This window comes from Anolis sagrei, chromosome 1, assembly GCF_037176765.1.
Source record: "Anolis sagrei isolate rAnoSag1 chromosome 1, rAnoSag1.mat, whole genome shotgun sequence".
Classification (NCBI taxonomy): domain Eukaryota; kingdom Metazoa; phylum Chordata; class Lepidosauria; order Squamata; family Dactyloidae; genus Anolis; species Anolis sagrei.
Window position 1 is genome coordinate 226,831,389 of NC_090021.1, and position 288,358 is coordinate 227,119,746.

The 288,358-nt window shown below is 41.1% G+C and overlaps 4 protein-coding genes, 1 long non-coding RNA gene and 1 pseudogene across 5 annotated transcripts; 4 read left to right on the forward strand and 2 right to left on the reverse strand.

Moving 5' to 3' along the window:
• The first annotated feature begins 19,517 nt into the window (after positions 1–19,517).
• On the forward strand, positions 19,518–67,962 carry SMARCAL1 (SWI/SNF related, matrix associated, actin dependent regulator of chromatin, subfamily a like 1). Its single transcript, XM_060773871.2, is given in 18 exon segments — positions 19,518–19,821; positions 24,417–25,342; positions 27,186–27,236; positions 28,197–28,457; positions 30,959–31,009; positions 33,985–34,168; positions 35,495–35,645; positions 36,882–37,040; positions 41,432–41,497; positions 52,385–52,525; positions 57,851–58,069; positions 60,014–60,084; positions 60,609–60,711; positions 61,994–62,117; positions 62,120–62,175; positions 63,069–63,169; positions 66,805–66,904; positions 67,615–67,962. Coding segments are annotated over 17 exon segments (2,940 nt in total). The 5' UTR covers positions 19,518–19,821; positions 24,417–24,441; the 3' UTR covers positions 67,816–67,962.
• A 5,309-nt stretch (positions 67,963–73,271) lies between these two features.
• RPL37A (ribosomal protein L37a) lies at positions 73,272–80,965 on the forward strand. Its single transcript, XM_060773988.2, has 4 exons — positions 73,272–73,376; positions 78,205–78,333; positions 80,063–80,145; positions 80,814–80,965. Exons 1-4 carry the CDS (start codon positions 73,374–73,376, stop codon positions 80,875–80,877), a joined length of 279 nt encoding a protein of 92 aa, XP_060629971.2. The 5' UTR covers positions 73,272–73,373; the 3' UTR covers positions 80,878–80,965.
• Positions 80,966–82,558: 1,593 nt separating this feature from the next.
• Positions 82,559–169,004, reverse strand: IGFBP2 (insulin like growth factor binding protein 2). The gene is made up of 4 exons (XM_060773950.2): positions 168,416–169,004; positions 94,094–94,293; positions 89,111–89,251; positions 82,559–86,659 (listed from the first exon to the last, which is right to left on the reverse strand). Exons 1-4 carry the CDS (start codon positions 168,870–168,872, stop codon positions 86,492–86,494), a joined length of 966 nt encoding a protein of 321 aa, XP_060629933.2. The 5' UTR covers positions 168,873–169,004; the 3' UTR covers positions 82,559–86,491.
• On the forward strand, positions 128,073–158,314 carry LOC137098011 (uncharacterized). Its single transcript, XR_010910541.1, has 3 exons — positions 128,073–128,160; positions 156,119–156,669; positions 157,642–158,314. It is a non-coding gene; the product is annotated as an uncharacterized lncRNA (long non-coding RNA).
• A 20,759-nt stretch (positions 169,005–189,763) lies between the features above and the next one.
• LOC132762228 (U2 spliceosomal RNA) lies at positions 189,764–189,892 on the forward strand (annotated as a pseudogene).
• A 32,746-nt stretch (positions 189,893–222,638) lies between these two features.
• Positions 222,639–273,579, reverse strand: IGFBP5 (insulin like growth factor binding protein 5). The gene is made up of 4 exons (XM_060773841.2): positions 272,396–273,579; positions 231,954–232,183; positions 230,825–230,944; positions 222,639–229,721 (listed from the first exon to the last, which is right to left on the reverse strand). Exons 1-4 carry the CDS (start codon positions 272,724–272,726, stop codon positions 229,590–229,592), a joined length of 813 nt encoding a protein of 270 aa, XP_060629824.1. The 5' UTR covers positions 272,727–273,579; the 3' UTR covers positions 222,639–229,589.
• Positions 273,580–288,358: the final 14,779 nt, after the last annotated feature.

Sequence of the window (288,358 nt, forward strand, 5' to 3'; positions counted from 1 at the left end):
TCCAGAATTCTTATTCCTAAGAAGCCAACAACCACTTCTGAGAGTTTTGTTCAGTTGCAGAGGAAAATCTTCAGTAACACTGTGAAAGTTGTGACTCTCTTGATCTTGTTAAACTCCAACAATCACCAGTCCCAGCCAGCAAGGGCAATGGTCAAGGATGATGAAGGTTGTCATCTGACAATATAGTGAAGCCGTCAGTTTCTAATCCTACTATAGAGCTTGTTCACAGTTCTTTCTTTGTCTCTCATAATACCAAGAAGAGACAACCTGAACTACCATCCTCTGCAGTTATTATAGAGGGAAAGCCTAGTCTGAGGGAATAAGCCTGTGAGATAGTGTTTCTTTCCCAAATCCTCAGATCCCCCATATCTTGGGATTTAATGTCCTGGGTAGTCCATATCACCTCCTGAGCAGCAGCATCTCATTTCGGAAACAGCAGGCAAACATACTCGACTTTGCATAAATACAATGTGCTTGGCTCTAGTTGCTTACAAGCCAGATAATCCTCTTAGTGTCACTGTTAACAATAGGGGGATTTTCCTGGTTGGAGTAGAGCCACCAATTGCTTGCAAAGCAAAGCTCTGAATCCTCCCCATAGCGAAAAACCCATGGAGGAAACTATCACAAAGTTTATTCTGTTAAGATTGAAACAAACGGAGTGGAAACTCCATTAAAAAAAGACATAACCAATCTAGCTTCAGACATCTACTTTTGCCACTGTGTTTCCCCAAAGATAAGGGTCATGTGAAAGTTTTTGCATTAGCAGAACATCAGTGAAGTGATATTTTTGATCTCAAACTCCCATTGGCCCAGCCAGTATGGCCAATGGTCAGGGAAGTTGGAAACTGTATTCCAATGCCATCCAGAGGACCATACGTCTCTTACACTAAATCTACAGGAACACCAAGAAATATAAAAAAAACTTTACTGCCCAACCCCCAGCACAAGATTATTGAAAATTCTCAAGGCGATAATAATAATAATAAAAATAAATATTAATAGTAGTAGTACTACTACTACTAGTAGTAGTATTTGAGACACAAGATTAGTACACAACAAACAAGACTGCTGTGCTGGCTTTTGTATTTGATCACATGCTGGACATTTACTAAGTGTCTAGGACTGTGTGATATATTGGTGAATAATGCATGCAGATCTGAACAGGGTGGCCTTTTGCGGCTGGCAGATGTGAATTTTGTCAGTGGTGATTGTTTTTAAGTACAGGCAAAGGTCTTTAGGCATTTTGTCACTGAATTTTGTCAGTGGTGATTGTTTTTAAGTACAGGCAAAGGTCTTTAGGCATTGCACCCAGTGTGCCAATCACCACTAGGACCACCTTTACTGGCTTGTGCCAGAGTGTTTGCAGTTCTGTCTTTAAATCCTCATTTTGTGTAAGCTTTTCCACTTGCTTCTCATCAATTTAACTGTCACCTGAGATTGCAACATCGACGATCCACTCCCCACACCCCACAATCATGAGGAATTGTGCTCCAAAATTCTGTATTGTGCTCCAAAACTCTGTCAGTTTGACATGTTCATTTTGTGTGACTTTTTCAGATTTGTGATCCCACCAGTTTTTTGTCACAAGTAAATGGTATTTGTGACACAAGTTCTAGTGGATCATCTGAGCAACAATATTATATCTCTGTTTATAGTCCTTCTGTGTGATCTTCTTGCAGCAGCTGAGTATGCGATCCATCATTTTGTCTGCTTCCTTGCAGAGTCTACACTTGGAAATATTATTATTATGTTGTTGTCGTCGTCGTTGTTTTTTATTTATATCCCACTTTTTCTCTCCATACAGAGACTCAAAGCAGCTCACAATTAAAAGCAGTATAATGCAACCTAAAATATACAAATATTAAAACAGTATTAAATATCATTAATATTTTAAAAAAAACAATTCAAGTTAAAACATAAAAGCATATAAAACTGCAGCACCCCCTGACTAGATCTTAAACACCATCTTCAAATGCCTGTCTGAATAAAAAGGTTTTAGCCTGCCACCAGAAGGACAGCAGGGAAGCACATCCTTAGCAAAAATTAAATGAATGAAATAGGTACTGGTAGATTTTTTAGTGAAAACCTCTAGTTTTCTTTGTGGCAGGTTAGATACGGGCTGCTGTTAGCAATCCCATTTGGATTAACACATGGTGTACCACTCCAGATTGTCTTATTGGGACCCAGGTTATTCTGTTTATTGATGCTGAGATGCCCCCCCCCCCCCCCCATGGTGCATTGGTTAAAACCCCAACGCAGAGTGTGGAACTCATATTGACCAAGGTTCCTTCAACACAGCTGAATAAAACCCCACATTTTCTGCTTTTGGACTGGAATATATGGCAATGTAGACTCAGATAACCCAATTCAAAGCAGATATTGTGGATTTTTCTGCCATGGTACTCTGAGTTATAGGGCTGTGTGGAAAAGCCCTAGGAATCATTAGCTGTTTGTAGGCCTAAGGCTGAAATCAACCAAATTCAGACCCCCAATTTGCTGTGTGTGTGTGTGTGTGTGTCAGGAGCGACTTGAGAAACTGCAAGTTGTTTTTGGTGTTAGAGAATTGGCCGTCTGCAAGGACGTTGCCCAGGGGATGCTAGGATGTTTTGATGTTTTACCATCCTTGTGGGAGGCTTCTTGCATCTCCCCGCATGGGGAGTTGGAGCTGACAGAGGGATCTCATCCGTGCTCTTCCTGGATTCGAACCTGCAACCTGTCGGTTTTCAATCCTGCTGGCACAAGGGTTTAACTCACTGCGCCAATGGGGGCTCCTCCCTCTTTGCTATAAACCAAGCAGATATTCAGCACTCTACTTTTCCTGGGGGGGAAATGGCAAAGTTGTCTTCCACGACATAACTTTGTTTCTAATTGCCATGAAAGCCTATCTTAAGACTCCTATTACTCCCTCATACAACAACATATTAACAAAAAATTAAGTCAATCACTACATTAAAACAAAATATTGATTTCAAACCATTTTAAACAGAACAAAGTAGAAAGTCATCCAGCAATTAAAGGCTTCTTGCCCGAAGCAAATTTTTATGGCAGTTTCTTACATTTACTAAGTTACACTTGGCTGCACGAATGGGGGAACATTTCCATAACATTTGAGGTTGTGTGTAGGAAGGGACACATTTTGTACTTTGTTCCTGGAAACAGTCATGAATACGTGGACACAAGCACTTTGGGTTTTTACAAATGTACAGATTGTTCAGAATTCTTTTTTGTTTATAGCTTTTGTCTCCTTTCTCCTCCTCATCTTCTTCCTTCCTTGGATTCTCCGGGGACAGAATTCTGAAAGACAAAGTGATCGCATTTGAAAAGATCAGTCACGATTTTCAATTAGACTTTTCTCCACTATAAACCCATATTTGTTTTACAGGCAGTCCCCAAGTTATGAACAAGATAGGTTCGGTAAGTTTGGTCTTAAGTTGAATTTGTTTGTAAGTTGGAAGTGGTACATTTTTAAGTGTAACTCAAGTCAACTATCTATATATCTATATCTATCATATTTGGATAGCATAGGGAAGGGTTAACACCTTGTGGTGTTTAATAATAATAATAATAATAATAATAATAATAATAATAAGAAGAAGAAGTGTGATCTAATACAACAGCCAGCAGAGTGATCTTGTCTGCTGTGGACTCATCTTGTTGTGCTTCAAATAATAATAACAACTTAATTTTTGTATCGCACTACCATCTCCCCGAAGGGACTCGGGGCGGCTTACATGGGGACCAAGCCCAGACAAACAGAGTTAAAATAGACATGATAAAACTACATATACAAACATCATAAAAACATAATTCATTGTACAGTAACTAAAAGCCGACTTTATTGAACTTTTCAAAACTAGGGGGCAGGACAGTGGTTTGTACAATACAACTGCAAGGACAGGATTGATAGAAAAGTGCAAGAGCCAGATGATAAATTAGGGCTGGAAGGGCCAAGTCAAATTTGTGCACCACAACTACAGGGCAGGGACAATAGTAAAGTGCAAAAGCTTAAAATTAAGTTAAGGCTAAAAGGGCCAGTTCATCTAGTGAACCGATTAATCAAAGGCACATTAGAACATCCACGTTTTTAGGTCTTTACGGAAAGTGGACAGAGTGGACGCTAATCTATCTATCTATCTATCTATCTATCTATCTATTTATCTATCTAAAACACTTATATTCTGCCCTTCTCACCCCGAAGGGGACTCAGAGCAGAGCACAACATATAGAAGGCAAACATTCAATGCCTGGATACAATACATAAACGTTAAAAACATTTATCTAAATATTAAAATACACCATCTAAAATAGAACAATTTAAAACCATCCTAGCCATCCACATCAAATCCAATTGGCCCAATTGTCTAACCTCCCTGGGGAGAGAGTTCCAGAGTTTCCTCTCTATGCCACTGCTCAGAAGATTTCACCTTATTTTGACCATACTTTCTGTCCCTGTGATAATAGGATTTTGAAAAAATTGCCTTGATAAAGCTTCATTGAGACACCTTTCCCCATAATAACTCTTTCAGGAGTGAATTTTCCTTCTGAGGGCTAGATTTCTCTCACTTCCTGTTGTCTCAGCCGCATCTTAACTATGAGACATTTGTAAGTTGGTTGTTTGTAACTCCAGGACTGCCTTATATAATTTAGTTGTCAAGACTTACTGTAACACATAGGAAGGAAACATGTGGCATGATGGATGTTTTGGACTTCCAGATCCTCAAAGCCCATCCAGCATGCCTAATAGTAAGGGATTGTGGATGTTGTAGTCTATATCAACTGGGGTTCTAAAGGTTCCTTTCCCTGCTTCAAAGACAATAGAGAACTATAAATGGGAAAGGAAAGTCATGAATCTGTTACAGTTCCTTCATCCTCTAGCACAGCTACAGTTGCTCACCTTGAGATTTGTTTCCTTGCCTGTGGACCCTGAAAAACCCAACAATTTCCTGAGTCCTTGGCCAACAGACTTGGACTAGGCAATCTGAATCCTTAACATTGTACTGCCCAGCATGGTTGGACTCCAATTCCCATCTGGTTGAGAATTATGAGAGTCTGAGTTCAGCATATTTGGAGGGCACAAGGTTGAAGTAGGCAGCATCTCCATGGAGACTGTTTTGAATTGCTTCCTGAATGCTTTGAAGCATACTTTGCTTGCATGCAGTAAAGGCTCTATGAGCAAATCATGTTCCTGCAATATCCTGCCAATCTTTGCTTCTGCCTAGGTGTGGCATAAAGGTTTGTCCCATGCTGAGTAACTGCAGGTTAATATTAGTTTGTTACTGGAGAAAACCATTCCAAGAAGCCATTTAAGATGTCTTGCACACAACCGTGTGCATATTTTATACACACAGTATGATTATAAAGGTTGACTCAATGCATTATACCACCTGTGTCAAAAAGCAACATGCCTCCTTCCTCCTTTCTACCTAAAAAGCCACCCTGTTTATCAGATAAGTCGTGCTCCAACAAACAAGCACCCTCTGCCATAACTTTAATGTAGCTTAGGAGCACTCTATTTGGAACTTGCCATCTGCTTTCCCAAAAAGGGCAATGGCCATTGGGGTGCCATTGTTGTCTCCTTCCACACTAGTCATGATCTGTTGCTTGAGACAACTGTCTCAATGATAGTCAGAGCTATGAATGATGTTTTTGTGTGACCTGTTTCTCAGTGGTCACATCCTATTGCACCGAGATAAACAGGAAAGATGCAGCAAAAAACAAGTTTGTGCCTTCAAGTGGTAAACACTAAGTTGAATGTACTTGGACAGATTCCACAGTGAGAAGCCATGGAAGCCTGCCAGTGTCCACCTGCGAATCAATTCATTTGAAAGTGTAATACAGAGAATTTACAAATAACCAAAACAAAATAGAAAGATGAAAATGAAAATTCAGACATGCAATTTGATTTGAGGCTCAAAGATTTACAGAAATTACTGTATGCCTAGCATTGAATTCTGGAATACTGGACTTTTGGAACAATGGGTGGAGCATTTCTCCTAGGATGGTTATAAATGTGAAAAAAGAGTATAAAAGCAATGTTTCCATTTTCACATTTTCTAAATGGGCAGCATTATCATTATTTGAAAGTTTTGATCTTTGGATTTGGAGCAATTTCAGTTGTAACTTTTCTTTTGACTTTGTAGTGCCTGCTGGCCCCCCAAATTATGAAACACAGAATGCAGGCAGAAAATGGGCAGGCAATGAAAATTAGAACTCCTTTGATGCCGACAGTTAGGTATCAGATTATTCAGCTTCTTACTGCTTCCAACTATGTGGGCTTTATGTTGCAAATGACTCTCACTAGAAGTGAAATTTTCTTCCATTTAATGCTTCTTTCTTGTTCCATTTTTAGTCCCAGAAAGCAGCTCTTCTTGGATCTAGTCATTCAAACAAATTCCATCTTGGGCTTTGGCTATATCTTCTCATTGCAGGATCAAATACTTTACAAAGCAATCCTTTTCTCACTCCAGGGACTAAACCTTGGCAACTCACCCCCCACCATGCCAGTGACATCTCTTTGGGAAAGAATAGCAGGGCATGCACAAAGTGCAGTGCTTTTATGAGTGGGCTACTTATTGCTTGCTGAGCATTTTTTTCTGGGAATGAACATTGTTTAGAATGTGTCAATATTTCAATCTGATGTATTCTAGCCATGTTCTTCCATCCCAGATATCCAATGGAAACTTAAAATGTTCCAGTCCCAGAGCAACCTTGCATAACAGCAACACGTCAGCCTCTTGGACAAAATGGAAAAGGAGTGGAAATAATGTTTTATATGTAAAGGATTGTCCTTGGGGAACTAAATAATGTGGGCTGGCTAGGAAACTAATAAAACTTTCACAATGGAATTACATCACTCTCCTTCAGGAAAGTGAGCATGAAGTAATTTTTGGTCTTCCGGATATTGGTCAATAACTAATCCCATAATCCTTTGCCATCGGCCAGACTGGTTGAGTCTGATGGGAGATGGAGAACATCAACAGCTGTTCCCAATACTGGCCTTCTTGTATTTGTTCATCAGATAAAAGTCACAATCTTCCCCAGTACTAGCCCACTTGTATTTGATCATTAGATATAAATCTCAAAGAGGAAGTGTCACTTTTTAAATTCATAGACTTATCCATAGACGGGACTTAATTGAGATGTACATCTGCACCAGACTGTCCTCCTACAATGAGGCTTGAATTATACTGGGATGTTGTAGGTTTTTCAGGCTATATGGCCATGTTCTAGAGGCATTCTCTCCTGACGTTTTGCCTGCATCTATGGCAAGCATCCTCAGAGGTAGTGAGGTCTGTTGGAACTAGGAATATGGGGGGAAACTCCTCTTGTCTTGCTGACTTTTTAGGGGCAGATTACTTATGATGTGAGGAATAGTCCAGGAAGGGCTGTATCATGTGCGCCTTGTGAATGTATAGTTTGGCTACAAGAATTGAGACAAATGGATCAATGGGCAACAGTGTTGTACTTGTGAATGAGAAGATGAATGTACACATGAAATAATAATAATAACAACAATACATTTATTTTTATACCCCGCCTCTATCTCCCAAGACGGGACTCGGGGTGGCTTACATGGGGCCAAGCCCAGTTGACAGTTAAAACATAACATGTACAAAATGCAATAATCAATATAAAAACAACATAAGCAACATTATAGCAACAATAAAATAAGCATCAGGAACAACCACCAATAGTATGATTCAAGTATTGTCGAAGGCTTTCATGGTCGGAATCATTGGGTTGTTGTAGGTTTTTCGGGCTATATGGCCATGTTCAATGTCCCACCCTGGTCATTCCTCAGATATTCCACAAATATATAAACCCATTTTCCTAGTTCCAACAGAACTAGTCCTATATAGGGTGGCCTTTTAAACCATGGGAAGCATTCAGACCTTTTTGAAATGGCAGAATCCACAAATGGTTGTATCATGCAATATGTTATCCGGGATTCAGTTGCTCTACTTCACTGTCTTTCTGTCTCTCTTTTTGAAGGCCTTCTCTCCATGTTAGTTGAATTTCCATAACAAGGAAACATCATAAGAACCTTTTATCCCAGCACTTTGGGAGAGGGCAAAATCATAGATATAGTTCATTTTATAGTGTTCTCCTTAACTGATGCTTGAGCTCCTTAGTTGGATAAGGAAGGTGAATCATGACAAGAACGATATCTGATATACGTACATCATTAATTTGATTAGATCCATTTTGTTTTTTAAATTGCTGTTATGTGGTGTTTTTCTGATTTTTAGCTACAAGAACTTCAAAGCAAGAAGAAGAAGGAAAATTCAAGTTTCCATGTTTAGCAAGAAGTATCATTATGTACCTGACATGGGTAAGTTTGACAATGAACAGCAAGGGAATGAAGAAGAAAGAGAAAATAATATACTTGATAGAAAATCCAGTGGGGCATTTTGCATTCATGACTTCTATGTAGTTAAATTACATCCTTAACCTAGAGTATAACTAAGCAAATTACTTACAATAGGACAACACAAACTGTAAATTTGGTTATAGTTTGGAAACAGAAAAAGAAGTTATTAATATAGTGAATCTGTTCAATTTGTGATGTGTCTATTCTATTATTTCCACCTTGTCCCAAATTTTCCACTGATTTGACATGTTATTATTTCCCCTGAAGCCATGGTGTGTCATCTTGGCATATTGTGGATGTTTATTTGGAAATACATCATTGTGTTTGGTAGGGTTCATTCCTTTGTGAGCAAAGAGTGATGTCATTCAGTGCAATAGCTCATGGTGTCACCCTATGGATTTCCTCTTGTTTCAGACCATACCAGCTAAAATACAAGAAAATCAGTCTTTATATATATATATATATATATATATATATATATATATATATATATCGCAACAAAAAATAACAGCATGTGCTTGTAGAGCATGCAGACAAAATCATGTTATTCAAGAGTGTCATTGTAATTGGTTAATTGGTTAATAATTACAGATCTGAAAATAGCACATGCACATTAGAAGGTTCAGAAAAGAAATTAGGAATATCTAACTACAGGGATATTGTTTATAAAAAATAATAAATTGCTGCTAACACACTGCAGAATTTTTATAGATGGTAATTTTAGTGCCAGATAGTGTGGCCAGCACCCCATCAGTATGCCATCGGGTTAGCCTAACACTAGATTGCAATGTTTTCTATTCAATTTCACCTCACATTTAACTCAGTTGCATTTGTAGATTTTGGTGAGGCATATGGAATGGAAGTACCTGATATTTTGTACACTTCTATACAAAGAAGGATAAGGAACCTGCGGTTCTCCAGTTAATGGACTGCAGTTCCCATTATCTTTTACCAATGACAATCCTCTCTAGGACTGATAGGAGTTACAGTACAGGAGCACCTAAAAAACTGTACATGTCCTTCAGCGGCTTTACAGACATCTAACATCTATCATCCTGTCTTATTCCTCCCCCATTTATTCTCTTAGCTGCTCTTTTTCTTTAAAAGCATTGCCTATTTTGAGCATTGTGCCTGATATCTGAATCTAGCTGACATATTCAGGAAGAGGAGGAGGCAGAGGCGGCCTATATAATTTGATGGTGCTTTTCATTTTTGGGGAGCCTAGAACTGCACTTGTACAGTTGGAAGACTGAACACAAAGCTTTTTAAAGACAAATATCTGAAGTATCATGTAGAAGATGGAACAAGCTCGTTTACTGCTACCATAGAAGCCAGAACATGAACCAACATGGACTCTAACTGGAATAAAAGAGATGTCACTTAAACATTAGGAACAATGGCTTTACTATAACAGCTGTCCATCCATATAATAGATTGCCGCAGAGAGTGGTGGCTTCTTTTTCATCAGAAATCTTTAAACAGAGGTTGGATATCCATCTCTCAGTGTTGTCAAGCCACTCCTGAAAGATTTATAGTTTATCAAGAGACTGTAAGCAAATATATGATGTTTTCTTTTTATTAAAAATCTTTTTTGGAGATCCAGAGTTGCAAAAGCCCTAGAGGCTCAGAACTGGACCTAGCAGCAGCTGTACCATATAAACTATCATGTCTAACCCTTAAATAAAATGTATCAATTTGATGATTTTTGTATAATTTGTATCTTTTATATACCATGTATTGTGTCAATTTCAACTAGATGAAGTATATAAACTGTTCCTAATATATGTATCAAAATGTAACTGGAAGGAAGCCACCTCATCGTGCTGTTTGCATAATCTTCTGGGAAAGGAGAACTTGGCCAAGATCCCTCTAGCTATTTCCCAAGCCAGATAACTATCAAAAGCATTGTGTATGCATGGATAGATGATCTTCTTTACCAACAAAATAAACTCTTGATGTTTGTCCGTTTAACCTGAGGCTGAGAGTCTAATGCTCCAGTGGAAGAGGGGGCTTAGTAGATATGCATTCATTAAACTTCTATGCCAGCAGTCAAGTTTTTGTTTATATCCAACACTTTTGTCTTGTATAGAACCAGATACTTGAGTTAATCAGAGACTCGTCTGCATATCCACACCATTGTTTCCTCATGGACTGTGCCCTCTCAGGGATATCTCTGTAATGGATTAGTTCTTTCAACTGACCAACCACTGACTGCTGTTCTTCCCAACATGGAAAACTCCTGCAGGCTGTGACATCAAGAGCAGACCCTAGCCTGCTTCTTTTTTCAGCCAATCAGGGGAGGGTGCAGGAAGTCTGAATAGCTGTCAGAACTGTATAAGGTGTCTTGTATTTTTCTGTGAATTCATGCTTATGCCTTTTGAAGCAAATTCCTTGTACTTTCATCCTTTTTGGCCAAATCTAATTGACCTCTGTGGCTTGTCTTCAACTTGATGAGTTTCTTTCTCTGTTCTGGTTGATCTGTTTTAACATACGCTCGCCGGGCACAGACTCTCTAACTGCTGTCCAAGTTAAATCACTACATCAGGAGTGCTAGAGTTATGTATTCCTGTATGGCAGACAGTTGGATTACATGCTAGGGAATCACAGCAGTTGTAGGTTTACTAGGTATTTGTCCTCTGCCAAATAGTACTGCTGCCTCACCAAACCACAACTCCTAGAATCCCATAACACTGAATAATGGCAGTTAAAGGGGTGACAAGCTCCATTAATTCTAGTGTTAGATGCACTCACTCAAAAATGAAGGTTCTACTAAAGCCTTTCCTCCAATATGGTCATTTTTTTTTTAAAAAAAAATATTTTTGAGGAAGGCAAAAGAGAAACGTCTTATGGCATTTTTCAAACCTAATACATTCTCTTTGCTATATGTTTTCATGGGGCACAGTCCACCTCATCTGATTCTCTTCATATGGAAAATTGATCTATTTCAGTTCTAATTGGCAATCTGAAGTCCAAATATCACTTTTAACTACTTAGGCCATGTTTGGCATTTTAGGCTGAAGTGCTATCCTCAGTTGTCAGTCTTGTGTAGAGAAAAAGTGAGTAAAATTCTCTCTTGTCTTTCACTACAAAAAGAAACTTCATTTGGGTAGTTTTGTCTTTCCTCTTCTGCTTGCAAAAGCATGCAAATTGAATTCTCCTTATGTTCAAGAAAAGCACACTCAAGAGGAAGCCATAATCAATTTCTCTTTGTGCACCTTTCCCCCAATTATGTGTAGCTTGATTGCATTAATCAGTCACCATAGTCTTCCTAGTGGAGGGAGAAGGACTTACAAAGAAAAGCAGAATATGGGTGCTTTTGTACTGCTAATGACTCATTATGATACATGGAGTTATGAGAACTCTTGGAAGAAGGCAGTGACTTTTCTTCTTTTTTCCCTACAGTAATCTAGGAAGGAAGCTAAAAGACCTTTTGGCATAGGTTGTTGTTTTGTGTTGGAAAAGGAAGAGAGGGAGAAATAAAGATAAGGGGTGAACAACTGCCTCTGCAGATGTTGCCATCAAAAAAGATTTGACTTTTTAAATCATGGCACTTTCATGAAGAGGGACCCCTGGCAGTAAATGGATTGCAACTCCCAGCAATTTCAAAGGATTTATTTACTGTGAATCTTGCAGATCTGAATACTATGATTACTAAGAGCCAGAGTGTTTTTCAAATAAAAAAAACCCAAGTCATGCAAAAGTAATATTATTTCTGTTATTGATACAGTTACAAGCTTGTTACATCAGGGAGTACTGTGGCTGTAATATACGGTATCTAGATTTTATTAGGGCTTTGGACAAGATCCCCCATTATATTGGCAAGCTGGTAAACTGTGAGGCTAGGAAGGCTACAGTAAAGTGGATTTCTAATAAAGTGGCAGATTGAACTAAGAGAATACTTGCCAATGATTGCTCTTTATCCCAGGGAGAAGTGACTAGCGGGAACCTTGGGGTTCTGTCCTGGACCTGATGCTATTTTATATTTTTATAAATGACTTAGATGATGAAAGAGAAGGCACATTTATCAATTTTGCATATCACACCAGATTAAGGGAGGACAGCATCAGAATTCAAAATGACCGTGACAGATTGGTGAGCTGGGCCAAAAATAAAAAAAAAATCAACATGGAAAATGGCAAAATAATGAAATGCAGAAATATAGAATAGTGATACTTGGTATGAAAGCTTTACATGTGGATAGCATGGGGGGGGGGGCTAAGTACATTACAAGCTAAACATGAGTCTACATTGTGATGAAGTAATAAAAAAGATCCTATATAATTCTAGGGCACCTTCCATGCGCTGAATAAAATCCCACATTATCTGTTTTGAACTGGAATATATGGCAGTGTGGACTCAGATAATTCAGTTCAAGCAGATATTGTGAGATTTTCTGCCTTGATATTCTGGGTTGTCTGGCTGTGTGGAAGGACCCTAGGCTGCATCAACTGAAGTATATTATCCAAATCAAGGGAAGTTGTAGCACCATTCTATTGTTCTTTGGGATCCCTTTCCTGGGATATTATGGCCAGTTCTGGGCACCATAATTCAAGGATACAGAGGCAAAAGTATGATAGCTGGGACTCTATGCTGGTTGCGCACTGCAGGTCAGAATTCATTAAGGGAACACATGTGCAAGACAGAGCAGCAAGTGAGAGATGCAGCTGTGAGGGAGGGAGGAGGAGGGGGTCTACAGCTCACACATCCTGCCGTCCCAGAGTACTGGCTCCTTCACTGTCAGAAAGTGGGTGGGGAAAAGGACAAGAAGGGGGGGGAGGAGAATCCGGTTCCTGCCGCTCCGTTTGCACTAGGGCCTTGTAAAAACCTTCCCCGGCCACCAGCACTCTTTCAACCCTTCAAAGAAAGCAGCCCCAGCAGCTGGGAGATGTCCAAGTGGACTTCCCTTCATTAATTCTGACACACGTTGTACAACCAGCATAAGGGTTCCAGCTATGCTTAGGGTCCCAGCTATCATACTTTTGCCAATACAGGCAAACTGCAATGTGTCCAGAAGGGGAGATAAATTAATCAAATGTCTGAAAACCAAGGGCCTTTCCACACAGCTCTATATCTCAGAATATCAATGCAGAAAAACCCACAATATCTGGTTCGACCTGGGTTATCTGAGTCCAGACTGCCATATGTTTCAGTTCAAAGCAGATAATGTGGGATTTTATTTAGCTGTGTGGAGCCTAAGCCTTATCAAGAACAACAGAGGGAATTAGGTATGTTGATCTTGGAGAAGAGATGAATGAGAGGTGACATGATAGCTATCTTTAAACATCTGGAGGAATGTCATGTAGAAGATCTAGCAAGCTTGTTTTCTGATGTTCCAGAGACTACAACAGGAACCAGTGGACTCAAACTGGAAGGAAAGAGATTTCACCTAAGCATTAGAAAGAACTTTTCTTGACTATAAAAGCTTTTTAGTAGTCAATAGGCTATGTGAGAGGCCAGTGGATTCTTCATATTTGGAGGTCTTTAAATAGATGTTGAATAGGCATCTTTTAGGCGTGTTGCAACTGTGCACCCCTGCATGACAGGGATTGAACTAGATGATTATTGTAACCTCTTCTGAGGCCCCTTCTACACTGCCATATAATTCAGATTATCAGACTATCCACATTATCTGCTTTTAATTGGATTATATGAGTCTACACTGCCATATAATCCAGTTCAAAGCAGATAATCTGGATTCTATATAGCAATGTAGAAGGGACCTATCTCTCAAGATTCTGATTCTTTTAAATCATAGCAATTTTTAAAGAGGGAATTTTGTTGCGTTTAGTGCCAGAAAACAATCTGTCCCTCTATAGCACCAAACTTAAAGTCCAACTGCACTGCCCTTGAAGATTAAATGACACCAGGTTTGAAATAGGTTTTTGAAAAAAGAAAATTCTTTTACTCTTTACAGCAGAGTTTCAGCAGAGAGGAAAATAAACAGCTTTATCCAGATGTAGCAAAAAATATAGTCCTTCAGCATTCAAAATAAAATATAGCTAATTCAGTGACTTACTTACAAAACAAATGGTCCTTTCCAAAGAGCATTGTATCAACAATCTGCAGGAGAAAAATAACAGAGCTCGACACCCTCAACAGCAGTTTGTAAAGAGCTCCAAATGGTATACTCAAACTTACGTAGTTATACCCTGTTTATTGCAGCAAGAGAAATCACTTGCATCTATTAACCCATGCAACACACCTGCATGTGGACCCTTTTTTTCTTTACACATACATCTACCTTAACTTTGGTGTTCATCCTTGCAAAACCTCACTCCGTTTTCTGTATACGTAAAGATTTGAAGATTTTTTTAATCAATTAGTTTCCAGGTTGTTTAAGCCGCTGGAAGCTTTCAAATCCAATTGCTTGAAATAAGTTATCCACAACTCAGTCTCGCCCATGTTTATTAGAAACAGTGCATTCACCAGAACTAATTAAGTAACGAAGCAACGTGTTTTTATATCACTAGATTCTTCTTAATAAAATTACCCAACTTCCCTTATTAATTTTAAAGTTGAAAATATGGCTTATTGAATTGGATCATTAACATTCATGAGGGTAGGTACCTCTCGCTTGGCTACATTTGTAAAATAGGAAGGCTTGCTGCTTCAAAAGAAACGAAGGCCTAAATATGCGAAAGGTGTTACTGATCTTGGAAGCTAAGCCCTAGTAGTATTGGGATCGGAGCTCACTAACAAATATGAGGTGCTATGGGCTATATTTCAAAGAGAAAAAAAGTAAAACCACACCTGAGTATGCCTTGCCAAAGTAAACTCTGTGAAATTCGTGAGGTCACCATTAGGCAACTTGAAGGAACATGCACACAAAGCATTAGTACTAGAGACATCGCATACCTCTTGTGTTAGGCAGGGTAAAAAAAAGAATGAGCACTTTCTGGAGCCCAAGTGAGAAGAAAAGTAAAAACAATATCTAAAGGCTGCAAAGGAAGAAAACAAATGAGCCTTGTACTGGAATGGGTGTGTAATAGAGACTAGAGCAGTGGTTCCCAACCTTTGGTCCTCCAGGTGTTTTGGGCTTCCCAGAAATCTCTGCCAGCTTACCAGTTGTTAGGAACTGTGGGTGGTGGTTCGAATCCAGGGAGCAGGATGAGCTCCCGTATGTCAGTTCCAGCTTCCCAAGTGGGGATATGAAAGAAGGCTCCCACAGGATGGTAAAACATCCAGGCGTCCCCTGGGTAACGTCCTTGCAGATGTTCGGTATTTACGAAATTTCGTTATTATTAACGAATCGATTCGTGAAGATGGCAGACCCCCGCGCATGCGCAAATCACTTCTGAAACTTCGTTATTAAAACGGGGGTCGATTCGTTAATGTAATAACGAATCGATTCGTTAAAATGGCGGACGCGATTGCGCAATGCTAAATGCTCTATAAACAAAATCATTTCATAAAATAAATCAAATAAAATAATCAAATAGAACAAGATATTAAGATATTAAATAAAAAAGTAATAAGATAAAGTAGCCAAAACTGAGTCAAATTAATAATATAATGAAAAAAACAATAGTACTAGTAGGATATTAAGAAAATCCCCCCACGGGGGATACTCAAATCAGGTTAACAAAGGACCTCTAGATTTAGCAAGACCACGAAAAATAAAAAATTTAGTTAGAGATAACTGGATAATGTGTACGCAGACGACCCTGGAAGTCAACCCGAACTTGTTTGTGATAGTTGTTGGTATATGTTTTGTACGTTTGCTAGTAGGTAGGGGGGAGGGGGGGAGGTGAAGGTGACCAAGAGGGATAGTAGAGTGTACAATAGGGCACAGAAACTGGAGTCTAAAGAAAAAACATTAAAATATTACAAGATAATTTGCTAGGTATGAATGCCAGTAAGATTGTACCTCTTTTAAGTGAGATTTGTATTGTTTTTCGTATGTGATGTCTATGTATGTTTTTTATAATGGAAAACTAATAAAGACTTTATAAAAAAAAAACAAAAAAACAAAAAAAACAATAATATAATAATAAAATTTAAATAAATAAAATATAAATAATAATAAATAATAATAATTTATAAATAATAATAATAAATATAATAAATAATATAAAATTATATAATATATACAATATAAAATAAAATTATATAATATAATAATATATTATTATATATATTATATAAATGAAATAAATAATAATATAAATATTTAAATAAAATATAAATTAAATTTATAAAATATTTATAAAATATAATTATAAATAATAATAAAAATAATATATAAAATTAAATTATAAATTATTAATATATAAAAATAATGTTATTATAAAAACTTAGAAAGTAAATATAAGAAATAAATAAAGAAAAAGTAACAAAAAGTAACCAAAATTGCACTTTGTGTTGGCCAAAGGACCTCACTGGTTGGAACTACACAAATAATGAGCGAGCACTGTATTATAGCACTTTTGTGTTGGCAAAAGGACCGCGCTGGGACTACACAAATAATGAGCGAGCACTGTCTTATAGCACTTTGTGTTGGCAAAAGGACCGCACTGGTTGGAACTACACAAATAATGAGCGAGCACTGTATTATAGCACTTTTGTGTTGGCAAAAGGACCGCACTGGAACTACACAAATAATGAGCGAGCACTGTATTATAGCACTTTTGTGTTGGCAAAAGGACCGCGCTGGGACTACACAAATAATGAGCGAGCACTGTCTTATAGCACTTTGTGTTGGCAAAAGGACCGCACTGGTTGGAACTACACAAATAATGAGCGAGCACTGTATTATAGCACTTTTGTGTTGGCAAAAGGACCGCGCTGGGACTACACAAATAATGAGCGAGCACTGTATTATAGCACTTTTGTGTTGGCAAAAGGACCGCACTGGTTGGAACTACACAAATAATGAGCGAGCACTGTATTATAGCACTTTTGTGTTGGCAAAAGGACCGCACTGGAACTACACAAATAATGAGCGAGCACTGTATTATAGCACTTTTGTGTTGGCAAAAGGACCGCGCTGGGACTACACAAATAATGAGCGAGCACTGTCTTATAGCACTTTGTGTTGGCAAAAGGACCGCACTGGTTGGAACTACACAAATAATGAGCGAGCACTGTATTATAGCACTTTTGTGTTGGCAAAAGGACCGCACTGGAACTACACAAATAATGAGCGAGCACTGTATTATAGCACTTTTGTGTTGGCAAAAGGACCGCGCTGGGACTACACAAATAATGAGCGAGCACTGTCTTATAGCACTTTGTGTTGGCAAAAGGACCGCACTGGTTGGAACTACACAAATAATGAGCGAGCACTGTATTATAGCACTTTTGTTTTGGCAAAGGACCGCACTGGTTGGAACTACACAAATGAAATGCTTGCCCCGTTGCACAGGACAGGGACAAACACACACACAGGCACACAAGTTTTTTTCTTTTTTTAGAATATTTTTTGAATTTTTTTAAGAATAAAAGAAATATTTATCAGAAATATTTAAAAATGGAAAATTAACAAAATGCTTGCCCTGCCCTGTTGTGGGGCGAAAACAGGGCAAAGCCTCCCCGCTGCTCCCAGCCCAGGTCCTTAAACCGCCCTCGCTCTCCCAACAATGAATGTGAATGAATGAATGAATGAATGCAAGCAATGAATGAATGCAAGCAAGCCAAGCCTCCCTCCCGCACCTCCCGTCTCCTCGCCTTCGCAATGAGCAATGCGGCCATGCAGAGCCGCTTTTAAAGGGCAGCCCGCCCAATCACAATGAGCCACGGTGCTTGGGAGCGCCAGATTGGCTCCCGGCGCACCCAGCATCCTCCATCCCTAAAACGTCATTTCCGAAACGGGCGGAAGCTCGTAAAAAAGATGGAGGATGCCGTTTCGATATTTAAAAACACGTCCGGGTTTGAAAATAAGTTTTGTAATCATTTTGTAATTGTTAAAAATAACGAATATTTAACGAATTACAAAATTAACGAACGAAACCGCCCAGGCCTAATATATATATATAGGAATAAACATAACAGTTTAAATAATGTACCAGTAAGGCCTTCTTTTGGAAGGCCTTACTGGTATAACTACGTAAGTTTGAGTACATTACTGGTACATTACTTAAACCATTACTAGGATCAGCCAAGGAATCAAAGGTGGAATATTCTTAATCAGAAATATTTCAAGATTAGATGTGTTGGATATTTAACAAGATACATCCACAAAAGAGAAATACCTTTATCGACCAAACACAAAAACACAAAATACATTGTGCCTTCCTCTGTAAGCCGCCCTGAGTCCCCCCTTGGGGGTGAGAAGGGCGGGGTAAAAGTAACGGAAATAAATAAATAATAAATAAATAAATCAGGTATGATTTCTAAACACTAACCAACATATATTTTGATGCTTCAAATGTTTGAACCAACCTTGCCAAGAAAAAAACCATTATATATTTACCTTAGGGCTGCTCACTGTCACTATGTTTGGTTTACTGCTTTTCCCCCCTTTTTTTAATGTTTTGTGTATATTGCTTATTGATTATGTTGTTCATTTTATTGCAACTTGTATTTTATCTTATTGTAATTTGTTGTTTGGGTTTGGCCTCATGTAAGCTGCCCCAATTCCCCCTTGGGAGAGATGGTGGCGGGGTATAAATAAAGTTTACTATTATTATTATTATTATTATTATTATTATTAACTTTATTTGTACCCCGCTAGCATCTCCCGAAGGACTTGATGCGGCTTACAAAGGCCAAGGCCTCAAACAACATAACAATACACAACCTAAAGCAATTAAAAAAAATTAAAAGTTAAAGCAAAATTAAACGAGCAATAAACAATACACCAAGACACAATAAAACTGGGCCGGGCCAGAGTAATGGGTACAGGATTTATTTATTTATTTATTTATTTATTATTATTATTATATGTCAGGGCCCTTCCAAATAGCTAGATAACCCAGAATATCAAGGGAGATAATCTACAATATCTGCTTTGAACTGGGTTATCTGAGTCCACACTGCCATATCATCCAGTTCAATGTGGATTTTATACAGCTGTGTGGAAGGGGGCTAAGTCTCAAGCAAGCAGGTAACAGCCTGCCTTCCTTCACTCCTTGCAAAGTAGGATGAGAGCCTGAAACGGCTTCACGCACATGCGCAGACGTCAGCACACCCTCGCCGCTGAGCCGCGCCTACAAGAGAACTCCATTTCCCGTGCTGCACCGCGAGGCTGTTTACCTTTCGGCCAATGGAGGTCCCCAGAGGCTTGATGGGGGTTGTAGTCGAAGAGGCGGCGTTTGGGGGAGCCCAGGACAGTGGCATTCCGCGGGAAACTCTCTCGAGGCTGGAGAAGGAGGAAAGAGGGGGAGACTTGATCAGAGGCCCCACTTTGGCCTGTTTGGGCATTCTGGGAGCCGCAGTTAAGAAGCCCCCAACTTCCCAAACTCTATGAAGAGGCCTTTCCCATTTTGTGTTCTTTTGGGGCTTGTTTTCAGGTGAGTGGTTTAGGATGGCATGAAGGCTTTGTGGGCTCCAGGGATCCGAAGTGCAACGAATGTGGACTATCTAACATTCTCCTGCTTCTGTGTGGGTGCGTCTATACTAGTGCTTCTCAACCTGTGGGTCCCCAGGTATTTTGGCCTACAACTCCCAGAATTCCCAGCCAGTTTACCAGCTGTTAGGATTTCTGGGAGTTGAAGGCCAAAACATCTGGGGACCCACAGGTTGAGAACCACTGCATACCAAGCATGGGCAAACTTGGGCCCTCCCTCCAGGTGTTTTAGACTTCAACTCCCACAATTCCTAACAGCCGGTAGGAATTGTGGGAGTTGAAGTCCAAAATACCTGGAGGGAGGGCCCAAGTTTGCCCATGCCTGATCTACACTGTAGAATGAATGCGTGTTGACCCCACTTTAACTGCCTTGACTCAGTGCTTGACTCAAACCTCTGAGGATGCCTGCCATAGATGTGAGAGAAACTTTAGGAGAGAGTGCTACTGGAACATGGCCACACAGCCTGAAAAACTCACAACCCAGGGCCCTTCCACACAGCCATATAATCCAGAATATCAAGGTAGAAAATCCCATAATATCTGCTTTGAACTGGGTTATTTTGAGTGCACACTGGCATATATCCCAGTAGAAAGCTGTGTGGAAGGGGCCCAAGATTATGGCTTGCCTTTTTTTCTTTTTGGTGCTAGCTGAAGTGGATGTCTAAGGGCCTTCTTCACTCAGGCTGTTGTTGTGGTTGTTATACAGTATTTATTTGTGTTAGTCTTTCTTGCCCCCCTCCCCCAGATTTTTCAACCTATGGATAATTGAATTTGTAAGTGCAGGATACATGGGTACAGAGGGACAACTGTCTGACTCTTCTGTCTTTTGCTTCTCTTTAAAAACCTCATGGTTTAATATTTTGTGTCACTGTAGGATAGAAATCCAGTTTAGATGCCTTGTTTCCAGCCATGAATTTTGCACACAAAATGTTGAGAAGCCCGGGTCATTTGATTTGTCCCTTGTTGACAGGTAGTGTGAATGGATTTGCCACATGCCGGGTTTGTCAGCACCTCCTCTATGCTCGTCTGTGAGAAGAAACGTTGCATTAATAGGCACGTTGGCAGATCCATCTATCCCATCACTGAGAGATAATCCAAGCTGACTCCACTGAAGGAAGATCAGCCTGGTTTGACGTCAGTCCAAAACACAAAACAAGTGCACAGCTGTATGACTCAGTCCTGCATCTGAGCTGAAATGTAATGCTAATGGGCAGGGGAGAGTCATATTAAGAAAAAGAAAACCAAAACAGCATCTTGAAACTTGAATAGAAAAGAATAATGTTTAAAGTATTATAAGACTATTCTTTCTGTTTCTTTTTGCTGCACACCATAATTTGGGGATTTCCCTCTACTTGATATTGTTTTTAGCAGCTTACTGCTGTAACTGTATATATTGATATACTAGCCGTGCCCTGCCACGTGTTGCTGTGGCCCAGTCTGGTGACCTGGAAAATAAAGTAATGAGAAAGTATTACTTTCTAATGTATGCAATTTCTTTATGCTTGTGGGTAAACTATTTCTTACTGTTTCTTTGTCAGTGTTGATGTGGAGATTGTCTGGTTTGCCTACTCTGGAACATGCGACATATTATTGTCCTTCTTTAGGGATCCCTTTCAAATCTATGATACTATATCTCTCTGTGTGTGACTCATATATATCTATGGCTGGATGGCTCTTTGTCAGGAGGGCTTTGATTACGTTTTCTTGCCCTGGTGAAGGGAGTTGGACTGGGTGGCCTTAAGTATTTTCTGTTGGTCATGGGGGTTCTGTGTGGGAAATGTGCCCAGTTCTGTCATTGGTGGGGTTCAGAATGCTCTTTGATTGTAGGTGAACTAAAAATCCCAGTAACTACAACTCCCAAATGTCAGTGTCTATTTTCCCCAAACTCCATCTGTGTTCATATTGGAGCATATGGAATATTCGTGCCAAGTTTGGTCCAGATCCATCATTGTTTGTGTCAAAAGTTGTAGGTGAACTACAACTCCCAAACTCAAGGTCAATGTCCACCAAACCCTTCTATTTTTTTCTGTTGGTCATGGGAGTCCTGTGTGCCATATTTGGTTCAATTCCATCATTGGTGAAGTTCAGAATGCTCTTTGATTGTAGGCGTACTATAAATCCCAGTAACTACAACTCCCAAATGACAAAATCAATTTTTTTGAGTGATGGTTACTCCTTGGGTTAGTAGGTGTCTTGTGGGCAAATTTGGTGGCAATTAGTCCAGTGGTTTTTGAGTTCTGTTAATCCCAGAAACGAACATTACATTTTTATTTATATAGATTTTGGTGTGAAAATTAAGCACCCCTCCAGATGTTGAACTACAACTCCGGGTAACCTTAACCAATATATCTAATGGTACTGGGAAGATACTGGGAATTGGCAATCCTCGAATTATGAACAACAAAGATTCTGTAGGTTTGTTCTTAAGTTGAATTTGTATGTAAGTTGGAACAGGTACATTTTTAAAGTTTGACTCCAGCTCTATATCTATATCTATATCTATATCTATATCTATATCTATATCTATATCTATATATATATATATATATATATATATATAAAAGTTTTGGATAGCATAGGGAAGGGTTAGCACCCCTGTGGTGTTTGTTTCGGTGTCTGTTCAGAAGTTTTCACCTCACTTTCTGTTTCTGTGATAACTGGATTTTGAAAAATGTGCTTGTGGAAACAAGGATTGGTGTTAAAGTTTCAGTGGAGACCCCTTCCCGCCATGATGATGATAACCTTTATTGGTATCCTGCCCTATCTCCCCGTGGGGACTCTGGGTGGTTTCCAACACAACTGGCAAACATTCAATGCCTATATAAAATGAAAACCATAAAAACTTAAACACAGAACAATGCTAAACATTATACACTAAAATAAGCAATTGTATTAAATAATAACAATTAAAAGCCAGCCGAGACAGAGTGTTATCCCAGTTCCATTTCCATTCTGGTTAATCTCTCCAGGATAACTCTTTCAGGAGGAAATTTCCCTCACTTACTTCTTGTTGTCTCACCCATGTTCTTATCTATGAGTCACTTGTAAGTTGGATGTTTGTAACTCGGGGACTGCCTATATAGGTATATACATTTTATTGTTTAGTCCATCGGCCATATCAAAACATTTAACAAACACATTTAATGTACACATACAGCATAAAACCCACAGTACAAACACAATTAAAATAAGCAAGCTGGACTGCCTATATAGTGAAATGGTTTCTAGATGGCCATTTCTACTTTTGGTGTAACTGCTAGTCCCAGAAACACAGCTGGATTCATATTCAAGTGTTTAACTTTAAATGTAAATGTGTGTAACAAGAGTAACAGTAAAAAACATTAAAACAGAAGAGAGCATAGTTCAACTACTTCATTGCTATAATTTCTGTCATGGGATAGATCATTTTTGTAATGAAAGCACCATTACTGAAAAGTAAGATGTTGTGGGAAATGTAGTAATCTTTCTTCTAATATATCTAGTGTCTCATCAGGCTAAGCTGAAGTTAACTGAGTTGTCACTGGGAGAGTATTAATTAAAGATACATAGTAGGGTGGGTAATTCTAGATTATCCTTTTCCCAAGAGATGCTGGGAAAAAGCAATTAATTTTTCGTCTCATAATGATGAGACACATAGGAACATTATTCCTGCAACGATGGGAAACTATGCAACTTTTTGAGGAAAGCTATGGAACATCTCCAAAAGCAGCATATTTTCATGAAAAACTACAGTTTTCTCATGAAAGCTATGGGCTCTTCCAAAAAGCCTAATATGGAATGCTATGCAAATTTAAAGGGGTTCAACAAACCATTGACCACTCGAAACAGCTCAGCTGGATGATTCCTCGCGGACGCAATGTTGACCGCAATGTGAGATTTACTTGCAGCCTTCACTGTCATGGAGTTCGCCCTTGCATAGGTGTACACCCGTGCTCGGTCTGACCTGCTGCGAGATGATCGCCAGACAGCCTCTAGACTCCTCTTTGTTCGCTTCATCATTGCCAGCTCCTTGTTGACCCGGGGGCTGGTTTAGCTCTGCTACTCGAGAGGGGTTGCTCCGGAGTGATTGTGTCTATTGTCCTGGTCATCTCCCTGTTATAGAGAGCAACCAGGGCATCAACAGAATCACCTACCTCAGTGGCAGGAAATTCCCCAAGAGTCATCAGGAATCCTTCTGGATCCATAAGCCTCCTGGGGCCGACCATCTTAATGGGCCCTCCACCTCTGTGGAGGTTGGGAGTGCAGTGAGTCTAAACTTGACCAAGTGGTGGTCGGTCCATGGCAGTGGGACTAAAGAGAGTCCACACCGCCACCTTCCTCGCATCCCCAACAGAACTGTGAAGCTTCCCAAAAAGCAGGAAATAAAAAGCCCCAAATGGTATATTGTGTAGTTTTGAATCAGAAATGGGGTTGTGTGTTTTTTGCGATGTTGTAACCCACCTCGAGCCACAAGGAGAGGTGGGTAAGAAATAAAAATATTGTTATTATTATTGTACATATAGTTCATTGGTGTTGTTTTTCTTACTTGCAATTATATAGGTTTTCAATGAGCGCTTAATGGACGATGTCATCTGGACTTACAGAAGAACAGAAAAGAAAGATAGAGGAGAACCGTCAGAAGGCTTTGGCAAGAAGGGCAGAACGACTGGCAGCTCAGCAGGGCAGCGTTGCTAAGAAGCGGACGGACCTGCAGAGTTTCCATAGCTGTCAAGGAAACCCGCAGCAGCCTTTGAAGAAGGAAAACTATCATGCCAGCCCCAGCAGCCATCATCTCCAGGTCTCCAGCAACCATGTTGTGCAGAAGAATCCTCAAATGTCACACGGTCACATTTTGCACGGACCCTGTGAGGTGGATTCATCAGAGCATTCCAGCAGACAGTTGGGCCACATGAAACAGCCTTCCCAAGTGGCACAAAATTCTCTGAGTCACCCTCCTTGGCACTCTCCTGATCCGAGTGCACGAGAACAAGGCCAAGCAATCCAACTCAATGCTTGCACATTGCAGTCTAAATTTTGCCCAGTGGTCCAACATCCGTCCAAAAAAGATGTTGATTGGAACCCTCAAAATATTAAAACCTTACAAGCTCAGGGCAAATCAACCAGTGGCCATTCTGATTTTAAACATATGCCACCGCAAATCAACAGCAACACAGCTTTGGATGACTGTGAAATGCTGGCAGTTGCCACGAACCTGACCTCTGAACTATGTGCCAAAAAAGAAGGTAGTAACACATTGCAGTTTTATGGTGCAAAAAATGCTTATGTTTCTATAAAAGCAGGAAAAGAACCCAAATTGCTTGTTTCTGGAGGTACAAGCAAGCCATCAGAAATTCCCGTACAAAGAAAAGCACACAGTGCCCTAAGTGGGAAGTGTGTGAAACACTCTGAAGACCGATTCCGGGTTGAAATAGGATACAATAAAGAACTCATTGAAATGTTCCGAAGTCTACCAAGTAAAAATTATGGTAAGATATATGATGTATGTTTGTTTGTTGTACAGCAAGTTCCTAGAAATGGTCATTGCTGATATTGTGCTAAATAATACAGGTCTTTATAGCTTAACTGTATTTTATAAAAATAGCGCTGTGTAACAAAATTTGAAAATGGTTCTGTTCCTGGTTGAAAGTGTTCTTTCCTGTTTAATTGTGCAATAGTTACTTTGAAAGTAATTGTTACTTCCTAGATACTTTGTGGATGCCACAAACTTTGGGCCCTTCCAGACAGACCCTATATTCCAGAATCTGATCCCAGGTGTTCTGCTTTAAACTGGATTATATGAGTCCACACTGCTAGATAATCTGGGATAAACAGAAAACCTGGGATCAGATCCTGGGATATAGGACCTGTCTGGAAGGGGCCTACGTTGAATTAGTTGAGACTTTATGAGCTATTCATTGAAAAGCTATAGCAAAATGTCCAGCAAAATGTCCTCCAAAAACAAAAGTTTTTGCAGTTTAATAAATCTTTTACATGCTTCTATGATAGAATCAATTATAAAATGACATGATCCAGTCCTCATGAACATGCAGAAGAACCTGAACAAGCAGTAAATTTTATGGGAATATGAGATCAGGGGTCTGTGTATTTCCAGTGTAATCTCTGGAGGAGATGAGGACCATAGTGAGTTTCCCAGAGCTATTGAGAGAGTCCGTTCTCAATGTCTCAGAAATTTTAAGACTATTTTATTTATTCATGGTATTATAAATACCACATTACAGTATTTGTATCCTGCCTTTCAGCCGTAAAGGTTCTCAGAATGACTATCATTGGTTAATTTGACTGCTTCAGGTTTACAATCTGTCATTGATGCTCTCCTGGATGAGATGTTGATAACTTTTCTTGATCTAAGGCCCCTTCTACACTGCCATATAAACTCCAAATTATCTTCCCCGTTCAAAGCAGATAATGAGGAGTATCTGCTTTGATAACCAGGATTATATGGTAGTGTGTTCATTGTTTATTCGTTCAGTTGTTCCTGACTCTTCATGACCTCACGGACCAGCCCAGAGCTCCCTGTTGGCCATGGCCACCTTCAGCTCCTTCAAGGTCAAGCCAGTCACTTCTTAGACGCTTGACCCTTGGTCAGTCCCTCTTCCTTTTTCCTTCTATTTTCCCCAGCATCATTATCTTCTCCAAGATTTTCTGTCTTCTCATTATGTGGCCAAAGTACTTCATCTTTGCCTCTAATATCCTTCCCTCCAGTGAGCAGTTGGGCATTATTTCCTGGAGTATAGAGTGGTTGGATCTTCTCACAGCCCAAGACACTCTCAGAATTTTCCTCCAGCACCACAGTTCAAAAGCGTCTATCTTCCTTCACTCAGTCTTCCTTACGGTCCAGCTCTCACATATATAGGTTACTACAGGGAATGCCTGCTTTAACTATGTGGACCTTTGTTCCCCGTGTGATGTCTCTGCTCTTAACTATTTTATCAAGATTGGCCATTGCTCTCCTCGCAAGAAGTAAATGTCTTCTGATTTCCTGGCTGCAGTCTGTGTCTGCAGCAGTGCAGAAAAGGTCTTAAAAACAAGTTGGCCGTTTTTATATGGTCATTACCAGAAGGGTAAATTAACCTGCATACTCTTATTCTCCCATCTCTGATGTAGTAAGCAATGGGGAAAATCTTGTAGTTCCTTTCTTTCCATCCAAGAGTAAGCAAAGAAGTAAGACATGTTAGCAGTTATATGACCGCATATTCCGCATGATGAAATGAGCCATGTTCCTGTAAGAATTTCTTGAGCAAGTACATGAATGTATTAATACAATGTTTTTGTATGTAAAATGACATTGCAAATTCTCTTCTACTTCAGATCCTATAACAAAGATGTGGAATTTTGGTCTTGAAGACTACAGCCCTCTCAGTAAGTAGTCAGTTAAACTAAAAATGTTCTAATCCTATAACTGCATGATGCCCTTGCACAGAATTTTGAATTAGAATCCAAATCAGTGTTTCTCATCCTGGGAATCTGGACCACTTTGAGGGGGGGGGGGTGGCTTTGCAAGGGGATGTTAGAGGGGTCGCCAAAGACTATCAGAAAACACAGTTTTTTCTGTTGGTCATGGAGTTTTGTGTGGGAAGTCAGGTCCAATGCTATTGTTGTTGGGATTCAGAATGTTCTTTGATTATAGGTGAACTATAAATCCCAGCAACTACAACTCCCAAATGTTAAGTCTGTTTTCTCCAAACTCCACCAGTGTTCACATTTGGGCATATTACGTTTTCATGCCAATTTTGAGCAAGATCCATTACTGTTTGAGTCCACAGTGCTCTCTGGATGTAGATGAAGTACATCTACATCCAGAGAGGAACTGTATTAAGGAGTCGGGGCATTAGGAAGGTTGAGAAACACTGATTTAAATGATTCCTAAAAATATAATTTGTTTAACAAATGAATGGAAAAGCATTTGGTATGCTAAAACTAGAGAGCAGGTATATAAGACTTGAAAAAGCTACATATTAAAGTGATTTTTTTAAAAAAAAGTTTTCTGAATCTATTGATGGGTTTGTGACAGAGGAGTATTTAGTTATGACTTTTTTCTTTAACAAAATGGGTTTTATATAAAGATAGAAATACCAAAAGTTCTGAATTCTAGCGAAATTTTTATCCTCCAAAGGTAGCTTACATCACAAAGCTGTAGATTTGACTCAGTTAGGAATAGCCACAGCAAGAGCTAAAGCTGTATCTTCTGAGCATCCGTCACAGATATCGCTAGGCATTGATATCCTTTGTTCTGTTTCTCTTTCTGTCCCCAAGAGAGTTGATAGATTTTTTACCCTTGTTATCCATTTTTCCCCTTTCCAATCCTCTTTCTGTTTCTAGTGGAAGCAGTAGAGCTACTTCCTTCTGTGACTTTGACTCCTCTGGCAGGAATGGAGGCTCCAACTGGGTCTACTAAACTGTCTTCTCTTGGTAAAACATTTTGCTTGAGAGCTCTCTTGCAGACATGCATTGGCTGGCAGAAACTATCAGCAACCTTCAGAGGAAAATGTGTTCTGATCTCATACTCTCGGTTTGAAGTAGACATTGGATATTCTGCCGACATTATAGGGGTATTCAAGCAGTTGAACTCTAGGAATTATGGTGAGTTATCTCATCAGTATCTTTTTAATTCAGCAATGCAGCCATGACTATTGTAACTTGCACTTATCTTTGCTTTGATATTGTTCCTCTTTAGACAGGATATACTAAATATAGTACAGTTTCACTATGGGGTATGCGCAAGTGTGCATTTGCAATCTGTTCATCGGAGCCTCTGGTGGTGCAATGGGTTAAACCTTTGTGCCGGCAGGACTGAAGATCAACAGGTTGGAGGTTCGAATCCAGGGAGAGCGCGGATGAGCTCCCTCTGTCAATTCAAGCTCCCCATGCGGGGACATGAGAGAAGCCTCCCACAAGGATGGTCAAGCATCAAAACATCAGGACGTCCCCTGGGCAACGTCCTTGTAGATGGCCAATTCTCTCACACCAGAAGCCACTTGCAGTTTCTCAAGTCGCTCCTGACATGAAAAAAAAATCTGGTCATTGTTGATGTAATTCCATTAGCTCTTTTTGATATGTGATTATTTTTATATACAGGCAGTCCCTGAGTTACAAACATCCCACTTACATCCAACTCCTAGCCTTGATATTCTGGGTTATATGGCTGTGTGGAAAGGCCTTAGGTTATGCATGTATAACAATGATTGGGAATTCTAGCCATGACATTTTATGAACCCTAATGCATCTCCTGCTGTTTAACATCTGTATGAATTTGCTGGAGATTTGAATTGAAAACTTAACAATATGCTAACAAGAGCCACCTCTTTTCACCTGTGGTTGGTAATGGACTGGAATGGGCAAACAACCAGAGGAAATAATAGTAATGTTTTAACCAGTAGCATCTAGGAAAACAGTAGTTGTGTTGGTTGGGGAGCCACTGAACATCTTGTTGCAGATGAAGTCAAATTTCCTTAAAAGTTTGGGGTTTGTGTTGCTTCTCAATCTGTTTTTATTCTTATTTTGTTTTATTTTATTTTATTACATACTGGAAAAATCACATTAGACGCACAACTCTGTAACCCCCCTACCCCACCTACCCCCTATTTCCCCCCTATTATATTATGGAAAAAATCTGTTGTTATTCTTGAATAGCAAGATAATAATTCTTCTGGGAATTCTTTTAGCAGTCAAGGTTACTGGGAGATGACATACTTTCATGGAACAGCCACATCTGTGATTCATGCCATTATAAATATGCATGTTGGTCTGAAACATGCTTTGCATTGATTTGTTTTGTACAGTGTTCAAAAACTTCATTTGATCCAAAATACTGCACTTTTATTTCTAGATGGGACTGTTGGCTGGAGCATATTATTTACTTGTAGACCTATTTCATAATGTTCAAGCTAATATTTGAAGTCCTGAGTTAAATTCTGGCCCAAGACATTTGAAGGACTTTCCCTCATGCATAGATGTGCACTCAGATCACTATGTAACCATATACACACAGACACTGCACGGGGTCAGTTTTACCCACCTTCAGACTTGAGGAATAAGAAATGAGGTCTACTTAAGTCTTCATATCAGGACTTGAATTTCACTGGTTTTTAAGCAAACCTGCTTTGGCTTAGTGCAGTGGTTCCCAACCTGTGGTTTAGGGACCACCAGTGGTCTGCAAGAACTAAAATATGGTCCACGGCTTCACCATTACTACACCATTTCAATGAGAGCGACTGGTCTCACAAAACCCTCTTTATAATGCCGAGGCTTATTAAATATGGTTTTCTATGCGTGCTCAGATGGTGACTACTGGATGGTATACATTCTGTATCAGAAATTAGAGCGGTTGTGTTATATCCAATGCAATTTTCTGAATCAGCACCCCAAATAACCAAACCAAATCTAAAATTGACCAAAAACTGATTTGTAACCCTTTTGATACTAATGTTGGAGAGTGGTCCCTGGTCAAAGTGTTTCCTGATCAAGTGGTCCCTGGTCAAAAAGGTTGGGAACCACTGGCTTAGTTTCTTCAAAGAACAGGAATAGGAACAGAAATAGAAAGATAGGTGTTAATTATAATGACTTTTGTGGTTTGTTAGTCATGACTGCGTAGGATAGGGCTTAGATCCTATATGAAGCCATGTGCAATTTGTAGTTGCAATTTGTAACAGCACAAGACTTTTAACCTTACACTCAAATTGAAAACCATTTGGGGACCCCTGATCTTCAAATGTGGAATGTTCTCCGTTGGATCTCTATTGGACAAAGACATTTTTTCAGGTCTTGTATAATTTGAAAGCTGCCCTCTTACAGCTGCCATTCTTTTTTCTGTTTTGAAATACGTCTTCGACTTGGAATCATTTTGTTTTAATTTCCATTTTTTATTTAATATGTGTGTGTGTGTGTGTATTTTCTTGATTTTCTTGTGTTGTCTTGTTATGGGTTACCATGAGAGATGTAGCTATAGGCTGACTTACAAATGAAATTACTATTTATTTTGGATGATTCTTAGAGTACAATAAATTTTCAGTGTAGTTGGAGCTATGAAATGTTAGGAAGCTGTGTTTCTTATCTGTGCATTTCTTTCTTATGGCTTCTTTCAGATATGAAGACTAGAAAATGGAGTTTCCTGCTGGAGGACTACCTCGAACTGAGTAAGAAATTACTTATTTGCAAGCTCTTGAGAGATTAGATCTTCACTGAAACCTACTTTTTGAGAATGTATTTCCTAAATTAGAGGTGTCTGAAGTAGTGATCACTTTTGCTTCTTCTGCAGCTTTATAAAGCAGATAAAAGCTCATGGGTTCCACTGCCTTACAATACTGTGCTATAATTTAATTTATATCCCACTTTTTCTCCAGTGTGAATCCCATAATAATATGCCAATGTTGTCTATGTAAAAGGTGGAAATGCCTATTTTGGAACAGTCTGATCATAACATACGATCCGTCCTCTGCCACACGTTTCCCTGGCCCAGTCTGTGTATATGTGTTTTGTGTGTGTATATATTTTTGTGTGTATGTGTATATATTTTGTTTTGCACATGCGTTGTAATATTTTTTTGTTTTTTGGCTTTTAAAGTCCCTTCCACTGTGTTTTTCAGTATTTTTATGAGTGATGGTCACTCGTTGGCTTGATAGGTGTATTGTGTCCAAATTTGGTGTCAGTTTGTCCAGTGGTTTTTGAGTTATGTTAATCCCACAAACGAAAATTACATTTTTATTTATATAGATAACGGTAATAGAGGAAACAGTTGCATCTCTTAGAATAGAAGCCAAACGTGTTTCTTACCATTCTCCTGTAGTCGTAAAAGTGGGATATATTGGCCAAATGTTATTCAGATATAAGAAACCTTTTATAGTGCCAGTACTTCTGGCACTTGCCCCAATGGTATGTATTAATGGGAGCTACATAAGGCACATGGTTCATACAAAGACTATGATTTTTATGGACTGGCTACAAAAAAAATGGAAAAGCAGCTTTGATTAATGCTCTTCTAGGACAATGTTCTAGGGAACGTGCAGCCCTTCCACAGTTACTTAATTGCAGCTACCATTATCACCATTGGCTCTCATAGAAGTGGCTGGTGAGACTTGTAGTCTAACAACATCTGGAAAATCTCACACTTCCCAGGGTGTTTTGAGGGAGGAGATCAAGAAAGGCCAAATCCACTCCTACCCCACCTTTGCTTGCTTACTCTCCTGAGAAGCTGTGTACAGTTTCTTCCAGAACGATGCACACGTTCCTCCAGCTGATGCACTGAATGGGGGAGTTATGCCTACAATACTTGATAGCAGTGTGGAAGCTTGATCCCATTGCATCTGCGTTGGTAAAACCATGTTTTGTACTTTGCAGTCTTCTAATGAATATTCCCTCTTGAATATTCCTCTGTCAACATTTCTGTTCTTTAAGGGCTCTGATACTTTCATTAGCATCATTTTCCCCAGTGGCACAATAGGTTAAACCCTTGTGCCGGCAGGACTGAAGACTGACAGGTCAGAGGTTCAAATCAGGGGAGAGTACAGATGACCTCCCTCTGTCAGTTCCAGCTCGCCATGTGGGGACATGAGAGAAGCCTCCCACAAGGATGGTAAAACATCAAAACATCTGGGCAATGTACTTGCAGACGGCCAATTCTCTCACACCAGAAGCGACTTTCTCAAGTTGCTTCTGACACGATAACTCCCCCCCCCCCTTTGTTTAGTCACTCACTCAATTGTCTTCAGAGAAAAGGTCATTTGAGGACAAGAAAATGGGGGAAAGAAGCCTTCTGGATGAATCACTCAAGCTACCCTGACATCTAATTTTTGAAACTTGTCCTCAGAACTGTAACAATTGTGTAATTGCTGCAGTTCATGAGTCGATAATTCTAGCAGGCAACTTTCTGAGCATAATAACAGGGTAGGGATCCAGCTCCTACAATGAGAAGCATAGATGAAGTAATACAGTGTATCTGGAGCAATCCATCATACAAGTACAGATAGAAATCTTTCCATATACATATCGATATGCTTTCACAGTAAAGGGTCTTGTGAGGTAGCAGAGGACTAAACTGCCTTCAATCTTGGGGTATCAAAAATTAAAATCTTCAGTGTTTAGTTTGTGGGTAATACTCAGCAGTTATATTAAATTAAGTGAGTGCAGATGTGAGTACATTTTCAGTATCAGAATTGTGTTCTGATTTATTTATTTACTTACTTACTGTATTTATATACCACTTTTCTCATCCCTGGGGGGAGGACTCAAGATGGTTTACAACATACTAATGGCAACAATGCCAACATACAGTACAAAAATAAATCGTAATAACTAATTACTACATATAACTATGAACTTAAAATCAATTAAAACCATTAAACGTATGACATACATAAAATGTAAACGTTCAGACAAAGCATACAATCATCCTAGTATAAACATTAAAATTCCATGATCCAGAAATCGTATACCAAAGCCATTCTGAATTGTCATTGCACATGTTCCTTAATTATTCTTTATACTGTATTATTTATTACCAGTTCTAACTCATTGATTTTTATATTTTACAGGGTTATGGGGGGTTTTGTTTTATTTATCCCAGAAATTGCAGTGGAATTTTGATGCATCAGGATAAACTACGAGTTAATGAACTGTGTTTAATCCAGAGTTGACATATTTTACCTTTTTGCAGTGAAATAGTCATTTTTATTTTTAGAAAGGGCCACACAATTCAAAAATATTATAAACACTAGAAAAATTCTATTTCTCATTCCCAATAAAGTTCTACTTTTAAATTTTAATCTCGGAGAAGGCAGTGCTAAGGAAATGTCATGCAGAATTCAGCATCCTAGGAATCCTTTTTTAAAGCAAGTTTTTAACATTTTATTCTTTGAAGATAGGTTTGAAATGTATAGAAATTGCCTTTGTTTGTGCATACCTATTTATTTTTGTATTATTTTTCATAAACTCACTATTAGTGTTAAATATCTTTTAACTTGAAAGCCTAAGAATGATAATTTATGTAAACAAGCCCAAGAGACTGATCTAAGAATCAAGCTGTTTTCTTTGTATTTTAATTCATGTTCATGACCGAATGTCATTGAGAAATAATTCTAAGGACATACATTTATTTTGTGGATGTTTCTTACAGTTCAAATGGTCAAGCTCCTTCCAGAAGTGGAGCTGGAGCCCCTGCCTAAGCCTGTCATACAAGTTTTTGCCTCTCAGTTTGGGAAGTCTGTCTTGAAAGCTGCAGATGTTCCCGAAGCAGACCTTTCAGAAGTGGAGCCTCATGTTGTGAATAGCCTCATGCCATTTCAAAGAGGAGGTGTGAAGTAAGTCAGGTGTTCAGTTTCTGAGGAAATGTTCTGTGTATTGGAATGCTGTTGATTTGCCATCCTGCCCCATGCTTCTCAGCTATATAACCCAGGATATCAAGTCAGGAAATCCCACAATATCTACTTTGAACTGGGTTATCTGAGTCCACACTGCCTTATATTCCAGTTCAAAGCAGATATTCCCTTCCTTGATATTCTGGGTTATATGACTGTCTGGAAGAGCCCTCACTCTGCATAATTTGGAAGAACTAGCCCATTTGTTGGATCCAGATTGGGTCAACAACTGGGCTGGTATCATGTGCAAATAAAACACTGACTAGGTGGCAGCTAATTAAGTCATCCTAAATTAAGTCAATTTAGAAAATGAAGGCTGGTGTTCTCAGGAAGCAAAGTCAGGACTTTGTGGTCTGTGCTTCATTTATGAGTGCTCACAATCTTGACAGATAGCCTTTCACATTAACTATTCCTTTCCCCATGTGGAGAGAACAGAGCCTGCTGGATTTCCCACTGTAAGAGCATCAGACATATCAGTAACTAGACTTTATGAAGACATCTTTGGAAAAGTGAGATGCATTGCTTTTAGTGTTAAGTTGCCACAACTAAAAAGGTTTTCCTAATCAGACTTAATTACTTACAGATACCTCCTTTCTATTTTTCTGGTCCTTCAAGAGAGTCCGTGTGGTGTAGTAATTTGAGCTTTCAACTATGACTAAGGTTCAAATCCCCACTTAACCATGGAAATCAATTGGGTAACCTTAGGAAGTCACCTTCTCTCAGCCTAAGGGAAGCAAACCTTCTGAGAAAATCCTGTGACAGATTTGCATTATGTGTTTCCACTTAATGACAACCCCATGAATTTCTTAGGGTTTTCTTAAGCAAGGAATGCTCAGAGGTGGCTTTATCTCTGAAATACAGGCTACACTATCTCAAGTTCATTGGCGGTTTCCCACCCAAGCACTACCCAGAGTTCACTCTGCTTAGCTTCCGAGATTGGACTAGATCTGTTGTTTTTATGGTATTTAGGCTCTACATTTGCCTTAGGGTTTGCCTAAACTGGAAATGATTTGAAGGCAAGTAACACAGCCTTTCTGAGCTGCAACTCTGGGAAAGGAGCAGGACATAAATAAAGTTAGTAATAATTGTTCAAGGATTATTTGTGAGCATTTAACATCTGAAAAGAGAAAAACACAAACAACTTTTTTGTGGGCGGAGAGATGATGGGCCCCGGTTTAGATTTTAGAAGAGTGGATGATTGGAAATAATAACCCACAGCTTTTCTTCTTTCTTTCTTTTGTTTGTTTGTTCGTTCATTCTTGTCTTCAGTTTTGCTATCTCCAGGGATGGGCGTTTGCTCCTTGCTGATGACATGGGCTTAGGGAAAACAATCCAGGCTATCTGCATTGCTGCATATTACAAAAAAGAGTGGCCTCTGTTGGTAATAGCACCTTCCTCTGTGAGATATACATGGGCAGAGGTAAGTACCGGAATTTCAGTATTCTTTTTAGTTATTATTCTTTATTACGAAGAGAAAGACAGCAACTTTTCATGTAGACAAAAAGTGGAGGGTGGGACTGAGAAAATAATTGCTTTGTATTCTCAGATTTATAACACTATAGAGATGCTGTCATTTAGCATCACTGCTTCAATGCTCTTTGTGATTTTAATTCATTATTCCAAAGAGAATCTGCTACCTCATTTGGGAGTGAATCAAGGAACAGACTCCAAAGGTTTTCATGCAAAACTTTCCAAACATTCCATGTTGGCGACAGAGTTTTTCGACATGCTTCTTTTCTCAACACTGTAATTTAGTTTTACTAGAAATCCAGAGGTTAAACCAACCCCTTACAAGAAATACAAACACGTACAAAAATTGTAATAAACGTATACAAACCTTTAATTTTTATTTTTTCAAAAATATGATTTGTAAGATAATAACATATATTTTCAAAAAAATTGTCATATCTCATTAAATTTGCACAACACACCTACACACTGCAGACAACACACTAACATTTTGTGTCATACAATTTGGAAAGTTCTCTTTTAACAAATGGGAGGGAAATACTCATAGTATAGTGTCTGTTTATTGACTGGCCTTGTTTTCTGTAGGGTGGGCTTTGCTTTTTTCTTAGTTGTAGTACCTTGGAACTATAGAGTGTGTGTCTGTCATATGAATGCTTCCTGACAAAAAGACTTGATATGTTAGAAATGTGCGTAGGCTGGACCCTCTGGATGTACCATTTTCTTGTTTTTGTTTTTCTGTGAAAGAGCACTTGATGGCCTTTGCTCCCTCATCTGTAGTCATAATTGCTGCTTAGACCGGAATTGCTTCAGTGCAAACTGTTTCTTTGTGAGGAACAATACAGAACAAAGGAGTATGGCATTAATGATATAGTAGTTTGTGGACAGCAAATGTGTGCGCAGAAATGAGTGAGAGACAAATTGAGCCAGGGACATCTTTTATGAAAAACAACTAGTGCAGATTCAGTTCTAACCTCAGTTTGACATTTGAAATATTAGTAGCTGAGTTCAGATGTGTTCTGTTGGGGTGATACAATTAAGAGTTGAGCAATGCTTTGGAGACCGAAAAGAAAAAAAAAAAACACTATTGGGTGATGTCAACTATTTGTGAAAGGTAGCTATGGGCTTTAGGCAATTGGGATGCAAAAAAATTTAATATTTTCTGCTTGTCTCTTTTGTGCTGCTTTAGGCTTTCCACAGGTGGCTTCCTTCCTTGAGTGCAGATACCATCAGTGTCATAGCAACGGGCAAGGACTGCCTGATGGCAAGATTGATAAACATTGTCAGTTTTGACCTTCTAAGTAAGATGGAGAAGCAGCTCAAAACCACCTTCCAAGTTGTGATTGTTGTAAGTAGCATCCCCTTAGTGAATGTAAGAAGCATGGATTTTGATGGGCCAGTCAAAGCACAGTGGGACAGGAAAGAGAAGGCTTTTTCTTTGGATAAATTGAATTGAATCCAAATTGCATCATGCTACCATTTGTATTGTGACAGCTTTTCTGATGTTTAGTATCGCCCTTTGAATTATCCTTGAAAACATCTGAATTACATATGAATTGTTGAGGGCAGCAGTTGTTTTGCAAGCCACCTGCAGGAAAGGTGACCAAGAGTTCTGCTGTTGTCTTGCTCATACAAATGTCAGACCTTTGAGACTGTGGGGTGACAACAAGGGTGGACAAGATGGGACTACTAACTATGGCACACAGGATCCAAGCCCCAGAAAGCTTCCAGATCCCACCAGTGTTTGGGGCTGATTTTTTTGCACCCAAATCTCCCAAAACCTCTTTAAAAGGCAATAGTTTGCTCACCCTTCCAACCTTCAATCCTAACCAACCTCTCAGGCCTAATCCCCACAAAGTAGACAACAAAATTGGCTGAAAATCATCCAAAATTATGGCTAGAAGTTAAAAAATAGCCCCTGCTGTGTTTGTGGTCGTCCATCCTCATACAAAACATGTTTTACTTTAGCTTCTGTTCCTGTGTGGTAGTCCAGAAGGGTCAATTGATTCATTGTGCCAGGTTTTTACATAGTTTTTGTTGGCTTGTTTTCTGTAGTTTTTAAAAGATGACCACCACAATTTTCTTATACCTTTCTTGGAAACAATGAAGTCTTGGAATTCTATTATTCCTAAGGGAAACTGAAATTTAGTTGCCAGAGCTTATATCAGACATTGAGGATATGTCCTGGTAATACTAAATTATGATGAACCTTTACAGGAATGAACCACAGCAAACTTCAGAGTTTCCTCTTTTAGAAGTTCATGAGTAACAGAAAATACTAATTTATTCAGATCCAAAGGTGGAAGCTTTCAGTTTGTTCCCCTTTTGCCTATATCAGAAGTGTAGGAGGGTGGGCACATATGTAATCTCTCTGCTAATTCTTGCACTATCAAAAAATACAATTAGCTTCATTTTTTCAAATCTGCTCCCAAGCCCCAGTTTTTGTAACTTTTATTCCATAAAGACTCTTGTTGACATTCCTGTTCATACTTCTGACACTTCAGTTATGTACATTCACTTGGAAACATGATCTCAGAAAAAATATACTTTCACATAAATGCTTTCTGGTTCACAGCCAAAGGTTTTTTGCACAGTTGAATGCACATAATGTAGAAATCTCAGTAGATGGTTAAAGCATGTGGATCAATGAAGATATTGAACTCTGAATTTGGCCTCAAAGTAAAAAAGAGCAATTGTGGCCATTTGTATGTTGTTAGCCTTCAGCTCACATAATTACTCACTATTGGCTATGATGGTTAGAGCTAATGGGTATTGCAGTCCAGTATGTTATAAACCCCCAGCCATGACATCTCTCATGATTTCTGTGAAGATAAAATAGGAATGGATAAAAATAAATGAGGCAAGAAAAGAGAGGCACAAAATAATGTGCAAAGAGAACACGCACACAAATAATATTTTATTAAAGGTTTTCAAATACAGTAATATTCTATAAATACACAAAAAGAAAACAAAGAACAAGAGGAAAAAGACATTAAAACCTACAGCATAAAAATAAAGTTTAAACAACAAAGAAAAAATGACTTCTTCCTTTCAGTGATATAAAGGTTGTATTTAAACTATTTCAAGCCTCTCAAAATAAAAATCCAACACTTCTCTTCATTCCATCCTGTTTCATTAAGTATCAACGACCAAAATGTTTTTTCTTCATTATCGTTCTATATTCCCATCAAACACATAATCCATTACATTATAATATATAGTGTTATGTTTTTCTCACCTTTAATTTTTACAACAACTTACTAACATAATTACATAGTACAAATACTTACTAATTGAAACTGTAAATCTCTTCTGTTATCTACTATCACTACATCTCTTTTAAGAGTTATGTAGATCTCTTTTGTATGTGGGTTTATTATTATTATTATTATTATTATTATTATTATTATCTTTATTTGTACCCCGCTAGCATCTCCCGAAGGACTCGATGCGGCTTACAAAAGCCAAGGCCTCAAAACACAACATAACAATACACAACCTAAAGCAAATTAAAAACAGTTAAAGCAATATTAAACAACAAGCAATAAACAATACACCAAGACACAATAAAACTGGGCCGGGCCAGAGTAGTGGGTACAGAATTAAAAGTGCTGATGTGACAGGTGATATGTAAGGATTATAAGCTAAGTGCAGTGTGCAGCAATCTTAATTCTAATAAAGTGCTTCTGGGACTTGTTATTGGAGTTTATTGGAGTTTATTGTTATTGGTTTAGCAGTTGTCTTTCTTGCACTACAATAAATCAGATTTGGAGTAAAAGATATAGTCCAGGAATGTGGAGAGTGTAGCCATCTTCCATTTTGGGCATGATCATTTAGAGTTGGAAGAGATTCAAAGAGCCAACCCCCTGCCACACAGGAAAAGCACAATCAAAGCATCCCTGATAGATAGCTATTCAGCCTCTTCTTAAAAATCTCCAGAGAAAGAGACCCACCATCCTGTGAGACAGGTTCTTTCATTGCTGAAGAGCTGTTACTGCCAGGAAGCTTTTATTTATTTATCTCTCCCCCCTATAACATCAACCATGCCAAAATATTTTGCTTTGAAATACAATGCCTGATCTACATCTTGTTGACATGGTTGACCAAAATGACTGCAAAATCCAGCAGTTGGATGTGATGTTGGTTCACTTTTGATACGCCTGGGTTGCATGGCTATGGCTCTGATAGGTGAACATTGGCACTTGCCATCTGTATAACTGCCCACTCCTGATACAGGCTGTATCACTATCCATAGTTTGCTACTATATCAATGATTAGTATACGGAACTATCCCTTACTATACTTAGCTATATGAACTATTCCTTACTATACTTTTTTGGAGACTCTAAACAGAAGCTGGATGGCCATCTATCAGGGATGCTTTGAATGTGATTTTCCTACTTCTTGGCAGGGAGTTGGATTGGATGGCCCACGAGGTCTCTTCCAGCTCTTTGATTCTATACTTACTGCAACTATTTTTTTAGTCTGGTAGTTTCTTTGGCGCAACAATGAGGATGGGGGAAAGGGAGTATCTAATTATTTCTTCATTCTATTTTAGCAATCACAGTAGCTCTTCCAGGCCACTATTTGCCCTGTAGGGGAAAACATTTCTGTACAATTGTGTAAGTTGCATTGAGAAAATCTTACAAAGTAAACACTTTTGCATCTTGCATTGAAAACTGCTTTTGGGGAAAGACTCCCCCATCCACTGTGCCATTGGTCTAAAGCAGTTATTTCAAGTATTTCAAACTTGTGGCCCTCCAGGTGCTTTGGACTTCAGCTCCCAGAATGCCTTACCATTGGACAACCTCGCTAAGGCTTCTGGGAGTTGGAGTCCAAAACACCTGAACGGCCACAGGTTTGGCACCTTTGGTCTAAAGGAATTCATGGTCCATCTCCCTGCCTGATGGTTACATGCTAATATAGGATAGCAATAATAATTTAGGATATCACAGTTCTGTCACATGAAGATTTAAGTCTGGTCCTCATTCATGTTCATGTGAGATATATTACAGAATCTAGACACTGTGTTTCTGCTGAAATAGCCCCCGTGCAGAGTTCTGCTTCCCCACTTGTCTCTCCAATTCTTCCTCTGCTGGTGGCTCTTATTAGCATAACTTTAATGCCAAGCAAAATTGAGAAAGCACTATTTTACAGTTGAAGGGGGTGTATTATCCTCTCTATGCACGGCTGCTTCCTTGTCCACATGCAACAAGATGAGCACATTCCCTAGGAGGGAGCCAATTTCCTTAGTGTCCTGTAGCTCAGCCTTGTAACAGCAACGCAGAGAGAGCTCATTGCAGGAGATAATAACCTACCTGGTGAGCCTTTATCAACATACCAGTAGGTTCCTAATTAGATTTCCCCCCCTACTTCAGATATTTTCCCCATTAACCCTTCAATTTGGAAGAGTTGGTCCACTGTGGAACTACCAGTTATCTGCATTTACAAATTCTTATGGGGGGAAATCTACATAGTAATCCCCTCTCCCTTCCAAATCTGCTTGCTTGTCTGGGAATGTTGATAGTTCACAATAATGTTGCATTTTCCTTCCTTGGTAATTTTGATTTTGAGCAAGCAGCCCTGTCTTGTATTATGCAGGGATTGTACTCAGATTGCTGATGTGTCCCATTAAATTATGCTCTTCTTGGCTAGGGTATTACACAGAAAGCAACAGGACTATTAAACTGCCTAGGTTGCTTGGCTGTGGTTCAAGCGTTTATTTTCTCTCTCGCTCAGGATGAATCACATTTCCTGAAGAATGGAAAGACAGCGAGATGCAGGGCTGCAATGCCTCTCTTGAAAGTGAGTATGTCAGAGTTTCAGAAATGGAGACCGTGACTTTCAGAAACTAGGTCTATGTTTGCAGCTCCTAGGAGTTGTAGTTTGATGAGGTAGAAAAGGCTGAAGACAATGGCTCAATACTATGGAATCATGGAAAGGGTCATTTTATTAGGCCTTTAACTTTCTCTGCCAAAGAGGACTGGTGCTTCACCAAACTACTACTCACTGAATTCCATACCATTGAGCCATGGCAGTTAAAATGGGATCAAACTGTATTCTATTATTGTAGAAGCAGACAATGTATGGCATAATGAAACAGCCCCTATTTCAAAGCTTCATTCTACTCATATCTCCTTGATGTTGATGTTGGATAATCCTGACATATTCCGATTTCAGAGAAAATGAGGCAATATAACTACTAGGCATGGTTAGGTTTGGTCGGAATCTTCATAATTGGGAATAAATTCGGAAAGATTTGCTTTTTGAAGCAATTTCAAAGTTTTTAAGGAAACCGGAAGTCCCTTTGGCCTTCCAAAGCTTTTTCCGCCATTTCTGTTACGAAGCGGTAAGTGAGTTGGAAATGATTCCTGGCCTCAGCTCAAGCCTGGGAAGCATTTTAAAACCGAGTGGCTGACTCTCCTCCTTTCCTCTCCTCTCCCCGTGAACCTGGGAAGCATTTTAAAACCGAGGGTTGACTTTGCTTCCCCCTCCCTTCTGGAGTAAAACAACTACTTTCAAAGTAAAGACCACCCAATGAAACAGGAAATAACACTTTCAAACCATTAAGGAAGGATTCGGAAGTCTTGGAAGTTTCAAAAAGTTTTGAACATTTTTTTCTGTGAAAATCAGAATTGAATTTAGAATCGAACCACCAGCACCCCCTACATCCGAAATGAGTTTTGAACTTTTTTTTTATCAAACAAGCCTAATAAGCACAGTAGTAGACATCCTCTGGTTCCCAGTTGTCTGATATTCTTCTATATTGTAACTTTGGCCAAATGGAGGGAAGCTCAGAATCATTACCTAGGGGCAAGTCATGTTAAGCTCAATTTTTTTTCCTTGCAACTCAGACAAATACCAAAGGTTGCTGTGTTCTGCCTTAAAGAGATGGGATGTCATGTGGACTTTAATCTGGTATGATGTTTGTGTAATTGACATTTTCAAATACAACAATACATTCTGACACAGAGATAATTAAACAAACAGCTAATCTCTGAGATGTAGTATTGCAACATAAAACATCCTTGATTTTGCTTTAGGTCATGATCAGGTTTTTCCTGCACTGTGAATGTGCTCAGGTTATTATTTATTTATTTACTATATTTATACCTTGCCGTTCTCACCCTGAAGGGGACGCAGAGGTTATGAACTCGTCTCCTTTTGAGAGCACTTCTCCTCTGATGTACTTCATCCCTACCTCCTCCACTTGTTGTCCTCTCTATTATTGTGCATGTCTTTTGAAAAGTTGAATACCAAATTGCTTTGATGTTATTCATGATGAGCAGCCCAGTTCCTTCTTCCATTCTTGTTCATGGATGTCTACATTCTAATTTACTGATAGTGAATTCCCTTCATGGGCAAAGAAGAACCCTATTGGGCCATGTCTTTGAAACTTCTTTTCATATGTTGGTCTGCTCCCCATGTTTAAAAAGCAAATTTAGCTGTCCTCGTTCTATGCATTGTATGTATATTGTATAATAATCATAATCATAATAATAAAAATGCAGATAAAAATTCACAACTTAAAATTGACTGGGTATGCCTGCTGGAAGAGATGGGTCTTTAGTTGTGTCTTAAATTCTGACAACTGATTTAGCTGTCAAATCCCTTCCAGCAGGTCGCTCCACAGTCTTGGGGCACCTGATGACAATTGCCAGTCATGTTCTGGCAGGCTGGGGTAGATGGCCCCCAGAGGACCTCAATATTAGGGGTGGATTGTATGGGAGAAAGCAATCCTGTAGATACCCTGGACCCAAACCATGTAGGCTTTAACGGTCAAAACTAACATTTTGTACTTTGAACTAATTGGAGTTTCCCAACTTGGTACAAAGGTAGCCCAATGTAAAGTGCATTGCAGAAGTCCAGTCTTGAGGTTACCTGTGCATGCACTACCATTTTTAGGTCCTCCAAATCTTGAAAGAGGCGCAGTTGGTGTATCAGCCAAAGCTGGTAGTAAGCACTCCTGACTGTCACATCTACCTGGGCTGACATTTGGAGAGACAGATCCAGGAGTACCCCCAAGCTGCTACAGTAACACAGTCTTTCAGGGGAAATGTAACCCCATCCAGTGCTGGTTAACACACCTCCATCCCTCCCTTTCCTCATCCATTCCATTATCTCCTCCAGTCGTTCATTCAGAGGATACACACTATTCTTCACTAAGGCTGTTTTGGAAGGCATGGAGAAATCCATATATTTGTCATTCTTCCCATTTCAATTTCCTGAGGGCCTCTGTCTGAGTCTGATTCATAACAAGTGAGAGAGGCCATTACAGAGTGATTGTGTCAATAGTCTCAATTAGATTTTGATTCCATTTATTGACCAGGGATTCAACAGGATTGTTGGTGATGCCAGTCATAGAACCCTAAGACCGCCTGAAATCTCAATGGATCTATTAGCCTTCAAGGGTGAACCATTTTAATAGGTCCTCCACCTCTGCAGGGGTAGGTTGTAGCTGTGATACTATCTAGATATAGATAAAGTAATACAACACTAAAGTAAAGTGCTAGAGCTTTTCCAAGAGAATTGCCCAAAGGGGCTAAGATTGGGATTGTCAACAAGTGGCCTAGCAGATGATATTAAACTGCAACATCAAATCAGCTGTAGCCGCTGTAGCCACCATAGCCAGTGGTGAAAGCTGATGGTTTGACAATATCTGGAGGGCCATAGTTTCCCCACCCCAGACTAGGGCTTGTAAACACTTCATTCATTTAGGAAACTTATTTTGTAGTTGCAGAGCCTGATCTCCTCCAACTTTTTCAAAATGTTCATTTATTTACCTGGGTAAATCACTTTAAGCACCATATTGTTCTGATTGCCTTAGAGCTGCTGCTAAGTGTACAGTCTTGCTGGAACCGTGTTGTGCTAGTGTTATTGTTGATAATGTTCCTCATCTGCCCTTAGAGGAGACTTAAAAGAACAGTTGGCCACACCGTGCCTCCCCCTCCCCCCAGCTGTGATTGGATTACAGTTCCCATCATCTCAATGATTCTATGATCTATAGCCAGGTGTCATGCTGTTTGGAGAACTATGTAGTTCAACAAATCAAGAGGTCACTCAGTTTAGGAAAGCTGCACAGGGTTACAGAAAAACTCTTGGACTGGATCAAGTGCCCACCTGGTTGAATATTCTCCTTCCAAGGATGGCCAGTCAGAGACTTCTAGGATAGTCCCAGGTATTAAGGGACATCCCCTCACTTAGGATTTTGCAGTATCTGGCATTCAGAAATACAGTGCCTCTTAACATGGAGGTTCTGCTTAGGTATCATGGCAGTGTGACAGCCCTATTTTTCATGGTTCCATCCATACTTCCACTTCTATATGAAGCAACTTTCAACCCAGTCAGTTACTTCAATAGTTTTGGCTAGTTGTCTCCTTTGAGTGGCATCAACTCTCCCACACTGTCAGTTTTCTGTACCTGAAGTACTTTTAACTAGAGGGAAGCCTATGATGTGCTGCTGAGCTGCAGCGCTTTCTTGCCAGCACAGTGACAGCAACTGTTCTTTTCTTTTGGTGGGAGGACTAGGAGTGTTACATTCAGTCCAGTGTTTGGCTGCTGATGCCCAGCAAAGCATGTGGTAAGATTCTCTCAGACACTGCTTAGACGGTAATCCATTTTTCATGCCTTCTCAGCTTGAAACTCTTCTTTAAAAAGAGGTCAGCAAATCTGTCATAGTATTTTGTTACTCATGTTGTTTCAGTGTTAATGTTCAAATTCTTGGGGTATGTGAATGAAGACTTTCACAGTTGCAGATTTAAGGGCTTTATTGACTTGCTCACATTTTTATATAGCATTCCAGTTTTTTCATGGAAAAGGGGTGAAAAGAAATTGAGTTGGGGAAGTATAAGAAAATGTGTATAAATCACTTGCTATCAGACAGCCAGGCAGAATTTGTTGAACTTTTAGTTCCCTTTTATCATTCACCTTTTATTTATTTATCATGTCAGAAGTGAATTGAGGGTACAGTTAATGTACCCTCAATTAATGTACTTAAAAACACATTCAAAGTTAAAAACTTGGCATGATACTAAATGCCCTCTAACCTGTAGTTAGCCACTTGAAGTGCTTCTGTTGTTGCTGTAAGAAGGTCCTCCATTGTGCATGTGGCAGAGCTCAGGTTGCATTGTAGCAGGTGACCTGTGGTTTGCTCTTCTCCACACTTGCATGTTGTGGACTCCACTTTGTAGCCCCATTTCTTAAGATAAGATCTGCATCTCGTAGTTCCAGAGTGCAGTCTGTTCAGTGCCTTCCAAGTTACCCAGTCTTCTGTATGCCGGGGCAGGGGGCGGGGGGTCTCATTTGGTATCAGCCATGGATTGAGGTTCCAGGTTTTAGCCCAACACTTTTGGATTCGCACTTGCTGAGGTGTTCCTGCAAGTATCTCTGTAGATCTTAGAAAGCTATTTCTTGATTTAAGGTGTTGGCCTGCTGGCTGATATCCAAACAGAGGATGGGCCAGAGATGTCACTTGCAGCATATTCACCTTTTATAAAAAGAATGAACACATTAAGTGATCCAGATTAGCTGATTTTGTTTTCTTCTCACTAAACTTCTCTTTATATAAATACATAATTGTTACTTATTCTATAGTGCCTGACATATTGGGACTTCCATGTGTTTTAGAACATTGATGAATTCCAGTTCATGGATTCAGTTTTGGTAACTCTCCCTTGAAAAATAACCATCTGCCTTTGTTTGCCATAAATATTGATATCTCGTTAGCCTCCAATTACATTGATTTATTTTGAAGTTGATATTTACTCTTCTGTGAGTATTTAATTACAAATTGGTAAATATGATTTTCTTATATGGAATGTGAAAATCCTTAAAATGGCTTGGATGAAGGATATATAATCAATAATGGATTAATAAAGTGCTTTTAATTATCATATTCATTCTAAAGTTTGGCTGAAGTGCGGGTATGAATATGTTTTTTGGGGAAAAATGTAGATTTCATTATAATAGTAAAAGCTTTGATATATTTTAGGCATTTAGATGTCTTAAGATAAAGTGGCATTTTATACTTCTTCTTGCTTTCAAATATAAATTGCTCAGGAAATGACTTTAGGCCAGTGATGTATGGAATCTTTTAGTGGCCCATGTATAAATCATGGCACCAAACTCTGAAATTCCACAAGTTCCAAAAGTAATTATTCATAGAAATGCTCCCTATGTTTCCAGCTTGGTACTCTAAATTTGACATGAAAAGCTATTCTACACTGTTGTCAAGTACTTGGACTATATATGTATGGGGTGGTGGCATGAGCACATTATGTGGGTCAAAAAGATGATTCCCAAAAGTTCCTAATTAGCCTGAATGGATCTTTAATTTCAAATGTGCCTTGGAACTGCAGCTTCTCCCATTCTGACCAGGCAGCAACCCCTGCTTTCTAAACTTCTGTATCTGGACTACCAATTAGCTTTGTTGTACCTAGACATATTAATTTTAGAGGGTCAGCTTCCAGATCTTATAGGTTTCAAACATACGTGTCTTTTACTCCCATATAGATTGAAGTTTGGAGGATCCAGAGCTTGGGAAAGTTACTTTCTAGAGGACAAGTCACAGCTAGTCTTTTTAGGTTGGCACCTAGCAGAGATTGGATTCTGTGGTGTTGACCTAACCAAGTCATTATTACAAGCACCAAAAATATCGCCTACAAGCCGAAATCCATTGTGTGAGCTCCAAATAGTTTGCTTAGGCTAGAATGGAATCCAAGAGCACTCCATATGCATTGTCTCCAGTGTTCATGGTGGGAGAGGGTCAAAATTTTAGGGAGAAAGGAGTTACCTAAGCTAGGGTCTGAGTCAACCATGGTAGGTGGGTTACTGTGACACAAGGTCCCAGAAGGTGAAGCTGGAGATAAATCTTCCCCATTGTTCCTCACTGGTCCCAATCATGATTGCGCTATAAAATCTTCCTTGTTCCGGGTTGGTGGTATGTACATTTAATTGTCAATTTGCATCTTGTCTTGTTTACCTAAAAATAAAAATGTCTGCATTGAGAAAAGGATTGTCTATTACAGATTTAGCTACGCATTCCATTCCTTTAAAAGCTCACAGGAAGAAAACTGATGTCTGTACGTAAGGAACAAAACATGTAATATCCCATTTGTGGTCTGAAGTAATATAGTTCAGACATAGGTTAACTATCTTTTTTGAATATTAGGTCAGTGGATGCCTCACTGAGGATATTTTTAGTGAAATGCTCCACACTCAGTTACTAACTCTAAGTATGCAGAAATTGGCGTAGTGTCGTGTTTGCTTGGACAACTTGTAGGGGTCTCCATTAATGACCTTTACAGTTTCCTCAGATTCTTTGTCTTGAGTCCAGTTCCACTGTATGTTGCCTCTCCTATCTTTTTAATGCACACATGTGTACAGATCTACATAATATCAGATCTTATTAAAATGATGGAAATGTGCGGACTTGGCTTGTCCTGTAATACACACAGGCTGGCATCCAGTTAGTGACATATGCAAGCATAATTCTATATTATGCTTGCATATGTATTTTTTGGTTGTTGCAGAGGTTGGTATTCCATTTCTCCCAACACAACAATAAACTTCATCAACTCAGTATTTTGCTGTGAGAGCACAGTGTTCATGTTTGTTAGGGACAGTAGTTGTCCTTTGTTTAAAAGCTAAGTAAAATTCATATTGTGATGTGATTTTACATGTTGTTATGGTTTTAACCTGCATTGTTTCAATACTATTGTTGTTTAATACTGTTTTAATATTTGCAATTTCTCAAGTCGCTCCTGACACGACTGTATGTATGTATGTATGTATGTATGCATATTTTAAGTTGTATTAAAATGCTTTTAGTTGTGAGCTGCTTTGAGTCTCCATGTGGAGAGAAAAATCGGGATATAAATAAACATAATAATCATAATCATAATAATGACTCTGGCACAAGCCAGTCAATGTGGTTCCAGTGGTGATCGGCACACTGGGTGCAGTGCTTAAAGACCTTGGCCTGCACTTAAACACAATTGGCGCTGACAAAATTACCTTCTCTCAACTGCAAAAGGCCACCCTACTTGGATCTGCATGCATTCTTCACCAGTACTTCACACAGTCCTAGACACTTGGGAAGTATCCGACATGCGATCAAATGCAAAAGCCAGCATAGTGATCTTGTTTGCTGTGTACTAATTGTGTTGTGTATCTAATAATAATAATAATAATAATAATAATAATAATAATAATAATGTCAAATTGATGATGAAAAATTCCTGCTTAAGTCAAATTGTGAATTTTAAATAAATGTTTCAGGGAGGGAAGCTCTTTGATGAAAAAGCTTTTTCCCAAAACCAATTTCTTGATTATTTCCTTTTTGGATATTCTGTCTCTATGTAAGAAGATGGTCCTAGTTGACTAGGACAGTATAGGAAAGCCATGCTGGGTATCAGAGGAAGTTCTGAATGTGTTTGTTCCATAATCATTTTATTGGCAGGTCAGGAGTCACCATGGGTCATTAGCTTAATGGTTGGAGAGCGACCATCTTTCAAAAATATTGCCAGCTAGTTAATGAAAGTTGTCTTTGGATGAGGGGCATCAGTTCAAGTCATGTTACTCTACTTATGTCCAACTTTCCAGTATTTTATTCATCAGGAACTATTGTCTTCCAGTGTAATGTTCTTTTTGTAAGTTGCCTTCCAGCAGTAGGTGTGCATCCTTTTCCCTTATTAATTGTCTGGAAACAAAGAAGATAGAAAGTTAATATGTGCTGATTTACCTAGCATGGAAATAATTGATTTCGTTACCCTTAGCGAAAAGGACCTTTGGGGTGTCTCCTTTTTAAAAACAACAACAACAACCCAAAATGCCTCAGAAACATTTTGCTTTTGATGAAGAAATCGAGTTGAAAATACCTTCTAGTTGTCAAGGTCACATTCTCTTTCTTTCTTCTCATGTCTTAAGATCTTTTCATATTCTTGTTTTTCTAACTCTATAATATCTGCAAGCATCTGAAGTTGGAACTTTGTCAATTGAACCAGTTTACTTTTGGGGAGTGTCATTTGAAATACTGTGTGCGCAGTGATAAATATATTTTAAATTATTTGCCGCAATGACACACAGTTAATATTCTAACCTTAGGCTTATTGCACAGCTAGAATGGGCATGCATTCCAATGCTGTTTTATGTCAGAAATGAAAATTTGAAAAATATAGATATTGTCTCCCTACAGGTCCCAGCTCCATCTCGCCCAAGCAGCAGAGCCTTCTGCATTTAAATTACCACCCAGTATTTCCATTTTGTGTCAGGCAGGGCAACACACACTTTAAATGTTAAACAGCTGACAAGGAAAGAATGAGAAGGAATTGGAAGGATGGCTGTAATTGTGTACCCAGCACAATATGCATTTAAATAATAGCCATCATGCAAAGCAAGTCAGACAGCTACACTGCAGGTCACCTGCTGTGAAAATCATTAAAATCCCAGTAAATCATTGTATGGGAATAAGGTACTTTTGCATGTTCAGTGATGTTTATTTCCTAGTGTGTTTTTCAACCGACCTTCTGCATTTTCAAGCAGTTGGATGCCCAGTGAAAAAGGTCAAACTATTATGTCATTGATTCTGCATTTTAAAGTATTCCTCTTGAATTATTTCTGTGAATAACCTTTCCCATACTTTCTTTCACTATAATCAGATACTCTTCTTAATGTGCCAGTGGCACTAATGGTAGCATTACCTCTGCTAGGAGCATGGCCCTCCTCGAGAATATCTTGTGCCTTGAGTTTCCATTTAAGATGTATGTCACTTTTTCACTGCTCCTCTTATAATTGCTATTGCTTGGTGGGGTCACTTAAATTGAAAGGATCAGTAGAAGAGTGCTTCTGTCATTCTCCAGTGTGGTGGAGGCTCCTTCTTTGGAGGCTTTTAAACAGAGGCTAGATGGCCATCTGTCAAGGGTGCTTTGAATGCAATTTTCCTGCTTCTTGGCAGGGGGTTGGACTGGATGGCCCACGAGGTCTCTTCCAAATCTATGATTCTATGATTCTTGTGCATATGGATTCATTTTCTTCATTACATTTTGATGTGCAACCTAATTTTCTCTTGAACGTATCTCCAAATGTGATAATGCCTGACACCTGTCAGAACTGGCGCTCTTACTTCCATGCAGGAGAAAACCATTATCTATCCAAAAAATAAGCAGCCATGGAAATTGCCATTTGCAATTCAGCGGAAGTAGATTGATCTTCCAGGACATTGTGCTGCAGACCCAAGAATGCTTTTGTTCTTCGTGAAGAGAATGTCAAAGGGAGATTCCAGGACGAAACTGTGTAATTAGAACAGATTTTAGTTGTTCGTTTCATTTATTTAGATTTAGTCAAAGTAGTGGTTCTCAATATCATTATTGTTGTCAACCAACATAACACCACTGGGACAACTATGTGCTCTCCTTTATTTACTGCTGCTGTAAATCATTAGTTTATTTTTCAAGTCTATAAAACCTGTTATAGATTATGTCTGCATTTTGTAGTCATTTGTTTCCCTTTAACCCCTCACCTTTTTATCAACGCATGCATACCACTCAATTTGATCAGGTTGACTCCAGTCATGGAAAACGTATGCAAAAATACATCTTTTTCCTTTTAGGATGCCACCAACCATTGTTTGTTTTCATTGTGCTTTGTTCTGACTACTTAAAGTATGCTATGTTATTTATAATAGTGACTTCATTCAGCTCAGTTTCAGGTATCTCCATAGGACAAGGATAGCCTTAGGGGGAATGAAGTCCTGGCTGCCAAGATGCAGGGGGCAAAGAAGTGAACTTGGCGGCTTGACCTTATCTGATTGCATTGTTTGTAGTGAGCTAGGGGCTAAAACAAAAACCAGTGTCTTCAGCCTTTTTCAGAGCTGTAAAATGAATGCTCGCTAAATAGCTTCAAAATGTAATACTCTTCCAATAGTTATTTTAAAAATTCACATCTTGGAGACATGTTTGAGATTATGCTTTGTTCCACGTAGCTAAGTCTCTGTAGCTAAGTCTCCCACCTTGAGAGCCATCCACATATCCTTGTTGTTGGAGAGCAAGGGAATTAGCAGTGTTATGTCCTGCTGCTTTCTAGTAGCTGGACACACTGCAAGGATACTCTCTACAGCAGTGGTTCTCAACCTAGGGTCCCCAGATGTTTTTGACCTTCAAATCCCAGAAATCCTAACAGCTGGTAAACTGACTGGGATTTCTGGGAGTTGTAGGCCAAAAACATCTGTGGACCACAGGCTGAGAACCACTGATCTACTGGGATCTTCCAAGAATCCCTTGCAATTTCTGCCAGTGCCTGTCACACGATGAGAAAATAATTTTGACGTGTGTAATAACCAAAAAGGTGAGTCAATTTCAGCTAACACTGCAAAGCAGTGGAATCGTTCTGAGCCTTGTTAAATCTAACTTTGCAACACCGTAAAATGGTTTGTGGAGGATGTTGCCAAAAGTGCCCCTTTGCTGAGAGAATGCTTTATCTTATGGTTGGTCCTGGGTGCAGAGACTGAGATCAGTTCAGCAAGCCTCCCTCTTGTGAGCTGCTGGCAACTGTGAGGTGTACAAGGGGCTTCTTAGCCCCCACTCCACAGCATTAGCAGTTAGCAACGTCGGCTGTTTTTGCAACCAGAATGTGTTTCCTCATTTCTGTTTGGAATGGTGGCCATGGAACTAACCTACAACCTTTCGACTCTTGCAGGCTGCCAAACGCGTGATCTTGCTCTCAGGCACCCCTGCCATGTCACGCCCCGCTGAGCTGTATACACAGATGGCAGCTGTCAGGCCATCCTCTTTCTCTCAGTTCCATGCCTTTGGGCTCCGCTACTGTGATGCTAAGCAGGTAATTGCGGGCTATTCCTGGCAAAGTGGGAGCAAGGGAATTATTCTTTGAAAATAACAGTGCTGAATGCATGCTGGGAAGCACTTTGTGCTCTTTAAAGATCGCACGGAAGCAACATGATTTCATTTACAATCTCCTCTTATTGAGGTCTTGCCTTTTGAAAGGGCAGGTCTTCAAGTGCAGCAACTGACCATAGTTCTTTGATGAAGCATGTGCTTTGCATGTGTTAGGATCTCCAGCAGATCAAATCGAAGAAGCACAATTTGAGCAAGAGAAAGGGGCAGAGCCCTTGTAAAGATGATGCATCTCCTGCAAGGTGATACCAAGTTAGATGGTTATGGGACTGATCTAGTATCAGGTGTATCTTCTCCCAATGATATCATGGCACTCTGAGACAGAATTTATTGATGTTCACCTGAAGTCACAGAAGTGAGGAGTGTTTGGCTTTCCTGATGATGTTGGGACAACCATTATTACCAGTCCTAGCCAGAATAGCCAGTGGTGAATGACAGAAGGGGAGCCAATAATAATAATAATAATAATCATCATCATCATCATCATCATCATCATCTTTATTTATATAGCGCTCTGTTTCCCCTAGGGGACTCAGGGTGATTTCCAAGTTGGCAAAATAACAGAGCACATACAGAGTAACCATTTAAAACATAGGCATAAATTTATTAACACAAACATATACATTATACACCAAACCCTTCCAGTTTTTTCTGTTGGTCATGGGAGTTCTGTGTGCCAAGTTTGGTTCAGTTCTATCGTTGGTGGAGTTCACAATACTATTTGATTGTAGGTGAACTATAAATCCCAGCAACTAGAACTCCCAAATATCAAGGTCTATTTTCCCCAAACTCTACCAGTGTTCACATTTGGGCATATTGAGTATCTGTGCCAAGTTTGGTCCAGACCCATCATTATTTGAGTCCATAGGGCTCTCTGGATGTAGGTGAACTACAAGCCACACCTTGCCTGTCCCTTTCTTGGATAATTTTAAATATTTTTATTGTGCATTTCCAACTTAAAAACCTTTAATATTACTTTGTTTTCCTTTCTTTTTCTCAAGTTATGTGCCAGCCACCTCCTTTCTGTAATAAATGTGACCCCTCGAGTCCCCATGTTTCCTCTTGTGGTTTTATGTATTGGTAGTTACATAACTATAAAAATGCGCTCTCTCTCTCTCTCTGTGTGTGTGTGTCTGTGTGTGTGTGTGTGTGTGGTATAGAGTTGAACAGCAGAATGTGTTCTCCCTGCTACCATTGCGTTTCTTTCTGTAAATGAGTTTGACCTTCGGGTTGCAGCCACCGTCTTGCTTTTACCCTTAACATCTTCTTAATAGTGGCTGCAAAGGTTATGCCGTTTTGTTTCATTCTTAACGGCCCACCTTCACAAAGCAGGTGAATGTCACAGGTCCTTTCCAGAGGCACTGGAAGTGATTTTACCATAGTTATTAAGCTGTTGAATGGGGAAAGCATCTGAGTGGTTTTCTGCATTTCTCTCTGTGTTCCAGTGTGTGTTCTGTTCTTTAATTTGGTATCTTATTCAAATCTTTTTAATTGCAGTAAGTGCCGTAATGGTAACATTGCTAAACATGTGTAAATGTGAGGACTTAGGAAGTGAACAGTGTGAAAATAGGAGAGTATAGCTTTAGTTTGCCTTATCCTCCTTTAGCCTTCTGGAATTGAAGCACAGATAAGTTTATATATGGCATTTTAGTAAGGATTATTTGCACTTCCATTTTCTGCAACATTAGTATATATTTGTATTCTACATTTTCATACTCTCTCTGTCCAATCTCATCATTGTGAAACTGTACACTTAGTTAAGCAGATTTTTTTAAAACTGAAGAGACAACTAGACTGTGGAGCAAGCTGAGGAAAGAGGGGAAAAGCTGGATTGTGAGGTGGTCCAGGAGAGAGGGGGTTCTCCCCAAGTCCCCTCCCTGCCCTTTCCTCCCCTTCCTCTTCTCTTTTGGAGGCAGAAAGTGAAGGAAAGACGGGAAATGTTTGGATCCCAAAATGGTTGGTCTTGGTCAAGATGAGATGGTGGATGGGAGATAAAAAGTGTTTCCATTAGACACGATATTGTTTACGATATATAATCATAGACCTGGAAGAGACCCCCAAGGGCCATCCAGTCCAACCCCCTGCCACGCAAGAAGGAAGAATCAAAGCACTCCTGATAGACAACCTCTGCAGAAAAGCCTCCAGAGAAGGCGACTCCACCACACTTCCAGGCAGCCTATGCCACTCTCCAAGAGCTCTTACTCTCAGGAAGTTCTTCCTAATCTTTTCAGTCAAATCCCTGTCCTCCCTTTTGAAACCATTGCTTCCTTGTGCCCGGGTCTCTAGAGCAGCAGAAAGTCAGTTTCCCCCTCTCTTCTCCTCCTCAGTGGGACACCCTTTTAAATTTTGAAACATGTTGCTGATGTTCCCTCTCTATCTTCTCTTCTCCCAGCTAAACATCCCCCAGGAGGAAAGGAGGAAGGAAAACGAGAAGGAAGGATGGAAAGAAGGAATGGAGGAAGAGAAGGATGGAAGCAATGAAGTGTGGAAGGGGGTGGAGGGAGGGAGGGAAGAAAGACAAAAGGGAAGGAAGGGAAAAAGGAGAAAAAGAGAGAGGGAGGAAGGAAGGAAAGAGGGAAGGAAGGATGAAAGGGTGGAAGGGAAGGAAGGAGGAAGGGAGAAAGAGAGATAAGGAAGGAGGGAGGGAAAGGAAGGGAAGGAGAAGAAAAGAAAGAAGGAAGGATAGGATGGTGTGAGAGAGGAGGGCTTGAGGAAAGATTATTCCCTTTTACATACTAATTTTCCCTCTTTAAAAGTGTCTATGTCTGCATTAATATTACAAGCCAAATATGGTGTATGCTGCTCTGTTTCTATTTCATAATATGTAATTGAGCTCCAGAGTGTTCAGAAACGATGATATAAAAATGTTCAGAGATCTATAATAATCAAAATTGGAACCATAAAAGTGATATGCTCCTAATAAAATAGTATTGTCTTGGTTAAACAAAACAACTCTCAAAGCTCAACATCTCCATTTAAAATATATTTCATTCAAAAGGAATTGATTTAGTTTCATAGCAGAGAGCCATACATTTCTGGCAAATGCAATAAGCCAAGATATGGAATTAGTTTATCGGTTTACAGTCCAACTCCTTGGCATTTCTTGCTCATAAAAAGTGCAACAAATAAAGTGTCACCTGTTTTATTTATGAGCCAAATTTTGCAAAAGGAGATGCTCTAGAGCCATTTTTCAAAGCAGCTGATGTTGTTAGTGAGTCTTAAAAGATGAAAAAGTACACTTTTAGATTGGAAAACTGCACTCAGCTGGGAAAGATTCAAAAGCTTCGCTTAAAAGTTTAACCAAATTACAATTGAGAGCAGGCTGGGGGCTTCCTGATTTCCAAGTCTCTACGGTCCAAGGAATGTGTGTTTTGCATAGTTTACAAGGATATTGAATATTGCTGGTATGCAGATTAATCTTTGGGACTCAATTTGAGTTAGAATTGCCAATGATTCTGTGTATTGGCTGTCATTTCATAACAGTGCCAAAAAGCACAGAATGTACGGGATGGAATGCTGTTTTTCTGGGGATCTCTGATTTCATTAAAACTATCCTGAAGATGTCCTTGGCTATTCATAGGGCAGACCTGCCAAAATCAAAAAGGCCAAAAGAAGACTGAATTAATTTCTCTGACAGAGCTTCATTTTCCTACAAAGCACCTGCACTCTGCCTCTGAATTGCAGAATTAAGTCCCAGCAATGGAAGCCATATGGAGTGAGAGTATATGGAAGAGAGCCATCTCGGTTTTATGGTGCCTCCATTGAAGAATTTCCTCTCCTTAGACGTCCAGTTATCACCAAGTTGGGCAAGGGAAGAGGCTTTTAATTAAAGATTTTGGGGACTACTTCCTTACAAATATATGTGGTTTAAAATTGTAGTAGCTTTTAAAGTGGTTTTGATTGTTATTTTTTTAATATGTCTGTAACTTCTTTCAGTTATTTATGGTTTTAATCTGCACATGTTTTAAAATTCGTACTTTGTTTGCCACCCTGAGATCATGCAATAAATGGCAGGATAGAAGTGTAGAACTTTACAACATATAGGACAGATTATTTAGGACACGGTAAACTTGGATTTAACCCCTGGGCCTCCTGGTGGCGCAGTGGGTTGAACCGCTAAGCTGCTGAACTTGCTGACCGAAAGGTTGGCGGTTTGAATCCGGGGAGTGGAGTGAGCTTCAATGCTGGATTTCCTGTCCCATTGGAAATAAATAATTTCTGCTCTCTCTCTCTAACCAAATTCTAGGACTCTTCATATCTATAAAAAATTCCCATATATATTGAAGCTATAGGAGATCAAAGGGAGTTCCTGTTGGCACAGCGGGTTAAACCGGTGAGCTGCAAAACTTGCTGACCAAAAGGTCAGTGGTTCAAATTTAGGGAGTGGAGTGAGCTCCCACTGTTAGGCCCAGCTTCTGCCAAGCTAGCAGTTTGAAAACATGTAAGTGTGAGTAGATCAATAGGTACCACTTCTGCGGGAAGTTAACGGCACTCCATGCAGTCATGCTGGCTACATGACCTTGGAGGTATCTACGGACAACGCCGGCTCTTTGGTTTAGAAATGGAGATGAGCACCACCCCTCAGAGTCAGACACGACTAGACTTAATGTCAGGGGAAACCTTTACCTTTACCTTCAAGTTGGATTACAGTATGAGCAGAATGACAAGCACTAAATGGGGAGTACAGATCTGTATATTGATCACTCCATCTCCAACATAGTTTGCTAGGTTTTTTTTTATCTCCAGTAGACATCTTTAGAAATTTGAGGCACCTGTGCCTTAACATTTTTAAAAATTAAAAATCCAAAGAATGCATTCCTAGTGTCCAAATGTACAGTATCAGCATAGTTCTTAAAATTGGAACTCCTTCCCTGAAGAACTAAGGGCTTCTCCATCTTTGCTCAGCTTTAGGAAGGGGGTCAAGACTTTCTTATTTAACAAGGCCTTTAACTGAGCTATAGCAGGAGCTGGGGATTTCATGATCGGAATGGAGGAGGGATGCATGGGGGAGGAGGTTATGATTTTAACTAAAATGTAGGATTTTTATTGATTGTTGTTTTATCAGGGTTTTATCTGCTTCGTTTTCCTGTTTGATTGATTTTAATGTTTGTATTCTGTTTGTAAGGTGCCTTGGGTCCATGGAGTGGAGAAATATCCCAAATAAATAAATAAATAAATAAATAAATAATAGGATTGTTTTAATGAAGGTGAAGTGACAATGTTAATGGCCCTCGTTTTGTGGTGCCTGCAGCGACCTTGGGGATGGGATTATTCTGGATCTTCCAATCTTGGAGAGCTGAAACTTCTTCTGGAAGAATCCATCATGATTCGCCGCTTGAAGTCCGACGTGCTTTCCCAACTCCCTGCAAAGCAGCGCAAAGTGGTCGTGGTGGCTCCCGAAGGCATCAATGCAAGGACAAAGGCTGAGCTGGCAGCGGCCGCAAAGGAAATGGCAAAGGGTTACAAAAATGTGAGTTGGAACTGTTGTTGGGCATGAATATAATAGCATTCAGTTACAATTCTAAACCACGGTTTGTAAAGCCAGCACATCATTGATGGCTATGTCTGAACCCACACCAATTTATAAACCCTAGTTTGCAAAAGGATGCCAGGCCAGGATGTTACCGGAGTTTGCAAGTGGCTTGAAAATAATGGTTTCTGCTGTTGTTTGCTCATATTCTGTTATTTCATTGATTCTAAGGTATCATCAATTATACTAATTTCAGTACCACCAACAGAGAAAAAAAATGATTCTAAGACGTGCTCTGTTTGTAGAGTTGTTTATATGGGGGAAAGTTGTCTTAGAATCAAAGAAATACAATATCTGGATTGAGAAACCCTTGTTAAGTCTGTTGTTTGCCTCAAGAGGCTCATTCCATGAAGAGCTACAGTATGTGTGGTTATAGGACTTTCTAGAACTGTGTACTGAAAAAACAAGAAATCAAAAGCAGATTGTTTTTAATAATTTTGGAAGATTGGAAGTTGGCTAAATTATGACGAGTACATGCTGTTGTTTGGTGGGATGCCAGAGCTGCTTTGTGCATGCGTCCAGTTATACCACAGGAAAAGGAGTGGCTGTGGTTTTGCTGCTGCTTTAAATATTTGGAAGGGTCCACTTGGGAACCAGTAGTGGTGGTGCAGTGTTGATTGGCTTTCCATTCATAGCATGGGTATGTCTTCAGATGGGACTGGACACATCTGTCTGTAATCTGCTGAGGGTAACCTCAAGCATGTTCTGGTAGAGGGGAGATAAATGGGGTTAAATTTAGGTTTTTACTGAGTACACCAAAGTATATAATGTGTAAAATAATCAGTGTCTTCCTTACACAGTTGACCTGTGGTAGATATAGAATACATATGGAGGTAATAAAAAAGCAAGAATAAAAATCAAATACATGATGCTTACCCAATGGAAAACCAAATTCTTTTTTGCTATCCCAATTTAGAATTCCCAGGACTTTTTTTTGTTTGTTTCCCTGCAGTCTCTTAGTTCTGCAACAAAAAAATATTGTCCAGGTAAAATACTGTGCTATCAAAAAGGCAAATCTGATAGGAAAGACTTATTTAAGTGAAGCTGTAGACATTATTCAAACAAAGGTTGCATAGCTAGGAATTCCTTTGAGTAGAGTATAGTGTTGGGCAAAATGAAGTTTTGGAAACTATGGGAAGATAAATGAGGATATAATGTAGGAAGATGGGTTACCATCCCAGTTTATGGCGGTTGAATGTTACTAGTCCATGCTAGATGGTAGTTCAGAGATGCCTTTAACAAGTTTTCTTGTAAGCATTGTTTGGCTTTGGAAAGAAAACCTTCCCAGGTTAACAGGAGGGGAATTTGTACTGATATGTTTCATATACTGTGCTTTGAATATAATGTCAGTGCTCTGAAGGCCTTCTGATCCTAAATTGATTGATTACAGCAGATATTCTTCTAATGGCTTCATTCAAAAGGAGAAACTGCAAGTCACTTCTGGTGTGAGAGAATTAACCGTCTGCAAGGAATTTGCCAAGGGGATGCCTGGATGTTTTGATATTTTACCATCCTTGTGGGAGGCTTCTCTCATGTCCTTGCACGAGGAGCTGGAGCTGACAGAGGGAGCTCATCCACGCTCTCCCCAGATTCAAACCTCCGACCTGTCAGTCTTCAGTCCTACCGGCCCAGGGTTTAACCCACTGCACCACCGGGGGCAAGTCAAGAATGACTTGCACCAAGTCACTCCTGACACGAAAAAAAAAATTCAAATGGCGATAGGTCAGGTTGCTACTTCATATCTATTGGATTTAGGGCAGTATATGAAATCAAAAGAATTTTAGCCAGTGAAAAAGTATTAAATAAAAAGGTGTTAGACTTCCTTATCTGCAGATGTGACTCATGGTCCCTCTGTCTCCTTCTGCCCCAATAATCTGTTTGCAGAAACAAGAAGAGAAAGAAGCTCTTATTCTGTTTTACAACAGAACTGCAGAAGCAAAAATCCACTGTATCATGTAAGTTGCTCCTTTGGAGTAGAATATATTGTATCTGACTACTGGAAAGAACATTTAAGCTTAGGAAAAAAAATATTAAAACACTTTAACAGTGGCATCAGTATTGAACCAGCCTTGTGAATTTGTTACAGAGATTTCAGAACAAGATTACATTCCTGTCTTCTCTCATTTATTTTTAATTTAATATTCATGTGTCACTTTTTTATATGGTAATGCAGAGATCTTCAAAAGAAAAAGAATAGGTTATTCAGATAGTAGTACATTGACCCATTTTTAATTTTGGTAATATGTTTATTGCACTTGTCAAAATTCCTTCTCTTCATGCTCTTAGCAACCTATCTGCAGTCTGCACATGATCTCAAACATGTGAAAAGTAGGCCTCAGGAATGGAGATTGGCTGGATAATCCATTTTCCAAATATAATGAAAAGTTAAAAACCACTAATTTAGCATGAGACACATGGATTGTTTCTAGAACAAATCATATTTGTGTCTGAATTTTCCCCTTATTTCCTCTAAATACAGAGAATATATTTTAGACTTACTGGAAAGTGGAAAAGAAAAATTCCTGGTATTTGCTCACCACAAGCTGGTTTTGGACGCAATTGCAGAGGCGTTGGAGAAAAAGGTAAACAACTGCATTTACTGTATTCATTTTTCAAAGCTTCAGATCCCAATAAGTTCTTTTATGATTGGCATAATATGAAGGTTGCTATTATTTGATCATGCTGGTGAATAGAACTCTTTCCATGAATGTTCAAGTGTTTGTTCCATCCTGTGATTTTTTTTCAGTCCACATGATACCAATTTTGTAAAGAAATTCATAATATTTTACTAAACCAAGCAATAGCAGGAGGAATTACATATATTCAAAACCATCTTCCAGAGATCAGATCTTACATTTTGAACAAAACCATGTCATGAGCTAAAAGTTTTAAAAGTGTTTAGAACAAACAGCTATAAAAACGTACCTTTGTAAAGCTGCAACTTCCCGCATTCATCACTATTGGCTGAATCTACTGGGGTTTGCCATCCAAAAAATCTGAAGAACCATGTATGTCCATTTCTGTTGTAAAGTCATGTGTAATACAAAGAAATGTGGATTAGTGGACACTCGGTTAGTACTTTTTTTTTTTTATTGAATGGCCTGCTGATATAACTTCAATAACAAAATTGTCCCATCTGGAGTCAAAAGGCATTTCACTAGCATTTGTAATGAATCAAAATTTGTGGCTTTGTTGCTCTCTGGCTTGAATTTTTGCCTCTGATATTCCACCAAGCTTCTGAAAAAAATGTGCTTCCTCCCGTTGCTTGACCAGAGATGAGCCTCCATCCTTCTCTCAATTTGTGCTTTGGAGGCATTTAGGGTATTAAAAGGCATAGTCAATATGGGGACTTTGGCAGGTATACAGGGGGAGATGCACTTCACATATATGGTATCTCACATCACAAGTCTTTCTGGTATTGCATAGCATAGATCACAGAAAGGGGAGACTGATGGGTCTGGTTGACACATACCAGAAACCAATGTGGTATATTAAAATAAGCATCGTCTTGGATAGATAGCTAATTAAGCCATTGGATTTCAAAGCTTAGTCTGGTTCTAAGAATATTTATTATTTCGAACATTTATATCCCGCCCTTCTCAACCCCGTAGGAGTATTCAGCGTGGCTTACCATCGCCACTCATTAGATGCCACAAAAACAATAGCAATAAAATCACAATTGAAACATTCACTACCAATAAATTAAAACATTCAATTAAAAGCAAACAAATCCAAGACCAAATCCACATCCAAAGTCATAGTCCGAGGTCTGTCCATTGGGAATACTTTGTTCCCCATCTGAGCTGGCATACAGGATCACCCCCATTGAGAGCTGACCCCTTGTTTCTCCAACTTCCTTTTCAGCACATTGGATACATTCGTATTGATGGCTCCACACCCTCAGCTGAGCGTCAGTCCCTCTGCCAGGAGTTCCAGTTGTCTGAGAAACTGTCTGTGGCTGTTCTTTCCTTAACAGCTGCTAACATGGGGTTACTCTCTCATCTGCTGATTTGGTTGTGTTTGCAGAACTATTCTGGAATCCTGGGGTAAGACACCTCAGGTGCCCTCAGAAGCTTTGGCAAGGGTGCAATTGTCCATTTACATGGTATTGGTAGGCACTGGGGGTTTTTTTTAGTTAAAGAGGTAGTGACTTAAAAGAATGGATAAAGCTAAAGAATGGGAGACTTAGTTTTAGAAGGACATAGTTTGAGATACAAATGGCACGGGTATTTATGGCATAATATATCAAAAGTGAATGCAGAATTTAATAATCATAATATGGGTGCCAAGGACAGTGGATGGCAAGAGGTGATTCCTAGTTCTGCAAATGAGTCTGTAAAAAAGGCAGGACTTGAGTTCAGGTCTACCAGGAAGTGCACAATTCTCATCCACTAATATGCCTCCTCTAAAGGAAGATTGCAAAAGTGTGATGCATTAGGTTGACTTTTTTAGTACACAGCCATGTGAGCAATTTCTTAAATTACTATATTCTCAGTTTGATTTACTTTTAATGTTCCTGTAATTACAATCAGACTTAAAAAAAAATGGAAAAATATGCAGCATTTTGGTCATTATTTAATAAGTCTCTCCGATTATGAAAACAGAATTATGAGAAGTAGCCAGCTGATCCATTTAATATGGCTTGCGACTTTGTAAATGACAACTTGCTTTCCTAGGACTTTATCAAACAAGTCTGGTAGACTGCAAATGCAGCAGAATAATATTGAGCTTGGCTAGTAGTTATCTTATATTTGGCATGTTTGCTTCAGCAGCATGATTGCTGTGAGGCAACGGTCTGGTGTGATAAAGTCCTTAGGCCTTGTTTCTCATTCATGAAAGGGGAATAGCAATGCTTTAGCTATCTATTCCCCTAGTCTGAGTAATGTGTGCTGCTACTTGGTACAGCAATGACAACAATAACTCTGGTTTTTCAATCCAGGTTTTGATTCAAGCAGAAGATCGGGCGCACCGAATTGGGCAAACTAGTTCTGTGAATATCCACTATTTAGTAGCAAAAGGCACAGCTGATGATTATTTATGGTAGGATGTGGAAATATTATATTCATTGTTTCAAGCATTTAGTATATACTTTGGAAATTGGGAAGGGGTTAGGAAGTAGCAGGAGAAAATCAGGAAGCAGTACAGGCATGACACCTGGTTGCTTACTGTCTATGGAACAGGAAGTCACTTGTGTCACATCACTATCATTCTAGTAAATGATATTTTTTTATTTTCCTTGGCTTTCAGTTTGAATGCTTTGAACATGGTAGAATGTAAAAATAATATAGTTTAACAGATCAATTACTATGGCTCAATGCTATGGAATTATGGGAGTTATGGGAGTTGCACTTTGACAAGGTCTTTAGTCTTCTCTGCTAAATAGTACTGGTGCCTCACCTTATTTATTTATTTATTTATTTATTTACGGCATTTGTAGCCCACCTTTCTCAACCATACAGTGACTCAAGGCAGGTTACAGATTGGCACAATTCGATGGCATGCATTCATAAAAGTGCGATTAAAAACAGTCAACATAACAATATAAAAGCAAATAAAGGCAAACTTAACAAAAGGTAGATACTACCTACTATTTTTTTCTGTATTATAAATATTGATTTGTTTATTTATTGTACTTATACCCAGCCTTTCTCATCCTGGAAGGAGGTCTCAGGGAGACTATGATAATAATTCAATGTCGGATTCAGACAATAACAATATCAGTAAAACACAATATTATAAAACTGTAATATATATATATATAATTAAAATAGCCTTTCAAACAATCAAAATATATCAAATATATCAAAAGTCTAGCACCAACTGAGCCCCCAGTGGTGCAATGGGTTAAACCCTTGTGCCGACAGGACTGCTGACCTACAGATCAGCAGTTTGAATCTGGGGAGAGCAGTTTGATCTCCCTCTGTCAGCTCTGGCTCCTCATGCAGTGACATGAGAGAAGCCTCCCACAAGGATGGTAAAACATCAAAACATCCGGGCGTCCCTTGGGCAGTGTCCTTGCATATGGCCAATTCTCTCAAACCAGAAGTGACTTCCAGTTTCTCAAGTCGCTCCTGACACCAAACTACAAGCCCCACAATTCCATAGCATTGATCTGTGGCAGTCAAAATGATGTCAAGGTGCATTAATTCGATAGTGTAGACGTACTTTTAGTGATCGCACTTATTATATCCTAATAGTTTCTGGTTCTAACCTTGCAAAGCTCCCAATGGCTTTTTTGTAAGATAAAGGATCTAAAGCTCTGAGTAGTTAGATCAGATCCACTTTGCTTAGCTATAATCTCTCTTCTATAACTTCTCTGGTGCCTCTTCAGCAATCTTGCAGAATGACTGACAAGGAATGCACAGCCAGGAATATTTGAATTATCATGTGGGGAGGGGTTTATCTGGGCTCTGTCCGGATGATGCAGGAAACTGGTTCATCTTCACTGAGACAGACATTCCTGTCAAAAGTTTCCTTCCCTCCTCTCAACCTTCTGCAAGTGATCACAAGGAACTAGAAGCTGACATATCGCCCACACATGAAAGAGAGCTAATGACAGTCATCCCCCCATTTTACTTGTAAATCACTTCATGAAATAATTAGCACAAGAGTGGAAGAAATTGCGCTGTTTGATGGGTTGGGAAGAGTGATGGCATTCTTTTCTTCTCTTTTGCTCTGCTGTCTTTCTCCATCTGGCTTTGCAAAGAATTGCAGCACTTGGTTAGCTGAAGGTTTCTTTTGCACCCTGACATCTACTGTTTTCTCTTGCAATTAAGTTATGTTCTTCTGCTTTATCTTGTGGTGTGATTTGTTCTGCTAATTGTTAATCTGCTAACTTGGACACTTTGCATATGATTTTCTTCTTTCTTTTTTCCTTAGATGTAAAATATTCCCATCTTTCTTAATCTTACATTTTCATATTATCTGCCTTTTACCAGATTTTACTTTCTTTCAGTGGTCTTTAGCTATCTTATAACAGTCTGTTGGCTTTTATCAGTCTGTTAGGCTCACAGACCTAGAAACCTGCCCTGCTTCAAGCTATTATAATTGTTACACCAAATGTTAACTTTTAGCTCAATTTACATAATCTTATCCCTGTCAAATTGACAACTTTTTTATATTCACCGTAACCTCTTTCTTTCTGCACATGTGTATTTTCTAAATTTTCAAATTGTCTTTCCATCAAAGTGATGTTCAAGGCCATATATTTAAAAAAGGGAGTCTATTTTCAGATAGTGCTATATATTATTTCTCTTTGTTTCCCCCCCTTCAAATAATGGTATTAAATGACAGTTTGACTTGCATGGATTATAGATCCTGGAGTTGTTTCACCAGAAGAATTCTTGCTTCAATTCTACTCCTTAAAACCTTTTCTCTTCCCCAAATTGCCTACTGAGGTTGACTGTGGGCAGAGTTTTATCCATTCATTGTAACGCTCCCCAATTGATCACATTATTTTTAATTTTCCTGCAACATTGCCACTGATTGCTCTTGAACTACTTCTGTTGTGCATACACATCCCAGCATTTCTACACCTTTCAAGTATATTTTAAAAGGGTACAAGACCTTTAATGCCGGATTTCCTCTCCCATTGGAAATAAATAATTTCTGCTTATTCCTAACCACATTCTAGGACTCTCCATGTCTATCAAAAAAAAATCCCATATATATTGAAGCCTCTAGAAGATCAAAGGGAGCCCCTGGTGGCACAGCGGGTTAAACCTGTGAGCTGCTAAACTTGCTGACCAAAAGGTCAGCAGTTCAGATCTAGAGAGCAGAGAGAGCTCCCGCTGTTAGACACAGCTTCTGCCAAACTAGCAGTTTGAAAACATGCATATGTGAGTAGATCAATAGGTACAGCTTCTGCGGGAAGGTAACAGTGCTCCATGCAGTCATGCTGGCCACATGACCTTGGAGGTGTCTATATACAATGCTGGCTCTTTGGCTTAGAAATGAAGATAAGCACCACCCCCGAGAGTTGGACACGACTAGACTTAATGTCAAGGGGAAGCCTTTACTTTCTTATAGGAGATCTTACAGGTTCATGTTGGTTAGGAGTTTACACTTTTGTAGTCAGAAATGCAAGGATTTCCAGAACAGTGGGAATTCTCGGAAGGTTCCAGTTTCAACTTCTTATAGTCATGAAGGCACTACCTGTGTTTCCATGGCTTGAAACCAGAGTCTCTCTAAGGGTGGTTCTTTATATACTGCATAATCAATCTGGCCCCACTTCCTCTACTGTTAGACCCTAGTGTTGCTTCATCTTCATCTCCTTCTTTTATGCCAATTGTCCGAAAGCCTTAGGGGAGAATGTATATAGGGGTAAGAAGGATGGAAGGACATTAAATAAAAAGCTTGGACTGATTTTCATAGAAATATAGGAGATTTTGTGTTGAAGTGAAATGTGGATCAAGACTAATGACATTCTTGTAGGTTTTTTCGGGCTATATGGCCATGTTCTAGAGGCATTCTCTCCTGACGTCTCCTGACGTTTCGCCTGCATCTATGGCAAGCATTGGAGGTAATGAGACTAATGACGTTAGGACAAGCTATCAGATATATGATATCCGGAATCTCTTGGGTTATAGTTCAAAACTATTATCAAGACAAATACTCGTAATACTTATTTGGAAAAATATTTTTAATTTTGTATTTGAATTGATCATATTTATTAGGCCAATGATCCAAGAGAAGATCAGAGTCTTAGGTGAAGCTGGCCTTTCTGAAGCCAAGTTCTCTGAAACATCTGAAGCCAAAGATTACTACTTTTACAAGGTAACTGCCTGGATTTGTGTGTGTGTGTCCTTTAGCACTGATGCAAATCCTGGGTACAGTGGATCTTCTTCTGTGTTTTTAAGTAGCAAGGTCTTTTTATGAAACCATGAAGGAAAAGGCAAAAGGCATTTGTCCTGGCCAATGCTTTAGAGGGGGAAGAAAAAAAAAACTGTGGAGATGAAACGTGTGGGTGGAAAGGTTATGATGCAAAGAAACGTAATAAAATGAGCAAATTTAATTTCAATCAAAATGACAACGTTAAAGTCAATCCCAGATACTTGCTATCTCCTAAGCAAATTCTCCAAGGATCACATATTGGTTCCAATAATCATACCCAGAAAGGGCTCCTTCTATATTCAAAATTCTTTCCCTAAGGAATCTGACTGCTAGCTGCATGCATAAACTTAGCATGTTTCTTTTTGGAGTCCATGGCTGTGCTTGGATTACTACAATAATTTTGGAGTAGCTCCATTATTCGCTCTTGTGAAGTTTGTCAGCTGTATAACTAGTCCTTTTTCTCTTCTCTTACATGGTCGTAAAGGAAGAAACGTTGGTTAACACCTTAAAGAGGTTTTGCTTGTCTTTTCCTCTTGTTATTGTTCTCTGAAGTTTTCTTTTTCCATTCTTTATGGATTAGTGGAGATGACTTGCCTATTTGCTCCTGAATAGCAAACATTTTTCTAAAGATCTCTGCTTTGGTTTCCTAGCAGGACCCAAAGCAGCAGACCATCTTGAACCTCTTCCAAAAGACCTTCTCAGGGGATTCAGATGACTTGGATGAAACTCTGCTTGTGGAAGCAGTAGATGCATGTGAAGATGCAGGACAGGCAGCAGCATCAACTGAAACAAATGTTTTTCCAGGAAGCCCATGCAAGAAACGGCGTATTGATGACTTTTTTTGCAGACAGTAACATCACAGAAAATTATGCTTACTTTTTATTGTGTAAGATATTATTTAATGGGGGGAAATCAATGAATTTTGGCTCAAATAAACTTAGTATCAATTTTTGGCATTGATTCTTGAATCTTGCAGAATAAAGGGTCTGACTAAAACTGAACAGAGTGAGATTACTAATTTCCTCGATGCAGACACTGTAGTCCTGTTGATACAAAACAGAATTGCATTAATTGTTTAAGGCCCCAATTTTCTTACATGTAATACTTTTAAGCCAGTGTCACCCCAGTTCTATAGCTGTACATTTCTTTTTTTTTTTTCTTGCCTAAGTGTGATATATTACATTTATCCCTGCTGAAAAACATTTAGTAGTTTTGGCCCAGCTTTCTGATTCAACATTCTGCTGATATCTGCAGATTTGATAAGCGTGTCTTCAATTTTCCCATCAAAGTCATTCATAAAGATGTTGAACAGCACTGGGCCCAGGACAGACTCCTGTGGCACCTCATTGGTCGCATCTCTCCAGGATGAAGAAAGGGGAGCCATTGGTGACTACCCTTTAGGACCCTTTAGGACAGTGGTTCTCAACCTGTGGGTCCCCAGGTGTTTTGGCCTACAACTCCCAGAAATCCCAGCCACTTTACCAGCTGTTAGGATTTTTGGGAGTTGAAGGCCAAAACATCTCTGGGGACCCACAATTACAAACCCACCTAACAATAATATTGTCTAGCTCACATGTTATTAGTTTGTTTGCAAGAATATCATGTGGGATCTTTTCACAGACCTGACTGAAATTAAGATAGACTATGTTCTCTTCAACTACCAAGTATGTAACTCTTGTCAAAAACAAAGCTAAGATTAGGCTGGCATCACTTATTTTGAGAAAGCCATGTTGGCTTTTAATAATCATAGCATTTCTTTCTAAGTGCTTACTGACCGTTTGTTTAATGATGTGCTTTAGACCCGTCGCAAACTAGCCTCCTGCGGGAGCAAACTGTGCCAGCATGTCCCTGACGTCATGAGACTCCACCTCTCTCCCTGCCCCTTTCTCTGCCTCTTTCTCCGTGCCAGAGTGGTTTTTCCTTTGCTAGGGCAGCATTGCCAGCGTACTCTCGTTGTTGAATTCTGTCAACAACGAGAGTACACTGGCAATGCTGCCCTAGCAAAGGAAAAACCACTCTGGCACGGAGAAAGAGGCGGAGAAAGGGGCAGGGAGAGAGGCGCAGTCTCATGACGTCAGGGACCTGCTGGCACAGTTTGCTCCCGCAGGAGGCTAGTTTGCGGCGGCTCTTAGAATCTTTCCTAGTATCGATATCAAGCCGGCTTAGGCAGTAATTGCTTGGGTCCTATTTTTATCCCCTTTTGAAGAATTTGTTCCATTCATAAACATTGTCCTCATTGGTGACACTTTTTTTTTTTTTGGTCTGCAATTTTGTCACTGATTACTCCTGAACTGCTTCAGTTGTCCAACCAAATCCCAGCATTTTCCATTCTTAGTGTGCCTTTTTAAATGGCACAAGTGCTGCTTTTCTTTATCTGGTCTAAATGAGCTTCCCCCTCATACAGCTATTTAAGAAGACCATGTTAAATTTACAGGAACATAGTATTTGTTTCATGCTCTTCCTGCATTTTCTGATAACTTGTTTTTAATGGGACTTTTAAGTACCTTGGATAATGATATGCACCATTTTCAATCTGACCTTGGAAGCTCAACAATTAGTACTAGATCTGGTTAATACTTGATATCAGCAACAAATACCAGATATTATGGGCTATGTGAGTAGATCAATAGGTACCGCTCCGGCAGGAAGGTAATGGCGTTCCATGCAGTCATGCCGGCCACATGTCCTTGGAGATGTCTATGGACAACGCTGGCTCTTCGGCTTAGAAATGAATATGAGAACCACACCCCAGAGTCAGACATGACTGGACTTAATGAATTTATGAATTAATTAATGGACTTAAGCACGAAGGAAGCTTAAGTTTTAAGATGCATCTATACCAATGGTTCCCAACTTTTTTTTTTTTAACAAGGGACCACTTATACCAGAGACCACTTCCCAACATTAGTGTCAAAAGGTTTACAAATCAGTTTTTGCTCAACTTTAGATTTGGTTTGGTTATTTTGGGCGCTAATTCGGAAAATTGGATTGGATAGACCACATCTGCTCTAGTTTCTGATACAAAACATATGCGATCTGGGAGTTGCTATCTGTTTGCCCACAGAAGCCTCGGCACTATAAGAGGGATTTGTGAGACCAGTCGCTCTCGTTGCAACGGTGTAGTAATGGTGAGGCTGCGGACCATATTTTACTTCTTGCAAACCACCAGTGGTCCATGGACCACAGGTTGGGAAGAACTGATCTATACTGTAGAATGAATACAGTTTGGCTCAACTTTAATTGCCATGACTCCATACTATGGAATCAAGGGGATTGTAGTTTTACAAGGTATTGTCTAAGAAAACCCTATGAAATTCATGGAGTTATGATTCATTGATAGGAAACTTTAAGGCACATAGACAAATTCCAGAAATGTGCACAAACAGGATGGATATAAAAATATATAATTTGGATGCTGTGCTGGAGCCACACAAGAATCACATAGGGTGAAACCAAGCAGCCTGTGTGTTATAAGTTTCCTGTATTGTTTACTGACTTCTATCCCATTATTGGGCCATCTACTACTTTTACTCCCATTTGTAATAAAGCCTGCTTGCTAACTGAACAGCTTCAGCTGCTTTCCCTTTTATTGCTTCTCTGACTAGGTAATAAAGAATCTGCATTCTGCGGCTACACCTCCAAGTCCCATAAAATCTGCAGTGATATAGATGAGTTTTACAACTTGAGTCTTCGCTATAGCTTTGCATTTAATACCTCTCCACAGGATTTCTCAGGAAATAAAATGTTCCCCCTCTCACAGCCAATAAATTCTGTAAGTTTACAGGCACTCAACAACTCTGTTCTCTTGGGACAGGCTTAAATAATTAAGCAAGAAGTGGCTGGAAAGAACAGCGGTGTTCCTCTTTTTCGTGAGCAGGATTGATAAATTCCTAAAGAGGAAATTAAAAAAACAGATTCATTTTCTTAAAAAAATAAATCAGTTTGCACAGCAGCATCCAAGAAGGCAGTCAAAATAGGCTATTGTGTTGAAGTGCAATTCTCAATCTCACTGTTAGAAGATGGGAAGTGCAACCCAAAAATGAAAGACAAAATGGCTCACCTGATTTAAGCCTATAAAGGGCTAAATATTCAAGGCAGGAGTGGATAAACTTTGGCTCCCCTGAAATATTTAGCCACAGTTGAGAAAACATACGGTATGATGTCATGGGAGCTGTACCTACCTCCAAATTGTGCCAAACCATTCTCCAGCTTTGGATTGGGAATGAACAGTAGCAAGTTATATAAAACTGAAATACTTCATACAAGTTGCTGTAGGAAGCGGTTCTGTCTCAAACTGTTCTTCAAAGGCAGTCTGCCATAAATCACATTGCAGCATTCTTGAGATGAGAAAGGCACATGTGAGGAAGGACCCTATCATGCTACCGAGACCGCATCCGCACTGACCATTTAATGCAGTTCGAAGACAGCTTCAGACTGTAGCAACCTGGCAACAAACCCTCACAAAAGGTGTGTGAAAGGAAGCCCTTAATGTGTGCCAGGGCTTTGTGATTTGCACAGGCACCATGTAGGCCTCAAATTGCATGATTGTCTGCACATTCCTCAATACTGGTTTGAAACTACATTACAAGGCCAGTGTAGCATCACGATTCCACTTTATGGTTTGGGATCTTGGGGCCTGCATTCTGTTGAGACACTAGAACTCCCCAGTTGAGATTCTGAATGATTTCCTCTAAACTGCAGATCCCATAGGAATTTGCTATAAGAGCAACGGAGGTCAGCTGTGACCATCAGTGCTGAACAATTTGAAGAGGCACAAGTGGAGGGTGAAAGGGAGAAATGTGGCAAGAGGAAGGCGCATCAAACCATCCCTTACTGGGACCATCTTCCACCCAGAATCCAATGTCCTCACTGTGGAAGAACATGCGGGTCAAGAATAGGGCTCTACAGTCACTTACGTATCCATCGCCAAGACACTACACTTGGAGGACCATTATCCTTGAGCTACGAGGGATCACTTAAGTAAGTCAGCTATAAGAGCCAAAACGGAATCATAGCCCTAAAACCTTGTGATATGGAAGGGACTTTAGTCTACCTTTTCCAATATACAATGTATTATGTGTCAAGTATCTGAAATGTTTGGAACCAGAAGTGTTTAGGATTTTTAAAATATTTATTTTGGAATATCCTTATTTGCATATAGGTACATAATGAGATATCTCGAAGATGGAGCTTATTATTATAATTATTATTTACATCATTTTTATCCTGCCCATTTCAGCCCGAAGGCGACTCAGCTTATGTTTAAACATGAAATTAATGTATGTTTCATATACACCTTATACACAGATTCATAACTTTATATGCAATGTTGCAAATATCTTTGTGTGTAAATCAAACTTATATGTATATGGTTCCATCAGAGAGCAAAGGTGTCACTATCTCAACCACCCAGGTAGACAGTTTTGAAATATGTATTGTCGAAGGCTTTCATGGCCGGAATCACTGGGTTGCTGTAAGTTTTTCGGGCTGAATGGCCATATTCCAGAAGCATTCTCTCCTGACGTTTCATCTGCATCTATGGCAGGCATCCTCAGAGGTTGTGAGGTTTGTTGGAAACAAAGAATTTTTTTTGGAATATTTGCAGTTTCAGAATGCTTGAGCTGTTTCTGCTAAAGTTGCTGTTTCTCAAGGTGCATCTGCACTGTAGAATTAATGCTGTTTGACACCATTTCAACTACCATGGCTTGATGCTAGACAATCCGGGGAGTTGTAGTTTGGTGAGGCCCCAGCGCTCTTGGGGAGAGAAGGCTGAAGACAGTGTAAAACTACAACTCCATAGCATTGAACCATGGGAGTATAAAGCAGTGCCAAACTCCATTAATTCTACAGTGCAGATGTACCCAGAGTTCTTTTGTACTGATGTTAAGCAGCCTTGTGGATATTGGAGTATTGAAATAATTCCAGGACATACAAGAACATTGTCGAAGGTTGTTGTAGGTTTTTCGGATTGTATGACCATGTTCTAGAAGCATTCTCTCCTGACGTTTTGCCTGCATCTGTGGCAAGCCACATGGCCATACAACCCGAACAACCTACAACAACCCATACAAGAACACTCTGTGGGACTGGCTATATTCTCTAATCAATTCTCTAATCAATGCCATAGCCACCAGCCTTCTTGATCCCTCCCTTCCCTCTTGGTGCTCAATCTTATTTTGAAACAAGGATCCTAGAATATGGGCAAGCAAGGCTTTACATAGTCAGAACCATAGAGATCGAAACACCTCCTGGCTTGTAGACAAGACCAGAGACTCTTCTCCTCCTCTCTATGGTTGGATCACGTGCTTCTTCTTCTTCCTGTCGGCTGAGAAGCCGGGGCTAGCGGCGCGCATGCGCAGTGACGCATTTCCTGCCGTCTTTCTTTCTTTCTGCGGCCTGTAGGAGCGTCAAGATGGTGAGTGGCTTCCTTCTCTTTTAGATCGGTTTCTTCTTCACGTAATCCGCTTCCATCCTCCTCGGTACGCTCCGTACCTGCGTGGGTACCAACGCGGGATGGGACTATGTGGGGTCGGTTGTATAGAGGGCCCCATATTGGGAGCTTTTCGGGCTGAGCCTCCCGGCGAGCGCGGCGCTGCGGGATAGGAGAGCGCGGCGCTGCGGGATAGGAATTGAATCCTTCGAGTTGTTGTGCGCATGCGCCATAGAGAGGGCTCCACGGCCTTCCTTTGGACAGCTGTGGGCGCATCAACACCAGGCATCCTCCAGCAGTTTGAGCCTCCAACTCGTAGAAGCATTAGCCAGCCTACTCAATGGGATTCCGTAGCTTTGAACCATGAGAGCTAAAGTGGTGTCAAACTGCATTTTACTGTGTCCTGTGTTTACAGTTCGTTAATCTTTGTTCTGTGTATTTTAATGTATGTATTTCATAGAAATGTGTTTCAATATATGTATTCTACACAATGTTTTATGGTGATGCGTTTTTAACTATGTTGTGCCCTCACCCTGAGCCTTGAGGAGAGATTGGTATGAAATATTATTGTTCTGTGGCCCTGGTGGCACAGTGGCTTAAACCGCTGAACTTGTTGACCAAAAGGTTGCAGGTTTAAATCTGGTGAGCGGTGTGAGCTCCTGCTGTCCACACCAGCTTCTGCCAACCAAGCAGTTCTAAAACATGCAAATCTGAGTAGATCAGTGCAGTCATGCTGGCCACATGAGCTTGGAGGTGTCTATGATTAACGCCGGCTCTTCGGCTTAGAAATTGAGATGAGCACCAACCTCCAGTCAGACACAACTGGACTTAATATCAAGGAAAACCTTGACCTTTACTCTATAGCAGGGGTCCTTAAACAGGGAAAAAATGAATGAATTACCATGCACAACACTGCACATCTCTTATTTGTAATGCAAAAAAATTGAAAGAATACAATATTTAAAATGAGGGACAGTTTTAACTAGTGTAAATCTACCAGTGTTTCAAAGGGAAGTGTGGGATGAGATAGTCAAGTTAATTGGGATTGTTGTTGTGGACCTTCAAGTTGTTTCAGACTTTGGGTGACCCTAAGTCAAAAGGTCAGGGTAGGAGCCAGGTAAATGACTTTGAAGGGCTGCATCTGGCCTGCGGGCTTGTTTGGGGACCCTAAACCTTAAGCTGTTCATGGAATCAGTCAGGTAAAAAGACAACCTAGGATGATAACTACTCTATTTCCTGTGTAAACATAGAACCAGAAGGGGCCACAAGGGCTGTCTAGTCAATTCCCTGATGTTAACTGTGCTTCTTGGAGACCACAGGGATTATCTACTCCAACCCCACTCTGCCATGTAGGAATATACAATCCAAGCAGTTCTGACAGATGGCCATCCAGTCTCTGCTTAAAAGCCTCCAAACTCTACCACACTTCGAGACAGCAAATTCCACTGCTGAACAGCTGTTACCATCAGGACGTTCTTCTAATGCAGTGGTTCCCAATCTTTTTTTGACCAGGGACCACTCTCTAACATCAGTCCCAACTCATAGAAGCATTAGCCAGCCTACTCACTGGGCAGAAATTCTGGGACCTGGAAACCCAAACTACTGGAGGGCCGCAGTTTGAAGATGCCTGATCCACACTCTGGGATGAATTAATAATCATAATAATCTTTATTTATACCCCGCCACCATCTCCCCGAAGGAACTTAGGGCGGCTAAAATGAGGCCAAGCCCAAACAAATTACAATAGACCAAAAATACATATAAACAAAGCAATAACATCAAATGAAATACTTAGTAATAACATAGTAAAATAAAAATAACAAAATCTAAATAAAAACAAATGATAAAATGGTAATAGAATTAGACAAAGAGAGTGAGGCCCATGACTAAAAGTGGATAGAAATTGATAAAACCATAGGTGAGATAGGTAGAAAGTGCTATGGTTTGTGCGGGCTCGGATGGGATAACAGTGGAATTAATTTTCAACTGAGAGACACAGTGAAGAGCATCAGAAAGACAAGTTTGATTTGGGATGGGACATGGCATAGGAATTGATTGTTCAGTCCCCAAAGGCACACCGGAAAAATGCAGTTAGACACCATTTTAACTGCCATGGCTCCATGCTATGGAATCATGGCAGTTGTAGGCACCAGCCCTTCGGCAGAGAAGGCAAAAGGCCTTGTTAAATTATAACTCAAAGGATTCAGTAACATGGAGCCATGACACTTAGAAGTGCTGTCAAACTGCACTCATTCAACCAAGTGAGTTCTTCCTGGGTTTCTTCTCTGCTAGATCTGGATTGATTGAGCATACTTGGTTTGTTGTATTGCACTTCGTTTTCCAATTCAGAATTAGGGAAGATTTAGCAGTTGTATATATATATATATATCAATGGAACTGGGGCTCAGATTTTATTTCTTTTTTTTAAAGAAAAGAAAACTTGTAAAATATACTAAAGTGGACCCTTGGTATCTGCTGGGTTTTGGTCCCCAGTGTATACTAAAATCTGTGGATGCTTGTGTTCTATTATATACAATGGCTTAATAGAACAAAAAGGTAAAGGTTTCCCTTTGACATTAAGTTTAGCCGTGTCCCACTCTGGGTGGTGGTGCTCATCTTTCTCCATAGATGCCTCCAAGATCATGTGGCCAGCATGACTTTATAGAGCGCCGTTACCTGTCCACCGAAGCAGTACCTATTAATCTACTCACATTTGCATGTTTTCGAACTGCTAGGTTGGCAGAAGCTGGACCTAACAGCAGGAGCTCACCCTGCTCCCCGATTTGAACTGCCAACCTTTTGGTCAGCAAGTTCAGCAGCTTAGCGGTTTAACCCGCTGTGCCATCAGGGGCTCCATAATAGAACAGTGTTGCTTATATGAAATGGCATTAGGAATTTTTGAAAACTTATTTTCAAGCCATAGGTGGATGAATCTGCAGGTGCAGTATCTGTGAAGTAGAGAATGCTGACTTTTTTCAAGTTACCCAAATGTAAGGGTGGCTTAAACCCCTGAGCTGCTGAACTTGTTGACCAAAAGGTTGCAGGTTCAAATCCGGGGAGCTTCTGCCAACCTAGCAGTTCAAAAACATGCAAATGTGAGTATATCAATAGGTACCACTCCGGCGGGAAGGTAACGGCACTCCATGCAGTCATGCTAGCCACCTTCGAGGTTACTACAAACCTTCGAGGTTACTACAAACATCGGCTCTTTGGCTTAGAAATTGCTTCAAACTACAAGAAAGGAGATTCCATCTGAACATTAGGAAGAACTTCCTGACTGAGAGCTGTTCAGGAGTGGAACTCACAGCCCCAGAATGTGGTGGAGGCTCCTTCTTTGGAGGCTTTTAAACAGAGGCTGGATGGCCATCTGTCGGGATGCTTTGAATGTGATTTTCCTGCTTGTTGGCAGAGGGTTGGACTGGATGGACCACGAGGTCTCTTCGAACTCTATGATTCTATGAAATGGAGTGAGCATCAACCTCCAGAGTCGAACAGGACTGGACAATGTCAGGGACAACCTTGACCTTTACTATAGCAGGGGTCCTTAGACAGTTTGAAAAAAAAAACATGAATGAATTACTATGCACACTGCACATCTCTTATTTGTAGTGCAAAGAAAATACCATGAAAGAACAATACAATATTTAAAATGAAGAACCATTTTAACTAGTGTTTCAATGTGGGACTGCCTTTGGCTGATGAGATAGTCAAGTTAATTGGGATGGTTGTTGTGTGCCCTCAATTCGTTTCAAACTTAGGGCGAGGCAGCGGACCATATTTTCGTTCTTGCGGACCACTGGTGGATCACAGGTTGGGAACCACTGTTCTAATGCTTAGGAAACACTTGCTGTTTGGAATCTATTTTCCTGTACTTTGAATTTGTTGCTCTGTGTCTGTCCTTCCCCCCAGTGGTTTTTTAAAGCATCATATATTGAAGCAAGAGGAAACTTAATTCTTGTGAAGGATAGAAGCAAATCATCACAAAGTGTTTCCCTAAAATAACCATGTATTTGAAATGCACTAGGACCATCTACTGAAAGATGTTCCGATAAATCAATGTTCTTTTTCAGTTAATTGAACACTAAGCCCAGTGTTGCGGTATCTGACTTGACAAAATCCTGCTACCTGGTGGGCTTTTTGTGTCAGAGCAATACAGATGCCTTTGTGCAGTTTTATGTAGATGATATTGTTAGCAGTGAGGAAGTGGATTAAAATCCACAATCATACTAAAATCCAAGTCAAGTCTCCGCAACTTATTTTTTGTTTTCCATTTTATATATGTGCAGATAATAACACTAAAGCACAAAGAATGATTTTAAAGAATAATTGCTGAGTTGAGGGACGTTTATATCAGACTGCTTTCTTTTGCAGTTAATCTTTGCACAGAAAAGTGAAATTAGCTGGATGTATCTTGACTTACAGTGTTTTTCCATCTGGTTCAGGTTAGCATGGCAAAATGCACATGTGTTGGCAGTGATGACAGGAGAACATTTCAGTCATTTATCATTTTTAGAGAACCATTGCCTCATGGACATCCTGCATTTTGCTGGAATTGTCAATAGCGGAGCATGGGATCATGATTAAGGATCTGGCACTTCAAATGAGTGTTTTTCATCTGGATTGCTGTTTTTACTCGTGCGCTAATCTTTTTAAGTTCAGTGGGATTTGGGTAGACATGTATGGAATCAAAGCATTTAAACTTGCCTTCACAGGATTGAAATGTGTCTAGTTCGTTTTCTGTTGTAATAAAGACAGTGCTAATAAGTTTGCCAGTTGTGAGAATGTGATATCATTCATTTTTCTTCTGTGACAGGCCAAACGCACGAAGAAGGTTGGAATCGTGGGTAAATATGGCACCCGATACGGAGCTTCTCTGAGGAAGATGGTGAAGAAGATTGAAATTAGCCAGCATGCCAAGTACACCTGCTCCTTCTGTGGCAAGGTGAGACTTTTTTTTTCATTCTGCAGGACCTCTGATCATCAGTAGAGTTTATGAAAGAATATTGCCCTTTCTCTTAACTTTTTGGGATGTGTTCTCTCTGAAAAAAATGAGGCATCTTGTAGGCAGTACTGGCTGTGCCTACATTATCCAGAATTCCCCAAACTAATACTCTTGCTGCTACTTGCCCACTTTTGCCCACTGAATCTTTCCTCAAGGAGTCCTGATTGAGGAAAGGCAAGGTGACGGGAAAGGATTTTTTGGGGGGGGGGGGGGTTAGCTTGCACAAGGCCACTGTAAAAAAACAAAACAAAAAAACCCACACACACATCTTTGACATTTTTATGCTCTCTTTCCATCTGGCCAATGGCAGTGAACAGCGGGATAGGTGACCTGGAAACGGCCGCAAGGAGTGACTCCACTGGCTGTCATCTGTATCCATCCCCGTTTACTAGCTAATTTGTTAAAACTGTAGGAACTGTGCTTACAGCCCTTGAGAAAAAAACTCAGCAGGCACTGAATGTATGATTAGCCCTATTTCCCTTCATATATATGTATATATGCAAATACAGGGATTCGAAAACAAAAAAATCTGATCCTAGATAAGGGAGAGCTGACTTGTAGTGTTCTGGGGAAAAATGGGGTATAAATTCAATAAACAAATAAAATGATCAATCTGTCATCCTGGTTGAAATTGTATGTTTTTTTTTTTCTGGTAATCTTTTTCCACTAAGAAAAAAGCCATTAGTGTAAAACTCTGCTTCATAGGGTATTTTGTAATTTTGGATATCATGTGCTCAGATGAGGCAGAAACAAAACATCCAGAATAAATGTCAGCTGCTTACTAAAATTCAGATTAGACGAGAGATTATTTATTTTTATTGTAGGTGTACTAAAAAACATAAACAAACCATCCAGATCTACTAGTTCCTTTTTGAGTCAGCTGTGCTGATGAAGTCTGGGCAGTCAAATTTTTGCCTCTTTCCCAACACTGTTACTGCTATATGTGACAGAGAATATAACTGATTATTTTGATGATAGATACTCTGGTGTTTCTGTGTATGCGCAAATCGGCATTTGCTGGATCACACACAGCTACATTGTGCCAGATGTGCCCCATTTCCATTCTTCAGAGTCACCCCAATTTCATCTTAACAAGCCCCATAATTCCTTTGGTGGGGTGTGATTGAGAGAATTTCCACTATATTTTCATATGCCCCCTCTATTTAGGCCTAGGAGGGGCCTTTTTTCAAAACCCCTAGCCACCGGTGCCGATTTGTATGTGTGTGAAGGGGAAAGCATGAGTGAATGCAGGCACAAGAGTGAATGCAGGCACAAAAAGCATGAGCGAATGCAGGCACAAAATTTCCACCCCACCCCCCAACAAAGCAATACTTATGTGGCTTTTTGGTGGATTTTGCCACCTGCTTTATTCAATGTATGCCTGATTCCAACTAATCTTGTAACCTAAGCAGGGACAGGCCTGGTTGACAGGTGGTTTGAAGGAATACAGGCATACAAATTAATATGCCTTATGATAGTGTAGGCCAATAGGTAGCATAATTATTGGATGCTGCTGATTAGGGATGGGATTTTGCTTTCTGGATGTGTTTCTTGCTTCCAGATGTGTGGGGACACGGGAGGTTCCTAGGTTTCCCCTCCTGGCTGCTGATCAGTTGCCGGAGTGTATCAGTGCTGTTCTAGGTAAGAGGTGGCTTTTTTTTTATTACAGACTAAAATGAAGAGGAAAGCAGTGGGCATTTGGCACTGTGGCTCATGTATGAAAACAGTGGCTGGTGGTGCCTGGACATACAAGTAAGAGAAAATCGGTGTTGTGCTGGGGGCTGTGTCTGGGAGAGGGGAGGCCCATTTTCGTCAATGATGGGTACTTGCTTTGAGATAAATAGTCTAATAATGAGCCACAAAAAGAGTTGTTCTTGCCAATCAGTGATATCAGTGAAAAAAAAGAGAGACAGATGATCTAAGAGCATTGGTTTCTTGGCTAACCCTGTTTTTCCTCCCACCAAAAAAAAGCTCCTTCAGATATTAGCAACTGGAGATATTCACTAAATGAATTCATAAAGCTTTTGGTTATTTTTTCCACTGATGTGTTGTGTTTTCAGACTTGGTGTAAGATTATCTCTGTGCAGGGTGCAGACTAGATAATAGTGGAAATGCTTTTGTGCATTTACAATAAATCTAAACAGCTATAGTTTTTTTTTTTTTAAAAAAATCACACTGCTTGATAAAACGGATTGCCTCTTTCTTCCCGTTTATTTCTTCTCACTGGTTGGACCTAATCACAGAGACTATATTTTGTGTGTTGTCACTGTTCTTGTCCAACTCTTTGGCTGTTTAAAATGAAGTAAAAACCTTCAAAATAATTCGTTTCACTAATAAGCTATAGGAAACATAGAGAAAGTGCAGTGTGCTGGCTTTGGTGTAACATTTGTACTTTTCTTCTCCCCCCCCCCCCCCTCCAGCACCACTTCAGCAGTGACAGTGAAATCTGCCATTAGAAGACTGAAGGAATTAAAAGACCAGTAAAAGCATATTTTTGTTCCAGTACTGTTTGTCTTATTCCATTGTCTCAATGCATGCACTCTTTCACCAATTAAAGGTGTTTGTAAAGCTACATCCTGGTCATTTGTTATGTGGGTAGTCTCTTTAGGCAATGTACCTTTGAACACAGTTTGCAGGCCAAGTGCTGTAAATGTGCTGCTCATAAGTACGTTTATGCCATTCCTGAATCACTTCAAACAACAAAAAAGAATGCACTAGATCCATTTCCCAAAGAGATGTAGTAATAAACTGTGTTGAACAAAATTCACAGAATGAAGTACTGTGAAGACCTGATTTATACAAGAGACTTAAGCACATTCATTACCTGTTGCAATTATTTATGCTCAACTGACCAAACCTTTGATCTTTCCCTTTCCTCATTTGGGCCCTCAGCTAGCATTCATGCACCTTTTGTTTCTTTGGGATTTTAGACCCTAGAGGTGCTAGTCCTGTAGAGAATAGTAGATTCAGATTTCAGATCCTTTTACAATTTTGGACAGACAAGACCACAGAAAAGTTAACATTTTATGAGTTCTGTTGCTTGGAAACAATTTTTAATAGGGAGGTTCACTAAGAAAAACTAGTATTAAAATAATTGAGTTGCACCTTTGAGACCAACTGTTCTGTTCTGGCATAAGCTATTGTAGACTCCATTTTTTTCACTGCATGAAAAGAATGCAAACAGAAATAGGGAAGGAGGTAAAGGTGATTCCAAAATCTGAACTTGACCACACAGGTAGCTGATGTAGGAACATTTCTGCTTTTTGATGTTTGGATGTATACAAACTTTGTTCCATGCACAAAGTTATTATTTAAAATGTGGCTTTCATGTTTAGAATTGGGTGCAATTTCAAGGATATCTCATTATGAACATTAATGCAGTTTAGTACAGATATTCCAAATCTGGAAAAGTCCCAAATCCAACCAACCCCCCCCCCCACCCCATCCCAAGTATTTTGAATATGGGATATTTGACATGTAATTAGCTAGTTAGCCTGATAGATGCTACCGGGTTCCTTTATGCCTTAAAGTGGGCTCAAAATATCAATTGCATTGTGTTTTAGCAAGTAGTTTAGGGCTTCCTTAGCAGTGAGACCTCACAATTGTAGATCAGCTGGGTGGCAGGGAAATGCTCTGTAAACCCTCCTTCAGCATGGATGAGACAATGTGTGTTGGCCATCACAAAGTGCACCACACCAATTCAGATAACCCATAAAAACACAATTGTGCCCCGTTACCTCCATTTCTGTCAGCCATCAATTGACCACCTTTCCCCTCATTTTCTGTGCTCTGGATGAGACGATTAACTCACATTTGTTTCTACCCCACAAATTTCTGCCCTATGGTAATGCGGGCTACAGTTTGGATAAAATGCATCCAGACCTCTCCTGCATGTCCTGTTAATTGGCAGCGAAATGAAAATGTATTTTGGGAATGCCAAGTTCAGATTCCATCAGTTTGTTGGATTGTAGTGAAACTCGAGCTTCAGTTCTGCAAGTGGCCTCATGTGGGAGCTGCAGCTCTACCAATTCCAGCTACTCTTCCTTCTAGTTAATTTGGTTTTCCTGCATATCACAGTTGCGGTACCTCTGCATTCAGCTGTGTTTCTGTACTTACACAGCACATGATGGCAAGGGAATTTTCTTCACAAAGATGAAAAGGCAACTAAGTGGAAAGGTGTATCTATATTTTTCAGAGAGGTTTAACATTGTGATTTATATGCTGGTACATTTTAATTAACAAGCTGCTTTTCTCTTGCAAGTCATACAGTGAAATTCATCTAGCATGAATTCTGTTCCAGTCCTTTTGTTTGCCTTTCTGATGCAATTTCATGCAATTTCAAATGCATGAACTGAACCCTATACATGCTGCTTTCCATTTTGGTAATAAATGGCTGTACTGGGGCTAGAGATTTACTTTCCTGCTCAGGCGGTACATTTTGGGTCCATCCATATAACTATACAGTAGTTCACCTTTAAGTGACATGGCTGCATCCTATGAAATCCTGGCAATTTTAATTTGGAGAGATGTTAGAGGAGCTGTGCCTGAGGAGTCTTAAATCCCCAAACCACCATTTATAGGCTCCGTAGGATGCAGCCATGGAAGTTAAAGTGGAATCATAGGGCCCTTTCATAAACAAAAGAACATCCACTGTTTTCTTCCAATGGAAATGTACTTCATGAAGTAGATATTCTTAGCCTTTTTCCTGTTACTTTGAAAACTGTTCCAACAGCATTTTTCAGGAGAAATGGTCCATAGCTTTTAGTTGGTTCTCCAACAGTAAGTATTGTAATAACTACCCCTGTCCATTCTGTTTCTTAAGAGAAGAAATGTAAAAATTGCACAAACAGCATAGCAGGCCTCTTAGTATTTGCACTAGTGTCTCAAAACCTGGAAGCAAATATTCTACATAAAAAACAACTTTAGAAGATTAACAATAAGCATTGAGAACCAGCATGGTTTGAGCACTATACTATGTCTTTGAACATCGGGTTTAATGTCCTGCTTAGTCATGGAAACCCACTGACCTTGAGCAAGTCACATACTCTCGGGGCAAAGAAAACCTTACGGTTGTCATTAATTAGAATGATCTGAAGACGCACAACAAAGGTAAGCAGTGACATGCTCCCACAAATTAAGAAGCAGGATTCTGCAGAGATTTAGGCCCTTTCCACAATACCATATAATCTAGATTATCAAAGCAAATAATCCACATCTGCTTTGAACTGGATTATATGTCTACACTGCCATATAATCCAGTTCAAAGCAGATAATTTGGATTTTATATAGCAGTGTAGCAAGAGCCTTAATGCCCCCCAAGCACAGTACCAACACTGCAATAAGAAATCCTGCAGTTCTGAGCAAAGGAGGAGAATCAACAATGATGGATATCCAGCACGGTCTATTGAGACAACTTTAAGACAAAAACAAAGATTGGAGAATTATACTGTTATGGTCAGTTACACATCTTTGATTACGCCAAGAGTTGAAGCACACTTTTGTTTGGCATCCCATTTAATTTATTTGAGCTTTCTCATAGTTCAGCAATCAAAAACAGAATAGAGAACAAAAATAGTTGTGACTTCTAAACAGGACTACAAATTGTGAGCTGATGCTTGCAGTATCTGTATGGAAAGCAGTCCAATTAATCTTTGATGGATATCAACAGAAAAGAGATAGCACCAATTTATTAAAAAATCAATGACAAGATGTTGGGACTATAAATTTTGAATGCCTCCAAAAGGGGAAAGAAAACACCCCAGCAGCATTGATTTAATGGTCCTAAAACTTGCAAAAGAGTCTACAGCTAAAGCTGCAACTTTGCAGGGCAGAGGACATGTCCCATCAAGGCACTAATACTAGTGTTCTCCTTGGATGCTGAATAGATTGGAAACGGACAGTAAGTAACATTGAGTATATCCCACACTCACCCACCTGTTTTGCTGGGTTGAGGATGGGAGATGGGTTTCCAACATTAAGGCAAGTTTCTGTTAGAGAAAATAGGGAATGGATTTGGGATATGCCAAAACAATTGGGGTAAAACATTGCCATGCATGGCAAAGGCAGTTAGGGAGTTGCATCACCAACTGGGCAGTGAGAGAACCCTCATTACATTCAGAAATTATCGCAGCAGGTTAGATGACCATCTCTTATCCAAAAAGGGGAGAATGCTCTTCATGAGGATTTTGGGATTGTTGGCCATCCCTTTATCTCCTTTGCTCTTTTCTACCCTTCATAGAGAATGGATCTGTTTTCCTACAATGTTTCCAGCTTTTCTTTTGGGGTATAACCCAACAGTGGTAATTTGCGCTGGCCAATTTATTAACACTTATATTTTGCTCTAACTTTTACTCCCTTTTAAACAGCTTATCTCTGCTTTGTGCCTCCTCAAAATAAAATATATCAGAGCAAAAATTAAGCTATTCCTCTTGGAACAAGTCAACACATATTTTGGATATGGTCTGGCAAAAGCTCGAGGCAATTAATTAACCATATCATTTTCACAAAGGGAAGAAAGATAACCATGGATGATATCCCTAGCCACAGAAGGGGTTTATCTTAGAAGATGGTAGCTGACAAGAAAAAAACCTCCAGCAACTAGTGATACCAAGGGCTCCCAGAAGAAGAAGAAAACCCACAAATTCTCTACCTGCTGAACACTGACAAGTTCTACTGAAAAGGAGGAAATGTTGGGTTGCTTTTCCCCCTCTTACAATATATATATTTTGAAAACCCACCACCCAACCTCCAACTATTAAGCCAAGTATATGAACCTAGCAATTGTCCTGTAAATATAAATTGGTATATATAATACAAGAAAACCTCATAGTCAATGTAGCTCCTAAGTCAATTTTCAATACCTGCACGATCCACACAGAAACAAAATCAAGAGTGTGTGTGAAACAGTATCAGAGAAATCTGATCCTCTCTTGTGAACGAGATAAACGTCACTGTTGCTTCTCTGGTCCACACATATTATTTATGAACCTACATGTGTGTTTGTATATGCGAGTGTGTGTGTGTGTGTGTGTGTGTGTGTGTGTATTATATGTCTGGATTCACTTCAGGGGCTTTACAAAGCACTATATATGACTTTCAAAAAACATAGGCATTGCTCACCTGGGTCATCTGCACCAGGAGGGCAAGACATTGGCTGCAGCTTTACACATGGGTTTTATATGGGTTTTTGCTTCTTTGGGGAGCGGTAAATGCAAATTGGGGTCATTCTCCTGAAATCTGACTCTTCTCCCACTTGATTTTAAAAGAAACTTTTCAATATAGAAAAGAGTAGCATTAATTTTTTTTGCTTATTACCAGTACAGTTCAGGACCTGGCCTATTAAAGGGTAAATGTAAGGCTCTACAACATGGCTTGAGTTATTCCATTTGTAATGGATTAAGTTCTCTCTAGGGTTGTAAGGACTTACTGATGGGGTGGGGAGCTGTACCTCCATGGACCTTAAGTGCAATGCCTTATGGAAGAAGAAGGTGACAAGGTCTAGCTCCCTCTACAAACCCCCTTCATGACTTTCAAGAAGCAAAGTAGCATTCCTATTGAAGAGGTTCTGAGCAGTGTTTCTCCCAACCCTTCAGGGATGCTACAAGTCACCTAATGACGAAATGGGACCAGCAGGAAGAGGTTGGTCAGGTTGTTCTGAGTAGCAGGCAATATATGCAGTATTTACAATCTTTGGTCTTTGGTGTATGTGGGGTGGGAGTTGGGGTAATATTCTCTCATCTAGCCTGATGGAAGCTTGAGCACCTTGGTTCTTTGGAGAGACCTGGGTGAAAAAGGTGAGTAGTCCCCTCTCACAAGACACCACCAGCCCTGCTACTATCAAGGCTGTATCCAACCCAAGAGAGGCAATGGCTCTCAGAAAAAAAGTTGAGAAACCACTCCCTCCATCCTCGGCCTATTTGCAGTTCTTCCACAAAAAAGACAAGCAAGAGAGAAGCTTTGTGGACCCGCAAAGAACTGGGAACCACTGGAAAGAAAAGGAAAAATAATAATAAAATAAATCAAGATGCATTGAAACCCATGTAAAAACCAGCACTGAAACTAGGCCATGCTGCCTGCCAGTGAGTGAAAAGGTGTCCATCTATTGCACATGCAAGCCATGTGCTCCTCGATCCTCTTGTTCATGGCCAGTGTAGAAAAGATGGCATTCAGGATCTCCACGGATGATAGGTGCTCCTTGGATGGTTTTTCCAGTATTTGGATTAACACACCAGCATTCCCCTCGTTGGCCATTCACTGACATTTTGCACTAAACATAGAGAAGAGAAGGAAACACAAAAAGTAGTTTAAAACATGTCCTACACAACAAGACACACAAAATAGAGACTTTACTTTCCGACCAATGTATGTGATACTACTCAGTCAAGGTGCCTGCTAGTTTGTGGAAATCTATACTCAGAGCTTTCGATCAGCCTGTAGCTTACAATGAGACCAAAAACATAGACTCATAGAAGTTTGAGGAACCTCAAGAGTGCAACCTTCTGCCATGCATGGAGACACAACTGAGGCCTTTCTAAAAGTTGCCTATCCAACCTGTTTAAAGATCTCCAAAGGATCTCCACCTTCTGAATTTGTTCATTTCAGTTTTGAACAGCTCTTACTGTCAGGACATTCTTCTTAATCTTTAGGTGATTTGAATCCATCACATCATAGTCTTTGGAGGAGCAGAAAACAAACATGCTCCATCTTCTCATATCACTTTTCAATGTTATCTAAGCTAAACATAACCCACTCCCTAAATTGAATCTCTCATGGCTTTAAACACTTTGTTTCTGAAATGAGATAAACCCTGTTTTGGGAGGCTGGGACAATTAGAGATGAAACTCCACAGACCTCAACCTGCACACCAAAGATCCAGGAATCTCCCTCTCCCCCAAGCTGAGAAACAAAGCCCCAATGGTCTCCAATTTATGAAAAGAGATAGTTAGGAGACACTCCTTTTCTCACTGTGAATGAGTACTTCTATTGTGGCCTAGTATCCAGAGGTTCTTGATATCAGTAGTGGAAAGTTGGATGCCATCCATAGCATATGATTCTAGAAGTGTGACCATGTAGTGTAACATCACCAGCTAATGAGCCAGGTAAAGAGTTTATCCAGCTGATACTTCAGACAAGAGGTGGGGTATCTCTTTCCATTGGACAAAAAGAGGAGAGGAGAGAGGAACAGGTCTGAAACAAAATATACTCAGCCAGGAATACTCTCAACCCTTCCGGGGACCCACACAGGCTGTGCAGGATTGTTTCAGTTGGCTTCCAGAGAAAATCACTAGCCAATGCAACACCATTAGATAAGTGGCTGAAAATCCTATTTTATGCCAAAGGAATGGAGATTCACTTGCACCCATGGATTCCCTACAATCAAAGAAAATTTTAAGAAAGTCCCAATACTCTGATTAGTGTTGACTATCCTGGCTTTTGAAGAAGCAAGTAATAATCACAGCCATCAACCTCACACCGTCTCTACAAAGGTCTGCACAATTTGTGTTTGCCTTGATTACTAATCCGAACCATTGGCTATTTACTTATCTGAATCATTGGCTATTTATTTATTATTTACTTATTTCACATATTTGGGTCCCGTTCTTCTCACCCCTGGAGGGAGACTTAGGGCAGCTATGCTTATGTTTGTTATCCATTTTCAGCACAGAAGTCCACACTGAGTACACTACTGCCTGAAGTTTTGAGCTGATCTAAAATAAATCTGTATGTTGATACAGGAGAAGGTTGTGTTGATGTGCAAGCTCCAAGAAGCCCTGCTAAATGCCCTCAGGAATGATTCTGTTGAAGGGGGATTAAGTCACAGCTGTGGGGTGCGGGCCTTCCAAGGTAATTAGAACCTTAGGGGAATGAAGGATTGCCTCTTTCATCCCCAAAGAAAGAAAGACAGCATCAAAGCAGCCACACCCTCCATTTATGTTCACACCCAATATGTCCAGCACAGTAATCTCCAAGAAAAAAGAGTGGGGGGCATGCCAGCTGGCCTTCAGACTGGGAGAGGAAAGAGCAAAGAAACGTTGCCTTGCCAAGAAAATCTAGAGAATGGCAGGTCCTTGCCTCTTAGTAGGAGGGTGCGGACAAAGAAAGGACTTTTGGCTTCCATGATCTTTGCTTGCCTTTAGACTTTACTGCTTGAGATTTGGTGCCTTACAGGTGTTTAGGCTCAGATTGTTAATCTGTATTTAGCTACAAAATATTTCCATACTTCCTTGATTCTTTTTTGAAATGCCTCAGAATGGCTCAAAGGGATGCAAAGTTGGGTTCAAGCACAGAGGTGACAGCACAACGAAGCTCTTAAGAAAACAGGTGTTTGGACTTCAACTCTCCGAAATCCCAGACAGCTTACCAACTGTTAGTAATTGTAGAAGTTGAAGTCCAAAACACCTGGAGGGCTGAAGTTTGCCCATACCTGTTCTAGAGAATATTCTGGTGATTTTAAAAAAGATTACCCTTTCCCTCTTCATAACCCCCCACCAAAGCAGAAAAGCAGCAGAGCAGATAACCAACCCAAAGACCTTTTGACCTAATTCTAGGAGGATCTTCACAAAAAATGCCTAACAGGAATACTGCACTGATCCATGCCAACCCATTTAATTTTTTAGATCCACTGGAACCACAACTAGCTGAACCACCCCATCCATCTGGGTCAATTGTCTGAAATTATAGTTTTCTGAAGAAGCCCCTAAACCTTCCCTTGACTTGCCTGTTTGATGTTATAAAAACCTTGCTTGTCGCAGTTTGGGATATTCAGGGAGTAGAGGTGCTCTAATGGACCACGCTCATCTGGTAGGCGCATGGTTGAGATACGTTCCAAGACCTGGTCCAATTCCTGCTGGCAAGGGGTCTGTAAAAAGCAAAGAAAGCACAAGGCAGAAAGGAAAAGAAAATCAGTTGTTGGGATTCCAGTCAAACTAAGAGATGACAATCACCTTCACCCACACACCTAGACTAAGACATCCATTGGAACACAACATGAAGGCAAGTTGTTCATCTTGCTTCACACTGCCTCTCAGACTTGGGCCTTCTTATAGTCTTGGGTCCTCAGGCAGCTCTTACAGACAGGAAGTTCTTCCTAATGTTCAGTGGCATCTCACTGCAGTAATTCGAACTCATTGCTCCAAGTCTTGGTTCCCAGGGCAGCAGAAAACAAGCCTGCTCCCCCTTCCTTATGACATCCTTTCACATATTTATACAGGCTGTCACACCTCCTATCCATCTTCTCTTCTGCCAGCTAAACATACACAGCTCTTAAGATGCTCCTCATGTTCCCTAAACCTTTGATCATTTTAGTCACTCTCCTCTGGGCACCTTCCAACTTGTCAGTATCTCTTTTGAACTGTGGTGCCCAGAATTGGACAAAGTATTCTAGGTGAGGTCTAACCAAAGCAGAATAGAGAAGCACCATGACTTCCCTCAATCTAGACACTATACTTCTTTTGATGCAACCCAAAATCCCATAGGCTTTTAAGCTATTGCATCACACACATGTAATATCTTATTTCTTTGAACATTTTTTTGCCGATTGCTTGAGAATGAAAAGGCATGAGTTCATTTCATTTGTAGTTGTGCTACCTCAAGATCACTAAACATGCTTTTTAAATGAAGTATCAAAGAGTTATGATGCAACATGGTTAACAAGTACATGTTCATACAGCTGACTACACATGACATGATTTGATTAATGGATATGAAAAGAAAACTGGATGTTATCTTTCAAACACTGTTTTAGATTGAGCTGGAAACTGCTCAACTACAGTTTGCAAATATTTAGGACTGCTTTGGGACTTTTTCAGCTATTTTTCAGCTATATTTAAACTCAGAGGGCTTTTTTTTTTTTGCATGTTTCTTCCTCTGCAATATTGCTACAGTACTTGGTATTCCTTAGTGGCCTCCCTTTCAAGTACTAAGACTGACCCTGCTTAGCTTCTAAGCTCATGTAAAGGCACACATGTGCATGCATAGACTTTTTCGATTCCTAGCTTATATACACTATAGTATTGTTATCGTATCATTGAGCATGTCCAAAACCAGTGTTTTAACTTATTACAAATGTTTAATACTGCTATGGTGTGATTTATTGCATTTCATGTTTACTACCACTGAGAAAGAAATGAAAATCCCATTCTCATCACTGAAGCCAGTTTGTCATGCATATGAAAAGAAATGAAATCCCATTCTCATCACTGAAACTAGTTTGTCATGCATATGAGACTCCTCCACTGCTGTGGCTCTGTTGGGCCTGTTATACATGTTACAACTTTCTTAGATGAAGAGATACTCCCACAGTTAAAGTGTTTAAAATTACTCAGGATATAGAATGTCACCTCCATGCTGCATGTCTACCAGACCAGGAAACACAATGTAATGGCTGAGCTCTATGTGGCACATATGGTTTAAAAGACCACCACTGCAGTTATGACCCAACCTTAACATCAAAGTCCTGCGCATGAAGATGCAGAAGCAAGGTCAATATATTCAATGGGTCTCCCTCCATAGTAAATATATTTTAACTCCCAACAGATTTATGCAATCCTTAGTAGAGTTCTGCTTTGTTGAATCAGTGGGACTCTGACTCTTCTAAGAGATACCACTGCATTGATGTTTTGGGTGGATGGCTGATGGTATTCACGTAGAAGAGATTCCACAACATCTCTTAAGCTACGTGTCTTATCTGATCTGGTCACTAGCATTTCTCTTTTCTGTCTGCCCACTCTCTCTCTCCCTTCCCACAATTTTTATGAACACAAAGGCCACCCACATACAGTTAGCTTGCCAAATCCCTAATACACACGCACACACAGAGCCTACAACAGCTTTGGAGAGGCTCTCAAAACCAATTTTGACACGCCAGTCCACCAGTTTCTGTCCAAGAAAGCATCCTTTCAGCCACTCAGACTCAGTTTGGAATCAAGCCAGTCAGGGGAGAATGAAGCCAACTAGACCAATGTGAGTGTGGCAACAAAAAGAAGAGAGAGAAGAGGGGGAAATCCTATGTAGCAGCAGTAATAGTAGCAGCATAGCTCCATGGAGGGTGGGGGGGAGGATCCTAGAGGAATGGCTGTAGGAGCAGCAGAGATGGCTAGTCACTACCAGTTATGACTGACTTGGCTGGTATGGGAGGAAGGGAAGGAGAGAAGAAGGCCACATGACAAAAGAGAAAATATATTGTGAGGAATTATCTCTGCACTCTGGATGATGACACCAAGTGCAATCCCAACTGACAAATCTGTGTCAAAGCTCTCCTCCTAGTTCCTGTCAAAATCATTCAATCTCATTCAGAGAATCTTCTTCCCTTGTCCTTTTCCATTACATCATGCATTCTTATGATTCTGACACAAGCATCAGCATAATATACAATAGGAGTGTATATAATATTAATACTTTTATCTTACAATATATATTTATTTTCTTCATCTAATAAACCCCCACTGACCCATGTGGGGGTTCATTAAATGAAGAAAATAAATAAATAAGCCATGGTTTCACTTACTCACACATGCGGGAAAATAGTCTCTCCATGCAATTTTCTCAGTCTTCCAGGCAATTCTATGTTTTTCCTGGAATGTACCAAAGAGTTAAATTGGAGGATATCAAATTCCTAGGTCCCCCAACACAACTCTATGGTAGGCTGAGACAAGAAGTGAGATAATTGAACAATTTATGGTTGTATCCATGATGTAACTGTGCTCTGGCTGGGAACATATCCCCTACAGGTATGGGGGTCCTAACTGTACATCTCATTTATCAACATTGTTGCAGAAACACAACTATGCTACTGGATATTTATGCTATGCTGAAGTGATGTAGGATCTTCATCAAAGTGTGCTTCCAGATGGACAGCTCCTAGTGCTGCTCACCGAAAGGATTTCTGCACAACAAAATCTTGCAAACGTTTAAACAAATTAATAAAAATAAGGCTAGATAAAACATAGAAGATTTTTTTTTGTTAACACATATACAATTAAGAGCAATTTAAAACAGAACCATTGGAATTCAAGAAATAAAAGTAGGAAAGCAGACTATTAAAGTCTAAACATTCAAATGTCTTTTGGAATAAAAAAAAGTCTTGACAAAATGAGAGCAAGGAGGGAGCCAGCTTAGCCTTTCTAGGAAGTGAGTTATGGTGAGTGGGAGCAAACATCAAGAAGGCCAACTCCAGAGTCAAGATCTCAACACCCAGACAGACTCATGTGGGAAAATGTGGTCCTCCCGAGAGCCTGGCCCCAAGCCACACAGAGGCCATAACCAGCACTTTGAGTTGTGCCTTGAAACAGAAAGTAATCAGTAGAGTCACTGTAATAAGGGAGCCAAAATGGATTCTGGTTTCATTCACAAGAAAACTTGAATATTATTAAAGCCATGTCAAACATTGTAAATTTCCATAACATGGCTACTTTAAAAAAGAAATGGCTACACACAACCACCTATTTGAGCACTCCCTTCCTCAGACTCATTGGTATGAACCACTATGACTATACTTGTGACCGGAAGACAATTTGGACCTTTAAATATGCAACTCAAATCATAACACTCTTTAGTTCTCACAAACTGTGATACGTTTAACTGGTTAATTGGTTTCAGACTGCAGGTTTTTTTTGTTGTTGTGTCAGGAGCGACTTCAAAAATTGCAAGTCTCTTCTGGTGTGAGAGAATTGGCTGTCTGCAAAGATGTTGCCCAGGGGACACCCGGATGTTTTTGATGTTTTATCATGCTTATGGGAGGCTTCTTTCATGACCCCACATAAGGAACTGGAGCTGATAGAGCGAGCTCATCTGCGCTCTCCTGGGATTCGAACCTGTGACCTGTTGGTTTTCAGTCCTGCTGGCACAAGGGTTTAACCCACTGTGCCACAAGGTTAAACTGCAGGTGTGTGTGTGTGTGTGGGGGGGGGGGGGGATATGTATGTGTGTATCAGGGAGAGGTTTCTAGATTTCTTTTAAATAACCTGCACACTGAAAAAGACAGATTTTAGAAGGAAGGGCTAGGTTGTGTTACAAGCCATGTAGAACATTCTCCTCAAGAGATGTAAGAAAGTGCTAAAAGGAAGATCAGGAGCATCAGACACAAGTAGCTAAGTGGGCAAGGAATGTTACAGTAACTTTTGCGAGCAAGGACTTTATGACAAGCAACAAATGTGTGGCCTTAGTTCATATATTAGTTTCCTTCTACTATGTACTTAATCTTTCTCATTGATTAATTAATTCATTCATTTTCCCCATTTTGCAAATATATTCCCAGAAGAACAAGGCCTGAATACCAAAAACCTCAGAAATGAAGCATGGAGGATAAAAGAAAGGTCTTCAGGTCTCCTGTTTAAAACATTATTTCAGGTTGCTAACAGAGTGGGACAGGGATAAAATTTTAAGGAAAGTTCCTGCCAAGTGGTGGTCCTAGTGCAACACCCATACACTGTGTTGAGCAGTGTTTCTTAATCTTTTGGATGGGGGGGGGGGCAGCAATTATTTTTCCTAGTGTGCAAAGAAATGGTACCATATTGGTACTAATTGGCTGCAACCTTTTCTTGTAAACTCATAGTGGACTGGCAGTTGATAATTTGCGGACCAGCACTGATCCATGGACCATCATTGTGAGCCGCATGGTTGTGCAGCAGCTGTTGGAGAAGAACCAAAAGAGATACTTGGGGACAGCTTACTATTTAACACATTCAGTCTTCCATCAACTCACCCTGAAAGTCGGTGGGCGTAGCTCCATGAGATGGTGATGCTTAGTAGTCTTGCCCATCTGCTTTTGTTGTTCATTTACCCTGTCACGAATTACAGCAATTTCCTTGCCATTTTTAGGGGGCTTTATCCATCCACTCACCACACTGGTCACACCATCCACAACATTTTCTGCAATAGATCCTTCAGGGTGTTCCTCGGTTTCTACATGGGCAAGAAAGGAGAAGGAAGGAAGCTATTAGTTGTGTGGGTGACAACCTGCAGTTGTTTTGTACATATGTTTTCAATGACATGAAGAGAATAATAATATAATAATAATAAACTTTATTTATCCCCCACCACCATCTCCCCGAATGAACTCAGGGCAGCTAACATGAGGCCAAGCCCAAATAATTACAGTAAAGCAAAATAAAATACATACAACAGACAATAACATCAAATAAAATGCTAAACAATAACGAAGTAATACAATAAAATAATAAGAATAACATGATAGCACAATATATAAAATGATAAAAGAATGAAATGAAGTGGGTTGGGCCAAATGCAGAGGATAAAAGTTTATAAAGTTTCACAGGCTACTTTGGGGCCCATAAATTCCAGTTAAATCACATATAAGGAAAATACCAGCAATGCAAGATGTGAAAAGTTATCTTGGCATGTGGGCAAAATAAGGAGTGGGAATCACTTTTGTTTCCAGAAGACAACCTCCCCCTCACTCCTTAGTAAGTTTCATTTTTTCAGTGCTTGATTGCACAAATTATCTAACTATTAGTTTATTAATCTTAGATCAGAATCCATATATGTCTGAACCACAGGTAACAATTTGGCTAAATGTGCAGAACATAATTCCCATTTGTAGTATGAAGAAAGAGAAAAGTACTTCAAAAAAGAAAAAAACCCTGAGTGTAATAATTTATAGGAGCCTCCGGTGATGTCTAGATCTAGGGAAGTAATGCTACCCCTCTATTCCGCTTTGGTTAGACCACACCTGGAATATTGTGTCCAATTCTGGGCACCACAATTGAAGAGAGATGTTGACAAGCTGGAATGTGTCCAGAGGAGGGCGACCAAAATGATCAAAGGTCTGGAGAACAAGCCCTATGAGGAGCTGGGCATGTTTAGCCTGAAGGAGAGAAGACTGAGAGGAGATATGATAGACATGTATAAATATGTGAGAGGGAGCCACAGGGAGGAGGGAGCAAGCTTGTTTTCTGCTTCCTTGGAGACTAGGATGCGGAACAATGGCTACAAACTACAAGAGACGAGATTCCATCTGAACAAGAGGAAGAACTTCCTGACTGTGAGAGCTGTTCAGCAGTGGAACTCTCTGCCCCGGAGTGTGGTGGAGGCTCCTTCTTTGGAAGCTTTTAAACAGAGGCTGGATGGCCATCTGTCAGGGGTGATTTGAATGCAATATTCCTGCTTCTTGGCAGGGGGTTGGACTGGATGGCCCATGAGGTCTCTTCCAACTCTTTGATTCTATGGTTCTATGATGCAATGTGTTAAACCCTTGTGCCAGCAGGACTGAAGACCAACAGGTCACAGGTTTGAATCTAGGAAGTGCGTGGATGAGCTTCCTCTCTCAGCTCCAGCTCTCCATGTGGGGACATGAGAGAAGCCTCCCACAAGGATGGTAAAACACCAAATGTCCAGGGCAACATTGTTGCAGACGGCGAATTCCCTCACATCAGAAGTGACTTGAAGTTTTCAAGTCGTTCCTGTCATGAAAAAAGTGTAATAAAACCACTTCTGTGTTATTTGCAAACAGTGTAATTATCTCAAGCATTCTGCAACCAAAATCAATTGTACAAAGTCTGTTGATTTTTAAAATATCAGACATGGCCTAATGTAATCCCCCCCCCCCCCCAAAAAAACCCCTAATTCTACTTCCAAGAGCTGTTCAAATCCAAAGTTCAACACATGAAGGATGAGGGTAACTTTGGGTGAGCTCATCAGCTGCAAAATCATCAGAAAGGTCAGAAAAAGAAAATATCAGAACTGAGGTGAACGCAATAGAAATGGGTTTACTTTGCAGGATTTTGTTCAGCAATTCATGCAAAAGCTGCCATTATTTTTGAATTGCTTCCCACTCACATCATCTGTGCATGAATGAATCCAACCAGGCCAAAAGTATGACATCACGTTAACATCTTCTGTGCATGATCCTGATTGCATATGGCTGCTCATGGGACTAATTCAGAACGGCAAAGGAAGAAGGCATGGGAAGGGCACTAAAACCAGGCCATTTTTACAATCCGAGTCTTTTTCAGAAGTCATTGTGAGGTTCTGAAATAGATTTAACTTTGAACTGTTAAAAAGGCAAGAGACCACCCAGCAAACTTTGGCACTGAGGTCTGGCTGCAGCAGAAGTCAATGGAATTTGGACTGGTACCTGTTTGGATGTGGCTGACTGCAGACCAGACCTTTTACAAGCTACCTCTCTGACTTTATATAGAGACAGGAGTACAATTGGGTGCCAATGTCTGACATTGCTCAGTCCAATGGCTAGTGCACAACAGGGCATTGGCATGACAAATATCCAGTGACAGAGGTTTACTATGCTGTGGGAGAGTCTCTCACTATCCTTTTAGCCCAGGGTGTCAAACTCATTTTTACCAAGGGCCACACCAGTCTTATGGTTGTCTTCAAAGGGCCATTTGTAATTATAAGACTGTATAAATGTAACTATGTTGCCCTGGCATTGAACGCCTCATGGGCCACATAAAAGAATGTGGTGGGTGGATTCAGCTCCTGGGCCTTGAATTTGACACATGTGTTGTGTTCTAGCCTATAGGACTTGAATATGGAATAGGCACTTTTCTCTGGACTACAATTACCAGAACCACTCAGCCAGCATGGTCAAATGCCAACACACAATGATAATAGCACAGGAGGTTTTGCAAGCAGTGCAGAGTTAATTAGTCCTGTAGTTTCCCCAAAAGTATGTATTAATTTAAATGTTTAAATTGCTTGGCCTTCTGTCTTAAGATCAAATGTAGTATTGAAAACATCTCATGGCAATATACAATCATTGCATGCCCATTTAAAACACAGCAACAAAGGAAACACACTGCTTATCCAGTTCAAATCCTCTCTGGCAGCAACCAAGGTCCTTTGTGAAAGACCTATCTAGAGAAAGGCTCTCCATGAAAACCTCAGGAAGTCTGTAAGGAGAGCTCACACTTCCTTTTCTCCTGATACAAGACCTAAGATGGCTTAAAACAAATTAAGACTAAATACAGCTAAAACCAATTGAAAAAATTATCCTAATTGAAAACACAATTTTATGCAAACACTAAATGGAAACAGTGAAAAAGCCCATAGAAACATAGCATGAAGGCTCAAAGTACAACACACTCAAAAGGCCCGAAATTAAAACCAAAGTTCAACCTAAAGTCTTTGGTTAAGTTTCCTAACAAAAAAGAAGAGTACAGTCATTTCTCCACATCTGTGTATATGATTTGGTTAGTTGTGGATTGCATTTGCCCCCACCTCTGCTGCTGCCCTACAAGTGACTGGGGGGGGGGCAGGACTCTATCTAGATGTTTTCTAGTGTGAATCTACAGAAAAAAAATGTAGTTTTCCCACTTTTTTGAGAATTTTGTGTCTCTAACCTAGAGCTTTCCAAACTGTGTGTTGCAACACACTGATGTGTCAGCTTCATTGTGTAGTCTATGTGAAATAAGCAATAAACCATATATATGTATATTTCATATATATATGAAAGGTTTTCATATAATATGCTGTGTCCCCGCACATTTCATTATTACAGTTTATATATGTCTCCATACCTCTTATAAGGGGTTGGTTTAACCTCCAGTTTGCTGGTAAAACTGAATTATTGTGTTGCAAAATAATGCATGTTGAATAAGTGTGGTACCAACAGGAAATGTCTGGACATCTCTGCTCTAACCCCCGAAAAAGATGAGGGCAGACTGTATAAAGGTAAATGGCTAAAATATAAAAACAGTTCTAAAACAAGTTGAGATTTAACACCCTGGCCAGATCAGATAGCTCATGGGTATAACATGGGGTAATGGTTTCGCTGTGTAAATTCACTCCTGCCTGGTCACTGCATAGGCGAGATCTCTATTCCATGATTAGCTTTGCAACTGATGAGTTTTGCATCTTGCTTCTACTGTGTGGCTGATTTCATGCTCAGGGCTTCCAAGTTTAAGTAGTCCAAGGTGAAAACTGGGGAGTTGGATGTCAAGGGTTTTCTAAAACCCTGGTGAGCCTTTCAGATCAGTGGCACCACATTAACCCCACTTTCTCCATATATACATTTGCTTCTACTGCTGTCCGGTCTTTTCAGCATCACTGTGTGAACAGGAAAGGGATTGCTAAGCAGGAGAATGAACAGTATGTTCTGGTGGTTGGTTGCTTAGCAAGCTCCTCTTATTGTCCTGGACTGCTGCTGGCACAGTGATGATTCAAATGGGCATCCAGTGGCCTTCTTTGGCTGTCACCTTCCCCAGGAAGTGCTTTCAAGGCCTTCAAAAGCACACGGAAATGGCATCTTGACAACCCCCCTCCAGCACGAGCAAACCCAGCTTCAGCAGCCTGCCCTATTTGCCTGTCTTGCTTTATTTCAATCCCTGAAGGTACATATTGGGACCTGAACAATGAACTCATTCTTTTGCATCCTTCCCCTGGGTCAGTAAGATGCAGCCCTTCCCATTCATTTCATTTACAGTCCAGAATAAGTGACCCGGCCTCACACGTCACCACCTTGTCATGGCAACATTCCCACAACAATGTTTCCTGAAGTTTAGCTGGAATCCAGGGACAGAAAAAAACCTCCTCATGTTTGGAGCGGAAAACTTCAGAAATGACCAGAAGTTTTTGTAATTTCCATTCTAGCCCAGTGTAGAGAGCCCTCATCTTCTGTGTCTCATAGTTGTTCTCAAATGCTATCTTACTAAGCCCGCCCTCACATTTGTGGGCTTGACTTTTGCAGATTTTATTATGCGCAGATTTGACTAAAATGTTATCTCTAGGAATCTCTGAGTCCTCCAATGTGATTCTATGGTCCATTTCTATCAGAACTTGACCATACATTCACACGGGAGGATTTAGACATTCTTAGAGAGGTGTTCTCTCAGGTAAAAAGAAAATTTTTTTTTAAAAAAAATTGTGTGTTTTCACATTGGTGGGAGTCCCGTGCCCCTAAACCGAATAAATATGGAGGGCTGACTGTAAACCAGACTTGTTCAACACAAGGCCCATGAGTCACTTGTGACCTAGAATGGTGATAAATGTGGCCTAACACTGACTGAGAATTGCAACTATTTGCCAGCAAATCAGATATTGATGCATTAGTTTCTTTAAAACATTGTCAAATATCCCACTAGTTTTATGTTGCCCTTTTTTCTTTTACTGTTCTAATAAAAATATTTTAAAATAATGAAGTTTTATTACTTAGATGTGTACATTTTCTATATTAGTGTTTGCAAACTTGTGATCTACTTGATGATTTTAAAAGATCCTCAAAACAGGGGAGTGCATAATTAGGATTATTATGTAAGGACTTTTATTTTGCTTATCTGTAGTGGTGGATATCATAAAAATTATTTATGGCCTTTTTTCTTTTGCTCGTCAGCTATTGTGTGGCCCAAGACAATTCTTCTTCCTCCAATGTGGTCCATGGAAGCCAAAAGATTGGACATCCTGCTGTAAACCATTGTTTCTGCCTTGTACTTGTGTCAGGCTGTAAGTTCATCTACAACTTTGTTTGGGAGTGCCTAGCCTTGATTTAAACAGGATTCCCCCCAAATCTTAGATCCCTGATATTTCCTGGTGGTATCCAATCTAAGACAGTTAGAATAGTGTAATGGTTTAAACATTGGACTATGACTCTGGAGAACAGAACTCAGTTCTCCATTTAAACCTAAACATTCTCTGGGTGGCCTTGGCTGTGTCACATACATTCCCTGAAAATCCCATGAAAATCCCCCCTTCGGGTTGGAAAAGTCTTGAAGAGACACGTCACTAACAACTCCCTCCCAGTTATTGAACAGGCTTAAGAATGATTATCATCCAAAGTCAAGTGAGAATGGGAGCATTCAGGGTGGGAGATTTTTTGAGGAAACATACCATTTTCTATCAAAAAGTAACAATAGTAATTGGCAATCAAGAAGTGGCAAGTTTCCAAAAGTTCTGAACACCACATTGTGCCACATTCACAAGTACATCTGGAGGAAACATGAGAGATAATTTGACCTGTAGCTGTTTCCAAGTTCTAGAAGCACCTTCCTAGAGACTCAGTCTGTTTTTTCCTTGTTCTTCTTCCAACTAATGTGGAATACCTTTTGATTGCAACAGATATTTGCAAACTCTTGGAGACTACTGTGAGAATGCTCCTGAGTAGGAAGGGCTCAACATGAAGAGTTCCACTCAGACATCTTTAAAGAGAGACACTGTTTCAGTCTACCTGCAAATTTTGCAACACGTGAAGGGATCTAAGCATGCAGATCTAATACTGCCAACACCTCTGTATTGGAAATTAGGAAGAATGGTTCCACAGCAGGAAGATGTGTCCTTTCCAAAACACATATTCAGGCTGTAAGTTGCATATGCTGAGAGGAGACGGCCAACTTTTGGAATAAACACATTAACAGCTATTTCGTGAAAGTTAGGAACAGAGGTTCCCAAGCTCTCAGTAATACAATTTGACCTCAGAAACCCACAACTGACTGTTTTAGAATAAGTTTTGGGAAAGACAGCATACAGAACAGCCAAAAGTCTGAATTTCTGCTAAAAAAAATAAAGGCAGGAGGAAAAAAATATCACATGTAATACATTTTTTCAATAAAAGGAAAACACACAAAACACCAAAAAGCTCCACCCTACTTTTGAGAACTGTCTACTTCTCCATCTTTGATTTTGCCCATTTTACCTTTCTACCTATACTAGCTTCAACTGAATGCATTTATTGGTTTTGAAACCACATCATATGTTTCCACTGTCTATTTCCCAGACATTCATTCCATCCAGGGCGTTACCTCTGCCATTTCCCTCTCCCCACCATATTTTACATTTTTTCAGTCTGCCCAGATTTTTAAAATCACAAATAACTGCTAATAGCTGATTCTATTCCCCATCATGTAGCCCAGCTCAATCAGATTCCATATATTGACCAGAAACGTCACGTATATCACTTACATTAATGATCTCTCCTTCCCCCCACACCAACTGCCATGTGTAATAAAGTTAAATGAGCGTCTGCTTATTCATATTATTCATCTGTTACTATGACCTCTGTTTTCAAGTGCAAAATGTGCCCCCTTGCGGATGCTGTTTTATATGCAAATTATACTGTTGAGAAAAGACCCAGAAATCATCTGGTGAGAATCCAGAGACCCAGAGATAGGCCTTTCCAGACTTTAAAGAGCTGCAATATGAGATGAGGTCCCATCTACACAGACCATTTAATACAGCGGCCAAACAACAAACTCCCACAAAACTATGCAAAAGAAAGCCATTAATGTATATCAATGCTCTGTGGTTTGTGTAATCATTATCCAGCCTCAAACTGGTTCCAGAATTGCCTATGTAATAATTGGCACAGCAAAACTACGTCCATACCGACTTGAAACTGCATTAAAAGATCAATGTAGAAGGGGCCTTTGGTTCAGCAGCTTACATTAGATTTTGGAATGCCTTCCAACACAAAGCAAGGCACAATTATGGTACCTTTATAAGGCCAATAATGAAAAAGTAATATTTTACCAATTTATAGGAATCATTAGGAATATATATTAATTCCCACTCTGGACCTTGATTTTAGAAGTTGAAGTTGAAGTGATATGGGCTGTAAGACATACGTAAACATACTGGGAAAAGTTATTTCTGAGGCTACATTTTGAATGCTCCTGCTGTCAGATTTGCTGTCCAGCTTTTTGTTTATTGTAGTAACTCTTGGATGCCTGACAATAATAAAAATACTCCGCACTAAGAAATCAGTATCATTAATCAACATCAAGATTAATTATTGTACTGGTACATTCTGGTTAGTACTCAGATGGGAGACCACAAACAAATTACCAGGTGCTGTAGGCCATATTTTAGAGGAAAAAAGGAAAACCACCTCTGGGGATTCCTTGTCGAAGAAAACTCTATGAAATTAATAGTGTTGCCATAAGTTGACAGGTGAACTGAACACATACACAAACAAATGGCAGTTTTTACAATCCAAGTACAAATATATCTGGAAATATATTTAGATTCTGCCATAGACAATGAAATGGCCATGTCATCATAAGGTGACATCTGTTTAAATGGAGATGTTCTATTGGCTTGAAACTGTGCAGAATTTTTCAGTGATGAATCATACCTAGACTGGTTAAGTTACTAGATAATTCCAAAGTTCATGTTGTTCCAGATCTCAATCTCATAATTTCAGAGTGTGAGTTTATGAGCATTCCTCAAATTGTGGCAGAGAAAGAGCAACAATCCAGATTCATCATCTTTAGCCCGGACAGTGTACACCAAGGATCTTGTAACCTGCCCTACATCAAGAGAAAGCTTTAAATGTTCCAAGATTAAGTAGAATGTGGGAAGATGAGATAAGCTAGAACACAAGGAGAGATGGACATAATGACCATACAGAAGTTTCAGGTCTACAAGGAAAAAAGATAGAGTTGTACTGGTGACATATTTGTTCTTATTGCACTGATGCACCATGCAGCAGGTTACAGAGAGCCTCTGCTTTGGCCTTTTGCACACCACCTGTTGTAGTCACCATATAACAACTACGATAATTTGTGCATGCTTTAAAAGTTTATACTTTAATTTCTCCTAAATTAAATATTTTTTAAATAACTAGGTTTAACTATATTAGAATAAAATAACTAGATTAAAGGTAATTTTTTTAGTTTCAAAAATATAATAATGTGTGTGGGTCATAGATCTTGATTTTAGATATTCTAACTTAAAGTGAAAATATATGTATAAGAGATCATTCAATATGCTGTATATCTGTGATAGACATTTTTTCTTCAGATTTTGTAGCTGTTGACATTGTTAGTGTCAACACCTACAAATGAAAGGTCATTTTCAACTCTTAAATGTTTGAAAACTTACATAAGAAACTATTATGTAGCAACTTCCACATAAACGATGAACATTACAGCTTCTCTAGACAGCATCACCCTCAGCCTGAAACATGTGAAAATTCTTTACAGATTACTTATACTTAAGTCATGAACCTCTCTTTGAGGTGGAAGGCAGGCATCAGTTCATCCCAATAGCACTGTCCACAAAATTATTTGGAGAAAGACCCTCAACAAATAGCCACCACTCCCCAGTCTGAAACTGGTCACTATAGTTGAAGAAGAGCAAAGTCCTTAAGAGCAAAACGGTTAAATACAGCTGTCTGCTCTAGGCAGCAGAAGCAATTTTGAAGTACATGCTCTGTAATGACTATATAAAATTTGATCGCCCCTAAAAAGAAACCCTTGCCCCTAAAACATGCTCATGAGCTCCCACAACCCTGTTAATAAAAAAAGCTGTATTGTGTTACAGCTGTTGCAACAACCATTACATCTGCTAGTATCTAAAACAAAAAACAAAAAACAAAAAAACAACAGATACATCTGTTTTAGTTGTACTCCTGGATTTATAGTTTCGTCATTTCCATCTGTGGTACAGATTTATTGTTTTCTCTCCTGGTAAAAACTTTACCTGAGACTGGAAAAAAGGTGCAATTGTCTGGATGTTCTAATCAAGCATTAGTCAAGTTTCCCCCACCTACCAATCCTAGCCTCCATCAAAGGCTGGCTCTACACTGCCAGATAGTACTGTTTGGAACTGTGTACATCCAATGTACATCCAGCCTAAGCTCCTATCCTGTACTAATGTAATAGAGTGACTCTAGCTCACTCAGTAGGGGGAATGGCAGAGGAAATACCCCAATGGAGGACCTTTCTAATTAGGGTAGGTGAGAAAGGTTATCTTCCCTTTCATGAAACAAGCAAAACAATTCTGAATCACTTAAGCAATATTCAAATTATAAATAGAACTCAGTAACAGGGGAAAAAAGTCTCTGAGATGCTAGATAATTGCTGGCAGCTGGAGTGGACAATAGTGACCACTTGTGCTTCCACTTTATATTGGAAGCTTAATTTAAAATATTTAGTAGGTGATAAGATTGGCAAAAATACCATAAAGGTGTCACATCTTAGCCTTGACTAGTACTTGGATGGGAGACCGTCAATAAATACTAGGTGGTGAAGGCTATAAGCTCTGCATTTGTCACTCCATGGCAAGTTCACACACACACACACACACCAATCACTCATGTGCAGGACTGAGCTTGTTGCACACTACTTCACTAGATTGTAGCCAACAGCACTGCACTGAAAAAAATGCACTTTAAAATTACCCGGGTCCCTTCCCCACAGACTATTTCCCAGAATATCAAGGCAGAAGATCCCACATTATCTGCTTTGAACTTATCTGCTTTGCCATGATAACTCTTTCAGGAGTGAGTTTCCCTTCCTTGGCATAGATTGCTTCTCACTTCTTGTTGTCTCCAGCTGGAGGCATGACACCATTTGTAACTATGCCCCCTTCCACACAGCTCTATAAAATCCACATTTGAACTGGGTTATATGGCAGTGTGCACTTGGATAACCCAGTTCAAAGCAGATATTGTGATATTTTCTGCCTTGATATTCTAGGATATAGGGCTTTGTGGAAGGGCCCGAAGTCTGTTCTGTCATCCTATGTATCAACAATTTTCTGCAGCAGAAGTTTCAACTACAGTGCAATTTTTCACTACTGTAATTCAAATTTCACACATAACTTTCGTTGTTGAAAATTGCTGCACTCACATTTCTGGGCTCTGGGCCCAAGTTCACTCCATGAAACATAGAAACAAATGAACAAACATGCAAGCAATGTTTCTAAAAGTTCTGCACTTTACCCAACATTGGAAACACTTAGACAAAGGTAGCAAGTATAGAAAAATGCCAGGCTGTAAGGAAAGGACCAAAACAGATTGCTTTGTGGCTTGAATGTTATTTATTTATTTATTTATTTATTTATTATTTGCACTTGTTAACCGCCACTCTCAAGCCCGAAGGCGACTCGTGGCGGTGTACAGAACATAGAACACAAAGGACAACAGGTTACAATAAATCAGGACCACAACACACATCTTACTAATGTTGTTGTTGTTGTTCATTCGTTCAGTCGTCTCCGACTCTTCGTGACCTCATGGACCAGCCTACGCCAGAGCTCCCTGTCGGCCGTTACCACCCCCAGCTCCCTCAAGGTCAGTCCAGTCATTTCAAGGATGCCATCCATCCATCTTGCCCTTGGTCGGCCCCTCTTCCTTTTGCCTTCCACTTTCCCCAGCATAATTGTCTTCTCTAGGCTTTCCTGTCTCCTCATGATGTGGCCAAAGTACTTCAACTTTGTCTCTAGTATCTTTCCCTCCAGTGAGCAGTCGGGCTTTATTTCCTGGAGGATGGACTGGTTGGATCTTCTCGCAGTCCAAGGCACTCTCAGCACTTTCCTCCAACACCACAGCTCAAAAGCATCGATCTTCCTTCGCTCAGCCTTCCCTAAGGTCCAGCTCTCACATCCGTAGGTTACTACAGGGAATACCATGGCTTTGACTAGGCGGATCTTGGTTGCCAGTCTGATGTCTCTACTCTTCACTATTTTATCGAGACTGGACATTGCTCTCCTCCCAAGAAGTAAGCGTCTTCTGATTTCCTGGCTACAGTCTGCATCTGCAGTAATCTTTGCACCTAGAAATACAAAGTCTGTCACGGCCTCCACGGTTTCTCCCTCTATTTTCCAGTTGTCAATCATTCTTGTTGCCATAATCTTGGTTTTTTTGACGTTTAGCTGCAACCCGGCTTTTGCGCTTTCTTCTTTCACCTTGATTAGAAGGCTCCTCAGCTCCTCCTCGCTTTCGGCCATCAGAGTGGTGTCATCTGCATATCTGAGGTTGTTAATGTTTCTTCCAGCAATTTTCACCCCAGCTTTGCATTCATCCAGCCCCGCACATCGCATGATGTGTTCTGCATACAAGTTAAAAAGGTTGGGTGAGAGTATGCAGCCTTGCCATACGCCTTTCCCAATCTTGAACCAGTCTGTTGTTCCGTGGTCAGTTCTGACTGTTGCTACTTGGTCCTTGTACAGATTCCTCAGGAGAGAGACAAGGTGGCTTGGGATGCCCATCCCACCAAGAACTTGCCACAATTTATTATGATCCACACAGTCAAAGGCTTTAGAATAGTCAATGAAGCAGAAGTAGATGTTTTTCTGAAACTCCCTGCCTTTCTCCATTATCCAGCGGATATTGGCAATCTGGTCTCTCGTTCCTCTGCCTTTTCTAAACCCAGCTTGAACATCTGGCAACTCTCGCTCCATGTATTGCTGGAGTCTTCCTTGCAGGATCTTGAGCATTACCTTACTGGCATGAGAAATAAGGGCCACTGTACGGAAGTTTGAGCAGTCTTTCGCATTTCCCTTTTTTGGTATGGGGATATAAGTTGATTTTTTCCAGTCTGATGGCCATTCTTGTGTTTTCCATATTTGCTGGCAAATGGCATGCATCACCTTGACACCATCATCTTTTAAGATTTTAAACAGTTCAGCTGGGATCTCGTCGTCTCCTGCTGCCTTGTTGTTAGCAATGCTTCTTAAGGCCCATTCAACCTCATTCCTCAGGATGTCTGGTTCTAATTCATTCACCACACCGTCAAAGCTATCCTCGATATTGTTATCCTTCCTATACAGATCTTCTGTATAGTCTCGCCACCTTCTCTTGATCTCTTCAGCTTCTGTTAGGTCCCTGCCATCTTTGTTTCTTATCATACCAATTTTTGCCTGAAATTTACCTCCAATGTTTCTAATTTTCTGGAAGAGGTCTCTTGTCCTTCCTATTCTGTTGTCTTCTTCCACTTCCATGCATTGCTTATTTAAAAATAGTTCCTTATCTCTTCTGGCTAACCTCTGGAATTGCGCATTTAACTGGGCATATCTCCCCTTTTCACTGTTTCCTTTTGCTTTCCTCCTTTCTTGGGCTATTTCCAGTGTCTCAGCAGACAACCATTTTGCCTTCTTGGTTTTCTTTTTCTTTGGAACGTACTTTGTTGCTGCCTCCTGAACAATGTCGCGGACTTCTGTCCATAGTTCTTCTGGGACTCTGTTTACTAAATCTAGTCCTTCAAATCTGTTCTTCACTTCCACTGTGTATTCGCTAGGAATGTTAGTGAGATCATATCTAACTGGTCTGTGTATTTTCCCTGATCTCTTTAGTTTTATTCTAAATTGGGCAATAAGAAGTTCGTGATCTGAGCTACAGTCAGCCCCAGGTCTTGTTTTCACCGACTGGATGGATGTCCGCCACCTTTGGCTGCAAAGGATGTAGTCAATCTGATTTCGGTGTTGACCATCTGGTGAAGTCCATGTATAAAGCCGTCTTTTAGGTTGTTGGAAGAGAGTATTCGTTATACACAGCAAAGGATCGCCGCCTTGTCGGGGCGCTGGAGCTTGAGCACCTCAATGATGTCATGAGCGAAACCGTGAAGGGCCACCCAAGACGGGACGGTTGTGGCAGAGAGGTCAGACCAAGCGTGATCCCTGGGGAAGGCAATGGCAAACCACTCCAGTATCCTTGCCAAGAAAACTAAATGGACCAGTACAACCAGAGATATGTCGGTATGCCATTGGAAGATGGGACTCCCAGGTTGGAAGATGGCCAAAATGCTACTGGGGAGGAGCAGAGGATAAGTTCAACTAGCCCCAGATGTGATGACGCAGCTAGCTCAAAGCCGAAAGGAAGGCTAGCGGCCGACGGTACTGGAGGCGAACGACGAATCCGATGCTCTAAAGATCAACACACCATAGGAACCTGGAATGTAAGATCTATGAGCCAGGGCAAATTGGATGTTGTTATTGGTGAGATGTCAAGACTAAAGATAGACATTCTGGGGATCAGCGAACTGAAATGGACTGGAATGGGCCACTTCACATCAGATGACCACCAGATCTACTACTGTGGACAAGAGGAACATCGAAGAAATGGAGTAGCCTTCATAATTAATAAGAAATTCGCTAAAGCAGTGCTTGGATACAACCCAAAAAATGACAGAATGATCTCAATTCGAGTGCAAGGAAAGCCTTTCAACATCACAGTGATCCAAATATACGCCCCAACCACAGCTGCTGAAGAAGCAGAAGTAGATCAGTTCTATGAGGATCTGCAGGACCTACTGGATAATACACCAAAAAGAGACATTATTTTCATTACAGGAGACTGGAATGCCAAGGTGGGAAGTCAAATGACAACTGGGATCACAGGCAAGCATGGGCTGGGAGAACAAAATGAAGCGGGACGCAGGCTGATAGAATTCTGCCAGGAAAACTCGCTGTGTATAACGAATACTCTCTTCCATCTTACTAATACACAGCTACTTAACTAAAAATCCGCTTCGTCTTGTTTAGGGTCATAATCAATCTCGTAGTCATGGTCCATTCCGGTGGTCATTCCAAAAACATAGCACTTAATTGAAGGCCTTCTCAAAGAGCCAGGTTTTCAGGCCCTTGCGGAAGGCCATGAGGGAAGGCGCCTGTCTGATTTCAGCAGGGAGGGAGTTCCACAGCCGGGGGGCCACCACCGAGAAGGCCCGCTCTCTTGTCCCCGCCAGGCGTGCCTGTGAGGCAGGCGGGACCGAGAGAAGGGCCTCCCCGGATGATCTTAAGGTCCTCGTGGGCTCGTAGGCCGAGATGCGGTTCTCAAGGTATTTTGGGCCGGAACTGTTTAGGGCTTTGTAGGATAACACCAGCACCTTAAATTGGGCCCGGTAGCTAATCGGCAGCCAGTGGAGCTGGGACAGCAAGGGCGTTGTGTGCTCCCTGCGTCCCGCTCCGGTTAACAACATGGCTGCCGCACGCTGGACTAGCTGGAGCTTCCGGGCCGTCTTCAAGGGCAGCCCCACGTAGAGAGCGTTGCAGTAGTCGAGGTGGGATGTGACCAAAGCGTGTACCACCGTGGCCAAGTCAGACTTCCCAAGGTACGGGCGCAGCTGGCGCACGAGCCGAAGCTGTGCAAATGCTCCCCTGGTCACCGCCGAAACCTGGGGATCCAGGCTCAGTGATGAGTCCAGGGTCACACCCAAGCTGCGAACCTGTGCCTTCAAGGGGAGTGCGACCCCATCCAGCACGGGCTGTAACCCTATACCCTGTTCGGCCTTGCGACTGACCAGGAGTACCTCTGTCTTGTCTGGATTTAATTTCAGTTTGTTCGCCCTCATCCAGACCGTCACAGCGGCCAGGCACCGGTTCAGGACTTCGACAGCCTCCTTAGTAGCAGGTGGAAAGGAGTGACAGAGTTGGACGTCATCTGCGTACAGATGACACCGCACCCCGAAACTCCGGATGATCTCACCCAGCGGCTTCATGTAGATGTTACACAGCATGGGGGACAGTATGGAGCCCTGAGGAACACCACAGGTCAACGGCTGTGGTGTTGAACAGGAGTCCCCCAATAACACCTTCTGGGTACGACCCTCCAGAAATGACTGGAGCCACCGCAAAGCGGTGCCTCCAAGGCCCATCTCTGCAAGGCGTCCCAGAAGAATACCGTGGTCGACGGTATCGAAGGCCGCTGAGAGGTCCAGGAGCACCAACAGGGACACACTCCCCCTGTCTAGCTCCCGGCGGAGATCATCCACTAAGGCGACCAAGACCGTCTCGGTACCATGTCCCGGTCTGAAGCCAGACTGTGCCGGATCCAGATAATCCGTGTCTCTCAAGAATACCTGGAGTTGTGAGGCCACCACGCTTTCCATGACTTTGCCCAAGAAGGGAAGATTGGAAACAGGCCGAAAGTTGTCAAATTTGGTGGGGTCCAGTGATGGTTTCTTCAACAGCGGCTTTATAATAGCCTGTTTTAGGCTCGCTGGAATCGTGCCTTCCCGAAGGGAGGCATTAACCACCACCGTTACCCACTCAGCCAATCCCCCTCTGGCCTCTTTCAGAAGCCAGGATGGGCAGGGGTCTAGGATGGACGTGGTAGGCCTCATTCCTCCAAGTATCTTGTCCACATCCTCGGGTTTCACAAACTGAAAAGAATCCATCAAAATAGGACAAGCAGGTGCTTGTGTCACATCCACCGAGACTGCATTTAATGTGGCGTCCAGCCCAGAACGGATCAAAGCGACTTTGTCTGCGAAGAACCGAGCAAATGCTTCACAGCGCGTGGCCGAGTTGTCAGGGCTCCCACCTGAGGTAGGGGGAGTTAAAAGACTCCCCCTACCTTCTGTTAAAACCAGAAGATACATAATAAATTGAAGGCAATCAAAATGCATGGCACATGGAAACCAGTGTTTTACCCAAACCATATGTCATGATCAGAGAGCCATCCGACTCACAAAACCTGTATCACCAGTTTGGTAGCTCTGTTGAAAAAAGTCAACACATATTTGTTGCACAATGATGTAATGATGTTTCAGTTGGTAATTCTCCTCAACTTTAATGTTAAATTGCGGGTGTAGAGAAGCAATACATAGACCATTCAGATAGCTGGAACCAGAAGGCTGCAGCTTTATTAGTTACAGCTCTATAGGCTTGATCTGTCTGGCAACTGAGCCAGACACTGGAAAACCCACCTGTTATTCTGTGTCAGTAATCCTCAACCCTTTGTCCTCCAGGTGTTTTGAACTTCAAGCTGCAAAATTCCTGATAGTTGGCCAAGCTGGCTGGGGCTTCTGGGAGTTCACATCCCAAGCACCTGGAGGGCCAAAGGTTGGGATCCATTGACCTATGAGCTCAGGCTTTAAGACAATAGACAACAAAGGTGAGAACGCATGAGAACTTACATGAGAACTGGCTGTTGTTTAGTTATATTTAAAACATGCAAAGCCTAGACAAAGGGAAGGATTGGATGAATAGGAAGAAGGAGCATTAAGACTAGAAGGGGCCTGTGAAGAATGCACTTGGATGGAGACTGGTATCTCTATGACTTCCCTGGAATGCTTATCCCAATTGGCCTCATGACTGGTCAGCAGTATGAGAATCAAAATGGCCTTGCGAAGATGACTGCTCTGCTGTACAGAAGATAACAGCTCACGGAGACTTCACAAAAGAGTCCTCGGAGTTGCCTAGAATATGTATCCGGATATACCAGGATTGTTTCTTTTGTGGAACAAGTATGAAACTTGGCTGAAGCATATCAAACAACATTTCAGACATGGAGCATCTGGAAAGTGTTAAGTAGCTGGACTAATTAAGATTGCACACATTTTGAATGGAATTAGTCATTATTCTCTAGTTTCAAACAGAGGTATGTAGGGTGGGAAATTATTCACAGAATTTTCCACTTTCTGAAATGGAAATTTTTCCAAAGCTGTGTTTTCCATGGAAAAAAATCTAAAATATGCACATGAGCACACAGTCATCCACAATTGTTGTGGCTGTTGCACTGCAATTAATCATGTAAGATGAGCTAAATATAGAATATGAACTTCTAGATATTCTTCTAAGTAGACAAGCATGGACTTCTTTGCTTGGATCCCAGTTGAAGAAGTATAAATAGAACATGCATTTCCATTATGATGGGAAACTATTATTAAATTTGAATGTTAAGTAGAAAATAAAAAAGTAGAACTAAAGGTGGAGTTTCTTATTACAAGGACAATATTTTAAACTGAAAAAAACCCCAAATTAAATCCCCTTTGTGCTGAGTCCAGGTGGCACAACTTACTATAGTGAGCATCCATGCTAATAGGTGTATTTTTTAATATTCATTACAGTAATTAACCACAGCATCTGATTGTTACTCCTGCACTGCCCTTTGAATAGGATTACCCATTGCTAAGTGGCAACCTTTCTTATTCAGTGGAAAAATGCTAAACTTTTATCTTCTCTGAAGCCAAAACTTATTTTTACAAAGAAGATAGGACAAGAATAGTGTCCACATCTTACAATCCTATTTGCATATGTAGAGTTGTGGCTGTCATCTTCTGGTTCTGTTTCAATGGCAGGAAAATGATTAGCTGTGTTCAGTGGAGTGTTGCAAACCTTGTGTGCACTCTGTCCCATTCATATATATCTTGGCACACAGCCTGCTAGCTACAAAGCAATGTGGTTGGCTGGATATTAGGGCTCTCTTTGAAGATGGGGCAACCAAGATGAGTTCTTCCACTTGTCTACGATCGTACTCTTGATTTATACTTTGTCAACTGCTTTGGGTATTGTTTTGAAACAGAAGAGTATGGCATAAATACTTTGACATAAATAATGTTGTCTGGAGAGTCAACCAACAGCACAAATTCATCTCACTGCTAACAAGTAATTTGAGCCTCCCTCACTTTGAAAAAACAAAGGTCAAGAGCTTTTGTTTAGAAACAGCCATGTTGAGAATTAAAAGTCAGAGACTCTTAGAATCATAGAGTTGGAAGAGACCTCATGGGCCATCCAGTCCAACCCCCTGCCAAGAAGCAAGAAAATTGCATTCAAAGCACTGAACAACAAATCCCAACATTCCATAGGATGTTGCCATGGCAGTTAAAGTGCAATATAGCATTATAACAACATAGTGTGATAAGGACCAATGTTCTGGTGATAACTGTAAATGCAGGCTCATCACAGAAATGCTTTCTTCACTTTTTGAAAGGATATTTTTCACAATTCTGTTGGAGCTCATGTGGGGAGATCCCCACTGACTTGGCAGTTCTAGGCGGGAGGGGATGCAAAATGAAATAATCATGTTTCTCATGAATCAACTTACGTGTGATTTCATTAACAAAACAAAACAAAAAAGTAGGCTAATTCAAAATCAAAAGAGAGTGCTGACGAAGCGGCCCAGCATGATGATGTAACCCCGGGACAGTCTCCACATGCAAGGAGCTGCTCTCTCCAATCAAGCAGGGTGTCTGAACAGAGCAGATATTTGCCCTTGTCACATTCACCAGGGGGCCATCAAACCAGCCAGCGTATCTAACGCTCCAGGAAGTTTTCCACTCTGTTGCTGGGGGCAATTTCCAACAGACACCGTCAAGGTTGACAGACCTAAATTCTGTCATGCCTCCAGCCGGAGCCCTTATAAAGAGGAAAAGAAAGAAAAGAGCTGCGTCAGGTTGAGGACAAGGCATGAAGACGCAGGAGGAGGCACGTCAGCAGTCCCTGAGTCGAGAGAAGGGAGGTCGCAACACAGTTGGAACAATGCTAAGCAGTTGAGATTTTAACACTAGTTAAAGCTGTCATTGAAATGCAGTTGACAAGGACATTGGTTAGAAATTTAACAGATTACACTATGTGTGTGTGTGTGTGTGTGTGGGAGGGGAGAGCTGTCATATTTGCAAATGTTTCTGGGCCAATCTTGTCCAAAATTAGGGATGCTAAATTTCATTGAAAACTATAGGCCTAGGTATGCTTAATTCTTTGAAAAAACACAAGAAAAGATCTGGTGGATAAATCACAGGATAATCTCACCCAACTTTCTGTTTCCCAGTGGGAAACCCAACATGTATGGGAATCCAACACGTGTGACATGAAGGTTTTTTTTAAAAAAATTATCAGGTATCATTATAGCTGAGTTCCTCCAAGTCATTTCAGACTGATGACGACACTTAGGAGATGCTATCATGGGTTTTTCTTGGCAAGATTTTTTTTTCAGCGTTTGCCTTTGCCTTCCTCTGAGCCAAGTGAGTGTGACTTGCTCAATTTTACCCAGTGGGTTTCCAGAACTGGGTGCTCTTTACTACACCATCCTGGCTCTCTGCAGATAGAACAGCACAGCTTAATCCAGGGATAGTACCAGGGCCGTAGCCAGAAAAAAATTTCGGGGAGGGTTGAAAATTTTGGGGAGGGTTGAACATTTCAAGGGGGGTGGGGGTTGAAAACTGCCTCCTAGCTCACGCTGAAGCAAAGAGCACAGCAAGGGGCAGAGCAGCCTTCAATAGCCTGCAGCTCCGCCCCTGTCAACCACCTCTACCAAGTCTGGCCTCCTTAATGAGAGCATTCAACACCCACCCACCCCTAACTTGGTTGCTTCGCTACATCGGCTATTGCTGAAAGTAATGACAGTGTGAATAAATTGTCAATATTTGCTTGAGATAGTACTTGCAGTTCTGGAGGGACTCTTAATTTTTTGCGTCTCATAGATTTAGCATGGGGATTTGGTTAACCAGTTAAAATTCATGAGTAAACCAGATTTTTTTTAACCTGAAAAATGTTGGGGGGAGGTGGGGGGTCAAAACATGATAGCCTCACTGCCCTATATCCCTGGATCTGATCCCAGATTATTTGGCAGTGTAGACACATACAATCCAGCTCAAAGCAGATAATCTGGGATTAGACTCTAGGATACAGGGCAGTGTAGATCCAGTGACAGGGGCCGTGGTGGCACAGTGGGTCAAACTACTAAGCTGCAGAACGTATTTTAAGTTATCAGTGTTCCTTCCTCCAATTTTCTCACCTCCTTCCTACAGATCTAATCTTACTTTCTATATTATGTGTTTTCCAACTAAATTAAAAAGGGTGATGAAATAATTCCTTGAATGACCCTCTTGTAAACTGAAAATTACTACAGTTTTCCATATTCTGCCTTGAATGTGGCCTCTCATCCAAAGTTTAAGTTACACATTATGAGAATCAAATCTTTTGGCACTTCCATTTCTTTTAGAAGGAGCCATCGTTTTTCATGATTTACACCAGTGGTTCTCAACCTGTCTATTGCCATGACCCCTTAATACAGTTCCTCATGTTGTGGTGACCCCCAACCATAAAATTATTTTCGTTGCTACTTTATAACTGTAATTTTGCTACTGGTATGAATTGTAAATATCTGATATGCAGGATGTATTTTCATTCACTGGACCAAATTTGGCACAAATATCCAATTCTCCCAAATTTGAATACTAGTGGGATTGGGGAGATTGACTTTGTCATTTGGGAGTTGTAGTTCCTGGGATTTATAGCTCACCTACAATCAATGAGCATTGTGTACTCCATCAATGATGGTATTGAACCAAACTTGGCACACAGAACTCCCATGGCCAATGGGAAAATACTGGAAGGTTTTGGTGGGCATTGACCTTGAGTTTTGGAGTTGTAGTTCACCTAGATCCAGAGAGCACTGTGGACTCAAACAATGATGAATCTGGACCAAACTTGGCACGGATACTCAATATGTCCAAATGTGAACACTGGTGGAGTTTGGGGAAAATATAGTTTGACATTTGGGAGTTGTAGTTGCTGGGATTTATAGTTCACCAACAATCAAAGAGCATTCTGATCCCCACCAACAATAGAACTGGGCCAAACTGCCCACACAGAACCCCATGACCAACAGAAAATACTGTGTTTTCTGATGGTCTTTGGCGACCCCTCTGACACGCTCTCATGACCCCCCCAGGGGTCCTGACCCCCAGGTTGAGAAACACTGATCTACACGGTCAAATCCTTTACTATAATGTATGAAGCACAGGCTGTTTTTTTCCTGAAGTTTTTTGGTGTGCTCCATTAGCTACCATATGCTTGCAATTTGATCTCTGCTGGTTTTCTACCTACTAAAACAGGTGGGTACATTTTCTATACTTCACAATACACATATATTTTAAGGGTCATTCAAAAAACCCAGTTTCCTCAGCAATTTAGGGAGAATAAACTTCCATATGGTAGTGCCTATTTTAAAATATGTTAAAATCTCATTGATGTTAAGTATCACAATCAGCTGATATCCCCCAATTTCCTGATTATAACATTTATATGTGTGGGCATTTTCTTCTGTTTGACATTAACACTTCTTAGCCCAAACCTTTAAGCCATTTGAATGCTGAAATTAAACCTCTTAACTCCTGCTAACCCACATTTGAAAGATTTTTGAAAGTATTTGAGAAGTTTGCTGTAGTAAACGTCTTACAATCGCCTACCCAAGTTTGAACAGCAGGTTGTAAAGTCTGGTAGAAGATGCATTAAATTACTGTTCTCAGCATTTTTTGCTCTAGGAATCATTACAGTCACCAGAACAAAGCACTGTGTTGATTAAATTCTGGGGTTTACATACATGTTAAAATAGAAATAATCTAGTGTGAATGAGATCTGAGTGTTCTTGAATTCAGATGTGCAAACTGTGAATAAAAATATATGTTTGCCCCTATATCTAGCCCCTTTACTAGAGAACAGAAAGGCAGTTTAGTTAATACCAGTTTTCAAAAACAGATGAACGAAGCTGGAGGGGGATGTCTAGGAAGTTAAGAGTTAGTTGTCTCAATACCTGTGTCAGATGAGTAAGTAGTAAGCATTATTATTTACTAGCCATCCCCTGCCACATGTTGCTGTGGTCCAGTCTGTGTACATGTGTTTTGTGTGTGTATATATTTGTGTATGTGTGTTTGCGTATATACATATATATGTGGCTTTGCGCATGCGTTGTAATGTATTTTTATTGCTTTTTAAGTCTCTTCTGCTGTGTTTTTCAGTGTTTTTTATGAGTGATGGTCACTTGTTGGCCTGATATGTGTATTGTGTCCAAATTTGGTGTCAATTCATCCAATGGTTTTTGAGTTATGTTAATCCCACAAACAAACATTAAATTTTTATTTATATACACTATTTATTTACTTATTTACTTATTTGTGGTTTTTGTATACTGCCCTTCTCAACCCCAAAAGGGTCTCAGGGTGGTTAAAACCCAATTTATCAAATCTCATAATTCCAAAGCAGTGCAACTACACCCATAGTTTTGCATTTAGGTCACCATAAGTTAGAAATGTCTTGAAAGCACACACACACAAATATACACGTGCATTCAATTACATGTGAAGGCCTACATATGAGTATGGGCCCACAGTCTGTATACATTTTAAATGCATTTAATGGCACTTTTAAATATCTGCACTCAGGCAGATATCTCATTGTAACGATACGTTAATCCCACCGCTTGTCAACCAAAAATGTAAAGAAGCAGCGCTAATCTCACTAGATGCCACCAAAATTATGTGAGGAAGCTTCTTTTAAATATCAATTAAGCTGCCACCAATATGTTTAGAGACGCTGGATTATGTCTCTGTTTATCTTTAGTTGGGTTGTGAGGTGATTTTGGTAGTGTGGAATGCACCAAGCATAAAAGCAATGGAGGAGGCCGGTTTGAAATACAAAGAGAACAAGATTTATTGTTAACAGAACGTAATTGTTGCAGTTTTGAGAATTTGAACTTGGCACAAGGCTTGATGTTACAAAATGGCTGGTTTGAGATACATGCTTCTGATGATACAATTCTACAAACTTCTTCTTTAGTGAAGTGCTTATACTACTTCAGAGTTCCCTATTGTGAATGTCCACACGGTTTGCCCTATACTCGGAACAAACCACTGATCACCAGTCTTTCCTTACTGGCAATCCTGAAAACCCCCTCTGTTAGATTCCTTTAACCTAAGCAATCTAACAAGGTAACACCTTCAGCTCTCTTGCTGAAGAAATATTCACAAATTCTAGGAACTACTGAATTCTCACAGCTTCACAACAGAGCCCTAACTGGCTCTCCTCTTCCCCAGGTCTCTTCCACCGGACTAAACTACTTTCCCCAGAGTCCTTTCTTGACTCTGCTATTTCCCAGAGCCCTTAACTGGCTCTGCTCTTCTCCGGGTCTCCTCCACCGGACTGGAGCTTAACTGCCACTTCCAAACCTTTTTCTCCTTAAGCTCCGCCCACCTCCTCTGAGGCTTTGTCTTGTCACCATGGCAACCTATCCCTCACAGCTAGGCCATGGCAATAAATGTAATACATAAATGCAGTTTAAACACAGTACATTAAACACTCTATAATAAACATTTCTCTACACCTTCCCCCCCAGAAAAATATTTTTGCACATTTCTTAATCCTAGAATAGCAAAAATAATCCTACATAACATTTAACAATAAATATACATATACATCAATTCTGAAAAGGAAACATATTAGGGTTAAATACATTTCAATTATACATATATACAGACCTTTAACCTATGGAATCCTTGATAAGGCGTCCGCAACTACATTTTGTTTACCTGAAACATGTTTTATGTCAAATATGAAATCTTGTAAACCCAAACTCCATCTTAACAATTTGTTAATAGCCCACACAATAGTTAAACTCCCACATTTGATCATTGACATAGGTGTCTTAGTGATCCTTTTCGTGGTTTTTCTTATGCCCAAATGTCCACCTTGAGGGTTTTCGTGTGCCACCCTCATCAGCTGTTCTCTAAAACCTTGAGGCACTACAATTTGACTACATGTCACTGATCTTTCTGTCGAGTTTACACTTTTGGATTCTCTATATAGGACACCATTCTTCAGTATAAACTCGGAGGGCTGTTCTTTTGGCAATACTGTGGGGTTTTGAGCTAAAGCAAATAGAGGCTTCAGAGATCCATCGGCTCTCTGTTCCTGCCGAATCTCCTCAACTCCTCCCGTCTTCTTAACAAGCTCAGCCACTGTAGCGCTGGTTTCTGGACTCTCGTCCCCATCTTGTTGTATGGCAAAACACAGGGCTTTCTGTTCAGGGCTTTCATTTTTACATTCTTTCTCCCCACACGCCATCTTACAGTATTTAATCTCCTCAGCCAAATCATTTCCAATTAAACATTGGTATGGTATGTCAGGACTGACTGCAAAATCCCACATACCCTTCCATCCTTCATATTCTATTGGCAAAGTTACCACGGCTGATGGAATCGCTGGTCCTAAACCTTTTAGTTTTATTTCAGAGGTTGGCTGCTGAAACCTCTGAGGTATTATTTCGGGATGCACTATGCATACTTCAGAACCTGTATCTCGGAGTCCTTTCCTGTCTTGGTTATCAATAGAAATGGTTTCTAAGTAGTCCTTAGATGGGCTGCCTGACAGGATGAACAGACATTGTTTCTCTCCAGGCTCTGAGCTTGAACTCTCCTTTGCAACAGTAACCGGTTCTGCCTTTGGTGTTTCTTTCATTTTATTTATAAAGAGGGTTGTTTTCTCTTTCCTTAACAAGGGACATTGATATTTTAAATGATTCCATTCTCCACATTGATAGCACCGTCGTTTTACCTCAGGAGCAGTTGGTCTTATTACACTCTGCCTCCTATAGGGGGTGTCTTCTATGTCAGCACCCTTTTCTTGCTGTGGGCGCTTTTGTTGTGAATAAAATGGCTGCCTGTTTGTTCTTTTGTCCCCTGGCAGATCTTCTCTTTTAAATCCTTCTTTCAAGGTTGTTATTTGATCTGCCATACCCGCTGCCTCTACAATCGTGGATGGCTTGCGATCTTGAATCACCCAACGAATTTCATAAGGAACTAATTGGAAAAATTGTTCCAATTTCAAAAGTTCCCTCAGCTGTTGATAATCTTCTACCTCAGACGTCTTTATCCAACTATCGAACAGTTGAGACAATCTAGAGGCCACCTGAGCAAAACTTTGAGTTTTATCTTTCTTTAAGGATCTGAACTTAAATCTATAATATTCCGGAGTCAATCTAAACTCTTGTTGAATCTGTTTCTTAAACAGATCATAGTCTCTATAAGATTCTTCTGGCAACTGTCCATAAATCTGCAAAAGTTTCCCACTTATCTGTGGCCTAAGGTATGTCATCCATTTTTCCTTAGCCACTCCAAAATCACGACAACATCTTTCAAAAGATATTAGGAATTTCTCTGGACAATCCTCCTTGGTATATTTTGGGAATTTCTTCATCAAATCTGGGGTATCCCCTCCAGATCTCCCTTCCTGAACATCATTGGATGTTTGAGACAAAGTCAATCTTTGTTTCTCTAGCTCAAACTCCATTCTCTTCAATTCTAACTCCCGTTCAAATTCTCTCACTCTTTGTCTTTCTTCAAACTCTCTTTGTTTAGCCTCTCTCTCCATCTCCAATTGTTTTTCCTCCATCTCCAATCGTCTCATCTCTAATCGTTTTTCCTCCATCTCCAGTTTGTATTTATAAGCCATTTCTGACATAGGCACTAACTCTGTCTCTGCCTCAGAGCCCGAACTTTCCTCTTGGACTCCCTCTCTTTCTTCAGCCAGCTTTCTCTGTCGCCTGGTAGCCATTTTTCAGCAACTTTTACCTCACAACTTATTTTAAAATTAAACTTAAGGCACTCGATCAGTTGTTACTCGAATCCCGTCATCTGCCACCAAAAATGTAACGATACGTTAATCCCACCGCTTGTCAACCAAAAATGTAAAGAAGCAGCGCTAATCTCACTAGATGCCACCAAAATTATGTGAGGAAGCTTCTTTTAAATATCAATTAAGCTGCCACCAATATGTTTAGAGACGCTGGATTATGTCTCTGTTTATCTTTAGTTGGGTTGTGAGGTGATTTTGGTAGTGTGGAATGCACCAAGCATAAAAGCAATGGAGGAGGCCGGTTTGAAATACAAAGAGAACAAGATTTATTGTTAACAGAACGTAATTGTTGCAGTTTTGAGAATTTGAACTTGGCACAAGGCTTGATGTTACAAAATGGCTGGTTTGAGATACATGCTTCTGATGATACAATTCTACAAACTTCTTCTTTAGTGAAGTGCTTATACTACTTCAGAGTTCCCTATTGTGAATGTCCACACGGTTTGCCCTATACTCGGAACAAACCACTGATCACCAGTCTTTCCTTACTGGCAATCCTGAAAACCCCCTCTGTTAGATTCCTTTAACCTAAGCAATCTAACAAGGTAACACCTTCAGCTCTCTTGCTGAAGAAATATTCACAAATTCTAGGAACTACTGAATTCTCACAGCTTCACAACAGAGCCCTAACTGGCTCTCCTCTTCCCCGGGTCTCTTCCACCGGACTAAACTACTTTCCCCAGAGTCCTTTCTTGACTCTGCTATTTCCCAGAGCCCTTAACTGGCTCTGCTCTTCTCCGGGTCTCCTCCACCGGACTGGAGCTTAACTGCCACTTCCAAACCTTTTTCTCCTTAAGCTCCGCCCACCTCCTCTGAGGCTTTGTCTTGTCACCATGGCAACCTATCCCTCACAGCTAGGCCATGGCAATAAATGTAATACATAAATGCAGTTTAAACACAGTACATTAAACACTCTATAATAAACATTTCTCTACACTCATCATTTCCTTTGTAGCCACTTAGTAGTTGTGAAGTACATTTTCAGGCTTTCAAGGAGGCTTCAATATTATTTACATTTGTCTTAGCATGTTCTAACCCACATTCCTAATATCTTACAATAAAAAGGAACTCGTACAATAATAAGTGCAATGCTGTCTTCTGCACATACTATATTTCACAGAAACAAATCAGTTGCTTAATTTATTTATTGGTCTTGATTTTATTACTGCAGCACTCTATTTCTGTGGACCAGGGCAGGAGAAGCTGGTGGACCTACCACCGTGGGGCAGCAAAACCACTCTGGATTTTACCACAGCTCCTTCCTCCAGTTGTTTCAAGTTGAACAGGAGCACTGTGGCCCTTGTCACATGTCACAACCATAGTGTTGCAGTTTCACTTTAACTGCCATGATAACATCCTTGGAAATTTCTCAAAACACAACTTGGTTCATTAGCTTGGCATGGGATTTTATTTTCTGATATATGCCAGGCAAGTAGTGGACAGCCCACTCCTAAACAAACACAAAAATTACAACTCTTTGGGAGCATATGACCTCAAGCTAGTAAATGAAATAAGGTTGCATCACAGCCAACAGCATTGAAATGCTACTACTTTGATGAAAATAAATAAGACAGGTAATAAATATTAAGTTAACATGGGAGGAGGAGAACAAAAGAAGAAATGAAAAAGGAGAAATACGGATGAGACAGATAAATAGAATGGTCTTATAGAATAATCCCCTCCCCCAATCCACCCATCCACTGCATCCACCCATCCATCCAGCTGACAGGTCGGAGGTTCGAATCTGGGGAGAGCATGGATGAGCGCCCTCTGTCAGCTCCAGCTCCCCATGTGGGGACATGAAATAAGCCTTCCACAAGAATGATAAAACATCAAAACAACCAGGTGTCCCTTGGGCAATGTTTTTGCAGATGGCCAATTCTCTCACACCAGAAACGACTTGCAGTTTCTCAAGTCACTCCTGACATGGGGGGAAAATCCATCCAGCATTTAAATGTTAACTATTTTGATGAAGTCAAATGATAAATATTAGATTATCATGGGAGAACAACTCTAACAGAAGAAAGAAAAAGGAGACAAAATGGTGAGACAAGCAGTTCTACTGTATAAGATCTATCTATCCATCTAAGCTAAGCAGCTAAGTATTCTGTTATAGTTTGGAGTTAAGAGTGTGTTCACAGCTGAAAAAGTTGCCCTCTACTGGCATAAATGCAAAGGAAGAATTGTCCTGCTCTTAATGAAGTATGGACCTGTGGGATCCCTTCCACACAGCTGAATAAAATCCCACATTATCTGCTTTGAACTGGGTTATATGGCAGTGTGGACTCAGATATCCCAGTTCAAAGCAGATATTGTGGGATTTTCTGCCTTGATATTCTGGGATATAGGGCTGTGTGGATGGACCCTAAGTGTTATGACTTCTGTTCTCAAATAGGAGATTGCTATCTCATATGGTCATATAGTCTGCCATCATCCTTGAAAAGTAACTCAATGGGAAGTTACTGAGGAAGAGAAAAATACCTATCATATGTACATGCACACATACACACTCAGGGCCCTTCCACACAGCTCCATATCTCAGAATATCAAGGCAGAAAATCCCAAAATATCTGCTTTGAACTGGGGTATATGACAGAGTGGACTCAGATATCCCAATTCAAAGCAGATATCGTGGGATTTTCTGCCTTGATATTCTGGGATATAGGGCTGTGTGGAAGGGCCCACAAAGAGCTGAGGCCCCTTCCACACAGCAGAATCAAATCCTACATTATCTGATTTGAGCAGGAATATATGGCAGTGTGAACTCACATAACCCAGTTCAAAGCAGATATTGTGGGAAGGACACCTGAGGCAGGCTTGTGAAAGTGTGGAAACAAGAGATGTTAAAAGGAAGGTTTTTTTTTTTTACACAAGAAGGTTACATTAAGAAAAAGAACTATATCTCTTATATGATGGGCATTTCCCTTGTGGCCATTCTTAGAAGTTGAAAATGATTTTAAAAAAATCATAATCAGCTGATTAGATGAAAAATAAGGCACAATCCTGAAACTGATTATCTAAAAGCATTCTCTGTTCTAGTCATATGAAAGATGGAGCTCTTGGCTGTGTGTTTTGGGGGGAGAGCTACTTTGGGCCAGTATACCACCAGTATCCTCTCCTCTTCCCAATCTGTCACCTCTCTTTGTTCATCTCAGCCCGCCCCCCAGCTTTGTGGTCTGCTGAGGTTTACATCACTTATACTCCAAAGCACCTGGAAGCTTTGCCCCCTGGTCACTCTCACTGGGCAATTGCCCTTTTGTGACTCTGTAAAGCTGACCCTCCAATAAATGCAACTGTAAACTCAAGACCTCATTAACCCTTTGTATTTCTAGAGGAGAGACTATTCCCACAGCTGTCTCGGCCAGATAATGGGAGTGCCTATTATCCCAGGAGCAAAGGGCAAAGCAACATATTTGGCCTTTAAAAGCTACAGCCACCAAAGCTTCTGCCTTTCCTGATCCAAGGGATTTCAGTGTAAGGGAATTATTATTTTTTCCAGATATATAATCAAGTTTCAGCCACTAGCATCAGTTAATAGGAATAAATTCATTTCCTGTGAATAAAGCTTTTAAGGGTTGCTGTAATTTTTACGGGCTGTATGGCCATGTTCCAGAAGCATTCTCTCCTGACATTTCACCTGCATCTGTGGCAGGCATCCTTAGAGGTTGTGAGGCAAAATGACAGGAGAGAATACTTCTGGAACATGGCCTACAGCACAAAAAACTTACAGCAACCCAGTGATTCCGGCCATCAAAGCCTTAGACAGCACAAAGCTTTTAAGTTTAGCTGTATCTGTATGGATAATATCTTCCTTCCTACTGTTTTATGTCACCATCATTGCTGAGACTCCTTGACTTTTATTTTAAATTCCTCACTCTAAGCAGAGATTTTCGTTTTTCCAAACCATCTTGAGGCAGGGAACAAGGGCCACTTCTTATTAATGCTGCTTATGGCTTTTGCAGAGAAACTTAGGCGCAAGGGAAGGAAGCTGGGATGCCAGGCAACCATGTGAACCGAGACAAGAATTCACAATAGAAAGTAATTTTGGTTGGGCTAACATTTGCTTTCTGGTAGACCTTGGATTTGCAGCTGTAGTTGCTGCTCACATGGCGAATTCCCAATCAAACCTCTGCAGAAGAATTATGCCCAAGCATCATTATTGTTTCTATAGCCTGTCAATGGGAAAAGTGACTCAGTAGTAGTCTACTTGAGTTGGCAACAAAAGGTTGTGAGAAACTGTGACAAATTAAACATTCAGCTTGGATTGCATAATGGCATGAATAATTCTTTTCAAACTAAAGAGGCCTGGGCAAAAGAGACGTAGCTTGCTACAATCCACAAGACCTCAAGAAGGAAACAGAAGCCCTTAGACACTGTTTTAAATGAAACACTTCCTAACTTTGTTAAGGTCCCACGGTGGAAAGATAGCTTATGAAAGGCTGAATTGCCCACTTATCTGTGACTTTTGTCTGATTTGGAAGGTTGGGCAGGAAAGATTAAGCCTCTGGGAAAACCAGTGAGGTGATACTTCAAATGTACCTAATTTTAAAACCTAAATAAAGAAAGAAAATGAGATTAGCATGATTTATTTTGGAATCTAGTCTGGAGTATGCAGGCAATTCCTGATCAATTTATGCAGAGAAATCTCAGACCTATGGGTCCAAATTTATTTTTTTCTAACTGATGTTTTAGCACTTTTTCTTTGAGTCTGGCATTTTTTTCAGTCTGTCATTTGGCGTCATTCCAAGGCAAACACACACACACACACACAGCTGATTCAATCAAATGTAAGGGTAACCCATAGGAAAGGGACTGAAAAGGCTAAAACCTTTTAAAGAAGTCAAGATTGCTGGGGTTTTTAGATTGATTTTAACTGATTTTTAATACCAATGATATGTAATTGTTTTTATGTTTCTATTTTTGTAGATTTTAAATTGTACTGAAATGCTTTAAATGTAAGCCACTTTGAGACTCCTTGTGTAGGGAAAAAGTGGGAATAAATAAAGATACTAATTACAATAATAATTCTCAGTTAGTTCCCTAAGGCTTAGAAGGATGCAGACATAAGGTTGACTAAGAGCAGATAAACTGGAAGCAATACTTTATCTTCAGCTGCAAAACTGAAGAAACGGTGGCATAATGGGTTAAACCCTTGTGCTGGCAGGACTGAAGATCGACAGGTCACAGGTTCAAATCGAGAGCGCGGATGAGCTCCCTCTGTCAGCTCCATGTGGGGACATGAGAGAAGACTCCCACAAGGATGGTAAAACATCAAAATATCTGGGAATCCCCTGGGCAACATCCTTGCAGACGGCCAATTATCTGACACCAGGAACAACTTGCAGTTTCTCAAATGGCCCTTGACAAAAAAGGACCTCAACAGGTACAGTTCCCATCTTCAAATGTTGGGAGAAACTCAACAATCTAACAACCTCATCAGATGGGCTGTTAAAATCACCATGCATTGTAGTGAATCTGGCAATGCCCATTGGGGGGTGGGGAACCCGTTACCCCATTCCCTGCATTGCCAAATTTATTCATGGTCCTATCCTATGGGGGGAAGTATCGGCTGCCTGGCTTCCCTCCATTGCTCCAATACAACACAAGAAACCTCCTGTGTTGATGCCAAGGCGGCATGGGCCAGTTTGTCTATACTTTTGCAACTGAGCCTCGCTGGAAGTAGCTCTAGTCGTGGGATGGGAGCCAGTAGGCTCAGTTGCAAATGTATGATGAACTGGCGTATACAGCTGCAAGGTATCCCATCTGATGAGTTCATTAGTTTCTGTCTCACTCAGTCTTCTCATATGCTATACAAGCACGTGTCTGACTTCTTCCTGTCATCCCTTTGGAAAGAGTCTGGAACCCTCTACTCTTTACACCAACCTTTATGAGGTACAAGGCTGGAGGGTAATACAAGCCAAACAAGAACAGGAAGACCAGCAGTTTGGTGCTAAGAAGAAGTCAAATGAAGGTTAATCTCAGATGAGTTGTACTGCTATTACTCTTTATTTTCAAAACAATTCTCCTTTCGCTGGCAGGACCGGGCTTTAGATGGGTCATGATCTTGCACAGCTACCTTATGGCCAGAAAAGGAGACATAGCCTAGTCAGTGTTGGTTCCTCATTTGTCCTTCTAGTTGCTTTAAAGAAAAACAGAGAAGTGAAAATAAAATAAATTTAAAATGGTAGATTAAAATGGTATATGCAGAATTATTTTTCATACGTCTAACCCTGAAATAGTCCCAATACTCAGGATTTCCCTTTGAGCAACCTATTGCACAATATCTAATCATGTCATCAAGTTCCTTGTGACTTTTTTCCCCAAAAGGAACACACATAATTATTTTGTCTTGTGTGTGTGGGTGGGGAGAGGGAATGAGAATGGGAAGTTGTCCAATGACATTAGTAGAAGTATCTGATTTGGCAAAATTGTGGCTATTTCTGGTCATATTATTATAGTAAACATTCCTCTCCATCTTACTGAGCGGATTTCAAAGACAGATAGGCAACTGTGATAGTACAGAAAAGCAATCCTGGCAACCGCCTTAATTTTAATTGTGCTTGAATAGATTTCAGGTTTTGTTTCTTTTAAAGAATTTAGGATGGATTGTAATCACTTTCTAGAGCCTATTTCCCATGCATACTCTTGAAATCACTGTTTCATTCACATTAGTGAACACGTTGGAAATATTAGTTAAGCAACACATGATGGCATACATTTGAGATGAACAAAACAGAACAGGATTTTTTTAAATCTGGTAGAATTGTTGGCATAGTTTGGTAGTACCATCCCAATTTATCCCCAAAGTGAATGTTTATTAAACATTACTTTCACCTCACATTTCAGCAACCATTTTAAACTCCATTTCGTGCTAGTCCCGTAAACAAAATTATGTCAATACAAGGTATCAAATTCCAATGGTCACTTTTTGAAAATAGAGAATCTTTCACTTTTATTTATTTTAGTTATTTATTTACTACACTTATATACTGCCCCTCTCAGCCCAAGCGTGACTCGGAGCGGTTAACAATACGCAACAATTCGATGCCAAAACAGTTACAACAATTAAAACAATCATAAATACTATTAAAACACTAACAGCAATATAAAAATATAGAAACCATACAAAGCATTAAAAACATTATCAAAGTGTCTCCATATCAAATCATTGTCCAGTTGTGTCGTCAGTGGTCGATAATATCGTATATCTATGCCATATGTGGGAAGGTCTGCTCGAAAAGCCAGGTTTTCACCTGTCACCTTTCTTTACTCTTCACACACCACTCCTTTCCTCTTTCTTTTTTGGGAAGGGTTGGATGGGAGGATGCTGCACATGCTTATGATATTTGCAATTTGATGGCAAAAGATTTTTTAAAATCCCATGTTAACAATCAAAAGAAGTTCAAGATTGCATAATCTTGAATTCCCAGAAACAACTCTCAAAATACAAAAAGCTAAACTGGTAAAACATATAAGCCAAGAGATCTTGGTGTTAGATAACAACAATTATAACAGCAATCAATCAAGATAACATCTGTATAATCCCCTTATCATCATCAAGTCTTTTAAAAATTTGAACCACAATTTGCAGCAACTCAACACATCTTTATTTCTTTACCACTTTCTCAGCCTTCATGCCTTTGAGCAAATAAAACAATTAATGCTGGAGTTTGGATGATCCTTGAGGAGATTTGTACTACATATGATGTCAACATTATGATGTTGACTGTTCACTATGGGTGAAAAAACAACAGCCAGCCCAAGCACTAGACCTTGACCTGTGTTACCACAAACACAGCAATATTTCCTCATGGTGGGAAAGAATTGCATTCAGGAAACTTATCATAGTTGCTGTGATGTGTGTCATTTAGGAAACTGAATGCAAGAACAGGTTGGGGAAAGATCCTTTCCAACTATCAATATTTTCTACCTACCAGTCTAAAGCAACTACTTGTGAGTAACAGAATAATCTAGCAATAATTCAACATGTATTGACTTTATTTTGAAAAAAATCAACTGCCTCATTAACAAGGGATTAGATTTTGCAGAAGATATGGTCTTCAAACTTTAAAAAAAATGTCAGAGAGTAAAATGCCCCATGACTTGACAGAATAGAGGTTCAGGTCTAAACATCAGTAGGCAAACTAGTGATCTATAAGACAAATGCATAGAATGATGTGCTAAAAGCACACATAACTGAGCAGTGATAGGATGATACTCTGAGATCATTATCCTAGAGTTATAGATGGCTTCAACATATCCTATTCATTTGCTTTTAATGTTAACTTTATAATCTTTGCCTCTAATTGGTCATGCTTGCGGGGCTGATGTATTCCTAAACTTCTGGAGGGTGCTAACGACATTCTCTAGGTCTAGAAATCTTGACTCATATAGCTCTTCAGATGTTGTTGGGTTGCAACTCCCATCAGCTCTAGTCAATGGCAAAGACTACTGGGAGTTGCATTCCAACAGCTTCTGGAGAACTGCATGGCTTGCACCCTTGGAGGATCATGGAGGCCATTTCTGGCTAGGGTTTCTCTGTTCACTCCCAAGCCCTAGGAGAACTCTATCCATCACTTTGCGACTTAGTTGAGAACATAATGTGCCAGAATGAATCATAAAACCTATCGAACAAGTCTTTACTTGACCCATCAGTCACCAAAGAGGGGGAAAGAATTACAGAAACAGATCATAATTAGAGGTGTAACCATCTCTCTGGTAAACAGATTTAATTCTCTGATCAGTCTGGGCATGTTTACCTCAGAAAGTCAAGCCCTAAACCCACCATCTCCCCATGCAAAACAAAAGGTTAATTTTCAAAAGAGTCTGGCTGAAATGGCCAGTTGCCTGGCTTAAAGGGCTGCTCCTTCAACTCCTCCTCAAACATTGCTGAAATGCCTGTGATGGTGGATGCTCCTGGAATTATAACATTGACCCAAGGATAAGAGGAGACACAGCAAATCAGACAGGTATTACAAAACAACTAAGGGCTTTCTTGGGACAAAAAAGGGCACTGAATGAATAAAAATACCAAAGCAGCAAGCTGTTATCACCTGAGCTGTTCACTACCTGCCTGACTGCCGTAATTTCATCTACCTGTTAAAAAGATGTCTTGCCTTTCGTCTAAATTATCAGATAGCTTTTTTTAGAATGAGGACCAAACTGAATCAGGCTACACAGGAGCCAAGCTATTTTTAAAACTAAACTATCTATTGAGGACCCCCTGGTATGCAGTGGGTTAAACCACTGAGCTACTGAACTTGCTGACCAAAAGGTTGGCGGTTCAAATATGGGGAATGGGGTAAACTCCCACTGTTAGGCCCAGTTTCTGCCAACCTAGCAGTTTGAGAACATGCAAATGTGAGTAGATCAATAGGTACTGTTTCTGTGGGAAGGTAATGGCGCTGGTCACATGACCTTGGAGGTGTCTAACTAAGCTCTTCGGCTTAGAAATGGAGATGAGCACCATCCCTCAGAGTTGGACACAACTAGACTTAATGTCAGGGGAGACCTTTACCTTTACCTATCTATTGAGGAAAGATGTGTATTTCCACGAATAGCACTACATAGAAGTCACATATGCCTAAGGCCCCTTCCACACTGATGAATAAAATCTCACATTGTCTGCTTCAGACGGGAATATATGACAGTATGGACTCAGATAACCCAGGGCCCTTTCACAAAGCCCTCTATCCCAGAATATCAAAGCAGAAAATCCTACATTATCTGAGTGTGGACTCAGATAACACAGTTCAAAGCAGATATTGTGGGATTTTCTGCCTTGATATTATGGGTTATATGACTGTGTGGAAGGTCCCTAAGTCTTTTCCAGGAAAAAAAAAAACCACAACTTCGATGATTTAGTTTAATGGGGAGGGATGGAATGATCTCCTAGGAATATGCGGCACTCTTCTCAATGCAGGCAGTATTTTAAAATGTGGCCTCCATTGACATTCTCGGGCACATGTAGATGTTAATAGTATGTTGACATTTACATGTGACCGAGAATGTAACTTGCCAATAAATAATTAAACAAAAATCCATTTCTCCCTGCCCTTGCAATGACTATGTCAATAATTGGCAACTATAGCCTTGTTCTCAAATGAAATATTCTGATCAGATTCCGCAGCATGACAACATGACAAAACAAAGGGAGAAGATTTACAAACCATGCATATCTCATGCATCAAGTGTCAAAGACTCAATTGAACATTTGAAAGAACTTCTTGATATTTAACAATGTTCAGTAATGGAATGGACTGCTTTGGATGGTGGTGGACTCCTCTTTGAAAGTCTTTAAACAGAGGTTGGCTGGCCATCTTTTGGTAATGCCTTTATTCTACATTTCTGGATGGCAAGGGACTAAACTAGATAACCGTTCTGCTCTCTTCTAAGCTTATCATTCTCCACAAGGCAAGGTGTTTTATGCTAATCACTGTCCACATAAGGCCCATGCCACTTGCTCACATTTTTAGGTTTTTAAAAGCCTACGCTTTATAAACAGACATTCAGCCATTTCTTCATAGAGCAGAGTTTTCAACCTGTGGGTACCCAGGTGTTTTGGTCTACAACTCCCAGAAATCCCAACCAGCTTACCAGCTGTTAGGATTCCTGGGAGTTGAAGGCCAAAGCATCTGGGGACCCACAGGTTGAGAACCACTGGGTTCTTGGTATTGGAAATTATTCTCTGTATCCAAAGATAATGCCAACCTCTTTTTTTATGAGAATGAAAGACTCCATAATTCAAGTAATGAGATAGACTTTATAAAACTACTGAAACCACTTTTTCAATATCAAATATATTCTAAGCCAAATTCTAAATCCATTGTCAAGGTTAACATTGAATGAAATTACTATCTAAATATGAACAATTGTACAGCACTTCAATGTGATTCTCATCTTCTCTGGAGTAAATTCAGATTTATTCCGAGAAACATTGTTTGCAGTGTTTAACCTCTTTATTGTCAAACTGAAAGTACAGTAAAACATCACTGTAAAGCTAAGGACTGAAAGAATTTACAAAAATTGGGTGTCACAGCCTTTGTTAGACAGAGGAAGAGAAGCACCTTGAATATAAATAAGGGTGCAAAATAGGTCAGCATTTGTTTTCTTTGCCAATGAAGGTTGATTCCCTCCACCTTGAATGGATGTTCATGGTAGAACAAACCTGTATTAACCTGAATTCAGATAAAGAAGTTAATACATAAATAAAGTATTTCCTAGTGCAATGTATATTTTCTAAGAGTTTGAGTGAGAAAATCAAATGATAGCTTGATAGGCTATTCTCTAAGCTGTAATGAACTTTTTAACATGTCGGATGAGTTCAGCCCAAGTGCAACCTTATGTGATAGACACAATATTAACTGACCACAAAAAATAGGGGAATAGAGATCTCTATCAGATCAACAATCTGTGTTTTGCAGCGAGTAAAACCAGCAAAACCCAGAGTTAGTCCATTCATATCCTCTGCACTACATTTCTTTTTTCTTTTTTGCACTTTATTCAGTGCAGACCACATTACAGGATTCAGGGTGCCATGTTTAATTAATAGCTAATATGAACTACCTGCCATTAAATATCAACATTTTTTCTGTTGGTACACTGATTTTGTTGTAATGATCTTTCTATTTATTTACTGAAGCATTTGGAATTAAGTTACTAGTAAAGGGCTCTTTTTCTCAACTTCATTCCTTTAGATGTGTAATTTTGCATTTTCAATTACTTTTATACTTCAGATGTGCAGCTTGACTAAATAGTAGGGGAGGAATACCATATGGCTCAAGGATTGTGGCCTTATGTTCTTTTCTGCATAGTAAGATAACTAAAAGTTGGATTGAGAGGGCAGATAATAGAATCATAGAGCTGGAAGTGATCTCGTGGGCTATCCAATGCAACCCCCTGCCAAGAAGCTGGAAAATCACATTCAAAGCACTCCCGACCGATGGCCATCCAGCTTCTGCTTAAAAGCCTCCAAAGAAGGAGCCCCCACCACACTCCAGGGCAGAGAGTTCCACTGCTGAACAGCTCATACAATCAGGAAATTCTTCCTAATGTTCAGGTGGAATCTCCTTTTTCTTTGTACTGAAAGCAGTACAGATGATTTCAAAAGTTCTCAAAGTAATTACATACAGTCCTTGAGTTACAAACATTTGACTTAAATATGACCCTGAGGGCCCTTCCATACAACCATATAACCTAGAATATCAAGGCAGATAATCCACAATATCTGTTTTGAACTGGGTTATCCGAGTCCACACTGCCATATAATCCAGTTCAATGTGGATTTTATAGAGCTGTGTGGAAGGGGCCATAGTTATAAACTGAGGTGAAACATCAAGAAGTGAGAAGAAAATCAATGCAACAGAAGGGAAATACACTCCTGGAAGAGTTATCATGGGAAGAAGAGGTCTCCACTGAAGTTTTATCACTAATCCTTGTTTCCACAACTAGGGAGATGTGCTGTGCAGAAAATACCTAAAGAGGTATTTCCTGTGCAGAAAAAAATGTAACATTATATTTCATTCACACCAGAGATCATAAGTTCTCCTGCTGATTTTAAAGTACATGCCCAGCATCCTTTGTTTTTAGGTAGCATGGGTAGCCATTGGTAATTCCAGTCCAGTAAAGGCTACAGCTTTTGGGAATTCCAGTCCAATAACACGTTGGGACCACATGATTCGACCTCCTTTTAATTAAAGTGGTGATCAATTTACTCTGATGTTGTGGACATGGAAAATAATATTTACACACACACAAATCTTCACAAGCGATTAATAATTTTTGAAATGCAAAATTGAAGTCTTGGAACATGTCATGATTGCATGTGAAATATGTGCCATCTCTTTTTTCTGCACAGTATTTTTCAAAGCATACCATATCTCCCAAAGCTGATCACTAAAATGCTGAGTGGAAAAAAAAATTAACTGGGTACAAGGGCAATTGCAGTATCATACTAGCATCATCAGGGTTACTGACACAACAGCTAATGGGATTGTGTAAGAAAACTATGCTCTCCAAACTGCCCAACTGTTATGAATCTCCAAAGTAATGCTGCTGTTGCCCTTGAACCCAGATCAGCTTTAAATAAATAAACACATTGGCCAAGAGGTCTGAACTCCTACGCTTTTATATAACAGTACAGACAGAGAAAAGAAGAAAACTGCAGGTGGTTTTTAGAGAGTCAAGAGTAGAATGATTTCTTGCGTGTGACCTTTCTCCTTCAGAAACAAGGGCAATACTTGATATTGGTTGTGACTCCCGGTCTTCATTCTATCTATTAATCTTCTTTCATGTTTTATTATTTAGTTTAAAAATATTTGTGTTTATTTGCTTTCAAATAGATTGTTGACTTATGGTGACTCCATAATCTCATTGGGTTTTTAAAGACATGGAATACTCAGAGGAAGATTGCCTGTTCCTTCCTCTGAAAAATACTCTACATATTCATTGGTGGTTTCCCATCCAAGTACTCACCAAGCCAACTGTGCAGATGCAATCTTGAGCCTTTTAAGTGATTTTGGCCCTCTACATTTCTACCCTTCCCTATATTAAAATATCTCAGTGCGACTTATAGGTAAAATTCATACAAGCTTGTTAAAACAGTTTAAAATAATAAAAAAGTTTAAATGAACTAAGATAAAAATATAACAAACACAGTTAATGGGGTAAACCAGATTTTAAAAAATCAGAACAGTTTAAAACTATGTGCATTAACTTTTTGGAGAAATCAATGAGGCCATAGGCTTTGATGAACAGCCAAGTCGAACTTGGCTGTTCATCAAAGTGGTGCCTGAATAAATTCAGTGTTGCTACCAACTGGGTAGCTGAAGAAAAGGTGGCTCAGAAGGTCCTCTCTCATGTTCTCAAACAGAAGGAAGTTCCAACACACTTCATTCCATAGACCAGTGTTTCTCAACCTAGGGGTCGGGACCCGTAAGGGGGTCATGAGGGGGTGTCAGAGGGGTCGCCAAAGACCATCAGAAAACACAGTATTTTCTGTTGGGCATTGGGGTTCTCTGTGAGAAGTTTGACCCAATTCTATCATTTGGGGGTTCAGAATGCTCTTCAATTGTAGGTGAACACTAAATCCCAGCAATTACAACTCCCAAAAATCAAGGACTATTTCCCCCAAACTCCACCTGTGTTCACATTTGGGCATATTGAGTACTCGTGCCAAGTTTGGTTCAGATCTGTCATTGTTTGAGTCCAGAGTGCTCTCTAGATGTAGGTGAACTATAACTCCAGAACTGATGATCAATACCCAACAAACCCTTCCAGTATTTTTCTGTTGGTTATGGGAGTTCTGAATGCCAAGTTTGGTTCAATACCATCACTGGTGGAGTTCAGAATGCTCTTTGATTGCAGGTTAACTATAAATCCCAGCAACTATAACTCCCAAATGACAAAATCAATCCCTCCATCAATTCCACCAGTATTCAAATTTGGATGTATCAGGTATTTATGCTAAATTTTGTCCGGTGAATGAAAATACATCCTGTATATCAGATATTTACATTATGATTCATAACAGTAGCAAACTAACAGTTATGAAGCAGTAACGAAAATAATTTTATGGTTGGGGGTCACCACAACACAGAGAACTGTATTAAGGGGTCGCAACTAAGAAGGTTGAGAACCACTCAAACCCATATAAAACAAGTGTCCCCTCAAATATCACTGTCTGAAGCCATGATGGTGTTGTCATCACATGCATCTTGCATTTAAAACAGAAGTGTACAAGCAAACAATGCAATTCTTTCAGGGTGGGCATTATATCTTGACTATATGGTACTCCATCCAGCAATTGAGCTGCTGAATTTTGTACCAGCTGCAATTTCTAAGTCTTCATTAGGGATCCAAGCAGTGCACATTATAACACCATGTAACAATTTTTTTAAAAATGTCATGTTACTGATTTGAAAGTGTTATTCCTGTTAAACTGTGTGGCATTTAGCAGTTGTTGTACTCCAGAAACAAATAAATTAAAACAAAGGAAATTAAAGATTGGGCTGAAATTATAAAAGAATAGGTTAAAAATGGACTTTTGTAACTTTTGATTTTAATAGGGCCCCTTCTACACTGCAATATAAAATCCAGATTATCTGCTTTGAACTGGATTATATGGCAGTGTAGACTCATATAATCCAGTTCAAAGCAGATAATGTGGATTATCCACTTTGATAATCTGGATTATATAGCAGTGTAGAAGGGGCCTGGGTTTACTCTAGCTGGGACTAACAATATTGCTCATGACAGTGGTGAGAACCATGCAGCCCTCCAAAAGGTTGTTGGCATATTAATTCTGATAGTCTTACATGGTGACTAGATTTGCAATCCAACAATTTTTGAAGGGCCAAAATATATATCAGTGATTGGTTGGGGGGGGGGGGGGGGGGGGCACCAAAATACTGTTTGCTTACCGTTGAAAATTACCTAGGGCCGCCTCTGACTGCAGACTATTTATGTGTAACCTGTAGACATTAGACTATTCATGCTCATTTATTGTGCCAAACTGCTAATTATTCAGAAACACCTCTCCTATTTGGTACAGTGGGATATTCATCTCAGGGTCCTTCCACAAAGCCATATAACCTAGCATATCAAGATAGATAATCCACAATATCTGCTTTGAAGTGGGTGATCTGAGTCCACACTGCCACGTAATCCAGTTCAGTGTGGATTTTATACAGCTCTGTGGAAGGGGCCTCTATTAGCAGATGCTGGGAAGCAGAAGTAAAGTGTTTGAAGGGCACAGCTGTGGGTATTTGGTGCCCTGCTGTCCTCAGGTGACTGTGGGCCCTTCCACACAGCCATATAACCCAGAATATTAAGCAGATAATCCACAATATCTGCTTTGAACTGAGTCCACACTGCTATATAATCCAGTTCAGTCTGGATTTTAAACAGCTGTGTGGAAGGGGCCTGTGAGGGATAAAGCTGGGAGGTTCATCTGCCAGCTCAGTTGAGTTTTGTACGCAGAATTGGGAAGGGCATCATCAAGTTGTTTGCCTCAGGCAGCAAAATGTTCTGGTTTGTCCCTGACATTATTCATGCTTTTAAAACAACATGCTTAAACTGGCCTTTTATTTTTAGAAGACAGAGCAGCCACAGGGCCCCAATTTGGGGCAAGTACCATATCTGAATTGGCACCTTAGCAGCAGACTCCTATGTGAACAAATCTTGCCAAAGAAACCCCATGATAGGTTTGCCTTAGGGTTATCATACATTGGAAATGTCTTGAAAGCACACAGCAATAATACTGTAGTTAGTTTATCATTTTCTAGAACTAAATTCCAAGATACGAACAGGTGGGTTTAATATGTTTTCTAAGAACAATTGTGTCTCTGTGTATATTTATTCCTTTCAAGTTTGCAGCTGAGCTGATACCATGCTATAAAATGTTTGGTTCATTGTGTAAGAAAAGGGAAATGGTCTTTTGCCCATGAAGGAAGGTTATGAAAAAAAAGTTAAACATTGACCCTCTCTCTCACTATATGTTGTTTTTAAAGTTAGTTGGAACATTTTTGCTGTGCTGATGTGACCTTATGTCTTTTTATTTGGTCAATGCTCGTATTACTGGTTCTGATTTATTAGCATTAGCCCAGAAATAAGTAATCCTGAAGGGCATAAATAAATGGGGGCCGGGGGTGGGGTGGGGTGGGGTGGGGTGGATTGTTCTCATGCTGGAAATGCAAGCAAGAGGTAAAAAAATTAAATATCTTTATTCATTTCTCCCCAATTTCACAGTAGTCTCATGTCCCTAACCCCAGACAATGGGGAGGCTAACTGCATTTCTAGAGATTCTTTGTTCTGCTTCCATCTCCACAGATACAGGAAATATGGAGTCAAAGCACACAACTTCACAACAGAAATACAGTAGAGCAGTGGGCCTCAACCTGCCCCCCCAGATGTTTTTGGCCTACAACTCCCAGAAATCCTAGCCAGTTTACCAGCTGTTAGTATTTCTGGGAATTGAAGGCCAAAAACATCTGGGGAGCCCAGGTTGAGAACCACTGCAGTAGTCTTGCTTATCCAACCTTTGCTCATCCAACATTCTGTATTATCCAATACAGTCTGCCTCCTGCCCAGATCTACAGCTGTTTCAATACATTGCAATGTTTTGGTGCTAAATGTGTAAATACAGTAATTACTACATAATGATCTGCTTTTTCTGTTGACTTGTTGTAAAACGTGATGTTTGAGTGCTTAATTTGTAAAATCATAATGTAATTTGATGTTTAATAGGCTTTTTCTTAATCCCTCCTTATTATCCAACATTTTTGCTTATCCAGCATTCTGCTGGCCCATTTATGTTGGATAAACGAGACTCTACTGCAGTGGGAAGTAGGTTGTTGTGAGTTTTCTGTATGGCCATGTTTGAGTAGCATTCTCTCCTGATGTATTGCCTGCATCTATGGAGAGAATGTTTCTGGACCATTGCCATACAGCCCGGAAAACTCACAACCACCCAATGATTTTGGCCATGAAGGCCTTCAACAATACATAGTGGCAAATAGTCCTCATTTTGGGCTAGTTACAGAGCAAGAGAGGGCATGCATCAACTGCATCTTGCTGAAAGCAGTTGTGATTCAAAGTGCTGCACTTGATGTTTCAAAGTGCTGTAATTTGATGTTTAATAGGCTTTTCCTTAATCCCTCCTTATTATCCAACATTTTTGCTTATCCAACATTCTGCTGGCCCATTTATGTTGGATAAACGAGACTCTACTGCAGTGGGAAGTGGGTTGTTGTGAGTTTTCTGTATGGCCATGTTTGAGAAGCATTCTCTCCTGATGTATTGCCTGCATCTATGGAGAGAATGTTTCTGGAACATGGCTATACAGCCCGGAAAACTCACAACCACCCAGTGATTTTGGCCATGAAGGCCTTCGACAATACATAGTGGCAAATAGTCTTCCTTTTGGGCAGTTACAGAGCAACAGAGGGCATGCATCCACTGCATCTTGCTGAAAGCAGTTGTGATTCAAAGTGCTGCACTTGCACTTTTCAGATACCACCAGAAAGAATCTGAACTGAACTCTGCATCCACCTACCTAGGATAGAAAAAACAGAGCCTGGACATTTTGGGGACCCTGCCTCCCAGAATCCTTCAGCCACTACCATTCTGGGAGATGTAACCTGCACAGTAACTTTCCCAAGCTCCAAGAAGGGCCCAGCATTAATTCATCAGTTATCTGACATTACTTACCTCCAGGGTTTTTTTAATCACCCCTGCCAACCTCTATAAAGCAGTTTCTCATATAAGATTAAAATCACTTTATTAGAGTCATAACGACATACTGAATCATGGCTTTGAGCGCCAGGTTCACAATAGAGGGAGCTTGCTGCTTGTCTCCATCAAGACGAGACGTGGCCTGAAGGGTAGGTGAAGCTGCTTAAGCCCGGCTGTAAATTAAGCACATATCTTTAAGAGCTTCGCCGATCGTATCTCCCCGCAGCATGGGCAGTCACGCTGCACTGACTAACCCCTTCAGTCCTGTTCTGACATGTGTTGAAAGAAGAATAAAAGGATGAATTAGCAAATACTGGGTTGGGGCACTGCGGAGGGAGGGAGTGTTTGCAAATGCAAGTCTGAAGCCCTGGTCAGAAACATCTGGAAAGTGACTCTCTGGGATGCAAGAGCAGAAGCAAATAGCTTTAAAAGGGTACTCAATCTTAAATTGTCTGGAAAAGAAGGGATTGTGAAAAGCAAACAGGACACTTCTGGGTTTTTGGTTTAATAAGGACAAACATAGGTAAAGGTGACTTCACTGCAAACATTTTATTTAACTAAAACCCATTGAAGCCCACTGTTTTCAACTGGTCTTTTTAAAATAAAAAAATTGCAGTGGAGCCACTGGTATCAGCCTCATGAGAAGAAACTATGCATTTTAAAGTGAAGGCAATGTGTCTAAAAGGAAGATCATTTTCATTCAAAATAAATAATTCCTGGTTGTGTCCTTATACAAAGGATTTCAGAAAACTGAAGGCTTTTCCCTACATTTCTTCTTCACTGAGCCCATCAGAACAGAGGAGAAAACCCCCCAAATATGTTAGGGTTGCTGTGAGTTTTCTGAGCTGTAAGGCCATTTTCCAGAAGCATTCTCTTCTGACGCCTCGCCCACATCTATGGCAGGCATCTTCAGAGATTGTGAGGCCTGTTGGAAACAAGGCAAGTGGGGTTTATATATCTGTGGAATGTCCAGGGTGGGAGAAAGAACTCTTACCTGATTGAGGCAAGTGTGAATGCTTCCATTGGCCACCTTGGTTAGCACTGAATGGCCCCACTTGCCTAATTTCCAACAAACCTCCCAACCTCTGAGGATACATGTCATAGATGTGGGTGAAACATCAGGAGAGAATGCTTCTGGAACATGGCCATACAGCCTGGAAAACTCACAGCAACCCAGTGATTCTGGCCATGAAAGCCTTCAACAACACACCAAATGTGTTCAATAGATCCATAATTTATGCATACAAGCTTAAATAAACCCCAATGGGCATCTTCTATTTTTACTGTTTTCAAATAAAAACACAAATAAATTCAGTGCATGCTTAGTAAAGCATACAATAGCCTATTTACCTTTACCTGAAAAGGTAAAGGTAAAGGTTTTCCCCTGACATTAAGTCCAGTCGTATCTGATTCTGGGGTGTGGTGCTCATCTCCATTACTAAGCCAAAGAGCCGGCATTGTCCGTAGACACCTCCAAGGTCATGTGGCTGGCATGACTGCATGGAGCGCCAGCTGGCGCAGATTATAGGTTAGAGGGGGGAAAGGATAAGAGTGCCCACATATCTATTGTTTGCATGATTTGATAATATTCCAACCATATATCACATAGAATCCTGGGATATGGAGTTTGACAAGGGCCTTAGAATTCTTTGCTGTAGTTCAGGGGAACGGCACATTAACCCTTTAGCAGAGAATTCCAAGTTCCTCATTAAATTACCCATCTTAAGATTCCATAGCCAGGAATCAAGACCATTAAAGTGACAAAGTATAGGTCCGGATGTATATGCTTGGTTTACCATGATGTGGCCTGTCCATTTGTGATAACGCCATAAATTTACCATGGTTTGTTTTGGCAAGGAATACTCAGAGACAGTTTTGCCACTTGATGCTTCTACAATATAGCCTACAGTACCTGGCATTCATTGGCAGTCTCTCATCCAAGTACTAACAAGGCTGATAACATATAGTACGGAAAATAAGCAGATTATCATCTAACTGCTCAATTATAAGCAAATGTTCTAACTACAGTCACTATTATGAATAATACGGAATGAACCAACTAAAGGGGGATTACTGTTAGCTCTGTTTTGTTGCTAAGTGCCATTAAGCCAACCTCATGAAGGAGAGACTTGCAAATGATCCTATCTTCACAGCCCTGCTCAGATCTTGAGGCTTCAAGACCATGACTTTTCTGACAGACTTTATTCATTTGCAATATGGACTTCTCCTTTTTGTTCTCTGCCTTCTACCATACCAATCAATAAAGGATGAGTTCAAAATTTGGAAGTGCAGGTAAGTCCCTGATATGTCTCTCGTGGAACACCCTCCCAAGATAAATCAGGATGACCCCATCCCTGCAGCAGGGATTACTTTCTTCTGCCAACAGACATTTGTGGAAGGATAAGGGGCACACTGCTGAGGAGGTTGTGGGTAGAATGGGAGGGGGGTTGGTTAAAATGCATTTTAATTATATTTATGGTATGTAACTATATTAACTGTATTTTAGCCTAACACACACAGTACTATTCAATGGCTTTAAAAAAAATGTATTTACTACTTTAGATTGATCAAAGTGTGTGATTGTTAAACACCTGGAATCCCCTTGGGGAGAAAGGCGGGGTATAAATAAAGTAAGTAAATAAATGAAACATGTGGAGTCTTTTTTAACTTTCATTCTTGCAAGGAAAGACATTTGGTAAGCAAAAGCTATCACAGACCATTACAATTATCTCCGTCAACCAAAAGTGAATAACACAAACAAGAACAACAAAACAAGGAATATTAACTGTAGCATGAATCTGTTTTAATGAGTATGACTGCTACTCAAAACATTAAAGTAGACTTCATAAAATAAAGATTTGGCAGACACAAGAAATCTGAACTACAGTATTTTTCCCCTATAGCCCAGTGGTTCCCAACCTGTGGGCCACAGCATCTAAAATAAGGTCTGCAGCTCTAGATTATTAAATATGGTTTTCTGTGGGTAAGCAGATGGTGACTACTGATGGCATATGTTCTGTATCACAAACTAGAGCTGATGTGATTTATCCAATTCAATTTTCGGACTCAGCATCCCAAAGAACCAAAGCGAATCTAAAGTTGTCCAAAAACTGTTTTGTAACCCTTTTGGTACTAATGTCGGAGAGTGGTCCCTGGTCAAAGTGGTCCCTGGTCAAAGTGGTCCCTGGTCAAAAAAGGATTGAGAACCACTGCTATAGTCCATCTTTTGTGGATTTAACATGCACTGCCTTCTCCAATCTCTAGCTATCCATGGATATTACACAAGCCGACAGTCATGCCACATGATATTAGATGCTTCAGCAATGTTGGCTGTGGCTTCTCTGAATTTTATAAAGTATACCTGGAATGCACCAGGTTCAGGAAGACAGCGCTAAAGAAAAAGAACACCAAACTGGCTCGATTTCGGTTCTGACCTTGCATGAGGTTCACCAGTGTCACAAGCAGCTATAGCTCTTGACCCTGAGAATCCACCCCTACCACTGCCAAAAGACCTTCACCTACACCTTACCCCCCATGTGTGGAAGGGGTATCAAGCAGGTGGGTTGTACAGTAGGATAGCCAAGTCCATGCACAAGCGCCATGTTTGGAGAAGAGTACTGACACTATTATTCCTGGGCTTGATAAATCCCTTAAATGTTTTGTTAGATTTCAGGGTCACACATGAAGTTAATCTGTATTATTACCTCAGGCCCTTTTCACACAACTGAATAAAATCCTTCATTTGAACTGGAATATATGACAGTGTGGACACAGATAACACAGTTCAAAAGCAGATATTGTGGGATTTTCTGCCTTGATATTCTGGGTTATATGACTGTATGGAAGAGCCCTCTCTTAACTGCTCTTCTGGCTACTTTATCTCAATGCTTGAGACTGATTCTGAAGTAGTACTCATTAACACAGAAGCAAAAGGGAAGAGTTTGACATAATTTTGGAGACCTCCTTGATGAAACATGCTGGAGGCCTTCTGCCATTTCTTCATGGGAATAAAAAGAAAAGTGAACTAGAGAGTGTTTTAAGGGGGTGGGTGGGAATTCAACTGGATAATCTCCAGAGTCCCTTCCATTTCAGTGATTCCAAAACTGGAGGTTAGCCAGGAGATTGCTTTAATGGGCCTGAGAAGTTTCACCTTTGTTAGGGAAATGATAGGGCGATGGTTCTCAATGGCTGGTCTACTCAATGGCTAGGAAATAATTCAGAGAGCTTGTCTGCTTCCCTTCACTCTTTGGAAGGGAGGCAGGTCAATATACTTTTCCAAACAAGGGAAGAGGAGAAAAGGGCATTTTTCCTGAGTCACGGGTAAATTGAAAGCTATGTCTTAATTTCTTTAAAGCTACTGCTAATTCTATACGCACAGTATTCGTTATTTTATGTGGATATATGCAAATTTGGAAATAAGTCAGCCATGAGTTGTGCTCTTTACATTATTCAACTCTAACTGCCAGCAGTCCTAGATGGAAAAGGCAGTGATGTAGCTTCTGACAGAAATTGCAGCCCAACAGCAACTGTAGGGGCCCAACTATTTGTGGTTATTTGTTATCAAGTTGACTTCAACTTATATAACTGAAAAACCTTAACGATCCCTTCAAAATAAAATGGCCTGCTCAGAATTTGATTGCATTTCTTTCTCTTGCTGGATGCTTTCCATTTTACTAAGCATTATCATCTTTTTCAATGAGTTATGTTATCTCATGCTATGTCCAAAGTAAGTCTCAGTTTAGTCATCTTCACCTCAAGTGAGAGTGCAGACTTCATCTGCTCTAAAACTCATTCATTTGACCTTTTAGCAATCTATGATGTCCATACAATTTTTCTTAAGCTTCAAATATCAAATGATTTGATTTTCTTCCTATCATATTTCTTTACTGCCTGTCTTTCACAGTCATACATAGAAATCAATAATACTATGTACTAGGTGAATCTGCCTATGGTCTTTTATTTATTTATTTATTTATTTATCATGTCAGAAGTGAATTGAGGGTACAGTTACAATGTATTTTAAAACACAAACAAAGTTAGAAACTTGGCATTATACTAAATGAGAAGCTGGCCACTTGGAGTACAGAATTTAGGCCGCATAAGTCTATGGGTGACTTGAAAGCATATACACATATGCACACACTTGTTTTAAGAGAAAACATTGGAATAAGTTATTCTAGTACAAAAATGTTTAGGACATGACTCTATCTAGAACAGGGTGGTCCACAACCAGTGGGTCCCCAGGTGTTTTGGCCTACAACTCCCAGAAATCTCAGGCAGTTTACCAGCATTTAGGATTTCTGGGAGTTGAAGGTCAAAACATCTGGGACCCACAGGTTGAGAACTACTGATCTAGAAGGTGAGTTATGGTCCATCTTATGGTCCATCTTGGACATTAAAAGTCGATGTCTTCCATGCAAATGCACCCAGACTCCCAGCCTTAAACATGATGGGGACAGAGATATGAAGAAGGCTTCCCCATCACCACTACCTTGGACAGCATTTGTGAGGAAGACTTCTCTTTGCACATTCAAATAATAATTAACACTTTTTTTCATTGTCTCTTCTCCAATGTATGTAAGTGAGTAAGCATACAATGTATTTAGTGGAGAATGCCCTGGTTAGTAATTGCTTGACTGTGGTCAAGCTGAAGTCAAGTCAGCAATTTGCAAAATTTACACAAATACAGACTGAAGGGATAAGGAAGAAAATGCCATTCAACTCAAGTGTCATTCATTAAGAAATAAAAGTCAAAGCAAATCTCATAATTGAAGGTGGGGTTGAATTCTAAAAATAAATAACATGAGAAGAAATTGAAGACATTTAAGCTGCTTACTTAACAGTTTGTTGTTTGTTAAGTAAGATTAGGCAGCATTTTGAGTTTTAATATCTTTATTCCAACTGAGCTGAGTGACAGAACAATGCTTAAAGGTGTTTTATGCCGTATGCGAAAACTTGTATTGAGGCAAGCAGCCTTTGAGATTTAAATTATGTAGCAGGAGAAAATGTGGAAGGTGGTGCTGTTTTCCTTATCCCTTGTTAGCAATTAAGTTTTAAATAAGTTTTAAAATGTTTTAACCTATATCTAATACATGTCTGACACAAACTAACACACATTTTGGTACCTCAAATGCCCCCCGTGGAATGTGCTTCCAATCGAGATAAGATTGGCTTCGTCCCTCCTGGCTTTCAGGAAGAAATCGAAATTGCGGTTCTGGGACCAGGCTTTCGGACAGCAGACATAATTAGCACTTTGGTTGGAAATTGACGGGAAAGGTGATACAGCTGAGGATATTGTTTTATTGTTTTAATTAATGCTTTAAGTATTTTAATTGTTTTATTATTGTAATTGTTTATATGTAGGGGCATCGAATCGTTGCCAAATGTAAGCTGCTCTGAGTCCCCCTTCGGGGGTAGAGAAGAGACGGGCTAGATCAACTTTAGTTTTTGAGATATAGAACATATGCCATATATTAATTGCCATCTGCTCGCCCATAGAAAACCATGAAAACCATATCTAAGAAACGAGAGCTGATGTTGTCTATCCAATGCAATTTTCTGAATCAGCACCCTAAACAAGTCCAGGAACAGGCTTAAAAACCAAAACATCAAAAAAATTGTTGGGCTGTGATTTGAGTGGATAATTATCAATCACAGGATTAATAACAATAAAATAAATTTCTTACTAATTTCTACTAGTGAATGTCTGTTCTGAATTATATTAATAGTAATAACATTTCCCCCCTAATTGCTACTAGTGACTAGCTACTGGTAGTCTTAACAATCAATTAAACCAACATGATGGCAATCCCAGTGAAACTTACACATTCCTGTGAATATATTTAGCTTCAAGATGCCACAAGCTTGAAAGCAAAAAAAAAAAAAAAAAAAAAAAAAAAAAAAAAAAAAAAAAAAAATAAAAAGAGAGAGAGAGAGAGAGAGAGAGAGAGAAGGCTGTAGACCAGGAATGTAATAAAAGTACTCATTAAAAGTGTTTAGATTAGAAGTGTTTACCCAGACCAAAGTGTGGGGGTTACAGCCAATAAACCCTGCAGCATAATACCGAGTTTTATTATAGCTCCAAAGAAGGCATGGCACCCACAGTCAGAATAGAGCACTCATTCTATTGAAGACAGAAGAAATGCACAGCACTCTGAAGAATGGAAAAAAAGATGTTCATTTGAACTGGAGTGGACGGCATCATGAAGTGTTTAAAGGCCCTGTCTTGGGATAAGTCACAGTGGATGCTTGGTGGATGTTGCTTCCAATTATACTTGCAAAGGACCATGCCGAAAGCTTCAACCAGTTGTGATGGATGCTGCAACCTGCTGAAACCTTGGAGGTGAATAAAACTGCAAAAATATAAGAAGGTCATGCCATCTTACATCACTTGAAACAATTTATTTTGGTTTATTGGCATGTATGGCACATAGAGACTCAAATAAGGTTAATCAAAAACAAGAAAACTGTTCACTGAAGCTTTATGAAAGTTACAATATAACTTTGATATTGCATTGCTTCATCTTGTTCACATTCATTCAAAGCAAATCCACTATAAGAAGGGATTTTTGAAGCTGGAGGATGAGTGGCAGGTACAGCTTAGGCTTTCCAAGTCATATGTCAGGGTAGAACCTATCAAAAGGACCAAGAGTGAGATGCATTCTGTCATGCCTCCTCAATTTCATTTTATATTCAACATTCGAAACAGCATATAAGCTGGTCATATCTATACACATGTGCTTCACTACTGTAGCTGCATTTTTTACACAAGATGAATGAAAAAGAAGAAACCACAGGCATCTTATGGAGGAAATACTGTATTCAAAGTTAAGCTCTGCAAAAAGTGATTTTAGTGTTTAATGGCTTCCATTAATTGTTGATATGTGCTGTCCAACACTCTGGAAACTATTGAATAAATATATAAATGTTTAAAACAAACTTTAAAGCACAAGGACATATATTTGGATAGTTTTATGCATCCCAGAGCAAGAGTACACACATTTTCCCCTCCTGAAATGGGAAGTAATTAAAGAACTGGACCAAGGAACAAAAGACCAAAGAGGGCTAGCTGCAATATGAAAAGGGTGGAAGTGAAGGGTGTGAGAAAAGGGAATATATTACACTTGTCTGGAGAGCCTGATTTTACAAGGACAATTGAGGAGGGGGCTGTTAAAAGCTGTCTTTTTATACACCCCTTTTCTGTTGCTATGGTTTGCCTTTTTGTATTTAAGTGGCTTTTTGCCAAACTTGGAATAGAAAGGCACCAGATGGAGAGGAACCGGAGAAAGCCAACTAAGCAGAGTAAGGTGTGAGCACATCCTTTGAGGAGGAGGGGGCATGTGGGAGGATTGCCATGTGTTTCATAAATGCAAAGTCACTTTCCTTCCTCACTCACTTCAGCTTTTGAGGCAGGGTGAACTCTTAAAGGAATAGGAGAAATGCTCCTACAGCTGAGTTGACATATCTATCATTGCTTGGCAACCATCATCACTTTCTCACAGGGTGGATCTGAAACCACGTTGTTTATGGACTAGGTGTGTGAAATTTCTGTAAATTCTGAAGCTTTTCCTACCTTCCCCACAAATTTGGGGGGGGGGGGGGAAAGCAATATTAGCCCCCTATATAGATTAAAAACCACTTTGTTACTTTGGGTGTGTAAATGTTTTAAGCACAACTTGGTTTGGCATAAAATTATTGTGTGTTGCATATTAAACAGGAAGTTTATTAAGAAGATAATAACAAATTGAACCTATCTTTTCAATATTTTTTCTAACAAATGGAACTATAAGGATCCGAGTCATAAGGAACACTTGAACAGTAAGCAAGGTTTTCAGATCTCCTAGGTTATGAAAATCTAAGATGAATGTAAGGCCCCATAGGCCAAATCCAGTCAGCCATATCATTTTATGTGGCCCATGAGATTTTCAATTCCAGGGCAACATGGTTATATTCCTACAGTCTTACAATTACAAATGGCCCCTTGACGGCAAGGCCACAAGGCTGATGTGGCCCTTAGTGAAAATGAGTTTGACTCTCTTGATCTAAGGAAGGGGTTCTCAGACCTTTTCAGCTGCAGAGCCCTTTTTGAAGCAAAACTTTCTTTCGGAGTCCCAAGAAATGTTTATAGATTATATTATATATTATGTATGTGTATTAAGCATGGGCCAGACCAGTGGCAGATGGATGGAGAGTATTTGTGTGAACTAATTCACACGGTGCAAAAAAAGAAAAGAAAAAAAGAACAATACAATGTTTAAAATGAAGAACAATTTTAACCAACATAAACTTAACAGTATTTCAGTTGAAGGCCCCCAGGGCCATCCAGTTCAACCACCTTCTGCCATGCAGGAAAAGTGAAATCAAAGCACCCCCTGAGCTATGGGAGGGAAATAGGGTTTTGGAAGCAAAGGAAGTGGGGAAAGGGTCTGAGTAGTAAGGAAAAGAGTCTGGGCAGTGAGGGAGGTGGGAGAGAAAGGGACTGTGCCCTGGAGGAGGATGCTACTGCTGCTGCTGTTTCCGGCAGCTCAAAACTTTAATTGCCCTGCATTTCTCAGGAGGAGGGAAGAGGAAAGAGGAGGAGGCAGGCAGCGGTATAGTGCTACAGAGCCTCTCATTATCACCCACGGAGTCCTAGTTTGAGAACCCCTGATCTATAAAGGATTCCCGTAACACATTCATTTCATAAAAAGAACTGAGAAAATGAGATCAAGACAAATTGGCATGATCTGATACTGTCCATTGGTGATTCTTGAGCAATCTGATCTGGAGGACCATATGTTTTTCTTCTTAGAATGTGTCAGGGATCAGCAGCACCATATTTGTGCTCATTGGCTACAGCTCCCTTCCTTCCTTCCTTCCTTCCTTCCTTCCTTCCTTCCTTCCAACCAACTCAGCTGATGTCATGCACACATGAACCAATCTATGGTCCACCAGACTAAGTAGAACTGCTGTATATAGTCTTACAAAAAATCTATGTCATACATAGTTTTTAAACAAAATGTTGTTGGGGCAATAAAAATACAATTTTCTTGTCTTATGAATTCCATTCATAATTATTTTTTTTCCAGAAAAATAAAGCTTCAAAAATGAAGACTAATTAGTGGCTAATAGGTCAACATATGTGGGAACAAGTAAAGGTCTGGTTAGTTGCATTCATTTCTTTCTACCAAACTGTTTGAAGCTAAAAACCTTCACTTTCTAGCTTCTGGGAAGAGTACAGATTACTGGATATATCTTTAGTTATTACAGGCAATTTTAAATAAAAGAGCCACTACATTACAGTCAACTATCAACTATTCACAAAGGTCCAGGAAACAAACCCTGATGGATACCAAGGGCCAATGTACTCTATTTGAGTCATAAATCTTGATACATAAATAGTGAGGCTCTGCTATAAATCAACTGTGGTTTCAAGCACATTATTACTTTCCTTATTTGTTGAATCTTTGATCCCTGACCATGCTCAGTATCATATGTTAAAGACTCATGGAGTATGCTCAGCACTACAGACAAAAGGCTGTGCCAGCCTTCTGATCAGATTTCATTGATCTCTGCAAAGGATGGGCAGGACCCACCTCAGTTTTGTCAAAGAATTAAACACACACAAGTCTGTTGAATCCGACACACACAAGTCTGAACCACAAGGGGGGAAAGACTATGGTTATGTTTAATAAGGAAAATTGCGCAAAGGGTGACAAGAACTGGCAAGTACCGAACAGGTTCAGACTTCTTCCTTCTGTCACTGTCCTTACCCTACCCATACTGCTATCAGAAGAATTTGTCTTTATCCCAAAACAGCAACATGAGATAGATGATATCAGGCTTGTGACTGGGCTGTTCTTCAATATTCCTGGAAAGAGGGGAAGGTGATGCCAAAACTGTGAAGGCTGTGCATGTCTGCAGGGCTATCAATGAGACTTCACTATTTTGTGGTTTGGAATTTAACCTATTTTATAGTTGGGTGAGTGGCTATAGTGAAGTTTAGCACACAAGTATTTTAAATGAAAAAGGCCCTTCTAGTCTTATGTACAGGAAGGGCTTCTCTCTCTCCCTCTCCCTGCCCCATTCTCTCTGTGTGCGCGTGTGCGAGTATCTTTAAGTCACCTGTCACCCTATGGTTACCCCATATCAGAAACTGCAATAGAAACTGCAATTTCTACTTGAAATCAAAGATAACTGTCAGTGCAGCACGGGTTTCATTATGCTTGGTCATTTATCCACATGTATTATAGGCAGAAGAAAAATTGATATATTATAGTCTTCTATTTGAATCCATCATTTGCCACTTTTCAGAGGAGTCAGTAATTTGCCATTACTTGACTTGTACTGGTGGAAATCAAATATGAAATGGAACTTGGGAAAAATGATAACATAAGTCCAAACACACCTTCGGGATGTGGTACTGAATTAGACATGAATACAAATTTTTATATCTGGAATGTGAGAAGTGCAATAAAACTGATGAGGAGCTCACAAAGCCTTTCTGAAAACCTGGAAGTTTCAGCAAATTTTTGAGAATGATTGGTTTCTAGGCCCAGTTCCTAGATAACCAGATAGCACTCTGTCCTGCACTTCATCCACTTCCCCAGCCCTATGATATACTGTTGCACTATCCCTTGCTCAGCCCTTTTATAGTTGGCCATGTTCATTTTGTAATTCTGGCCATTGGTTTGTTGACTCTCTACTGATGGAATTACAATGAAATGGGTTTTTAATATTTTTAATTTATTTTTAGTGTGTTGTAACAGGATTTTGATATTTTATGGTGCTTTTAGTTGTTATTTTGTTTGTTATTTTGTAAATTAGGTTGTGTTTATGTTGATGTAATTGTATGGTTTTCTTGCTGGCATGTGCCTTATGTGTTGGAAACTGCCCTGAGTCCCTTCAGGGAGATAAAGCTGTTGTTGTTGTAGTAGTAGTAATAACAATAATAATAATAAAGAAGTGGGGGAGGAAATATGACTGCTACAGTGAAGATCCACTTATTTTTCGGACATTTTAAGAACTGTTTTTACTGCTTTCATGTCTTTGCATTGAAGCCATTGGAGCTCCACAGACCTCTAATTATAGTGCCTGGATTCAAAAGTACCTTCCAGATCTAAATTTGATCCTTTAGAACAGAAGGTAGTCAACTGCTTTGGCCTGTGGACCAGCACTCTGACTGATTTGTCATCGTCCCTCTCCCCGCCTGCTCCCCTTGCTGGATGCACCCATGTTTTCTTCCACTGGAAGCGACATCATGCCACTTCTGCTTTTGCTTTTCTCTAGTATTCAGCCCTTTGGGGTTGTTTCTGGACAAAAATAGTCACCAAAAATATTACAAAATGGGGGTCTATGTGAAGGTTCTGGTGAGTTGTCCACATATACACAAACATTTCTGGAGGAATACAATCTCTCCACACCAAGTTGATTATCCACTTAAAATGTTTCTTTGTTACAGCAGCAACTCTATAGGTGGAGAATAACTGGACTGCAGCTCCATCTAGAAACACATCACTGCAGGAATGAACTTGTATGTGATTGCGAGAGACTACTGCAAACTCAAGGATATAATTAGAACTGTCGAACTATGTCATATTGTTGGATAGATGTTGCGGGGAGCTTTTTTAAAAATCTTGAGCATCCCTGGATTTTGGTATCCATGGCAGGTCCTGTAACCAAACCCCAGTGGATACCAATGGCCTACTGTATAAAAACGTGAAAGACTAAGCAAACATAGCTATATTGTCACTATTAACACTGATCCGATCCCAGTGAGTTTTTCTAAAATGAAACCCTGTAGGACCTTTCCTCATGAACCATAAAGCCAGAACCTTAGTCCTAAAAGCAAAGAGTGCTAAATGTTTTTTTGTAATGAACACATAACAATGTGATACACAATCAGCACTGCTGAGAAATGTCTGTTTTTGAGCACAACAAATGCACTTTTTTTGTTTAAGCTATTATTGCATAAGATATTGATCTTTCAGAGCATCGTAAAAATGAAGTTCTATCATCTAAGCACCAGATCCCATCTGATCTTGGAAACTAAGCTGGGCTGGCTCATATGGGGGACTGCCAATGAATACCAGGTGCTATAAGCTATATTTCGGAGGAAGGAACCAGCAAAACTATCTCTGATTATTCCTTGCCTATGAATTTTTTTACGAAATTCAAGATTTCCATAACTCAACAAGCAACCCGAAGGCACATAGTCTCTCACCCAAACATCAACTCTAAATGGATTTCTCTCATATCACATTTCAGCATTGGTTGCAAATTCTCTTGTAATCCAAATATGAAAGTGTGCTTCTAAATGTTTGGTCTTCCCTAAGAAGGCATTCTCATTTCCATTAAAGGGATGTTCCTGTCACCTTGTCTGAGTCCAAACATGTTTATGTAACATGAATCCAGAGGAGCAGGGGATGGCAATTACTGGAGAGTCCATTAGCAAAAGCTGTAAAATCTTCTTTTCTGAAAGCAAATGCAGCATCAGGCCAAAGGCTAAATTCCAGACAAGGTCACAAGTCTCTTACTCCTCTTCATACCAGAAGAGACTTAGAAGGTTGTAAAGAAATTCCATTTCATAAAATTTCTATTAAAAGGCTTTGCCTTGATCAAAATGCATGACTCAGACATTTTCAAAGCTGCAGAAACACTCATTATATATTCAATGCTCACTGCCTAAGATTGGTTAGGATCACCATGGTCCCTGTGCCTCTTCCCATCATAGCTCTGTGGCTGAACCTGGAAGGAGCTGCAAATAATATAGTTACCCATAACTAGTTACTTTTAGTTTAACAAGGATGTAACAATGCTTCACTTCCAAATTAATACAAAAAGTTATGATGTTAACAACAAGTTGTTCTTTTTTAATTAAAAAAATGTAAGGGTATCTTAGTGGTATATGTGAGAGGAAGCCACAGGGAGGAGGGAGCAAGCTTGTTTTCTGCTTCCTTGGAGACTAGGACGCGGAACAATGGCTTCAAACTACAAGAGAGGAGATTCCATCTGAACATTAGGAAGAACTTCCTGACTGTGAGAGCTGTTCAGCAGTGGAACTCTCTGCCCCGGAGTGTGGTGGAGGCTCCTTCTTTGGAAGCTTTTAAACAGAGGCTGGATGGCCATCTGTCAGGGGTGATTTGAATGCAATATTCCTGCTTCTTGGCAGGGAGTTGGACTGGATGGCCCATGAGGTCTCTTCCAACTCTTTGATTCTATGATTCTATGATTCTATTCTGAGAGAAATTTTCCAATGTTTATGTTATCCCCTTATCAATCCTAAGGTGTTCTCTCTCAAAAGATAACAAGAACTGAAAAGCCATGAACAGCACTACCAAAACTGTAGTGGCTTGAATACTGGAAGTACACTGGCAGAGAACAAGTACACTTATATGTACCTTCATCATTGCTGCAGTTTCACTGTGGAATACGGGTGCTTTGGGGGAAGATGGAGTAGCCTCCACTCCCAAAAGACAGCTGTTCCCCTTTTCCTGGTGGAGAAGGCTACCAAAATGTGACCCAGTTCTGCAGTAACTGTGGCACAGAGCTGCAACTAGGAATCCTCTCCAGTGCCTGGACATGGGGCATTGCAACAAGAGGTACAGGGCGTCTTCTTCCACAATGTATATGATGGCATAATGGATGACTCCAGAAAAATACCATCTACACCAGCAATTTTCAACCTGAGGGTTGCGAACTCTAGAGGGGTCGATTGGCTGTCTGAAAGGGGTTGTGCCACCGCCTCCTTCGGCCCCCCATCCTCCACTTCCCCAGAATGGCTGCTGGGTCCTCTCAGCCAGCCAAACATCCAGCCAGCACCTGTGCCCACACCACTTTGCCTCCTTCCTTTCCTTCTCTACGATTGGGAAAGTTCTGCCATATACTCCAGATGTGGTTTTAAACTGTTTTAATTAAGCAATATACTCATATATTTCATGTTTTTAAATGTTTGTATCATATTGGTTTTAGCTGTACTATGTTTGATTTTCTTGCAAACCACCTTGAGTCATACCAGAAGAAAGATGAAATATAAAATAATTAAATAAAAAATTTCTGAATATACAAACATACATTTATGTGCATTACAGTAGATAACAAACTGCTTATGGTTTCTTAAAACCAGAAGTTCCAACAACCATTCTATTCCTGTGCTGGTATGTCTGTACCAGGAACTCCAACTTTATTTTCTTTCTATTAAATGTTTGCACGCATTCCAGGGCTTCAGGGATTTTGCAAAGGATGGCTTCCCTTGGTTTGCACTCATGGGGCAAGCCACCTGTCTATCATTGTTAAGTTTGGATCCGCCCCTGCTCTCGGGGACATGGGAGGAGAGGGAGCCATTTTTAATTAGTCTTACAGAAGGAATAAATTGTGGCAAGTTCTTAGTGGGATGGGCATCCCAATCCACCTTGTCTCTCTCCTGAGGAATCTGTACAAGGACCAAGTAGCAACAGTAAGAACTGACAACGGAACAACAGACTGGTTCAAGATTGGGAAAGGCGTACGGCAAGGCTGCATACTCTCACCCAACCTTTTTAACTTGTATGCAGAACACATCATGCGATGTGCGGGGCTGGATGAATGCAAAGCTGGGGTGAAAATTGCTGGAAGAAACATTAACAACCTCAGATATGCAGATGACACCACTCTGATGGCCGAAAGCGAGGAGGAGCTGAGGAGCCTTCTAATCAAGGCGAAAGAAGAAAGCGCAAAAGCTGGGTTGCAGCTAAACGTCAAAAAAACCAAGATTATGGCAACAAGAATGATTGACAACTGGAAAATAGAGGGAGAAACCGTGGAGGCCATGACAGACTTTGTATTTCTAGGTGCAAAGATTACTGCAGATGCAGACTGTAGCCAGGAAATCAGAAGACGCTTACTTCTTGGGAGGAGAGCAATGTCCAATCTTGATAAAATAGTAAAGAGTAGAGACATCAGACTGGCAACAAAGATCCGCCTAGTCAAAGCCATGGTATTCCCTGTAGTCACCTACGGATGTGAGAGCTGGACCTTAGGGAAGGCTGAGCGAAGGAAGATCGATGCTTTTGAGCTGTGGTGTTGGAGGAAAGTGCTGAGAGTGCCTTGGACTGCGAGAAGATCCAACCAGTCCATCCTCCAGGAAATAAAGCCCGACTGCTCACTGGAGGGAAAGATACTAGAGACAAAGTTGAAGTACTTTGGCCACATCATGAGGAGACAGGAAAGCCTAGAGAAGACAATTATGCTGGGGAAAGTGGAAGGCAAAAGGAAGAGGGGCCGACCAAGGGCAAGATGGATGGATGGCATCCTTGAAGTGACCGGACTGACCTTGAGGGAGCTGGGGGTGGTAACAGCCGACAGGGAGCTCTGGCGTTGGCTGGTCCATGAGGTCACGAAGAGTCGGAGACGACTGAACGAATGAACAACAACAAACAGAAGGAAACCAAGGTATAGGACGTGGAGTAGCTTCACCTGCAGAAAAGCTTCATAGAATCATAGAATCAAAGACTTGGAAGAGACCTCATGGGCCATCCAGTCCAACCCCCTGCCAAGAAGCAGGAATATTGCATTCAAATCACCCCTGACAGATGGCCATCCAGCCTCTGTTTAAAAGCTTCCAAAGAAGGAGCCTCCACCACACTCCGGGGCAGAATTCTTAAGAATTCTGGGGAGAACAGTCTCAAAGCTCTGGCAGGGAGCTTACAGCCTCTCAGCCTTACAGCATCTGAGGGAAACAGCCCTAAAAGGTTTCTTAAGAAATTCCGGGGGAAAGCAGCTTTACAGATCCAAAGAACTCCAGCTGGAGAATTTGCAAGTCTTTACTGGTAGGTCTACTCGGTGCTCAAGACGCAGTTTGAATCCAGTAGTAGAACCCACATCAGTAAAGCTTAGGTAGTAGACAGCCTGGGAGAGATTAAAAAAGGGTTTTCCTCTTAAAGTGAAAGAACAGTTAACGAAGACAGTTGCCAAGAGTAAGGAAGCCACCAGTTGACTCAAAGCCTTGAAGCATTTGTTTGACTCATTGAAGATTTGAGAAGTATCTGTTTAATTTGTTCAATAATAAAGGACTTTGTTAAATCATTAAAGACTCTACAACCATTTCTACAGGAAAACCCTTGAGGGCCTCTCTTCGAGGCGCCCTGGCTTCCCGCTGGGCACAAAGTTCACGTCCTATTCAAAGTCAATTGTTACAGGCCCAGCGCGTGACAGAACAATTCCTTTGCAAAACCAGGCTCATTTGGTACCAACCCAACATATAGAAGAAATAACATTTTAAACGAAGAGGGAATGAGACATCTGATTAATGAAAAGACAGACATTAGAACAATCATGTCCAAAGCATTCTGAAGACTTACAAAGGAGTGCTTGTTATCCTCAAGCAAATTACATCCAAGAAGAAAGTGAACATGTGAAGTTCTACTTATTTGCTTGATATTTATTAGTTGCACACATAAATATTAGTAGCACACATAAATAGTAGTTCCAACCTAGAGAATCATACCTTAAATTTTGGTAATAAAAAAAAACACCCACTCACTCATTTTAATGCTAGTTTCCTAAGAAATGATCAGAGACTTTGTGATGTCCTCCAATTACCTCTAGATTGAATGAAGCCAACACTAATCTTAATGCAAAGCAGGCTATGAAAGTGGAAATTTCAGCAACTGTTCCAGCTATGAGTCAGTGATAAAATACTGAAACAGTCTTAATTGATTTTCAGGACTCCACAGTTTGGGTATGGCTTGGAAAATACACAGAAGCACTGAACAAGAAAACTTCCTGGAAAAAAGAACACAGGCTGCAATCTATCGACCAGAAACACTCTGGATTAAGGAGTGAAAGTCCTGGGACACCTTTGAGACTAGTTGATTTATTGCAGCATGAGATTTTATAGGTAACAGCTCATTTTGTCACATGTGTAAAGCATGCTATGGATTGGGGTGGCTGATCACAAAGGTATAAATCAAGTTAACAAGGTGAGACAAAAGATAGCATGGGAATGGGAAAACCAGAACAAGGACTCTACAGCCGCAATGGAAAGAAGGGGTTCTTTTGGAGTCTGTTGTAGCAAGATCACTACAGAAAATCACTATTCAAAATGATTGTTTTTAGTTCTCTAACAATTCGTAAAAATTGCTGATTTTTCTTTAATTATCCTTTTCCGCATAATGATGTTTAAAATCCTGTTTTAAAGGAGGAACAACCTGAATCAGAGTGTGCAAGACTCTTCTTTGCTGTTCTTCAAGCAGTGCCTGGATGGGTGTTGCTTGAGTATGTATTAGTTTTCTACTCTTTCATCTCTATGATTTCGCAATACTATGATTCTAAAAAGCAGCTCCCCGAGAATATAGTCCTAACATTCCTATATCACAGGCATGGGCAAACCCAGGCCAGGGGCCGAATGCGTTCCCTTGGAATCTTTTCTCAGGCCCTCCTCTCACTCACCATCCTATCCATCCTTCCTTCCTTCTCTCTCTCTCTCTTCCTTCCTTACCTCCCTCTCTCCCTCCCTGCTTCATTCCCTTTTTCTACTTCCTTCCTTCCCTCCATTCCCTTCCACCATTCCTTCCATTCTTCCCTTCCACTCTTTCGTCCTTCCTTCCCTCCCTCCCTCTCTCTTTCTCCCTCCTTCCCTTTTCACCCTTTCGTCCTTCCTTCCCTTCCTTTTGTCCTTTCTTCCTTCCCACCCTCCTTCCTTACCTTTTATCCTTCCTTCCTTCTCTCTTTCCTCCCTGTCTTCTCTTCCGCCCCTCCTTCTATTCATTCTTCTCTTGCTCCCTTTGTTCCTCCTCTTTTTCATTCCTCCTTTCCTCCTGGGGGAAGTTTAGCTGGGAGAAGAGAGGGAACATGAGAACTATGTTTCAAGATTTAAAAGGGTGTCCCATTGAGAAAAGGAGGGGGAAAACCAATTTTCTGCTACCCTAGAGACCAGGGCACAGGGGAGCAATGAGTTGAAATGGTAGGGAAATAGATTCGACTTAAAAGATTAGGAAGAACTTTCTGGAGAGTGGTATAGGCTGCCTCAGAGTGTGATGGAGCCTCCTTCTCTGGAGGCTTTTCTTCAGAGGATGTCTATTGGAAGTGCTTTGACTGTGCCTTCCTGCATGGCAGGAGGTTGGATTGGATGGCCATTTGGGGGTCTCTTCCAGCTCTAGGATTCTAGGATTCTATATCAGGAGTAGGCAATATGAGGTCTAATGAATACACTTTTTCTCTCCCGTCCACCAACTAATCCTGACCAAGGCTACCCATTTTGGGATCCAAACATTTCCTGGCTTTCCTTCACTTTCTGCCTCCAGAAGAGAAGAGAAGAGAAGAGAAGAGAAGAGAAGAGAAGAGAAGGCGGGAGGAAAGGGCAAGGAAGGGACTTGGGGAGAACCCCATCCCTCCTGGACCACCCACCCTGCTCCAGTCCACCATGCAGCCCCCAAGTTAGATAATTTTCCCATGCCTGCTGTATCATCACTGGGAACCAGTTGCAGATGCACATGGCCAGGTTTTCACAAAACACTGCCAGATATCTTTGGAAATGTCAATGTGTTCATGTTGATTCATAGTATGAAACTCAGAAGTCTCCAGCCTCTGAAATTGGAAATATAGTTGAACCTCACACAACCAGTTGCATTTATGTGAGTAGAAGAAGAAAAATTCCAGTTTTTTGAAGTCAATAGCCAAGCTTGAAATGAAAACCTAGCAACACATTATATGTAAGAATACAGTGGGAATTGTTAGCTGCAATGTTTGGTTTCAAGCATAGATAGAGGTAATACCCAGAATGTTGAATTTGTTAACAGAAGCAAAGAAATAAACGAACTCTAACATTATGAAAACTCTGATGCAGTGTTCTAATCTGTATTAAATGCGGAGAATTGAACACTTAACTGTATAGAATTGAACCTCAAATTATACAACTGTACAGGAGCCACAGGAGCAACTGTACAGAACAGATTTGAAGGACTAGATTTAGTAAACAGAGTCCCAGAAGAACTATGGACAGAAGTCCGCGACATTGTTCAGGAGGCGGCAACAAAGTACGTCCCAAAGAAAAAGAAAACCAAGAAGGCAAAATGGTTGTCTGCTGAGACACTGGAAGTAGCCCAAGAAAGGAGGAAAGCAAAAGGAAACAGGGATAAGGAGAGATATGCCCAGTTAAATGCGCAATTCCAGAGGTTAGCCAGAAGAGATAAGGAACTATTTTTAAATAAGCAATGCATGGAAGTGGAAGAAGACAACAGAATAGGAAGGACAAGAGACCTCTTCCAGAAAATTAGAAACATTGGAGGTAAATTTCAGGCAAAAATTGGTATGATAAGAAACAAAGATGGCAGGGACCTAACAGAAGCTGAAGAGATCAAGAGAAGGTGGCGAGATTATACAGAAGATCTGTATAGGAAGGATAACAATATCGAGGATAGCTTTGACGGTGTGGTGAATGAATTAGAACCAGACATCCTGAGGAGTGAGGTTGAATGGGCCTTAAGAAGCATTGCTAACAACAAGGCAGCAGGAGACGACGGGATCCCAGCTGAACTGTTTAAAATCTTAAAAGATGATGCTGTCAAGGTGATGCATGCCATATGCCAGCAAATATGGAAAACACAAGAATGGCCATCAGACTGGAAAAAAACAACTTACATCCCCATACCAAAAAAGGGAAATGCAAAAGACTGCTCCAACTTCCGTACAGTGGCCCTTATTTCTCATGCCAGTAAGGTAATGCTCAAGATCCTGCAAGGAAGACTCCAGCAATACATGGAGCGAGAGTTGCCAGATGTTCAAGCTGGGTTTAGAAAAGGCAGAGGAACGAGAGACCAGATTGCCAATATCCGCTGGATAATGGAGAAAGGCAGGGAGTTTCAGAAAAACATCTACTTCTGCTTCATTGACTATTCTAAAGCCTTTGACTGTGTGGATCATAATAAATTGTGGCAAGTTCTTGGTGGGATGGGCATAACAAGCCACCTTGTCTCTCTCCTGAGGAATCTGTCCAAGGACCAAGTCGCAACAGTAAGAACTGACCACGGAACAACAGACTGGTTCAAGATTGGGAAAGGCGTACGGCAAGGCTGCATACTCTCACCCAACCTTTTTAACTTGTATGCAGAACACATCATGCGATGTGCGGGGCTTGATGAATGCAAAGCTGGGGTGAAAATTGCTGGAAGAAACATTAACAACCTCAGATATGCAGATGACACCACTCTGATGGCCGAAAGCAAGGAGGAGCTGAGGAGCCTTCTAATCAAGGTGAAAGAAGAAAGCGCAAAAGCCGGGTTGCAGCTGAACGTCAAAAAAACCAAGATTATGGCAACAAGAATGATTGACAACTGGAAAATAGAGGGAGAAAACGTGGAGGCCGTGACAGACTTTGTATTTCTAGGTGCAAAGATTACTGCAGATGCAGACTGTGGCCAGGAAATCAGAAGACGCTTACTTCTTGGGAGGAGAGCAATGTCCAGTCTCGATAAAATAGTAAAGAGTAGAGACATCAGACTGGCAACAAAGATCCGCCTAGTCAAAGCCATGGTATTCCCTGTAGTCACCTACGGATGTGAGAGCTGGACCATAGGGAAGGCTGAGCGAAGGAAGATCGATGCTTTTGAGCTGTGGTGTTGGAGGAAAGTGCTGAGAGTGCCTTGGACTGCGAGAAGATCCAACCAGTCCATCCTCCAGGAAATAAAGCCCGGCTGCTCACTGGAAGGAAGGATACTAGAGACAAAGTTGAAGTACTTTGGCCACATCATGAGGAGACAGGAAAGCCTAGAGAAGACAATTATGCTGGGCAAAGTGGAAGGCAAAAGGAAGAGGGGCCGACCTAGGGCAAGATGGATGGATGGCATCCTTGAAGTGACTGGACTGACCTTGAAGGAGCTGGGGGTGGTGACGGCCGACAGGGAGCTCTGGCGTGGGCTGGTCCACGAGGTCACGAAGAGTCGGAGACGACTGAACGAATGAACAACAACAACACAGGAGCCACAGTGGTGCAATCAGTTAAACCCTTGTGCTGCTGAACTGCTGACCGGAAGGTTGGCAGTTTGAATTCACAAGATGGGGTCAGTTCCCGTCTGACAACTCCAGCTCCTGCCAACCTAGCAGAATGAAAACATGCAAATGTGAAAAAATAGAAAGGTAAAAGGCAAAGAGATGCTCCAAGCAATCTTGCTGGCCTCACAACCAGGGGTTGACAACGCAGGCTCCTCGGCTTGAAAATGGAGAAAAAGTACCTCCCCAGAGCCAGAGATGAGCACCTCCTCCAGAAGCCAGAAATGAAAGGAGAAGCCTCTGCCTTTGTTTGTGTTCGTGTGTCATTGTATATGATGTAAAGGCACTGAATGTTTGCCTATGTAAGTAAATGCTGTAATCCACCCTAAGGGAGAAGCGTGGAATATAAATAAAGTGTATCATCATCATCATCATCATCATCATCATCATCATCACCATCATCATCACCATCATCATCATCATCATCATTTGGAAGTCCCTGAACAGACTCAGAAGTGGAATGGGCAGATCAAATGACAACCTGGCAAAATGGCACTACCTAAAAAAATCCCACACCTTGTGTGACTGTGGAGAAGAACAGACAACTCCGCATCTGTATGCTTGGCCACTATGCCTTGCCTCATGTACAGAGGAAGAATTGTTGGAGGCTACAGAAAATGCCATTGCTGTTGCCCATTTTTGGTCAAAAGATATTTAGCTGCCTGTGCTCCTATTTTTACCAGTTTATACTAATTTATACAATGCTTTTGATATGAAATAAAAAATAAAATTATTATTATTATTATTATTATTATTATTATTATTATTACTATTATTACACTTGGTTCGTTAATAATATCCACAGACTCTCTCTTTTTTGTTCCAACGTTCTCCCAAATACCCCTGGCCCTTTTTTACAATCAGTAACAGCATCCAGTCCTTGCTGCTGATTATTTGTATTTCTTTCTGTCTTAGGTTTTTTTCTAGCTTGGCAAGCTCCGATCTTTGTGGAAGATTAAACAATACTGAAACCCACAGCAGGAGAATTCTGTCTTATTCCTTGTTTCACTTGGGCAACCTTCCTGACTCTCGTCAGGGACAAACTTGCCAACCCCTTAATTTAGGAATTTAGGAATTGCACACAAGTTTTACATTCCAATCCCCAGTCAAGAGAAGGATCTCCCTCCCTTCCCCTCCTATGCAAATCACTACAATTCATGGAATTCACAGGAAGGACAATAAACCAACACCTGGTTCTGTAGCAGACAAGAACTGCTCATGCCCAAAATGTGTCAAATTCAAACTTATTTTGTCTAAGTTTCCAAGAATGAGTTTAAGCCACTTTCCCCGTACTCCCCATGCTTGGATTCCAAGATTGATTACTCTAATTCTCCATTTCTGCTTTTAATGGAAAACCTCCCATCATCCCACTCACACTTTTTTTTCAGGCAGCCAGCTGGAATGCAATATTGAATGAAGAACATTCAGTGAAGATAACTGCTTTTTTGTCTAGTGAAAACTTCATTTGCATTTAAGCAAACCTATTGCAGCTTTTAGAGCCATAGCACAACTTTATCAGGATGCTGTGCTCCCTTCCTCTAGAAGTCAATGGTTTAAAATATCACACTTCCACATTTATTGTTAAGTTAAAAGTAAATGTTTCCCCTGACATCGAGTCTAGTCATGTCTGATTCTGGGGGCTGGCGCTCATCTCAATTTTTAAGCTGAAGAGCCGGCATTGTTTGTAGACACCTCCAATGTCATGTGGCCAACATGATTGGATGGATTGCTGTTGCCTTCCCGCAGAAGCAGTACCTATTGATCTACTTATATTGGTATGTTTTCAAACTGCTAAGTTGGCAGAAGATGGGGCTAACAGCGGGAGCTCACCTTGTTCTCTGAATTTCAACCGCAAACCTTCCTGTCAGCAAGTTCAGCAGCTGAGCAGTTTAACTCGCTGTGCCACCGGGGGCATAATATTACTGTTATGCTCTGCATTTCCCTAGCTTTATTTCAAGAAACACACAGGCAATGCAACAAAAAGATCTGTTTGGTTTTGGTTAATGTATTATTAAGAGAATGACTACAAAAGAACTTAAAATTCAGACCAAGCACTTGATAAATGAAATTTCCTCATATGTAATTTCATTGAAAACACATGATATATATTTATCTTCTCATAATTGGCTAATTACACAAATTTGGCACTCCAAAAAGAGAATGGCTGGGGGAAAGAGTCCAGAAGCACTTTTCAATTTTATATATAAGGAACACTATTTCTTTATGGAATTGTATATACTGAGAATTGAGAATCTATAGAATTTATAGATTTGGGTATCCATGGGGGTCCTCAAACCAAACCCTGTGGATACAAGGGTACTACGTTTTCATTTTGTTTGAAGATTAAATGTTAAACCAATTATCCAATTGCTTAAACAAAGAGTAAGTCCCACTGAACACAGAACATACTTAGGAGCGTGCTGTGCATGACATAACTGTAGAAATAGAACAAAGTGAAACAATACACAATCAGCAACATGTAACGGAAACAGATGCGCTGAAGACATATTTGCCTCAAATACTTTGCATGTACGTTTATAATTTACATACACACCACTTTTAACAGAGTTTTTACTATAGCAGTTGAAACATGACAGATATGGACCTTCACATGCCATTCATCTCTGATTCTGCCAGAGTAACCTTTAACATCATTGTAACTACTTGCTCACACCAGGGAATTTTAGGTGGGACCTTCAAGGTGTTTAACCAGCAAATTGCAACATCTTATTGATACTGTAGACCAGTGTTTCTCAACCTGGGGGTTCACAAGAGGGTTTCAGGGGGGCCACCAAATACCATTAGAAAACATATATATAAGGAATCCCTTTGGCAGAGAAGGCTGAAGATATCTCCGCCTGTCTTTCTCTTCCTTTTAAGAAACGGCAAATCCTCCCATTAAAAGCCCTCCTCTGCTGTGATTGGCCAGCCTCTAGGTCAAGGGGAGGTCTGTTTCTGAGACTCCAAGCGGGGAGAGCAGGGATGCTTGGCGCATGACAGCCTGGTGTGCATGTGCAGGCGGGAAAAAGCATGTGAGGCTGGAGGGAGGCTCATGTCAGTGAGTCCCTTCAAGACATGGGGGTTCTGTGTGGGAAGTCTGGTCCAATTTTTTTGTTGGTGGGGTTCATTATGCTCTGATTATAGGTGAACTATAGATCCTAGCAACGATAACTCCCAAATGTCAAGATCTATTTTCCCCAAACTCCACTAGTGTTCACATTTCAGCATATTGAATTTTCATGCAAAGTTTGGTCCAGATCTATCATTATTTGAGTCCACAGTGCTGTCTGGATGTAGGTGAACTACAACTCCAAAACTCAAGGTCAATGCCTGCCAAACCCTTCCAGTATTTTCTGTTGGTCATGGGAGTTCTGTGTGCCAGGTTTGGTTCAATTCCATCATTGGTGGAGTTCAGAATGCTCTTTGATTGTAAATTAACTATAAATTCCAGCAACTACAACTCCCAAATCACCCCCCCCCCAACTCCACCAGTATTCAAATTTGGGCATATTGGGTATTTGTGCCAAATTTGGTCCAGTGAATGAAAATACATCCTGCATGTCAGATATTTACATTACGATTCATAACAATTGCAAAATTACAGTTATGAAGTAGCAACAAAAATAATTTTATGGATGGGGGTCACCATAACACGTGGAAGTGTATTAAGTGGTCACAGTGTTAGGCAGGTTGCGAAATACTGCTGTAGACTTAGCTGCCTGGGGAGAAGACCTAGGTGACCAAAGAGATGGGGACTTATAAGGTGTAACTTGCAATTACTTTGCACTTCGTGTGGCAATTGTGTTTGGTCCTGGTATGTCACACTGCATTACACTGTCTACAGGAAATATTGAAATGGCAGAAAGTGTCCTTAAACATGCTTAAATAGGAATTAGGACATCATGAGTAGTCATCTTCTTCAGCATGTCTTCAGCATGTACTGCACATTTAAGGATGTTCATCTATATGCATAAATCCTGTGCATTCCACATTGGAGTCAAACCACTGCATTCACAGGTAACATGAAGTATGAACCACTCTTAGTATCCTAGCACATCCAGCTAGCAACAGATGAAGAAGCAAATATATTAATCTGATAGAGTATAAAAAAGGAAAGAACAAGTGGTCTCAATGCTCTTTTAAAACTCACCAGTTCCTTTCAGCTGAAGTTTTTGTGTTTGGTTGGCAGAACCAAGAACTGCATAACCTCAGACTGCACGTGAAGAGATGCTTATTTAAATGCTCCTACTGCTTCCTGTTCTCCTCATGACACAGCCACACACACTTGTTCCCAGAGAGAAGTCTCACATAGTCTTTTCCCTGCAGGACTCAATTATTATATACACAAGCATTTTTGAATAGAAGACTGAAATGCAAGGTGTGTGTCTGTGTGTATACACACAGACACAGACACAGACACACATACACCTTGTTTTTTCTATTGTGTCAGAAGCAACTTGAGAAACTGCAAGTCGCTTCTGATGTGAGAGAATTGGTCATCTCCAGAAACATTGCCCAGGTGATACCTGGATGTTTTATCATCCTGTGGGAGGCTTCTCTCATGTCCCCACATGAGAAGCTGAAGCTGACAGATGGGAACTCATCCCATCTTGAGGATTAGAACTGCTGACCTTCAGGTCAGCAGTTTAGCTGGCACAAGAATTTAACTCATTGCGTGACTGCAATGTAATCCAACATTGCAGTGGCAATGTCAACTTGGAATGTCCTCACCTCAACTACTATTTTATTTATTTGATGTCATTGTTTTGTTATATGTACTTTTGTTTTATTGTAACTTGGCCTCATGTTAGCCTCCCTGAGTCCCTTCGGGGAGATGGTAGCGGGGTATAAATAAAGATGATGATATAGATTCTGGTTTAGTTTTCTCAAGCCTTGGTTCCAGGCAAGGTGATGATGCCAATAAGGAGCACAGCGATAGAAGCTGGTCCACTCCTTGTAGCCCAAGCTCCATACAGGGTTTCAAAATGGGTTACAATTAGCTTTCCATGAATGAAAGTAGAACTCCTGTTTTCAGACTGTGTATTTATATATGTGTGTGTATGTGAGTAAGTGTCTCCTGCTCACTAAAGCCACCATCTGAATTTAAGGGGACAGAAGACATTGGCTGCTAGGACACAGAAGGCATAGCCAACAAGCAGAGATCCTATCCTATTCCTCTGGCCACCTGTCCCTCTTGAGATTTACCTCTTCCACAAGGTTGGAGACTTGGCTAACAAGATATAACTATCCCTATCCAATGAGGTCGTGGTCAGGGCAGAAATCCAGGTTCTTACTCAGAAGAATGAACAGAGCGATCAAATGATATAGAGTTGGTTTGGAAGTAATGTGAAGTAATACATACTGAGTGACAGTGTACTTTAATGCTTTGGGTGTTAGATTATGACTCTGGAAGATCAGGGTTTGAATCCTTAAGCCATGGACACCCACGAGTGTTGGATCTACACTGCCCTATAATCTAGTTCTAGAATGTGAATTCGCTGCATTGAACTGGATTATAGGGCAGTGTGGTTGCAGCCTGGATGACCTTGGGCGAATCACATTCTCTGAGACCGAGGAAACCCTGTTGATAGGGTTGCTAGAAAAACAGGCATGCCATGAAAACACATAGCATCAGCAACACAGACTACTATCTAAAAAGTGGGGATTTCCCTCTAAAAACGACTAGTTCCAACACCCAAACATACTTATCTGCAACTCCCATGCCCCATCTCCACAGATCCGGATCTAACACTATAGTACAAGGATATCCTCATTCACTTCTGATACCTCAGAGGTAATCTCCCTTACTCTGAGATGTGCCTAGTCACAACTGAACTCTGCCTTGCAGGGAAGCACTGCTCCCCTCACACACTAGAGTTTTCCTCCTTTCTCCTTTTTAGTCATCCCGTCACCCCTGCCAGCTTCACTCAGCAATCACTTCTCCCTACTTCTTACTCTTACACCTTGCCAATTCTAGACATTAAATAGACCAGGACCTCTATTTCCCACTCATCAGTGACTTATAGTCTGTTGTCTTCTTTCTGAAATTCTTCCTTTCTTGATCTCACCTCAGTCTCACCTCCCTCCCTTCATACAAAGAGTTGGGGGAAAGGGGGAGCTTTCTCTGTCTTCTTTTCTCTCTCTTCTTTTTGATCAAAACTCCGAGAATCCTCACTGACTATGATGGCTGGGGGTTCCTGGAGAGAGAGCGCCATCCATCCATCTATTTATCTGTCTATCTATCTATTGGTCTATCTATCTATGGGACTATATACCTATCAGTCTATCTATCTATAGGGCTATCTATTTATTGGATTATCTATTGGTCTATCTCTCTCTCTATTGGACTATCTATCGGTCTATCTAACTATTTATCGGACTATCTATCTATTTATCTATCTGACTATCTACCTGTCAGTCTATCTATCTATGGGACTATTTATCTATTGGGCTATCTATTGGTCTATCTAACTATGGGACTATCTATCAATTTTTGGATTATCTATTGGTCTATCTCTCTATTGGACTATATCGGTCTATTTAACTATCTATTGGACTATCTATCTATCTATCTGACTATCTACCTATCAGTCTATATATCTATGGGACTATCTATCTATTGGTCTGTCTATCCATCTATTGAACTATCTATCAGTCTGTCATCTATCTATCAGACTCTATCTATCTATCTATCTATCTATCTATGGGACTATTTATCTAGCTATCAGTCTATCTATCAGACTATCTATCTACTGGACTATCTATCTGTTTATCTATCTGACTATCTACCTATCAGTCTGTCTATCTATGGGACTATTTATCTATTGGACTATCTATTGGTCTATCTATCTATGAGACTATCTATCTACTTATTGGATTATCTATCGGTCTATCTCTCTATTGGACTATATTGGTCTATTTAACTATCTATTGGACTATCTATCTATCTATCTATCTGACTATCTACCTATCTGTCTATATATCTATGGGACTATCTATCTATTGGTCTATCTATCCATCTATTGAACTATCTATCAGTCTATCTATCAGACTCTATCTATCTATCTATCTATCTATCTATCTATGGGACTATTTATCTAGCTATCAGTCTATCTATCGGACTATCTATCTACTGGACTACCTATCTGTTTATCTATCAGGCTATCTACATATCCGATTATCTATCTATCAGTCTACCTATCAGACTATCTATCTCTCTATCTATCTATGGGACTATCTATTGGTCTATCTATCAGACTATCTATCGGTCTATCTATCTATCTATCTATCTATCTATCTATCTATTGGTCTATCCATCGGTCTATCTCTCTATTGGTCTATTTAACCAACCATCCACCCACAGATCCATCCCAAGAATATGATATATTATATGATATATGTATATCCTCATCTGCCGGTTTTCCTTCCCTCTCTGCACCCGCTAAAAGCTTCTCCCTGCTTCCAGGTGCCACCCATCTAAGGCGTGCCTCCGTTTGCCCAGGGGTCTGCACTGGAGGGAGACCACGCAACGCCTCCTCCTCCTCCTCCTCCTCAGCCGAGACGTCGGAGGCCGGCAAGCTCCGCACCGCTCGCCTTCGCCACGAGCACGCCCCAAGCGCTCCCTCTGCTGAGGGCCGGCCTCGCCTCCCAGCCCTAAGAAAGGGAAGCTCTGGCAGAGCGAGTCCGTCAATCACAGGGAAAAGATTGATCTTATGCCCCCCACCCCACCCCACCCCACCCCCTGCGATTCCAGCGCAGCAAGCATTCTTTGGGCGTAGAAACATAGGTTTAGGGACGCACTCTGCGTAGGCTCAGGAACCCCATGGGGGCTACAAAGGGAGTATGCTGAGTTCTTCCTAGAAGACATCGTGGTCGCCCTGGGCTTCTAAGAATGCAAGCCACTGCCTTCTCCTTGGCCTGCGGAGAAGCCCTCTGTGCATGCTCAGGAACGCATGTGCCGGTGCGGCTCACTCACCTGTCCCGTCGTATGCAGCGGCGGCGGCGGCGGCGGGGTCCCCTCCTCCTCCTCCTCCTCCTGCTGCTGCTGCTGTTCCGGCGGCGGTGGCAGGTCCCCCGGCTGCCGGTGGGGTTGTCCCTCCGCCCACCCGCGCGCAGGTGCCCTGTCCCTGGACGAGGGCCTGGAGGGGCAGCTCGGCGCCGGGCCGCGGGTAGCAGCGGAGCCCGGCGGCGCAGCGAGGCGTGTAGACGCCGCAGGGCTCTCCTTCGAGGCGGGCGCAGAGGGCGCAGCAGCCGCAGCCGGGCTCGCGGACCAGCTCGGGGCAGAGCGCCGTCGGGGCGGCGGGCGCCTTGGGGCAAGCGGCCAGGCGCTCGGCGCTGCAAGGCGGGCAGCGGAACAGCACCTCGGGCAGCGCCAGACCCGACGGCGCCCGCAGCAGAGCCGCCAGCAGCAGCCAGCCCCGCAGCCCGGCCATCCTGCAAGAGAAGGAGCGAACCAGAGCGCCAGGCACACACACACAGAGCGAGCACCCCACCGACGGACGCACGCACGGACGGGCAGGTGCTGCTGCTACTGCTGCTCCTGCGGCGGCGGCGGGAAGGCGAGAGCAAGGCGCCGCGGGGTCCTAACACCGCCCGGTTCCCCGCCTCCTACGCTCCTGCGTTGCAAGGGCGGGGCGCGAAAGCTCCTGCCCGCTTTGGCTCCATCCATCGCAGGGGTCCCTCGGACGGTTGCAAAGGGCGGCGGGCATCGTTTGGAAAAAAAAAATGGAACAATTTCCTATGCACACTGCACATATCTTATTGGTAGTGAGGGGAGGAAAAAAAACCATGACAATATTTAAAATGAAGTATAATTTTACCTGACATGAATCAATATTTCAATGGGAAGTGTGGGTCTGAGTTGCTGTGGGGGCTCTTCCACACATCCCAGAGTATCAAGATATGTTTAGAACTGACTTACCTGAATCCACACTGCCATATATTCCAGTTCAAAGCAGATATTGTGGGATTGTTTGCCTTGATAAACTGGGGGCCCTCCCACACAGCCCTATATCCCAGAATATCCCACAAGATGTGTTTAGAACTGACTTACCTGAATCCACACTACCATATATTCCAGTTCAAAACAGATATTGTAGGACATTCTGCCTTGATATTCTGGGATATAGGGCTGTGTGGAAGGGTCCCCAGAATATCAAGGGAGAAAATCCCACAATATCTCTTTTGAACTGACTTACCCGAATCCACATTGCCATATATTCCAGTTCAAAGCAGATATTGTGGGATTGTCTGCCTTGATAAACCAGGGGCCCTTCCACACAGCCATATATCTCAGAATATCAAGGCAGAAAATCCCACAATATCTGTTTTGAACTGACTTATCTAAGTCCACACTGCCATATATTTCAGTTCAAAGCAGATATTGTGGGACATTCTGCCTTGATATTCTGGAATATAGGGCTGTGTGGAAGGGTCCCCAGAATATCAAGGCAGATTGTCCCACAATATCACTTTTGAACTGACTTATCTAAGTCCACATTGCCGTATATTTCAGTTCAGAGCAGATCTTGTGGGATTTTCTGCCTTGATATTCTGGGATACAGGGCTGTGTGGAAGGGCCCCCAGAATATCAAGGCAGAAAATCCCACAATTTTTAACTGACATGAATCAGTATTTCAATGGGAAGTGTGGGTCTGCTTTTGACTGATGAGCTTGTCAAGTTAATTAGGATTGTTGCTGTTGTGTGCCTTCAGGCTTAGGATGACCCTGAGTCAGAGCAGGGGCCGTGGAGGGCTGCATCCTTAGTTTGGGGACCCCTGATCTACCCTGTAGAACAGTGTTTCTCAACCTTCCTAATGCCGCAGCCCCTTAATACAGTTTCCCATGTTGTGGTGACCCCCAACCAGAAAATTATTTTTGTTGTTACTTCTTAACTGTAACTTTGCTACTGTTGTGAATTGTAATGTAAATATCAGATATGCAGGATGGATTTTCATTCACTTGACCAAATTTGACAGATATACCCAATACATACAAATTTGAATACTGGTGGGGTTGGGGGAGGGTTGATTTTGTCATTAGAGAGTTGTAGTTGTTGGGATTTATAGTTCATATACAATCAACAAGCATTCTGAACACTACCAATGATGGAATTGAACCAAACCTGGCACACAGAACTCCCATGACCAACAGAAAATACTGGGAGGGCTTGATGGGCATTGACCTTGAGTTTTGGAGTTGTAGTTCACCTACATCCAGACAGCACTATGGACTCAAACAATGATAGATCTGGACCAAACTTGGCACAAATACTCAATATGCCCAAATGTGGTGTTTGGAGATTGGCTGAAAGGCCAGCCAATCACAGCAGAAGAGGGCTTTTGGTGGGAGGACTAGCCATCTGTTTCCAAAAAGGAAGAGGACAGGCAGAGAGATCTTCATCCTTCTTTGCCAAAAGGGTTCCTAAGACCATCAGAAATATATGTTTTTTTAATGGTCTTTGGTGACCTCTCCAAAACTCCCTCAAACCTCCCCAGGGGGCCTGACTCCCAGGTTGAGAAGCACTGCTGCAGGACTAAGGAAAAGGAAAGGGCCTGAGGCTGATAGGAACGGCAAGGGTCAAAGTCCAAAACACCTGGAGGGCCGAAGTACACCCTGCCTGGTGTAGAATGAAGGCAGGTTGACCCCACTGCAACTGCCATAGCTCAATGCAACTTATAGTTGTAGTTTTACAAGATATTGAGCCTTCTCTGCTGAAGAGGGCTAAGCCTTCTGTGAATCACAGCTCCCAAATCCCTTAACATTGAGTCCTGGCACTATAGAATGAAGGCAGGTTGACCCCACTTCAGTATTATGGCTCAAAGCAATGAGACACCGTAGTTTGGTGAGGAACAAGCACTCTATGGCAGAGAACATAATGAACAATAATTAACACTATTTCTTTGCAGTTTAGGGCTGCTTTGCCCACATTTTAAGACTGATATGGGAGCAATTCCTATAGGTATAAGAGCTACTCGGACAACGAGGGGTCACCTAATATATAATATGACTCTTCATGATTCGCTAAAAAAAGTTTAACCCCCCCCCCCCCCCAAATATTTTCTGGTTATAGCTATGTTTACAATAAAGCAAAGCAGAGCAATCCTAATCACCTAACTGTAAGGAGAGAGTGTTGGATATGGCAGAGTCACTTCTGGTCTTGGGCCCTGAGATAAAAGTGGGATCATCATCATCATCATCATCATCATCATCATCACCATCATCATCATCTCCACCAGTAGAAAGGATGTTGTGTTTGCTCTCCTAACCCAATGACACCCATGGAAAGCTCCATAGATGTTCTGCCAGTGGCATTCCTGTTAATATTAAACTCTGAGGTGGGGCATTCTGGGCAGACAGAACAAGGATCACCTGGCTCTCAGGTCCCCGCTCAGCCTTCTTTTCTCCAAGCTAAACATACTCAGCTGCCTGAGCCACTCGTCATAGGTCTTTAGCTTCCAGACCTTTGACCAATTTGATTGCACTCCTCTGGACACATTCCAGCTTCTCAATATCTTTCTTGAAGTCCTCCTAATGCAAGGCCAGTATGATGTTTTGCGTTATTGTGCGGAGGACAGCTGTTGCTTGTATATCTTGCCCTGCATTTTTGTGCCTCGTCAGCCTGTAAGGTCTTGGCGTGGTGTAAATAGGACTGCACTTTCTGTTCTGTATACTTCATCAGGCTTCCACTGTCTTGAAATAATCAAGTCTAAGTAAGGACTGTCTCTGAATGACTCAGAAGTTCAGTACGTGCTGCACGCAAATGAACTCATCAAACAAGCAACAATGTGAATGATGAGAAAGAGGTTTGCAGCTTCTCAAAGGCCTTTTGCAGGAAGTGGGCACTTCAGGCAAACCTTACAAATCCCACAATCTCAAATTTCCAATAATAATATCAAAATCAAACAAAGAACATAAAGATACCCACCTACCCAGTCTCAAACCAGAAAATGCCCTAAAATATTGGGGCATTGTGCAAAATGCATCATATTACTGATGATCTGTTAAATCTCTACAGGAGATAGTGTTTTTTGTTTTTTTTAAAAAAGGAAGCATCTAATGCAGTGGTTCCCAAACTTTTTTTTGACCAGGAACCACTCTGACCAGGGACCACTCTTCAACATTAGTACCAATAGGGGTACAAATCAGTTTTTGGTCAACTTTAGATTCACTTTGGTTATTTGGGGTACTGACTCAGAAAATTGCATTAGATAGACCACATCAGCTCTAGTTTCTGATGCAGAACATATGCCATCCAGTAGTCACCATCTGCTCTCCCACAGAAAACCCTATTTAATAATCTAGAGCTGATGTGGTAGTAGTAATCTTTCGTGGGGAGTCAGCTTCTCCCCTCCCAACATCCCCGTTGCCTTGGCACTATAAGAGGATTTTACGAGAGTAGTCGTTCTCGTTGCTGTGTGGTTTTGAGGCAATGGTGTAAAAATGGTGACCATATTTTGATTCTTGTCGGCCACGGATGGTCCATGAACCACAGGTTGGGAACCACTGCTCTAATGAATAAAGCTACTTCTAATTATACCTGTTCCTTTAACTGGTATAAATTGTGGCTTGCAGACCTCCTTTAACAGTATAACACTTTCTCCACATCTAGTTAGAAGTCAATCTCATTTAATTCAGATTAGAAAGAGGACTGCAGCTATAAAATCTTACAGAGGTTTATGCATGCCACACAAGTTAATTCTGTAGTCGGTTGAAAGTTTCCTCCTGAAAGGGAAATAGACACAGTAAATAATATTTGCTTCTTTCAGTGCTTCAGTTCTTGGTAACATATCAATCAATGCCACCAAAGAACTCTCTGTTGTTAATTGAAATGTGAATACAACCCTTGCCTATATATTATAGTGAATTGAGTTCAATTATCTTTACACTAGTGAACAAAAAGAAAGGAAGAGGCAGCAGCAAAACCTTAGGAGACAAATATTACCTCTGTTGTTTGCAAATTCTGGCATGTTATCTGGTACTTTGTGACTGAGTAAGCATTGCCATTTGCCTGTGTTTCATGCCTCTCCACAAACTCATTATGTGGAACATCTTAAATCAGCAGGTTTCCATTAGGAATGGAGAAAGTGCAGCTTGCAAATGATTATCTGGACAATCTTTTGCCAGTCCCAAGCCCTCTGATGCCTATATCCAATCCCCAGCATATCTGAATATATGTGCAAAACTTTCTCCAAATTAGTAAAGCAACTGGCAAAAACCTAATTCTGTGAAAAAAAAAGTTCAAAAATAGCCAGGGCAGCTGACTGTGGGGGTAAAATAGGCACTTACATCCTTCAGAATTGCCCATCCTTGGTCTAGTTAGTTATCCCACTATGTTGTACAACCAAGCCCCTAACACCATTAGCATAAGAGCTTTGTCAATTTTATTTGAGTCTGTCATTAGAAGAATGGCTTTCCAGAGGCCATCCTGCAGTGTGTACATGCACCAGTTTCTCAGGACATGTTGTCAATTGTACTGGAAAGGGAAACAAGCAAAAAGCTAAGAAATATTGAATTAGCTGGAATGGAAAAAAATTAAAGAGGAAATATCAGTGTTAATCCAGCAATAACAATTATATGAAGCGACCGATACACTTTGGCAGAGCCTTCCAAACATTTCATGTTGGTAACACATTTTTCAGCCATGCATAATTTTGCAACACGGTAATTCAATTTTACTAGCAAACCGTAGGTTAAACTAACCTCTTATAAGAGATACAGCCATATACATAAACTGTAATAATGAAATGTATGGAGACACAACATAGCTCATGCAAACCTTTGATTTAGATTTGTAAAAAATATATGCTTTATTAAGAGCCCCCTGGTGGCACAGTGGGTTAAACCACCAAGCTGCTGAACATGCAGCTCCTGCTGTTAGGCCCAGCTTCTGCCAACCTAGCAGTTTGAAAACGACAAAAAGGTAATGGCACTCAATTCAGTCATTCTGGCCACATGACCTTGGATGTGTCTATAGACAACACTGGCTCTTTGGCTTAGAAATTGAAATGAGCACCACCTTCCAGAGTTGGACACAACTACACTTAATATGAGGGAAAATCTTTACTTTTTATATGCTTTATTGCTTATTTCACATAGACTTAAAGGTTTGTTCTTATATTCATGCGACACACCTATATGCTGTAGCTGACACACTAAAACGTCGCAACACAGTTGGAAAGCTCTGCATTATGGATTTGCTTCCTTCTTGGAATGCCCTTGTGTGATCTCAAAATTTTAGTTTTCAAGGACAGCAACTAAATAAAGGGATATTTAGCATTAATATGTTTATTGACAGAGGAAAGAACTCAAAGCTGTGGAACACACATGAAATGTAAGATATTTTGATTTTGGTCACTGAAATCCCACTGAGCTTCTCGGGCTTGTCCCCTTGTAAGTCGCCCTGAGTCCCTTCGGGGAGATGGAGATGGTATAAAACAAAGTTGTTGTTGTTAGTATTATTATTGTTATTATTATTATTATTATTATTATTATTATTATTATTATTATTTATTCTAGGCCAGGGGTCCTCAAACATTTTAAACAGAGGGCCAGGTCACAGTCCCTCAAACTGTTGGAGGGCCAGATTATAATTTGAAAAAAAATGAATGAATTCCTATGCACACTGCACATATTTTATTTTCAGTGCAACCCCTCTAAAAACAATACAATAATTAAAATGAAGAACAATTTAAACAAATATAAACTTATTAGTATTTCAATAGAAAGTGTGGACCTGATTGTTGTTGTTGTGTGCTTTCAAGTCATTTCAGACTTGGGTTGACCCTGAGTGAGGGCTGGGTAAATGCCCTTGGGGGGTCGCATCTGGCCCCCGGGCCTTAGTTTGAGTACCCCTGTCCTAGGCAATACTGAACAGAAAAAACAGCAAATGGAGAAAAGGTTATATTGTTCTCTTTCAAAACACTTTCAATAAGGCTGTTGTTACTTAGGTCTGTGCAGTTCTTAACACTGCCAGCATACAGATGCAGAAAGTGTAGAATAAGTGCAGAAAGGCATTTATTAGTTTAATCATTTTCAGCAAGAATAAAACAAAATGAGCACAATCATAACCACTGAGATCAGGAGTTGACACTTAACATTACTGCCTTAAATTCAGAGACTTAACATTTATCTCCAAACAGGAAATTCTATTGTAACATTTGAAACTTCTGAGAATTCAGAATCTGAGAGGTTGCTGACTTGACTTTGAAGCAGTCTGCACCACCAGTGCAAACGTCATTTGCACTCTCAAGCACAAGTCTTTGGCACAAAATTGTTTTGTCATTGAGATCTTTTGCCCAAGATATGATGTACCAGCTTCTGTATCTCCTCATACATAATGCCATGGTGGGAAACATAAGAACAATTAAACCTAACGCTGAACATAAAGCCAACATTAAAACCCCTCAAATGTTTTTGGCATGGGCAGATAAAATGAAAGAACAGTAGATCCCATTTTATGAGAAATGATAGCTACAGATAGTACAATTATTTTGGCACTACTATTCTTTGATGTAAAGACCTTGTAGCTTCCTGATGAACTGAGATTTTTAAGCTCTTTCCCTTTGTGTTGATGCTTCAAATCACCTTAAGAAGCACTAGAGTCTTAGATGTGAATCCTTATTAATTCTGTCACCTGACCAAAGAAACTGCAATGCCAGTCCATGTATGTTTTATTGGAAATTAATTCCACTGATTTCCTTAGGACCTACTAGCTAGCAAGTTTGATTACAGACTGATAATGCGATCTTTTGCTTGTTTATTGAGAAGAAGATCCTCACTAAATTCAATAGGATTTTTCTTATTAGGCATGTGCTATCCATAAAAAATAGTTTTAAAGTACTTACAAAACTAGGGGGTGCTGGTGCTGCATCTCTGAAGTGTTTCTAATGTTTCGGAGGTGAAAATTTTGGAACCCTCACTTTACCCATCAAGTTACATCAAGTTTTGCTTATGCATGGATTTTTGGCAATTTTTCAGTTTTTATAAACAGCATTTTTTTAAAAAACAATAACCATCTACTTGAATTTTATATACAATGCACAAAATAACCAGGGTATCAATCCCCAGAAGTTTCAGAAAGATTCACACAGCTACAGATTTTTGGGGATTTTTAAGTTTAGACCAAAACAATTTATCCCCCCAAAAGTGACCACAGCAATCCCCTGGAATATCCATCTGTCTTTATGACACACAACCACAGAATTACAACTTAGCACAGATTTATACTATTACTTACTTACTTTAGTACTCTTTGCAGATGCAATAATTTATTTGTGTGGTTGGGTGGCTTTCCCCCACAGTGCCGTCCTTATGGTGATGGTCCAAAGGAAAAGGAATTATTTTGAAAGGACTTTATGGTCTCTTGGCTTTGCCAGAGTTCCTTAATGCTTGCTTACTGGGTCCTTCAGCCCTCATTTGGGTCCTGAGCAGAATTGCATTCTGAGAAATGTAGTTTATGGCAGGGCCTTTTGCATTACCCGCCATTGGGGGCCTCGCTTTCCAAACTACATTTAAGATGGGTGTGTTCTCAATCTCCATTAAGTTTAGTCACACCCACATCATTTTCCTTATGACGATGATGGGGTAAAAAGAATTGGTTTTTAAGCACTTTATGTTCTCTTGGCTTTACCAAAGTTGTGTGAATTTTAACAGCATTACAGCTACTTATGAAGGAATTAAAACTTAAGAACTGAAGCAATGATAAGATTCAATATCTTAATGTTTTGTCTGCACTGCATATGAGCATCAGAATATGTGTTGTAAGTATAAAACATATGATTTACTTCCAAGTAATGAACACTTCCTATTCATTTGCACACCTGTCCTAGCTATGTGCAGGATTGGCAGTCAAATCTAATTGAATCCAATGGGACTGCTCACTGTAGATATACATAATACTGTAACATTCAATTGTTGTGTGTCTCCAAGTCATTTTTGACTTATGGTGACTCCAGTACAAACCTATCATGGAGTTTTCTTGGCAACATTTATTCAGAGGAGTGTGTCTTTGCCACCTTCTGAGGCTGTGAGAATGTGACTCTTAAAGATCACCCAGTGGGTTCTCATGGCTGTGTAGGGATTTGAGTGTGTATCCATAACACAAATGTAGTAAATAGTAGTTTGTGTGATAAAGTTCTTAGTGCCGATTTTCAAGCAGACATGGGAATTTAAGACAGCCAAACATGGAAGGAGTGTGTTGCAAATAATGGTGCCAGATTTTAATCTGCACTTTGGAGAGCTCCTTTAAAATTCCAACTCAAACCTAGAGCAGAATGATTGCCTCATTGACATATAGGAGTCAAGAGCTTTCACTGGTAAGTAACACATTTATACAAAATGCCAACAAAACATAAAGGAACAATACCTGTACACAAAATGAGAAAATTCTTAAACTTCAACAAGCAATGTCATTAAATATACAATGTAACTGACACATTACATAAACAATGTAACTGAAGCATTATGAAAATAAATGTAATCTACACAATGTTGCAAAGGGAGCAAGTTTGTTAATTTAAAATAGTAATAGGGATTATAGTCATTTTGTTTGATTATCTCCCCGCATATGTTTTGTTGGTTTTTGTGCCTTTTTGAGACTCTCTTGTAGTTTTGTAGCATTAGAAGTAACAAGTTCACCCATAAGATAAGAGCCACAGTGGTGCAGTGGGTTAAACCCTTGTGCTGGCTGAACTGTTGATCTGAAAGTTAGCAGTTTGAATCTGTGAGATGGGGTGAGCTCCCATCTGTCAGCTCCAGTGCCCCATGAGGGGATATGAGAGAAGCCTCCCACAGGATGATTGCCTCATTGCATCACAGGATGATTGCATCTCCTGGGCAATGTTTCTGCAGATGGCCAATTCTCTCACACCAGAAGCGACTTGCAGTTTCTCAAGTCACTTTTGACATGATAAAAAACCCCCGTAAGATGCTACTTTGGAGGGTAAAATAAAATCCAATAATGCATAGACTTGGTAATTCTGTTCATGTTTTTAAGACCCTACTGAATAATGTTTATTCATGCAGAAGAAGAAAAGGAGGAGGGAGAGGGGGAGGGGGAGGAAGTGGTGATCATTACTTGTGATTGTTAAAACATTGCTTTTGTTTGAATCAAAACAAAGCAAATAATATTTATTTTTTTAAAAAAATATGTAGAAAGCACCATACTAGTCATTTATCATGCTTTAAATCTTAGAAAAACTTATGTTAAAACAGCAGCTATAGCAACAATCCATTCATTAAAAAATGTCTTAAAAATAACATTTCAAACCCTGAACAATACATGAGTATACTGTAGGTCAGAAGGAAAGCAACACTAACTGCTGCCCAACTGACCCACACCCTTATAAGTGATATGATGGAGATGGAAAGAGCATACTTTACTATTTTTCCCCAAGAGAAAAACCAGGGTTCCCAACTGTTGGGGAATTCCATCAGGAAGAATAATAGGCAGATAAAAATCTTGTGTAATTCTCACCCAGCATTCAAATGTCTCAAAGGGTCAAGGAAGAATTTCTTGTAGAAAAACATTATTATAGTTTTGTTGTTATGGTAAAAACCTATTTCCTGTACAAAATACCTGTCTTCTGCACAGATAAGACTTTTTCCTAGGCAGATAACTTTTTCTCTGCAGAAAATATATTTTTTTGTGCAAAAAGAATTTCCCCACTTTCTCATATGCTTTTCTGCGCAGAATGAATTCCTCCACAACATTTTGAGATGATCAAACATAAGAAGAATATTACAGTGGAAAAAATTATTTTCTCATGCAGCAACGAGAAAATTGGCATAATTGCTCATTGGCATAATTGCGCATAATGAAGAATTTACATTCTAAGGACATGATGACAGCAGAGGTGGGGAGGCAATTAGAGCTGGTGGTGGGTAGCAGTGCACCACAGAGGCATAAGCTGGCAATGCCTTTGGCCATACAGGGTTTGCCGTAATTCACTAGTGGCACGGGCCCCACAGTGAAGGTTCCGGAAACTTATTTAAATAAAAAATCATTACCAACAAATAAACAAATTACTCATGGCAGTAACTTGTTTCATTCCTCATTGAAAGAGTGCCATATTAATGATCTAAAACTTAATGAAATCCACCTAAAAATCCCAAAACACCCAAATGTAGGCCAGACAAAACTTTCAGATAAGCAGCTTACAATAGCCAGGTCTATTTTATTACTGTACTTCTTACTATTACAGTTTGAGTCTGTGTTCTCAGGAAATCTGAAACACTCTAAAACCCAACATTTGTTGCCATCAGCTTCCCACCTCAGACTTTGGGGAATTGAGGCTAGTCACATAACCAGGACCCACTGAGTTTTTCCTGATGGAGGAATGAGAAGGGGGGAAGACTGTTCCTGCACAGAAAAAAGCAGAATTCCAGACATTTTCATGTTCCCCACCATATACCACCATTGACTCTGGGTAGAACCAATGATGGTGCATGATGGGGTGGACACCCAGGAAATGTATCATAAACATGACAGTGGAGTGACCCTATTAGCCAATGTTGTTATCTAGTTCAGACTATATGAGAAAGACTGACCAGAAAGGCAGAAGGGAGGGGTTTCCTCTCCTTTTCCAGCAACTTTTTTTTAAAAAGCAGAAGGTCTGCTGACAGTCAGGAAAGTGTCTGGGATGTCTGGTATTTGCACTTCTATTGTGTAAGCAGAGTTTTCAGCATATTCTCTCCCTCTCACCCCCCCCCCCCCAAATCTGGAGTCCTTGAAGAAAAACAAATAGGTACTGAATGTGTGACCTAATTCATCACAATACGGAAAAAAATCCACTTAAAATCCAGTTTCGACCTTCTGCAGAATTCTGTGGTTTGAAGTTTACCAGCCTCACTAAAATACAAACCCCAGGATTCTTCAGGAGGCAGAAACCAGATTTTAAGTGGATTTTCCCCTCTAGTGTGATGAGGTAACAGAGCTCCCTTTTCCCCATGTATATTGAAATACAAGTATTCCAAAATAATAATTTAAAAAATCAAAAACCCAAAATTTCTGTAGTTCCAAGCATTTTGGATAAGGAAGACTAAACCCGTACTATACTTTTAATGCTACATTTTGGAGATTTGTGATGAAGTATTTGAAACCTACTTCAAAATACTGACTTATCAGATTTTCCGTTCTGTGGTACATGACAGACTAAAATTAAAACAAGAAAGACTTTGTTTTAAAATCACAACGAGATGACATTTGGATAGTATATAAAACCGCATTGAGTCACCTAATTAGGCTGAAAAATGCAGTATAGAAATAAAGTAAATAAAATAAATAAATATATAGCATAATAATGAAGAGCATTTCATTGTGATTAGTCCCTGAAATGTCTGAACAAATCAGTTTACATTTGATTTTTCATATCAGGGTCTTGTGCTATCTGCATGTAGTAGCACCCAATCAAAAGCTGCTGGCAGTGAAAATCTCTTCAAAACAATTGCAGTTCTCTCTCCACATTTGTAGTTTTGATTTCTGTGGATTTGATGGAAAATATCTCTTGCAATCTGTAGGTCTTCCAGTGTGGCTCTATGATCAGCTTCCTCCAGTCCTGTAGGGCAAATCTGCAGAACATACAGTCCATGAGCTGCATGTGAACCTCAAAGGATTTAATGTGGCCTGCAATGGCTGCCAGGCTGAGCTTATCCTGGGCAACAACATGACCACTGGCATCTGAGCAAGCTGTGGCACTGACACCAGCCCTCCTCCCTCTGGCTGGGACCAAGAGCAGGACCGAGGCTCTGGTGCCCAGACCCACCACAACTTCCTTTTCTGTGCCTTCAGTGGGGCTTCTCTCCAGCCACTATCCCCTCCTCCAACGCTGGCCTCAGAGGCCTTGCTGGGTTGATCCAGGGAGTAAGGACAGTTGGCTGGTTGGCTGCTCTGCTTGGTAACTCGGTCTCACTTGGGCAGCATGTGGAGTTGGAGTTTGCTTGCTCTGCTATTCTGGGGAATGAGCGCACTGAGCTGTAAGCAATACAAGTGATGGGGCAGGAAGAGAAGACTCTTGGAGGCAGCTTCCCTGGCAGCAGTGGAGAGTGCAGAGGAAACCCTACACTCAGGGCGTCATGGACAGGTTCCCCAAGAGCATTTTGCTTCTACACATGTATCATATTGTTATTTGCCTTGAAAGAATCTTGTTTACATACCTTGCAATGGTTCACAGATGAAGACCCAAACACATGGAGTGTGATCAAGATGACAAAAGTTATAATTGAGAAAGAACACACAAGTTGGGAGATGCTGCCAGATTGCTTTTTTCTGAGCTTATAGGGAAGAGCAAGATTTTGTTTCTTTCTGTCCTTTCCCCACTCCTAAATTAACTGAATATAAATGCTTAAGATTGCAGAAATTGAAGTAAGCTGAAGACAGAGGAGTTTATAGGACGAGGGGAGAGAAACAGGGACAACTTAAAAGCATCTAAAAGGGGGAGGGGGATTTGACAGAGGATTAATCACAACCGTCCCTGCCAGAATGGTTGATGGACATGTGTTCAGTGGCTGAATTATACTTGCCATTGTCTGGAAATACTTTCATTTTGTGTCCTTTTCAAACCATAATAAGGAAAGCAAAGTAGACAGATTCAGAGGACAAGTGTTGTATTTCTTCTACATAAAATGTAAAGCACACAAATGCTGGCCAAGAACATTTTCAAAAATCTGTTCCAGCCCTCTTCCTCTTCCACTCCTCTTCACCTTCCCCCCTTCCTCCGATTCCTTCTCCTAGGGCATTTCACAGAGGCCACAGTTCATGTGAGCAGCAGACTGCCATTTGTCCCAAGGGATGGTGATGGAGAGAATGGCTTTGCTGACAGATGTAGGCTTTAACAAGCAGGGCTCTGTTCTGAAGAGTTTAACCTCATCTAACTTGAGCTGTTTGTTGTCAGGGGTTTATTTTTATGGTAGAAAACACGGCATTGCCAAACAGATGTAGGCTTGTTCCTAGAAAGGGGGAGAAAAGCCATAACTGCAATTGCACCTCCCTGGAGGCATTCGGCCCTGCAATTGTCTGTAGAAAGGATCTCTTTCAAAGCCACACTTTCCCACAGACATCTACAGCTGATTGTTTTATGGCCCTTTCTGCTCTGTCAGCAAAGAATTAAGCAAAAATAATGGGCATGCTCAAGAGAGGATGCCAAGAACTCAAATCTTCCTTAAATTATTAAGAAATTGGAACAGGAATGTGTTCAGCTTTGCTACATTATTTTCTTTCCACCTGATATTTTGGAACAAGAGTAGGGATTACATCCTGCTTGTTTGACGCTGCCCTTGCCCCCTTTAATGTTTAGGCATATGTAGCAAAACCATGAGTGCCCCCCCCCCCCATAATGTCAGGAGTGACTCGAAAAACTGCGAGTCGCTTCTGGTGTGGGAGAATTGTGTCTGATGTTGCCCAGGGGACACCCAGATGTTTTTGATATTTTACCATCCTTATGGGAGGCTTCTCCCATGTCCCCACATGGAGAGCTGGAGCTGAGAGAGGGAGCTCAGCCATGCTCTCCCTGGATTCGAACCTGCGACTTATAAGTCTTCAGTGCTGCCAGCACAAGGGTTTAAGCCATTGTGCCACTGGGGGCTGCTCATGGGCCACCATGAGCTGTCAGGTATTTTTTCTACCTTTGTGGTGACATCTGTAAGAAGAGATGAGGAGGAGATTCAATGCGGGGTTGTCTTTTCCAGCAGCACTCTTATAGACACTCCGTCCTGCCCTTTGTTTTCAAAACACAAATATTTTGTGATTCCTCTTTCTTTCCCAGGGAAGGCTGATGCTTGCAGACATCAGGCTTCTCTGGGAAAGAAAGAGGAATCACAAAAGCTGCCCAAATCATGGAGTTTATGCACACCCAATAAATGTTAAATGTTATTACAGACTGTCGGGCAGAGAAGAAATAGACAATAAATCTAAAGTAGAGGCTTTTAGCCCTCTTTCTCCTTGTAGGCTGCTATTGGCATTTCCAGGCAATGGAGCGACATCCTTTCAAACAGCTGAAGGAGCTGAAAACTATGATAAACACCAGCAAAAGTTGGCTACTTGAAAATCCTATTGTTTTCACTCAGAATTATTTAAACATATTTCTCCAGGAATATTAATTACAGCTATAGTTCTAATGACATACAATATAGTGAGTCACTAATATATTTACCATTTTTTAAAATGTAAGTCCACATTTTCTCATTTCTTAATAGAAACTATAGTAATACAATAGTCCTGCTAATTGTGCATGTTCATTAAACATAGTTTCATTTATATACAAAGAGCTTTGACTACCACAGACGTGCTCTGGAGAACATAGGGCCCTTCCACACAGCCCTATATCCCAGAATATCAAAGCAGGAAATCCCACATTATCTGAGTGAGGACTCAGATAACCCAGTTCAAAGCAGATAATGTGAGATTTTCTGCCTTGATATTCTGGGATATAGGGCTGTGTAGAAGGGCCCATAGAAAATACGTTGAGAAGTTTTCATTTTAAGCCTCCAGCATGAGTTTATTGTCAATTTTTCCCAGAAGGGGAATTTATTACATATAACTTGTTATATTTAGCTAGCTTCTTCTAAGTTCTTGACCATATCTATTGGTGCTGACATATCTCAAATATTTTCAACTGTACCTTTACACACTGCACACACTGTGACACCCTGTTTCCCTGAAAATAGGCCCTAGCATGATTTTTCAGGATTTTTGAGGATGCTCAAACTATAAGTCCTACTTCAAAAATAAGCCCTATATGCAGTTCATAAACAAAGTCAATTTAGAATAATAAAACATCCCTTGAAAATAAACCCTAACACATATTTTGGAACAAAATTTTTCAGGGAAACAGGGTATCCCAGTAATTTCTATGGCTCTGACCAAGGATTTGCAGTTTTATGTGGGACTTTGAATTTTTTTGCTGGATGCTTCAATGGAGTACAGCACACAATTCTTCATACCTAACCAAGCTACAAATACAAAGGTTTAATAGGATGGAGCCAAAGTACTGGAAGTAAATGTCTGTAATTGTGCAATATAGGAAAGAATATGATAGGGATAGAAAAGGTTCAGAAAAACTAAAAAAAAAATGAGGCTTTTCTACACTGATCACAAAACCTGGACTCAGTTCTAATCTACAGCTGTCTGTCTCCATGATGTACAGGGACTTCTCGTGAGTATCTTGGATTTCCTACCCTCAACCCAATTTTGCTCTGCTTTAGGCAAAGCCAGGGGATATGGCAGTTTGGACAGCTGTACAAAGTCTTGTTTCAGCCCAAATCCCTGCGCAGACAGACATTTCTGCAGCAACCTATTCTCTTTGCTTATCAGTCTTTTTTTCTTGTTTTATTTTTTTCTCCTTTCCCTGCCATATTTGTCTTTTCTTCACATTTACCCCTCTTCAAAGCTCCAGTGAGGAGGATAATAAATAGATTAATCCCAAGTCCTTCATCATCCACATTCAAGGAACAGAGAAACAAAAGTTGGGTTGAATTTCTGCAGGTAGAGCCTGGATCATAGAATCATAGAGTAATAGACTAGCCCTTGGTGACACTGGGATCATGAGGTAAGAAAGCTTAGCTTCATGTCAATAACTAGAATCTTTAACACCCCAAAATCTTACAGGGGGCCCTGAGTTTCACTTCAGGCAATGTTCTATTTTTAAGCTTTTAACAAAATTTGAAAAAAAAAAACCCAAGTTTTTGTTGTAGGGGGAAGGTAGACTATCTGTTATAAGTTTGACAAACTCAGGCAAAAGTTAATCCAAGAAGTACAAAAGCAATATTTGTATACCCCAAAAAAGAGGATGTAAAGAAAAACCAATAGCTGAAATAGCTCATAAATGATGGTTTGTTCTCAATAAAATATGTATTTTTATACGGTTTTTCCTTTCACATCAATACCTTTAAAACAAGTTCCTGCTCAAACAATTTATGAAGCAGGCAATTTGTTCTCCAAATAGAAAGAAACTGATATTACACATGAGCCTGTGTTTCCCTGTTGCCTCGACTTACATGCCTTCTGGTGAAGAGCAATATGGTGAAATCTTTCCTCCCTCTCAAAAAAACCTAAAAAGAAGCATCTCACTTGCTTTTTGACCTGGTTTGGAATATCCCAAATGTTGGACTATTACTTTATTTATTTATTTATTTATTTATAGTATTTATATTCCACCCTTCTCACCCCGCAGAGGACTCAGGACAGATTACAATGCACATGGCAAACATTCAGTGCCATTTAGACATACAACATATATAGACAGACGCAGAGGCAATTTAACATTTTAACTTTTTCTGGCTTCGTGAGGGTATGCTCGGTTCTGGCCACAGGGGGAGCTGGCGCTTCACTATCCACTTGTGACACCGGGTCTTTTGATAGAGTACTTCCTCATTCTTCTGCACGCTACTAGAAGGTTTTATGGTGTTGTAAATTAGTTAAATTAATCTCCCCAGATAAAGCGGTACCTAAATTTCCTACTTGACAGATGCAACTATTTTTCAGGCTGCATAGGTTAACAGCAAGCTAGACTATTAATAGCCGGGAGCTTACTTTGACACAGGCTGGCTTTGAACTCATGACCTCTCAGTCAGTAGTGTAGTGATTTAATGCAGCTGACTACTAACTAGCTGTTGTATTAGGATGTTCTCTCTTTTGAAGACATTCTTCTTTACTTGTATTGTTCTTTGGATCAAATCCGAATAATGGGTCTGTGTAGGCATACTCTACAAACATAGGGAGGGGGGATCCTTTGGTCTTCCAAATGTTTTAGATGACAGCTCTTATAATTCCTTATCATTGCTCCTGTTGACTTGGGCCTTTGATACTCGACTCTCCATTTTTCTTTCCATATTTCTTCCCTCCATATTTTTTTCCTAATCTATTTCACAAAATTGTAGTGAGATTAAAGTGGAGGGGACAGAACCATGTTCATGGCCTTCAACTCCTTTAAAGAAAGTTTATGCAACCAGCATAATCATTATTGCCATGTGCATTTATATGGTGCTTTTCATTTACATGATACATATTACCAGCTCTTCAGTGTCCCTGTGAGTAAGGTTAATAGTGACAGGGTTTTTGAATGTCATCATGGTTTCCGTCATGTATTAAAAGTCTGAATGATGGGGATGTTCAAATTAGCTAAGACCTCCTGTGAATCACTGCTCTCCCCCCACATCATCTGTGACTTTAGCAACTATGGGAAGGTGGCTTATGTCCATAACAAAGACCTGAATGTTGTTTCTGCACAAGAGGAGCTTTCAGGTCAATGCTAAAGTCTAACAGGACAGTTGTACTTCTCCAGTTCTTTAGGTAGGGCGAGAAACCTCAATGTGAGAGATGGAGGAGAAGAAAGTTTGATTTTATCAGTGAAATGATGTTAAAAGCTGGGAATCTACATCCATGCATCCTTAGGCCTCTTCTACATTGCCATATAATCCAGATTATCAAATCAGATAATCCACATTATCTGCTTTGAACTGGATTATATAAATCTACATTGCCATTGAATCCAGTTCAAAGCAGATAATCTGGATTTTATATGGCAGTGTAGAAGCAGCCTTAGCTGGCAGCAGGGCTCAAAGGGCCATCAAACTATCTGATGTTTGCTGGCCATGTATAGCAAAAACCCAGGAGCAAAAGGAAATGGCAGGAATGGCCATAAAGCACATGGGTGCAGACATTTGGACCAGCCATGTCATTTACAGCAAGATGAGTGTCAACAATGCAATTCATAGTTGTGTGGGGGGAAAACCCTGTATGTGACATGCTGTAGGTCAGTGGTTCTCAACCTGGGGTCCCCAGATGTTTTTGGCCTTCAACTCCCAGAAATCCTAACAGCTGGTAAACTGGCTGGGATTTCTGAGAGTTGTAAGCCAAAACACCTGGGGACCCACAGGTTGAGAACCACTGCTGTAGGTCATCATCATAGGCAATCATTCGTGTCTGAGTAGGATGGTCTTCCAAGCATAGGGTCTTGGTATTGGGTCCGTAGGTGACTGTGGAGACCTATTATTGACCCGCATGTTCTTTCGCAGTGAGAACATCAGTTTTAGGTGGTCCTGGTCAGGGTTGGCTTGATGTGTCTTTCTCTTGATGCCTTTCTTCCTTTCACCTTCCATTTGTGCCTCTTCAATTTCCACTGATCACAACTGATCTCCAGTGAGAATGCTCAAGGGCCAGGGCTTCCCAGTTTTTGGTGTCTATACCACAGTTTTTAAGGTTGGCTTTAAGCCCATCTTTGAGTCTCTTTTCCTGTTCACCAACCTTCCATTTTCTGTTCTTCAGCTGGAAGTAGAGTAACTGCTTTGGGAGACAGTGATCGGGCATTTGAACAAGGTGGCCAATCCTACAGAGTTGATGGTGGCAGATCATCTCTTCAATGCTGATTGTCTTTGCTTCTTCCCGCACACTGATGTTTGTCCATCTGTCTTCCCAAAAGATTTTCAGGATTTTTCAGAGGCAATGCTGATGGAATCATTCCAGGAGTTGAGTGTGAAATCAACTTGGGATGACAACAAGCATCTTGGTTTTTCTATGAATGTCCCAATCCTCAAACACTCTTTGCTTCATTCAGAAGAATGCTGCACTCGCAGAGTTCAGACAGTGTTGTATTTCAGTGTCAATGTTGATGTTTGTGGAGAGGTGGCTGCCAAGTTTATGGAAATGGTCAACAGCTCGGTTGTGGAGAAAACGCTTTTTCTCTGTGTGGTTTCAACCAAACTTGGGATCCATTGCCTCCCTTTCTACAATCAGTGAATGTTGATGTTGTGGCTGACCACCTCCAAGCTTCACTTGCTTTCACCCCTCTGACATTGTTGTCATATTCTTGTCCTATGACCTCAGGTTTTAACCCTGAAATCTCAGGGAATGGTATGCTGCTGCTGACTAGGCAAGTGTTCTATTGAAGGTCACAGCTGCAATAGTGAATATATGACCAAGGCACATTTAGAACAGGATCCCTACCTCACCCAAATTTCTTTGCAATATGCTGTATTTGCTAAGTGATATGTCTGTTTTGTTCCTCTGTTCCATTCATGCAGGTAAAGCAATGCTTTATGTCACTTTGGAATCCCAGCCCTGTCCCATAGTCTTGAGATGATATTTAAACTGACTTTTGGGGCCTTCTCCCTTCTCTTCTTAGTAAAACCCTAAACAAAACCTTTGGTCCCCTGTTAGTCTGTACTGCTCAGCCTGGCCAAATAACAAAAGTGTCCCTAATAAATGGCTTCTCCGTCCTCTAATTCCAGGGGACAGATCAGAGTGGGGGTCAGCTGTTCACAGCATGTGGCAGGCATCGTCCCTAACAAGGGTCTCTGTGTACATATAATAAAGGCAGGCTACACAATGTCCCCCTCCCTCCCCTCCCTGCCCCATTAGATTTAAGTCATGGCCTTAGGAAAACACTGGTAGAGCCATTCAATCAAAAACAATGCCACTGACAGGCAGCCGGAGAAGGCAAGGCAGGCACATTCCACATATGGAGCAATTAGTTAAGCGGTTCCATCATCCCCCAATCTCATTTGGGCATGAAATCAAAGAAATGGCCTTTGATAGCACAGAATCATAGAGCAGTTACTGGTGTTTGGTGAAGACATCAAAGGTCCTCTGGCATAGCCTTCTGTGGAAAGGCAAGGTCTGACATAATGAAGAGTGTATGTAACAAGAAAGAACATGGCCCACCAGTAAACCAAACCATGAGCAAGATTAGGAAGGAGTGAGTGGCACAAACACAAAGCAACTTTTGATATAGATGATCACATTTCCGGCTCGGTGAGTTTTGATATAGACAATAAGAAATATAGTTTCAATTACATTTCACCATTCACTTTACAAAGTGCATGAAAGAGCTATTAAGAAATTACTGCTAAAAGGGGTGGGGTCAAAAATTCCTAGGGACTGTGGAGTCCACATTGCACTGTTTGCAAGCTTTCCAAGAACATCTGGTTGGCTAGTGTGTTGGACTTAAAGGAGTCTTTCACCATTTGGTCCAATTCAGAATAAGGAGTTCTTGAGATGAAAAATCTACCAATAGCTTCTTATGGCGCTTTCACAATTATTGCACAATCTGTGTTAGAGCTAGTGTGGTGAAGAGATTTATGAGTTGGACCAGGGTTTGAATTCCTGCTCGGCCATTAAAAATCCACTGGGTGACCTTGGGCAATTCATACCCTCTGAGCCTGCCTTAGGCAAAGACAATCCCTTTCTAAACAAGTCCCATTATAGAGTTGCTATAAATTGGAAATTACTTAAAGGCATACAACAACACCATTAGTGCTGCATTCCCATTGGAATTTATGTGGGACTCAGGAGATGATTTAGAGCAGTGGTTCCCAACCTTCCTAATGCTGTGACTCTTCTTGGCCTTTTGGCTAAGATCAAGTGTAGTATCTGAATTGTAACATAAATATCTCACATGCAGGATGTATTTTCATTCACTGGACCAAATTTGGCACAAATATCTGATACACCCAAATTTGAATACTGGCAGAGTTGGGGGGGGGGGGATTGATTTTGTCATTTGGGAGTTGTAGTTGTTGGGGTTTGTAGTTAACCTAGAATCAAAGAGCATTCTGAACTCCACCAACAATGGAATTGAACTAAACTTGGCACACGGAACTCCCATGACCAAGAGAAAATACTGGAAGGGTTTGGTGGGCATCGACCTTGAGTTTTGGAGTTGTAGTTCACCTACATCCAGAGAGCATTGTGGACTCAAAGAATGATGGATTTGGACCACACTTGGCATGAATATTCAATATGCCCAAATGTGAACAATGGTGGAGTTTGGGGAAAATAGACCTTGACATTTGGGAGTTGTAGTTGCTGGGTTTTATAGTTCACCTACAGTCAAAGAGAACTCTGAATCCAGTGCACAATGGATATGGACCAAACTTGGCACACTACCCACATGGCTAAAATTGCATACTGGTGGGGTGGGGTGGGGCTGTTTTTGAATTCTGGGAGTTGTACTTCACCAACACCAAAAAGGAAGAGAAGAACAGGCTGAGAGATCTTCAGTCTTCTCTGCAAAAAGGTTTCCTAAGACCATCTGAAATATGTGTTTTCTGATGATCTTTGGTGGCCCTTTGAAACTTCCCTCATGACCCCCCCAAGCGATCCTGACCCACAGGTTGAGAAACACTGATTCAGAGGTATTTTAGACTGGAGGGAGAATACTGAGAAATAAGGGTTGATCTCAATATCCTACATTTTATCACAGTGATGTGTGCTTATGTTTTAGAAGCTCATCCCATACAAGTTTCTTCAGGCAGAGCAAAGGCCATGTTTTGGTGACATCAGAGTCACTTGGTGCTACCTGGAGGCAATGATGCAGGTCAAGCACTTGCCAACCATTTCCTTGGCAGTGGTTGTGATAAGCATCAGGACCATGCAAGTAATGACAACTGAAACCCTATTACAGCTGGAATAAAGAAAGCTCTACTGATAATAGATAAAGATCTAATAATATTGTAGTAGTGATTAGAAGTAGCCATTGAATGTATCTCCTTCTATGTCCCAGTTCTTTGGGGGAGGCCCTGCTCTCGGCCCCGCCTCTATCACAAGTGAGGCTGGTGGGGATGAGGGACAGGGCCTTCTCGGTGGTGGCCCCTAGCCTGTGAAATTCACTCCCCAGGGAAATTAGGTCATCAACATCCCTCCTCTCCTTCAGAAGGAAGCTGAAAACATGGATATGGGACCAGGCCTTCGGGTAATCTGGCAGACTGACTAGGTAATGACGACCAGAAATTGTAATGGACTATGGTAATGCTGAATGGACTTGTGGATATTAGAACTCGGTGAACTTTGGCCACTAGATTGACTTTTAATTGTTACTGTTTTAATTGATTGTTTTAATTATTGTGGTTATTACTGTTATATAATTTATCTGTTGAATTGTTGGCATTGAATTGTGCTGGTTGTAAGTCTCCCTGAGTCCCCCCTTGGGAGTTGAGAAGGATGGGGTAGAAGTGCCCGAAATAAAAATTGTTAAAGATCAGGAAAATATTGCCAAAAACTTGCAGTACCACAAAAATAGGACCTGAGGCTGCTACCAAACTTTTAAATTTGTTGCTGTTGTTGTTAAGTCCACTTCTGGTGAACCTAATGGATGAGAGACCTCTGTCATCAGCCCTTCCCAACTCTTGCAGACTCAAGACCCAATAGCTTCCTTGATTGGATCTATCTATGTGGAATGTGGTCTTCATCCTCCATCTTACCAAACTGTGTGGTCTTTTCTAATGAGTTCTGTCTTAGCAGGGTCTTTCTTTATTACGATCCATGACCAGCACAAAGTGGGGCACAAATGCCCTGGGAAGGGGAAATGCAGTTCCATGTCTTCTTGCGGTATGCCCAAAGTACAACTGTTTAGCTTCTTGGCTTCTAGAGAGAGTTCAGGTTTGCCTGCTTTAGTACCTATTTATTTGTCTCCAGCTCCATTTCCCCAATTAAGTTATTTTTTTGTCCAACTTTCAAGACCATACATAGAAACAGAGAATATAATGGCATAGACTATTCTAACCTTTGGCATTTAAAATAGATACATATTCAGAAGTAGAAAATATTCAAGAAGTTATTGTTAAAATATAATCAAACAATCTGCCAAATGCAGAAGAATGTAGCCCATATTCATTTTAAAGGCAACAAATAAAAGCCGTAAACCATTAAAAGCACTTTTCCAATAAACATTCAACTTCTCCAAAGCTTGGAATTTGAGAAAGGCCTCCACTTGCTAATGGAAGAACATTATGGAGAGCTCTTGTCTAGCTTTCCTGTGAAAGGTGTTTCACAGCTTGAGTGTTTTAGTTAATTAAAATGTGTAGCTTGTGTTGCCATATTTAGACATTATGTCTAAATAATCATCCCTAGAGGAAAGGCTCTGCAAAGCCATTGCCTTAAGAGGCCTATAGACAAGTCCATGCACTGCTTTCCTCTGCAGAGCTCAGATGGAGTGATGGGGATGGGATTCCTGCTGCTTGGGGCATGGGTTAGGAGGAGTCCGAGGAGAGGAAAAGGCTGAATGATAGTGCAGGTAGAAGGAGTAAATGAAAAACATGAGAAGAGAAAGAACAGAATGGAAGAGAAATAATGGTGGTGGGAACTACCAGACAAAAGGTAAACCTAGTAATGACAAACAAATACTGCCATCTTCTGGGCATTCTCAATGATCAGATGCAGTTTGACATGGATAGATTGGTTGACCTCAAAGAAATCTCTTTCTTTGCCTGTGTGTACATATAAGTTACCAGTCAATTTGTGACAACCTCATGAATTTCAGGATTTTCTTAGGCAAGGAATACTCAGAGATTATTCTCTTAGGCTGGATCTACACTGCCATATAATTCAGATTATCAAATCAGATAATCCAGATTATTTGCTTTGGACTGGATTATGTGAGTCCATACTGCTATATAATCCAGTTCAAAACATATAATCTGGATTTTATATGACAATGTATATTGGGCCCCAGTCTCTTCCTCTGAAATATAGCCTACAGTATTTGGTTTTCATTGACAGACTCCCATCCAAGTATTACTCAGAGCTGATTCTACTTAGCTTCCAAGATCAGATAGGATGTGTATATTTTGTTTCTTCTATTCAGTATTTGTGTTTCATTCTGCTAACCACTGCTAAACGGCAGTTTTTATGTCAAGCTATTGTAATGTTTCAGTTTTATCTGTGTGAGTTTGTAAACAAAAATACAAAAATATAAATAATGGTTAACAACTCACACTTCTCTCAATACAGGATCAAGAAGGCACACATCATGAATTAAAATACGGAATTTTTTTAAAAAATCAGAAAAAATAATATTAACTTAAATATGGTAAATAAGCAACTATATTAAAATCTCATTATCTTTATTCTATTCTGTAAAGTGCCTCCCTTAAAAGTTGAAGTATATGCTGAATAAGCAGTCAAGTAAATCAACCCATCCAATGTATACACACTTTAAAGTGTACATATGTGCAATTGTGTTTAGGAGCTGTTTCTTTCCTGAACCTTGGTTCCTTTTGTATAGAAGAGCAAAAGCACCAGTTCCAAACATGACTTGAACTGAACTCCTGTTGGCTGATCCCACAATTGCTATTTTTCACCAGTGATTTAAGGAGACACTATCCCCATATGGCATATTCTAGTAAAGGCCTTTATTCAGGGTAACCATTGGGTTTCGGATTAAATCTGCTACTCAGTTAATGTTACTCAGTTGATGAGTAACATGGTATTTCTTCTTCTGTCTATATTTTAGATAGCAGCCTGTTTATGTTGTCCCATAAAATGCAATATTATAGTGCAGAGAGCTCCTGTTCAACAACAAGAATAGTAATAACAATAATTTTATTTCTTCCCCACCTCTCCTCTTAGCTCAAGGTAAAACATGTGTGTTTTAAATTCAGACAGCTCATTTAGCTGTTGGATGTCTTCCAGCAGGTTGTCCAAGGTTTTAGCCATACCCTCTGACCAGATACTCTGCTCAACTTCCAATTTTCACCTTCCCAGAATATGGTTGTTATGTGCCTTCAGGTTTCTATTTTATGGTGACTCTGAGGGCCTTTCCACGCAGCCCTATATCCCAGAATATCAAAGCCAAAAATCCCACATTATCTGAGTGTGGACTCACAGGCCTTTATCCCAGAAGAATCCATGTATAAAAAGCTTCCATTACGTAGAAATGATGCACCAGGAGAGCCGGGGGGGGGGGGGGGGAGAGCGATAAATCCACTATCTAATTAACCCACCACAAACCAGAGTATTCCTGCTTTGTGGCAAATTAATTCTGGACTGTCCAGACAACATTCTTTATAGCGGGTGGTCACCTTGCAGCTCCAGGGGTTCTTAGATGACACCAATTTTCTAGATCGATCACAGTCTGGTTTCAGACCCGGGCACATTACCGACATGGCTTTGGTCATCTTGGTGGATGACCTCCACAAGGAACTGGTCAGGAGGAGTATGACCCTGCTGGTTCTCTTGGATATCTCAGTGGCTTTCGATACCATCAACCATGGTATCCTTCTGGGTCGGCTTTCTGGAATGGGACGGGGGCATGGTTTTACTGTGGCTCCGGTCCTTTCTGGAGGGTCGTTCCCAGATGGTAAAGCTAGGTGACACCTTCTTGGACCCCTGGCCATTAACTTGTGGGGTCCTGGAAGGTTCCATTTTCCCCCTCCATGCTTTTAAACATCTATATAAAATTGCTGGGAGAGGTCATCCGGAAGATTGGAGTTGGGTGCCATCTCTACACGGATGACATCCAACTCCACTACTCTTTTCCATCGGAATCCAAGGAAGCCCCTCAGACGCTGGGCCGGTGCCTGGCTGCTGTGTCAATCTGGATGAGGGCAAACAAGCTGAAGATCAATCCCGACAAGACAAAGGTCCTCCAGGTCAGTTGTATGCCTGACTGGAATATTGGGTGGCAATCTGTGCTAGATGGGGTTGCACTCCCCCTGAAGGTGCAGGTCCGCAGCTTGGTGGTCCTCCTGGACATAGCGCTGACGCTTGATGCGCAGGTGTCGGCGGTGGCCGGGAGGGCCTTTGCACAATTAAAACTCGTGCGCCAGCTGCAACCATACCTTGTGAAGTCTGACTTCACCACGGTAGTCCATGCCTTAGTTATTTCTAGATTGGACTATTGCAATGTACTCTACGTGGGGCTTCCCTTAAAGATTGCCTGGAAACTTCAATTGTTCCAATGCTTCTAACCGGGGCAAATTACAGAGAGCGGTCAACCCTCCTGTTAAAGGAGCTCCATTGGCTACCATTCATCTTCCAGTCCCAATTCAAGGTGCAGGTTATTACCTACAAAGCCCTGAACGGTTTGGGAACCACCTACCTTTGTGACCGCATCTCATACCACAAACCTGCGCGATCTCTTCAATCCTCTGAAGAGGCCCTTGCCCCTTAACCCCTGAAATAACGAGACAGGCAACAAAAGTATGGAATCAAATTGGGCAACGTTTATTGAATGTTACCTATTTAACTTTACCTGAACTAAACTAAGTGTCAAGGAACTTGGTGGCAAGCTGAGGCATCGTCCCCAGCTACTGAGTGTGTGATGTCAGTGTGCCCTGGATCCCCAACCGGGCAACCTGAAGGTAAAAGTCTGGAGAAGCCTGTGTCCGCTTATTGATATCAGCTTCTCTCTTTACTGGGCCAATTGATGTCCCCTCACCCATTTGATGACTTCTAGGTGAGTGTTGGTTGTACAGTGCCCCCCACCCGTAATGGGTGCCATGTGTATACCTCCATGTCAGTGTTTCCTGAACTATTTATGCTGGCCTAGTTAAACCAAACCACTCCATCTAGCCCCTAATAACAGTATAGGGTAGGCGAAAAAACCCCCCAGAACATGAGAGGCAAAAAATTCCTACCCGGCTCCAACGGGCAACCCAAATTATACTGTCAATGGGCGGGAGTGGCAGGCGAAAAGTCAAGCAAGACTGAAGGTAAGGGGCTGGCTCACGTGATAAGCCAGCCCCCGCCCCTCTTCCAGGAGGTTCTAACTGGAACCTCCCATTCTCTCTCTTCAGGGGGTGGGGCAAATCGCTCTCCCCACCAACTGCGTTGGTGTGGAGAGTCCCTTGCCCCTTAACCCCTGAAATAACGAGACAGACAACAAAAGTATGGAATCAAATTGGGCAACGTTTATTGAATGTTACCTATTTAACTTTACCTGAACTAAACTAAGTGTCAAGGAACTTGGTGGCAAGCTGAGGCATCGTCCCCAGCTACTGAGTGTGTGATGTCAGTGTGCCCTGGATCCCCAACCGGGCAACCTGAAGGTAAAAGTCTGGAGAAGCCTGTGTCCGCTTATTGATATCAGCTTCTCTCTTTACTGGGCCAATTGATGTCCCCTCACCCATTTGATGACTTCTAGGTGAGTGTTTGTTGTACAGTGCCCCCCACCCGTAATGGGTGCCATGTGTATACCTCCATGTCAGTGTTTCCTGAACTATTTATGCCACAGATTGGGGGCAAATGTCCATTTCGCCCCCATCCCCCACCAAGCCCCTTAAAACTTCCTGAATGCCTAACTGCAAATCCGCTAAAAATTGTGCGTTACCCAAATCCGTTAAATGAACACCATCAGAACGATAAAACTGTGTTTTGTCATGCGTGATGTCCTTATGTGGAATGTAAGACCCCCTGCCCCGTGCTAAAGCCGTGCGCATGGCCCGGTTCACATGCTTTCTGGCCTTCTCGAGCTTCCTGACATCACCGCCTCCTGGCCACCGAAGGCGTGGAACAATGGCCGACCAAGCGATGTGAACCCGGGGCCATGCCTGCCAGATCTTCAAAATGTCAGCACGGGCTTGAAGATACAAGGCCCTGCCGTTAAGCAGGCCAAGATCGTTACCTCCAATATGGAGCACCAAAACATCAGGAGTGGGCCTGCTCCTGTCCTGGAACAACAAGGGAACCAAACCGTCCCAACGAAGGCCCCGAACACCCTTCCACTCGACCAATGCAGTGGAAGCGCAACCCAGATGCTGGCCAAAGGACGAGTTCCTGGCGTATCTCTCCGCCCACTGGACATAGCTATGCCCACAAACAAGGATTCTCCATCTATGCGCCAGCCTGGCAAACTCTGAAAGAGAAACAACAAACTCACACAAGTACCGAGCGAACATAACGCCTATAAACGTCTGATTTCCACCTGCCTATTGATTTGATGGCCTCCTCATTGAAACCCAATTGTGCTGCCGAAGATGCTGCTCCAATTCGAAAGGAGTGAGTGCCAAATTTATGAGAACCCAACCCCAGCATCTTCAGCGCCCTGTCAGTAATGGCCCAAAACTGGTATTTTGTAAGGGGAGTGGAATCCTGATGACAAAACAAATACCCTCCCGCCTGAGTCCTGACTTGAAAGAACTGTACCATAGCCGAAACAGGGCAAAGCTCAGGGTCGCTGCATCTGGCTAACGTAACCATAGCGCCCCTGGCTTGCTGGTCCGTCTTGGACGACCGTACTAAAATTTGGAGGGTGTCATGTGTAAGTTTTATATCCGACAACACCAACGCCCGCTGAGAGACATCCCTCTTCGACATGGCAACTAACTCACTTATCCTGAGAGCAGCGAAAAAGGCCGTCAAGGCCGCCGCATGGAATAACCGCTGCTCATACTCGGACTGACACACCCTGGGCCACGTTCCCCTCAATCCCTTTAAAATTGCGGGAGACAAAGGTTCCCTTTTATCATGCGATGGACGCCGTTGGCGTGCCCAACCCGCAATGATTTTATGGAGGCGGAAATCGTTAGTGGGATCCGAAAAACCCTGCGCTTTTGACCAGTAGGCCAACGCCGACAGCTGGGACTTAATAGTGTGCGGCGCAAGGCCCCTTCTGTGTGAATACACGCAGAATTGCGCCAAATGTTCGTAAGGAATCGGTACTGTAGACGGTAACTGATAAAACTGTCTAAAATCATGAAACTCCTCCACCACCCTCAGGTAAGACTTCCGTGAACTTGGGGCTAAAGCTAAAGCCATACCCATTACCGCCTCGTCCCTCCAACCTGCCAAAGATGGCCTGGCATACGCTGTGGATGAACGTCGGCGTTGGGCGCGAGTTGTCTGAATCGCTCCATCTGCATACGAGATAGAGCGTCAGCCAAAGAATTGTCTATACCCGCTATGTGAAAGGCTTTAAACAAGATGTTATGCCTCAAGCAATGTAACGTAAATTGCCTGAGCGCCCCCATCACCCTGTTGGATTTGGAAGTCAACGTGTTGATAACCTGAACGGTAGCAAGGTTATCGCACCAAAAATGAACAGTCGAATTGGCAAAGGCCTTAACCCATACTGTAACAGCAACAAGTATGGGAAAAAATTCCAAAAACGTTAAATCTGCTGTAATCCCCTGCGTGTGCCAACTGTCCGGCCAGACTTCGGCACACCAGTGTCCCTGAAAAAACACCCCAAAACCAGCTGCCCCTGAAGCATCGGACGCCACTTTAAGAGCATCCTGCAGCCTTAACTCCTGCCTCCAAAATGAAACCCCATTAAAACCATCTAAGAATTCCATCCAAATGGACAGGTCCTCTCTAACTGAACGAGTAACCCTAATCCTGTGATGGGGCATTTTAACTCCTGAAATGGCATTACAAAGCCTACGTAAAAAAGCTCTCCCCGGGGCAACCACCCTACAAGCAAAATTTAAATGGCCAATTAACTCCTGAAATTCTTTTAAAGTGGCCTTTCTACGGCCCAAAAACTGTTGAACCCGGCCCGTCAAGTCTGCCACTTTACAAGGGGGCAACCTGGAATATTGCTGAACCGTATCCAATTCAATCCCCAAAAAAGTCAAAACCTTTGCTGGGCCCTCTGTCTTTTCTTCCGCCAAGGGAACTCCCAACTCCTGTGCCAGCCCCTGGAATGACTCGAGCAACCCCATGCAATTGCCCGACCCGGAACGCCCCACAAAAAGGAAATCATCCAAATAATGGGTGACTCCAGACATTCCGGATTTGGTCCTAACGGCCCAATCCAAAAAGGTGCTAAATTGCTCAAAGGCCGCACAGGAAATGGAGCACCCCATGGGAAGTGCTCTGTCCATGTAGAAAAAACCCCCGAATTGAAACCCCAGCAGCTCAAAATCCGCCGGATGAACGGGAAGCAAACGAAATGCCGACTTAATGTCGCATGTGACCGCATCTCATACCACAAACCTGCGCGATCTCTTCAATCCTCTGAAGAGGCCCTTCTCTCACCTCTTCCTCTATCACAGACTCGTCTTATGGGAATGAGGGAGAGGGCCTTTTCTGCTGTGGCCCTCCGTTTTTGGAACATGCTGCCTAGGGAGATCAGGCAAGCCCCCACCCTTACTGCTTTTAAGAAAGATCTAAAAATCTTCCTATTGGGAATACATAACTTAAAAATGGACAAAAACAGAGATAAAATATTCTTACTAACAACAGCAGCCAGAATAGTTTTTGCAAAACATTGGAAAAAAGAAGATCCCCAGAAGAAGAGGAATGGTTGACAAAAATTTTAGATATAAGAAACATGGACAAATTGACTTACATATTATCAAAAAAGAAGGGCACGCCAAAGACAGATATAGACTGGAAACAAGTTACAGCATACTGAGCAAAAGAAAAGAATATGAAAATAATCATCTAAAAAGAAAAAGATGGACAATACGAATAAAGGGAGAGTAAGACACAAAAGAACAGGGAAGGCAAAAGAAAAAGAGAAAGGAAAAGGAAAGGACCTCACTGAAGACACCGGGGAGTCAAAATTCTACATCTTTATCAAATCCCCCCCTCACTGTCTCATTTCCGTTTCTTTCTACACGTTCTCACACACTACATATTAAGCAACCACATTTCTCCCATGGTTTCAAACATTCAGACATTTGGACATTTCAACTTTATTTCTCTTTCTTACATCCAAAGCTTCTGTCCTTTTTTCTATATCCTTATACCCCTCTTTCCCCCCGCTTCTGTCCCATTATTGTATTTTATTAAAATAAAAGTTTCCTTTTGTATGTTTTTATCTAAAATTAAATAAAGATTTTTTAAAAAATAATAGTCTAAAAACCTGGCTCTTCCGATGTGCCTTCGGAGAATGACCACTCAACCCATCTGCTTGTTTTAGCCTATAGCTGCCTTCAGAATAAAGCATTTTCCCTGCCCCTAAAAATGGCTAAATCTCACGGCTCCTCCCTGTCGGGCCCCTCTCTTACAAATGCATTTTCATCCCTATCTCACTCAGGGTTTTAACTTTTTAACATTTTAACTAATACATTTGGCCCGCCCTCTGTGTCTGATTTTATTATGCTGTTTTATATTGTTGATTTTATTTGTTATTTCATATTTTGTTATTATGTATTTTGTTATTGTGTGCTTATTATGTTGTATTATTTTGGGCCTGGCCTCATGTTAGCCGCCCCGAGTCCCCTTTGGGGAGATAGTGGCGGGTTATAAATAAAGATTATTATTATTATTATTATTATTATTATTATTATTACTATTATTATTGTCTGGACGGGCCCTCAGATAACCCAGTTCAAAGCAGATGATGTGGGATTTTCTGCCTTGATATTCTGGGATATAGGGCTGTGTGGAAGGGCCCTGAGACCCCTTCTATAGTAACATATAATCCAGATAATCAAAACATAATCCAAATCTTCTCCTTTGAACTGGATTATATGAATCTACACTGCCATATAATCCAGTACAAAACAGATAATCTGGATTTTGTATGGCAGTGTAGAAGGAGCCTAAGGCTCAATCAACTATCACAGGGTTTTCTGGGGCAGAGAATGTGTGAGTAGTCCAGAGTACATATCCATGATCAAGCAGGGGATTGAATTGAACCCTGGTCTCCAGAGTTAGGGTCCAGTGCTCAAACCACAACACCACGCTGGGTTGGTCCATACAGTTTTTTGGGGTCTTACTGTTTTTGTACTTCTATAAACTTCTGGGGGCCCTTCTACACTGCCATATAAAATCCAGATTATCTGCTGTGAATTGGATTATCTGGCAATGTAGACTCATATAATTCAGTTCAAAGCAGATAATATGAATTATCTGCTTTGGTAATCTGGTTTATATGGCAGTGTAGAAGGGGCCTGGGTTCCTCAAGCCTACTGATACCAAGATTTCACACCTGGTTTAAGAATTCACTATTAAGGAAATGAGGGCAGCTCTTCAGAGAACTCAGACTTTACTGCCATACCCCACATCCTTCATATGTATAATCAAAATCCAAATTCATGTTAGAGCTCAGAGGAATTTGGCTGGAAAGAGAATGCTGGGACTTGGATGTTCCAAACTTTATTTCAGAAGGGAACTTTGCTTTTCATCCATTGCAATTTGTGGGAAATGAATCTTATTTCTGGCAGGCTGATGAGGAATGGATTTTTCCTGTGGATAACTGTGGTTTGTCTGTGGGAAAGTAAATCTCATTTGTGGTGGGTTCCCTTTGCCAAAGGAGAGGAAGACTTTTTTTGGTTGGATTTGTTTTGTCTACCCTGAAATTGGTTGGGGTATTATTGTTGTTGTTGTTGTTTTGTTATTATTATTATTCTTTGTTGTCACTTTGGCTTGGGCTTGGCTTTCTGTGCAAATTTTTAAAATATTTGGTCTGGCTATTTCTGTGCTCTGCTTAGCTATTTTATAAAAGTCACCTAATAAATTGATTAAAACTGCATAAAACACCATTTTAATCCATCCCTTCATGTGTGTTTCTTCTTTTTTATCCATATTATAATTCCTGTATTGGTGTGTGCTAGAACTGGAACACCACGGTGAGTCCTGCTCATCTATCAAGCAAAATTTCTTTTAAAGCACTCCGTGACCTCCTGGTCAATGGTGGAGGTCTGTTGACTAAGGTAGATAATTTACCCATTTTGGACCTGATTCTACTGCTGTAATATACCTTGACTCACTCCTAGCAGTGAGACTGTACAGGGCTGAAATTGGCCTGTAAAGTATGTGCGACACAGTCTTTTATAAAGACTGTCTTTTATAAAGACTAAACCAGCTCCTTGGTTCACTGAGGAGCTGGCAGCGATGAAGCGAAGGAAGAGGGAACTAGAGAGCGTGTGGCGCTCGGACCCAAGCGAGCCAAACCGAGCACGGTTTGTGTCCTTTCTAAGGGCATATGCCGCGGCAATAAAAGCCGCAAAGAAAACTTTCTTTGCGGCCACTATTGCGTCTGCAAAAAACCGTCCGGCGGAGTTGTTTCGGATTGTCAGAGGTCTTTTGACTCCCGCCACCTCAGGCGGGAGCCCTGACAATTCGGCCATGCGCTGTGAAGCATTTGCTCGGTTCTTTGCAGACAAAGTCGCTTTGATCCGTTCTGGGCTGGACACCATATTAAACGCAGTCTCTGTGGATGTGACACGAGCACCTGCTTGTCCTGTTTTGATGGATTCTTTTCAGCTTGTGAAGCCCGAGGATGTGGACAAGATACTTGGAGGAATGAGGCCCACCACGTCCATCCTAGACCCCTGCCCATCCTGGCTTCTGAAGGAGGCCAGAGGGGGATTGGCTGAGTGGGTAACGGTGGTGGTTAATGCCTCCCTTCGGGAAGGCAAGATTCCAGCGAGCCTAAAACAGGCTATTATAAAGCCGCTGTTGAAAAAACCATCACTGGACCCCACTAAATTTGACAACTTTCGGCCTGTTTCCAATCTTCCCTTCTTGGGCAAAGTCATGGAAAGCGTGGTGGCCTCACAACTCCAGGTATTCTTGAGAGACACGGATTATCTGGATCCGGCACAGTCTGGTTTCAGACCGGGACATGGTACCGAGACGGTCTTGGTCGCCTTAGTGGATGATCTGCGCCGGGAGCTAGACAGGGGGAGTGTGTCCCTGTTGGTGCTCCTGGACCTCTCAGCGGCCTTCGATACCGTCGATCACGGTATCCTTCTGGGGCGCCTTGCGGAAATGGGTCTTGGGGGCACTGCTCTGCAGTGGCTCCAGTCATTTCTGGAGGGTCGTACCCAGAAGGTGTTATTGGGGGACTCCTGCTCAACCCCACAGCCTTTGACCTGTGGGGTTCCACAGGGCTCTATATTGTCCCCCATGCTGTTTAATATCTACATGAAGCCGCTGGGTGAGATCATCCGGAGTTTCGGGGTGCGGTGTCATCTGTACGCAGATGATGTCCAGCTCTGTCACTCCTTTCCACCTGCTACTAAGGAGGCTGTCGAAGTCCTGAACCGGTGCCTGGCCGCTGTAATGGTCTGGATGAGGGCGAACAAACTGAAATTAAATCCAGACAAGACAGAGGTACTCCTGGTCAGTCGCAAGGCCGAGCAGGGTATAGGGTTACAGCCTGTGCTGGATGGGGTCGCACTCCCCTTGAAGGCGCAGGTTCGCAGCTTGGGTGTGATCCTGGATTCATCGTTGAGCCTGGATCCCCAGGTTTCAGCGGTGACCAGGGGAGCATTTGCACAGCTTCGGCTTATGCGCCAGCTGCGCCCGTACCTTGGGAAGTCTGACTTGGCCACGGTGGTACACGCTCTGGTCACATCCCGTCTTGACTACTGCAACGCTCTCTACGTGGGGCTGCCCTTAAAGACGGCCCGGAAGCTTCAGCTCGTCCAGTGCACGGCAGCCATGTTGTTAACAGGAGCAGGACGCTGGGAGCACACAACGCCCTTGTTGTTCCAGCTCCACTGGCTGCCGATTTGCTACCGGGCCCAATTTAAGGTGCTGGTGTTATCCTACAAAGCCCTAAACGGTTCCGGCCCAAAATACCTTACGGACCGCATCTCGGCCTACGAGCCCACGAGGACCTTGAGATCATCTGGGGAGGCCCTTCTCTTGATCCCGCCTGCCTCACAGGCACGTCTGGCGGGGACGAGAGAGAGGGCCTTCTCGGTGGTGGCCCCCCGGCTGTGGAACTCCCTCCCTGCTGACATCAGACAGGCGCCCTCCCTCATGGCCTTTCGTAAGGGCCTGAAGACGTGGCTCTTCGAGCAGGCTTTCAACTGAGTGCTATGTTACTGGAAATGACAACCGGAATGAATTTACGACTACGAGATTGATTATGATTCCATAATATGACGCAGCGGATTTTTAGTGTAATTTAAATGTTGTGTATTAGTGATGTTAGTTTGTTGTCCTGATTGCTTTGTAAAGTGTCTTTTTTGTATTGTACACCGCCACGAGTCGCCCTAGGGCTGAGAGCGGCGGTTAATAAATGCAAGAAATAAATAAATAAATAAATAAATATAAAGCAGCCGTTTTGGGATTTTACCTTTTAACAAGTTTTGGATTTTGAAGGAAATAGATTGGTGATAGTACCTACTGGTGCATCTATACTACACTGTAGAATTAATGCAGCTTTTCACCACTTTAATGCTATGGAATCATTGGAGTTATAGTTTTACAAGAATTGTAGCCATCTCTGTCAAAGACTGGGGTGCCTTACCAAACTACAATATGGCTACAATATTTGAGACAATATATTCAACTGATATCTATGAATCAATTGCAAAGGAACTTCAGTGCCAAAAGATCTCAGCCGACATTTGGAAACAATAAACATTGACAAAATCACAATTTGTCAACTGCAAAAGGCCACTTTACTTTGATCTGCATACATCATTCAAAAATACATCACACAGTCCTAGTTGCCTGGGAAGGGTTCAACTTGTGATTTTGTGATATGAAATCTGGCATATATATCTCATTTGCTGTGACCTACAGTGTTTTTGTATCAGTAAAATAATAATAACAATCTTTATTTCTATCCTGCCCCATCTGCTCGAAAGGACTCGGGGCAGCTCACAGCATAAGTAAATACAACAAATAATATATAGAAATAAATGACAAGTTAATAAAAAGGAAACAAAATAACATAAAACAAAATAGACAAATGAACAGTAAAATCATTAGTTCAAAACACATTTCAAACACAGTGTTTTCAATAGATTGAATAAACTAGATAAAAGCCAGAATACTTGAGTATTTCCATAGAACATAAGATTAATCTGGACTGTCCCTTCCCAAGGAAGGCAGTTGAAGGAGTCTGTATTGGAAGACACAGGACTTTCATTGGATCCCACATGACTCTTCTTACATTCTTAAGTTATTATAAAAGAAACCTATGAAAATATTACAATGATAAATCATGGGGCTCAGAGACCTCCCTGAAACTATCACTAGAAGAATGTCCCCCTCCCAAGACTTTGGCTTATGACAGTACCTTGGAAAATGACCTTTTCTATTTTTGGATCCTTCAGAGTCCTTCATCCAGCTCTGCCAGTGGCCACCTTCCCTAGCTCTACTTATGAATTAATCTGCCAAAGATGTTCCAGCACTTGATCATGCATGATTACCCAAGTATTTTTACTTTTAAAATGATGAATCGCTTTTGCTAGATTATGGAGAAATCTTACACATTTATTTTAAAACTGTATTTAAACTCACGGACTACAGATAAGTTGGAGGGGGAAATTTTTAAATGTTTAGTGCACTTCTGAGTACTGATCAGTAACTTGCATCTTTTGTGGTTTTTAAAAATGATTATTCTTTGCCTTGCCAAAACCCTGACAATCCTTGTTCATGGCAGCGAGTTGAACTGGATGGTCCTTATTGTCTCTTCTATGATACTATTATGCTGTCTGATGTAAGATCCTTATGCTATTGCCCTCCCACTATGCTGCATAGAAAGACAAAGAATGGAAGAAGTGATGGATAAACTTAGGAGATCTAGAAAAAAAGATGGAAGATTGATTCAGATTACAAGTAAGTACAGGTTATAACATTAGAAAGAATCTTGTGGAATAAGGGATGCCTTAGCTGGACTAAATGGTCCCTGGAGTGCCTTCCAGCTCTGTGATTCTGTGACACTGTGACAATCTCTGGAAATTCTCCCCACAATAAATAATAATAATATTTTATTTATACCCCACCACCATTATATTCATTCCCCAAAGGCACACAGAAACAGCCAGGTTTTCAGCCCTCTTCCAGAAGGCTGACATGGTGAGTGTTTGCCTAATCTCTCCAGACAGTGAATTCCAAAGCCGAGGGGCCACCACAGAGAAGGTCCTCTTTCTCATCCCCACGTCATGCTTGCGATGGAGGGGGAAGTGAGAGTAGGGCCTCCCCAGAGCATTTAAGAGGTCGTGCTGGTACATAGAAGGAAATACGGTCATGAAGGTAGGTGGGTCCCAAACCGTTTTAAGGCTTTGTAGGTGATAACCTGCACCTTGAATTGGGCAGCCAGTGGAGCTCCCTGTAATGTGTGAATGAGGCTGTGTGATTGTACAATGAAAGACTCATCCATTATGGGGCACCAGATCCTACCTAATCCTGGAAGCTAAGCAGGGTTGGCCCTGGCTAGTAGTTCAGTGGGGGGCATCAAAGAATTCAAGGTTCTGTAAACTATATTTCTGAAGAGGGGCCAGGCAAAACCACCTCCGAGTATTCCTTGTCTAAGAAAATCCTATGAAATATATGAGGTTGCCATGAGTCAACAGTGGACTTGAGGATACACCCTCATGTATAAACAACTTTCAAAGTGGGGTCAGATATGAGTCTGATTTTGTTTTGTTTTTTACTGGAAGCCAACAAACAGAATAGCCACAGGACTCTGAAACACATGCATATAATGTGACACATATTTTGTTTTCATTCCATGCCTTCAAGTCATTTCAACTTATGGTGATCTTAAGTCTATCATGGTATTTTGGTATTTTCTTGGCAATATTAGTTCAGAGGGGTCTTTGCTTTCTTCTAAGGCTGAATTCTTCAGAGGAGGATTGTCACTGCCATCCAGTGAATTTCCATGACCAAGTGGTGATTTGAGTCAAAGTCCAACCCTGAAACCACTATACTATACAGGCTCTTTCATATTGTTAGTTAGCCCCAACTTGATCTTATTTTAGAGTATCCAGCTAAAACCTAAATAAGTTAAAGCTGGGAAAGGGCTTCTCCAATTATATCTCTATCTGGATTCACATGTATGTCACAGTACCAATGGTATTTTGAAAGGCCATACATACTATGTTTTTATAGACAAAGTAATAGTTGTCCTGTGGAAGTCTCTCTCCCCCCCTCCCTCTACTAGCTGGTCCAGTAATGATCACTTGATATTTTTAAACAAACTGTGGCCAAGGGCTAATACCATCCAAACACTAGCTGCCAGCAAGAATGAGAGTGTTGTAGTTCAGCCTGTGACTGTGTCTGATGTTCATGATGGTAATAGGGTTGAAGGTTTTTCTGGGCTTGGGTTTATTGGCACTGGGGATGAGGGTTGGAGGAAAATAACATCTTGCCAGTAGAACAAAAAGGCAATAAAAGAAGAAGTAGGGGCACGAAAAATAAGCTTCTAATTGACAAAATGATACTGGAGAATTGCAAAAGCCACAAAACAAATCTCTATACAACTTGGATTGATTACAAAAAAGCATTTGACTCACTGCCACATTGTTGTATTATCAAATGTCTAGATGTCATTGAGTTTTGTGAAAATATTAGAAAGTTCACCAAAAATGCAATGAAACAATGGAAAACTGAGTTGTTTGTGGGCAACGAAAGCTATGGAACTGTTAACATTAAGAGAGGAATTTTCCAGCGTGACTGATGGTCACCACTGTTGTTCATCATTGCAATGATCCTACTGTCAGTAATTCTACAGAAAACAAATCTGGGCTACCAAACAGCAAGAAATTCACCACTTGCTGTACATGGATGATCTAAAGCTTTATGGAAAGTCAGAAACTGAAACCCAGTCACAGACCAACACAGTCAGAATCTTAAGCACTGACATCACTATGGAGTTTGGCCTAGACAAATGTGCCACAGTGGCATTATAGAAAGGGAGAATTACTCACAGCGAGGGCATAGAGATACCAAATGGACAAACCATAAAATGCAATCAGCCTGACGCCTATAAATATCTGGGCATACTACAATTGGACAATATCAAGAATGGGCATGTGAAAAATGTGGTCACCAAAGAATATGTCCAAAGAATCAGAAAAGTTTTGAAGAGCAAATTAAATGGTGGAAATACAATCAAGGTTATCAACACCTGGGCCATCCCCATCATTAGATACACTGCTGGAATTGTGAACTGGACACAAGCAGAGCTGGATGATCTGGGCAGGAAAACAAGAAAACTGATGACAATCCACTACTCATTACAAACAACAGATAGCTGCCAACTGTTTGTGAGTTTTCACAGGCATTCAGTTGGTTAGTGTTGATGGAAGGCAAGCGAATAACCTGCACCTTGGAATGTAAACGGAGGGCATTTCCACACAGCCCTATATTCCAGAATATCAATGCAGAAAATCCTACATTATCTGAGTGTGGACTCAGATAATACAGTTCAAAGCAGATATTGCGGGATTTTCTGCCTTGATATTCTGGGATATAGGGCTGTGTGGAAGGGCCCTTAGGGAGTGAACCTCACTGGGCAGATTTGGACTGGAATAGGTTTGGCCCCTTTGAGAATGAAAGTAGAAGGTCCTTCTCATTGAACAGTACAGCTGCAGCCAACAAACCTTGCAGCATAGCTTAGCATATAAGGGGTTGCAACCCATGGGGTGGCTGACCTTCCTCAGCACTTTAAACCTTTGTTGGTCCAGTTATTCTTGTGTTTACACTCTCTCTTTTCCTTTCCAATTTTGCCTTTCACCAATTGTGCTGAGTTACTAGCTAACTGCACATGAATAATTAGATCCTGCTTGGTACGTGCGTGACCGCACACAGGGGGTGAGGAGTTCTTGTGTACTACATTACAAAATCAGTGAACCATCCTGGAGACTGGTTTGCTGCCCAGGAAGATCATTTAGCAAATATCTCCACTATCTGCTCCTAGATTTAAATGCCAAAGAGCTATATTTTCTATGAGAAAACACCAGGATTTTTGGCTTCATGTTCTCTTAAAACTGTTTGCTGTTTGAAACTATTAAGACTTAAATAAAGTTGTCATTGTGAAAATGCCTACAATCCCTACATTGCCTTCTGTAAAAGAAATGGGGTGATTCAGTTTTAAAAGCATATTTTTATTTCGAAAAGGAAAATTTCAAAGAGAGTTTTGATCCTATCAGAGATGAAATTGATCCATTCCTTTCTAATCTTCCCCACAACTATGCTCTTAAAAGGGTAGCATTTCTTTGTTTTTGAGCCAAATCATTTGCTGTGTTTACATGTTTACATGTATTTTGCAGGACTCTTCTTCAGCTAGATGCTTTGTGAAGATGAAATAGCAAAATAGGTGATAGACAAGTCTCATTATGGGATGTGCATATATGCATAAGGCCAAAAAAAGAAGAAAGAAGAAAGAAAGAACTGTATATATGTGATAGAACTGGGCTATGTGCAAAGGAGTTCATGTTTCATGTCTTTCCCTACTCTGGACTATTGGGGGTAAGGCAGAACTGTCACAACCCTTCCCTCATTCAGTTGGTCTGTATTTACACTAACACAAAACTGGATGTTGCAACTTGACACCTGGAGACCTCCACACAAATACTAACCACATGGTGCTTTGAACCCACTGAGCTTAAGCCAATTTAAGATTTAAGTCACACCATCCTTTTATATTGTGTTAGTCACTGAAAGCCCATTGAGTGTGAAGGTCTTCAGATTACTAAAGGGCAATCTTCCATGCTTGGTTGGTTCATCCATTGGGAAAGAAGTGCAGTCATGGTGAATGTCCAAGTTTTCTCCCTATTTATTAGGAAAGCAGTGGACAGGATGGGCAAACTCACAATGTAATATTCACCCTTAGGTGAGTACACTGGCCTTAGTCATTTTGGGTGGATCAAACTGGAGTAGATCCATTGACTCACTTGATGACTAGTGAGTCAACCTGTACTCGCACAGGTCAACTCCAAATGTGTTTTACAATAGGAGTCAGGTCACTATGCTTGCTGTCACTCTAAAGATAAAGGCTGACTTAGGTACTATCCTATGGTGAACACTGGCCCTCTCATGGCACACAGTTACAAGTTTATGATTCCATTTTAATGGCTATGGATCCATAATAAGAAATGATAGCATTGACAATTGAGGAAGAGCCATTTAGAATTCTTAGCCAGAGAGATCTGGTGCCTCATCAAACTACAAGTCCAAGGATCCTGGCAATTAAAGTGGAATCAAAGTGAAATCAGAGTGCTATTATTATTTGAAATTGCCCTGTAATACATGCTCCAGCCTTTTAGATCAAGCAGCCCTGTAACATTGCAGAAATGTTATAATTGATTGCAAACCCTTGTTCTCCTTCCAATTTGCATTCCTTCTTTATGTGTCTGCTGGAACAGGTACATACAAATATTACAACTCCTACTACTAACTTAAATTAGTAATGAAAGCAAATAAAACCAAACACCCAGGTTTTTGGGTGGATTGGCTCTCTCCAAGCTTGCCTAGGGTTATGGAAATAGTTGCTCAGTGCAGACCATAGCAAACTTTTTGGATGGACAAATTTCAGAGTTATGTGAAATATTTTCCCCACTTCAATAGTTGGCACACTTAATTTTATAAGAAGAAAATGGAATTTATTAACTGAAAAATGTTTATCAAGGGTATTTTCATCCATCTCCTTGAGGGTGGAGAACATAATTTACCAAGGAATCATTTATCTTCCATAGCTTCTTGAAGACATTGGTAATGTTAGGAAAACAATAGCTGAGAGACTCACCTTTTCCCCCCAAATAAAGTACTTACCCTTTTAAATATCACTCTGCTCTGCAGAGATGTGGGTATTGTGCTCTTTTTTTATCCAGCCACCCACCCACTAACTGCCTTCCCAGCAGGAACAAAATGTCAGGGCTGAAAATGGATTTGACAAGTTATATGGTGGCAGCATCAAGAAGGTCACATGGAGGAAGGCACTAGGAGCTGGTTCAGGTTTGAAAGTTTATTGCTTGAGAAGTAGAACTTCAGATGACAGAATATGTATGTGAATGAACTGTTACAGCTGTCACTAACAGCCCGGTCTTTCACATGGCTTCCCTGTGATTAGAGCAAAATGGTTTTTTGATTTGAATAATGACTTGAATGACATAACAGAAGGCATGCTGATTGAATTTGCAGATGACACCAAACTGGGAGGGATAACTAATACCCTAATACAGGATCAGAATCCAAAATGGTTTTAACAGATTAGTGAGCTGGGCCAAAAGTAACAACACAATTTTCAACATGGAGAAATGTACGGTACTATAGTTAGGCAATAAATATTAAATGCAAAAATATAGGATAAGTGACACCTGACTTAAAATAGACAATGTGAAAGGGATCTGGGAGACTTGGGACCTCATCAGATGGGTGGAATTTAGCGTCCTAGGATGCTTTCAACCCGTCTAATGGACGGAGCTCCACGCTGGCCTTCACACAATGTTGTGTGACTTCCAGTGAAGGCCCTGCCCCCAACTGGGGTTAAAGCATCACTGGCTGCTTTCCCCACAACATGGGAGGCTTCCTAGGACACATGTGATGGGGAAAGCATTGCTAAGAGGGAGCTGCTTCGGATTCATCCTGCTGCCTCTCTTCTTTCTCAGAGAATGCAGGTGAAGTGGGACACCTGTAGTAGACCACAAGCAGAACAAGAGTCAACAGTGGTTTATGGCAGCTAAAAGCCCAGTGCAATTCTAGGCTGTATCAATAGGAATATAGTGTCTAGATCAGTGGTTCTCAACTTGTGGGCCCCCAGATTTTTTGGCTTTCAACTCCCAGAAATCCTAACAGCCAGTAAACTGGCTGGGATTTCTGGGAGTTGTAGGCAAAAACACCTGGGAACCCACAGGTTGAGAATCACTGGTCTAGATCAAGAGAAGTCATAGTAATACTCAATTCTGCTTTGGTCAGACCTCTTCTGGAATACTGTGTTCAGTTCTGGGCACCACAAATCAAGAAGGATATCAACAAGTGGAATGTGTCTAGAGAAGGATGATCAAAATGATTCAAGGTTTGGAAGCCAAGTCCAATGAGGAGCGGCTGGAGGAGCTGGGTATGTTTAACTTGGAGAAAAGAAGGCTGAGCGGGGACATGGTAGCCATGTTTAAATATCTGAAAGGACGTCACATTGAGGAAGGGGCAATCTTGTTTTCAGCTGCTCTGGAGACTAGGACACAAAGCAATAGATTCAAATAGCAGAATAAAATATTCAATCTAAACACTGGTAAGAGCTGTTTGGCAGTGGAATATGCTGCCTCAGAGTATGGTGGGTCTCCTTCTCTGGAGATTTTTAAGCAGACGGTAGTTGTCCATCTGTTAGAAGTGATTGATTGTGCTTTCCTGCACGGCAGGGGTTTGGACTGGATGGCCCTGGTGGTATCTTCCAATTCTGTGGTTCTATGATTCTATAACAGGAAATGACTGAATACTAAATAAATATACTGGTAATACAATGTTGTACTTACCAAGACAAGGTACAGCTTCAGTAAATAACTACTGCTATGCATGAGTATGTATAACTGTGTATTTGCGAGGGGCAACCAGTGTGGGTGCAAGGCTGTTTCCAACTTCATTTTCTCCTGGTGGGCTCTACCATTGCATTTGAATCTAATGAGGGTATCTGGGGACCTGGGACCACACTTTGGGGATTCATGTGTTACATCAAACTGAAGGGTCACACTTTGTACATTGGTGATCTATGGGGGTGTTTTTTAAAAAAATAGAATCTCATCAAATTTCCAAGCAAATCCTCAAAGTTACAGGATTTTTGTAGACAGCACCTGCTCTCATCTGATCTTGGAAGTTATATAGGGCTGAGCCAGGTTAGTACTTTTGATGTGAAATTGGCAACAAATAGCCAGTGCTTTCAGCTATATATCAGAGGAAAGAGTTGGCAGAATCACTTATGAGTACTCCTTGCCTACAAAAACCTTATGTATTTCATGAGATCAGAATAAATTGACAGGTTTCTTTCAGTCTTACTCAATGAACTATAGGCTTCCCCTTTGACTTTTGCTTATGCAGAGATCCAGTTCACTCTCTTCACCAGACATTGCCCAAACCCCTAAAATATAGATAATAATCTTTGACCATTGCCTTTGCCTTTTGGGACATCTTAATTCCTACTGGGACACATTGGGAGTGATCAAGACTCTTAAGAGACTTTGGTTCAAGGTTTTACCAATTTTATCAAGCTCTGGGATTTGCTGTCAAGTTCCCAAATTTCCCACAAGCTTTGGAAGAGCTTATTTTTTTTCTAAAATCAAATGATTCCAGCAACTGTAATTCCATTGTGCTGTGAAACAAACCAAAATCAAGGGTGGATCTCAAACATACCTCTTCTTAGGGTCCTCCCATCACCTATAACCCGTTTCCTGCAAATCTGCTCATCAAGTTCTTGAATGCTCTTCTACATTATTTATAGCTAGCCTTTGAAAGTCAAGGGTGACACAAATCAGCAAATGTTGATTTGTGTGGCATTTATATTGTGGAACAGTCAAGGTCCCATAGCATCCAGTTGAGGTTTTATGAATAATACATTTTGGCTTCTTGTCAAAGGGGATGAAGGAAAATTTGTCCCTGTTCATTTTCTGGATTCAGAGATTGCCATAGGAAGGGTCTATACTTCAAAATTCAGGTAGGTCATAAGAATGGCAACAAAACCCAGAATGATTTGCCTCTGGCTGCAAGACGAAAATGTTCTCCTCTTGATATTAGAATTTAATCAAAGGAACAGAGAGGGCTCATGGAGCAAATTCTTGAAACCAAATGCATGAGTTATAAATATGCTTTGGCTGGCACAGAGGTTCCTTTGAAAAAGCCTAACAAGGCCAGATTGAAATACTCCATTTGGTTGGACACCAAAACATAATAATAATAATTCTTTGTTAACATGAAAGATATGAGAACAAGTTTTGCCATGGTTTCCGTCTGCATTTTCTGGCTAGACATTTGTGCGCCCACAACCACACATGCATGCAGTCCAGGACATAAAACCCAGTGCCTTCAGGAATGTAATGAGAGATTTTAGGACTGGGGATCACAAGCATTTTTTTTCCTTTCAGAAGACTGACATTCTTATTTGCAGGCTCTTTTCCTTTGTTTCTGTTGTGATGGCTTAATGAGAAGTGTTGTATTGAGAGCACAGTGCCATTTTGTTAAGCTGCATCATGACCCCTTACCTGCCCTTTTGTTCTAATAATCACTGAGAAATGTAAACCTTGCAGAGAGTCTTTGCAAGCTGTTCTCGAGTGAGGAGTGCCTGGTGTATTGTTTTGAGTTTAGTGGCACTTTCTCTTCTTACCCAGGAGCACAGCCTGGGGGAAAAAAAAGATTTTGGGACTACAGCATCCCAGACCTTCTAGCCATTAAGGCCAGGGGCCATGTTGGCTGAAGAATTCAGAATGGTATAGTTAAAAAACCTCTGAGGATGCCTGCCATAGAGGCAAACGAAACGTCAAGAGAGAATACTTCTGGAACATGGCCATACAGCCCGAAAAACTTACAGCAACCTATAGTTCAAAAAGGTCAAATTCCCAATCTCTATCCGAAAACATGTTACAAAGTAGCAATAATATCTTCTATGCAACCTATAAACAGTGATGCCTTGATTAAAGGATGCACACTCAAAAGAAAACACTACTGAATTTGAAGACATATGTGCTTAAATATTCAAAAGGCACTATATCCCATTTGATGATGATGATAATAATAATTTTATCACCTGCCTCTCACTGCTGCTAGAGGCAGGATGCAACATTATTGTAATAATAAATAATAAATTTTATTTATACCCTGCCACCACCTCCCCAAGGGGATTCGGGGTGGTTAACATGAGGCCAAACCCAAGAATTATAATAAAGCAAAGTAAAAAATACATACACAAATAATAACATCAATCAAATGCAAACATAACAAAATAATACAGTAGATAAAGAGAGTAATGATGCTGAGAGATTATGACTTACTCACGTTGGGTTTACATGGCCAAGTGGGGATTTGAACTGTGATTTCCAGAATTATTAAGCAGTCAAGCCACCACACCATGCTTGCTATATTAGTGAATGTCCTTCTAGAATCATAGAATCATAGAGTTGGAAGAGGCCTCATGGGCCATCCAATCTAACAGCTTGCCAAGAAGCAGGAAAATTGCATTCAAAGCACCTCCGACAGATGACTATCCAGCCTCTGTTTAAAAGCCTCCAAAGAAGGAGCCTACTATTAATATATTAATGTATATGCCTGCAATTTCCTAAGGCTCTTATGTACCTCATATTCCTCCTTCTTTTTCTGCTCTTCTTCCATTCTTTACTTAACTTTTTGAATGTATGTATGTATGTATGTAAAGATTTTTCCAAGAAATATATAAAGTAACTCACAGCTCGCTGTTTTGAATTATAATAACCCTCCAGCCAGCATGGTCTCTTTTCCAAAAAACAATGTTTCCAAATTCTCAAGTACTCCTTACCTTTCTAACCCCAGAACCAGGATATCCCAATACAAAGGACAAAGATTTATGCAAAGTAAGCACAATGTAGTTGTGGTGGTGACAGCTGAGCTTATCATTCAAGAGTAGGAAAAATCATATGTTCACGCTTTCTTGAAAAAATAGCTCAAATCTTGCTTTGGTAAATGGTTGCAAGACAACATAAGTTATATGTTATATAATACTCTAAATGTGTCTAAAGTACAGAGTCCTGCTTAAACCTGCTAGTTTCCTACCAAGATGGATGTTTTGATAAGAGCTCTGGTCTGTGCTTCCCCCTTGTGGTGACATCAAATAGCAGTACTGTCATTTTTGAAAATGTTTAAATGCACCAGATCTCACCAGATCTTCGAAGCTAACCAGAATCAGTCCTGGTTTGTTCTTGGGTGAGAGACTGTCAATGAATACCTAGCATTGTAGGCTATATTTCAGAAGAAACTGACAAAACCACTTCTGAGTATTCATTGCATAAAGAAAACCCCACAAAATTCATGGGAGTGACAGACAACATACTATGAATTTTATTTTGCTCATCAGGTTCGTTTGAAACATTCAATGTCACTATAAAAAGTTTCTATGAGTTTATGATGTATTAGTACCTGTCATGAGGCTAGATTGTAAAAATAGACTCTTATTATTATTGCATCTAAGCTCCTAGTTCTCTTGCATTTCCAAAAATACGGGCCCATCATCTTGTTTTTATTTCAGCAGGTATATTATACCTGCTGACTTATGAAGCTTGTATTCTCATTCTTGATTCTTAGAGTCATTAGTCAGAGGAGTTTATTTATTTACAGTATTTATATTTGGCCCTTCTCACCCTGCAGAAGACTCAGGGCAAATTATAATGCACATATACATGGCAAACATTCAATGCCATTTAGACATACAACATATATAGACAGACATAGAGACAATTTAACATTCCAGCTTTTCCAGTTGCATGAGAGTATGCTTGGTTCTGGCCACAGGGGGAGCTGCTGCTTCAATGTCCACTTGTGACACGGGGTCCTTTGATGGAATTCTTCCTCATTCTTCTGCATGCTGCTGGAAGGTTTTTTTTTATGACATTGTACATTAGTTAAATTAGCTTCCCCACATATAGTGGTGCCTAAATTTCCTACTTGACAGATGGAACTGTCTTTTCATTTGCATAGGTCGACAGCAAGCTAGACTATTAATGGTCGGGAGCTTAGTCTGACCCGGGCTGGCTTTGAACTCATGGCCTCTCAGTCAGTAGTGATTTAATGCAGCTGGCTACTAACTAGTTGTGCCACAGCCCTGCCCACTTTGATGCCACTTTGATTTTATTTATTTATTTATTTATTTGATACACTTGTATACCGCTAATATCTCAGCCTGTGCGGCGACTCATTGCGGTTTACAACTTGTTAAAATACAATAGTCACTTAAAAATATAAAATAAGATATCAAAATACAAGACATAAAACATACATAGTATGAACATACTTCGTATCGGGCCACCAATACAAATCGAAAACATCTCATAGTTAAATCGTAATTCAGTTCATTATCCTTGGTTGCAAGTCCATGGTCAAATACCTTACATCGGAAATTAGTTAAAAACTTGCTCGAACATCCAAGTTTTTAGTTTTTTCCGAAATGCCATTAGCGAGGTGACTGATCTTAGTTCAATAGGGAGGGCATTCCAAAGCCGGGGGGCCACCACAGAAAAGGCCCTGTCTCTCGTTCCCACGAGCCGCACCTGTGAAGCAGGCGGGATGGAGAGAAGGGCTCCTCCTGAAGATCTTAGGGTCCTGGTGGGCTGATAGGCCGAGATACGTTCGGATAGGTATGTAGGGCCAGAACCGTTTAGGGCTTTAAAGGTCAAAACCAGCACTTTGAATTGGGCTCGGTAGCTGATTGGTAGCCAGTGGAGCTGGTACAGCAGAGGAGTTGTGTGCTCCCTGCGCCCTGCTCCTGTTAATACCATGGCTGCCGCCCGTTGGACTAATTGAAGCTTCCGGGCCGTCTTCAAAGGCAACCCCACGTAGAGAGCGTTGCAGTAATCAAGGCGGGATGTAACCAGAGCGTGGATTACCGTGGCCAAGTCAGACTTCCCAAGGTATGGTCGCAGTTGGCGCACGAGTCTTAACTGTGCAAATGCTCCCCTGGTCACCGCCGAAACCTGGGGATCCAGGCTCAGCGATGAGTCCAGGATCACACCCAAACTGCGAACCTGTGTCTTCAGGGGGAGTGCGACCCCGTCTAACACAGGCTGTAACCCTATACCCTGTTCGGCCCTGCGACTGACCAGGAGCACCTCTGTCTTGTCTGGATTTAATTTCAATTTGTTCGCCCCCATCCAGACCGTCACAGCGGCCAAGCACCGGTTCAGGACCTCAACAACCTCCTTAGTAGCGGGTGGAAAGGAGTGACAGAGCTGGACATCATCTGCGTACAGATGACACCGCACCCTGAAACTCCGGATGATCTCGCCCAGCGGCTTCATGTAGATGTTAAACAACATGGGGGACAGTATTGAACCCTGAGGCACCCCACAAAACAACGGTTGTGGGGTAGAACAGGAGTCCCCCAGTGACACCTTCTGAGACCGACCCTCGAGGAATGACCGGAGCCACCGCAAAGCAGTACCTCCGAGACCCATTCCCGCGAGGCGTCCCAGAAGAATACCGTGGTCGACGGTATCGAAGGCCGCTGAGAGGTCGAGAAGCACCAACAGGGACACACTCCCCCTGTCGAGCTCCCGACGGAGATCATCCACTAAGGCGACCAAGGCTGTCTCGGTACCATGTCCCGGCCTAAAGCCAGACTGCGCCGGATCTAGATAATCCGTGTCTACCAAGAATGCCTGGAGTTGTGAGGCCACCACACGTTCCATGACTTTGCCCAAAAAGGGAAGATTGGAAACAGGCCGATAGTTTACCAATTGAGTGGGGTCCAGTGATGGTTTCTTCAACAGCGGTTTTATCACAGCTTGCTTTAAGCTGGCTGGAAAAATGCCTTCCCGAAGGGAGGCATTAACCACCACCTTAACCCACTCGGCCAATCCCCCTCTGGCCTCCTTTAGAAGCCAGGATGGGCAGGGGTCTAGGATGCATGTGGTAGCTCTCATTCCTCCAAGCACCTTGTCCACATCCTCGGTTTGAACCAATTGAAATGAATCCATCAAAATCGGACAAGCAGGTGCTCGTGTTACATCCTCAGAGACTGCCGTTAATGTGGCGTCCAGTCCAGAGCGGATCAAAGCGACTTTGTCTGTAAAGAACCGAGCAAAAGCTTCACAGCGAGCTGCCGAGTCATCAGGGCACCCATCCTGAATGGTGGGTTTTAAAAGGCCTCTGACAACCCGGAACAGTTCAGCCGGACGGTTCTTTGCAGACGCAATAGAGGCCGCGAAGAAGGTCTTCTTAGCGGCTCTTATTGCCGCGGCATATGACCTTAAAAAGGACACAAACCGTGTTCGGTTTGGCTCGCTCGGATCCGAACGCCACACGCTCTCTAGTTCCCTCTTCTTTCGCTTCAACACCGCCAGCTCCTCAGTAAACCAAGGGGCTGGTTTAGCTCGGCTACTTGAGAGGGGACGTTCTGGAGCGATCGTGTCTATTGCTCTAGTCATCTCCCCATTCCAGAGAGCGACCAGGGCATCAACAGGATCACCAACCGAGGTGGCGGGGAATTCCCCAAGAGCCATCAGGAATCCCTCCGGATCCATAAGCCTCCTGGGGCGGACCAATTTAATAGGTCCTCCACCTCTGCGGAAGTTAGGGGGTGCAGTAAGTCTAAAGCTGACCAGGTGGTGGTCGGTCCATGGCAACGGAGAGATGGATAACTCCTCAACACCGCCACCTTCCTCCCATCCCTGACAGAAAACCAAGTCCAATGTATGTCCAGCACTGTGGGTGGGGCCAGATACTTGTTGGGACAGACCCATGGTCGCCATGGTAGACATGAAGTCCTGATTGCAATGGGCTTTGCAATAGTTGGGCTTTGATTGCAATGGGCTTTGAAATAGTTTGGTCCTCCCTTGATCAACAGCAGCAGAGTCTCTACCAGTGAATTATATGCATTTCATCAAGGTACTAACCCCAGGATTCCACAGGTTGAAGCCATGAGAGTTCAAACAGTATCAAACTACTGGAATTCTGTAATGTAAATGCACTGTGGACCATATGGTCTGAATATCTAATCCAGTATTTGGATGGCCAAGGTTCTTCGACATTATTTTTAGCCACCTGGCCTGGTTAAGAATTCTGGGGAATTTCAAATCTTACACAGTATTGTAGAATTAAAGTTAGTTTTAATGAAAAATACTCTCTTCTATTGCATGGGTGCTAATGAATGTATTGGTGGGTGAATGGGAGAAAGAGGAATTAATCTCATTTTTCTGACATCAAAATGTTCCTGAGACTTGTGTGATTTTCCATGAATGCTCAAATCCTTTATAAGAAGTGGTGTAGTTAAATGGTGTCCTTTATATAAAATGGCAAAATCAGGATTTGTTTTTTTTTATAGTTTTAAAACTTTATTTTCAAGCAATAGATGGTGAAATCAGTGGGTGCTGAATCTGTAGATATGAAGGTCTGGTTCTAGAACTCGCTTTCTTGAAATGATTTCTACAGTCCATAAGTCAGTTGACAAATGTTGTAGGCATCAATGGCCATCTATCATTTGAAAAAAACATCTAAAAAGTTATTTGGGAAGGAGTTGTCAGCCAAGGGAAAGTTTTGGAAATGGAGCCTCAGAGGAAAGCAAGGAACCAAAGAACTCCTTTCTAGTAATGAATTAAGTGTGCTCAGCAACAGCCCTGCCAATCAGGTGACAGAAGCTGGAGACGTCAGAAACAACTCATTAATTTTTCCTCTTTAGCCACCTTGTCCATTCTCTTGGAGGACAGAGGTATAGGTCTGTCTTGCTGTTCACCTTTGGTGTGGTGGAGGATGTTCTCATATTGAAGGAGTGGGGACAGTTTTCTGCATGCAAGTTTAGGGGTCCTCTATACCTGGAAGAGGGTGGAACGATGGGGATCATTTAGTCAAGCAAAATGTATTTGCTAGTTGAACATTTAGGAGGATTTTTTAAGTCATGTCAGGAGTGAGTTGAGAAACTGCAAGTCACTTCTGGTGTGAGAGAATTGGCCGTCTGCAAGGATGTTGCTCAGGGGACGCCCGGATGTTTTGATGTTTTATCATCCTTGTGGGAGGCTTCTCTCGTGTCCCCACATGAGGAGCTGGAACTGATAGAGGGAGCTCATCCGCGCTCTCCCCAGATTCGAACCTGTGACCTGTCGGTCTTCAGTCCTGCCGGCACAGGTGTTTAACCCACTGTGCTACCGGGGGCTCCATTTAGGAGGCTGAGAATCAGGGACAATTGAAACACAAAAGCCAGTTCCTAAAATTCTGTCACATTCTAGCGCAGGCATGGGCAAACTCCAGCCCTCCAGTTGTTTTGGACTTCAACTCCCACAATTACTAAAAGCCTACTGTCTGTTAGGAATTGTGGGAATTCAAATACAAAGTTTGTCCATGGAGGGCCAAAGTTTGTCCATGGCTGCTCTAGCATAAACAAGCCAAAAAGGGAAATAGTGCAATTCAGCTGAACAAATAAGGAGAAAATATAGCTCAGTGGCAGAGGACATGGGTTGGATGCAGAACATTGCCCCAGCTTAGTTCTGACATCTTTAGTTAAGAGCTCTGAAAAGGTACATTTTGGCTTATTAGAATTCTTGCTGGCTAGGGAGAATTTGAGGCTAGGGAGAATTTGAGGAGATGTAGGGCACATCAGCACTGACCAGTCAGTTTGAAACTGGCATAGAAGCAAGTGGTTTTGGTGTGCAGATATTTACACTAGAAATTCTGGAACTGGTTCAAGACCTGGATAGTGCAATCTGCACACACTGCAGAGGTTGGTCTAAAATAGCTTCTACTATCTGCAGCTTAATAGATGCCAATAATGTTTTTTTCCTCAACTCCCCTCTCTAGAAGGCTCATGCACACATGCAGCAGAGTGCTTCTGGTGCTTGAACAGGGATTAACATTTGGTGGAGTCAGTTTCAACCTGCAATTTGGTTTACACTAGATTGTGCTAATGCACATTACAGGCTCTACTTCAAAGTATCCCTGACCTTGCTTATCTTTAAGTGCTTAAAGTGCACTGCAGTGCACATTCATGATGTTCATAGTCTAGCTGCCACATTTTCAAACTGCATCAAGCTGCAAGGTTAGTGTAAATGGAATCATAGTTCCAGAAGTAAACTAGAAGCATCAACTAACAATTCATGAAAAGAACCATTCTGCTGGTGACCTTTGAGAGTTGATATTATTCAGAGCAGTCAATATTGTAGCCTGTAGTCAAAATTGTAGCACCTTTCTTTGTTTCTCGTAGGAACACACTTAATTCTCAGAATGTAGAATTACTTCTCTTTGTATCCCTAAGCTGTACCATTTACCTTTTCTTGTGTCAGTGAATGAACACCATTGTCTCTTGTGCAGAAAAATGAATTGGTGGAAAGATTGGGAGAATGTTGATATCCAGATCTTTGCTGACAGTATTAACTGCTGTGTGTGCACTGAGGTCAATTGTTCTAGTGATTTAAAAGCCTTCTGTCCACAGAAATTCCAATGCTAGGAACTTCACAGGTCTATGTACAATGTAGGAACAATCACAGAAGATATTTAAGTCTGCTTTTTTGGGGTCATGTGTCATGCATACTGAGAGGTGCTCACTTTTCAAATGTGTTCATGTTAACTAATTTATATGGGCCCTATCACATTACATCATTATGACATTATCGTTCTACTCTTCCTTTACATCATTCCTGAGCTTGCAGTTTAGATTTCTGGCTGAGAATGCCCTTCCCCAAATTGCAGACCTCAGAATTTCCTATGATGTTACCATGGCAGTTAAAATGGAATAATTGTGGTATAACAGTGAAGGGTGATAGAGCCCTAGGTCTCTGTTAAAAGCCGAAAAATAAATTATTTTTTTATCACTAGGTAGCAGATTTCTTTTAATGGGTGTATGGGCTTGTGGTCAACAGAGGAGAAGGGAGAGGTCAGTAAGTGGGAAGGAGGCAAAGGAAGACCCCACTGAAGAAATCCTGTCCTGTGATAGGTCCGGGGAGAGCATGGATGAGCTCCCTCTATCAGCTTCAGCTCCTCATATGGGGATATGAGAGAAGCCTCCCACAAGGATGATAAAACATCAAAACATTTGGGCATCCCCTGGACAACGTCCTTGCAGATGGCCAATTCTCTCACACCAGAAGCAACTTGCAGTTTCTCAAGTCACTCCTGACATGACAAAAAAAAGGATTAGGAAGTCATTCATTCATCGGGCATTCAACACACAGGCACTCTCTAGGCCATGCACACAGACTAACTGAATGCATAACTTTATTAAATAAATGCTTTGTCATAAGAAAAGACAAAGATCAAAGAGTAACATAAATTATAAATTGAATAAATAGTATACAGCAATCTTCACTTTTTAATAAAATGTGAGATTATTTTTTTTAAGTACAAAATGCTAAACATAGCATTACACTCCTCATCCATTGTCAGCTTTTCAAAAATTGCTTTCCCCCCCACCGGTAAGAGTATGAATATTCTTGTTTACCGCAAAACAAAAACAAAAACAAAATATCCACAGAGCTACTGTATGTATGTAGGTATGTATGTAAAGCTATTCAAAGCTACCATAAATGTGTAGTGAATAATTCTGCATAATGATTAAAACCAGGCAGGAAACTCGGAATCTTGTGTGGTGTCAACTGTGCTAAGGTGGGCGACTGAGCCGTGTTGCGGAAGAGCTGTCCCAGTGGCGTTGTGAGAGGAGAGGGACATGGACGGAGCCGGACATGGAGTGAAACATGGCCCTTCTCCTCCACAGGGCATTCACTCAGGAAAGTCATACCAGGAAACTGGCCCCTTTGGATGATGGCGACCTATCAGCCTCTCTGCCAAGAGAGAGGGAGCATAGGAGAGGGCAAGGGAGAGAAAGAGAGAGAGAGATGGAGAAATAGTGCAATATGCTCTTGTACTAGTGGTTTCAAGGTAAAACTGTCTGCTGCAGTGCTGACAAGGACTGCCTCGGCTGAGAAAGAAGGTCTTAGCTTTCCAGTTGCTCCTCTTGTCTTCTGTTACCCCAGCTGCAGTGGGACCCTCTCGAGATCTTGATTCAACAACAACCAAAAGGAAATGCTGCTCTGGTGGCTAAATCAGCCTTGAGCATTTTGTTTTTTTCTGTGTGAAAACGATCTTTTTGCAGTCTTTCTGCCTTTCTGCTGTGCGCAAATTCTCTGAAAAGAGCTTCCCCACTGCTTTGTCTTTTTTTTTTTAGAATCCCCCCTTCCTGATTCACTGATCCTTGATAGGAGGAAGGTTCCTTATTTAAGAAAATCAAGAGAGCCTGTTCTCCTTTGTCAACAAGGGAGACTGTATCTTATGCAGAGCAAAATGGCATTATCATGCCTTCCCACTTGCCTCCACCATGTCCAAGGTGTGTAGCACCTATGGCTGATCAAGTTATTTTGGCACCTGAAGCAGAGAAGCCCACAAAATGCCTTTCTCTGGAAAGAATCCCTCCAACCCATAATAAAAAAATAGGGGCGGGAGCGGGGGGGGGGGGGAAGTAACAGTATTCTGTTTTTTGAAAACTCCCCAAATTAATTGCCATAGGGAACCTTGATTGCAGAGATAGTCCTCAGTAACATTCAGTTTCTGCTATTGTTTCGGTAGTGGGTTTCTTTGTGGGAGTGTAGATAATATAGGAAAAGAAAAGGCATTCAAATACAGAGTGACCAGCCGGTGGGAAGGAGGAAGATCCATTCATTCTATACTGCATTTAAAGCTATTATGGCTTTGGCTTATAACAAACGTTATAATTAAGCACTAAAAAAAAGAGTTGGATTGGTGGTCAGTGAAATCCTTAAGAATTGATGGCTAGATTGTGCCTTGTGTCCAATGCAATAGAAAAGGCTCATGAATTCAAGGGGGGGGGGGAATGATTTTGTAATTGAGGTAAAGAACTGAGACAAATTCTGTGCTTTTGAATAAGTTTTAGAAACCACCCTGTTTTTATTCGCCGGGTTTCTTGTAATAAGTGCTTCAAAATAGGATGGGATATGGGTCCTGTTGCTAATGCTTATTAATTGCATTTCTAGCTGCAGCATCTGCCTTGAATCTCACAGGCTTTTCACCTATCCAGCTACTCTACAGTTTTGCTATGCTCTCAGGCAAATGTCACATTGGTGGTTAGCAGGATTCATCTTGAAATTACAGAAAATAAGCATCTTACCCTATATATTAGCATACTAGTGCAGCTCTTTATTTGAATCAAAACAAGAGTAGTCAAGCTTTGAAAGATAACTATCACCTTCCTGAATCAACTCTACTCCAGGATGCACTTGGAAAAGGGACTGTGATTCTTTTTCTTTTAGATCAGTGGTTCTCAACCTGTGGATCCCTAGGTGTCTTGGCCTACAACTATGAGAAATCCCAGCCAGTTTACCAGCTGTTCAGATTTTTGGGAGTTGAAGGCCAAAACATCTGGGAACCCACAGATTGAGAACCACTGTTCTATAGACTCCAAGTAATGTTGCATAGTTAAGGCAAACTGCTCAGTCTTGCAGCTGAGAGTTTGACTGTTGTTGAAAGTAATGCATATATGTATACCTCTAAGGGCTCATGCTTCTCCTAGTTTTGGATTCTTCATGCACTTCCATCAGGCTTAAGCAACACTGACCAATGTGCCCCTTTACAAAAAATGAGCCATCACCAGTGCATTTGGACCTAATGCAACTTTTGCTGCAGCCAGAAAAGTTGCACCTAGCAGAGATTACTTTTTTAATATTACTGCTCATGGGGGATTGGAGAGCAGTAGTTAAAAATGTTTTCTGGAATCTAATGACTAGGCAAAATGGTAATGCCTTCAGGGGTATTTTTTAAAAAAAATATTACAAAACTTGCATTTTAATTGGCAACACCTTTGCTGATTATATTATTTGTGGGGTGTATGTGCATGAAAGAGATGGGGTGGGAGAAAGAAGTTAAGGCTGTTATATATGCCTCTGGTTTACTGGGTAGGCTCTCTTCTCTTTTTTCTGCAGGAAAAGGTTTTCAAGTTTAAATCAATAAAATAAAAATACATTTCAAAAAAATAAAGAACGTTTTTTTCTGAAACCAGTCCAGGAGTGCCAAGAGAGTATCTCCTATATTTGGGGATAGAGTTGGGTAAGAAGGGTTTTAAGGACATACTTTTATCTTATGTAACTAAAGTCATATTTGCACCACAGATGTACACTCATTTTAGAGTCATTCTGTCCCTCCAGGGAACATTAGGGAGTGTCTAGGAGAATCCTCAGACCCTCAGCAAACTACTCTTCCCAAAATTTCGTTGGGAAAACATATGGCAATCAAACTGGTATAAAACATGCAATCCTTTACAGTGAAATTTGCCCCAGTTCTTTACTGTTTTTTAAAAAATGCCTAACACAACTCCTGCCCCTTTATACACAACATATCTTAGGTTATACATACTACCCTCTCCATCTGTTTTTTGCCTTTCACTCTGCTTTTTGGAGAATAAGATGTTTTTGTTTGTCTTAACACCCTAAAAGCAATTGGATTCTGCTGTCTCTCCATAGCTCTAATCTACCCCTGCTTTTGACACTCTGACCCATCATTTGCATGTAACAAAGTGCATTGTGCCTGCCTTACAGTGAGCAAAATGGGTCTGACACATCTTTCCCAAGTCTCATCTTTGTTCATAATGGATCCATATTGAACCCTCATCTTCAAAGAGCTCAGAAGCTAATAGTGACTTTTGTTTTAGTATAAACTTCACCAGGTTTTGAAATATCATTTTGTTCCTTTGTCAAAGGTCAGACACATATGTGACGGAAAAGATTGGCAGCAGGGGAAGGGTGGAGAGTGGCTTTCTAGAAATGTCAAGACCAGATTCAAGCTTTACATAATCCTGCTGGATTGGATGTTAGGAACCAGAAATGAGACAGTTTCTTTTGGTGGCTTCCCACAATGCACTACTTTGATGCCACTATATGTCTCCCTCACTTGGAATATTGACTATTAACTGAGGCATACAGACCCTAAGAGACCCATGGAGATTTGCTTTATGATTCCATGTGTTGTGGGAAACTTGTAGTCCTTCCGATGTTGTTCAAAAGGAACCACACAAATATTAGCCAGCACAGCCAGTAGTGAAGGGCAACATGCTCTGTGGTTGGTTACCATATAGAAGGTCACAATTAACCTATCCTAACTTACAAGAGTGACCCATCCTGAAAACTATTGAAAGAATACTTGATGGATTTCATTTGTCTTAGTTGGCGGAAAACCACAGATGATAGCCCAAATATTTCGCATGACATTCCCACATGGACATCAAACTTCCTTAGGTGTAGCCTCCCTTCCGTATTGCCACACATTTCCGTTCTTTATCCTGTTTACATGCTTGTGACTCAGAAGTCCATTCATACAATGTCCAGAGAGATTCATGATATGGAGTCTCTAAAAAGAAGTGCTCTCAAGTGGCAAAAACTGAGTAACTCTGTATCACCTTTCCTGCCAAATAATTGAGAAGTGGGACTATGTAGCTGAGGGTGATGAGAAAAACAGACATTCCCCACCAGCAACCCAAACAAATGCAGGTAGCAAAAAAGGAGAGACATTTTCATCTTTCAACACCCTAAAATAGGGTTGTAGGGGAAAGGGGAGACACGGGTCCAGCTGTTCTTGAAATGTCCCAGTCAAAGCACAGTTCAGTTTAAAAAAATACCAGAGGGCATGCCTGGCTTTTGCCCCAGCTCGAGGAGAAAAGCCATAAAGTCTTACCATGCTGCCAAAGCCCAAGGGAGTGAGTGGATGGGATATCCAGAGGTGATCTACATGCCTCTGGAAGTCTGAATGCCAACACATGTATCTCTGGATTAAATGCCAAATGCTGGATTCCAGGACGGAGTTGATTTGGTTCATGTTTTTGGAGTCCATGGCAGGAATTACACCCAAACAGTCAACATTTTAACTGTGGGAAGAAAGGTTGCATTGCTGTCCCCATCTTTCCCAGTCTCTGCACAAAGGTGGGAAGTCACCTCCCCCCATTTCTGTAAGACAAGACTCAATGGTGAGAGTCCCTGATCTAGATTCTCTCACATCCCTGGGAACACCAGATAATCATTGGCTTTTCAACGTTGTCCTGGAGCTCAGATGGAGATGAGAAGGTGAGGGCAGGTTAGAAACAAAGCTTGCCACAGTCCCTTTTATGCAGTTGCCATTCTGCCAGAAAGATTCCTCATTTTCCTTTCATCTGTACTAGTACTGTGCATTGTGAATCATTGTGGGTGTCCTTCTTTCAATGCCACTCTTTTGTTTTGATGCTTAGCAGGCAGAGCGGGCTTTCCCCATCTGCCCACAGGAAACTCTTTTTCTCTGCCCCTTTGTCTCTTTCCCTCATTCTCTCTCTCACTCTATGCTTCTGATTTAGCATGTTGTCCAAAAGTACTTGCAGCTAGCCACATCAGTGTCCTCAAGTCCTTTGGAGTCCTCTTTGGGGACAGGATCCTCACCAAAGGTTGCCATTCTATGTTAGAGAAGTCTCTCAATGCTTCTGAATGGCTACCCATTCCAACAATTCCTCCAAACAGTCCCTTTGTACTGGTGGTGGTGTTTTTTCTTGCATTCTCACTTGTTCTTACGGGTAAAGGAAAGACCCTTGTCATGGCAGTGTCCATGGAAACATATCAAGGAATTAAAAAAAGAAACAGCAAAAGGAACAACAACAAGAATTGTTTTTTTTTAAAATGGCTTTAGTGGTCTGCCCAAGCCTGAACATGAAAGTCGACAAATCAATTGCTTCTGCAGGCAGGTTATATGTGCCATCCCTTTGTTCTCACAGCTAGAGTTAATACCTCTTCTGTACTGACAGCTCCCATGTCTTTCTCAATGACACAACAGTGAGAAATTCCACAGATGCAGCGTTCCCTGATGGAAAGGTGTAGTTATGGGGATAAAACCACACCAACTGCATTTCTGCCTGGAAAGCAGGTATTAGAGATTCATAGTCTCTATCAAGGAAAAACGAGAAGCTACTGGCAGCCAGTTACTCAAGTATACTTTGAAAGACAAGGGGCCTCTGTCTACAGAAGCTTTCAGATCCAGCTATAGATATCAGGAGGGGGGATTTCTTTAACTGTGAACTGGGTTTACACTTTTGGCATTGTGTGATTTTTAGAACCTTAAACTAACGCCTTCAAATTATCCTAGTGCAACCTTATTCTCAGCAAAAAAAGAAGGGAGGATAACATTTTGGGGACTATTAGGGGCATGGAAATCCACAGACTTATTGATATAAAGCTAATATTATAAGCAGTGAAAATGTTGTGTTAAAAGGCTTGCAGGGTGTCTGCCACAGTATATATATCGCCTTGGATACTTTGGACTTATACAAGGGACCCTAAAGAGGTTTGGACCAAAGCTGAAAGAGCTCTGCATGTTGGGATGGAGACTGATTCAGTGCAGAGCAAACATGTGCACATGTCTGTAGTTACATAGGAAAAAAGATGCGTAATGACACCTGGAACAATCAGGTCAACCCTCTAATTTAGTGCCCAAGAATATCCTCCCAAAATGAACGGAAAGCATTTGAATCTTAAGTATTTGGTTTCTCTGTCTTCTGCTGTATGTCCTATTATTCTCTCATTTGCTTTTCTGGGAAGCAGGGAGATGAAAATGTACTTCCAAATGTACATGTCAGGATACAAAAATGCATATACATACACATGTAGGTGTATATATGCAAATACCTATATGTATATGTATGTATTGTCTGCTCATCCTAGGATTCTCCTTGTCACACTAAGTACTTTTCCAATTTGAAAGGTCTCCACCCCGCTCCCCTTTGTTTTAAAGAAGTTTTTTTAAAAGCCCACACAATTCAAGCACTTTTGAGACTTTCTGTGTTATTGTCATCTTGGCGCTTGGGTGGAGTTATGTGCAAGCCAGGTGGCCTATGAGATTCATGAAGGGCCATGTCCCAAGTGGGGTGGCTGGCAAATCGTCATCATTATTATCGCTTTCTTCATAATAAGTCTTCCCCTTTGATTTGCTGCGTTTTATTTTTTGGCTTAACGTCTTTCCTTTTCTCCTTGAGTCTTTGCCATTGAGAGAAGTGGATGACATGCTGTAGATTCCGAGGTCCTCAGTTTCTTAAATGAGATGAAAGGAATCGGTCTCTTGGGGGGCATCGTGAGGTGTGGGTGGGTGAGATGGGTGGGGAAGGGCTCTGGCAGGGAGAGAGAGGTCAGAAGGGCATTCACTCAGTGGTGCCGCTGTCAAAGTTGTGACACTGGAGGTCGCCGGCTACATAATCTGTTCCTGGAAGCTTCAGTCCATACTTGTCCACGCACCAACACAGCCCGCGTTTTCGGCCACGAGAAGGCTTGCACTGTGGAGAGGGTTGCAAAGGAGAAAGAGTGAGAAAGGCAGAAGACTTGGCTCTCCCTAAGACTCTGACACTATTTGCCAGAGTTTGAAAAAGTTACTTATATCTATATTTGTCCATTGGTGAACTTTGCCACTACTTTGCAAAGCAAACAGTAATATAGCACAATGGTCACACTTCAACTGCCACAACTGCATCCTATAAAGCTATGGGATTTGTAGCTTGGCTGTTAAAGCAGGATCAGAGTGCTATACTTGTGTAGTGTGAAAGGATTATTTGATTCTAACAGAAGCAAGTGGCCAAGATCCGATATGTCTTTGTAGGTCTTCATGTGAAGTTCCACATTCCCACCACTACTTTCCAGAAGCTGCCAGGCCTCAGGAAGATGCCTGCCTATGTTACCACATATGTGGGGCTGATTGGGATAAATTGTAGGGGTGATAAGGAAATATGATGTATATATCATATTTATTTATTTATTTACAATATTTCTACCCCGCCTTTCTCCACTCTGGAGGGGCCTCAAGGTAGCTTACACTTAAGCAACTATTTGATGCCTTCCAAAACAATGTACATATGTGGGGCTGACTGGGGTAAATTCTAGGGGTGATAAGGAAATATGATGTATATATTCAGTTTTATGATATCTATTTTCTCTATTGTTATATGTATCTTATTTTAACTTACTACATAGAATGTAATCAAGTCTTATTAAGCCTTGTTGTTTGGTTTGGTATTGTGATATGGTCTAAGGGCTAAGCAATAAAATTGATCGATGGCCGGCCTATGGTGTACCAGTGAAGAAGGTAAAGAGGAAAGGGGAGACAGTTCAGACCATAGCTAAGCAGCCAGTCTCATCTTGGTTGATGAGGAGAAACAAGGGTATGCTCTCAAATGAGTGCAATCACCTTTCTCCCAGAAATGTAAGATCTTCATGGTATGAATCAGCTTTCAACTCCTGCCCCGTCTGTGGGCTAAGAAGGGATAGTAACAGTCCATTTGAAACTGGGCAGCTGAGGACATTTTGGATGGAGTGTAAAGGCATATGCATTCCATCAAAAAGGATTTGCACATGTGTAAGTTACTAATAGCATACTGGCTTTTACCTGTTTCCTCTTGTAGAAGCCTTTCCTGTCACAGTTGGGAAGGTGGACAGCACGGGGGATCATTCGCTGGCTTGATTTTAGTTCCTGCAGTGATGCCTCCATCTGTCTCCGGCATGGACCCTAAAAATAGAAAACAAAAGAGAGTACTGTAAACCATTAGGGTTAAAATCTGCCAATATGTTTATAATTTATTTCTGCAAAAATGTCTCCCCTAGTGATGAAAGATATCTGTTTGTCATAGTATGGGATTTACTTCACCTCTGCATCTTGCACTTAGTGTGCTATATTTTTGTGACGGGTTGCTGGAAGGGAAACATGATCTGAATTTGCAAGTTTGATTGCTGAGGCACATATCTCTTCCCACAGCATGCTGTAGGAAAAACAATCAGTTTCTGGACAGCATATGCATTCCTCTATGTCTTGTTTGACTTTGAGGCACTGAGAATGGGTGGTACTCAGCACTGAGGAAAAAGAAACTCTTGAGTTCCTAAGAATGGGCAAGATGCCTCTGAATAGGGCACAATGACACTGAGGTTCAGCACCAAAAGAGGTTCAGCACCATAGACAGTTCCTTCAGAGTTTACATGTCTAGTTTTCACTCTGGCAATCACAATTGAGCACAAGTCATGCAGAGCAGAACCAGAGCCTGGGAAAAGTTACTTTTCAGAGTACACTGAAAGAGAGTAGTCAAATTAGTAATGTTTCTAAGCTCTGAGGAATTTATATTCAGGAAGGTGCCCCTTTTGAGAATCTTTTGCCCTTGAAGGGACATGGAAATGGGGGGCGGGGGGGGGGGGGGGGCACTGGTCAGTGTTGGCAGAAAGAAAAAAAGGATGAGTTCAACCAAACCTCCTGTGGTTTTTGCACAGCCTGGGAGCAGTTACTTGAAAAGCTCTTGTCCATGTCTTCAGCAAATGTGCCTATGATGGTGGTGAGACCATAAAAAAAAACTTCTCCCAAAGATCTTAAAAGGGAATATGTGCAGACAACAACTCCAACTCTTAGTATCACCACCTCTCTCTAATGTCTCCTTAAATACTTACTCACTAACACAGCAGTTATAGTGAAAGTGCAGATGGAGAGAGATGGAGAAGCAAGTGAACCAAGGAAAAAGAGACCCTTCACTTACCAGTTCAAATTCTGGTCTCAGCTCTGGGGCAGCTACTCGGGGGTGTGCAGTGTTTTCTGCCCCACCGACAAACTTGGATAAAGTCATCTTCTTCCTGCGATCCTTTTTCAGGGCCTCAGCTTTTAGCTCCGAGAGGCGCCCATGACCCTTGTTCCTGTACATTTTGGATGAGTAGGTTTCCTCTGCCATCTCTGAGGTAGTCGGCTCCTCATGTTCACGGGATTCCCTTTCTGGATGGAAGGAAACAAGAGAGAGAGAGAGAGAGAGAGAGTCAGGATACATTTGGACCGACGCCCTTTTGTCATCCATTTACTTGATTCGATTTTAGGGTAGTCAGGATCTCGTTGAACTATAAGTGCCATAACCCCTACCAAGAACAGGCTGGATAACTTCCACCTCTGGTATGCCAGTTTGTTTCACTGAAACAACTGTTGCAACATCCAGCCAGGTCAACATCTGTCTCTTGTGGGACATGCAATCTTCACACTACGAGCATCTTCATATGGTATCCCCAATAGAAATTAAAATGTCTTCTGTAAAATCCTGACTCTCAACCAGATTTTCTAGGGTTCTGATTGAGGACTGATTAGGATCACCCCATTTCCGACATAGGGCAGCCCTTTGCTTGGGAACACTTTGTTTCAACAGTAGGAATCTTTGGCCTCCCAGTTGTTTTCTACTTCAATCCTGGATAAAGGATCATTTTGTCATAACCTTCTTTTATTTGAAGGGCTGTCTTGTCCATGTGTAAAGAACCATAACAACATAAAAAGCCTTGAAAGCACCATCTCTTAAATGTCCAGATGCTGTAGGTTGCGCTGACATCTGTCACAGAGGCTCATACAATGGGCCTGTTCATGCTCCACAGTTATAGAACTGTGATTCTACTTTAAGGTCATGAATGAATCCTATGGAATCCAGGATGTGAAGATTGGTCAGAGGAACAAGAGGAGCTCTGGTTGAGGATGCTAAAGTCTGCTTTGTAAAATGAAATTCCCAAGATTAGTGGTTAAAAAAGCACTATTATAATCTGTGGAGTGTTGAAGGGCTCAGGCAGTTGGCAGTGAGGTTATGACTTTGTACTCTTCTTGGCATATACAGATATTGAATGTGATTTTCCTGCTTCTTGGCAGGGGTTGGACTGGGTGGTCCATGAGGTCTCTACAACTCTATGATTCTATGTGTGAACCAACTGGAGCACCTTCCTAAACTAAACAAAATTCTTCTCTTTCCATTCCAATTAACTGATTAAAATGTATTTGAATTCTACCAGCTTGTAAGCCGCTCCGAGCCCCAGGGGAGTGGCGGCATATAAGTTTAAATAATAAATAAATAAATAAATAAATAAAATTTTAGAGTAGTGTACAAGTTCAGAGTGCAAATACCAAACAACTGTTCATTCTTGAAAATCCAAACGCCATTGGGATTCAGATATGATGAGAACCGTGCTCTCTGACAGAGAAGGATAAATGTCTTACAAAACTACAAAGCCCAGAATTTTATAGCAGTGACTCATGGCAGTTAAAAGTGGTGTCAAACTACTATAACTCTGCAGTGTGGCCGGAGACCTAGGAACGTCACAGGGGGCTGGTCTTGGCTATATTATAAAACTGGTGTTATAAGGTGAAGACTGGTGATGACATTAAGGATAAATCATTGTTGAAAAGAGATGTGCACATAAACAAAATGTGGCCACATACATAAAAAAGCACCTCGTCTTAATAATGAGGAAAATATGTATGCACATTGTGCACACTTCTCAAAGTAGTGCTCTTCCTCTCAGTCTCTAAGGAAAAGATCAGAGGACATTATGGTTCGTCATATCAATACTACCTCGAGACCGACATTCTGACAGTGCCAGGCTGGTTAGGGATTCTGCTCCTGAAAAGGAATTCTTTTGGTGCTGCTTATTATGTGCCTAGCAGACAGCCCTCTTTCTTCTTGTGCATTTATGTCAACTTTCCATACCCTCCAATATTTTACAGATGAAAACTGCAACATGTGTCCAAACAACATCAGAGTGTGACCAAGATGGCAAAGGTTATTGAGGAAGAAAGGTCGATGCTAGGAGATAATACAGTGGCTTGCTTTAGTCTGATCTTCTTGGGAAGGGCAAGTCTCTGGTCTTTTTCTCCCCTCTCCTTGCTATACTAATTGAGTGCAAACTACTTTTCCACTTTGACTTCAGTTTGAGGGGGAAAAAGGGGAGGGGGAATGGGAGAATTAGAGAGAAGCTGTGACATTTTAAAAGCTTTTGAAGTGGGACGACAGAGGATTAACTAGGGGCTCTTCCAGACAGGCCCTATAGCCCAGGATCTGATCCCAGGTTTTCTGTATATCCCAGATTATCTGACAGTCAGGACTCATATATTCCAGTCTAAAGCAGAAAACCTGGGATCCAATCTTGGGATTTAGAGACTGTCTGGAAGGGCCCTAGAACTCTCCCTGCCAAATGAGATCAATTGGAGGGCATGTCATTCCAGAAAATAATTTTTGTTTAGTTTCTTTCCCACCCTCCTGTGGTAGTGAATTTCCCAGGGAGAATTTCCTTTGCCTGTTAAACTCTCTGCTGGGTACAGTCAAATTCTCTGATCCCAGCTAATATGATCTTATTAACAGATGGACAAGTTCAAAACTCCAGAGTGGTTAAATATAGGAGCAACTTGGTGACAGCCTATACTTAGCCAATATTTGACCTTTAATATGGCCCTTAGAGCTAAAGCGGGTTATTTTTGGTTCAATGTTGGATAAAACTCTAAACCCCGGGGATTATGGAATCCAGTATTGTTCATGGCCATAAACTTGCTTATAGTGTTACTAGAGCAGCTGAGAGCTAGGGATAAAGGATGGGAAACAATACAAGGACATACAGACTGGAACAAAAGGAGCAAGATCTAAAAATTACTCCCCTCATATCCTTAGGAGCACTAAGCCTTGGCCCCAAATCTCCATGGAACCAGCAGTTTCAGACATTAGTGGACATTTCCTCCCCTTTCACCAACTTTAAAAAGATCCCTTTGATTCATTCTCACACCATCTGTATCAGGGGTTGGCAACTGTGCCTCTCCAGATGTTTTTGGACTGCAAATCCTACAAACCCTTAGCTTTCACTATGTTAAGAGTTTATGGGAGCTGATGGGGAGCTCCAGAAATACATTATATAGAGAGAACCATATATTGTACATTTTTTAGAGGCACAGATATTGTTTTTAAAATGCTGAAAGGGTGGTAAAAATGTTTTTGAGCATTGAGAATCCTTGATGTATCCTGGACTGATGAGAATCTTTACAATTTGATATACATTCTTCCCAAATTTTGGATAAGGTTTTTTGTGTGTGCAGGAAATGGCTTTTTCTGCACAGGAACCCCCCCCCCCCCATATTTCTGTGTAGAAATACAATTTTCTGCACAGAAAATGCTGTTTTCTACATAAAACAACTATGTTCATAATTTGTACAGAATATATCCTGAGGGAATAACAAGCTTTGAAAGCCCCATGGTTACTGAAGGCATTTTCAAAAAGAGAAGGGACATTGGGTTGTTGTAGGTTTTTTGGGCTGTATGGCCATGCTCTAGAAACATTCTCTCCTGACGTTTCGCCTGCATCTATGGCAGGCATCCTCAGAGGTTGTGAGGAGGGACATTGCTAAAATTACTTGTTTCAAAAAATTACTTTCCTTAGAAAAGAAACTTAGTGAAGAACTGTATCGCTCCTATATACCTATCCCCAACTCCTTATTACAAACCTAACCTTATTCCTGATCTATGGGCTCTTCATCTAGAAGATAACTCTCTAAATATTGAATGTGCTGATTCTAAAACTCTTTCAGGTGTTTAGGTACAAGAGAGAGAAGCAAAATGAAGATATATACTATAATATAATTCTTTTCTACCCTCCATTAAATGTTCCTTCAACCTTCAAATTTCAAGCATTATAATAACTTAAAATTTCACTCTAGCATTTAGAAACACAGTGTAGGTGTCTAAAAAGGGCAGATGATATTACCAAAGTAATGTGAACACAGGAAATATAAGACTTTTAGGTTTGAGTTATTTTCAAATGTCATGCATGCTTTGCAATGCTAGACATTTGAAGCATGAAGAAAAAAAATCCATTGGTAAGACAGAATCTATACTTGTAAGCCAAAATTTATGAAAGATTGCTGGAGTTGGATAAGAAAGGTAACTTGGGGAACTGATGGATTCTCCTAGAAAGGTGGTTGTCTTTGATGACTCCTCACTTCATTGAAAATCCAACTGCCAGATTGCCACAGGGATTGCTTGGTGGAGCCATGCTTTCTAGTGTTAAGGTAACTCAGTGTTTGTCTGTTTCCAAGATCAATTCAAAGTGTTAGTGTGTATCTTTAAAGCTACACAGGCAGGTGTGTACCTACAGGGCATCATCCCTCTCAAATTTCATTCAGTCCCCAAACTTCCAGTATTTCAGTAACTTAAACTTTAGTTCAAGCATTTAGAAATACAGTTTAGGCATCTAAAGAAAAGGGGCTTACAGAATTACCAAGAGAATACAAACACAGCAAACAGAAAGAGTTATAGGCATAGATGATTTTCAGTGTCTTCTTTGGAGTGACAGGTGGCAATGGGAGAGAACTTTCAGTGGGGAACCCCAAGGGTTGCATTCTCTTCCCAGAAAGGCTCCTTTGTCAAAACAATGTTTTTCTTTTGTGTACCAATGTCACCTTCCCTTTACTTAGATGACTGAATGTGCCAGTTTTTAAAAGAAACTGGCTGGAATCATGCTGGGCAGTTATGACCTGGTGTTACAGGCTCATAGCTGCTTTGTATTGATAATCACTATGTAGTTCCTCATTTTGGGGCTATGGAGGGACTGTGGAAATTCCCCAATCCTTACTTACTGGGTAGCAGCCATTGCAATTGATATTTCTTTGTTGATCAGGATGCAGCGGGCTGAAGGTCTTTCTCCCCAGATGTATAGTCTCCAGCACAAGGGTGAATTGCAATATCCTTTTCCCCCCCGTAGTGCAGCGGAGGAAGAGGAAAAAGCTTTGCCTCCTCGCACCAGAGAAGAAGATTCCAGCCCAAAGTAGTTCCGACCGGAACTACTTTGGGGGCGGAGCCTGGAGGGTGATAGCTTCCCTCCAGCTCAGTCTTTTGCCTGATGGCGACCCACCTCACCTGCCCATTAACAGTATAATGGTTGCCTTAGAGGGGCCGGGTAGGAATTTCCCCCCCTGCTATGTTCTAGGAGGGTTTTTTCGCCTACCCTATACTGTTACTAGGGGGCAGATTGGGTTTTGGTGGTTATAAATAGGTTTAGCGGAAAAACAGCTAGAATGAAATACATTTGGTGTTCACCCGAAGCATCCCCTTTTGGGAAAAGCCATTAACTTAATACATCACCGGTTGTTACTCTAACCGAGGTGACTACTGGATAAATGGCTTTCAAATGGGGAGGGTCTTACCTCAACATCCTTGAGGAAGATTCCTCCAACATTGGCTTAAAGGTTACCCTGGGTTTATATCACACGGGAACCGGGTGCTTCGCCCTATTTAGCCGAGGGGTAGGCCGGGAAGGGACACTACCTCGGCTTTAGACAATACACGTTCATGCTAGTCTGATTGTGATATTCAGTTATTGAGTTAATTAGGTAACAATAAAGTTGCCCAGTTTTAAACCCATAACTGTTGTGTTGTGTCTTCATTTGGTGGGTTGGCAGGCAAAAAGTCCTGCTGCCACCTTTTGCACCAGGCATTGTTCACAGTTATGTTGTTATGGTATCTCAAAATTAGGAAGCATCAGGAATATGCAGGCAAAAGCCCAATTAACCCTCCAGGCAATGGCTCTTGAATAATTACACAGAATCAGGCTGTTCCTTATCCTTGAGTTGGTTCATGCCACCCAGGTTAGCTCCCTTTTTGATGTGGTTGAGAAGGCATGTTAAATGTTTCTAGAGTGTTTTTTTTAAAAAAAATTACATCAATTTTGTTTGAATTAAAGGAAAGAGCACAGCACTGCAGATTGGGGGAGATTGAGATGCAGTCACCACCTATATTCAAAGCTTGGGAAACTGACTTTTTAGACACAATTCCCAGAACTCAGCAGTCAGTTTGGGTACTGGCTGACCATAAGTTTGTCCTTTACGAGGTATTGTATAGATGCAAAGCATTGCGGTATTTCTCAGTATGACTACATGTATAGTATGGTAAACATAGATACAGGAAGGTGAGTTTGCAGACACAAACACATAACAGCCAATAAAGGTTCTTTATACAGCCTTGAAGGCTGAAAGAAAAACACACAAATTAACACTTGTTAAGGAGTAGTGTTAAATGGCATTGGAATTGGAAGCCTTTTTTCTGGCCAAAGGCGAACCTGAGAGTGACCTCATCGCTGATATAACCAAAGCAAACATTTCCCAGTACTTCACAGCACACCCAGTAACGCCTTTGTTGCAAATTTCAGACATAGTGTGAATACTCTGTCATTGCACTGTCGCTGTTGATGTGCAGCTTAACACAGGCATTATTTTTAATGACTCCAATCCTGTGTCTTTTTAAAGCAGCTGCTTTACCTCCAGAACTTTTGAGAAAGGATACTTTTGTTGGCACAAAGTAAGGAAAAGATCATGTTCTGTGTTGCTCTGCAAGGGTTTGCTGTTAAAAACCATAAAAAGAAAAGAAAACTGGAACTGTTAACATTGGCCAACATAGAAAACTTGCATTCCCTTGTCCACAAAAATCTCTGTGTTGGAATATGGGTCTTTTTCTGGCTCTGTGTTCACACTGCCACATTGACAAGGGATGGTTTTCAAATAGTTTCCTAGCTGTGTGAACTTCCTCAGTTTGTTCTACCAGATTGCTCCCTTGTCGCCAACTCTATTCTTTCCTGCAACAAAAGTACCTTGGGATACAGGATGTCCAGTGCTTTGAACTCAAGAGCTGACAGACTAGAACTTTCTGAGAGTGATACAGTTAGGTAAATGGATCTCACTTATTGGACCGGTGTCACAGAGCTCTTTTAAAATCCCAGCCAGAAATGATAAAAGGACTGAAGCAATCACCTGTCCCTTCTTCCTTCTTTCTATAGTGACCCAACCAAAACGTAACCAGGCACGAGGACTCTATCCATCCCACTGCAACTGCCAGAACTGGTTTCCTTCAACAACAAGAAAGCTCAAATCAAAACATGCTACTAGGACGGAAGTGGCAAACATAGTATTAGTATTACCACCACCCTTGTGGAAGTTATTTCCACAGTTTTTCCAACTTTGCACACACATGCCGTTGTGACCTTGTTGAATGGCCTTCCAGTCCACCTCCTGCCAAGGTGGAGATCCATAAATAAAAAAAATCTGATGGCAATGAACAACCAATCTCTACTGTACACATTCTGATGGTACAGAGTCAAGATGGGATAATGCCAGATGAGATACTATTCACCCCTCGTCTTCCGAGGTTTCTCTATCTGAATGGCCCTTGTGGTCTTTTCCAGTTCTGTGATTCTATCCAACTTACTAGCTAAGCAGAAAGGTTACTAAGGAAGAATGACAAGTTTGGAGGGATAAGATGAGTTCTTGAAGTATCACAGCCCCAAAACATAGAATAATAGCACTGAAAAAGACCACAAAAGCCATTCCCATGAAGGAATACATAACATAGCATATACTGGCTGAGGAGTTAAAGTTAAACGTATGGAGTTATGTGAGGATGGCACATTGATGATTTGCAAAACTTGTGTGATGGAATGTGCAAACAAATGTGAACAGCATGAGTAGAATGTACAGTGCGGATCTGCACATGCATTGTGAAATGGTGCAACATAAAAATCACTTCTAAAACTTCAACTGAGTACAAACTTCCGCACTGGACAAAAAATGTGACTCCTTCTATACAGGAACTTACATGCTAACAGGTTGTCAATCACTAGGTTTGCAATAGTTGTGTCTGGTTTGAGAAGTTTTTTTAAAAGTACTGTTGCCTGACTTTATTTTGCCTTATTCCATTATGCCTGTCCCATCTTTCAGTGTGAACTGTGATATCCAGATCTGTTGGCCCACTAGTCCCAATTTTCCCCCTTCTCACATGGGTAGAGTGCAAGTAATTCAGTGACTTGGAACACGTCATTGTTTTCTTAATAAATTATAACAAAGCCATATTTCAGAACATAATAAGTAATGGAAAAATAGTGAGTACTAAAACAAATAATCTAACAAATTACTAATGTATCAAGTTATTAATTTCCATCACTGATAAATATGTGACTTTCAAAACACTATGAATAATAGAACTCATTACTTTTGTAAAGTAGTTTTTCAAACTCTACTCATGCATGCAACACAAGAACATCAAACCAGACAAAGAGACAAAAGAGGCAGTGCTTTTGGGAAAAATGATGCTAATTATAATGTATGGGTTGCATCAATTTTCATGCTATTAGTGATATGACCACCTCTTTCCTACCAGTCCACCTTTCATGATAGTTTCAGTATTACTGTGTCCTGAAGAGGGCAGCACAGGCATACCCATTAGACTGGGAAATATAATCTGGGCATATAAATGGAGCTGTGTTATAAATTACACAAAGTATAAACAAATTCTCTGAACCTGGAATCTGTCAGCCAGCCAGGGCAGGAGAGCTCTTGCCAAGTTCTAATTCCTTTTCGATAATCCGCATGGAGATATGAGCAGCCACCAAGGAGTAATGAACAGTCTAGGTGTGGAAGGATATATATGTATGATGTGTGCATGTATGTGTGTGCATATTCACAAGTGAGGATATAGTAGCCCTCTGAATTCTCTTACTGTCTACCTCTCTTCCTGGCTCTCTAGGTCTAAGATCTTTCTTCTCAGACAAAACTCACTGACAAACTGCTTAGATTCTGGTTGGGTGGATCCTCACTACCACTCACATGCAGTAAAATGACCATAAACACAAGTGTACACACCCTGTTGGATCTGAGCAAAGGTCTATCTAATCCAGAATCCACCAGAATCCCTGGAAGCTTAACTGAGAGTCAGTGTAGTCTAATGGTTAGAGTGATGGAGTGGAATCTGGGAGAGCTAACATCTAACTGTTCAGTGAACCATGTAATGTATTGGATTAACCTTAACTAGCAAGTCTCTCCCACCCTGAGATGCAGTGAGGATACAAGAAAGAGGAGAGTAATATTTGCTGCCATGAGTCCCCTGGAGGAAAGGCTGGAGATGATTGTGCCAAATAAATAAGAACAGATAAGTTCTTATTTATTTGGAGCCAAAAATGCGACCAAAAACAGCATAGTTTTTTTGTTGTGTTGCACACCCCTACTGAGTACATTGATAAGTGGGGTGGATGGGAGGTGTCATATTGTAAAGACAGCAATTCTCCTCTCCTTCCCACAATCTTAAATATTTCAATATCACAAGAAAATAAAAAAAATCCTACAAATCCACATAAGTGCTGACAACAATTTACAACCACTGAAGATCTTAACCTGTATACATTATAAAATTTATCTCAAGAAGAGTCAAAGTACCCAAAGTACACTACATATTTCATCTAACTAGATGTCTCCAGGGTTCTTATCAAAGTTAGTGGACCCATGCTATTGTCCTTCTTATGAATCACAAAATCAACAGGAATTAAAATGATTTTTAAAAATGAGTCACATATCTTTTGCTGTTTGACCTCACTGCCTACTTTACAAAGGCCTTTGAACAATGGCTGCACTGTTGTAATCTCCCCTTAGTAGCTTTTCCAAACTCTGATCTCAGCTTGCCTAACTCATGGTCATTGACAGACCTCTTCTCCATGAAATTGTACAGTGAGAACAGCTTCAGAAGTAAATGTATAAACATGGCCCATTTTGTAAACTGAGCATGCACTCAGGCAATCAAATTTTCATCCCCAACTGCTGCAGTCTATATGCTTCATTGTGTGCACCACATGGATCCATTCATCCCCATTACCGCAGCATGCCTATTTGGTTGTACAAAATTAGTCTGGTCACAGAATACTGTGTGTTGGCAATCTTCCCTAATTTTCCCAATTGGATTTCTAACATCTGCAAACAGTAAGCCTTGGCTGTGTTATGGGGAGAAAATCTAGATGATATGGGCTTCATTGCATTAGCTGCTGTATATCGGGCAGCTGTGCTGATGAACAAAACAAAAGTTAGTACTATGGATTTTGCATGGTATAAAATGTGCAGGAAAAGGAGGTGGCAGAATGCATTGCGCAACACCAAATTACGAGTGAAAGATCAGCTTGAATGCTTTTCCTTCAAAATATTCTGTGGAAACAGAAAGCTAATTTAGCAAATAGAAAGGCTCCAACTTAGTCCTTTTGTTATTCTACAGGTTATTACAACCCATTAGCCAGTCTTTTTACAGCAGTGAATAATCATCAGTTGGTCCCCTACAGTCATGGATTCTATATTTACAGCTTGAGGATATATATATATATGTGTGTGTGTGTGTGTGTGTGTGTGTGTGTGGATCCCAAAAGCAAACCTTGATTTTGTCACGTGATATAAGAAATCATATATTAATATTCCATTGCATATAATGGAACTAAAGCATCCATAGATTTTCGTATTCATAGGAGACCCTGCAACCAAATTTCAGTGAATACCAAGAATCCACCATATGTACAGATGTTTCTATATATTTATTATTTCTCTGAAATCTGAGGTCCTTACTCTGTGTGTGCAGATCTTGCCTTTCCCTTCTTCAGATGGTCTGTCTCAACATGGGAAATGTTTCTCATACTCAAGGATATCAGCTCCACTTCAGAGAAACCAATGCATACATTAGCCAAGATGATAGCAATTGGTCAGTAGGATATGCATACATAGAGTTTGCTCCACAGGATGCACATGAGTAGCAGTTGGTGGATGTACAAGCTGTCAGGGTGTACAAGCTGATCCACACTGGAGTTTAAGCTGAATTTTAAAGGAGCTATCCAAAGTGTCAGCTAGTAAGATAAGTTCAGCACTTTGGATAGCTCTTTAAAAGATCAGACTAAAGCCATACTATTGACCTGGAAGCCATCAGCTGCCATCGATGCAAATTTTGATTTACCGGGTTAATGTGAGTGGTGTGGGAGCATATGAGGCAAGGGTTGGACCACTTCACCTTGATTGTGTTTTGTACAGTAGGCTCTCTACTTTCATAGGACTTAGGGTAGTGCAGGAGTCTCCTGGTAGGGGTGTATTAATCAGATCTGTGGATAATAAACCCATAAAAACTAAACTCATAAATGTGGAAGGTTCAAGGCATATACTGAATACTTGAAGAAATGATCATCGGGACAATGATAAACCATTTGGTCCCTTTAGGATGTATAGTGATTACAGTGTTAGATGAAGACTTTGGTAAATCCAGCTTCTAGAGGACTTCCTTGAAGATTGATAGTCAGTCTCCATCTCAGTCTGACCTACATCACAAAACTGTTGAGAGGATAAACTTAGGAAATGAATTATGTAACCTTGAACTCAGTGGAGGAAAATGTGTAACTAACTTTAAGAAAGTGAATTAACCTGTGCTACACACTATTATAATGACAATGATGTTTATTTTTACCTTGCTTTTTTCCACAAGGAGACTCATAGTGACAGTCATGGTTTTCATGCTATCAAGGCCATTAGCATGCAGTAGCTCAAGCATTTTGAACTTCTTTCAAAGGCACATTCTGCAGTATTTGTTCAAATAAGATAAAGACAAACACAGGGAAGATGGCTTGAATGCTATTACCTATGTGCATGGTTGGTTTTGTGAACTCAGCCATAAACAAATGGGGAGGAAAAGAACACAACTGCCTATAATGTGTTCTTCTGCCTCTCAGCATCTTTAAACAGTGTAACTATAGACTTAAAGTGGCTTAATAACCTCGTGTTCTACGTTGACACCTTAAAGACTAACAGATTTATTGCAGTATGAGCTTTTTTGTGGACTAGAATACATTTATGTGACAGTAAATATGTTAGTCTTTAAAATGTCACAATGTTCCTTGATGACTTTCTGAAGAGAGACTAACATGGCACTACAGTACTGATAGCTAAACTCTCCAAATTATAGGTTGTGAAAATATATAAGAATCTTTAACAGCAATCAAAATATTCTCACCAAGCTACAATTTGAAGAATTCTTAAGGGCAGCAATGACAGTTCAGCAATCACAGTCATTTAACATTAAAGTGGGAGGAGAAGGTAGGGTGAGATGAGGAAGAAAAGGATTTGAAATAACTTAATATAGCTGGTATTTGGTCATAAGAGTTCTGCAGAGTCAGAAAGCATTGCAACTTGTTAAAAATCCGTGAATCGGGGCAGGGGAGGGAGAATATTGTTACTTTAGGCCAGGGGTCCTCAAACTTTTTAAACAGAGGGCCAGGTCACAGCCCCGCAAAAAGCTGGAGGGCCGGATTATAATTTGAAAAAAAATGAATGAATTCCTATGCACACTGCACGTATCTTACTTGTAGTACAAAAAATCCCACTTAAAAACAATACAATAATGAAAATGAAGAATAATTTTAACAAATATTAACTTATTAGTATTTCAATGGGAAGTATGGGCCTGCTTTTGGCTGATGAGATAGGATTGTTGCTGTTGTTGTGTGCTTTCAAGTTGTTTCAGACTTAGGTTGACTCTGAGTGAGGGCCGGTAAATGACCTTGGAGTGCCGTATCCAGCCCCTGGGCCTTAGTTTGAGCTTTAGGCCCTTTTGTGCTACACATGTTAAACATTATTATTCCACTTGGTGAAATATCTGGTTGGCTATGGAACTTGGGGGGTGGGGACTTGGGCAACTCACTCTCTCAGTCTCAAATGAAAGCAGGAAGAAGTCTTGTCTGAACAAATCCAAGAAAATCCTGAGTTAGGCTTGCCTTAGAATCCCAATACAGCGGAGACATCTTAAAAGTACACCACAACAAATTGCAAAACTTTGTTGAAGCACCAGCATTTCTGATTGCTGTTATGGGCACATGTGTATTGGAATAGTTTGGTTGTGGGCACATGCTTACAGGTAATCCAAAATCAAAATGCAATTCTTTGGAGTTCTTTTGGATGAGGCCTTACACTAGTCAATAGTGTTACAAAAAATGTACCCAAGAAAAGTGCTACACAGCAATGTACTCTGACCAGGTAGTCATTTAGAAAGCAAGAAGATAACTCAGAAAGGTAGGAGTTTTCACTGGAAACTGGTTCTACTGGTTGAAAATGCAGTCAAGTAACACCCTTGGTGGTCTCCATCTGCAGAAAAACTTAAGGAGATATCTAGCTGACTGGCTGTCTTTTCTTGTGAGAATGGAGAGGAAAGAGGCAGAGAAAACTCAAAAGTCAGTTTGCCTACAGTCAGAAGAATGGAGAGCAGGAATTCTGAAGGGCAGAGGTCTCTCCTCCTTTCCTCTCCTTGCACAGAAGCCTGGGAGGGGAGAATTACGCAGGGATCATGTGTCCCTCGGCTAGAATGTGGAGGAGTGGGTCGCATCCGGTGGAGAGCACACACTCGGGCCTGAGCCGTGTTACTGATACTGCCTCCCTCGGCTACCTGATCCCTCAAGCTGGTTCTGGAGACTCTTTCAAACTGCCTGAACCTGAGATGCCCCTCCAGCTGGACTTTGCTCTACACTTAGACTTGATGCAATCAAGATCCATCTCCTACGTCAACCACACATTACTGTAGCTAAACAATCTTTAGCTCACCCTCCCTCTTCACTCCCAGTGTTTATGTCTTAACCTCCAGGTGCTATTTGTCTTCTATAGTTCAGGCTGGAGAGGAAGAAGAATCAAAAGCAACAACCACACCAGTCATAGAATCATAGAATCAAAGAGTTGGAAGAGACCTCATGGGCCATCCAGTCCAACCCCCTGCCAAGAAGCATTCAAATCACCCCTGACAGTGGTATTTGTTCCCTTGTGGGATATATATTGACATTGTATACTTCCTTATGAGATGTTGAAGACAAATGTCAGGGCACAGATTCATAGAGCTGGAAGAGACTCCAAGGGCTACCTCCATTCCACCATGTGGGAATACACAATGAAAGCACCCCTGACAGATGACTATTCATGTGAAGTACAGTGGTTCCTGGGTAGGGTGGCCAGAATGGAAATTGCAGTGGGATCCTGTATTTTTAAAGATTTTGTAGGATATGATATTTCAGTAGATGTTGTTTATTTTCTGATTGTGAGGCAAGCAAAATCCTTCTTTTGTATGTATGTATAGCCAGTTTATCATATGAATCATGTATTTGATGTAATACATTCCCCTGAATTTTCTGCATTGCACACAGGTTCTAAGGCATACTTGCATAGATGCTCTGATGCAGACAAGCCAACGTGGTCAAGGCAAAACATATTTTTAAAAATGTACTGCCCTAAAAGAATGTATGTTTCAGTTCAGTTTTCACTGTCTGCCAATATTTTCTGCCTCCCTTTGCTAGTGCCTGATTCTGTGTGTCTTTGGACCTTCTTAATTCTCAACCATCCCACAGATAATATGAATCTTATATGTAAGGCAATATATAGGAATCTTGTAGCACTGTTGCGCCTAATGGAGAAAAGGAATTTTCTAGCATAATATTTCATAGGCTCTAATCCATGATATCCAATGCAGACCGAATCCCACAGAAGTTTATGCTAGAAAATTGCTTTTCTCAGCTTCAAACATGCTACAGGTTGCTTTATATCACTTTATGCCAAAACAGGCTAAAGCCCTATCTACACTGTATTATATGGTCGGTGTAGACCCATATAATGCAGTTTAAGTTCAAACTGCCTTATAGGGCAGTCTAAATGGGGCCTAATGCAACTATGTCTTTGAATGAATCCTACAGTCTTTCACCACCCCAGTCTTCTTGGCAACCACTGTAGTTACTATTTTAAAACAATTAAGTCACAGAACTGAGATTTTCCTCTCAAGTTCCTTATTTACAGGTCTGTATTGCACACAGACAGGAGAAAACCAACTGGAATGGGTCATCAAAATCACCTTCTCACTGATATCCCTTGAGGTCAGATGGGCTTTCCAGAGAGCTCTGCTTTATCATTTTGAAGGGATTACTCATTTGGAGAGGGATTAGTGCAAACGGCTCATATGTTCGCAGAAACATCTCTCCAAGAATCACCAAGCAGGGGGAAGCTTATCACACATTGAAAGGGATCTGATATTATGGTAAAGGGCATGGGATTTCTTCCTCTATTGGATTGGTAGAAACTTTCAGCCCTGGATAGCAAGATCTATTCTAAGATCTGCTGCACAAGACATCAGAATAGTGGTACCAAGCAGACACTTCTCCTTGGTTCACTTGGCACCATGTGCTATTTTCTAGGTTACACTTCCTAGGTGCCAATGAACCCTGTAACTGTGGTGGAAACAGTGTGCAGCATGCAACGGACACTGCAGGAACACGCTCATATCTTAATGACTGCATCCTTCCTGGTTACAGATACTACAGATACCCAAACAATACTACAATGCAACCCCTGTAGCCATGGAGGATACGTTTCTCAATTTACCATGGAAAAAGGAAACCACAGATAATTGCAAACTCTATTGAAATGAACAACCTTCACCAGAGGTTACTGGAGGATCTAGAAAATGTCTAAATAGGCACCCTCTCTAGGAATTTTCTAGGTTCTTTAGGGTAACTCAATGATAAGCTTACCATAGAATCACCCTAGGAAACTCCTAGAGAGGATATATTTTGTCAGATGTATGTGAAACTGCAGGAACCAGCCACACAAGTATACATGTAAGTTTATAAAGTCTATGCAATTGGTTTTTCTTTATCTTTTTCCCAAATAATTGATTTAAAAAATAACCTTGTTCCCAATTAAAGTCTATATAGTCATTTCAAAAGCAGAACAAAAATTATTTTCTATTACAGACTTTATTTGTCTGCTGTGTAGTGAAGTGGATTACATGTTGGACAGGATTCTGGGAAACTAGAATGCCAACCAGGAAATCCTTGGATAAGTCATATTCTCTCAGCCTCAGAGGAAGGCACTGATAAATGTCCTTTAAACAAACAGGAAACCCCCTGTGATAAGTTGCCATAAGTCAGAGTTGACCTGAAGAACCCTCAACCTCCAGATCACATCAACAACTACATTAGAATAATGCCTGCTAAGGTGTGACCATTGGTCAAAGATTCTTTCTTTCATTGCTAATATAGATAATTCACTTAAACTAGACAATTCACTTAAACCTTCCAGAGGTTGTGTGAACTGCTTATCCCTATAACCTTGAAGGGCTACACCTGGCTTTTCATTTTAAGTGCCAACATCTCATTTTGTAAAATGGTCTCCCAGACCTAAAAAACAAAGGATCCTGAAGTGTCTGTGGGAAATGTACAGTATGTTGAGCACTGTTGTTAATGTCATGTGCTACTTACCTGAGAAAGAAGCAAGACATGTTTTTTTTAATTTAAAAATATCCATAGTTTTCAGTCATCAATTAAAAAGGACAGTAGAATGAGTGATGAAATTTGCAGCCTTATGTGATGCCAAGAAAATTTCACAGCCAGATAATAACATCTCCAAACAAAAGGCCTCATTCTAGAATGTCTGGAAAATGAAACAGGCCCTTTATGACAGCAAGAGATGAATCAAGGATCCCAGTTGTTGCTCAGATGGCAGGGGCAGAGAGGCGGCCATGTGGGCACTCCGGGGAGGTTGAGTATGGCTTAATTGGAAGTACATGACGAACCATCACATCTTACGCCTCCGGATCACTTTTTGGGATCCACACCCTGGTGATGTCAGTGGTTCTACATTTCTAAAAGAGCATCAGTGTCAACTTCCAACTCAGTGCGCCAAGGGTGCTTTCACTGCCAAGCCATAGCTCATCATGGCTGAGAACGAAGTACATTCAAGCCCCAAGGATGTTCCTCTGCTCAGCAAGGGCTTGTATACAAAGGAGTGGAGAGGAAACATTGCTTGGTAGTGATGTTCCTAGGAACATATGAAGAAGAGCAGCCTTGAGCTGAGATGATAAGACATGTAGTAGAGCTTGAGTCTGACATATAAAGAGAGTAACAACATGGTGCAGTGGTAAAAATGTTGGACTGGGATTTGGCAGATTCAGGTTCCAATTGCCACTGAGCCAGGAAACTCAAGTGGACAATTCATCTACTTTCAGCTTGTTCTGGTGCTGGTACTCATACTGATAAACAAAATGATGCCCTGGACATGCAGACCAAATTTCATTCGGGCATATTAGTCTTGAAGACAGAGACAACAGTACTGTGAAATGTATTTTCCATTTCCCTCACCCTTTTAGAAAAAATGTGGAAAGTCAGCATTGTTCTTGAATCAGAGTGGTGCCCTCTTTGTGAGTATCTAGTTTCTTCAGACACCTCTGTGTTAAAAAATTACCATTAAAAAAAACATTGCTGGATGGTCCTTCACTCAGTCCAGATAAGAGGAAATTGGGAGGAACCCATATCCTTCCATATTTCAAAGTGATCAAGCAACTTTGGAGTGTACTCAAGATGGCAAACACAAAAACTAGGAAAAGCTGCAGCAGTTTGCATTTTGCTTCTGCTCCTCTCTTCTTGCCTCTGCTGAGTTAAACAAACATAAAATGTTTTTGCACCCAGTTTTGCACCAGTTGCATTTATGGAAGGAAGAGGGAAGAAGAGATAAAATGGGACATTTTAAAGCGGCTGAAAAAGTGGGACAGCAAAGGACTGATTGAGACTGTCCTTACCAAATTGCAACAGTTAGAAGGCATTAAGCTGTTAAATGTAGCTTAGAAAACTGTAGAGTTTACTATCCTGCCACCGCCAAAAAATACCTGTATTGAAAAGAAGACAAATCCTGAAAATCAAAGCTTAGAAATTTGGCTTAAATACATAATTGATCTGTGATTCAAAAGATATAATTGTGGATTACAGTCAGTCCTCCACATTCATGGATTCCGTCATCTATAGCTTGGAAATGTTTTTCAGAATCCAGAAAAACAAACCTTGAATTTTCCATTATAAAAACAAGATATTATTTTACTATGCCATTGTCAAATGGGACTTCGAATGGGACTTCAGCATCCAGAAATTTTGGTATCCACAGGGTAAGGACCATTGCACGTTTATTTTTTGGTTTGCTGTGACTAGAAGAAGGCATTTAAACCAAGTCAGACTCCCATGGTTCATGGATTATATTATGTGTATCCATTTATCTGAACTGTCTATCCAGAAGTCAGAATTAGGTGTCATATTATTATTATTATTATTATTATTATTATTATTACTTTATTTGTACCCCCTAGCATCTCCCGAAGGACTCGATGCGGCTTACATAGGCCGAAGCCTGAAAACACAGTACAACAATACAATACCTAAAGCAAATTAAAAACAGTTAAGTTTTGGACCTATAAGTGCTACTTTAAATAAGCTTTGCTGAGTACAGCTGGTCTAGGAGTCGTGTCCAGTACAAAAGCTGCCTTTTCACCTAATGTGTATTTTTTTAAGTGATGGGGAGGGGCATTGGAGGACAGCCTTGTTCCACATTGGCTTGAAAATAAAATATCCAGCCAAATGCTGTTTTCCCCCCTTGGCTGGTTGGCAATCCTGTTAAAGATTTAGTGTTGAAATAAAATAATTGCTTAAGATATATTCAGGGCTTGCCAAGGTCATCTTGCATTCTGCAGCTCTATCATAACCTTGGCTACTTTGTTACTTGAATTCCACATTTCTCCCCACAGAAATGGCAGCAAGGACATGTTGAGATTTCACCAACACAGCCTCTCCTCCGGTCATATGTTTCAGTCTTACCCCCATCCCACTCAATCTCTGGGTTTCCATGAGATTGTTAAATACCCTATAGACAACAGATCCCACCTGATCTTGGAAGCTAAACAGGTAGGCCTGATTAGTACTTAGATGGGAGACTACCAACAAATTCCAGGTGCTGTAGGCTGTATTTCAAAGGAAGGAACTGGGAAAACCACTTCTGTGTGTGCCTGCCTAAGAACACCCTATGAAAACCATGGGTCACCATCAGTCAGCAGTTGATTTAGAGGCTCATGGACCTTCCTGCCCTATATTTTATGAAAGCAGCAGAACCCTGGTTTGCATCTGTCTGGACTTGAAGTAGGCGTTCCATAAGACATGATCCCTGTTACAAACGTCTCCCTCCTGTTTGCTAAAAATGGCTCCTGATGTAGGGGGTGGGGGTAGACACACAAGCTTGGAATCAACTCCAAGAAAGCTGGAAACCAGAGAGGGATCTGTTGCTTCTAAGACTCTTCTTTGGGCTCCCAGCCATGCGAGTGGTGAGTGAAAGCTGTTAACGGCAGACAGCTGTTTTGTGCCCAGCAATGGGGGTGGGTGGGGTATGAGTGTGAGAATTCAGCTCAGTTCCTAGAGGTCAAGTGTTTGTGCAAGAAAATTGTCCTGCTGCTTTAATGCATTTTACGTCCCTCCTGTGTCAGTGTGGCCAGATTCAAAAGGCAGAGTTGTAAAGAGTAACATTTGGGGGATTACTACTTCCACAATTACTCAATATCTATGACATCAGAAGAAATCCAGAAAAATATTTTCAAGTTCTATTTAAAGATGTTTTTCTAATTAATTTTTAATGAAAGAAAGCTTGATTTTGTTATTTTATATAAGCAATGTAATTTTATTACAACACTGTATATAAGTGTATATAATAGGACTTGAATGTTCATGGATTTTGGTAGCCATGGGAGTTCCTGGAAACTAAATCCCAGTGGGTATCAAGGGCCCACTAAACAGTGGGCCCTAAAGATCTCGGGTCCAGACTATTTGACCCATCACATCTCCTCCTATAAACCAACTTGGGCACTGCGATCAGCGAAGGAGGCCCTGCTCTTGGTCTCACTCCCATCCCAAGTACAGTTGGTGGTAACGAGAGAGAGGGCCTTCTCCGTGGTCACCCCCCACCTCTGGAACTCCCTTCAGAAAGAACTGAAAATTGCCCTTTTCATCCCCTCTTTTAAGAAACCACTGAAAACTTACTTCTGTTCATTAGCATACAGAGAGGAGGAGGATTAGATGATGAGAGACCGCTACCAGACCTTGGACTGCAAGTCCCCTTGCAGATATAGGACAGAATATAAATAAAGCTTTTTATTTATTATTATTATTCATATATAATCAGGAGAAGCAGTGATGATTTGGTGTATATAGGCTCCTGTTAAGGATACTTAATCAATAGTACCTTCATCTGAATTTGATAAGATGAAATAGATAGATTTTGGAAACACTACTTTTTCAAACATTTGCAGAATATTTATTCTTGGAGCAGTAGTCTTGAATAGCTTTTATAAGCTCTGCTAAAAAGACTAGAGCAACACATTCCCTGAAGAAACTTGTTTTTTTTTTTGTGATCCACAAAAAAACATGAAAGTAACATGAAAGGCGAATGAAAAATACATGTGCTGTCATGGCTTCTGTTAGGTCCTTCTGGGAAGGTCCTTCACTGAAGTTTCAAACTGCTGTTTCATAACAACAGTTTTCATGCACATTGAAGGACAGGCAACCCATATATAGCTTGCACTGATCCAGAGAAATGGTAGCAAAGAAACAGGTAGGGTTGTACACCCACCTATAAACGTCATATATTTACCGAGTTTAGAAATGTTGCTTTTCCCCCAGTCTGTAAGTTTCACAGTCCTAACAGCCTGCATGGCCATGCCTATATTGATGAGATTTCTGAGATTTGTAACAGTTTTTCCAAACAATGCATGTGTTGGTTGCTCAATGGAGAAATTCAACAGGTGTGACCTCTCACTACAGAATGTACTGTCTATTGGATTCCTGTCAGTTATACAGCTGTTAGAAATCCAGAGGTGGAGAGCAGTAACAAATCCAAGGGGTCAGCAGGGATTGTTTATGTATGAAGGCTGTACAGCCAAACTCTGTCACCATGGGTCATCATATACCTGTCTGGAAACCCTTTTGCATGTAACAAAGCATTAACTTAGTTGAAGGTTGCCAACGTTTCAACTCAACCCCTGCATTGCTGCCTTTTTACAGGGGTTTGATTGACAGGAATGAGCAGCTGAAAATGCTCATTGGCATACCATGAAAATCTTCTGTTGCTATTTGTTTCATTTCAGGCATATTCTTAAGACATAGCTGCAGAGGCTGGTGGAAAATGGTGGCTGCAAACTCTTTGCTTAAATCTATGAGAAGAAATGTAAATATAACTGAGCATGCAAAGTAACAACAAACAAACAAGTGGGGTCGGGGTGGGGAGGAGAGGTTTTTTTTTCTTTTTTCAATGCAGGTTTTTTTTCTGGTGGTGGCAGGATAATAAATATTATTTTCCCCAAGCTGCACTTTATATCTACATGCCCTCCAACCGTTTCAATTTGGTAAGGACATATGGCAGGAAAGGAGGGTGAATTGAAACATCATAAAAGCAGGCTGGATTGATATGAGGGCCTGAGTTACACTGAAGTGTCCAAAATGTATGTAAATATTACTGGAATCTCCAAACTGGAAAGGCCCTATAGTAGGGATGGGAACCCTGCAAACCTCCTGTTTGGGGACTGAAAAAACTACAGTTCTAGCCAATATAGCCAATTATACAAAATGCTTGGAGCTCAAGTACAACATCTGGAGCTATTGGGTCATCATCCTGCCCAAAGGATATGAGGCACTGAAAGCAGGGGTGGTCAAAGCAGCCCTCTGAATGTTGTTTGATTGCAACTGCACTCATCCTTCACCATTAGTTATGATGGCTATGCTAAAGGGGGTTTCAATCTAATAATATGTGAAGAGCCACAAGTTACTTAACCCTGTTGCAAAACATCCCTAATTGATGTCTGGTAAAACTTTGCTTTAAAAACCTCAAGGACAAAGCTCATATGGTCTCTTTGGATTAGAACAGAAATTATATAGCCTTCAAATGTTATGAGACTTGCGTTATTAACAAAGGCTCTATTTATACTCCCATAAATCAAGCATTTGATTGAGACTACCCTCTGACCTGGGACCTTTTCACATTTATAGCACAATGACACCACTTTAACCATAATGGTTCCAACTCATGTAACCTTGTGATATTCAGTTGAGGGAGGGGCATTTGGGAATGTCAGTCAGAACACTCCACTTTGTGCCTCACCAGGCTACAAGTATGGCATGGGATGCAACCATAGCACTTAATTCTGGTGCTATACATGTGTGGTGTGAATAAACATCTGGTTTCAAATACTGACCCTCTACATCAGAAATAGGCAAGAGGTGATGTTGGACTGCATTTCTCAGCATTCCTTACCACTGGCTCAATGACAACTGCAGGACAGAAACTTTGGAAAGATTTTTTCTATTCCTCTTGACTTCACAGATTTTTCTGCTGCTACTTTGCTGTGTGGGATTATGGTGGATATTGGAACCAACGAAGTATAGCATAATCAAATCACTTCTGACCAAGGCTATCATTTTCCTTTCTACTAGAAACTCTGTGTCTTTAACAGCAGCATGGATGGCTTGATTTAAACAGGTACAGTCCCTACCGCGGAGATGCCACGATGGGAAAAGATCTATCTGTTGGGTTTTGACAGCAGTGCAGTTGTTAAAAATAACAACCACAACCCACTTATAACAATTTGAAGCCAGCCAAACAAATCCCACAATGCATTTCTCTATCTTTACGGAGCTATATTGAGTACCAGAAGCGTTCCTGACATTCTAGAGGGACGGCTCAGGCTCTGCAGAATTTGCTTGGATTATGCTGAGTCACTTTTGCAAGTTAAGAAGAATGCAATGTGCAAAGAGTGGGTTGGCCAACTCGCCTTTTGACACTTTGGCAAGTCTCCCAAAGCTGTAGCAGATGGAGAACAACTAGAAATGCAGGAGGTGAAGACTTTTCCCAGCACTTTTCTTGTTTGCTTTCAAGGTGTTTTATTCTGCAATGAGTTGTGTTCTTCCTTGAAAATAGGGTTATGGCTATTTTGTATTGATCACTTGAATGGTCCTATTTTATCACTTGAATTGTTTGGAGGTGGCCAGTCCTTGTATTTCTTTGAGGTTGAACAAGTGTGATTTGCCCAAGATCACCCAGTAGGTCTCCATGGCCAAACGGTGAACCCTGGTTTCCAGAGCTGCATCCCAACTCTCAAACAATTATACAATACTGGTTCTTGAATTTCTGTTAATCATAAGGAAAGTAGTCAGTTACAAAAGAGATCAGGACTTCTGTACTTTTAACTACTGTACTCAAGGGGAATTTTCAGTCACATTCTCTCTTATATCTTTCCCTCTAGTCAAGATTCAGGAAGATATATTCTTTCTTGCCTGGAAAAAAAATCTGGTAGTAGGGAAGCAATAACACACAAATTTCACCACAAAACAGAACCCCTCTCTCACTAAACAATAGAAGATGATAAAAGAGAATAACACACAGTGTTTAGTGAGGAAAGGATTCAAGCCACTGGCAATCCTTTGTGATCTTATCTTGACTCTCTACAAGAATCTCTGTTATACGAGATAGCATTTGAATAGTTAGCACTGGATAATATGGCGCGGTTTTACAGTACTAAAATTACACCATGCGTTATGAAAGTTATGGCTCTTTATCATTCAAGGCCTTGGTGACAATCTGAGCAATGCCAATTCTCTACTAACCTGGTGAGTATCAAATCCACAGATAGTTCACTGCACAGAGAGAGATTACTGCCTAGTATACTGCTTCAGAGGCATGATAGCTCAGGGCTCCTTCACCTTGAATCACTCAGTAAAAATGAAAATTTGCTTGCCACAAACTTGCCTCTGCCAAATTTCCTCTTATACCTAGCTATTAAAGACATAGCAGTCTTCTTGCACCCCTTTCCATCCAGCCACTGTGCCAGATCTAGATTTTGGGAAGGGGGCCTTGAATAAGATCTCACTGCCACTGAAACCTCTTGGCTTGCCCTCTCTTAGGCCCGATTCTACGGACTTTATAACAGGAACACATGATTTCTTTGCAATCTCAACATCACTGATAGTGGATATACGTACGGGGATGAGTACTTTCGACATCATGATCACACTACTTTTCATTCATACAATTGCATCAATTTGGAAATTCATGGTTCTGTGATTGTACTTCTGCACATTCTCGTAATCCCACCTTCCCACACTTCTGCTGTTCTGATTTTTTAAAAAACAATTTTATTATTTCAACTTTGAAAAACAACAAAAAGCAAACATATATAACTGTAAAATATAAAATAAACACAAAACTGCCAGTATGGGAATAGTGAGGGGGAAGATGGGGAAAAGGAGGTGCATCCTGTCCCTGATGTCACTTTTTTGCCAGCATAGAAATGGAACAAACCCAACACACCAACATTAGTGATGGGAATGTTGTGGTATTGTAAGCTATTGCTGGATTTTGCCTGTCAATAGTGAGGCCCAGGATAATCATAGGAAGGAGGTACACTAGCAGCAGGATAGGCACAGCATTGTGAGAGAGATTGTCCCCAAAGATGACTGTCCAGCTTCAATGCCCATTTGCTTGCCTTGTGCAATAAAGCCCTATGACAGAGAGAAAAGGAACACAGCGCTCCTGTGCATTTGAAGAAAGCAAAGGAACAGGCAACAACAGGGAGGATCAGCAGAGACCTGAAGATGCTATAGAGGTCCACAGGAGACCCCCTACAGAACTGTGGATTTTGGCAGGTGCCTTGTAATGATGCTTTTGTTCTTTGGCACACCAGTCACTGTTATGGCTGCAGTTATAAAGTGTACTTGCTTGTGTAAAGGCTCAGCAGCACTTTCGTCTGAGGAAATGTCTTGAGAATCCATTAAGTGATGCTGGAAACTGTCCTCTTACATACTTATTTTTGAAAAAGACATGCTTGTTTATAAAAACATGACTCTCATTTCTGTTGCTTTTAGAACACTTTACATCTCAAGGATAAAGTGTTCCTTCTTAAACTAGCTTCCAATTCAACTGCTTCCTTGATAACCTCCCTTGAGTGTCTCTACCTCCTTCAGCTGCAAACACAGACTGTCTGTCTCCATCAGCAACTGTACAGCTAAAACAAACAGACGGACTGGGATCCCAACATAACCAAAGTCTCAGTCTACTATGACTTCAGGGTTCTTTCAATCTCTTTTTGAAAATGGCTTCTCAGTATGAGCAGAATTGCCTTGTTTTCCCCCTCCCCTCCCTTCTCTGGTCCCCCACCACCCTGGGCAGCTGCTTGAAGGACCTACACCTGGTGACTTAGGGAAACCTATTCACAATGGCTGTTTGCTCTGTTTGTTTACACAACCTATTCCAGGCGCTGAAAGGGGGATTTCAACAAGATCCCCCCTCCCAAAAGGCAATAGAATACTTGGAAAGGGAAGGAGGGGGGATGGCCCAGTAGTGGAGGAGCTGAGTGATGGATAGGGTGGTCCTTGAAAAACAGTAAGCTCCTTAGAAAACATGGCTTGGTCTCATGAGAAGGGGAACAGCAACAGTATTTACTTACATTCTGCAGAATGGAGAGGGAAGGGGGTGGTTGGGAACAAGACAGGCTTAAAAGAATCAATTCAATCAGAAATGATCGAGCCTAAGAGCCTTATTTGATTAATCAGCACAATTAACCTATCAATGTCTTAGTGGCATTTCATTAAAAATATTGGTCGGATTTGTCAGAGCTGACCATCTGTTCCCTCTATCTGCTTTAGGACTTTATCACATGAGGCAGGCAAAGTGGCATTGCAGCTGGACTTTGATGATGGTCCCTATTGCATGGTGCTATGTGCATTCCACTACCGGTCTGCCTCCACACTGGAAGTCCCCCATCTCTAGCTATAAACAGTAAATCTCCAACAATAGCTTATGTACCAGTGACAGTCATATACTTTGGTGCAATGGATCCCATCTAGATGCCAGCAGCAAAGTGATATCAGGGGTGGTATTCTCTCCCCCCCCCCCCCCCCCCACTATTCCAAAGTTGTCCATTTCCCATTTATTTTATATGTATTTTATATACTTAGCATTCTCGGAGAGATACCCCTGGTGCATTCGTTCTCCTGAACTACAATATTAGACCTCTCTAGCAGAGTACATAGCCAAACTATAAATCCCAGAATTTTATAAGAGTGCTACATGGATGCACTCCAGGATTATCTGTATGTTAAGAACACCGGAAGCTTCCATATACTGAGTTAGACTATGAGTCTGTTCAGTCCAATAATGCCAACTCTGGTTGGCAGAAGCAGTCTAAGGTTTCAACAGAATTCTTTTCTAGCCCTGCTTGGAAGACCCCGAGATTCCCCACTGGTTTCCAGTCCAACTGTTAAGTAGATCCGACTCAGCTCAGTTTTTGAAATCAGATGAAACAGCATAGTATAGTATCAGCAGGAAATAATAACTTTTTCAAGAATATTTTAAATTAAATTGGAACGGCAGTGCTAACTCTTCCTCTCATGCATCAACGTGTGTGCTATGTGCTTGGTAAGTTTCCTCCTGTCCCAGCAAAGTTGAAGATTTCATAATAACAGTGTGGCATCTGCTGTTTCCCTTGTTAGTGCAGTGGTCCCTTTGATTCTTCCCGGTAGCTACTGTGGCAGAGCAGGCCATGGTTTGCAGTCGGTTGAGACATTTAAACTGAGCACTGCCTAGATGGGAGAACTGCTAAGAGTTTGCTATTAGCATTTATATGAAGACTAAGCAACATGTGTCTCTTCAGATTTGCTGTATATTCAAAAGGAGAGGTGGAACTGAAGACTATGCTCAGCCTCCTTTAATAAGTCTTGCCAAGAAAATCATATGATAGGGTCAGCGTAAGTTGGAGTTGATTTGAAGGCCCATAACAACTAGAAAAAGCCTTCTGAAGAATATGTCATATGGTTACATAGTTTGGATTGATTTTAAAATATGTTTGCCTGTGCTTAGCACTAGACCTTCTCTTTTGCTCTTCCAGCAATACTGTTATGATTGTCCTACCCTGCATACTTAGCTTTTTTTTTTCATGTCAGGAGTGACTTGAGAAACTGCAAGTAGCTTCTGGTGTGAGAGAATTGGCCATCTGCAAGGACGCTGCCCAGGGGACACCTGGATGTTTTTGATGTTTTGCCATCCTTTTGGGAGGCTTCTGTCATGTCCCCGCATGGGGAGCTGGAGCTCATTGAGGGAGCTCATTTGCGCTCCCCCCGGATTTGAACTTGTGACCTGTTGGTCTTCAGTCCTGCCAGCACAAGTGTTTAACTCACTGCACCACCGGGGGCTTAGATATTTTCAGTTCAAGCTATGCAGCGCCCTGGTTTCCATTTTTCCATCTTTCCATTTAGAAGAGTTGGCTTCTAACAAGTCTACTGTGTTATAGAACAGCTGCGTAATAGGCAGAAATCCAACATGTCATGGAGGGGGGGGGGAGAGGAGGAAAGCAGGTGTACCTGGAAAGAAACCCCTCCCCAGCAGTTCTATTCCTGTTTCTTCAAGGTGGTTCAAGGCCATATCCCTGCAATTATTTTGGAAGACGATCAGCAAAGCAATTCCATACCAATCAACATGGCCAAATGGCAATGTCTTGTAAAGGCAGAAATCTAAAACACTCGTATGGCCAAAGGTCCCACACACTTTGGTGGAGAATGTTTGGGCTGCGAATGATAATGAAGTGTAGTGCCCATCATCCTGCATCACCAGCTATGCCATTTAGGGCTGATGGAAATTATGATTTGGAAGGCTACAGGTTTGAGTGATTTTACCTACTTACAGGAAGGTTTGCAGTAATATCTAGAAAGTCATACAACCCTCCCCTTTTGTTAAAATTATATGTTAAGATAACAATCTTTCCATATAGAACATTAAGCTGAAGTAGAAAGGCAAGCAAAAGAATATAACCTAAATTCTTTCCAAAGCTGTAGAAATGCCAGGGTGTTAAGAAATAACACCTTTGCAGAGAAAATGTAGATGGAGCTGATAAATAGTGGGGAGGGCAGAACTAAGGAAATGGAAGTCCAAGAGAAAGATTGTTGGAACGAGAAGCTAATTTTTAGGTTACATTGCCAATATTTGCACATTTGAATGAAGAATAAATGTCCCTTCTATGAATCAGCTACTTAAAAAGACAGTCATTCATGGTCTGCCCTCTTCATGGACTTTTAGGCATTACAGAGCTCAACCTCTTTAACTGTTGCTTGTGAAAGTATTAACAATATTTACAATCCAACATGTAAATGAGCTAAGACATGATCTCAGGCATTTAGGAGGAGAACGGATGACTGTTCAAAAGGAAAAACAACAATATCAGTCCATTTCAACATGGTTCATTGGTTCTTTACTTGTTTCTGCTAGAATAGAAAAAAATGAATATTTAACACCATGATCACAAATCAGCAGGACAAACTGTGTAGTCCTGCAATCATTGGTGGGCTGCAGCTCTCACATTCCACACTTTGGGTAAGGTGGCTATGGCTTTTGGCAGTTCATGTCCCCCTAAAAAAGAGGTCCCATCAGTTTCAGGTTTGCAGCACCTACAAAAAATGCTATGGATTCTAATGGACTAGACTGGACCAGGTTACACTGGAATATGGGAATGGTGTGTGACACATGTTTAAATACACCTGTGTGTGTATTTGTAAAACCAGCCATGAAAGGGCAAAAGTATCAGAGAAGGAGGAGAGAGAAAGAACTGTTCTGTAATGGGCTACCATTTTATTTGGGTAGTCTTACATATGAATGCCTTTTAATACCACATTGCCAAATCACAATCTGGGATGGTACAATCCATTTCATCATTCTACCACAGACATGAGAAACCCATGGAACTTGGCTAGGTTTGACTAAATGAGCTCGCTGTGGTTGATGGAAGTTGAAACCAAAATCTGCAGGCCCTTGGGATCCCCATCCTGTCCAACCACATGTTTGTGTAGTGTAGGCTTCCATTGGGGCTTATTGGGGTAACTAAACAGGGCTGGGATCCTGCTGCCAAAATTCTCAAGTTGTTACCTGAGATAAAAGTTTCTCCTCCTTCTCGTATGTTGCCTCTGTAGAAGTCAACAGGAGATGGTTAAGAGGAAGGTCGGCATCCTTATGCACTTACTGAGCAACCCATTGCCTACATCAAGGAATGTTTTCTAGGAATGCCTGTCACAGATTTTGTCAAATCTCTGCAGTACATCGAACTGGATGAACAGTGCTCCAGGCTCTTTCACAGAGTACACAGCAAGTTTAGAATAAAAACCCAGTGTTCATTCTAAGAGATAATTAGTGCTGTGGTTTGGCAGATAGTCAGCGTGGGGTTTTATTGTTGGCTCTCCCCTGGACAAGTCCAGAAACTTATTCTCAGAGAACAAGCCAGTTCTACCCTAATGGCTGCCTCAGGTGGCAGATTTTTGGTGTCATTATAAGGACAATGCATGGATAATTCTTTACTTTGCTGTTACTGTCTTTCTCCTGCCAAGGCCATGGTGAAGTTGTTATGGGATCATTTAGCTCACTTGCCAAAATAGAAATTTATGCACTTTTGGATCTTATGTACCTTGTCCTGCAGGAGTGGGTGGACTGATGATACTTGCCCTCCATCTGAAGCAGAAAAATGTCTTGGGGTTTTTTTTTTTTGTGTAGGATTGCTACATAGAAAAGTTGGAGATGGCTCTGGTACCTTTAATGGTTGTGTAGAGGAATGAATTTCACCAGGTGTTGATTGTCATACAACACCTCTTGAAATCTCTTCTTTCAGGCAACCCTAAAGGTACAGGAGTCAGCTCCACTTTTCAGACTGGCAACCCTGTGCCCTATTTGAATTTGGAAGATGATGCCAGTGCTAAGGTGGCTTGGAAAGTTTCTTGTTTAGATACAATTCCCAGAATTCCCAGCCAGCATGCCTGTATAATCCAAAAGTAATTTTCCCAAGGTCTGAGTAAAGTGAACACCTGCTTCCCTTGGAAATCCGAACTGCCAGGCTGGCACCATAGCAAGGGAGTGGATGAGTTGATTGATGGGTTGAATAGAGGCAGAGTGACTGTGGACAAGCCGGCAAGTGAACTCTGGAGACACAGAGACAGCCTGGTTCTTGGGATATTCTTGCTAAGATTATCAGATTACTAGGGAAGGGGAAAAAAAGAATCTGGTTTGATCTGCTCTTTTGCAAGTGTCACATCTTCCAGCAAGGATAGGAAGCCCAGATTCATCTGATTATACGTATCTATGTACAGAGGCGGCCCTAGGTAATTTTCAACGGTAAGCAAACAATATTTTGCCCCTCCCCCCAAACCAATCACTGATATATACTTTCTGTTCGTCTTGGGAGTTCTGTGTGCCACATTTGGTTCAATTCCATCATTGGTGGAGTTCAGAATGCTCTTTGATTGTAGGTGAACTATACATCCCAGTAACTACAACCCGCATATGTCAAGGTCTATTTCCCCCCAAGAGTGCCTCAAGAGCACCCCTGGACAAAATCAACTATACTGCAAATGCTTACTTTGCGTAATGGGTTGAGCCGCCCCTGCCTATGTATTGAACTGTTAAAGGCAGAAGGTTATGTTGGGTGGTTGAAATTATGGCAAGCCTAGCACCTATGGGAGACTAAAATAGGCCTGCCTATTTCACAAGCTCATTGAAAATGGTTTCGGTTTTAAGCAAAGAGCTTTCAATATTGGCAGATGGGGGCTGAAAATATTGGTTGCCGGGAGACAAAAGGGGCCCATCCACAACTATAATGATTTTATTTTAAAAAATTAAAGCAGGAATATAATGTAAATTTTATTTGCATACAGTAACAATATTGGAACTTCTATGATATTTCAAGCTGCTTAAAGGTCATTAACATTTTTAGTATGTTGTCTAATGTTTAAGGGTGTCAACTTGCCATCAGATAAGATCAGCACCCTCCCTCCTGGCCTTCAGAAAGAAAACAAAGACATGGTTGTGAGACCAGGCTTTTTGCCAGTAATGCAATGCAAAGAATAATCAGGAAATACATGCTATGACAATTAGAATAGCCATGGTGGATGATTTTTGGATAGTGTGATTTTAATATTTATATTAGGATGTTTTTCATGCTTTGTCTTAGTGTTTACAGGTTGTATATGCCTATGTTTATTGGTTTTAATGATTTTAATATATGGTTATATGTCAGTGTTTTGTGATTTTATTTTCTTCTATGTATTTTGGCATCGAATTCTTGCCATTGATATGTTATAAACCACCTTGATTCCCCCCAAGGTGAGAAAGGTGGTATATAAATATCCTAAATAAATAAATAAATCAGTCTGCCACTGGCTTTCAATACTATAGAATTGCTCAGGAGGACCTAGCAATGCCTAGAGATTCTTATTTCTAGGCATCCAGTGCAATTCTATGGTTGTTTGCTTACATATTGTTCACAGAATCACATTGGTGGCCTAGGGAGAACACTTCTCCGGGAATCGCTGTGTGTTCCTCTGCAGTTATATGGTATGCTTTGGTCAGGAGCCCAAGGCAATGTATGTTTCAGATAAGGAAAATAAGGTTCCAAGTTATGTGAAAACTGTCCCACATGAAAGGTCTGGAATGGATTGCTCATGTAATCTACAGGGCTACTGTATGCTGCTTATGTGGGAGACACACATGCAGATGTATGAGAAGTGACCCACCCTTTGCAGTCTTGCTCATATATAGACAAGTGTTCATGAACAGCCTAAAACATGTCACGGCAAGGCCAGTCCTCTTTTGTTCAGAATTAATAGGAGTCTGATGGTGACATTCTCTTTCATGTGCCTTAACAAATACACAGCTTGAAAAAGTTACTCTTTTGGACTACAACTTTGCAAATCCCAGGCCACTGAGGTAGTTTTAGAGTTTAGTCCAAACAAGTAACTTTCCTGAGTTATGAGCAATTGGAGAATTAATTTCAACAAATGGAGGTGAGCATTAAACATACCATGTCGATATGTACACAAGACTAGGGAAGGAAAGAATATTCATAAAACTTGACAAAGAGAATCCTGAACAGCTGGCAATCATTGCATTTTGAGATTTATTCTGGGAAAAAAATAACTGAGTTGTGTGTGCGTGCGCAGACAAAACGTTTTTTGCTGTTTTCCATCCTACTCCAAACAATCTGCAGATTTTTCGCAGAATGAATCCTGAACTCAGAATACAGCACAAAAAACAGCAGAATTTTCAAGGAATTTCTTGCAATGGGGAGAAAAATGGTTGCATTATTCATTCTTGCCTAGTGAATGCAATTTATGAAGATTTACATCCCTAAACAAACCACCCATCTTGAGTGTATTGAACATCAATTACACACATGGATCTGGACAGGAACAGATGCCTTTATGTAACCAGAAATGTTCTGCTGCCTCCAATGTGCTTAGACATTCATGTGGTGGTATAAATTCAGACTATAGTCTGCACATATGAAAGTTAACACATGTATAAACCAGTCAATTTCTTTGATAAAATGACTCTTGGCAACCCAAACCTTTCGCCCAGCAAGGAAAAACAGTCACAATTCAGAGGGGGAATGCTTGCCCTGCCTATAGGGAGGCTGCATGCTCCGTCCTTGGCACCTCCTGTGAAAAAGTGATGATGGGAGAGACGTTTCCCTTCCTAAGTCCTGGAGAGGTGCTGTCAGGTGGAGCAGACTGGGTTAGATGGATGGGGAAGAGTCTGACTCAGTGCAGGAGGTCACTTTCTGCAGTCCTCTCTTTCATCCCTGTCCCTGGCTTTGAACTGAGTTTGTTTAGCTTACAGCATTTCCTTAAAATCCATTCCAGCTTCAAGATTTGGGTGCCACTTTTTCCCTCAAAAGGCACGCACACACCTCTTCACCGGCAAACAACAGCAACTCAGCCTTCTTGCTTGGCCCTGGATTAAACTTTTCTTCATTCCTCCCCTCTCCTATCTTGGAAGCCTTTTTTTTTTCTTAAACAGAGAGGAGTTTTTCCAGTTTCTAAGATAGAAAGCCACAGGCCTGTTGCTACTAGCCCTGGCTTTAATGTCTGGAGGGTTTTGAAGTTGTCTGGGCTCCAGGCACAATAGCAGCTGCAGCATCAGCAGCAGAGGCGGGGGGGGGGGGTGTCAGGAAGATAATATTGCCTGTTGCACCCTGGCAATTGGCAAACTGCACAGAGCTTCCTTGCTGCTTCTGCGACCCTTGCCCCAACTCTCACCTGACTTAACCCCCTCCCCCACTCGCTGTAAGCCACTTTCTCCCTTTCTTTACATCTGCCCCCCTTTTCTCAGACTCCAGTCTCTGCATTGCAGCTGTTTGGTGTCTATTATATCCAGGCCTAGATTGCACTTACTTGATCAGAGTGCAAGGGGAACTGGGTCAAAAAATGATAAAATATTAAATCTACAATGAGAGTTCAAAACCGGGGAGCGGTGTGTGCTCCCACTGTTAGGTCTAGCTTCTGCCAACCTAGCAGTATGAAAACATACAAATGTAAATAGTTCAGTAGGTACCGCTCTGTCTGGATGGTAATGGTGCTCCATGCAGTCATGCCAGCCACATGACCTTGGAGGTGTCTACGGACAACACTGGCTCTTTGGCTTAGGAATGGAGATGAACACCAACCCCCAGAGTCAGACACGACTGGACGTAATTCAGGGAAAAACCTTTACCTTAACTACAAGCGCTGCTCCCCCCCCCCCCCCACACACATCTTGTGAAAGCCAAGATAGCAAAAACGTTGTGTGTGTGTGCGCGTGCAGAAAGACTCCCTTCTTCCTTGCCACAATTATCAGTGATTCATTGATTCATCCTCCCTTTCTTCAAAAAGGGTCATGTGGGGGAAAAGGATTGCTTGGGGCAAGTCATAGTTTCTAAGGATGCATCCATACTATAGAATTAATGAAGTTTGACACCACTTTAACTGTCATGGTTCAACACTATGGAATCATGGGAACTGTATTTTGATAAGGTGTTTAGTTTTCTCTGCTAAAGAGTGCTGGTGCCTCCCCAAACTACAGCTCCCATGATACATAGCATTGTGCCATAACAGTGATATTCAAACAATACAGTGAAGGAGCAGCCTTACAGAAATAAATATTCAGGGATAGCCGTGTTGGCCATGCATGCAGCAAAACAAAACTTCTGTCATAGAGTTTGGAAAACTCCCCAAATTATTCTGCCAATTTTGCCAGTGATCATAGAGGCTGGGTGATTCTGACATCTGTAGTTCAAAAAAGTAATGGTTCCAGGTTCTGAATAAGGAGCTCCCGTCTGTTTGCTAAACCAGCCACTCTATGCACACTCACTTTGCAAGGCATCCCATTCAGCTCAGATATGTTTCTCATCCCTGGTGACAAATGCATAAAGTTAAAAATGTGGTCAGGGGTCATTGGAGAAGCAATGCTTGGCTGCTTGAAATGTGTGCATACATGTTGTAACACTGGACCACATCCCATATTGAAACAGACCACTGGCTTGTAAAACCCGGTATTCCTTGCCTGCCCGATTGATAGCAGATTTCCAAAGCTACACATTGTTAGTAGTTTTGCATTAGAAGGACTTTCATTGTGCATGGGTTTTTTGTGTGTGTTAGGAGTGACATGAGAATCTGCAAGTCACTTTTGGTGTGAGAGAATTGGCCATCTGTAAGGACGTTGCCCAGCCAACACCCAGATGCTTGATGCTTTATCATTCTTGTGGGAGGCTTCTCTCATGTCCCCACATGGGGAGCTGGAACTGACAGAGGGAGCTCAACCCACTCCCCGGGTTTGAACCATCAACCTGTTGGTCAGCAGTCTTGCCAAGACAAGGGTTTAACCCATTGCACCACTGGGGAGTACCTTGTGTGGTAACAGTGTTCAACAGGGACTGGGGAAATAAAAAGGATGGTCTCCATTCAGCCATGAAAATCACTGGTTGATCTTAAGTCCGTAATTCTCAATCTTTCGGCCTTACCCACCTTGCAGGTTGGGGTAAGGACAAAAGGAGGGAAAAGATCTAAGAATAGAATAAAGGAATAATAATAGAAAAAAACCCAGCATCATATATTTGCATAACATGAACGAGTCATGCAAAATTGTCCAGTTGCCAGTTGAACTCCAGTGACTAACCTGAATGCCTGGTGACTACGAAAGAGAATTACCACCTTCTATGCTTTAAAAAAACCTCTTTATCCTTAATTATGAATAAAGACACAGATGATCTTGGCTACTTTGTTTTGTTTTGTTACCAAGGATATCACCTTGATGACATGATTGTTATACCACCCGCACAAACAGGCTTGTTTCCCTTGGGCAATGTTTCCATACTGTAGCTGCTGTGGCAGGATGTGGCCACTAGAGGGAGGATTGAGTGCCAGCGGATTTCTGAAAAAGTTGGATAAAGTTGCAAGGCTGTGAGAGTGTTTGATAACAGCAGCAGGCTGTTTAAACAGGGGAAAGTTCTCCATAGATTGTACCACATCAAAAGGTATGATGCATACACTCCTGCATATCAGTGTGAACTAGTACTGCATGACTCTTTTATTCATATACTTCTGGAAGGATTTGCTGCCTCCTATGGTGGCAAGAAGAAAGCATGCAAATGGGGTTGGCATTTGGGAATAGGAGAATTTTTTTAAAAAAAATGTGTCAGCGGTGACTTGAGAAACTGCAAGTCGCTTCTGGTGTGAAAGAATTGGTCATCTGCAGAGACATTGCCCAGAGGACACCTGGATGTGTCACTATCCTGTGGGAGTCTTTTCTCATGGGAAGCTGGAGCTGACAGAAAGGAGCTCAACCTGTCTCACGGATGCAAACCACCAATCTTCAGGTCAGCAGTTCAGCCGGCACAATGGTTTAGCCCATTGTGTCACTGTGGCAGGAGGATTAACAAATATCAGATGGCACCTCGGAGACTGAGAGAAACAAATTGGCAGTTGAAGTGGTGGCAGACGGATTTAATTCTGCAGTGTAAATGTACCCTACTTCCTCAAGTGCTTAGAAGAGTTACTTTATTTTTTCCTGCAGATGGGAAGCTCAGGGACTAGAGTTATGAAGACTCACAGTTTTTTTTTTTAAAAAGCATATTTCCCCATTTTTAAAGAAAAAAAAATGAGAAAGCTAGATGAGATGTGTTGAAAAACAACTCAAAGCCTCACAGGGAGTGGATTGGCATTGCCCAATAACAGTTTCATTCCACTCTATCTGGCAGGGCCCCATCCTAGAATCCTAAATCCTGGGATTGGTATTTCAGTTGAGGTACTCAGAATTCTCTTGTGTAGATTGGGGAAACTGACTGGACTCCTCTAGCAGAGAAGTCTACATGTCCCACCAAACTACCAATCCCAAGTTCCAAGGGGATGGAGTCATGGCAGCAGGGGTGTAAACTTGACAAAATTGGGATTGTAAAAAAAAATATATATCAAAGTTAAATAAAACCAATGCAGCCCCCTAGGAGCAATATGACACCTAATGTTGTGCTGTGTCCTTCCTACCATAGTACAAAATAGAGGCAAGAAAATGAAACAAGCTTCCCAGCTTCAGAAGCAATCAGTACAGAAGTTCTCTGCAACGGAAGGATCACTGGTTTCTTCCCACCACAGTGTATTATATATATATTCCTGACTTCTTCCCCTCTCTTCAATTTCCATTCCTGGGCCAACACTGGTCATTGATAGACCACAGCCAGGACTGGCTTCCTGAACACTTGCTCCTTGGATTTCCTGGCCAAGCTGGCGCAAGCCTTCAAGTTCAAGTCAAACTTCATTTTTTCCCCTTCACCAGTTGCTTAGAAACATGCCTATGAAAATATATTTCTCCGTTCTCACACTCTACTGTTCTGGTGCCAAAAAGCTTTTATTTTTCCTCTGCTTGGCCCTCAGAAATTCCTGAAGTTGTTATGATGATTATTATTTTAAAATCTTACAGGTACAAAATGGTAAGTCATCTATTCTCAATGCACTATAGTCACCAGGGAAAGGTGAATTTTATACCAGACAGTTAAAGTCTAATTAAGGAGCTGGACTAGTTTGTGAGGCTTGGCAAAGGGAATAAGGTAAAGGTAAAGGTTTCCCTTTGGCATTAAGTCTAGTCATGTCCGACTCTGGGGGGTGGTGCTCATCTCCATTTCTAAGCTGAAGAGCCGGCTTTGTCCCTAGACGCCTCCAAGGTCATGTGGCCAGCATGCCTGCATGGAGTGCCATTACTTTAACCGCAGATGCAGTACCTATTGATCTACTCACATTTGCATGTTTTTGTACTGCTAGGTTGGCAGAAGCTGGAGCTAACAGTGGGAGCTCACCCTGCTCCCTGGATTCAAACTGCTGACCTTTTGGTCAGCAAGTTCAGCAGCTCAGAGGTTTTACCTGTTGTGCCACGCGGGGCTCTAAAAGGGAATGTGCTAGGTGGCAGACTAAAAGTTAGCAAAATGCCCCCCCCCCCTTTTTTTTGAAAAGCTGTCCAGAATACTACAGTCTTATCAGAATACAATACCACCATATGATATATGTCAACAAAACTAATTCTCAGAGGGATCTCAAAAGTTACCCCTGGAAACAGCAACAAAACTGGGAAAGTTACTTTACTGGAAAACAGTTCCCAGAATCCCCCAGACAGCTGGCCTGTGGCCATCTGGGTCAGAGGATTTGGGGAGTTGAAGTCTCCAAAATGTAATTTTTCCAGTTGACTCCTAATAATTGTTCCAAGGCAAGCAACCATGGGAAGTCTGGGGTTTTGATCTAGACCTACCTGATTGCAAAGACCACAGAAGTGACTAATACACTAATGCAAGCAATCAAAAACTGGTAACATGCAAATCTCATTTACGGATGATCCTTTGGGAATAACTCCACTGCCATTTGTATTCTACTTCTTTCTTTCCCATTTCTTTGTGTGTGTGTGTGTGTGTGTGTGTGTGTGCAGGGAGTGCAACTCTGACATAATTTGAAAGAAGCCTTCATGTAAGCCATGCCTAAAGGCACCAGATCCTGTTTAATCTTAGAAGCTAAACAGAGCCAGCCCTGCTTAGTACTTGGAGAGGACACCACCAACTAATACCAGTTGCTGTAGGCTCTATTTCAGAGGAAGGAACTGGCAAAACCACCTCTGATTATGAGTATTCCTTACAAAAGAAAATCCTATGGAAAATTCATGTGGTCGCCATGAGAGCTGACAGGTGATTTGAACGTACACACATTGCAGATTAACTAAATTTCAGTCAAGGGTGACACATTACTTAAGGGAACTGCAAATCTTTACAACATCTGTATGTACAGGAGAGTAATTCCACATTCTGCTTCATCACACTTTGAGTTTCGCTGCCTGTAACACTACAGCCGTTGGCTACTCGGAGACTTTGGAATTTAGCTCTCCTGGATATAGGCTTTCTTGGAGCACCTGCTCTACAGCTGGAAGAGTAAGCAGAGAGAAGGGGAGGAGGGGAGGGGAGGGGAGGTGAAGGGAGGGTGGGAGGAGAAAACGTTCAGGCGTGTTCAGACTGAATCAAAAAGTCAAACTGTTGCTTGTCTCCTCTGTCTGTAAGTGGCACTGTTGTAACTCCATTGGTGCAGATGAATGTGTTTCTTTGCATGTTGCTCTATTTGCATGGAGCGATATTTTTCAGATTACTGCTCAAACACACACACAAACACAAACACACGCAGTCGCTGACATGCAACAGGGATAGCTCACACAGTTCTAAGGCATGAGGACTCTTGCACAGTTTTACTGGGTTTGAAAAACAAAACAAAACAGGAAACCGAGTCCAATCTCCACCTCCTTCCACCCCCTTCTTCTCACATAACAGAGACCAGTTCCACCTTGTGGAATGAACCAGCCAAAGCCTTTGCCTTCAGCCTCTTCCAAGAGCAGCACCTGACATTTGGCTTTTCCTTTTTGTAAAAGAAACTTTCTCTCTGCCAGAGGAGAGGACAACCCATCGGAGCCAATACTTTCAAATAGCAGCGTAAAAAGAAGGAAGGGGGAGGGTGTCATAAAGCTAGCAAGAGATTTATTGGGTGTTGGGAAGGAGAAGCTGTAGTTGCAAATCTTTGCTGCCTGAATGCAATAGGTGCTTTGGCAGAAAGCAGATGCCTGCTTTTCCAGAAGGGGAGGGACGAAGAAACACTGGCTTTTGGGGGGAAGTGGAAAGCTCCTCTTTGGAGACCAGGTACAGCTCAAAGAAGAAAAGGAATATATGATGGAAAAAATGAATCAGGAAAGAAAGGTTGGATTTTATCATCACTCCCTATCACAATGCTGAATTGCCAGCATGCCTTTCAATAAACAGTGTTGCACGTGCCCATTTCTATGTCCGAGTATTTTACTAGGGAACAACCTTCTGTTTATATATCCGTGGACTTTCCCAGATATATAAACCCAATTTTCCTAGTTTCTAACAGACCTCACCAACCTCTGAGGATGCCTGCCACAGATTCAGGCAAAACGTCAGGAGAGAATGCTTCTAGAACATGGCCATGCAGCCCAAAAAACATACAACAACCCAATGCTCAGTTGCATGATCTAGAAAAATCTCATGCTGAGGGCGAGACAAAGGATGATACAGGTATGGAGATTTCGACTGAACAGGACTCAGTTGGGTAGCTGTATACTTTTTGCCACACAGATACAAAATACAACGTTGTCGAAGGCTTTCATTGCCAGAATCACTGGGTTGTTGTGTATTTTCTGGGCTGTATGGCCATGTTCCAGAAGCATTCTCTCCTGATGTTTTGCCTGCATCTATGGCAGGCATCCTCAGAGGTTGTGACCTCAAAACCTCTGAGGATGCCTGCCATAGATGCAGGCAAAACATCAAGATAGAATGCTTCTGGAATACGGCCATATAACCCGGAAAACTCACAAAAACCCAGAATACAACACGTTGAATGGGATAGATTGAAAAGGATAGCTTGCAGCAAATCCTTACAATCTCATGATAAGGGTAAAAAGAAGGGAGGTTTAAATGGAAGGTACCCTTCAGTGGTACATCTAGTTGACTTTGGATGTATGATCTTGTCTTCCGCTCCTTTTAGATGGTAATGTGTAACAGCTCCCTTACTTCAAAAAGGTATGTCTGACTATGTGGGGGTGTGGGTGGGTTTTTGGGTGAATGCTGGGCCCCAGACATCTCTCCCAGGTCCTGCACTGGTGACAACATTGCCAGAAGGAGAAAGTGGCAAGACCAAGAAAGCTGGCGCACTAAAGATGGGGAAGCAGAGAAGGTGTACAGAGCTAGGGTGGCGATGCAACAGGTGGCAAGGCAAACCCATCTGAGTAAGGAACCAGCATGTCACAAGGGGTAAAAACAGCTTTGCAATGGGAGATAGAAAAGCCGGTCACCTGAGACCAAGAAAGATGTGACATTGACTGCAGAGGAAGCAAAATTTAGGAAGGCTGCGTTCTCAGGGTGGGTGGGAGTGGGATTGGAGGGGATGTCTGGGTTTCGAAGGCACAGTTGGTGGGTATCCAGAGAAGGCAAGAGACAAGCAAGGGAGGGATGACTATGAGCATAATGGGATTGAGAAGATAGACTGATGCTACAGGTGGTGCCTCAAGGTGCAAGTGGAAAGATGCTCAGAGGATACGGCGAAAGAAGAGAGCAGAGTGAACAAAGCGATAACCCTTTGTACCCGAGCCAAGGCCCCAGGCAGGACTCACCGTTTTTGGCTTGCTCCCGGTAGCTCTTTTCATTGAGGCAGACCCCTCGGCCATGGAGCAGGGCGTGCAAGGGCTTCTCCTCTCCTTGGCGCGGCAGGCAGCGCAAGCCCTGGGCGCACCGCTCAGTGTACACCCCACAGGACTGTCCTTCGGCCAGGGCACAAGTCATGCAGCATCCGCAGCCCGGTTCCTTCACCAGCTCGCAGCCCAGGGGACTGGGAGGGCACATGGAGAGGGCTTTGTCATCACAGGGCTCGCAGTGGACGAAGGAGCCCAAGCCCTGCGAGAGCCCCACGAAGAGGGACAAGCACAGAGCCTGCGTCAGGAGCATCTTCAAGGCACTGTCAGGCAAGGATTTGCTACTGTCCTTTTGGGTGGGGAGAAAAAGAAGGCTCTGGGTTTTAAAAAAAGCAAAAAGAGATGCCAAAAAAGTATTCCAAAAAAAGCCTTTTTACTTCAAAATGATGGATAGCAACAAGTAGGACACAGGTGTGCCTGTGGATTTTTTTTTACAAGGAGCAGGATGTGTGTGATGGACCAGGCTGTCAAAATCTGCAGGCGATGCCGCTTGCAAGAATTACTGAGGTGCAACAGGTTGGAGATTTTTTAAAGTCACTGGAAAGGGGTTTTTTCCCCCCAAAAGAAAAGAAAAGCACAAGGCAACCTGAAGCGAGGCTGCACAGAAAAAAGGTAGGAAATAATCCACTTGCCTCTCCAGGAAAGCAGCGTCTGCAACGGGCTGGGAAGGGAGCCCAAGAAGCTTCTTTTCAACTGTCCTGATAAGAGTCTGCAGCAAATTGGGGGGAGAGGAAAAAAGAGGAGGGGAGCCGAGAGGAGCCGAGCAAGCAGGTAGAACCAGGCTTTGTCAAGATGAGATTCAGCCTGGGACTGGTAGGAAAAAGAAGGGGGGGGGGGCTGCTGTGAACCCTCCTCTTCCTAGGTTGGGTTAAAGAACAACAAAGAGGTTTTCTGTAAAGTTGGAGGGGTTTTTGTACCCAAGTCGGCAGTAGAAAGAAGACCGAAGGAGGGGGGGCTGCAAAACGAGAGAGAGAGAGAGAGAGAGCGCGCAGGGTGGGGAGGGGGAGAAGAAAGAAAAAAACCCGCAAAGAAAAGAATTCCACTTTGTAGATCTCCCAGCACTTTCCCCCTGGAGAAGTTTCTAAAGAGACTGAATAGTGCCGAGCAGGCATGTCTTTTAAATAGACTGCCCCTGGCTGCCTGCCAGCCCCTTGCTGCAATCTGAGATCCCAATGACACCTCAGCCTGAATGGGTGCCAGCAACCAGGGCAAGATCAGTGCACACTCTCCGGGTGTGTGTGTGTGTGTGCGGGGCGGAGGAGGAGGAGGGAGGAGAGGCGGCGGCGGCGGTGGCGGTGGTGGTGCTGGGGCTCCTTGACTTCGAGGCTTCCCAAAGCCTGGGTACTTGGAAGGAGCAGCAGCGCGGTGGCCAGCAGGGCACACACGTCGCCTCCAGGCAGCCCCCTCCTTGATGCGGGGCAAGGAGGAACAAAGTTTCTCTTCCCTCCAAAGGGGAGAGTTGGGGAGATTTCGAAACACTCCGGTCATTTTTTACTTCTCCATCACACTAGAGAATGAATCCACTTTGAATCCGGCTGCTGCCTCCTGCAGAATTCTGGGGTTTATAGTTTAGGGAGGCTGTGAAAGGCTCCTTCCTAAACTACAAACCCCAGAATTCTGCAGGAGGCAGAATCCGGATTTAAAGTGGATTCATTCTCTAGTGTGATGAGGTCCTTAAAAGAGACACCAAGGACCATTCAGCCTTCAACAGCCTCACTAAACTACAAACCCCAGAATTCTGCAGGAGGCAGAAACTGGATTTTCAGTGGATGAAGTAGTTAATTCAGTGTCCCCAAGGTTATAATCTTCTGCGCTTGTACTTGGGAGCAAACTTAAAATCTGGTTTCTGTCTCCTGCAGAGTTCTGGGGTTTGTAGTTTGAGTTGTTGGGTGTTTTCCAGGCTGTGTGACCATATTCCAGAAGCATTCTCTCCTGACATTTGGGCCATATCTATGGCAGGCATCCTCAAAGGTTGGAAACAAAGCAAGTGGGGTTTAAATATCTGTAGAACTCCTGTCTGACTTACCTACTAATAAGATTCCCCCAGGCAGGAAGCAGCCAAACCTTGAAGCTGCAAGGCTTCACACTTCACATTCACACTTGCCTCAAACATACAAGAGTTTTTTCCTTGTTCCCAACAGACCTCACAACCTCTGAGGATGCCTGCCACAGATTCAGGCGAAACATCAGGAGAGAATGCTTCTGGAACATGGCCATACAGCATGGAAAACATGCAACAACCGAATGATTCCAGCCATGAAACCCTTCAACAACCGCTGTTGAACTCTGCACAGACCTTGATCCAAGGGAGTATGCATAAGGAATGGGATGTGTGTGTGTGTGTGTGTCTGTGAATCTTTTTCTCCTCCTCCATTCGTTGCAATCACTGCCGCCTTCTCCTCTTCCTCCTCTTGTCCCCTTCCTCCTTTTATCCTATTCCCCATGTCGTCTTCTTGTTCTTCCTCTTCTCCTTCTTGTCCTCTTCCCCTTCTTCTCTTCCTCCTACATTTTTCTTTTTGGTCTCTGAGCCTCTAATACAGTGTGTCTTAACGTTCCGAATACTGCAACCCCCTAATTCCTCATGTTGTGGTGACCCCCAACCATATAATTTTTTTTGTTGCTACTTTGTTTTTGTTGTTGTTCATTCGTTCAGTCGTTTCCGACTCTTCGTGACCTCATGGACCAGCCCACGCCAGAGCTCCCTGTTGGCCGTCACCACCCCCAGCTCCTTCAAGGTCAATCCAGTCATTGCTACTTCATAACTGAAATTTTGCAACTGTTATGAGTTGTCATGTAAATATCTGATATGCAGGATGTATTTTCATTCACAAATACCCAATACGCCCAAATTTGAATACTGGTGGAGTTTATTTTGTCATTTGGGAGTTGTAGTTTCTGGAATGTATAGGTCATCCACAATCAAATAGCATTCTGAACCCCACCAATGATAGAATTGGTCCCAGTTTCCCTTGAAGGGACATGCTGGCACAAGCCTCCCTCCAGCCTCGCACGCTCTCCCTTGCTAACACGTGCACACCACACTGCCATGCACAGAGCATTCCTGCTCTTCCCTCCCCATTTGGAGTCTCAGAAACAGCCCTCCCCTCAGTCTCAGAAACAGCCAGCCAATCACAGCGGAGGAGGGCTTTTAGTGGGAGGATTCGCCATCTCTTTCCAAAAAGGAAGACAAGGACAGGTGGAGAGATCTTCATCCTTCTCTGCCAAAGGGATTCCTAAGACCATCAGAAATATGTTTTCTGATGGTCTTTGGCGACCCCTCTGACATTCCCTCATGACCCCCCCCCCCAGGTTGAGAAACACTGCTCTAATAGCAGTTTGGTGTGTACTTGCAGGCACCTGCTTGTGCCTCTCTTCATTCTGTGTGAATAATTCACCTGGCTCATCAATGTTTTCTCCACCTATCTAGCTCATGGAACTGCATCCATCTCCATGCTATCTGTTTTCTTCATCTCCAGATGCTGCAGACAGAGCCCAGGAGTCGGCCAAACCTCACATTCTTGTTCAGGTGGCCTTGCCTGGGAGAAGAATGGAGGCATCAACACGTCAGTGTCCCCGTGTGCTCTGTGCCAAAGCACGTCCCCAGCATTAGCGGGAGGGCAACCAAACATACCTGTAATATTATATTTTGCAATGGAAAATGCATTGGGGTAGGCCAAGAAGCGGTTTGCAGGGATAGACTGATAAGCCCTTCAAGATAAACCCTGTCATCAGGTTTCATTACAGCAGGTGTCCTTTGGCACGTGACAATGACTTTTGGTGCTGCAAGGAGATCATCCATGTGACTTTGTAGTGGCGTCATTTGTTCAGGAAAGCAATACACCAGCCACTTGTGTTGTGTGTATTTGTCTCTATGTGTGTATGGTTAAAGCTTCTTCCTTATCTGACATACTTGGTTAGATATGCAAAGTTGTTTAAAAGGGGGGAGGGAGTCATGAAGGATCTAAACAGAATATCAAAGGAAAACCTTTTGCCATACAAATCACGTTTCATTGACTGCAGAAACATCCTTACCTTTTTTTATCCTTCTCCGCTCTCCTGAACCTCCTTACCTTGCCAAAAACATCCCACATCTGGAAAAGGAAAACTGTAAAATCTCAACCAAGAAGAGGTTCAAGAGGAGGACATCACCTTGCAGACTGCAGCATGGCAATCTTATCTCTTCATAGCCAGGAAGGATGTGTCTACCAGAGTCTTCCTCTCATCCAACGTGTACCTTTAAAAAGCTGTAAATAAAATACAGGCTCTATCTCTCTCTCAAAACCACAGTTGGGTCTGCCTTCTATATGTCTGCTACAAGGCAGCAGGTCATGTGGCCTTCAAAAAGAAGCTAGCAGGTGTGTAAGGGGGAGTGGGGAAATGACTGAAAACAATCTGTCATTTTTCTGCAGGATTCACATGTAGCTTGAAACCCTCCCCTCTTCCTCTTTCGCCTCAGTTTAGATTCTTCTTGGCTTTACAGTCTTGACTATGCCTGCATTGGATAGCTTCTGCCACTAGAATGCACTCTTATCTATGAGAAGTCTTTGAGCCTACAGTTAAAAATGTTTAACCCCTTTCGAGCAGACTGACTTTGCTTGAATGATTTTTCATTCGGCTACATAATAATCACCTTATATTTCCTCTTTTTACACAGATAGATGGATGTGATGATTGGAGCCCATGGAGATTTATTTTCTTGGAAAGAAAATGTCCAAGAACTGTCAATATACATGTTTTTAGAATTGAAAGTGAAATAATTTGTTGTTGAAGGCTTTCATGACCAGAATCACTGGGTTGCTGTGAGTTTTCTGGGCTGTATGGCCATGTTCCAGAAGTATTCTCTCCTGACGTTTCACTCACATCTATGGCAGGTATAATCCGAGATTGCGAGGAACTCTAAAATCAAACAATAAATCAATTATCTAGTTGCATATGCAGTACTATTCCCATTATTATTATTTTTTTTAATGTCAGGAGCAACTTGAGAAATTGTAGGTCACGTCTGGTGTTAGAGAATTAGCCATCTGCAAGGATGTTGACCAGGGGATGCCTCGATGTTTTGATGTTTTACCATCCTTTTGGAAGGCTGCTTTCATGTCCCCGCATGGGGAGCTGGAGCTGACAGAGAGAGCTCATCCACACTCTTCCCAGATTCGAACGTCTGACCAGTCAATCTTCGGTCCTGCTGGCAAAAGGGTTAACCCATTGCGCCACCGGAGGCTCCTTTCCCATTAATGATATGCATGAAGAATAAGTCGTGAGCCTTTCACCCAGGAATGGAGAACCCGTGTTACTCCCAAAATATTACATGACAACTCCCATAATCCCCAAGCATGGTCATGTTGGTAGGGACTGATAAGAGCTGATATTCAACAAGATCTTGGGGACAGTATATTTTCTATCTTCTTCAGTCAGTATGGCGCATGCAAAAATGCAATTGGGGCAACTTTCTCAAACATGACACCTAGGTTTTTCCCAGGTTTTAGGACCAGACTCTCAAAATGGCCTGATCTTTTTCCTCCAGTCCCAAAAGCATCAGGGAGGAATCTCATGACTCGCACATAGCCAGAGAAATTACATATTTATGTGAACTACCTGTCACTTTTCATTCCTTGCCCTGCACTGTTGCAGATAGTTCAGAATAGCCACTGTTGACAATTTCCTACTCAAAGCCTGGAAAACTTTTTGGTTGGGCAATAATCTCCATGTATTCTTACAAGCAGGGCTCACAGAGGTGTTAAAATGAGCACTGGGAAAACGTCAATGCAAAGTTTAGAAAAACCCTTTTTTCGATTATCTTATATGTATTTTAACCTATTGTTTATGTATGATGTTTTGAAAGGTATTATTGTTAGCATTGAATTCTTGCTGTTAGCCGCTCTGAGTCCCTCCACGGAGGTAGAGAAGATCGGAATACAAAAGTTTTAAATAAATAAATAAATAAATAAATAAATAAATAAATAAAATGCATCACCAAAGACAGAAATGCATTCCATATGTCAACTGATATCTATAGATGCAAATCTGGAAATAATTACTACAATCAAAATAGAAATACAAAACAGGAGACATAGTGCCCAGGTGAGTTGTATGCCTGTTTGCTCAGTCTGCTGTCTGTTCACTGCTAGTTGTTGTGGATGATCTTCCTAGTTCTTCTTTTCCAGAGTCATTACATTTACACTAGGCTTGGACTGGACAGTACTACAAATAGAGAACTGTCCTCTAGCAAGTAAAAATATGGCCATTTTCAGCTGAAAGATTAGGTTGGAAATTGGGCAGGTGTCAGTGGATGGAAGGACCAATTCTAGTACAAGGCCAGATGGTGAAAACAACTCAACCATATAGTCCAAGATACAATCCAGATAGCGATCAAATATCCATTAAATTCCTTTTTTCATTATGGCCTTTGATAATCTGGTGGCTGACCAGCTACAGACTCTTCTGGTTGAACCAGAATATTTCGATCTATTTCACTTTACCTTCTAACCATGTCTGGGAATTGCCTTAGGAGCTCTGATGAATGACCTAAGCCATAAAAAAGACATGGAGGGTACGATGCTCCTGATACTCTGAGAACTTCCAGCTTGTCTCAGCATATTGTCTGTGTTTCTTCATTCCATTTTGAGCTGGACATTGGAGATATAAATTATATGTAATCCAATTCTATCAGGAAAAGTTTTAGTTGACAATGCTTAGAGATGTTTGCTTCACCCTACCTTCGTGACCGTATCTCCATCTATGAACCCACATGTTCACTTCGCTCATCTGGAGAGGCCCTGCTCGTGATTCCACCTGCGTCGCAGGCGTGTTTGGTGGGGACGCGAGACAGGGCCTTTTCTGTGGTGGCCCCCCGACTCTGGAACACCCTCCCAAGACCTTAGACAGGCCCCTACATTGGCAGCCTTCAGAAAGAACTTGAAGACTTGGCTGTTCCGTTGTGCCTTTCCAGAGTAGGAATCCCCAACAACAAGTCCCAGAAGCACTTTATTAGATTTAAGATTGTTGCACACCGCATATCGCACTACCCTATAATTCCCACCTATCCCTGTCACATCAGCACTTTTAATTTTGTACCCATCACTTCGGCCCGGCCCAGTTTTAATAGTGTCCTGATGTAGTGTCTATTATCTGTTGTTTGGTATTGCTTACTGTTTTTAATTTGCTTAGTGTTATATTGTTGTATTGTGTTGAGGCCTTGGCCTTTGTAAGCCGCATCGAGTCCTACGGGAGATGCTAGCGGGGTACAAATAAAGTTAATAATAATAATAATAATAATAATCATGCCATGACAGCTGCTGTGTGTCACATTACGTTCTTTTGCATCCATTCACCTTGGTTTACGACACTGCATGGCAGGAGGTTGGACTGGATGATCCTTGTGGTCTCTTCCAACTCTGTGTTTTTATGAATTGGCTACCAAGAAAGGTCAACCAGGTTTTGAGGTAAGATGTCATAAGAATATTGCTGACACTCAGTTCTGTTTCTGTAAAAATAAGGTGAGAACTTTGATGGCTTATAGATCAATAAATGATCAATGAGGTAGCCGACTCTAGAATTGGTGCTTAGTTTATCCATTAAAGTGGGGGTGGATTGTGGAGGGAAATGAATAATTTTCCACCTCGTGCCCCATCTCCCTCCAGAAAGTTGTACTAATGTACCTGTTCCATTTTCAACTGATTCTCAGCCATTTTTACTGTTCTTTGTTGTTTGGGTGTATGTGCAGGAGATATTAATGGGCCTGAGGGGTAACAGATATATTTTACAATGGGTTTAATGCATTTTGAGCATTTTGCAAGTGAAAAATTGCTCAAACTTTTAGAAAATATTTTGGTGGATTTGGGAGGCTGCAGGAATTGAACTTTTCCCATCTCAGTTGTAAGAATTAGGAACATGCAAATGTTGTTGGGCTACAAATCCCATGTAATGAAAGAAGCTTAATGCATGATAATGAGTTAGTCTATTATAGTGGTTTGAGCATTGAACTGGAGAGGGTTTGAGTCAGCCACAACGAAGACTGGGTGACCTTGAGCAAATCACACAGCTTCAGCAATGCCAAATCTCCACTAAGTAAGTCTTGCCAAGAAAACTCTAGGGGAAGGCTGCTTTAGCATCACAGTAAGACTGAAATGACTTGCAGACAAGCTACAAACAATCCAAATAATCTCCGACCAGTGTGTATGGTGGCTGGGGCTGATGGGAGATAAGAATCCAAAATCATCTGGAGAACCCTGGGATTCCCATTGATTCATCATTATGGTGATCATCATCAATTTATTTCCTTGCAAATTTTGGAAAATTGCATTTATAACCTTTTGGGAAAACACCTTTTTGAGATCATAACTTTTAGAAAAGCATGCCTTTTCAGAGAAGAGCCAAAAATCCTTTCCAGTAGAATCTTCTCTTGTGGTATACAACCAGATATAATTATGCAAGGCAGTGGTTTCAGTTGTTAGACTGAATAACTTGTTATCTCTGATTTGTTGGAAAACTGAGATTTGTCAGTACATAAAAACAACAGTATTTCAGAAGTGTTTTTCAGTGTCCAAAAGTATATACTCTCTCATTTTTTTCATGCCAGGAGCAACTTCATGTCATTTCTGGTGTGAGAGAATTGGCCTTCTGCAAGGACAGTGCCAAGGGGACACCTGGATGTTTTAACACCCTGTGAGAAGCATGTCTCATGTTCCCGCATGAGATGCTGGAGCTAACAGATGACTCTCCCATAGAACAACTGGTTTAAATTATGTGCTCAGGAGACAAAAATAATATTTTGATTAAAAAATTGTTTACTCACAACCTTCATGTGTTCAGCATACAGAGGTACAAAACTTATCAGTCCAGTTTCAGATATGTTTGAGATAATTATTTACGCCATACGGCCAGGACATCTCTTACAGCAAAACAGCAAGCAAGTGTGTGATCTGAAGTCTGAAGTAGTATGCAGTCTGTCTGTCTGCAGTCTGCTCTAGTGATCATGTGGCTTGCAGCCCTTTTCATAACTTCTCAGGAACCATAGAGTAAAGGAAGCTGCATACCAGAACAAACAGTAAGCAACAGGATAATAGATAAACAGATTACTAGAGAAGGCTTGAAGAAGATTGTCATTTCCAACAGCAAAATCCTATGTATTGCTGATGCAGCAAGAAAAAGGCACACAGCATAGGTAAAACATGAACACTAATTTATAATACATACCTACATTTTAGAATCAAATTGGCTGCTCAAAGAAGCTAATGGTTCTGCCATGGCAATCCCTCTCTGAACAAATCTTGACAAACAAACAAACCCATAATAGTTTCACACTATGGTTGCCATAAGTTGGAAATGGCTTGAAGGCACACAGCAACAATATGATCACCTATTATTTTGTGGGTTGATGGAATATTACTGTTTGAAGCAAATATTGGATATGAATATTGTAAGTAAATAAGAAAACAGAATCACTGCAATTTGGGCGCTGCAGTCTGTTTCACATTGGTGTTCTGCTGTTGCTGGATTTTAAGATGTTGGCATGATTTGATTTCAGTAAATGGCTTTACTGAATGTTTCTTCTAATGTTTTATTGCATGCCTCTTTGAACAATTTTTGCACAGATTAAAGTGGCGATAAAGGTTATAAATTTAAAAAAGCCCAAATGGTTTTATTTTATTTTAACATGATGCTTTGTAGGGTTGTCTATAATATGACTTTTGTCTTAGCAGAAAAGACAATATTGGGTTGCTGTGAGTTTTCCGGGCTATATAGCTATGTTCCAGAAGCATTCTCTCCTGACGTTTTGCCCACTTCTATGGCAGGCATCCTCAGAGGTTGTGAGGTATATTGGAAACTAGGCAAGGGAGGTTTATATATCTGTGGAATGTCCAGGGTAGGAGAAAGAACTCTTGTCTGTTTGAGGCAAGTGTGAATGTGAAGTGTGAAGCCTTGCAGCTTCAAGGCTTGGCTGCTTCCTGTCTAGGGGATCTTTTGTTGGTAGGTAGGTCAAACCCAGTGATTTTGCAACCCAGTGATTCCAGCCATGAAAGTCTTCGATAACACAAAGACACTAGTGTTTGCAAATTGGAAAACAGTAGGAAAAAAGGACAACCATGCTACAGATTATTAAATCCATGGCCTTGAATCTGTGGACTTGTTGTTGACTGCAGGTCATGGAGATTTCTCATTCAGTGGGTCCCCACAAATTAAGGTTGACTTGATGACTAGCAACAACAATGTGGAACACTTGATTTATGTCCCCACCTCTCTTGTCTTATAAGGTTTCCATAAAATCTGATTTTGCGGTTCTAGTGGAGGGATGGGAAGTCTAGAATAGAATGGGAAGTTCCTTGGAGGGCTGCAGGAAGAGGGAGGAACCAGGGAAAATGAGGCACATTGACATGTGTACTATCTTTGCTTTATCTCAGCCTTCTGTATTCTGTTCCCTTCCCATGGTCTTGGACCACTTTTCTTCCAAGTTGGTAAGGCAATGGGGATTGTGGACAAACATACCTGGGAGCAGTGTAAGGCTAACATAGGTCAACACTGAAAAATTGGTCTAATTTGGAACATCTTAACCCTGATCTTCTCCCTCCAAGTGACTTAACTGCCTCATGCACAAATTCTGTGTACTTATATGCTGTCCTGAAGGTTCTCGACTCAAGGAACAGTCTCCAGAAAGAGCTGGGAGCGATTTTGTTTGACCTCTTGGGAACCTATTCTTTGATAGGAGACGGTTACCATAGTTTCATTATAGATTTTGCATGAGTGCTTCATTTCTTTTCCTCAGCAAAGCTGGTTTCTTACCTTTGCTCTGTTACAGCCTTCTGGAATCTGGTGCCTTTCAGTGGTCTTGTGCAATGTAGCTTCTTCATAAGTTTGAGATGTGTATTTCCCCCCTTTGTTCCCCACTGGAAAACTGGACTCTGCAAGTAATGTCAAATACTACACATTTGGGGTCTTGTCATGGATGGTCAGCAATCTTCAGACACCCTGTTTATTACTGCTATTGGTTCTGGGTAAATGGCTGGAGTTCAGTATACCTCATCTGTTCTGTATTCCAGGCTATAATGCATAAAAGGATTTGTTTTCCAAGCTGAGATGAAGGGATAGAGCATATGTCTTTTAGACAGTTTGGCTTAACATGTGTATTCTGGTGCCACTTGACACATCAGCCTTGATTGGGGCATCCAGAAAGTCTAATGGATGACTCATGGATAAGAACTGACTTTATCTGGAAGGGATTTTGTCTGGATAGTTCAATGAAAAGACAAAAATAATGATAAATATTTTTCCAAAAAATGGTTTTGCGCAGGCGACTTATGTTTTACAAGCTTGACAAATGGACTGAAAGGGAGAGAGGGTGTTGATGCAATTAAAATAAAAGCCTGGGATTAAAGTTCCTTGAACTTTAAGTATTCCCACCCTTGAGATGCTAGAAGACAATGCCAACATGTGAGTGTGAAAATATGGGACAACGATAGGAGAAAATAAATAAGAAAAGGGTTTGGCCTCTCCAGTTCATTTGGCTGAGTTTGAGGGGGAAAATGGCTCCCTCCCCACGGTTTGGAGTGGTTCATAAATGGCTTGACTGAGATGCCTCATCAATAGACCACCTTGTGTCTCAACAGTGAAAGTATGAAGTGAACAAGGATATCAAATATTTCAATCCAGTTTGTATTGAATGGAAATTGGATGAAAGAAACATTTTCCCCAGATGAGGAACACATATGATTTATTATTTGGAAATTCATCAGAAAGTTCTAACCAGGCAGCTATTTATATGAATAAGTACTGAAATCATTGCCCAATCCAGTAGTTGTAAATGATATAGATGCAATGGAAGAAGGTGAAGACCAGCCCCAGTTTACTCCATCTCACCCCAATTTGCTTTTTCACAATTGCAGCCACCCCCTAGTGATTCCTACCTTCACCCCATAGAAGTTGATGGAGTGGTAGAATTTACTAGCATCCTGTTTATACCATCAACCCAGTCAACTTTACTTCTAAGGAAAACATATGAAAGATTTTAAAAAGTTCTTTTTGAATTAAGGATTATTTCTGGGATCCACAAAGCTTGAAAAAGTTAGGATAGTAATTCCCCAGCCAGCATGACCTGAGACCATGATGTCTGGGTGACTTTGAGACCTGTAATAGACTAAATGAGATGTAGCATTATGCATTCCCCTTCTCCTTTTTCAGTGTTTTATAATCCTTATACAGATAGCTGAATGTGTGTGTATTACCTCCCCAAAACTTCCTGCATATATTAATACAGAAAAGCATACATGATATGTTTAGGGGGAACTTATGGCTGAGATTATAGCTTGAAACACTGTGAAAACCTGTGAAACTAGTTTGGCTAGGGACTAAGACAAGACATGGACACACACACTCATACACCCACACAGACATTGACTGCTCTTCAACTCTGTCTCCAGCACTTTGGAAAGATGTAGCCTATTCAATTAAGAGAGGGATATGAGAAGGAGTTAGCTAGTCCTGCCAGCAGTAGTTTAAATAGCAAAGAGCATTTCTTGACAAAAACTTTTCTGTTCTGTGGCACACAACAGGAAAGTAGCATGGAAGGTACATACTGACTGACAACTACGTGTGTATTGCATGAAAAATCTGAGTGCAGGTACATTGTCTGGATTGCACTGATATTTTCATCTTTTATGGATGGTGAGCCAAAACCAAAGAGACTTGTAATTCAAGGGTAGTGAAAATGAGATACTGTACTCCGTGGTGTATGGTGAGAATACAGCTTGTACCAGCCCTGAACAGCAGAGTGAATGGTGAGGCATGATGGTCCAGTCTCTGGAAAGCCACACATTTCCTGCCTTAACTCTAGTCTGATGCAGCTGTTTGATGGTTTGTGAAATTTCAATCACATGTAAAGAGATGGGATGAGCTAATTTACCACATATTTTCCAGTATCCCCATCATATTCTTTGTGCTCCCTTTCACTCTACACTATTCTAGCACTTTGGTACCACTGTAACCCCCGGTGGTGCAGTAGGTTAAACCCTTGTACTGGGGAGAGCGCAGATGAGATTCCTCTGTTAGCTCCAGCTCCTCATGAGAGAGAATGAGAGAAGCCTCCCACAAGGATGGTAAAACATCAAAACATCTGGGTGTCCCCTGGGCAATGTCTTTACAGATGGCTAATTCTCTCACACCAGAAGTGACTTGCAGTTTCTCAAGTCACTCCTGACACAAAAAAAGAAAGAAAAAGAAAACCACCCATAATCCACCCGCATACTGTGGAAACCTAGGATTCACACTTGGGGAAAGCATTTAGAAGTCTCTGTTATAGCTTAGGGGAGGATGGATCAGAAACTAGCAACGAATTCTAAATTTCCCTCACCAAATTACAACTTTAAGGATTCTGTAGCATGCAGCCTTGATTTCTATTCCGCTTTGGTTAGACCACACATGGAATATTGTGTCCAATTCTGGGCACCACAATTCAAGAGAGATATTGACAAGCTGGGATGTGTCCAGAGGAGGGCAACTAAAATGATCAAGGGTCTGGAGAACAAGCCCTATGAGGAGCAGCTTAAGGAGCTGGGTATGTTTAGCCTGAAGAAGAGAAGGCTGAGAGGAGATATGATAGCCATGTATAAATATGTGAGAGGAAGTCACAGGGAGGAGGGAGCAAGCTTGTTTTCTGCTTCCTTGGAAACTAGGACACGGAACAATGGCTCCAAACTACAAGAGAGGAGATTCCATCTGAACATGAGGAAGAACTTCTTGACTGTGAGAGCCGTTCAGCAGTGGAATTCTCTGCCCCGGAGTGTGGTGGAGGCTCCTTCTTTGGAAGCTTTTAAACAGAGGCTGGATGGCCATCTGTCAGGGGTGATTTGAATGCAATATTCCTGCTTCTTGGCAGGGGGTTGGACTGGATGGCCCATGAGATCTCTTCCAACTCTTTGATTCTATGATTCTATGATTTCTTTGAAGTAGTATTATAACTGAGCGAGTGTGACCGAGACCCACTTGTTGGCATACAATGATTTTCAGTGAGCATTCTGTTGTTTATATACAGTACAAGCCTTGTAACTGCAGGGGAGATGTTCCAACACCTCCTGTGGATATCTGAAACTGTGAATAATAGTGAACTCTATAGCTTTACTATAACGAGGCTGGAAGCATACCACAGAACTACACTGAAGAGTGTAGTTCTGTGGGAAACATTTTGAGATAGGGACTTTTGAGATAGGGACTTAGTTTACGAATCTGTAATTTAGATAAATGTCTCAGTTAATTCAAGTAATGCCTTATTCTTCTTTGTTGTGCTATTTCAAGTAATTTCTGATTTAGGACAATTATTAAAGTGAACCTCTCATAGGATTTTCTTGGCAAAATGAGTTCAGAGGGGTTTCTGCTTTTGTCTTCCTCTAAAGCTGAGAGAGAGTGACTTATGTACAGGCACCCACTAGGTTTTCGTGGCTGAGTGCAGATTCAGATCCCGGTCTTTAGAGTCACAGTTCAGCACTCAAACCAGTCCACCACACTGGCTCTCAATATTCTTATAGTAAAAAAAGTTACCTCTTTGATCATACACATGTTTGTTTAAAGCATCCTTCTGTCTACAAATTTAACTAACAATGAATGTGTCCTACATGTGCCTTTAGGATAATTAATATAAATGCTTGAAGAGGCGGGTGATCGTGCATTCACTTTGCAGCAAAGTCATAGAATAAGGGCTTTCTGGCTGGGTGTAATCGTGATGCTGATGGCTAGGGGGCATACTGGATTCACAGCTGCAGCAGCTGCTGATTGCTTTGAGTCCAGCTTCACACACTATGGTGAATCCAATTATTTCTCTGGAAGCAGTCTTCTGTTCTGCGTGGCTACAAGCAAACACAGCAAACCCTGGAAAGAGCCACAGTGCTTGGGTTACTAATGTGTCTCTTGGGAGGCACCAACTTTATTGTGTGCATAATTAAAGTCTCCCAATACTTGGATCAATGCTTACCCTGACCTTTGCGGTTACCAGCAAAGTTGTACATGTTCCATGGGAGCGCTGCACCCTGCCCTCCCTGCACAGATTGCGGTCCAGTAAATAATAACAAATTAAAAACCAAACCAACTATGATGGGAAGATATTTTGAATCTCATTTGGCTGATTATTTCCAACTTAAGGATGAGGAATGAGGTTTATCCTGACCTACTTCATTCTTGGTAGAACATGGGAAAAAATGTTTCTGTTTAACTGAGAGCAGAATATTATCCATGTCTTCTCAAATTTTGTGCAGTGTCTTTACTAGAAGATGGTATTGTCCACAAAGTCTTAGAATCAAAGATCTGGAAGGGATCTCAAGGGCCATATAGACCAGCCCCAGCCAGTGTAGGAATATAAAGCTAAAGCTTTTTTTTTTCAGGTCAGGAGCGAATTGAGAAACTGCAAGTCGCTTCTGGTGTGAAAGAATTGGCCGTCTGCAAGGACGTTGCCCAGGGGACACCTGGATGATTTTTGATGTTTTTATCATCCTTGTGGGAGGCTTCTCTCATGTCCCCGCATGAGGAGCTGGAGCTGATAGAGGGAGCTCATCCACCTCTCCCCGGATTCAAACCTGCGACCTGTCGGTCTTCAGTCCTGCCGGCTCAGGGGTTTAACCCACTGCGCCACCCGGGGGCTCCTAGCTAAAGCTTTGAGAGGTAGGCATTCAAGTTCTGTTTATAGCCATCTGATAAATAAAAATCCATCACCCTCTGAAGCCAGCTATTTTACTGTTGAATACTCTTATCACCAGATAGTTTGTCCTAAGGTTTGGAATCTGTTTTCTTGTAATCTGAATAAAATGTTTTGTGTCTTAGAATGCATCTACACCATAGTATTCATGCAGCTTGACAGCAGTTTAACATTTATAAGTCCATGTTATTATGTGAGAGACATGTGTATGT

Bases quoted from the DNA above. Each gene is read 5' to 3' on its own strand.
- RPL37A (XM_060773988.2), top strand. The intron at 78,334-80,062 runs GTGAGACTTTTT...TTTTTATTACAG, and splicing joins CCTGCTCCTTCTGTGGCAAG to ACTAAAATGAAGAGGAAAGC. The intron at 80,146-80,813 runs GTAAGAGAAAAT...CCCCCCCTCCAG, and splicing joins GGTGGTGCCTGGACATACAA to CACCACTTCAGCAGTGACAG.
- IGFBP2 (XM_060773950.2), bottom strand. From the start codon at position 168,872: ATGGCCGGGCTGCGGGGCTGGCTGCTGCTGGCGGCTCTGCTGCGGGCG. The intron at 94,294-168,415 runs GTGAGTGAGCCG...TTGCCCATGTAG, and splicing joins CGCTGCATACGACGGGACAG to AAACCGAGGAACACCCTGAA. The intron at 89,252-94,093 runs GTGAGTTGATGG...TGCTTTTTACAG, and splicing joins TACGCCCACCGACTTTCAGG to ACCCCTTGCCAGCAGGAATT.
- IGFBP5 (XM_060773841.2), bottom strand. From the start codon at position 272,726: ATGCTCCTGACGCAGGCTCTGTGCTTGTCCCTCTTCGTGGGGCTCTCG. The intron at 230,945-231,953 runs GTAAGTGAAGGG...TTCTATTTTTAG, and splicing joins TGAGACCAGAATTTGAACTG to GGTCCATGCCGGAGACAGAT. The intron at 229,722-230,824 runs GTAAAAGCCAGT...CCCTCTCCACAG, and splicing joins GCTTCTACAAGAGGAAACAG to TGCAAGCCTTCTCGTGGCCG.